The following is a 247,427-nucleotide window of genomic DNA, read 5'->3' as shown; positions in this document are numbered from 1 at the left end:
CAAGAGAGAGATAGAAATGTAGAAAACCTACAGCACCATACAGGCCCTTCAGCCCACAAAGCTGTGTGGAACATGTCCTTACCTTAGAGATTACCTAGGGTAATGCCTCTCATCATACACTTGTATCAGGTCAACTCTCATCCTCGGTCGCTCCAATGAGAAAAGGCTGAGTTCGCTCAACCTATTCTCATAAGGCATGCTCCCCAATCCAGGCAACCTCCTTGTAAATCTCTGCACCCCTTCTATGGTTTCCACATACTTCCTGTAGTGAGGCGACCAGAACTGAGCACAGTACTCCAAGTGGGGTCTCACCAGTGGTCTAATATAGCTGCAGTATTACCTCTCGGCTCTTAAACTCAATCCCACAATTGATGAAGGCCATTGCACCATATGCTGCCTTAACCACAGGGTCAACCTACTCGGCAGTAGTTGTTACAGTTGCTTCTCGTCTTTGTTTGTGCAGCGGGTAATGATTGTTGCGTTCCTCATATCCTGTAGTACAGCCCTTCCAGTAGTGACAAAACTTCATGCAGTAGGGTAGTTGTGCAATGCTTGATCAAGTCTGGGGAAATCCCATTGCTTGCTGTCTTCCCGGAGGCCAAGCTGTCAGTGGCCTTGCTGAGCTCCTCTAGGGTTAACTTTCCATCCAATATGGCAGATGTGAGCTGCACAGTGAGATCCAAGAATCCCTCCCAATGTTGGGAGTAATCCCAGATGCCAGGCTCTTATGTAAATTGAGTGTAGTGGCTTATAACCAGTGACTGCTGCTTTTCATTTTGTGCTAACGTCATGAGGTGAAGCAGGCGTGTCCTCTTCTGAATAGTGTCAGCGCTCCAAGGTGATGTTAATGTTCAGGCGAACACACCAGCCAGGGCAGTACAATATGGAGAGCAAGCTGTTGTCTATGCAGCAGAATCCCCATCTCCATGCGGCTCATGAGTGCAAAGGATCTGCAGAGACCGATGCAGTTTGACACTAGCGGTGTCACAAGAGTTGTCAGTTAGCGTTGAACTCAATATAGAGCGTCCTCAGAGACTCCAGCTCCAGAAATTTCCTGTGGGTTTACTCATAACATAGAACATAGAATAGTACAGCACATTACAGGCCCTTTGGCCCACAATGTTGTGCCGACCCTCAAACCCTGCCTCCCATATAACCCCCACCTTAAATTCCTCCATATACCTGTCTAGTAGTCTCTTAAACTTCACTAGTGTATCTGCCTCCACCACTGATTCAGGCAGTGCATTCCACGCACCAACCACTCTCTGAGTGAAAAACCCTCCTTTAATATCCCCCTTGAACTTCCTCCCCTTAGTTTAAAGCCATGTCCTCTTGTACTGAGCAGTGGTGCCCTGGGGAAGAAGTGCTGGCTGTCCACTCTGTCTATTCCTCATAATATCTTGTACACCTCTATCATGTCTCCTCTCATCCTCCTCTCCAAAAAGTAAAGCCCTAGCTCCCTCTTGCTTTTCCCATGAGTTGGTATAGCCGCAAGGTAGTGGAGATTTGAGATCAGTGTATTTTCTTCTAGATGAGCTGTCAACCACTGCGGAAAAGTCCCTTCTGCCCATAGTGACTGGTTTTAAGGCGCCAGTAACCCGCCTTTGCCACTTCATGCACCATGTATGTGAACAGTAAAACATGGAACTTATAACGAATGGCTTTCTATTTCGGTCATGAATAGCAGGTGTATTTTATTAGCTACTTTCACTTGGTGATGTACTGGTATACTTCATGAGAAGTGGCCCAAAGCAAACTTCTCCCAAATATGTCTCTGTTAACTGTTAAAGGCATAAGTATTTGCTGTGATTAAATAAGGATATTAAAGAGTTCTGAAGTCCTCATGAATGCTTCAAAAGCCATAGTTTAACAAGCAGTGGTTAAATTTACACCATCCTGTAGAGTGAAGAAGGGTCAGTGTTGGATGTGACAATATATTCTGGATGACGGTAGAACAGTTAAGTTGCTGCTAACCTCTCCAAGTCTTTAAGGGTTAATAAGAGGTTAAGGTGGACCCCAGGCAGATCCTCTTTCCTTGATGCAGCAGAGGATGTTGGCAATGAAGATTATAGTAAATTGGATGGGAAGCAGACCAGAAATGAAATGGATTTACTGAAATTTAAAAACAAGGGTAACATAAGGGTTCCAGTAGCTATTAGAGGAGAGTGAAATCAGAGGTGGAAGTCTGGTTTTATGAAGAAGTGGATATAAAGATCAGGAGTGCACTAGGGATTTGACAGAATATTAAGGTGATGGGAAAGTACAAGCCTCTGCAATTACTCTAGTGCATCAGAGAAAATATTTTAAGAACGAATAACCCGAATGAAGTTGCCCCTAGGTAGCAGAGATTATTATGTGATTGTACTATATATTCAGTTTTAAGTTAGATAACATTATGTACCCATGACTATTATTTAAATCCTATATGTGGGCAATTATGGATGCTAGCAGAGCAGACTCACTTGATCTGTAAAACAAAACACAAAATAAATGCAATCTTTCAGGAAGGAAAATTTCTAAGGTGAATATCTAACATGGTTAAATTATATTAAAAAAATCAGAAGATTGTACCACACTTAAAAGTACATGATTCCACTAAGTTGGGTGACAGGTTAGTAAATTGAACAGTATTAAGAAAGTGCTGAAAACGACGTGGATTTAGAAGGGAAAATCTGATTGAAACAAAGCTGGCTAGAAGTGTAATAGCAATTGTTTCACTAGCCCATTGAGTAGGAAGTGTTAACAGCAAACATAGAGGGTAAAGACATAGGGTAAAGAGAGGAAATTAAAAGCTGAAAGTAAAGAGATTTCAGTCAGTTTTGGTAGGAGGATGCAAATAAAGTAGCAGAAACAGCTGGAATTAGAAGGTAGAGCACAAGAAAGTTACGATCATCAAGGGAGCAGTTGAAGCAGTGGGTTAACAAGTCTGTGAATTGGTGGACCTCCTAGGCTGTTAAAAGAAATAAGTGGTTAAATAGTTAATGTGTTGGTTTTAAGTTTACAAAGTTGTATAGCTCTGGAAGATGTTCTTTGAGATTGGAAAATAGTCCTTGTATTCCAAAAGGAAGGAAGGCATAGCATGAGACCATGGGTACTTGGTTAGCTGCTATTATGAGGGTAGTAAAAGAAAATAAATTGAGAAATTTTATTTGGGGTGGCACGGTAGCATATTGGCTAGTACAAAACTTTACAGTACCAGCGACCCAAGTTCAATTCCTGCGGTTGCCTGTAAGGAGTTAGTATGTTCTCCCCATGACCACATGGATTTACTCCAGGTTTTGCGGTCTTCTCCCACAGTCCAAAGACGTACTCGTTGATAGGTTAATTGGTCATTGTAAATTGTCCTGTGTTTAGGCTTGGATTAAATTTGGGGATTGCTGGTTTGCTTGGTTGTATGTCAATTAAAAAAAAAACTAGGCAAATTCAACACAGTTTTTGAAAGGGAAATTTTTTATAAGTTATGTGGATGAAGAAACCAATTATACTGTTGCTGAATTTGCTGGTGGCACAAAAAACGTAGGGATTTAAGTCACAATATGTGCACAGCGTTAAGTGAATGGGAAAAGATCTGGTAAATGGAGTATAATGTGAGCAAATACAAAATTGAAAGATGAAAAGGACCTCTAATTAACCAACATTATTTGGTATTTTCAGTCAAACCTTATCTACATAGTATCGAGAGTTGCAGAGGGTATTAGGTGTAGTGCATAATTCAAAAAGACTCAAATATAGATTCAACAAACTCTTGGGATGCTAACAATATTACTAATTATGAGAAGAATGAATCAATTATGCAGTGGATTGGTGAGATCATAACTTGAATACAGTGTATAAGGTATTGATTTTGTCATTTTAGGAAGGTTTCAACCCATTGTAAACAATAAAGCACAGTTCAAAGTAAATTTATTATCAAAGCACAGCTATGTCACCATATGCAACCCTGAGATTAGTTTTCTTGCAGGCATTCACGGTAAATACAATGAAACAAAGAAAAACAATAAATATCGAGAATGTAAGGTGAGTCCTTTAAAGTGAGCCCATAGATTGTGGGCACAGTTCTGTGTTGGGGCGAGAGAATTATCCCCTATGGTTCCTGATAGGTGAGGGATAATAACTGTTCCTGAACCTGGTGTGTTGGTCTTGAGGCTCCTGTACCTTCTTCCTGTTGCCAGCAGCGAGAGGAGAACATAGCCTGGGTGGTGGGGGACCTTGATGATGGATGCTGCTTTCCCGTGACAGTGATCATATAGTTGTCTTCAATGGTGGTGAAGGCTTTCCCTGTGATGGACTGATATCCACTTCAGCCCATGTTGTTGTACTGAAGTATGTGTATTGTGTTGCTGATAAACCTACACTCAGTGGCCACTTTATAGGTACAACTGAATACTTGCTCGTTAATGCAAATATCTAATAAGACACGAGTAGAATTAGGTCATCTGGCTCATCGAGTTTGCTCCGCCATTCAATCATGGCTGATCCTTTTTTCTATCTCCTCCTCAATCCCAGTTCCCGGCCTTCTCCCCTTAACCTTTGATGTCATGTCCAATCAAGAACCTCTCAATCTCTGCCTTAAATGCACCCAGTGACATGTCCTCCACAGCTGCATGTGGCAACAAATTCCACAAATTCACCGCCCTTTGGCTAAAGATATTCACATCTCTGTTTTGAAAAGGTGCCCTTCTATCCTGAGGCTGTGCCATCTTGTCCTAGACTCTCCCACCATGGGAAACATCCTTACCACATCTACTGTGTCTAGGCCTTTCAACATTTGCAAGGTTTCAATGAGATCCCCCCTCATTCTTCTGAATACTGGTGAGTACAGACCCAGAGCCATCAAACATTCCTTGTATGATAATCCTTTCATTCCTGGAATCATCCTTGTGAACCTCCTCTGGACCCTCTCCAATGCCAGCACATCTTTTCTAAGATGAGGGGCCCAAAACTGTGCACAATACTCAAGTTGAGGCCTCACCGGTCGGTGCCTCATAAAGCCTCAGCATCACATCCTTGCTCTTGTATTCCAGACCTATTGAAATAAATGCTAACATGGTACTTGCCTTCCTCACCACCGACTCAACCTGCAAGTTAACCTTCAGATTGTTCTGCACAAGGCCTCCCAAGTCCCTCTGCATCTCGGATTCCTGGATTTTCTCCCCGTTTAGAAAATAGCCTGCACATTTATTTCTACTACCAAAGTGCAATAATGTGGCAGCAACTCAGTACGTAAAAGCATGCAGAGATGGTTGTTCAGATGAAAGATTGGAATAGGGAAGAAATGTCATGTAAGTGACTTTGATTGTGGAATGATTGTTGGTGCCAGATGGGGTGGTTTGAGTATCTCAGAAACTGCTGATCTCCTGGTGCTTTCACACATAATGGTCTCTAGAATGTATGAGAGTAGAAAAAGTAGAGAATGGCGCGGAAAAACAAAAAAGATTCAGTGAGCGGCTGTTCTGTGGGCAAAAACACGTTAATGAGAGAGGTGTGAGGAGAATGGCCAGACTGGTTCAAGCTGACAGGAAGGAGACAGAAACTGAAGTAACCTCGCATTACAACGGTAGTATGCAGAGGAGCCTCTTTGAATGTACAAGACATCAAACTTTGAAGTAGATCTGCTACAGCAGCAGGTCACACTGTACCTAATAAAGTGGCCACTGAGTGTATGTATCGTCTTTGAATTCTATAGTACCAGTCAATGTAATGTGACTACAGATACAAGACAAATTCAAGTGTGGTGACATTTCGCATTTATTCTACTAAGAGCACCCAGTGTCCAATTCCAATGGACAAATGTAGCTGGAGTCAGTGGTTCCCACTGAAATTGTGGCTTTCAGACGTTTCTGTAATCTCTCGTGTGCTGCTGTATGAGGAACCTCAAGGCTTTTTGAATGACAGATCACAGCACAACTGTTACCACATTTTCCTTGTATCGTAGCAGAATCCAAACTAATAGGGAATTGGCCCTCAGATCCCAAAACGCCTCAAAATTTTGCAGGTGCTTGCATTATATACTGCTAATTTACTTATCACTTTAAATATCCTTGATTTGTCCTGTTACATATTTCTGGATGCTTACCAAGAACTCTCTTAAGAATAGTTTTCTTAATAGTGTGCAGTCAATTAACTGTAGTATTTTCATAACCCTTTTTTGACTTTCCTTGTGGCTTTTGTTTTTTTTTGCTGCAGATTATGTATTTCTCAGTATTTGCTTGGCCTCATCAGTTCTGCTGACCAACTCGATTTGATTGTCTTAGATAGATAGATAGATAGATAGATACTTTATTCATCCCCATGGGGAAATTCAACATTTTTTCCAATGTCCCATACACTTGTTGTAGCAAAAACTCATTACATACAATACTTAACTCAGTAATAATATGATATGCATCTAAATCACTAACTCAAAAAGCATTAATAATAGCTTTAAAAAAGTTCTTAAGTCCTGGCAGTTGAATTGTAAAGCCTAATGGCATTGGGGAGTATTGACCTCTTCATCCTGTCTGAGGAGCATTGCATCGACAGTAACCTGTCGCTGAAACTGCTTCTCTGTCTTAAGACACGTTTGAAATACTCTCAAAAATGTTGTATCAATTTGATGCTTAAGTACTTTTAATATATTCTTAATTTTTCTAATTAACATTTTTCACTGATTTACACAACTTTACAGATTTTTCTTTCATTTTTCCAAAATATTGTATAGTATTTGCTCATGCTTAGTTTTTCTCTTCCCTCTTGTTAGCCACTAATTTACTGATTTCTTGTTGAGAATAAAATACTAGTTTTACTTTTAAGGTATGTCACATTTTAACACAGACTCCTTGTGTTTTCTATAATATCTACCATTCAGAGTTACAGCCTTATCATTTTGTAAGTAGAGATTATTTGAATAAACTCCAAAGTAGAAGTGAGCAGGCTGCTTTCCATTCAGTGGGGGTCATATTTAATGATTCTGCTTGTTATTAGCAATCTGCTCACAGTTGTAGCTGTTGCAAGTAATTTTTAGCTTTTAACTTTTTAGATTGAGGATTTTAAGGCATTAAAATTTAAGTGACATTTCTTAATTGTATCTACCACTTGTTCTATAATAACTTAAAGGACTTTTTGGTTGAAAATGGTTGTGTCTGGTTCTGTAGTGCTGTGATGAAAATTAAAGAACTGAAAATCTGAAATGGAAACAGAAATTTGCAGGTCAGGCAGCATCTCTGAAAAGAAAAACAGAATTTCAGATAAAAGAACTTTCATCCTCTTTGACCTGAAATGCTAACTTTCTTTCCATGGATTCTATATGACCTGCTGAGTGCTTTTAGCATTTTCTGCTTTGTGAAGTGTTTAGGAATTGTGGGGGGGAGGGCTGGTGGGTGGTTTGCTGTGTGTAAGAGTAGAAATTCCAGTGAAATGCTCTGCAGCATTTTATACAGAAGCACTATACAATATACTGTTCCTTTACTGTAAATCCTGTTGCACTCAATGCACAATGCATAAAAGAGCAGGGATTATATCGTCAGAGGAAGCTGCAAACCACATTTCTTAGTATCTTTGGGTGTGTATTGTTCATAGAATTCGGATTAAATAAATCAAGGGGCAACGAAGTGCAGAATTTCTTGCTGTTTATTTCAGATTTCTTTTGTTGCAAGGCTACCGGAATGTGTTTAAATTTGATTAAAACAGATGGAAAAGTAAAATTAAATATAACTGGAACTATTGTTTCAATCTGAAAATTACAGCAGATCTGAAACACAACATGTTGAAAATATTCAGGACACATCAATAGATCAGTGAGTTAAGGATAATGTATACAGATCAAAAGAAGACAAATAGAGAACCACATGCAGCCATTATGAAACGCATTGAAACATCAACCTATTCATATGGATTTTCATGTAGCAAAGCACCCACATAAAACTGAGAACGAATCAGATCAGGTTTATTATATCTGTCTTGTATGGCATGAAATTTGTTGTTTTGCAGCCGCAGTATAGTGCAAAGACATAAAATTACTATGAATTAAAAATAAATATATTGTGAGGTAGTTTTCATGGACCATTTGGAAACCAGATGGTGGAGCGTTTGAAGCAGTTCTGCATCATTGAGTATGGGTCTTCAGATATGTGTCCCTCCTCCCTAATGGTAGTAACAGAACATGTCTCTCATTGATAGATGCCACCTTATTGAATCAGAATCAGAATTGGGTTTAATTTCACTGGCGTATGTTGTGAAATTGCTTGTTCTGCCTCTCTTCAATAGTGTGCAGGTTTGTGCCCATGATGAGTCTTGCGATCTGGTGCATTGGAGACAGACAGACAGGCATACTTTATTGATCCCGAGGGAAATTGGGTTTTGTTACAGTCGCACCAACCAAGAATAATGTAGAAATATAGCAATATAAAACCATAAATAATTAAATAATAATAGGTAAATTATGCCAAGTGGAAATAAGTCCAGGACCAGCCTATTGGCTCAGGGTGTCTGACACTCCGAGGGAGGAGTTGTAAAGTTTGACGGCCACAGGCAGGAATGACTTCCTATGACGCTCAGTGTTACATCTCGGTGGAATAAGTCTGGCTGAATGTACTCCTGTGCCTAACCAGTTCATTATGGAGTGGATGGGAGACATTGTCCAAGATGGCATGCAACTTGGACAGCATCGTCTTTTCAGACACCACCATCAGAGAGTCCATTTCCACCCCCACAACATCATTGGCTTTACGAATGAGTTTGTTGATTCTGTTGGTGTCTGCTACCCTCAGCCTGCTGCCCCAGCACATGACAGCACTGGCCACCACAGACTCGTAGAACATCCTCAGCATTGTCCGGCAGATGTTAAAGGACCTCAGCCTCCTCAGGGAGTACAGATGACTCTGATCCTTCTTGTAGACAGCCTCAGTGTTCTTTGACCAGTCCAGTTTATTGTCAATTCTTATCCCCAGGTACTTGTAATCCTCCACCATGTCCACACTGACCCCTTGGGTGGAAACAGGGGTCACCGGTGCCTTAGCCCTCCTCAGGTTCACCACCAGCTCCTTAGTCTTTTTCACATTAAGCTGCAGATGATTCTGCTCACACCATGTGACAATGTTTCCCACCGTAGCCCTGTACTCAGCCTCATCTCCCTTATCATATCAGGCTGTGATGCAACATTCAGAGTACTTCTAGAAGTCTGCAAGAGTCTTTGGTGATACACCAAATCTTCTCAAATTCGTAATGAAATAGAGCCACTGCTCTGCTGCCTTTGTGAACTCATCAGTATTTTGAGCCCAAGAGCGAATAAGAGAGAAATGAATCCTAATCATTATGGAAGAAATGCTGCTGGAAATACTTGGAATACCAATGTGAAGTTGTAATTGGCACTGGGGCTAAGTGCCACTTCCCATCAAACTGAGTCTGCTGAATTCCTGCAGAGTATGCACTGCTGACTTCCAGTCCCTTCTTATATCAGAACCTCAACCATTCCCCTTTCTTGCTTGCGGATGCCAGTGGAAGTGTGCCAACCCACATGGGCAAAGGACTAGAGCATTGCTCATGTTAGTATCATCTCGGGTGACAATTTTTCTTCACAAATGCTGCCTGACATGCTGAGTTCCTTGTGTGCTTTGTGTAGTTCAACCAGTGCTGTGTATAGCCGATCAGCAAATCTTTCTTCTCTTTATAGTCTTATCCTTTACTGGTTCATCAGCATTTTTGATCAATATTACAATATGATTACTATAATTCACTATCTATATAGACCCCTAAATGCCTTTGGACCTGCTTTGTTCCAGCTTTTATCATTTAAATAATACTTGGATGTTATTTATTGTTCTGTGGTGGATGGTCCCACAAAAGAATTATCTAGTGTGATACTACCCATTTTCTTAACCTGTCAAAGCCATTGATCTTTGCACCATTGATCGATTCAGAAATATGGAAGTCAATTATGTTATCTAACTTGGCCATGAGTTTGTTAAGATACATATTTTGGGACATCTCTAGACATTTGTTTCCTATGTTTGTATACCCACTATTGTTGCATAGTATTTCGTAGCCTAAATAATCTCGTAATTAGGTCAATATTGTAAACTGTGGTGGTTCTTTTAACTCTTGGAAATGAAAACATTGTTGATAAGGCCAGCATTTAACAGACGGCACTTTTAGAGAGATATTTGGTGTATTCATGGCCCACTCACAGTGATGCTTGGTACGAAGTTCCAGGATCTTGATCTAGTTAACTGCAATCTAAAATACTTCCAGGCAGATACTTGTGCAAAGATCCTACAGTTGGCTCTTTCTGGTGCTTGCTTAAAATTGAAATTAGCTTCATTAAACATATTTATAACTTATTAAAATATTTTCTCCTTCATTAAATATGAGCCAAGACATTTGAAAGCGTTGAGTCAGCCTGCATGTAAAAGAGCCAGCCAGTAATCATTTTGGTGAACTCAAAGATACTTGTTCAAAAAATACAAATACATTTTGGTACCTTTGACCTCAAGGTGGGAGGCAGTTTCTTGGTGCAAAAAAAAATGGAAATTTTCAATGAAGTATGCAAAAACTCATACTTTCTACTATTAAAAAAATGTACTTTCCTGGCAAGAGATTGCTTTTTAGAAAGCACTTCTTAAACAGTACTGTACGTCTAATGATTCCTGAACTTTTTGTTCACATTGGATAGAGTATAGAGTGACTTGGATTTATAAGAGGGATTTAGGAATTGATTTGCCTGATTTGTGCAGGAAGAGGAATTAGGGGAGGGGGCAATGTGCCTGTTCTGTTTTTTTTTCTTTTTTGGGGGGGTGGTGGGACTTGGGGGTTGATGTTGATGCTGCCTTTCTTTCTTGGTTTCATGGCTACCTGGAGAACTGAGGAATCTTAGAGTAGTATAATTTGATAATAAATGCACCTTTGAACCTTTTTTGAAGCGAAAACCTATCAACTTCTGCTTTAAGTATACCCAGTGCCTTGGCTTCCACAGCCGTCCATGGCAATGAATTGCACAGATTCGTTACCCTCTGGCTACAGAAATTCCACACTGTATCAGAATCAGGATTGGGTTTAATATCACCAGCATATGTCACGAAATTTGTTAACTTTGCAGTACAATACATGATAAATATAGAGAACAAAACAGTTACACTGTGTGTGCATGCTATATATATATAAACTTAAATAACTAAATTAAATAAGCAGTGCAAAAAAACAGAAATATAAAAAGAAAATGAGGTGGTGTTCATGTCTTCAATGTCCATTTAGAAATCAGATGGCAGAGGGGAAGAAGCTGTTCCTGAATCATTGAGTGTGTGCCTTCAGGTTTCTGTACCTCCTTCCTGATGGTAACAATGAGAAGAAGGCATGTCCTTAATGATGGAATCCATGTTTCAGAGGCACCACTCCTTGAGGCTAGTACCTCCGGAGCTAAATGGACAATCCTCTATTCTGATCTGGTGCCCTCTGGTCCTAGACTCCCCCACAATAGGGAAGCATCCTCTCCACATCCACCCTTAAATGTTCAATAGGTTTCAATGAGACCCCCGTCCCCCCCAGTTCTTCTAAACTCCAGTGAGTACATGATAAGAGACAGTAAGGACCAAAAGGTGAAGTGTTGCAGTAAGAGATTTGTACCTTTGAATGGAATTCTCTTTTTTTTTGGAGATTTAGGTGATTGAAAGTGTTGATGAAGAGCAGAATTGAAAATGTTGGAGGGTTCAGTGGATCCAGTTGCATGGGGTGTGCAGAAATGTTGATATCATGTGAGATGATATCATATCATGTGAGAGTTCATGTGCAGGAAGGTAACTGGGAACCATTCCTGTGAATGGCTATTCTATTTTGAATTGTGTTTAAATAGCCAACAGATGGCCCATCTAATTGTTCAGCATCATTACTGTACAAAAGCACATTTTAGTTTTAATTGGGTTTTACAATAAGCAGACTTTTCTTTGCTCTTTCCACATCCTCTGGGTCAGCTGTGGCTGGTTGGAAAAAAATCGCACCTCTGAGCTGGATACTTGTTCAGGGCATTCTTCAGGGGCATAAAGCACTAAACCTCGTGGCTAATGCCCCACTATCGTGCTGAGCAAGTCGTGCACTTTTGAAGTTGCGGGGTTTCTGACAGGATGTTAAACCAACATCCTGTTTGGCATTTCTGCTGTATGCAAAGCATCCGCGGCCACCACTTCAATGATGGGATAAAACAGAAAATGCTGCAAGCTCTCAGTACATCAGGCAGCATCTATGGAAAGAGGAGACATTAAATTTTGAAAGAGGAGAAATAAATTTGTTTAAAATGTCATTTGAGAACTACTCCAGTGCCAGGGTGAGGCTAAATGCAAACTAGAGGAAGCACACCTCATATTTTGCCTGGATAGTCCACAACCTAAGAGCAGGAACACTGAATTCATCACTGTCAGGTAAACTCTCTATCTGTCCCTTCCATCCCCATTCTTCCTGTACCCCATCACCCTCTTTCCTCTACTCCACCCACTCCTCCCCATTATCCATTGGGCCCCCTAACCATCTGCCCACCCTTTTTCTTATTCCACTTCATCAGATTGCATTATCCATTTGTTGGTATCAGCTCCCAGCCTCTGTCACTAGCTCCGTGCATCTGCCAGTCACTCCGCCTCGTCTGATCAACCTATTGCTTTCCAGCACTTGCCTCACCCCCTCCCATCCTCTCTCTACTATTTCAATCCAAATCTTGAACGTCAACACGGTTGCTGCTTGACTCGCTGAGTTCTTCCAGCATTCTGCTTCCTGCTCCGGATTACAGCATCTGCAATCTCCTGTCTCTCCATTTTACCAGCTTAATAGTACCTCTCCCCAGTTCTAATGAAGGGTCATTTTTCCACAGATACGCCCTGACCTGTTGAGTGTCTCCAGTATTTTCTGCTTTATTTCGGATTCCCAGCATCTGCAGTTGTATGAATTTGTAGTTACCACAGAGTGCTATCTCAGTCAACAGTAACTGTAATTTGAAAGTACCTACGACAAAGGCTTTCAGATGCCCTGCAGATGAAAATTAAACTATATAAATGAAAACCTTAAAGTTTATTTTCCCCAAGGCTCTCGTCGTCTGACCGAGATAACCATAAAAACACAACGCCGTTCCGCCTTATCACATGAGAGTACCAACTGAAGAGAGCAAGCGGAATGGGATTGGTGGCGACTGGCGTGCGAGGCGGAGCCAGGGACATTGCAGAGATCGCAGTGTTGTTGTTCCCAGCAGCTGTTGGAAAGCGCCTGCCAGCTTCCTGGGATCTGACTCTGGTATTTCCACCGGGAAGCGGCTGCATCCTCCGGGATCGCCCGCCGCAGCAGAAGCGCCGGATTATGGCGACAGACAGTAAGTAACCATGTGCGAACGCGGGTCAGGGACCAAGGGTCTGATGCTTTCGAACATCATCCTCAGTAAAACATCATGAAACCAAATGGAACCGTAAAGGCGAATCAGGTGCAAGCTGGGTCCTGGGAAGCACTTTGAAAATTGCAGTGACTGTTAGAGGGAGCTCCGAAGGCATGGTGGTGCAGATCGAACATGCTCCTTGTACTTCGAATGTTGACAGCTTGCAGTTGACGCTGAAAGTGTTGATAAGAGATTGTTGTGGGGTCGTTTTAGAAACTGGTTGCATAGGCCGATTATTGAACGTTTGCAAATGTTCATTCATGGATCAACCGTGTTCTGATAAGGGCGGTGGAACTAACAGGAGTTCTGGCCAAAGCTCAAAGCAATGACAGAGTTTCTGGTGTGGCACTGCAGGGGTATGTATGGGTGCCAACACCCTGCACGGCAAACGCCCATTGTCTTCCTCCTCTAAAGCGTTTCAGTGAGGGTGGTGGGTGGGAGTTACTGGGAGAATTGATCTCACCCACAATGTGTTGTAAGGTGGCAATATTAAACTGAGCAGTGGTGTGATGGAGACACACACACTTCGCCTCTACAGGTGCAGCTTGAATGAGTTCCTCCAGCAGTTTGGTTTTTTTAAGAAATGGTATAGGTTGTATTGCTGAGGCATTTTCTAGTAAGATTCTCTTAGCAGAAATTTGCTGTTTAGCAGTTGTAGGACAGGGGATGAGTGAGTTACTTGCTGACAGGTGTGAACTGCCTAAGGATTTGGACTGGACTCTACTAGAAGCAAGGAAATGGATCCTCATCTCTTTCCTAATGGAAGGTGGCTGTTGGTTGTAACATGACTGACTATGAACTAATGATTATGGGTTAATCACTCCTGAAGGGGAGTCTTGGCCTGAGATATTTGTTGTCTATTCATTTCCATAAATGCTGCCTGACATGCTGAGTTCCTCCAGCATTGTGTATGTTGCTTTGGATTTCCAGCATCTGCAGACTTTTCCTGTTTAAGGACTATTTTGTCCTTGTATCTCCTTCATAAGTTGCAATAAATATTAAGGTGAACTCAGTTAATTGAAGCCACTCTGATTGTTACCAAATTCTTTTTGTGAGAACAAATTGCTTTTTTGAAATCTCCATGCAGAATGTATTGAGGCAACTTGTAATTGTCTTATCTTGCCCTGTACTGCTGCCATAGAACAGCAAATTTCCTGACTTGTGCCGATGCTAATGAATCTGGTTCTGAGATTCATTTTATGAAGTTGTGGGGGGAGAAATGAGTGACCACATATCCTGAAGAGGTCATGTGGAGCAAAGCAGATGTACGTACCTTTTCTCTGCTGTTATTTGCACATTGTATGTGGAAGAGGGGTTCAAGGGTTTATTGTAAGACGTAATAGTCTGTAGGGAATCATTTAAATTATGCATAAACACATATGAACATGGTCAGACAAACAAGGACTGCAGCCGGTCTCTCTCTTCCGTGACTTGGTTGGTTCATATGAGCTTTTGAATGGATGAGATTCCAAAACTGAAGCCCAGTGAAGGAGCAACTGCTGATGACAGCAAAATGAATGGGAACAAGCCTGGGGCTGATACTTGAAGTAATGAGCAGGAATTGTTGATTGGAAGAGATGGTCAGGTGGTAAGTTGGAGTGAACCTGTCATTTGTCTGTTACATTTTCTATATTTAGAGTAGTGTTGGGTTAGTGGTCATTATGACTAGTCCATTGATGGTTTATGAAGGATGGGTGTGCAGTGCCTACCAGGGAAAGCACTACAAACACCCAAACTCAACCTGGTATCTTCTGTTCAAAGGGCAATTTTACAATTATCGTAAGGTTCCTAATATTAATGTTTTAGGACAGTAACACATAGAATTATATGACATGATCAGTGTAAAGATTGGCTGTTGGGACCACCTACAGTATGGTGGCGTTTATACTTTCCATGCTCGGTCTCAGCCCCTCTGATAGGAGGAATGGAGGGCTATCTGGAGGGGAGGGTTAGATTGATCTTAGAGTAGGCTAGAGGGTTGGCACATCATTGTGGGCTAAAGGGTCTGTGCCCTGTGTAATAGACTATGTTCTATTTCTCCTCCACATTCTTTTCTCTCTTGTACTCGTGCAGGTGCCGCAACCACTTCCTGCAACAGTGAGCTCCAGAATGTAACCATTTCCAAGTACAGATTCATCATTTTCCTCTTGGGTATCTGTTTAAAGAATCTTGTGAGTCCTCTCCTAAGCAGAAACATTCTTTCCTACATCAACTGCTAGTTCCATTCAAAGATTTAAAATCTTTTTATTATGTCATCTTTTGGATTTCTTGAAAAGGAAAGACAACCCAGTCTGTTCAAACTTTCCTGAAAACTGCAATTTCTTAGACAGGATCCAGTCTATTGCATTTTCTATATTTAGAGTAGAGTTGGGTCAGTGGTCATTATGACTAGTTCGTGGTGTTTTAAGTCCATTGATGGTTTATGAAGGATGGGTGTGCGGTGCATTTTGTAGTATAGTCTATTCAGCCATTCCCCAGTATAATGAGAAGTAAGAAAAGAAAACGTTGGGAAAAGCTCAGCAGGTCAGCCAATGTCTATGGAAGGAGAAACTATGAACCCTTCAGGTCAAAATCCGTCATCAGATCTAAGAAAGAGAATAAGTTGGTCTAAGTAGCAGAGAGGATAGGGAAATGGAATGGGTGGCACGAGAGAGCTTTCATCTCATCAGAGAAACAATTATGTAGCCATAAAGGGACATGTTGAACAGGCTGGAATATATAAATGTAAGAAAAAATAAGAGAAAAATGGCATACTGAATCAAACAGAAAGAAAGAGCAAATTATCTAAATTTTGGGGAATTCAGTTTTGAATTCTGCAGGCTGCAACGTGCTCGGATGAAAGATGAGGCATTGGGCTTTGTTATAAGAGTGCAGGAGACCGCAGGCAGCGATCAGAGCCAGAGTGCAACAGGGAATCAGAGGCAGATAACTGGATGAAGATGAGAGACTGCAGGTGCTGGAATCTAGGGCAAAACACAAGGCACTGCAGAGGAACATAATGGGTAAGGCAGCAGCTATGAAGGGAAGTAAATAGACAGTCGACAACAGTCCAAGTTGAAGGGGTTTGATCTGAAAGTGTGATTGTCCATTTCCCTCCAGAGGTGTAACCTGACTTGCTCATTTCCAACATTGCTTTGTGTGAGACATCTGGATGAATTACAGAGAAAGGTTGAACAAGTTAGGTCTTTATTCTTTGGAGCGTAGAAGGTTGGGGGGGGGGACTTGCTCGAGGTATTTAAAATTATGAGGGGGATAGATAGAGTTGACATGGATAAGCTTTTTCCATTGAGAGTAGGGGAGATTCAAACAAGAGGACATGAGTTGAGAGTTAGGGGGCAAAAGTTTAGGGGTAACACGAGGGGGAACTTCTTTACTCAGAGTGTGGTAACTGTGTGGAACGAGCTTCCAGTGGAAGCGGTAGAGGCAGGTTAGATTTTTGTCATTTAAAGTAAAATTGGATAGGTATATGGACAGGAAAGGAATGGAGGGTTATGGGCTGAGTGCGGGTTAGTGGGACTAGGTGAGAGTAAGCGTTCGGCACCGACTAGAAGGGCTGAGATGGTCTGTTTCCATGCTGTAATTGTTATAGGGTTATATGAATTCTGATTTCTTTAATCAAAAGATTTAACTGTTCTACCTCCTTTGATGCCACTTGACCCACTGAGTTTTTCCAGCATTTTCTGGTTTTATTTCAGATTTTATAATCTGCACTTTATTCATTTTGTGGTCTGACTGAGGATTTGTATGTTAAAATATGTGTTATTTCCCTGCTTTTGTATTCTGTTCCTCTAGAAATGATCCATGATGTGTTGTTTGTGCTTTTTATGGGCTCACACAATTTGCTTTGCTACTTGTAGAAATTTATGTGTTTGTATTGGCTCTTATTACTATTTATTTGCTCTTTCAGTTCATGCAGTTTTAAATGTACTAAGGACTTAATTGACTTCATTTCCCTTCTCTCAAATTACCAATTCACCAATTCAACATATTCATCCGAGTATGTTGAATTTGAGTCAACATCTATATGTTCACTCTTTGAAAGTGTTTTTACTTACTTTGCTGCAATCCTCCAATTATATATATATTTAAATATATTTTTATTGAAGGAGTGATACGAAACACGCAATCCTCCAATTATTAACTGTTTCCATAATTTGCTATTACAGATTTGGGACATCTATTTAGAATGGAGATGAGGAGGAATTTCTTTAGCCAGAGAGTGGTGAATCTGTGGAATTCTTTGCCACAGCTGGCTGGGCAGGCCAAGTCATTGGGTATATTTAAGGCAGAGGTTGATAGGTTCTTGATTAGTCAGGGTATGAAGGGATTCGGGGTATGAAGGGATTTGGGGGAGAAGGCAGGGGATTGGAGCTGAGAGGGAAATGGATCAGTTATGATGAAATGGCGAAGCAGACTCAAAGAGGCCAAATTCTGCTCCTATATCCTGTATAAGTTTGAACATCATACCTATAGTTTCAGCATCTTAATGGTTGATATATATAGCAAGCAACAGTGATTCCAGCACTGCTGCCTGGAATAAGCTGTTGTCCATTTCTTAGAATTTGTTCTGTGCACTTGTTTTAAAAGATTCTGTTACCTGACCATCTTTCATTCCTTTCTGATATGTGGTCCCTGATGTCACACGTTCTGACCTATAACTTTCTTGGCCGTTAAAATATTTGCTTTAAATCTTTATCTCCATTGTATTTTCCATTATAACCTCTGTTGTATTTCTCACATGTATAATCATCATTGCATTTTCCCACACATTTAATCATTTCTGCATTTCCCACACAGGAAATCTCCATTGCATTTTCCCTCACTGTGAATCTCCACTGCATAAATCTGTCGTATTTCCCTCACAGAATTTCTGCTTTACAGCCCGTGTCCAAATAGATCTGCCAGAGAAGGATGGCAGATTTCCTGTCCTGAAAGTCATTGGTTCTTCATGAGCTTTTGTGACAATCCAACAGTTTTGTGGCCACTATAAAGGTGACAAGACTGTTCTTAAGATTCCAGATTTATTTAAAACTCCAGATCTAATGATGGGATTCAGACTTGTATTTCAGTATCAAATGTCCAGAGCTGGCTTCTTGCCCAGTAGCTTAGATGCTTGCCAGTTGCTCCAGTACTTTGCTATGCCAACCTTACCGTGCTGTGCTGAGCGAGCATCACTTTTGTGATGAGGTTTGTTGAAGTAACTGCTGACGTTTGCCCATCCGTTAGGAGGGGATGGAATTGTTGGGACGACAGTCGGGGTGTCACGACTGGCCGTTATTAGACATGCCGAGGACGCGGCCTAGGAGATTAGCTCGCCTTCTGAGGTCCAAGATCTTGTGCCTCTGCGGTCAGGCACGTCGAAGGTTAGTGCCCCGGCAGGAGATCGATGTATTGTGGGAGTCGGAAGATCCCTGGCTGAGTGCCCAGAGACCTGAGATCTTCGGGCACCGAGCTCGGAAAAAGCGACGCAACGGACTTTTAGCATCGTAAACCAGCGAGTTGTTTGTTATGTCTCCCCTCTCGCTGTGAAACGGGGACATCTCTTTCTCCCTTATTAGGGGGAGAGAGAGAGCCTGTGGTATGTTGACTACCAGGTGAATGAGTAGACTTAGGGGTAACTATAAGTCTGTGTCTTTGCTATTCCTTTGCTGCACCCTTGAGTCCTTGGTGGTGGGTGCCGATGCCTTTTTTCAATGCTGGTGGGGGGAGGAGTGATCGTTGCTTGTTGTTGCTTACGCGCGGGAGGGAGGGGAGTTGGGGGGTACTTTGGGGTTCTAACATTTAACTGTCATTCGTTCTTTGGGGGCACTCCTCTGTTTTTGTGGATGGTTGCAAAGAAAAAGCATTTGAGGATGTATATTGCATTAATTTCTCTAACTTTAGACTTGCAGGTCAAATGCCTCCAACCTGCTTCATGATGAGGGAGGAAATTCATGTAAAACTTTCTTCTCACAGAGGGTGGTGAATCTCTGAAATTTTCTGGCCCAGGGGATATTTAAAGTGGAAATAGATATACTTTGGAAAGACTGGAGTTTTTAGGGCTGTGGAGAACTGGTGTGGAAGAGATGAGATCCAAGATAGATCAACTCTCTTGATCTCTCAGTTATAAGGTTGTTGCAACATGGGGATCATTTCCATCAGGTCAGGCTGCAGGAGAAAAACTGCAGACTCCAATCAAAATATGGTTAAGTTAATGCGCTTTTAAATGTGAATATTCAAATTCTGCTAATTGGATTAAATTAAATTCTGTTGTGGTTCAACTGAGTATGTTTATCCACTTGATTGGCATTTAAAACACAAGTGCCTTCTATTCACAGGACAAAGCTATATAAACAAACATGTTTTGAATATTAATAGTGCAGTTTGTTTTTCAGTGAAGCAGAAAGATTAATTAAGCCCTGCAATCTTGCATATAGAGCCACAAAGCTATAGTGTTATGTACAGAAGGGTAGGAGAATCTTTGGTCCATCTCATCCAGGTTGTCTACTTAGAGCTATCTCATTAGGTCCATATCACTCTAAACCTCTTGTATCCATGTATCTGCCCAATTGTCCTTTAACCATTGTGATATAACCACCTCTGCAGCTTCTGACTGCTCGTTTCATATTAATATGCACAAAATGCTGGAGGAACTCAGCAGGCCAGGCAGCATCTACGGACAAGAGTAAACAGTCGACTTTTCGGGCCGAGACCTTTCATCAGGACTGGATAAAAGAGATGAGGAGTCGGGGTTAGAAAGTGGAGGGAGGAGAGGATGAAGTACAGGGTAATAAATGAAAGGTAAAACTGGGAGAGGGGAAGTAAAGAGCTGGGAAGTTGATTAGTAAAAGAGATAAAGGGTTGGAGAAGGGGGAATTTGACAGGAGAGAGCAGCTCATTTCATACTCCGTGTGGATATAGTTACCTCTCAGGTCCCCTTAAATATTTCCTCTCTCATTCTAGACTCTCCTACTCTGTGGGGGTGGGGAGGGGGCAAAGACTGTGACTTTTCACCTTGTCTATGTCCCTCATGAGTTTATATTTTTCTCTAAGTTCACCCTCTCCAGAGGAGAAAAATCCCAGACTTTCCCTGTAATTTAAGCCCTTCCGTTCCAGTATCGTCCTTGTGATTTATTTTCTGTACTCTTTCCAGCTTAATGACATCCTTCCCATAGCTGAGTGACTAGAACTGTACACAATAATCCAACTGTGGCCTCATCTTAATTTCCACAATAGTCATTCACAGGTTTATCGGAACAATTACCTTTGAACCGATTCTAGGCTTTATTACCATTGGACCATTTTGAATTGTGCTGATACTAGTGGCTTCCATAAGCAACTTTATTTAATATTAAATTCTTTGTCTCAATCATCCAAAATGGTGCAAGAATGATCCAGTGTCAGAATTCAAAGTACATTTATTATTAAAACATGTATACACCATTCAGCCTTGAGATTCATCTCCTCACAGGCAGACTGACAGTAAAAGCTTGAGTTTCTTACCGGTAATCTCTGCCACTCTCCTCTGAGGGTACTAACTGCATCAGGTGAAGGAATGTAGGGCTAAGCATTCTTTGGAGACAAAAATGTCCTTGGAATATTTGTTGTGTTGCATTCTCTTCCAGTATTTGGTTCTATGGACTACAATAGAACTGAATGTCATGAGATTTTGTCAATACACTTGTGCCCATTCAGAGCTAGTGATTATGGTTGAAATTCTATTCCAGGTGCTCTCTGCAATGTGTAGTTTTGTAATAAGTCCATGAGGTATTGAGAGCAAGCTCGGATTGTAATATGTGTCAGCACCTGATAAAGAAAGTCTCTGAAACACATAAAATATGTACCAAGGGAAGAAGGATCTTCGAATGAAGTTTCATTAAAATAATCTGCGGAGATGAGTTCAAGTTTTAAAAATATTCCCCAAGTATTTACAATTTCTAGCTTTAAGGAAATGGAGACTATTTATCCTGCCTTCTCAGATCTCCCCCGAACACCACCTTTATTTCCACTGTAACAACTGATTTGAGATTTAATGACCTTTCTTTGAAGAGCTACTTCATGTACTGATCACTCTTTATGAGAAGGAGGGCTCCTTGACATTGGCTGCAGATGTTTAGTTTACTAGTCTGCTCTGTATTTGGTTGGACTGCTGCTCTGCAATGATTGGGCACAGATCTGTTCCACTAGGAAGTCATTCCTGCCTGTGGCCATCAAACTTTACAACTCCTCCCTTGGAGTGTCAGACACCCTGAACCAATAGGCTGGTCCTGGACTTATTTCCACTTGGCATGATTAACTTATTATTATTTAATTATTTATGGTTTTATATTGCTATATTTCTTCACTATTCTTGGTTGGTGCGGCTGTAACGAAACCCAGTTTCCCTCGGGATCAATAAAGTATGTCTGTCTGTCTGTAGCATTCCTTCTTCAGTGAAAAGCATTAAATATTTCATGTTCACGTTTGTTTTGATGGCTGTAACTGGGAATAACCATTGTGGTCCAAAGCACCATGAGATTACATCTCTTAACTGCAACTCAGTGTAGTATAAAGAAGTGTCACTTTGTGGGTGGTGCCATTTTTCATGTGCTAGGTTAAGTTGGGACCCCTGGACTATTGGTTGAGGGTGAGACTGAGAGAAGTTTTCCCAACTACTTGCCAACACTAATCACTAGAACACAATTCAAACTGATTAATTAATGGTCACTCATCTTATTGATAGTGAGGTAATATTGAGTTACAAAGGATCAGTGACTCGACTTTAAATTCACCATTAACTACCTAACCTGATTGTGTATAACCATACAACCATATAACAATTCCAGTACGGAAACAGGCCATCTCGGCCCTTCTAGTCCGTGCTGAACGCTTACTCTCACCTAGTCCCACCAACCCGCACTCAGCCCATAACCCTTCATTCCTTTCCTGTCCATATACCTATCCAATTTTTTTTAAATGACAATATCTAACCCGCCTCTACCGCTTCTACTGGAAGCTCATTCCACACAGCTACCATTCTCTGAGTAAAGAAGTTCCCCCTCGTGTTACCCCTAAACTTTTGCCTCTTAACTCTCAACTCATGTCCTCTTGTTTGAATCTCCCCTACTCTCAATAGAATAAGCCTATCCACGTCAACTCTATCTATCACCCTCATAATTTTAAATACCTCTATCAAGTCCCCCCTCAACCTTCTACGCTCCAAAGAATAAAGACCTAACCTATTCAACTTCTCTCTGTAACTTAGGTGCTGAAACCCAGTTAACATTCTAGTAAATCTCCTCTGTACTCTCTCTATTCTGTTGACATCTTTCCTATAATTAGTTTTCCAGTGTAGTTTTTCCAGTGTATTAGTGAGGTTTTCCATTTCCCATTGCACCTCATTCTTTAACTTCCCAAGTGGTTTTATTGCCCCTTTTTTAAAAGAAATACTGTTTCAGAATCTGGGACTAAATCTCTTTAAAGTTATTGTTTCATTTATTTCAGGCCATTTTTGCAATGTTAAGTTATGAAATCAAATGCATAATAGTAGTAAAGCATTCAGCATAAACTGAAGTCTATTTCAACTGGGGAATAAAATTCAATTTAGAAGTTAATTGAGTACTGTGACCTTAATACAGATGATTGCTCTAAGTACGGTGGGTAGTGCTTCAGTTCTAAATGTTTAATAGATTTTTAAATACATTTCACAAAGAACAGCATAGGAACGGGGCCATGATGTCCGTGCCAATCCAAGATGCCAATTTAAACTTATCGCATCTGCCTGTGAAGTTCTTTATCACTCTATTCTTTGCCTGTTCACGTGTTTGTCTCAATGCTTAAACATTGCTATCATAAACCATTTTCACTACCAACCTTGATGTAAAGGACCTCCTCACAAATTTTCTAAATAAACAATAAATCTCTTTTAAACTTTCCACCTATGTTCTCTGGGATTTGACATCCCCATCCATGGGAGTAGAGTTGGGAAGAAGATTCTGCCCATTAACCCAATCTACCTCTTAGAATTGTATGTCAGATTTTGCACTTGGAGTTTCGTTGTAAATTGATAATTAATTGTCTCTGTTTCCCTTGGCCTCTGAGCCTACAATTAAAGGGCAAGCTCAGAGGGTGAATGCTTGAGCATTTAGGACTAAAATTTAGAGAATTACTGAAGATCAGAGAACTGTGATCCTTTGAGATCTGGAGGACAGTGAATGCTGTATCAGTAGATATGCTCAAAGCTGTCAGAGGAATCATGGAGCATGGATAACGGGTGGGTGTGAAATCGACAGCTTTCAGTAAGACCCTGAGACACAGGAGCAGAATCGGGCCATTTGGCCCATCGCTGCTGCTCTATCATTCGATCATGGACAAATGGCGGGATCAACTTGTAAGGAGTGGTGTGACCTAAGCCAGTTTTTATTTCTTGAGTTTTTTATTTGATGTGATGCTCAGCAGTGGATGAGATGTACAGCTGGCTGTTTGCAGAGACCCCAGAGAGGAAAATAACATGGATTGAGGGAAATACAAAGAGCAGAGAGCTGCAGTTAAAAACTTCAGATAGAGTTATATATGATTTAGTGGTTATCAAAATAATTGTAAAACATCTGCAATAAAGCGGAGATTAATTTTTAATGTAAACTTCTGACAAAACATTATAGGAAGAGCCACAGTTTATTTCTGGGAATAGCTGATCTGCTGACCTTTATCCCCCCTGCTGTCACTCAGCTAAATATACCACACTTTATATCATGAGGAGCTGGAAGCTTTATATAATATATCCATACACATCTGTGGGCCACTTGCTGGAGCTCTGGAATAGCAAATGACATATAGTTCAGCAAAGACGAAAGTTCGCTAGATACAGAGTTTCAGGGAGGGAAGGAAGAGTCGGCAATGAGATCTGAACATATTAAGTTGTAAGATACATTAGAAGCAAGAGAAACAGAATTCTTTCTGATTGCCTGATAGAAAGAAGGTACTTGGTGCATTAGTTTGTGTGATTCAGTAAATGAATATGCAGGTACATCAAGCAATTCACAGCACAAGCTTAAAAACAGAAAAATGATAGGGATACTCAACAAGTCAGGCAATATTTCTACAGAGGTAAACATTTAAGCATGATGATAGTCATAGAAAAGCACAGCGTAGAAAGCAGTCCTTCGGCCCATCTTCTCTGTGCTCAACCATTTAAACTGCCTACTGCCATCGATCTGCACCGCAACCTTTGCTCTCATGATCATGATTACCATCCATGAACATTCATCAGAATTGAAAATGTGAGAAAATAGGCCTCCTTTACATTGCAGAGAACATTGGTGTGGACAATGGGAAAATCTGTGAGGGACAGAGGCCAAGATTGTGCAGGGGAGACTAATACCATTGGCATTGAAACGAGGCTGGCAAATGCCTGTTAGTTACAATTGATCATCCAGAGGAGGTGTTAGTTGAGGGAGGTGAATAAGTGAGCGAAAAGGGAGCAATGCTATAAGCACAAGGTGTAGAACACAGTAGCTGGTAGAAATCTGAAATGAAAGGTAATACCTGAAGCATCTGTGGAGGACGAAATGTTACAGGTTACTGTACATTAGAAGAGGCTTGATCTGACAGTCAGGAATGTATGCTCATCTGAAATGTCTAATTCAATATTGTTGCCTGAGTGCTGCATTGTCTCCAGACACAAGATGAGGAGCATGTTTACATTTGCTTTCATTACGACACTGCTGGAGACCAAATACCATGAGGTCAGAGAGGGGAATGCGATGGAGAATTCTGTGACTTTCACCCTGCCTCTGGAACTCTTCTCTGTAAATTAAACCTAGTGGTAAATTGTTTAATGATTGTGGGTTGCTTATAACCTATTGACTAATATAATATACATACCCTGATAATATTTTGTTCTATCTTATGTATAATGCTCTTTCACAAAGAAAATTATTTTAAGCATGTTGGAACGCTAAATGTGCTTTGTGCCACATCTCCATTTTATAGCTGCTAATAATGTACAAATAGCACAGCTGCAGGATTTTTAAAGGGTTACTTGCCTCCTGCTGAATTCTTAGCACTTAATGTAACAAGAAGCACAGTGTTGGTGTCGTATTTGTACCCAACTAGCATCTCTAGCTACCTATAAAATGGGAGTCTCCATTCAGTTCAAACACATGAACCAACAAGTAAAGTATTGCATCACTTCCTAATCCTCGCAGCATGGGATCTTTCTCTCCGTGCTCTTGCTCATATTGAATCAGCTCGGCACTGCCAAGTCCTTTTGCACCTCTGATTTTTGAATTTCCTTTCCATTTAGAAAATAGTCAGCCCTTTCATTTCTTCTACCAAAGTGCCTGACCATACACTTCCTGGCACTGTATTCCATCTGCCACTTCTTTGCCCATTCTCCTAATCTGCCCAAGTTCTTCTGCAGCCTCTCTGCTTCCTCAACACCACCTGCCCCTCCACCTATCTTTGTATCATCTGCAAACTTGGCCATAAAGCCATCAGTTCCGTCATCCAAGTCATTGACATATAACATAAAAAGAAGTGGTCCCAACACTGACCACTGTAGAACACCACTATTCACCAGCTGCTCTTTATTCCCACTCTTTATATGACAATTAACTGAGTTTTGACTTTGATCTCAATGCTGAATTCAGAATGAAGTTTAAATCGAATGGTGACAGATTAAGAAATCTTGCAGCACATTCAGTGTCATTTATAATGGGCAGAGAATCCATTACAGGAAGAGAAAATATGACAAGGCTAATAGAATTTGCATTGTTTTTGGGTGAAAATAAACCTTCGCCCTGAAGCCTGTTGTGCTTCACCGCTTAACTTCTCTGCCCATTCTCCACATCAACAGTGTTGTCCAGAACAGCTCTGTTTCTAAAGACAGGTGTTTTGTGTATGGCAAATCTCCCACATGGTATAATGCATTGGCATTTGCATTGCCTTTACATACCTTGTGTGCTCTTGTTTTTCTGCCTCCAAGAATGTACAGTGCCTCTTAAGACTTTATGCAAAGTATCTTGTATTATCAATTTACTGTCTTGCAGTGGATGTGCACTTTATGAAAAGGAAAATAGATGCAAATCTTCCCCAGGTGATTTGCATGATTTTTTGGTAAACACTTATTATCATCTTGGTGAACTGCTTATTAAGATAAAACTTTGTTTAAAAAGAAATATATTTTCCTATAGCAACAAGCATACAAAATCCTGGAGGAACTCGGCATGTCAGGCACTATCTACGGAGAGGAGTAAATAGTCAACATTTCAGGCTGAGGCCCTTCATCAGCACTGAAAAGGAAAGGAGAGTAAGCAAGAATATGAAGGGGGAAGGGGAAAGAGTACACGCTGGCATATGATAGTGGAAGTTAGGTGGGTGGGGGAGGGAGGATGTAGTAAGAAACTGGAAGGTGATAGGTGGAAGTGGTAAGAAGTTGAAGAAGAATGAATCTGATAGGACAGGAGAGTGGACCATGGGAGCAATGGAAGGAGGAGGGACACCAGAGGGAGTAGATGGGCAGGTGAAGAGGGGAGCTAGAATGGAAAAAGAGAGGAGGAGGGGGGAGAAATTATTAGTAGTTAGAAAAATTGATGTTCATACCATCAGGTTGGAGGCTATCCAGATGGTATATGAGCTGTTGCCTCTCCAGCCTTTTTCCTATACTTGTCCATGTACCTAGACTTTCATTTATACTCTCATGTGTTCTGACAGGTTTGGTCACCAGCTGGTGTGGATTATACACTTTTAAAACTAAAATATAATAAAAATCAGCAGACTGAATTTGTTGCAACATACAGGTAACCTCTGTTTCGTTCTTTGAGGCACGTTTCCATATGAATTGGGCTCTCATTGATACCGCTACTAAATGGGTGCTGTTTGTGTGGCACCCTACTTTGTCCTGAGCACTGGCTGACTTTTGGATAAATCTGATCTTTTTATCATGTCCCAACCGTGTAGTGCTTAGTATGCAGTGCCAGAGTTCAGTTCTGTAAGAAGTTTCTATATCCTCCAAGTGCTGTGGTTTCTTCCCATGGTCTACAGGCGTGCCAGTTAGGTTAATTGGTCATTGTAAATTGTCCTGTGATTAGACGAGGGTTAACTGGGTGGTTTGCCAGGCAGTCAGGCTTGTTGGGCCAGAAAGCCTGTTCAACGGTGTATCTTTAAATAAATATATTCAGTTTCTATTTGAAAGAGGAAACCTAGACATAGAATGAAGTATTTGTGCTTCAGCAAGGATGAAGCTGGTCTTTGTAGATGATTTTGTTTTCGAGTAATAAGTCGGCAATAACAAGGAGTCTCTGTAGGTCCCCCCTGTGGAATGTGTGGGTTTTCTCCAAGACCTCCAGTTTCCTTCTGCAGTCCAAAAACGTACCGGGTAGGTTAATTGATCGTTGTAAATTGACCAACGATTAGGTTAGGGTTAAATCAGGGTTGTTGGACTAGAAGGCCGGAAGGGCCTGTCCCACCCTATATCTGTAAATAACAGAAAACCTCTCACTTCCGGGCAGAGGCCAGTTTACACTATGTAGGAGAAAATCTACACACAACCTCCTGAAAAGGAACAGTGTACCGAATCTTTTAGTATGTGCTGCTTTTAATGTCAGTAATAAGTAGATGAGATCCAAGATGACATACAGTCCTTTGTGTGATCAGTAAAGAAACTAAATGGTTGCCACTCGAAGTACCTAGCAAATATGAAACATTTCATCATATGCTTTTGCTAATACATAAATACCTTTAATCGAGTGAGTTTAATTGCTACGATGTGATTTGGAATCAAATTCTAAGAGGCAACTTTATATCTATAGATCACTTGTTCACCCAACACCTAGAAGATATTGAAGGCATTTCTCACTTTGATGTTGGGTGGAGTACCGACACAATCTTTATTCTTCCAGTTTAGCGTAATGAGACCAGTGAAGATGGGGTGGATTATTTTGGCATCACTGAATCATGTACGCCTTATCCAACCGTGTTTTATAATGGAGACTACTTCCTAGCTTGCAATGTAAATTTAAAAAAAGTTTAATGCTAACATTGTGACAAATGTTCATTGCTTAAAGGATTAAGATTATCTTGCATTTTTCATTTCCTGAGGATGTACCAAGATGCTAGATGGCTAAAGGGTGCTCTTGCAAAGGAGTCTCTGTATGAATTCTCTATACTGCCTTAAAAATCGATTTTATTTGATTGAACAGCTTTGATATATCAGTCTCCACAATATCATCTTCTTTACTTCTGTCTTCATTATTCAATACAGCATTCTGGACCACAGGAGTTATCAGGAAAGATTGGATAAACTGGACCTGTTTTCTCTGGAACAAAGAGGCTGAGAGGTGAATGATAGAGCCCTATAAAATTGCAAAAATTGCAAAAGAGGCATAGATAAGATAGGTAGCTAGAGTCTGTTTCCCACAGCAAGACACTCTAAAACAAGAGGGCACAGGTATAAGGTAAGAATCGGGTAATTTAAAACAAATGAGGGATAGATTTTTCATAGTTGTTATCTGGAATGCAGTTGCCAGGCAGGATGGTGAAGGAACAGCAACATTTAACTGTTTAAACATTTAACAGCAACAGGACCACCTCAGTTGATTGCATCTTGTAACAGTCAGTATGAAAGGGTGCTTGCTCTTATAGGCAAACTTCCCTTGGCAACCAAGCACAAGCAGGACATGCAAGGGCGAGGTTTTAGTGAAAGTGACCTTATATTCTCAGTGGGAGAGCTGCCAGGTTTCTAACCTTTGTTGGGTAGGATGTTAGGGATGTGGTGATGGAAGGACAACAGGGGACCAAACAATGTAGGAAGAACCTGGCAGAAGTGGCTCCAACTCTGTCCTTGATGAAGATGCAGATACTGAGTTGGGCCATCCTAGCGGTTGCTTCCGCCCTCCTCCTCCTGCTCCTGAAAGCCTGTATGACTCCTTAACAAATGGCTAGTCACTTTGCTGTTCGTTATCGAGCAACAGCTCCTGCCTTCTCGTGGTAAATTTGCTCAAAGAGCAGCATGTAGCGATAAAGACAACATCTGCTTGGTTTGTTCTGTGGACTTATCCCACCTGTGGAATTGAATCTTCAAGAGACTAGTGTTATTGTACATGATTATTGTGTTCATTTTCCTGCTCAACCATGCTTAGTTACATATAATTTTATGGAAAACCACATAACTAAAGGATAACCTTTGTCACTAGGCCAAGGGAAACCACTGAAAATGCTTAATAGTACCATCCCTGGCATAATGTAGGAGTTACAAGTGCATCAATGAAATATGGTATTGACCATGAGTAAATTTGTCTTCAGATCCACTACAACCTGTACATTAAAGGAGTGGCAACCATTTCTGTGCATAGACTCCTAATGTCAAGAGGATGCAACCATTTGCTCTCTGCACTTTTGGAGAGTTTGCAATGTTGATAAATCCTGAGATGCCACTTTCTCTTCAATAACATCAACATAGATTAAAAGATCATTCATTTGCAAATACACTTCTGGGATGAGTTGCAAATTGGGTGATACAATAGACTTGCAACACCTTTGTAAAATTCTGTGATGGCGTTAGGTGTCAAAGCATCTGAGATTTCCAATGAGAGAGGATAAAACAGAAGAACATGGCTGAGAACCTTCTCACTGAATGTTACATAGAACAGTACAGGCTCTTTGACTCTTGATGTTGCATTGATCTACTTTAAGATCTATCTAACTCTTCCCTATCTCATTTTTCTATCATCCACGTGAAAGTCTAAGAGTTTCTTAGATGTTGCTAATGTATCTCCCTCCATCACCACCCCTGGCAGATGTTCCATGCACCCACCACTCTCTTTGCAACAAAACCAACCTCTGACTATATTTTCCTCTGATCACCTTAAAATGATGTTACCTTGTATTAGCCATTTTAATATTGGGTTAAAGGTGCTGGCTGTCCACTCTAAATATACTTCATATCATCTTGTACACCTCTGTCAGATCACCTCTCATCTTCCTTCGCTCCAAAGAGAAAAGCCTAGCTCGCTCAACCTAATCTCATAAGACATGTTCTCTAATCCAGGTAACCCCCTGGTAAATCTTCTCTGCACCAGCTCTAAGGCTTCTGCATCCTTCCTGTAATGTGGCAGTTAATGGAAACAAGGTTAGAGATTTGGTCAGATGTTCTGAGATCTCAGTGAAGACAGACTTGGGAAACCAGAGCCTATACTAATGGGGTCCTTATGGGATGTGGTATCTCTGAAGCCTATGTGGGAATAGACTCCAGGGTACACAAGCCTCATCCAAAATGACCTCTACGGATGTGGAGTGTAGGCAGCAGCATCATTCCTGAGTCTCTCATTCCAGGAGTTTCCCACAGCTAAATGGTGTAGTGAGAATTCTGTTAGTTGTAGTACAATGTGGATTTTGTAAATCTTCAGTCAACTCTGAAATTGGCCCACCAAGGTCTGCCAGCATCAATGGTGTATTCTTTTAAATAGCAAAAGAGTGCAACAGACTTGTGCAATGAGTCCTTGTTCTACTGAGGCTGCTCCATTACAAGCTCTGAGTTCCAAATGATGTAGGATAGGGCAGAATTGGGCATTGCAAAGGTTCACTTCATTAGGTTCACCTTAATCGTCGGGAAAAGGAGGCTGACAGATCTGAGACTTTGCAATCATGTCTTATTATTTTGTGTTGCCTTTTTCAAATGATTTTCTTTTTTGTTGGCAAAGGCTATAACAAGCTACAAAGACCATTGTGCTTTTTTCTTGCAAGTTAAAATGATGCAAGCTGTTTTAGCTAGCCCTCTATGAAGAACTTATTTGCAAACAGCAGGTGAATATATTGGCCCTGTATATATTATAAACACAACAAATGTGAGGGTTCAAAGCATTTCTCTCGTGTTACCTAAACTACCATCAGCCTAAATTTATTTCTTCAATTACTCAGATTATCACTGTTCTGCTTCCTTTAACATTGACATCTGCACATTAATGTTTAAAAATGCAATAATCTCACCCTGTAGAGTTGGCAAGGTTTTATAATATTCAGCACAGAGCTGTTTATTGAATGTTTACTGAGTAAGATGCAAACTTTTTATGAAAGTTGCAACATACTAATAATACACTAATGCAGCTTCAGGGAGGATGTTTTGAACCGGAGTCTATAAATTTCCCATATACAGCATATAACCTGTCAGAGGGGCAGACACATAGAATTGCTTTGGTCAGGCTGTTTAATTCCCTATATATTGCACATCTTTACTGCTGGTTGAAAGAGAAAGAAAATAAAGGGATAAATTGCCTGTCCGTTATTTGTTATGCCTAGAGGATGACAAGAAATGACTGAGCTTTTGCCTTCAAGGAATTGAATGTTTCTCAACAGTCAGCCAGGGCTCCTGCTGTCCATGTTAGGATCTTCCTCCCTGATTGTAGCGATGTGAGGAGGATGTGTCCCAGATTGCGATGGTCCTTAATGATGAATGCCAACTTCTTGAAGCAACTGCCTTGTGAAAACATCTGCATTGGTGGGAATGGTTGTGCCCATGGTGGAGCTAGCTGAGTCTACAGCCTCTTTGCAGGCCAGGTTGCGATGCAAGCCACCATACATCTATAGAAGTTCAAAAGAGTCTTTGGTGACATTCTAAATCTCCCCAAGCTCCTAACAAAGTAGAGCCTTTGACTTGCCATCTTTGTGAACGCATCAATGTGTTGGGCCCAGAATAGATCCTCCAAAACACTGACACCCAAAAATGTGAACCTGGCAACTCTTCCAAAGTTGATTCTTCCATGAAGAATGGTAGATGCTCTCCTAATTTTCCTCATCTTGAAGTCCACAATCAATTCTTTGGTCTTGCTGACAATGAGTGCGAGGTTATTGTGATACTACACACCAGCTGATCTATCTCACTCCTATACATTTGAAGAGATGGCACTAGTAACTGTAGGGAGAGAGGGAAGTATCTCCAAAATTAAGTTGTTCATTGTCTACCACAACAATGGTAGGTGGTATTCTACCCATCTTTTTATTTTTCTCTCAAAACATTTGCTGATCTCTAAAGCAGCAAATTGGGTGTGCTTACTTTTTTGAATAAATTTGATAACTTAGTGCTGATTCAGTCACCAGTCTAGTGTAACATTTTGTTACCCGGTTGTTATAGGAGTTAGCTTACCTCGTCACACCATACAGTATCTGACAAGTACAAATTTCCTTTGTTTATCCTTTGCAGCATAGACAGAAATCAAACGTGAATCTAAAGTTTGCTAATAATGCAGTTCAGAATGAAGTAATACACAAATTCTGGGGATCACTGGAACGTGTTTTAACAGTACCTGGTTCAGAAGTAATAATTTGACAAGAATCTGCCTCCTGCTGCCAAAATCATTGATTTTAGGATTCCAGGGAAATGCCCAATGCAGTCTCCTTTTATTGATTTGAAAGTCACCTGAACCAATTATTTGACTAAGGTATAAAAAAGATATTTCCTGTGTGAAAATCATAGAAGATTTTCGATATGGGGGGAGATATTCTGTCCATGTGTCCATGTGATAAAGAACAATCTTACCTAATTCACCTCTGAGCATTAGTCCCATAAACCTGCAGGCTTCAGCTTCTAATGTACACATTTAAGGACTGTTTACACGCGGTGCTGATGTCTGCCTCTACCTGCATCTTGGGCAGTTACTTCTTCAGCAACACACAATCTGCTGGAGGAACTCAGTGGGGGCAAGCAGCATCTGCTGGGTTTTAGATGGAAACCCTGTACGAAGGTACTGACGCAGATGCTGCTTAATCCACTGGGTTGCTCCTGCAGATTAGCTTTTGCTCCAGAATGCAGCAGCTGTAGTCTCTGTTATCACGTGTGTACGTAATAAAGAACTTCATTTCCCAGTGTGCAATGTGGGCAGTTCATCTGGAACTGGAATGATATTGGTGAACGGGCCACACATGCTTTTGGGGGTTGCTGGAGTGTCCCTAGTAAAATGTGGTTGAGCTGAAACCATTCTGTAAATAAACAATGTGTTAGTTCTTTACCCACTTGAGTTTGTCTTTATTAAGAACAAACGTAACATGGTGTCAGAAGTCAGCGTGATGTCTAAATACAGGGCGTAAATGAATTGCATGAGCGACTAAGAAAGAGACACAGGTTCTGATGGAGAGAAGCTGCCATTCAGAGAGCATGGTGTGTCTTGAAGCTGCTGAAGTTCACCAGATTCACCTAGTGAATACCAGGTGAGAGCCCAAAAATTCTGTAATGGATAACTTAGTTTTCCTCAGCTATGCAGTTTACCGGCAATCTAGCTGATAATAGGAAATGCTTCAAACAGCAATTCAGTATATATTTAGCAGCAAACAGAGCCAGTGAGGTGTTGGGAAAATTGAAAGCATCTATCTTTCTACATGTAATTGGCAAAGTTGCTTTGGACATCTACAACAGTTTTCAAATTATTGAGACAGACTTTAAATTGGACACTCTGATAACAACATCTGAGGAGTACTTTGTCCCAAGTAAAAATGTTACATTTGAGAGAGAACAGTTCTTTTCCTGTGACCAGAAACAAGGTGTTAGCTTTGACCAATACTTAGTTGAGCTTCTCACTCTGAGTGAGTCCTGTGAATTTGGAGATTTGTGAGACTCACTAGTTAGAGACAAAATAGTTTGCAGAGCTTGAGTAATGGGCTCAGAGGAAGATTACTGCATGAAAAAGAGGTAACACTAGAAAAGGCTATCAGTATGTGTAGGACAGTGGAGACCACACGAGCAGAAGCTAAGGAGCTGCAAGGAGCATGCTGTGAAAACAGAGGGGCAGAGCACACGTCATTTCACGAAGCAGCCGCAAACCAAAGGGCTCGGCTCAAACAGTAATTGCAGCAAATGTGGACAGGTACATTTCAAACACATGGAAAGTCCTGCAGTAAGTGTGGGAAGAAGAATCATTTTGCAAAGTGCTGCGATGCTGAGGCTGTCAAGAGAAAGATGCTGAGGAAATGGAGGAAAGTTTTGTAGATTCTCTGCAGACTTCTGGTGCTGGTACAACAGAGTAGATTGTTCCAGTGACTGTGAGTGAGACAGTAATTTCATTCAAGCTTGACACTGGAGCCCAGGTAAATCTCTTATCTATGGATAATTACGTGACTCTCAAAGTAAACAACAAGATTTATCCTGTGAAGTCAAAAAGTGACAGGCTACACTGGAGAGAATGTTCCAGAAAAGGGGGATTGTATAGTGACCTTCAGGCACAAGGGGCAGCACCTAAAGGCATAGCTACTGATTGTAGAACAGAGAGTTCAGCCAGTATCAGGTCTGAGTGCATGTGACAAGCTCAGTCTGCTGAAAAGAGTGTTCGCAGTGGTTTCACAGATCAAAGGTGACCACACTTCACTCATGGAAGAGTACGCAGATGTCCTCGGGGCTTGGATGCTTATCTGATGTGTTACGTACCCGTGGGTATCTTGTACTTGTCACGTGACAGTGGTGTTGAAGCTATACTGGACTTAAGGTAGTGGTCTTGTGATGGTGGAGTGATGTCATTTTCCCGCCAGTAGAGGTCATGTGACAGGTTTTTTTTACAGGATATAAAAGGAGGACCCCTCCCTGTGAGGAGAAGCAGTTCGTGGCTGGATTTGCCATTTTGACTCCATGCCACTGTGTGGTCCAATATTATGACGCAGTTTGGTTGAAAGGTGGAGTTTTATTTAATGCCTAAAGTTTAAAAGGTCATTGCTGGCAGTTTCTTTATAATACTGCCAGTTAAAAATCAGTGGAGAGTGAAGATCGGAGTTCGGGAGTTAAAAGATTGAGGAAAGTCGATTTCGACAGTGAAACAGGTTCGAACTTGTTTGATCCTCATTCGGAAGGAATTCGTTGGCTGTCCCCGTGGTAACCCCTGCAATAATAGCAGAAAGGGTTGGATACAGTTTTGTAAAGGAAAGGTCAGTGCCTTTAAGCCGTTTCATTTTCATCTTCGTAAATTCTCCGGGAAAAGTATAGTTCGACTGGGAACCCCAACAACACGAAGTGAAATCGTCTAAAAAGTCTCTCCTTTAATGGACTGTAAGCATTTTGAACTTTTGCAGTACTACTTTGAAGAACTGTTTTTGCACCATCGCTTTAAGAACTCTTTTCGCTTTATCCCTTTAAGAACTGTTCAAGCTGTCGCACAGCAACTGATTTCCGGTTGCGTTAGTCGTTTGTTTACTTTTGGGGTTTGTTTTTCAGTGTTTAATAAATGTTTTTATTTGTTATAAAAACCCGGCCTCACTTATATATTTATTGTTGCTGAATGCGTAACAGATGTAATTTGAGAAACTCATAGCAGCATTCGTGAGAGCACCAGACTAGTGGACAGATACAAGAACTCCACCTTCCATAGACATCTATACCAGCTACACGAGCATGATGGTCAGGATGCCAGTGCTGAACTGAATGATCGTGATGAAGAAGTGGTTCAAAATTGGTCTCTCATCGACTTCCAGTTAAAGACTAGAATCCAAAAGTATCTCCATGATCCTCTCCGATGTTGAAACATAAAATTAAAAAGCTGGGAAGAGCACACTGTCCCTAAAGTCAGAAACACAGCAACAGGTCAGCAGAGACCAACAGGAGGAGTTGCTATCTTTGATCACATGGATGTAGTCCAGGGCTCCATTATAAGGCATGTGGAGCAAATGATGGTCACACACAAGAACAAGAATAGACTGAACACAGCAAATGAAAGTTATACTACTGTGGAAATGAATAGCAGACCAAATAGCAAACCGCTGCAGAGACAGATTGAAAGTGGATGAGTGAATAAGGGTCTGTATTTTCTTATTACAATTGAAATTAATGTAAATATATTTGTTGGAGAGCATTATTATGTCTTGCAGGTTTATGAGGGCATACTGTTGTGTTTGTTTAAAGGGGGAAGATGTGTTATTATGTGTGTACATAATAAAAAATATCTTTAGTTCCCAGTGTGCAATGCTGGCAGCTCACCCACTATTGGAAGTGACACTGGTGAACGGGTCACACATGCTCTTGCTGAGCTGGAATGTTTCAAGTGGTAAAGCTGAAGTTATTCTGTAAATAAATAATGTGTTCATTTTTTTCTACCCTCATAAGTTTGTCTCTATTAAGAACAAACATAACCATCACTTGTGTTTCCAATGATTTCCAGACCTGTTTCACCCTTGTGGTGAAAACAATTTTCTTGTCTCACCCTTGCACCAATTGCTTTAAATTTGTGCCTTCTAGTTTCTGACCATTTTGTAAAGGAAATGGTTCTTTTCAATGTATTCTCTCTGAATACAACTCTCATTTTGGTCTCCCTTTATTTAATCTGTTCTAAGCAAAACATACAAGCTTTGATTTAACTGTTGTATCCAGTTCTAGCATTATCATCTTGGTTTTATATTCTCTGGTAATATATGAAAGCATCTTGCATGCTTAAATCCACTTTATTCTTTTTTTTCCAATTTTTGTTAAAAATCCACTTTATTGACCTATATTTCTACACTTAAGTATCAGCAGAATTATTCTCTGATTCATCTGTTTCTTCTCAGCTTCCTCGTATTTTTCAAATATCCCCTTGCTTGATTGGATCTCTACAAATGCATTATGTTGCTTTCCCTGGATTTGCCACTTTTCTACCCAGCTGACCAGATCATTTGCACCTTCCTGCTGTCCAGAGCTTCTCTTCCCATTGTCAACCACACATTTAACTTCTTGTATCTGACATTAATTGACTGACATCTGGGGCTAGATCTTTCACTGGTGTCGTAAAACCCTGGTTGTCCTGCATGCCCTCACTCAATAGGTGTCAGTTAACCTGATACCAGCCGGCACCCTCTGGGAGCTGTCGGGACGCCAGACTGGGTGCTTCCTTTGAAGTGCCTAACAACTGAACTCCGGCTGAGATGTTTTAAAAAAAGCGCAAGGCCAAGTACAGAGCATTGTGCAAGTTGTCGCATTTCGTTTGCTGAAATGGGGATGCTGAGTGCTGGGTAATGCAGGCAGAACACACAGAACTGTTGGATGATGCAGCAAACAGGAACGCATACAAAAATACTGGGCTATCTAACTAGAAAAGATTAAATTCCAGCAAGTTGAACTGGATGCTGTACCTCTTAACGTTTCTGAGAATGTCCACGGTTAGTGCTCAAACATAAAAGGCAGGATCTTTGGTATGATTTTTTTTGCCACACCAGTGTTTACTTTTTACCCCAAAAGATATTGCAGGTGTTCCACCTTTTGTATTTCTGTTATATAATTCTGTAACTGAATGAAAATAAATGCAAATCTTTGTCCCTGCTTTTGTTTTCATTGTCTAACTTGCCCAGCCAGACTGAGTTGACTGAGGCAAGGGATCCAATATTTGGGGGCACCTGTCAGCTTGGTATAAAGCCGGTGGGTTAGAAATTTCATTGCCCAGTGCAGTGTTTCTTGTGCTAGACTCTTGACTGAGAAACCCTATCGCTGTGCTGCATGTCACCAAATTATACAGCACGGTCACTATACGCTCACTATCATGGCCACCGTTAATGAATGCAGTCTTTTACCCAGAGACTTTGGACTTTGTAATGGCACTTATCCCAACATTTCATGGCTGATCAGACTGTAAGGCAAAAGTTCTGGGTATTTGAATCTTTTCCACTTTCATTATCAAGTGGGAATATCAATGACTTTCAGCTCAGAAGTAAAATGTGGTATAAAGTTTCCTTTACACTACACAGGCAATGTACTTTTCTGAGGCTAACCTCAGTATTATTTTCTAAGTGTGCAGTGGCAAAAATACATCCTGTAGACAAGCCAAGATTTTTTGGTATAAGATTATCTGCTTATATCTAATGTTATTATTTGTGCTTTTTCACCATACCTAGATTGAAACGGTCCTAACTGCTGGTTGGTGTAGTAGATATCCAATCAAATGTGGCCATCTTTGTCCCATTCTCAGGCAGGGGCTATTCTATAGGCAAGTGTTGGCAAAACACTGAGGCACTGTTAGTTTAGTTTGTTTCCTTGGGTCCCTAACTTATAATCAATAGTTATTAAGTTAATATATGTATGCCTGGGAAGTATATTTCGTGACATTAGTTAGGTATCCTGTACCGAAATCAAAGCAGTGAGCTAAAACAGTTCACCAACTCTGTGGTTAATTGGTAATTTTTACAGGAATTTACATTAATGAAATAATTCCAGCATAGAACTAAGAGAACACAAATTTCTTCCTTCTGGATTGGAAAATGTTCCCAACCTGATCTGTAGCCTTCCATGGACCTTTTCCACTTGCTGACCTCTATCTCTGCATATCCTGCCCCTTGAACACTGGCACGTTAGAAAAGGCTTCCACTGGTTTTACATTCAATCGTCTTCCAATTGCTTCTTTAAGAATTTAACCATGTTGTAAACATGACCTCATCACAACATTTCTATACTATAATGAAAATAACATTAAAGTGATCATTAATCTAATTGTTCTGCATATTCTCTGAAGAATTTTAGCAGGACCATCTCTGGCGCTGTGGATGGTGCAGCTGTCTCCAGTGACCCAGGTTTGATTCTGACCTCTGCCGCTGTCTTTGTGGAGTTTGCACATTCTCTGTGACCACATAGTCTTCCCCAAATTGCTCAGTTTTCTTTCCTCATCAAAAACATGTGCCGGAAAAGTGGATTCTGGCTAATTGAACCCACAGAGCAACACTTAAAGAACAAAAATTAATCAAGAGAATAGCCAGGATTCCCTTTGTTAACTTGAGTTGCAATGCTCCTTAATTGGGACAGGAGATGTTTCTAACGAACAGTTTCTAACTAGCATCAGTCACATGCATGTGCTGTGGCTGTTAGACGCTACACCATGCTTAGAGCCAACAATTTTAAGTTGGCAAGAAATAAGCAGTAGGACAATTCAGAACTGTTTTGCTCACTGTGGTTTCGAGCATTCAGGCTTGGAGATGCCTGAAATGGCCAGAAGTGAAAATGAAACGATTTCACCACTTCAACAAGTTAGGCGCTACAAAAAATTTGAAGGTATTGACAATCATCTTGAATGTTGCAATGAAAATGAAGATTTTGGGGGATGCAATCATTGAAAGTATTATATGAAGGCATCTATTGTCTGCACTGATTTTGTGTATTTACACTCAGAAGAACATGGTGGCAAATGCTGACTAAATTCTTCTGCCGATAACTATTAGGAAAACTTTTATAGTACTGTAGTACCATTGGCAATATTCTAATCTGTTCTGTATTTCATTTAAATACATTTGTTACTTAGTTAAATGGTAGCTTGTCTTTTTTTTTGCATTTTCTGGTAAAATGGCAGCACACTTGGAGACAACAGCTTCTGTGGTGTCAACCAAAGGTGGTGGTGTTTTATTTTGTAAACTTTTTTTTATGGTTGCAAGACCTTGCTGAACATTAAGAACTTAAAGTACTGTAGGTCTAATACAGAAAGCAATGAAGGTATTGCCTTGGATGGAAAGTTTCAACTATGAGGGAAAATTGGATAGGCCGAGTTTGTTTCTCTTGGAGCAGAGTAATCTGAGGAGGAACCAGATTTGGGGATACTTGGACACATGTCAAGTCCTCTGTGTTTCTCAATACTCCTAAGGGTCCTATATTTGCACAGAATTACATTGGGCATAGATAAAATAGATAGTAAGAATTTTTCTGCATGCTGGAAGGTATATACCGGTAAACTAATGGTATAGATTATAAAGTTAAGAGTTTTATTGAGGATCTGAGGCGAAATTTTTCATCTGGTTGTTTGTTTCTGGAAATGATCTGCCCACTGGGGGTGTTTGGGTGGATACTCTCTCAACAATTGAGGAGGACCTGGATGAGCATTTGAATTGCCAGTGTTAAGGAAACAACAGGCCAAATATTAGAAACGAATACTGTAGTAGTAGAGATGGGTATTCAATGATCAGTGTGGACTTGCTGGGCCTGTTTGTATGCTGTATTACTCTGTGACTCTGTTTAATGACTAGACGTTTCATTTAGGACGAAGAATGGCAATGTATTGAATAAAGCACAGCGTTATCCTCTTCTAATTATCTGCTTCCTGTTTCCTGAACCCATTGCAAACAGTTTAGCCATTTGACTGCTCTGCATTTGAGACAGGAGAATGTCCAGACTGATATTATCAAATGTAGATTTAATATTCTGGGGCTGACAAGTAACAGAAATTAAATTCACAGAGCTAACAGGAAGAATGCGGCCTTTATGTAGCACAGTCCACAAATCATCTGACGGCCCACAAAATACTTTTCAAAATGGTCCTTGTAGAAGCATGGCAGCCGTTTTGGACACAGGAAGCTCCCACAGCCCAAGCACGACCATGATAGAGTTGATTTGGGACAGCTTTGTCTTCAAGGGGTGGGAAAAAGGAAAAATGACTAGAATTGTACAATACATATCTATGCTGAAATTATAAAATTAATCTGCTGGAGGAACACCGTGCCAAACAGCGACTTAAAACAAAGGAATAGTAGACATTTCGGGTTGAGACCCTACATTAGGACCTGGCACGGTGGATGTTAAAGTGATTTGAGGCTTTGTCCAATGTATTCAAATCCCATCAAGTTTACTGGAAAACTTGCAATTTGTTTAATTAAATAAACCCAGATTTACAAAAAACGTGTGTCTTGAAATGAGAGGATAGTTGTCAAAATTCCATCTGCATCACTAATACCATTTTGGGAAGGATATCTACCACCTGTGTCTGGTCTGGCCTCTGTAAAACTTCATAACCACATAAATCCATGTGTTGAATTCTGATATTGACACTGAAACAGCAAATAAAAGGCAGAGGCAGAGTCTAGTGACACCCACATTCTGTGGAAGAATAGAAAAACTCAGCAATTCCTTGATACACTTAAAGTTCAAAGTAAATTTATTATCAACCTACGAATATGTCATCATATACTACTGAGATTCTTTTACCAAAGAAATACAATAGAATCAATGAAAATCTACACAAAGACTGTTGAACTAATATGCAAAAGACAGACTGCAAATACAACAAATAATAAATTATGCAAAAATAATCAAGTAAAACTGAGAACATGAGTTGTCGATTCCTTCAAAGTGAGTCCATAGGTTGTTGGGGTGAGTGAAGTTATCCACGCTGGTTCAGGAGACTGATGGTTGAAGGGAATAACTGTTCCTGAACCTGGTGGTGTGGGACCCATTCTGTGGTAATGTCAGATGTCAGGAAAGGGCCTAGAACTAATAGAGTTGGTTTTGTTAAAGCACGCTCTATGAGAACAATCTGAAGGAAAACTATCTATCAACAAGAAATTTCTCTGTCACATACTGCAAACAGTCTCCAATCTCATTTCCCGCTGTTGCATCTGTTGGAGCTTTCTTGGAATCTGGCTGTTTTGTAGTGCGTCTGTTTTCAATACTTCTAGTGAGTGATGCTTAGAAATATTGCAGCTCCTCCCACATTTCCCTAGCAACAAAAAATTTTTCCCGATTAGATGTTTACTTACCCTTCTACTTTGTTTTTGAAATGTAAGGCCATCAATTTAATTATAATCAAACAGGTGAGTAAATAGCTCCCTCGCAGATACACGTAGTTGAAGCCAGCCTATGGTCAAAGTATGTCCAGGGCTTAAGTCTTACCTCATTTGTACTTCCTCTGTCAGAAAGAAGACTTTCCTTCCACCTAATTACTTGGATAAATAGCTCAGCAACTTTCAAGCCAGTGCATATTTTAATTAAACATTGATTGCATGCCTATTTGTTTTTGCCATGACCTATCCGTTTTACATTGTGGCTTGTAGCCCATCATGAATGATTTAGATTTTTTTTCCCCATGACATTGTGAGGCCGCATGTTCAGCAAGTACAAGCTGTTGATGCAAATCCATGGCTGGCTAATTTCTGACAAAATTAGTAGATTAATAATGACACTAGCCTTTGATCATTTAGTAATTCTGTAGAGTTAGCCTTCCACCAAATTCGGTGTCTGCTGCCATTAGTATGCACTTTTTAAATCTATATTGGGTGGGACTACAATTGGAGTTCATGGGTTAAGGGTGAAAGGTTGAAGGGGAACATGGGGTAGTGGTGCGGGGGGAAAACATCTTCACTCTGAGTATGGAATGCCAGCACAAGTGGTGCATGCAAGCATGATTTCAATGTTTAAGAGAAGTTTGGATAGCTATATAGATGGTAGGGGCATGCAGGACTATGGTCCCAGTGCAGGTCGATGGGAGTAAGCAGGTGAAATGGTTTGGCATAGACTAGATGGGCTGAAGGGCCTATTTCTGTGCTGTACTTTTCTAAGATTCTATGATTATGTCAAAACTTTGAGATGTAATAGTGCATTATTTTAATTTTGCATATTTCTCAAAGTAAAAATCTTGATTTCTGTTATCATTTCTAAAGCAAAATATTGCTTTTAAGCTTCTGACTTCAAGTTAACCTTTCTAATTAAAAATCAGCAAGCTTATTCACTCTTCCACTGGGAAAAGGTGAGGGAATGTTTGATGACCTTTCATTGGAAATGGAAAATGAAATGAAACTTAGAAACAGGCCCTTTGGTCCATCTAGTTTGTTCAAACTATCACTCTGTCTGAACCCATCGATCTGCACCTGGTTCGTAGCCCTTCCATGTATTATCCAAACTTATCATAATAGTTAAAATGGATCCTGCATCCACCACTTCCACTGGCAGTCATTTCCACACTCTCTCCACCCTCTGAGTGAAGAAGTTCCACTTTATGTTGCCCTCAAACACTTCACTTTAACCCATGACATCTAATTCTAGACTTGCCCAAACTCAGAGGCCTTTAATTGCAGAGAAAGTGGGGGAGAATCAAAGGGAAGGTGTGGCCCATAGAGAGCAGAAGTAATGAAATCAGCTGATGGTTATGGCAACAGAGGGAGTTTGATAAAAGTACATTTGGGTGATATGTCAATAGGAGGAGAAGAATAAAATCTGCAGAACCAAAAAAGAGAAAGAAACACAGTGTTTGGGATGTGAGATGCAAGATAAGGTTAAGTTGAATACAGTCAGAGTTGAAGGATTCAATGTGCTTGATGTGAAGATGAGGCTCTGTTCTTTAACCATGCATTGAGCCTTGCATGTTCATGAAAACATGGATTAAGGAACTCAGTTCCAGAAGTAAGGTGACATCAAGGCAGCACTTGACACCTGTGTAAGGTGCCTGGGGAAAATTGATGTTAATGTCCATCAAAGAGGAATCTCTCCCGTGACTGGTGTCATACCTCACCCAAAGGGAGTGTTTGTGGTTTCTGGATGTCAGTCATCTCATTCCAGGATATCGTTATGAGTTCCTTAGGTCAGTGTCCTCAGCCCAAACATTTCAGATGTTTAAAGTGATTTTCATTCCATACTGCTCAGAAGTAGATGTATGTTCATGATTACAGGATATAGATCCTTAGTAAGTGAAGCACCACCATGTCTGCATGCACTAGGACCTGACAACATTCAGGCAAGGGCAGATAAGAGGCAAGTAACAGTCCTTCTACAGAAGTGTTAGGCAGTGACCACATCTAACACGGGAGAATCCTACTACTGTCAGAAGCATCATCCTGGCACCGTCCCTTTTAAGCAAGTCCCAGAAAAATAAATTTGTGTGTTTCAATCACCTTTCATTCTTTTAAACTTAAGAGTGTATAGGATAGTTGGACTGCTTACAAGACAAGATTTGCTTCCCAGGAATTAATTTGTTGAACCTTCTTTGTGAGTATATTCGTCACAGATAGGGAGACCACACTATTCAGTGTCCCAGATGCAGTCTAACCAAAACACTAGGTAATTTCAATTGGCCTTGGTTTGTACTCAATTGATTTGACACCAGATTTGCAGTTGGGCTTTCACTCTGGTGATTCTTTAAAAATGACATCCTATTTGGGTAATGGTCATTTTCAGAATGACGTTTATAAATCTGTGAGAGCTCTAAATGCATCCTTCTAATGAAATGTTTGCTTTGCAAACCAATCTTTGCCTACAGAGTTGGATGTCTTGTATAGCCCACCACCACAATTGGCAAGCCAAATTTCAATCATAAGAATATGCCATTAATTGCAATTGTTCCAAAATTTTCAAAAGTTTTGAACAAGTGTTAAGACTGACTGTTTATTACTTAAAGTAGGTGAATAAACTGGTTGGTGTATATATTTTCCCCATAATAAAATAGTGTGTAGTAGTGTACATCTGAATTTCCAGTGATTTTATGTTAATAATGACAGTGACCATAAAATGCTATAGTCTCACATTGCATACAAGTTAATTATGTAGTCATTGTGTTTTGGAAATTTTCTGTTTATGGCATGTTGCAAGGAAGTCCTTTCATTTGTGCTTTTGGTTTGAGAAATAGAGCACTTGTCTTGTGTGTTTTGATTTCTGTGTCTCTTTTTCCAGTTCTCTAAAAGTTATCTGGGCAAGATGAAGTTCATGTGTAATACTGACCTGAGCCACTTGTGTTGTGGTAGCTTGATGCTGCCTCTGTTTCTGGACCAAAGTTTTGGGAGCTGTTCCCAAATCACACTCATGTAGCACAGTAACAAGTCCCTCATCCCATCACATTCATGTTGACATTTTTACCCACTCATCTTATTTGTCTAAGTTTGTGATGCACCATCAATAACTCTCTCTGAGACGTAAAGGCGAGATATTGGCTTTTATTGACTGGAAGAAAGAACAAGCAGTAGTTGACCACCATACTACATCCTGGAGAATGAGGCCGGGCTCAGGCCTCAATCACCTTTATACAGGGGTCTGCGGGAGGAGCCACAGGAGCAGTCAGCAGGGGGCGTGTCCAGACAGGTATATGTAGTTCACCACAGTTTGGTCTGTATTCTTTTTTTTATCCCTTGCCTATTTAAATATGTCTCTAAATGTATTTTAAACGTAGTGATTGTATCTGATTCCACTAATTCCTCTGGTAGCTAGTTCCAGTTATTAACTATTCTGTTTTTTTAAAAAAATCTTTCTCTTCAAATCCCCTTTAAAACTCTTTCCTCTTACCCTGATACTCCTATTGGGGAAAATATTCTGACTATCTACCCTTTCCATGCTTATGGTTTCTTTTGAAAAATCGGGTCACCCTCAGGTACTTTCAATCCAGTATAAACACTACCTGTCCCCATAATTAAGTCCTTCAATCCAGGCGCCATCCTGGTAAATCTCTGCAATCTGTACATCCACTTATTGGCACAGTAACCAAAACTGAACACAATATTTAAAGGAAACACACACAAAATGCTGGAGGAACTCAGCAGGTCAAGCAGCGTCTATGGAAAAGAGTAAACAATCAACGTTTTGGGCCAACACCCTTCTTCCGGATTTCAAGTGCGATCTAACCAGTGTTTTATAAAGTTGCCTTGTACGCACAGTGGCCACTTTATTAGGTACACCTGTTAATTAATGCAAATATCTAATCAGCCAATCATGTGGCAGCAACCCAATGCAAAAAAAAAACATGCAGACATGCTCAAGAGGTTCCGTTGTTCAGACCAAACATCAGAATGGGGAAGAAATGTGATCTAAGTGACTTTTGATTGTGGAATAATCATTGCTGGTGGAAGGGGTGGAAACTGCTGATCTTTTCAGGCACAATAGTCTCTAGAGTTTACAGAGAATGAGACAAGAAACAAAATAAAATCCAATCAGAGGCAGATCTGTAGGTGAAAATGCCTTGTCAATGTGAGAGGTCATAGGAGAATGGCCAGAATGGTTCGAGCTGAAAGGAAGGCAGCAGTAACTCAAACAGGCACGTGTGACAACAGTGATGTGCAGAAGAGCATCTCTGAATGCACAACATGTCGAACCTTGAAGTGGTTGGCTTACAGCGGCAGAAGATCACCAACATACGCTCAATGGCAACTTTATTAGATAAATGAAGTATCTACTAAAGTGCCCACTGAATGTAATGTCCCACCTTGTGTATTTTTGTTCAGACCTATGAAAGCAAGCATGATTGTTTAGTCAACTCACACAAAATGCTGGTGGAACGCAGCAGGCCAGGCAGCATCTATAGGAAGAAGCACTGTCGACGTTTTGGGCTGAGACCCTTCGTCAGGACTAACTGAAAGAAAAGAGATCCTGCTGTATTCCACCAGCATTTTGTGTGTGTTGCTTGAATTTCCAGCATCTGCAGATTTCCTCGTGTTTGCAGGATTGTTTAGTGTTTACCTCATCTGTTGATTGCATGCACCTAATTTCTAGCTCTGCCGTTTATTAAGCAGCAATGATTTGGAGTAGTCTTCCATCTCTTATTTTTTTTAAGAACGTTATAACACAATACAGGCCCTTCAGTCCATGATGTTGTGCTAACTTTTTAACCTACTCCAACATCAATCTAGCCCTTCTCTCCTACTTTTGCAAAAAGAATATCTTCGGGTTATTCAGGAGGCAATAGGTGCAATAGACTGTGCAATAAAGTTCAGAGCCAATTTTTTTTTTACATTCCTGGAGCATTCAATGGATGATGTTCTCTACTTAAGAATGTTATTGACCATGTAAAGGATCTCTAACCTGTACAAATGATCCGCAAGAATGGTTAAACATCCTCCAGCTGATAACATCCCTACGCATTGTTGAACCACCATTTTCTTTCATTTGCTACCAATATGGTGTAGCAATACTCAAGCCACCTATGTGCTTAGATACTCTGTGCATTCCATTATGTTGTTGTCCAGTACTGCCCGTCCTTCTCTAAGTTATTGTAAAATCAGCTACCCTTTATTTATTTATTTATTTGTCTATCTATCTATCTATCTATCTATCTATTTATCTATCTATCTATCTATTTATTTGATTTTTAGAAAATTACAAAGAATAAATGTAATGATAAAATAGTAAGAAAGAGAAAAATAATATTAACTCTCCCCCCTCCCCTTAACCCTCCCCACCTTAACCCTTGTCTAAAGAAAGAAAAGAAAGAAAGAAGAGAAAGATTGCCTGGATATCGGAGGATCCCCACATGCTCCATGGAATTCAAAATAATTTTAATATTTATTTTTACTTTCCCCAATTACTTTATAATTTTATCTTCAAAGGACCTATGTATTTAATCCTATCTTTTGTAGGTATGGGAGCCAAATTTTCAAAAATATATCATATTCATTTCTTAGATTGTATGTAATTTTTTCAAGTGGAATACAACTATGTATTTCATTATTCCAACGATCCATAGTTAAATATAAATCAGATTTCCAAGTAACTGCGATAACTTTTTTGGCTACTGCCAATGCAATTTTTCTAAATTTTTTCTGATACTTATTCAATTTAAGTTTCGGTATTGTCCCTTCAATGTCTCCTAATAAAAATAATATTGGACTATGTGGGAGTTGTACTCCAGTAATTTGTTCCAATAAAAGTCTTAGATTTATCCAAAATGATTGAATTTTAAAACAAAACCAAGTAGAATGTAAAAAAGTACCAATTTCTTGATTACATCGAAAACATTGGTCAGACATATTTGAATTTAATCTATTTATTTTCTGTGGTGTTATATATAATTGATGTAAAAAATTATATTGTACTAATCTAAGTCGAACATTTATTGTATTTATCATACTATCAGAACATAATCTTGACCAGCTTTTTCCATCAATTTTAATATTCAAATCAGATTCCCATTTTTGTCTTGATTTATAAATTCCTGATTTAATTGTCTGTTTTTGAATCAAATTGTACATACAAGATGTAAATTTTTTGATTTTTCCTTTTTGAATTAATATTTCTATTTCACTAAGTTTTGGCATCAACATTGTTTGACCCAGCTTTTCTCGTAAATAAGCCTTTAACTGAAAATAACAGAAAAGAGTGTTGTTTGATATTCTATATTTATTTTTTAATTGATCAAACGACATCAATATACCTCCTTCAAAACAATCACCTATATATTTAATCCCCTTTTGGAACCAATGATGTAAAAGTTTATTATCCATTGTAAAAGGAATAAGCCTATTTTGAATTAAAGTTCTTTTTGCTAATAAAGATTTCTTTATCTCGTCGTCCATATTTACCTTATTCCATAAATCAATCAAATGTCTTAATATAGGAGATTCTTTTTTTCCCAGATCCATTTGGATTCCCATTTATATATAAAATCTTCTGGTTTGTTTTCTCCTATCTTATCTAATTCTATTCTAATCCATGCCGGTTTTTCTTCATCAAAAAAAGACGCAATAAATCTAAGTTGATTTGCTTTATAATAATTCTTAAAATTTGGAAGTTGTAACCCTCCTAAATCAAATTTACATGTCAATTTTTCCAATGATATTCTTGACATCTTTCCTATCCAAAGAAATTTCCTTACATATTTATTCAATTCTTGAAAAAACTTCTGAGGTAATTGTATTGGTAAAGTTTGGAATAAATATTGCAATCTAGGAAATATATTCATTTTTACAGCATTAACTCTACCTATTAATGTTATTGGTAACATCATCCATTTATCAAGATCCTCTTTTTTTTTAATAATGGCAAATAATTTTGTTTATATAAATTTTTTACATCATTATCAACTCTAATACCTAAATATTTTATCCCATTTATTGACCATCGAAATTGAGTTACTAATCAACATTGATTATAATTTCCTTTGGTAAGGGGTAAAATTTCACTTTTATCCCAATTTACTTTATACCCTGATACTTTCCCATATTCTTCCAATCTAAAAGATAATCTTTGCAAAGATTGCAATGGGTTTGTTAAATAAATCAAAACATCATCAGCAAATAAATTAATCTTATATTCTTCTTGATTAACTCTAAAGCCCCCGATGTCTGAATCTGTTCTAATTAATTCAGCTAATGGTTCTATTTCCAATACAAATAAAGCAGGTGATAATGCGCAGCCTTGTCTAGTTGACCTCGTTAAGCAAAATGGTGTTGAAATCTGACCATTTGTAACTACTTTAGCTTGAGGATTAGTATTTAAGGTTTTAATCCATTGTATAAAAGATTTTCCTAACTCATATTTTTCCAATACCTTAAATAAAAAATCCCATTCCAATCTATCAAATGCTTTTTCTGCATCCAAAGCAACTGCCACAATCATTTCTTCTCTTTTTTGTGCCAAATGAATTATACTAAGTAACCAGGTTATATTATCCATTAATTGTCTGTTTTTAATAAAATCTGTTTGATCCATATGTATTAATTTTGGTAAATATTTAGATATTCTATTATATAAAATTTTTGCTATTATTTTATAATCTGTATTCAACAAAGAAATAGGCCTATATGATGTTGGTTTTAAAGGATCTCTATCTTTTTTTGGCAATACAGTTATGATTGCTGTTAAAAAATATTGTGGGAGTTTATGCATTCTTTCCACTTGATATATTAATTCCATAAAAGGAGGAATTAATAAATCTTTAATTTTTTTATAAAATTCAGGAGGAAAACCATCTTCTCCTGGGGATTTATTACTCTGAAGTGATCCTAAAGCTTCTTCAACCTCTTTTAATGTAAAGGGCATATCTAATCCTTTCTGATCTTCGAAATTTAATTTTGGAAGGGTTATTTGTGATAAAAATTTATCTATCTCAGCAATCTTATTTTGTGATTCTGATGGATATAGTTCAGTATAAATTTTTTTTAAAGTTTCATTAATTTCTAAAGGTTTATAAGTAACCTTATTTACACTTGTTCTAATTGCATTTATTGTTTTAGAAGCCTGTTCTGTTTTCAGCTGCCAAGCAAGAATCTTATGTGATCTTTCACCTAATTCATAATATTTCTGTTTAGTTCTCATAATTACTTTTTCTGTACGATATGTCTGGAGTGTATTATATTGTAATTTTTTATTAACAAGTTGTCTTCGTTTTTTTTCTGTCATATATCTTTGAGATTCTTTTTCTAACTTTATGATATATTTTTCCAATTGATCTATTTCTGCCATGTATTCTTTCTTAATTTTAGATGTATAACTTATAATCTGACCCCTTAAATATGCTTTCATCACTTCCCATAATACAATTTTATCCTCAACTGAATGTAAATTTGTATCAAAAAAAAATTGAATCTGTTTTTTCATAAAATCACAAAAATCTTGATGTTTTAATAAAATTGAATTAAATCTCCATCTATAGATCGATTCCTCCTTATCCATCATTATCATTGTCATAATCAAGGGGGAATGATCTGACAGTATTCTTGCTTTATATTCCACACTTTTCACTCTATCCTGAATATTTTTTGATAATAAAAAAAAATCAATCCTTGAGTAAGTTTTATGTCTATTTGAATAAAATGAATAGTCTCTTTCTCTTGGATTAATTTTTCTCCATATATCAATCAGGTTTAAATCTTTCATTAATTATAAAGTTAGTTTTATTAATTCTGATTTTGTAGCAACTTTAGTTGACCTATCCAAAACTGGATCTAAACAAAAATTAAAGTCTCCACCTATTAATATTTTATCATGTGCATCAGCCAAGTTCAAAAAAACTTCTTGTATGAATTTTGCATCATTTTCATTGGGTGCATAAATGTTCATAAGAGTCCATAATTCTGAAAAAATTTGACAATGTATAATCACATATCTCCCCACAGAATCAATTACTACATTTTGTATTTTAATTGGTAAAGTTTTATTAACCAAAATTGCAACTCCTCTCGATTTTGAATTAAATGAAGCTGCAATGACATTTCCAACCCAATCTCTCTTTAATTTCTTATGTTCTGTTTCTGTTAAATGTGTTTCTTGTAGAAAAGCTATATCTCCTTTCATTTTCTTAATATATGTTAAAACTCTTTTTCTTTTCACAAGTCCATTAAGTCCATTAACATTAAAACTTAAAAAATTAAGTAAATTAATCATTCATAATACCTTGGGAACTCTTTAAAATTCTCCATGTTGCCATGAGTCTCTCCCCAACCATCCAGGCAAAAAAGAAGAAAAATAGAAGAAAGGTAACTAATATATAAGAAAAAAACCAAAATACCCCCCCCCCCCCACTAATGTTGTGAATAAAAAGAAACACAACATTACCCCCCCCCCCCATTTTACGGGTCATGGCAATCGCCATGATCGTACACGTGAAACTTGCAGCCATCGATCAGGAGCTCCTCCAGCTCCCCCGCAAAAAAAAGAAAGAAAATATATTAGTGAAGAAAAAAAAAAGAAAATAATTAATGTCTCTACTCCCAATTAATACTCCTCAACTATTTTTTTTCCTTATAAATGCCCGTCAAGTCCAACCTTATTTCAGTCTTCATCATTAGTCCATTTCATTTCTATAATTCTTTACTCCTCCTCGTGGATATCAGGTAGTTCTTGTACAAATTTCTCCACTTTCTGGTAGTCAACGAAAAATCTTCTTTCTTTGTTATCCAGGAAAATTATCAATTTTGCTGGGTAGCTCAATAAAAATTTATAGCCCTTTTCCCATAAAGATTTTTTCACTGGATTAAATTCCTTCCGCCTCTTCAGAAGATCGTAGCTTATGTCTGGATAAAAAAAAAAACTCTTTTCCCTTCTATCATCAATGGCCCATTTCTCTTTTTAGCACCTTGAGTAGCTGCCTTCAAGATCATTGCTTTATCTTGGTACCTTAAGCATTTTATCAAAATTGATCTTGGATTTTGATCTTGTTGAGGTTTTGGTCTTAAAGCTCCATGTGCTCTTTCAATTTCAATTACTTGGCTTCCTTCTTTCATTTCCAAAATTTTCGGAATCCATTCTTGGAAGAATTTTATTGGATTTTCTCCCTCTGTACCTTCCATAAGACCAACAATTTTAATATTATTTCGTCTACTAGAGTTTTCAAGCGCCATCTATTTTTTCCAACATCCGTTTTCTTTCTATTGTCCAGGCAAGATTATTGTCTTCTATCTTATCTATTCTTTCAGTATTTTCTTCCATTTTTACTTCCATCTCTTTAACTTTATTATCCATCTTCTTTTGTTTTTCCACCACATTATCAAGTATAATCTGCATCCTTCTTATATCTGTTCTTATAGCTTTTAATTCATTCATCATATATATCAGGATATCTCTTATGTCTCCTTTAATCTCCTCCTTCTTTTCCTCTTCTTCTTCATCTGTGTTTCCCAAAGAATCTGATTCCACTTCCGATTCACTTCCAATTTCACTTCCAGCCATAGTTGGGATATGTAGTTTTGTTAATATCTGTCCATGCATACTTGTTTCTTCGCGCATGCGTTGTTCTTGCCGTTTCTTCTTAGAGACCGCCGACATTGCCGCAACTTCCTGTCCCGCATCATCAGAAGTGCCATGCACTTCGCTGGGAGGAGATCCAACTTGAGTACGAGGCTTTGCCGAGACGGTTAGGCCTTTTTCCCCGCCGATTTGCGCAGTCTTCGAAGTAGTAGCTTTCTTCTGTTTCGGTTTAGGATCCATATCTAAAAATAATCCTGAGTTGCTTATAAATAGTTTCTAGTAGGTATTCGTTAACTCTTCTTCATTTAAACCCTATTTCATTATTTCTTACGAGGGAGCTGGATTCCCAACGTCTCGATCCTACGTCATCACGTGACGCCCCCTCAAAATCAGTTACTCTTGCTTTAAATCTGGAAATTGGGGCTTCACGAACTGGTGTGTCTGCCTGTGCTGCTCCTCCTCTCTGTGCTGGTACCCGGATGAATGCGTTTGCAGGCCCAGTGTCAAGCTTCAGCAAGCAAGACCATTAGCAATAATACCCATTGCATTTAGCTTGCAACCACAGAGTTTTCCCTAAGCCGCACAATGAGTGCAATATGGGATTTGCATGGGTAACTCAGAACTGCTCCATTTTCAAACGCAATGTATTGGGTGCACCTTGCACTGTGTTGCATGCTCATTCATTCGTTATGTGCCATGTTGTATTGCGTAAGTGATCACGGTCTTCTACTGAAGTGGTTTGCCACTGCCACACTGACAGCTAACCCCAGAGATCTTCAGAGATTATCTGTCTGGCATCAGTGGTCACATAACCAGGACCTGTGAGATGCACCAGCTGCTCATACGATCACCCCGTGCTCCCATGGCTTCATGTGACCCTGATCGGTGCAGGGATGGGGTGGGGCGGGGGTGGGACTAAGCTGGTGCTACACCTTGCCCAAGGGTGAGCTACAGGCTAGTGGAGGGAAGGAGCACTTTACACCTCTTTTAGTGGAGATGCATCTCCACCCTACCATCCAGTTGTTGCATGCTACAAATACGTAATAACATCAGAACACAGAAGATTCAAATCAGAAGGCTACATCAATAAATGATGCTTCAATACTTATATACATTTGATCTAGTTCACTTGTCTTAATTATGGGTAAATACAATACATCAGTCAGTTGCTGTAATTTGAGTGTATGCACACGCACACTTGTTGACTTTCTGTACCAGCTTTCAAGCCTTGGCAAGTAAGAAGCCAACCTTACATTTTTCTGGTTAGCATACTGTACCTGGATCAGCACATGAGGTGGAAGATAACTTGAGTCAATCTTTGCATCTTCTTGTAGGTGGAGCAAGAACTGTAGAATCTCCAGGTTCTCTCCCCCCCCCCCCCACCACTTCTCTCTCCCTGCCAGGACCCCCCTCTTCCCACTGGGCCCTCACCTCCATCTCCCAACCCTATACCTAACTCTAAGCTCTGCACTCCTCTTTCCTCCAGCCTCCCAACCCTACCCTTCACCCTAAACTCCACACCCCCTCTTCTCCAGCCTCTCAACTCCACCTCCCGATCCTACCCTTCACCCTAACCTCCACACCCCTCTCTTCTCCAGCCGCTCACCTCCATCCTCTAACCCTAACCGTAACGTCCAATTGCCCACAAATGCTGGCCCATGCACCCCCATATCTTTCCTACCAACACAGTAGATGTTGAAAGGCTGTTTTTGCTAGCTGGGAAGTTTAGATCTAAGAGCACAGATTGGGATAAAGATTGGGTAATTTAGAACTTCTTTCAGGGAGCCTTGTATTTGTGTTATCTACTCAGCTAAGGATGTTAAAGACTGAAGTATTTTGCTCTCCAGGGGAATCAGGCATTTCAGAGTTGAAGCTTGATGATATTGATTAGCCATGTTCCTAGTCAATGGTAATGCACTCACTGGTCATTAACCAAGTGAATGTATTTACCTCATTTAATCATTTCTTTGTTTAGTTCTGCATCACTTCTCAACAGGAACAATCCCCTCAGGTAACCCTTGAGAAATGAGCTCCTTTAAATAAAGCCCATTACACAGGTTCTGTTTGTTATTGTTAGTTGATTGAAGTCAATGAGACGTCACTGTGGTGATGAGTCAACATTCGTTGTCGTCACTGTCACAAGAGTGAAGCCCTCACCCAAATTTCAGATTTAGTTATAGTCTATAATTCAATTTATTATTGTTATACAGGTGCTAACAATATCCCTTGTAAGTATCCCTTACTTTGTCAGGGATAGTAAGCTGTGGGCATGCATTATTGGTGCTGCCGCCAGCACGTCCTCTGACAGTGTTTGTCGTTGACGCAAACAACACATTTCATTGTATGCCTCGATGTACATACTCAATTTCCCTCTTCTTGCAGCAGCATCACTGGCACTTCAGATCATATGAGCAGCATTCACAAGAAATTAAACATGAATCATACAAAATTTTTACAAGAAAGAATGCAACTAAAAGAAAAAGAACAACAAAATCTTTGTGCAAAGTGATCATAATGTTGTGATTAAGTGATTAAGGTTTTGCTGGTTGGTTCAAGAAGCAAATGGCTGAAGGCAATTAGCTGTTCTTGAACTTGGGGTGTGGGTCTTCAGTCTTTATCTCTTGCCTGTTGGTAGCTGCAAAAAGATGGCATGGCAAGGATGGTGGGAAATCTTTGATTGATGTAGTTTTCCTGAGGTAGTGCCTCCTATGGGTGCTACCAATGATGGGATTATGGGAAGGGATGTGCCTGTGATGCACGTCAATGACACTACACCATACAATAACCGCTCTGTATGTGGAGAACCCCAAAGTCTTATTCTGAATCTGTCATCTCAGTCTTTCTGTAGCTGTGGTCTACTCAGATAATCTCAGATGTTCACTTAATGGCCACTTTATTAGGTACATTGGTGCATATATCTAATCAGCCAATCATGTGACAGAAAGTCAATGTATAAAAGCATGCAGACATGGTCAAGAGGTTCAATTGTTGTTCACTTCAAATTACGGAAAGGGGAAGAAATGTTATCTAAGTGACTTTGTGGAATGATTGTTTGTGTCAAACAGGGTGGTTTGAACATCTCAAACTGCTGATCTCCTGGGACTTTCTCACACAACAGCCTTTAAAGTTTGCAGGGAACGGTGTGGGAAACAAAACAAAGATCCAATGAGCAGCAGTTTGTTAATGAGAAAGGCTGGAGGCAAATGGCCAGACTGATTCAAGCAGACAGAAAGGCGACAATAACTCAAATAACAGTGGGGCACAGAAGCACATCTCTGAACACACAGCAGTCGAACCTTGAAGTGGACGGTCTACAGCAGAAGAAAAGACCATGAACAGACACTCAGTGGCCACTTCATTAAATGCAGGAGGTGCATAATAAAGTGGCCACTCAATGTACTTGCACTTTTGTGACTGAACTTCGAGTTGGAACCTCATCAGGCGGTACAAAGAAGACCACGTACTCCTCTTCTTCAGTACAACTCTGCATCAATGTTACGTCCAGGGCCAGCTCTAATATGGTATCCTTTTCATTCCTCGTTTTCTCGACTTAGTGTCATTTATATTTTCCCTCTCTGATTCACCCTTTCTGATTAAAATCACACGCTTCATGATGTCAGGCATCACATAACAAGGTCCTATAGCCTTCAGTGGAAGACTGCACGCCAGGTAAGACGTATTGGTATCTTTAACACCGAAGATAAAATCAACAGGGGAGTCAAAGAATGATAGACGCTCTCTCACAATATCCACTTGTTTGGCATTAATAGTACTGAGCAACTCTAGGGAATTCTCTCTTATCATCAGAGCAAGTGGTTTTCAAAATGGGGCAGTGCCAGGGCCCCGTCACTGTCCTCGATCACAGGGGTGTAGGTGGTTTCTCCTATAGCTTTATTTCTGAGTTCTGATGACTGTTTTCCCCAACCTGCCTGATAGGGTAAATCTGATCAGGCTCACAGAGCAGGGCAACTCAGCTCCTTTAAACAGTTAATTCAAACCCAACCAGACGTCATAAATAAAACATACTGCAAGCATCGCAAATGACATTTTGTACAATAACGTTTCCAAAGGTGAGATGTAAAGTGATTAAAAAGTAGCGGAACCTCTGTCTGCTGCAGTGTACACACTATCCTTGAGATGCACCTGCTGGCCTCTCTCTACAGGTGATTAATCCTGTAAGCAGTTGCCTTGCAAACATATTATCTCTGAACATTACTTACTCTAAATGCAGACGATGTGATTGAGAACTCACCGTACCAATCACTCAGTTATTCCCTCTCACTCTTAGTTCTCTTGCTCTCACTCTCCCAGCTCCCTCACACTTGCGCTCTTGCTATCTCACTCTATATCTCTCTGTCTCCCAGCTCGCTCGGTCTAATTTCTCTCGGCTCTCTCTCTCAGCTCATTTAACACTCTCTATTTCAACAATCTCCCCCTACCCCTCCACCTCATGTCCTCCTTCCTTCTCACACCACTCTTTACTTATCTATAGAAAATCTGCAGATGCTAGAAATCCAAAGCAACACACGAAATGCTGGAGGAACTCAGCAGGTCGGGCAGCATCTATGGAAAAGAATCAACATATCTTCTGCTCAATGGAAGATGAGCAAAGAGCGAATGCCCAGGATGGGTGGGATCTTTGACTCATCTGGCTACTTTACTGAGACAGAGTCTATGATGGGAGACTAGTTTCCATAATGTGGTGAACTGTGTCTGCAAGCCCCTGCGATTACTGTCATGGCAAAGCACTTCCCATACCAAGCCATGATGCATCCTGATAGCATGCTTTCTTTCATGCATTGATAAATATTGCAAATCGAGACAGCAACAAGCCAAATTTCTTTAGCCTTTTGAGGAGGTAAAGGTGTTGATGAGTCAGTGTAGTTGGACCACAACAGGCTATTGATAATGCTCACTCTAGGAACCTGAAGCTCTCAGCCTCTCAACTCAACACCGTTGATAAAGACAGGAGCTTGTGCACTGACACATCTTCCTGAAGTCAAAGACCAGCTCATTTGTTTTGCTGACATTGAGGGTAGGTTTGTTGTCACGAGCTAAGCTTTCTATCTTTTTCCCGTAGTCCAACTCGTCCTTATTTGAAATGTGATCTTTTGAAGTAGTGTCATCTGCAAACATGCAGTTGGAGTTAAAGCAAGATTTTTAATTTGGTAATGTCACCTAAAGACTTTAACCTATCTCCGTACCCATTCTAGTACTTTGAGAACTGGCTTGGTGATTGGGGTACTTCACCCAGCCAGAGCATTTTGATGAAGTTCAGTTCTTACAATCTCTATTGGTCTGACCACTGCATGGTGCAGGATAATATCATGGCCGTCCCATGAATGTGTGTAATCTAGTCCTGGTTTGGTGGATAGACCAAAAGGGGAGAAAGGCCAGTCTGAACTCCAGCATTTCAACATGTTGTCGATTTACTCATGTCATATAAAATGCAAACATAATATCCATCTTCACTATTACACTTCAGAGAGGGATATTTCACCCCCCACCCCCCAACCATTTCTAGCCTGCTTGTGGCTTCAGACCCATTCGTGTTGTTGAGAGAGTAATCTTGGTTGAACTCAGTGGGTCAAGCAGCATCTGTGCTGGGAAATGGACAGTCAACACTTTTGGTTGAGACCTGTCATTTGAACCCAGGATGTTGGTGGTGCATTCCACAATTCTTTCCAGCCCCTCCCAACAACAGATGCACCCTGCCCTGTTGAGCTCCTCCGGTGTTTTTTTTTGCCACAGATTTCAGTATCTGCAGTCTCCTGTGTCCATTACGGTGGTTCTTTACTGCCTCCTCTGTTCAGGGCAGTTATTATAAAGGGTCAGTTGATGCCAACATTGACAGGAACATCCTCATCCTGGGAAGGAATACATAAAACTCACTTAACTTTAAATTGCAGCAAAGCCATCATAATCTGTTGTTTCCATTGATGTGAAGTTGTTGGAATGAGTGGGAAGATTTTTTAAATACCGTAGGTTTGCTTATGGGACTGCAGTGCTGCGGAGCAGAATGTGTATTAGTATCTAGGATTGCCTTCCTTTGAACTCCTGGTTTTGTATGGATTGATCAAAGCCATAGGAGATGGTACCAATGTTGTCTGTTTAATACTGAAGCTTGTTAATTCACAGCCAGGGAAACAGAGTCAATGAACTGTTTCCTCTTCCAGACAGCTTTTTAGAGCTTATGGCAGATTTGTAGATGCGATGTTTTGTTGTGGGATAGAGGAGGTGGATTTAATAATGTCAACATGCACACTTGGCTGACAGACCACAGTTACTTCAAGTCTGATCTGAGTGAGTACTAACGGAAAAGCCGACAGAATTTGATGGGAGAACGGTGCACAGTGACTGTCCTTTAATGTTCTAGTGAAGTTACAAGGTAAAGTGCTTTGAAATTCTTCACTGCTGCTTTGAAGGGGGAATCCTTGGCCTCAAAATGAGTGGGCTCGCACTTTCCTCTGCAGTGCTGCTGAGAAGTTGTGCAATTAGCATTTGAACGCAGAGTTTTTTACATAAAGGCAAGCTAAATTGAAGAGTGGTGGTTCAGATGATGGCAGTAGATGGAGCTGTAACACAGCCATTTCCAGGTACAGATATCCGTAGCAGAGTAGGTGGTGATTTTATGCCGTGTTCTATAGATATTGAACTGGATGATTGTCATTTAAAATCAAACACAAATTCTTAACATTTCTATTAGACGTGAAATATGGAAAGTGACGGTGAACAGAGCTACATCATGCTTCTAAGTTTTGGTCGACTTTGCAATCTATGTCTATAGGCTTCCATGGAGCTTGCAGTTCAATCTCTGTGGAAGGAACAACTTGGGCAAAGGTGGCTGGAGGCAAAGTGATAAGCTTCCAGTTGCCCAGCCCTTTATTGTATCTTCTGGACACCCTGTCAGCTGAGGTTGGAGGAGCCTGCCTTTGCGTCTCCACTGGTGGTGTCATGGCTGGTGGGCATGCAGATTATAGTGAAGGGATCAGCTCAATTGTGCCTCTTTCAGATTGTACACCAATATCCCAGGGCTTGAGACAGAATAGATGGGAATATTTTCATGGAATGCCACGCAGTTTCATTGGAAAGATGAAATAAAATTAAATTGTCATTCTGTTCCATTTTCTAATATTCTAATATATTAAAATGCAATGCAGATCTCACAATTCTTTTGCGTTGCATAGGAAAGGAGTAGTGGGATAAGGGTGTAATGCACCCAAATAGGATTAGTGTAGATATGCATCACAGGTGCCATCAAGATGTTGAGCTGAAGAGTGTTTCTCTGCTGTGCAACTATATGGCTGTATGAATGTATGTTTGCAAAACAATTCAACATAGCAGCTTTAACGGGTAGAGTTGTCTCAGGGTGATCTACAGGGGTGTTAACAAATAAAATGTGACATCTGAACCACATGGATAGGTTTGCGTTGTAGAGTGAGCTCGAGCCTCCACCTTCCTTCTTCAAGAGATTAGCGTCACAACTACGAGCTAAGGTTGATGTTTAAAGTCCAGTGATACTTGCTGGTCACTACTTGGAAGACCTCAGTAAATTTGGGGTATAGTCCCTGGAGGCAGCATGCGTCTGCACATAACCATGCTTGCATTTAGCCAGCCCAGTTTATATGTAAACCTCAACTTGTCCATGTAACAAGCTGAACCAGTATGAACTTAGCTGAGCGTGCACATGCTGGCTTCATTTTGAATGTTGACCTTTAGAGGTGTGTGTAGATCTGACTGGGTTCATGCCAGATCCACCGTGTTATACAATGCCACTCAATCACGAAGGAGATAACCTGGGTGATGGTTTTAAATGTTGGATGGAGCTGCACTGAGTGTGAGGTGAAAGACAGTGGTACGATTACTAAAACAAAGTAGTACAAATTAGAAAATAAAGGAATGATGGAAACATACTCTGTACATTTATGAACAAATTTTCTTCCTGTTTCCAAGGGAACTGTTTGTTTTCTTGGTTGCCTGGCAATTTGTAATACACTTATTTTCAAGGTCATTATTTTTTAAAGGAATTACGACAATCTTATTTACCGTTTCGAAAGAGAACACATAACAGTGTTTTACCAAGATCAACAATTGGAAGCAGTTTTATCATTTTTGCAGAAACGATGATTGAAAACATGGACTGCAACATGTTCAGAAAGGCAGATCCCTACAACCATCACATTTACATCGATAAACAGGTGAGATCTGTGACTGGGAACGTAGAGAATTGCACAGATGACATCACTGTTGTTAAGCACATCTATGTGAGGGCAAATCAGAAGCCATGGCTGACAGCAGAGTTCTGGGCTTGGCTGAGAGATTGGGACGTTGCCGTCAGATTGAGGGGCAAGACGGCTCTCAGGTCTGCAAAAGCTGCACTTTCCCGCACCATCAGGAAGACAGACGGGATTATTCACAGAGCCATTTCTGTGACACCGGGGACACGGGCTGCATTCAGGCCAGAATGAACTGCAAGTCCACCCTGCGGGCTAGTGACAGTGACACTTCACTTCCTGACGGGCTGACTGTCATTTGCTCTCGGTTTTATGCACAGAACGGTGTGCCGGTGAGGAAGGCCCCCCCTTCCCCTCCAGTGGGCAGGCACACCAATGCACCACAGCTTTTGTGAGGATCAATCCATGTACAACTGTGGGGCCTGATAACATACCACATTGGGTGCTGGGGAACTGTGCGGTCCAGTTAACTGAGGTTTTAATTGATTCTTCAACATTTCTCTGGAACAGTCCACTGTTCTCTCAGGCTTCAAGGCGGCCATATCATCTCAAGGGGGTGACAGTAACTTGCTTCAACGACAACTGTCCAGTGGCTTCAAAGGTGAAGCAGCTGGTTGTGGACGGCATTAAATCCCATCTTCCTGCTCCATTGGACTCTTTCCAGTTTGCTTATCGCACAAATTATTCCATTGGTGATACCATAGCCTCTGAGCCCCATTCCGTCCTGTTCTCCTGGAGAATGGTTCCTCAGGTGCCAAGTTTCTGTTTATTGCCTTCATCTTGGTGTTTGATATGATCACCCTCAGAAGCTGGAGGGTGAAATGTCCTCGTTGGGTCTCGGCACCTCTCTTTTTAACTGGATCCTGGACTTCTTGACAGAAAGGCCAGGGTCATTCCCTGTTGGCAGAAACACCTCTAGCTCCCCAGTGCTGTGTGCTCAGCCGGCTGCGGCTCACGCCGCTAATGCATGACCGCACTGCTAGATCCGGTTCAAACTGGATCATCGACTTCACTGCTGACACAACAGTGGTTGGCCTTTTCAATAACGATGATGAGACAGCATGCAGAGAGGAGGTAGAGCAGCTGGTAGAATGGCACAAGCATAACAACTCGAGTCTCAACGTGGATGTGACCAAAGAGACTTCCGGAAGATGAAGGTTGACCACTCCCCACTGTGCCAGGGTGGAGGGAGTTACGAGCAGCATTTTTCTGGGAATGCACGTAACGAACGGTCTCACCTGGACCCTCAACACGACTTCTTTGATCGAGAAAGCTCAGCAGCATCTCCATTTCCTGAGGAGACTGAGGCGAATGAGACTCTTTCCCTCCCCCCCCCCATCTCGACTAGTATTTTCAGGAGTACCGTTGAGAGTGCCCTGACCAGCTGCATCACCATCCGGTGAAGAACGGCATCTGACCACGAGTCCCTACAAAGGATTACGAGGACTGCTGAGAGGATTGTCGATGTCTCCCTTGCTTGCTAAAGATATTTATCAGGAGGGTTGTGTACACAGGCCCTCAGCGTTGTCAGTGATCCTTCCTATCTGTCCAATGATCTCTCTGACACCCCCCATCCCTCCCCCCCCCACCCTCAGGCAGGATGTACCATAGCATTAGGACAAGAACTCTTAGCATGGGCATCAGCTTCTTCCCCCTGGTCACAAGACTAATGAATTCCCTCCCACCACCCAGGTCCCATCACGTATGAAGTGTCAGTAATGCTATATATTCACTTTTAACATATATCGTATATGTACCTTATTATTTGTAATTTTATTTGTGGTAATGTTGATTTATTTGTGTGTGTGAGTTATATGTACTGTGTTCAGAGGGATGTTGTCTCATCTGGTGGCACACAAGTTTATGGTTGAATGACAATAAACTTGAACTTAATAGGCTGATCTTCCCTGACACCCTCCCTCAATAAAGCTGAGTAACTGTCTTTCATGATCATCTATAGCAGAACCCTTGGCAGAGTCAAAACCATTCAGCCCAGCATAACTGGGATGAGTCTCTGAAAGGCTTGTCCATGTCTATCCACTCTCTCCCCTCTCCTCACCTAGTTTTCTTATTCAGCTGTTAACTCAGTTCTCTTTAAAATGAATATGGGTGTTGGATCCTGACGCCCCTGCCTCAGAAAGGTAGAAGTTTATTATCATTTTAAAACTCCCCAATAACTCTCCAAAAAAATAACATTTAAAGATAGTTCAAACAGTTAAATAGTTAATTTTACTTAAAACCCTAGAAATTAATTAAAAACATGAAGGGAAACTATCAAGGTTGGAAAATGGGGTTGTTTATCTGGTTTCAGCCATCGTGACAGTCACCTGCAGTTAGTGTATCTGTGGAGCCACTGACCACTGGTATGGAGGTTTTAACCCACAGCAAGTTCAAGCATCAGTGGTGAAATGACCAAGTGAAAGAGCAAAACTAAAATGCTTTTTCAAGTTAAAAGTATATAGCATTCAGAACACAGAAGGATTTGTGGCTTTGTGAGAGGCATCACAATTTGCACAATAGCCAAAGATCAATGAAGACAAGTAAGATTCATCTTTCACATCTTTTAACACAGCCTTAAGCGCTTTACAGTCAATGAAATGTTTCTAAATTATAGTCACTGCTCTGCAGAAGAACATAACAGATAATTTCAGCAGGAATAATAATAATGTTAGTTGTCCAAGAGGAATTGGGTAGGGCATTTGAAGAGCAAACACGAGGAAATCTGCAGATGCTGGAAATTCAAACTACAACACACACAAAATGCTGGTGGAACACAGCAGGCTAGGCAGCATCTATAGGGAGAAGCGCTGACGAAGGGTCTCGGCCCAAAACGTCGACAGCGCCTCTCCCTATAGATGCTGCCTGGCCTGCTGTGTTCCACCGGCATTTTGTGTGTGTTGTTGAGGGCATTAGAGGGATTATTTATGATGGAATCAGATGATGAAGAGGATTCCAATAACTGTTGTGAATTTTGACCTGTCTTTCTGGGTGTCAGCATCTCAAAGGGTCTATTCTGGGCTCAACACATTGATGAAATCACGAGGAAGGAATGCCAGCGGCTGTATATCATTAGCTGTTTGAGGAGATTCAATTTGTCACCAAGGACTCTCTCAAATTTTTACAGAAAGTTTTCTGACTGGGTACATCACCATCTGGTACGAGAGGTTCCAATGCACAGTACTGAAAGAGGCTGCAGAACTCGGACAGCTCTGTCACAGGCACGAGCCTCCCCACCATTGAGGACATCTTCAGAAGGCGGAGGCTTAAGAAGCCAGCTCCATCATTAGGGACCCTCACCGTCTGGACATGCCCCTTTCCCATTACTACCATCATGGAGGAGGTGTAAGAGCCTAGAGATGTACACTTTAGGAACAGCTTCTTCCCTTCTCCAGTCATATTTCTGAACGGTCCATGAACACTACCTTGCTATCCCTCTTCTGCACTATTTATTTGTCGTAATTTCTTATTTTTTTATGCCTTGCACTGTACTGGCTTTGCAAAACAACAAATTTCATGACATATGCCAATGATAATAAACCTCATTATGATTAATCTAGGTGCATCAGACTTTGCTCTCTAACTGCCACAGGGATCTACTACGTCCTGGAAAGTAGAGGGGCCCATGAAACAGAACGGACTGGTGGAGTTCACTCAAAATTCGCTCAGTGAGCTTCTCGTCGGCACATCTAGCAGATGGCTCGGGTTAGAGATTGTTCCTTCGGTACAAAGGGAGCATCACTTCGTACTAATATTTAAAAAGGATCAAGAGTCAGGAAACAGGCAATTACAGCAGTAGTGTGATTGTAGACAAGTTGCCAGGAGCGCTCATTAGTGACGCTCTGTAGCACCAGTGTAACAGAAACATTTTCCTAGTAATGTTCAGTGTGCGGGCAGGGGAAAGGTCCATGTCATACCAGACTGGTCAGCACTTATTTAGAGACAGCTAGGCTGGTGGCTGAAGTGGAAAAAGGGAATAAAATCTTAACAAAATATGTTTTTGACATTTCTATTAAATTAACAAGTCATCTGTCTTTTAAGATTGTTTCAGAATATACCTCAGATATTCAAAGTACAGGCTGTTCTCAGAACAAGAAAGCAGAAACTGGAAGAACTCAGGGAGCCAAGCAGCATCTGTGTTTCAGATTCAGATTTATGTGTGTCATTTGCGTTAACAACCAGCACAGTCCAGGATGCACTGGGGGCAGCCCACAGGTGCTTCCTTACGTTCCAGCTTTGTCATAGGACGCCTACTGTGTTCAGCAAGGCAACACGAGCAGGTGCAACAGCATAAAACAAGACTGGAACAGTAAAACAGGCCCCTCTCCCACTCTCACATACACACAGACAGGCCTCCCAACCTCAGGACAGGCTGTCTCCAAGCCTCCAGTCTTTGGCCCCGGACTCTCAGACTTGCAGACACTAGAATACTACAGCACAGTACAGACCCTTCAGCCCTCGATGTTGTGCTGACCCATATGTTTCTTAAAAAAAATGCTAAACCCACACTACCCCATAACCCTATATTTTTCTTTCATCCATGTGCCTGTCCAAGAGGCTCTTAAATACCCCTAATGTTTTAGCCTCCACCACCATCCCTGGCAAGTCATTCCAGGCACCCACAACCCTCAGTGTAAAAAAACTTACCCCTGATGTCTCCCCTAAACTTCCCTCCCTTAATTTTGTACATATGCCCTCTGGTGTTTGCTATTGGTGCCCTGGGAAACAGGTACTGACTATCCACCCTATCTATGCCTCTCATAATCTTGTAGACCTCTATCAAGTTCCCTCTCATTCTTCTACACACCAAAGAGAAAAGTCCCAGCTCTGCTAACCAATGCTTCATATGACTTGTTCTCCAAACCAGGCAACATCCTGGTAAATCTCCTCTGCACCCTCTCCATAGCTTCCACATCCTTCCTATAATGAGGTGACCGGAACTGAACACGATACTCTAAGTGTGGTCTCACCAGAGATTTGTAGAGTTGCAACATGACCTCTCTACTCTTGAACTCATTCCCCCTATTAATGAAGCCTAGCATCCCATAGGCCTTCTTAACTATCCTATCAACCTGGTCCTCCACCTCTGGACTTGCCAACTTCTGACTTTGTTCTTCAGGCTTCTACTTCCTGACTCACTGAGCTCCCGGCTTCAATCTTCGGCTTTTCCGAATTAATATCTTGGGTCAAGACCCTGCATCAGGACAGGCTATTTTCCCTTTTAATCCTCCAATCATCAGTAGCAATTTAACTGGTTATTGACCTCCGTTTTGTCTGTGGGACAATGAAGTAAGCGAAGTAATTTGTAATGTCAGAGAATGTTGGACAATTTCAGCAGGTCAGGCAGCATCTGTGGAAAGAGAAACCATCAGCATTCTGGATTTGCAACCCTCCAGCAAAAAGTTAACTGTGTGTCTTTCAAAGATCTTGAATATCTCCAGCATTTTCTGATATTTTGATTTTCAATTAGTGGCTAATGTTGCCTATGGAATAATTTTTTAGAACAAATCTGCCAGCTTTAGAAATTTCTAGATATTTCTTAAAAGAGCACTATCCTGCTAAAGATCGGAAACGATGAACCCTTGCAGGATTCAGTCTACACTTTGCCAGAATTTTAAACCAGAGAGTCCTGTATTGGGCTAGCACTGGCATTCGCCAACTGTGCAAATTGCCATTCTAGTAGCTGTGTGTTGGCACTCCTTGTCAGAATACTCGCCTTTTTAACTAAGGTAATGCCACAGGCTGATTTGGCCATGTGGCAGAATGGCACTTGCAACCATATGATAGGATCAGAGATTTACAAGTCGCTCAACAGTATACCAGAGGTCAGTATCAATTACAGTGGCAGCGTAATTAAACATGCTCCCTTTAATCCACCCCAGGAAGAACAAATCAGGCAGAAGTGAATTGGAGACAGACTCAGAACAGGAAATTAAGTCAGACAGACAATTACAACATGTTTCCTCCCTCAGCGTCTGAAATCACAGACTCCATTTTATTCACTAACTAAAAATTTTACTGGTAGAATTCCTTGTGCCCAGTTATCCAACTATCATCAGACTCTCAGTTCCTCTTGCTAGCTCCTGTGTTTTCAGTTTTCTCTTGGTTTGCTGACTGCTTACACAGCTATCGCCCTGTCTTGTGCACACAGTACTTCTATGGACCGAGTGGATCCTCCCCAGAGTAATATTCCTGCTCTCAGTCTCCATTTTCAATGGTCAACCTTGGCCCGGTAATTGCATCCTCAGTTTGGGAAAGAGAATGATTTGATTTTGTTATAAAATATCACAAGGTGCCTACACCCGTTTTTGAAGCTTTAGAAGAGCAGTAGCTGTTGTAATGAAGAAAACGCAACAGGTAAATGTGTGTTCAGACAGAGTTGCTGAATAGGTAAACCCAGCTCAAGAGACTGAAGATCCTGGAAGCTGGAGGGAAAAACAAACAGCTGGAGGAATCTCTATAGATGTGTGGTGGAGTTCAATGGCTGCATCACAGTCTGGTATGGAAACACGAATGCCCTTGAACGGAAAATCCTACAAAGAATAGTAGATACTACCCAGTCCACACAGGTAAAGCTGTTCCCACCATTGAGCACATCTACACAAAATGTTGTTGGAAAGTGGCACCCATCATCAGGGACGCCCACCACCCAGGACACGCTCTCCTCTCACTGCTGCCATCAGGAAGAAGATAGAGGAGCCTCAGGACTCACACCACTAGATTCTGGGGAAGTTATTACCCCTCAGTCATCAGGCCCTTAAACCAAAGGGGATAACTTCACTTGCTCCATCACTGAAATACTCCCATAACCTATGGACTCACTTTCACGGGCACTTCGTCCCATGTTTCCGATCCCTGTCTATCTGTATTTGAACAGCTTGTAGTCTTTTGCACACTCGTTGTATGCCCGATTTGTTACAGTCATTCATTGATTCTATTATAGTAATTGTATTAAGGATTTGAGTATGTCCGCCAGAAAATGAGTCAGTGTTGTATATGGTTACGTATATGCACTTTGATAATCAACTTACTTTGAATTCAGCAAGTCAAGCAGCATCTATGGAAAGAAATAGATGGTCGATATTTTATCCTGATTAAAGAAATAATCCTGTTCTATTTGTTCTATAGGAGAACACATATTGATCAGAACTTTGGGGATCAGTTCTTTATATTGGCCGTTCGATCTAAATTATAGCGTAGGACTGTGAGAGATTGGCGTAATGGCTCTTCTGAAAGACAGCACTTCAGGAAGTGCAACACCCCCTCAATGATTGGGCTTAAGAAAGAAATAAAATGAAGAAATATTCAATTTGGCAACCAATGACTAGACAATCGATTCCCACAGCATTCTTCAGCATCTGCACTGTTCCTCAGAGAAGTGAAGCCAAATGAAAAGGCAAGGAATATTTGACTAAATCCTTGGTAAATTAACTTCTGGGAGATCTCACTTCCTCGCCAGAAAAATGACCAGAAGCCTGGTGACAAGAACAGCCATAAACTAAATTCTCAACTAACTTTTGTATGTTATGATATCAGCTTTCTTCAATGGCTGGTTGGTTTCCTGCACACTTGCAGTGAATCTGCGCTCACTGCAAGATCCAGGACATTTCTGAAGGCTAGTGATCCTCTGAAAAGTGAAACTGCTTTCGTATTACTGGTATAGCTGTCACTCCCTTATTTCAGACTTACTTAATTTAAATAATCAATGCACAATTATTTCCGTAATACAAATAGCTCAACAAGTTCTCTGAAAATCTATATTTTTGTAAAATAAGGAAGTCCTAGTTGAGTTTCTTGTTATATGTACAAGTACATGTATGCACAATTTTCTTTACAAGAAAACAATTAGAACAGAAAAATGTCCATTTTAGTGCAAAGAGCTCAAAGTGTTCTGTTTTGCTGAACTGTAGAAGTTAAGGCTTTGCTGGTTAGTTCAAGAACTGCTTTTCAAACTGGTGGTATGGGACTCCAGGCTTCTGCACCTCCTGTCCGATGGTAGCTATGAAAAGATGGCATGGCTTGGATGGTGGGGATCTTTGTTGATCGATGTTGCCTGCATGAGGCAGCGCCTAGAGTGGATACTACCAATGGTGGGGAGGGATGTACCCTTGATGTATTGAGCAGAGTCCACTATGTTCTTTATCTTCGTACATTCCTGCACATTGACGTTGTTATACTAGATCGTTCAGGATACTTTGAACAGTACATCAGTAGAAGTTTATTAGAGTGTTTGATGATAAACCGGACCTCCCAAGAAAGTAAAGACACTGGCATGTAAAGACCAGGTCATATATGAAAGCCTAGGAATTTAAAGCTGCTGACTCTCTCCACCCCCCGATTTCTCCAATGTAGTCTGACTCACGTTTGCACTCTTTCCCCTTCTTGAAGTCAACAGCAAGCTCATTAGTTTTGCTGACATTGACCAAGAAGTTGTTTTTATGGCATCACTCATCCAGGTGCCCCCTCTCATTCCGATAAGCTGACTCACACAGTCAGGTGTATGTATAGAGAATAGGGAAGGGGGCTGTACAGCCTTGAGGTGCACCTGTGCTGATGGCCAGTGAGAGGGGGACGTTGTTACCAATCCTCACATAATGAGTCTGCTGATGAGGATGTCCAGTATCCATTTGCAGAGGGAGGTACAGAGGTCCAGGCGTTGATGTTTAGTTATCGTTAAGGAAGATCTGGGAAACCCAGGTTAAGAGGAGAACTAATCCATTCAGTGGTGGTAATATTCAATTCAATGAGTAGTTTAAAACTGGTAATAATAATCTAGCTGTTCATTATCCATTTCTTCATGGAACTGAAAATAAAGAGCATGGGAAATCTGTAGATGAACTGCTGATACGGAAATTTCAGTGAGAATAGTGGTAGCCTAATACCCCTCACTGTTATAAGAGATAAGATCAGGCAACAGTGTCCAGAGTCATCCCAGGAATCCTGAAACCACTGTCTGTGATACCTTGCACCTCCACAGAGGGCCTTGTTCTGCAGCCTCCTCCAACAGAAACTACAGAAAACAATGCAAAATAAGTTTTAATAATCAATTATTTAAGGATGCTTACCACAGAAATCAATCTCCTGAAAATGTTACACTTCACCTTTTTTAAGTTTGAAACTGAGTTTTGCATCCTTTTGATTAGCAGCCTGGGTGGCTAAAAATGTCAATTTAATAAGCGTGATTCCCTCAGGAAATTATTTTTGAATAATCTTTATTTCATTTACAATATGCCTGTTTTAGCATTCACCCATCTGGTGTTGACTTCTGACTGTAAGCTAGTTAATACTTATGCTTTTATTTCCTGCTTTCCTGTCTGTGAGAATTCTTTAACATGATTGGCTGACACCCTGGCCAACTACCCAGCAATCGGATATCTCTGATGTGGGAAAAGAATTCTTTGCAGAGAGAGTGCCAAATCCTTGTGAGATGGTTTCTATGAGATAAGTGGTGACTACTGTTGTTCTAGCACTCACTGCAAAATCCAGGTGGTTTTTCTCTGTACCCACAAAGTTACTTGTCTTCAAAAGGCTGAGTAACTGTAATTCACTTCTCTGACCATTACTCAAATATATTCCTCCTCCTGCACCCAGCAATCCCCCCCCATCACGATGTCTTATTCTCTCCTCTACCCTCAATCTTCCCATCACCCACACTCCTCCCACTAATACCCCTCAATACTAATCCCTTCTGCCCACTTCACCTCTATCCCGTTATTCCATGTGCCTCTGATCACATTTCATTATCCTCAGCTCGTAATATAAGAACATAAGAAAAAGCAGGAGTAGGCTTCGAGTCCGCTCCACCATTTAATAAGATCATGGCGGATCTGGCTGTGGACTCCGTTCCACCTACCTGCCTTTTCCCCAAAACCCTTAATTCCCCTATTATGCAAAAATCTATATCTGTGTTGTAAATATATTTAATATGGTAGTAGCTGTGGCTTATCTGGGCATAGAATTCAACTAAAAACATTACTAATAACACCTTTCCTGAAGTGTGGTAAATTATCACTGCAAGCATTGAAGAGACGAGTGAAGGCGCAGCGAATTCGAGAGATGAACCGTGCTGGTACTTTGCAGATGGAGTGAGCCAATTGTAGAGGAGAAGCTGAGCCAGAGTTTTGTTGCCCGTACAACTGACCCGGTGTGAGGTTGGATTGCTCTGGGCACCAAGCCAATTTGGAGAAATTGAGAGTAGTTTTGGACTGGGCAGCGAGGTCCAGGCCCAGAGCCTTTCACGGCTGCAGTGCCTGTGTCCTAGTATGAGGTACGACATGCTGTTTGGACAATGTAAGTGCCGGCTCTGATAGATTGAAAAGACCTGGTGTCAGGATTGGAGGCAACAGCCGATTTTGCTCGCTCTCCCCCGTTGTTTACTCCTCTCTCCATGGCACTGAAGCTATGAAGATTGCCCCTGGCTGCTGTGGTCCATGATGGCCTACACCGGGATCTGGATCTAAGGACTCAGTTTGGTTCGGAATGTTGTTGCTCACTTCTATTGTTTGCATGATTTGTGTTTTCTCCCCCTTTCCCTGCTCATCAGAAGTTGTCCTTTCTTTTATTATTTTTAAAAATGGGTTCTTTTTGGGTTCCTGACGAAGGGTCTCGGCCCAAAACGTCGACAGCGCTTCTCCCTATAGATGCTGCCTGGCCTGCTGCGTTCCACCAGCATTTTGTGTGTGTTGTTGTTTGAATTTCCAGCATCTGCAGATTTCCTCGTGTTTGCTCTTTTTGGGTATCTTGCTTTGTGGTTGCCTGTAAGCAAGCAAATTTCAAGGCTTAATAGATTATACATTCTTTGATAATAAATGTACTTTGAAACTTTGAGAATTCCAGATTCACAACTTTCTGGGGAAATCAACTTCCACTCATCGCTATCTTAAGTCTGTTCCCTCGAAGCTACGTCACCTGGCTCATCTCATACACCAGTGGAAACAAATTTTCTGCTTCTGTCTTGATTTTATGTTTCTGTAAGGTCCCTTTTATTGTTCTGAATTCAGTGAGTATAGTTCCAGGCGACTCAATGTCTCCTCATAGGCTAACCCTCCCATCACTGGAATCAACATGGCGAACCTCCACTCCACTGCCTCGAAAGCTAGCGAATCTTTTCTAAAGTAAAGAGACCAGAACTGCACACTCTAGTCCAAGTGTTCCTGTACAGTTACAGCAAAACCTCTTTGCTCTTAAATTCAATCCCTCTAGCAACGAAGCCCACCATTCCATTTGCCTTCTTGATAACCTGTTGCACCTGCAAACCAACCTTACTTTATTGTCACCAAACAATTGATACTAGAGTGTACAATCATCACAGCGATATTTGATTCTGCACTTCGTGCTCCCTGGAGTACAAATCACCTTTTGTGATTCCTACTCTTGTGCCTATTACCTCACAGCTGCCGGAGCCAGTCCTACTATCCCCTCCCCCCTCCGTCTATCAGCATCCCCCTTCTCCCAGTTCCACCTATCACCTGCCAGCTCTAGCTCCACACCTTCCCTCCACTTTTTTATACTACCTATCTCCCATTGCTCGTTCAGACCAGATGAAAGGCCCCGATCCCAAAGTTGACTGTCAAATGGATAAATAGACCACAAATGGATTAGATGTTCTTAGACTGTTGAAAAGCTTGCTGTCAACTAGATCGCTGGGTTCATAAATCAATCTATCAATAATTCAGTACCATGTGGATGACCTAATTCAAGGGGCCCTTGGGCTACATGGAAAAGTACTGATGTGACATGTTCAGAACGTCGGAAAGTTGCTGAAATTTGGCGACAGAAGTTTTGAGCCCTGTCAAGATGCAAACTACTTAAATGCTGAACCTTTGCACTGCTGACTTGTGTCCATTACTGCATTATAACCTTGGAGGGAAGTGTTACACGTGGCAAGCATCAAAGCAACTGTGTGTCACAGATTCATTTGTTGTTTGTTAAACTGGTATCAAAATGGAGTAACCAGGGGATTACTATGAGCTGTCAGTCAGCAATTTAACAAGATCTAAACATCTTGGGGCACCTGGCAACTCACATAATACTGCTTTGTGCTCCTGAGGGTAACATGAAACTGATATTTGCCAGGTTTTTCTCTTGTGGAACAGCATTATGCTTTCTGGTACCTTTGCAAGGGGTGCGGTGGAGGGGAGGAGCCACTCTATTTAAGATCACCTCCATAAAACTTCCCTGAAGTTGTAGAGTTTGACCTTAAGGTGTGAATTCATTGTTCACCAAATTTAAAGGAGAGATTTTCTCTCCTGAATCTTAGTGTAAATTAGGATTGATCCCATACTTACACAAAGTAAAGCAGATAAATAAGTTATTGAATAACTTAATTGATTTTGATTGAAGGGATTATTAGAGATTCTCATTTAACTTTCCTGAATTAGGTAAATTATCAAAGCAGTTGTAGTTAAATCTCCCTGGTTTGGATTGGGGCTATTAATCAGAGTAACAATCAAATTCTCCATGTCTCTAACCTTCATTGTTGTCATGACGGTTGTATCAATCTGCCTTCACTAAAAGTCACAGTGAGTCAAAGAAGCACAGATTTTAGGAGAGCTTTTATCAAGGTCTGATAATGAGAAGCCTGCATTTGATGAAGCTCCCAGTAAATTGAGTTCACAGTTCTATAACTACTCAAAACTGAGTCCAGTCAAGGTGCATTTTCTAAAAGCATGAGGTGCATAACCTTTATCTCCTAAAGGATTGTTTTAGAAGAAAATGAGGTCTGGCGATTTGTTTAGCTCATCTTTACTATTGTTGTGTCACTGTAACCTCAGTGATCACATACTCATTTCTTACTCAGAAGATTTTGTGTTCAAGTCCTCTCCAGGTTCTTGGAAAGTATTCAGTGTGACACTAAGGGATTGCACCTTTGTTGCAGGTCCTATGTTTTGAATCTCTTGTTAAATGAAGGGCCTTTTCACTCTCTCAGCCAGAATTATGAGTTGTCATTGATACTAATTCAGATGAGAATATCTGAGTTATTCCTCTTTCAACATAACTGAAACAGATTTTCTGCTCATTATCACATTTCTTGGGAGCTTGCTCTTTGCAGATTGGCTGCCAGGTTTCCCACATTTGACTACACTTGAAAAATGTACTTAATTGGCTTAGAAGTGCTTTAACACATCTTGAAGGTATGACATTGATAGAAGTTTTTATTTTTTGTGCAGAACAGCTATTAAACCAGGAGATCAGTCCAATATGCTCTGAAACACTGTTTTTGATCATTAGAGAACATATTCTGATGAACTGAGATAAGCATTTTGCAGGAGCCTGTACCAAGGTGGTGCTGGCGAAACAGAGACATTTTGCAGACAGCTCAAAACTTCTAGATATATTTTTCCTGAACTACTATTGCTGCAATCTGCAGCCAGTAAATTCCCTTTAAGTAACGTACATTTAATCCATGTAAACAAGCTGGTGATTTTACAATATCCTGAATGACTCAGCTGACTCGAATCTGAGGAATGTAGGTATGGCACTTTTAGGTGGGCGAAGGTAATCACCGTGGCTGGAGGATGGGAGGACTCCAAGCCGGACTAAAACAGGTGTAAACATTCCTCCACCCAGTATCTTGTTAGCAAATATATAGTCACTGATTGACAGGATGGATGATTGTTGTATCAGAGGGAAACGAGATATTGCTGCATTCTCTGTTTCACAGAAACATGGATCAGTTCAGACACTGCGCTTCAGACAGAGGGTTCTTACTCCACAGAAGGACCGATCTACAGAACATTGGTGCAAGGTGGGGGTTTGTGTTTCCACAAGCCCGGATGTAGTAGTCTTGTCACACTCTTTGTTCTCCTGATCTGGAAGATCTAATGATTAAGTGCCGTCTGTTCTCCTCTCTGGACCTGACCGCAGTTTACATATCGCCAAGGACAGATATTAAACCAGCACTTGATAGATTAAGTGCTGTGCTTAGCAGACGAGAAACAGCCTACCCTAGTCTTTCAAATCGTTGCTGGGACTTCCATCAGCCTTGGTGGAAGAAATCTTGATCCAAATGTGGCGGAGAATACTCAGTAAATGATCTCCATACACGTGCACATTTACTTACACACACACACACACACACACACACACACACACACACACACACACACACACACACACACACACACACACACACACACACACACACACACACACACACACACACACACACACACACTTGCTGTTGCATGGGGTGTACACACTTCAATGTCTTCTGGTATTTCTAGTATATTGTTATAATGGGTTGGCTTTATGGTGCTTTCCTGTCATACCTGGTGGAATATTCCGCTTCTTTAGTGATGAGGATGTGTATATATTGTCTGTATACTGTATTCAAGGTAGATACTTCTGTTTCTTGTGTAATATGACTGCAACTAAATTGTGGGTGCATCATATTTCTAATTCATGTGTAGTTTTAAGTTAACTGTGGGTAATTAAAGATGGAATGTCCTGGTGCCCAAGGCTATGACCACACTATGCCAGATAAATCCGTAACCGAAGCTTTTTCTCTTCGTTTTTACCCTCTGTCCACACTAAAATGGCGTTTTCATCCCCCGAAACCAGAGCTTTTCAGAAATGCTTTCCAGGGTGGGTATTTTTGAAAATGCTGCTCGGGCAGATCAGAGTGGACGGGGTAACTGGAGACTTCTGAAAACGCTGTCAGACGGCAGCGCGCTATTTCATTGTTTTCTTGAACGCAAACTCACAATTTCAGAACAGACGGCAACGAGACTGAAGCCAGAAGAGTTAGAAATGTACTCACCAAATACTTTGACCCATAACTTACTGAATAAATAAGTATACTCACTTTGCCCTGTTTTCTGTCCTTGCCTGTATGAAGGTGGTTTATCTATTTATGCAAGTACTTCTCTGACAATAGATGTGTAACAGTCTAATGTAACGTTGTATGGAAATACAAGATAACACTGATGCAGACATGTTTTACACATTATTCTTTTTAATTGTACTTTTTGTGATTTTACGTCTATGTGTTGTACTGTTGGCACAACACAACACATTCCACACCATGTAAGACAGTGAGATTGAACATGATTCTGATTCTGGGGGTAAAAAGGCACTCTTGTTGTCTACCTTGGAGACCTCCTTTAACCAGGGAAAGGTGTAAAACTTCACACAGAGTTCATGAATACCCTAACATTAGTTTCAGCCTTTGCGAGCTTTATGTTGCCAAAGCAACGGAGTATTTTGCCGTCAGCTGCTGCAGGATTTCTGTGATAAGCACAAAAGCCTCTGTGTCACACACACTCGCAAAGCAACAATGGTGGGTTGGTATTTCCAGAAACAAAAGACCTCATGCACCCTGTGTCTTCTAACAAAACTGAAATGAAGGTAGTTTCAAGGGAGTGCCTGTAAATTTCACAGCTGAGTGTCCTGATCAGAGCAATGCAAAGAAACTCTGAACTAGCGCTGCTTGTTGAAGATTTTATGCCCCGTTTATATAAGAACCCCATTGTTTACAACCAGGAGTGGCCTTGTACCATTTGAGGCAAGCGTATTGTGCAAACTTAAACTGGTTTCAGAATCAAAGCTAGTGCAATTTCTCATTTTATCTTCTCATCCGGTGACTGCACTGGTACAATTAAGAAGAAATCAGATCAGGAGTAAGTCATCCATCCTTTGAGTCTTCTCCACCATTCATCAAGCTCAAGCTGATAATAGCGTTTAATGATGGTCTGACGATGTTCCTTCTGATATTCATATAAAGGGATATTCTCTAACTGAGATTGTGTCCTCTGGCCTTCAACTCTGCCACTAATGACAAACTTCAACTCATTCAGAACACTGCTGCTAGACTTTTTAGCTAATACCAGGATAAGGGAGCATATCCCTCCCATCCTAGCTAATCCGTATCTTTTAGAATTAATTTCAAAGTTCTTTTACTTGTTTTTAAAGCTCTCAATAGTCTGGGACCAGAGTACACAACAGAATTGCTTTCATTTTATAATCCTGCTCGAGTTTGCAGGTCTTCGTCTGCCACTCTCTCAAATTTAAACCATCCCCCGCAAAAGATAATTGGCAGGTCATCTTTTCTGAACTATGGCCCAAAGCTGTGGAATTCAATAATACCTAAAGCAAAAGGGATGCAGACGCAGTTGACACTTTTTAACACCAGCTCAAAACCTATTTACAAGGGGTGATTGATAAATTCATGGCCTAGGGTAGAAGGAGTCAATTTTAGAAAACCTAGCACATTTATTTTCCAACACAGTCCCCTCCTACATTTCCACACTTAGTCCAGCGGTCGTGGAGCATACGGATCTTAGACCTCCAGAAAGTGTCCTCAGCAGGAGTGATTAATAAGCTCATGGCCTAAGGTAGAGGGAGATGAGTTATACAGCTCTCATTACATGCACATGAAGTTCAACTCTTTGAGTGATTATGCAGAAAGTTTGAAGTTAATAACTCATCTCCTTCTACCTTAAGCCATGAACTTTTCAATCACCCCTGCTGTGGACCACTTCTGGAGGTCCAAGACGCCAACTTCTACAAAGAAGGGATCCGTATGCTCCATGACGGCTGGACTAAAGGCTGATTTATACTTCTATATAGGCCCTACACCATAGCCTGTGCCGTAGCCTACGCAAATAGCCTACGCCATTGTGAGCGTAGTTGTGCGTTGGTGTGTCTGCTTCACTCTGCAATTCACCGCCAAAATGCTAGTTTTGTGCCACTGTGTTGAGTTTCTTTGTGTACTTCAAACAATGGCGACTGAAACTGAGCGCATCATGTTGGAGTTGGAGCTAATAAATGTTGAACAAGGGTTTCTTTTATTGAAATTACTGCAACGCAGAAAAGAGAGAAGGTGTTGGATGAAGAGTCGTACAAATGTACATATTTTCGGACTTCTTCAATTAACCTCTCCTCGATTTGGTCCATTTTCCAACACATTCAACTCACGTTCTTCTTCTCTCTTCTCTCTCAATTCGAAAATAGCGGAGAAGAAGAAGCAACTGGAAATGCGATGCTACCAAGCGGACCAATCACAGTTGTTGCGGTCTGCGTCGCCACGGCGCGTAGTTACATTTTTCGGGAGGTGTGCGTCAGGCTACGGCGTAGATTCGACACAGAAGTATAAATTGGCCTTAAGTGTGTAAATGTAGGAGGGGACTATGTTGAAAAATAAATGTGCTAGGTTTTCTAAAATGGACTCCTTCTTTCTTAGGCCATGAACTTATCAATCACCCCTCATATTTAACCTTGCTTTTAACTAACATCTTTTTGTCTCTTATTGTCATGCTTGAACTTTATCCCATTGTAAAGCACTTTGAGTTACATTGTCCGTATGAAAGGTACTCTATGAAACATCCACTCCGTCTAGGCTTTTCAGTGTTCGGTAGGTTTCAATGAGATTCCACCCCCCCCCTCCCCAAACTCCAAAAAGTACAGGCCCGGAGCCATGAAACTCTCCTCATACATGATTCCATTCCTGGGATCATTCTTGTAAACTTCCTCTGGACCCTCTCCAATGCCAGCACATCCTTTCTTAGATACGGTGCCTACCACCTTGGACATTTTCTCTTCTCATCTTTTTCATTGGGCAGGGGACATAAAACCCTGAAAGCACTACCATTTGGCTCAGGAACAGCTTCTACTTTGCTGTTAGCAGACTATTGAATGGACCTCTTGTATGTTAAGATCCAAGATTCAAGTTTATTTATCATGTGTACATTGAAACATAGAGTGAAATGCATCATTTGAATTAACAACCAGTGCACCCAAGGGTGTGCTGGGAGCAGCCCACAAGTGTTGCCACACGTTCTGGTCTCAACATAGCATGCCCACCATTTTCAGCAGAACAAAACAAAGTACAACAAGCACCAGGAAAACAAGCCCCGTTCCCTGTTCTTTACTTGGCTGTGTGGAGAGGGGGAGCCTGCAGCATAGGTAACAGCATGCTCTCCATATCGCACTGGCCTGGCTTGCATACTGGCTGGCATAAGACCATAAGATATAGGAGCAGAATTAGGCCATTTGGCTCATCGAGTCTGCTCCATCATAGCTGATCCAAATTTCCTCTCAGCCCCAATCTCCTGCCTTCTTCCCAGATCCCTTCTATCAAGAATCTATCAACCTCTGCCTTAAGCATCCATAAAGAATTGGCATCCACAGCTGCTTGTGGCAAAGAATTCCACAGATTCACCACTCTCTGGCTAAAGAAATTCCTCATCATCTCAGTTCTAAAAGGACACTCCTCTATTCTGAGGCTGTGACTCTCCCACCATAGGAAACATCCTCTCCCCATCCATGCCATGAATTCCATCATCAAAATCATTGACATATAACATAAAAAGAATTGGCCCCAACACAGACGTCTCTGGAACACCACTAGTCACCAATAGCCAGTCAAAAAGGCTCCCTTCTTTCCCACTCTTTGCCTCCTGCCAGTCAGCCACTGCTTTATCCATGCTAGTACCTTTCCTGTAATACCATGGGCTTGTAGCTTGTTCAGCAGCCTCATGTGTGGCACCCTGTCAAAGGCCTTCTGAAAATTCAAGTACTGTACACAACATCAACCAATTCTCCTTTGTCTCTGCTGTTTGTTACTTCTTCAACGAATTCCACCAGACTTGTTAGGCAAGATTTTCCCTTGAGGAAACCGTGCTGACTACAGCCTATTTTTATCATCTGCATATCAGGTAGACATCTAGGAGGTGGTAACCATGGTTGACCCCAACCAGTGGTGGGCCTCAACTTTGTTCTACCTTCAAGCACTGTGTAATGACCTTATCTGAATGAATAGTATGCAACACAAGCTTTTCACTGTATCTCAGCACATGTGACAATAATACATAAATCCCAATTCCAATTTTAATGCATTACCAGAGACCACAGCAGTGAACTTCTGTCTTCTCACAAGCTGGAGCTGAAAGTATTGGTAAGATAATTCAATTTCCCATTCGTATAAAGAGGTTATTGAGTCTCTTTGTTCAAACAATTCTGTTGTCCCTTAGTGGTTATTGGCACGTGTGTATATCTGGACTGCAAGAACCCAGCATCTTCCCTCTTCTCCATCTCCTTCCCCTAAAACCTGTATCATAGGGCCAGAAGAGTCTGTACACTTCGTCAGTGCTTCCTGCTCCAGCCACAACCCACACTCTAAATAGGTGAGGAAGCCCTCGCATACAAACCCCTTGTCATATTGCATCTGGTACTTCCAGTGTGGCTTCCTCTACAGCTGTGAAACTGGATACAAGCCACTCCATATGCCATGGCCATTTGGATCTCTCGGTTATCATCCATTTTAAAACACCTCTCCATTCCCATGCCAGTGTCCGTCCTCTGCTTCTTGGCTGCCTCCTACTGCCAATTTGAGGCTAACTAGAGCAGCAGCTTGTTATGTTCTGCCCAGGTAGCCTCTACCCTAGCAACATGAATATTGAAATCCCCAACTTATGGTAACTGCTCCTCCTCTGTCTTCTTCCTTTTCTCTCCCTCCTCCTGAGTCAGCTGACCAGCCCTCAAAATGGCATCTCTTTCCTTCCTCTCCATCTGTGCATCATCTACACTCCAACTCTGCTCTCGCCATCTCCCTTCCTTTGTTCCACACCATCTTCTTTCTCCTGTCAGATTCCATTGTCTTCACCCCTTTCCTCTTCCTCTATCACTCCTCTGCTTCTGATCTCATTGCTGCACCCCTCTCCTCCATCTGCCTATCAGCCACCCCTCCCTCGACTGGATCAACCTATTGTCTGATAGTTCTTGCTCCATCCATGCCCTCCAGCATCTTATACTGGCTAACTCTGAATCTCAGTCAGGTTTATTATCACTGAAATTTGTTGTTTTGTGGCAGCATTATAGTGCAATACAGTAAATAAAATATACTATGTGCTGAATGTAATGTGTGCGTGTGTGTCTATAAATACATCTAAAGGGTTGAACTGAGTGCATGTTCGTGATCTTCTGCTGCTGTAGCTCATTCACTTCAAGGTTCGACCTTTTGGGCATTCAGAGATGCTCTTCTGCACACCACTGTTTTAACGTGTGGTTATTTGAGTCCCTGCCGCTTTTCTGTCAGCTTGAAACAGTTAGGCCTTTTCCTTTGACTTCTCTCATTAACAAGGCTTTTTCACCCACAGAGCTGCCGCTCAGTGGATTTTTTGTTTTGTTTTTCACACCGTTACCTGTAAACTCTAGCGTCTGTTGTGTGGGAAAATCCCAGGAGATCAGCAGTTTCTGAGACACTCTAACCACCCTGTCTGGCACCAACAATCATTCCACGGTCTTCCCCAATCTGGTGTTTGCTGTGAACGGAATCTCTTGATGCCTGAGTTGCTGCCACATGATTGGCTGATAAGCTATTTACATTAATGAGCAGGTGTGCATGTGTACCTAATAAAGTGGCCACTGTGTGTGTGTGTGTGTGTGTGTGTGTGTGTGTGTGTGTGTGTGTGTGTGTGTGTGTGTGTGTGTAAAATCAGTAATGCAGAAAAGGGTGAAAAAATAGCGAAGTAGTCTTTATGGATTCAGGGCCCCTTCAGAAATCTGATGGCAGAGGAGCAGAAGCTGTTAGTAAAATGTTGAGTGTGTGTCTTCAGGTTTTTTCTCCTCTTTATCTTTCAGTCAAGATGAAGGGTTTTAACTCAAGACATCGCCTGTTCATTTCGCTCCATAGATGGCACTGAATTTAGTGTGTTGCTGCAGATTCCAGCACCTGCTGTCTCTTGTATCTCCATGACATAGGGATAAATGAGAGAGGCATTCAAGTGAACAGGCAACACCAAGTAGGAAATGTTTGTGTTGGAGTCGGGCCCCAAAGGGTAATTCCATTTCACTGTATTGGGGGAAAGTTAGTGGTTGTTTTGGCCTCTGAAATGTTTGCACAACTTCTTTTTCACAGTCGCTGCTCCTCCTGCTGCTCCAGCGTGAACATAAAGATGAACGATGAACAGAAAATTCCACCTGACAGGATAAATAAGTCACCAGGGGAGGTTACAATATGGATTTTGAATTGGATCAACTGGAGAGTGTTGCCCAGGTTTTCTGCATTTTGGATATGGACTTGGACTATAGACTTTTGTCAGTCCTATAGTTTTTGATATTCTGTGTTTTTTGCCCAATCTTTCTCGTATTTTTTGAGTGGGCGGAGGGGGATGTGCCTGTTCCATTTTGCTCGGTTTTTGTGCTGGAGGAGGGATTTGAGGGTCGATGTGCCTGTTCAGTATTTGTGCTGGGAGGAGGGATTTGGGGTCGATGTGCCTGTTCAGTTTTTGTGCTGGAGGAGGGATTTGGGGTCGATGTGCCTGTTCAGTTTTTGTGCTGGAGGAGGGATTTGAGGGTCGATGTGCTTGTTCAGTTTTTGTGCTGGAGGAGGGATTTGGGGTCGATGTGCCTGTTCAGTTTTTGTGCTGGAGGAGGAATTTGGGGTCGATGTGCCTGTTCAGTTTTTGTGTGGGAGGAGGGATTTGAGGGTCGATGTGCTTGTTCAGTTTTTGTGCTGGAGGAGGGATTTGGGGTCGATGTGCCTGTTCAGTTTTTGTGCTGGAGGAGGGATTTGGGGTCGATGTGCCTGTTCAGTTTTTGTGCAGGAGGAGGGATTTGGGGTCGATGTGCCTGTTCAGTTTTTGTGTGGGAGGAGGGATTTGAGGGTCGATGTGCTTGTTCAGTTTTTGTGCTGGAGGAGGGATTTGGGGTCGATGTGCCTGTTCAGTTTTTGTGCTGGAGGAGGGATTTGGGGTCGATGTGCCTGTTCAGTTTTTGTGCTGGAGGAGGGATTTGGGGGTCGATGTGCCTGTTCAGTTTTTGTGCTGGAGGAGGGATTTGGGGTTGATGTGCCTGTTCAGTTTTTGTGCTGGAGGAGGGATTTGGGGTCGATGTGCCTGTTCAGTTTTTGTGCTGGAGGAGGGATTTGGGGTTGATGTGCCTGTTCAGTTTTTGTGCGGGAGGAGGGATTTGGGGTCGATGTGCCTGTTCAATTTTTGTGCGGGAGGAGGGATTTGGGGTCGATGTGCCTGTTCAGTTTTTGTGCTGGAGGAGGGATTTGGGGTCGATGTGCCTGTTCAGTTTTTGTGCTGGAGGAGGGATTTGGGGTTGATGTGCCTGTTCAGTTTTTGTACTGGAGGAGGGATTTGGGGTCGATGTGCCTGTTCGGTATTTGTGCTGGGAGGAGGGATTTGGGGTCGATGTGCCTGTTCAGTTTTTGTACTGGAGGAGGGATTTGGGGTCGATGTGCCTGTTCAGTTTTTGTGCTGGAGGAGGGATTTGGGGTCGATGTGCCTGTTCAGTTTTTGTGCTGGAGGAGGGATTTGGGGTCGATGTGCTTGTTCAGTATTTGTGCTGGAGGAGGGATTGGGGTTGATGTGCCTGTTCAGTTTTTGTGCTGGAGGAGGGATTTGGGGTCGATGTGCCTGTTCAGTTTTTGTGCTGGAGGAGGGATTTGGGGTCGATGTGCCTGTTCAGTTTTTGTGCTGGAGGAGGGATTTGGGGTCGATGTGCCTGTTCAGTTTTTGTACTGGAGGAGGGATTTGAGGGTCGATGTGCCTGTTCAGTTTTTGTGCTGGAGAAGGGATTTGGGGTCGATGTGCCTATTCAGGTTTTGTGCTGGAGGAGGGATTTGGGGTCGATGTGCCTGTTCAGTTTTTGTACTGGAGGAGGGATTTGGGGTCGATGTGCCTGTTCAGTTTTTGTGCTGGAGGAGGGATTTGGGGTCGATGTGCCTGTTCAGTTTTTGTGCTGGAGGAGGGATTTGGGGTCGATGTGCCTGTTCAGTTTTTGTGAGGGAGGAGGGATTTGGGGTCGATGTGCCTGTTCAGTTTTTGTGAGGGAGGAGGGATTTGTGGTCGATGTGCCTGTTCAGTTTTTGTACTGGAGGAGTGATTGGGGTCGATGTGCCTGTTCAGTTTTTGTACTGGAGGAGGGATTTGGGGTCAATGTGCCTGTTCAGTTTTTGTGCTGGAGGAGGGATTTGGGGTCGATGTGCCTGTTCAGTTTTTGTGCTGGAGGAGGGATTTGGGGTCGATGTGCCTGTTCAGTTTTTGTGCTGGAGGAGGGATTTGGGGTCGAGGTGCCTGTTCAGTTTTTGTGCTGGAGGAGGGATTTGGGGTTGATGTGCCTGTTCAGTTTTTGTGCTGGAGGAGGGATTTGGGGTCGATGTGCTTGTTCAGTTTTTGTGCTGGAGGAGGGATTTGGGGTCGATGTGCCTGTTCAGTTTTTGTGCTGGAGGAGGGATTTGAGGGTCGATGTGCCTGTTCAGTTTTTGTACTGGAGGAGGGATTTGGGGTCGATGTGCCTGTTCAGTTTTTGTGAGGGAGGAGGGATTTGGGGTCGAGGTGCCTGTTCAGTTTTTGTGCTGGAGGAGGGATTTGGGGTCGATGTGCCTGTTCAGTTTTTGTGCTGGAGGAGGGATTTGGGGTTGATGTGCCTGTTCAGTTTTTGTGCTGGAGGAGGGATTTGGGGTCGATGTGCTTGTTCAGTTTTTGTGCTGGAGGAGGGATTTGGGGTCGATGTGCCTGTTCAGTTTTTGTGCTGGAGGAGGGATTGGGGTTGATGTGCCTGTTCAGTTTTTGTGCTGGAGGAGGGATTGGGGTTGATGTGCCTGTTCAGTTTTTGTGCTGGAGGAGGGATTGGGGTTGATGTGCCTGTTCCCATTTTGTTTGCTGTTTTGTGCAGGGAGGGTGGTTTTGGGGATTGATGATCGTGCTGCCTTTCTTTTCTTTCTTGGTTTTATGGCCACCCGGAGAAGAAGAATTTCCAGAGTTGTATACTTTGATAACAAATGAGCCTTTAAACCTTTTTTAGCAGAGAAAACCTTTTCACCTTTTCAGCCTCATCAGCTTATCTAACTTCACTGTTCCCTTTTAGCCTCTTCCAAAGTGAATGAGTTCCAGACGCTAAACTTTCTTTGGCAAAGTTTAGCTATTAACCCAATGTCATTCAATACAGTAAACAAGGAATAAGTACATTTGATGTTCCGCTTTGGTCTTAAGTGCTAAAACGATTGTCTTGTGTCAAGTATTCACAACCGTTTTCAGAAAAAACATGTATTCTTAGCTCAAGAGCAGCATCAGAATCAGAATCAGACTTTAATCGCCAAGTACCTATGCACATACAAGGAATTTACTTCCGGCAGATGTTGTCTCTCTGCTTATAACAATAATAATGATAAATATAAATGAAAATATAGATTATACATACAGGTAGTGCAATCCAAGTAATAGTTAGCCGACAGTTAACCGGCAGTTAACTGTTCAGCAAAGTGACCGCAGTAGGGAAAAAACTTCTCCAGTGCCTATTAGTCTTAGTCTGGAGGGATCTGAAGCGCCTACCAGACGGAAGCAGATCAAACAGTCCGTGCGCAGGATGGGAGGAGTCCTTTATGATGTTCCCCGCCCTCTTCTTCAACCTGGAAGAGTACAGGTCCACAATAGAGGGCAGGCAGGCTCCAATGATGCACTCGGCAGTCCTCACTGTGCGCTGTAGTCTGGTTCTATCCTGCTTGGCGGCGGCTCCAAACCACACAATGATGGAGGTGCACAGGACAGACTCAATGACTGCAGTGTAGAATTGCAGCAGCAATTCCTGAGGCAGACCGTATTTCCTCAAGAGCCGCAGGAAATACATCCGCTGCTGGGCCTTCTTCAGGATGGAGCTGATGTTCTGCTCCCACTTCAGATCCTGAGAGATGGTGGTTCCCAGGAACCTGAAGTTCTCCACGGTGGACACAGGGCTGCTGAGGACTGTGAGGGGAGACATAGCGGAGGGATGTCTCCTGAAATCCACTATCATCTCCTTTGTCTTGAGCGTGTTCAGCTCCAGATTGTTCCGACTGCACCAGAGCGCCAGTTGGTCCACCTGCTGTCGATATGCAGACTCATCACTATTCTGGATGAGTCCGATGACGGTAGTGTCGTCTGCAAACTTCAAAAGCTTCACATGTGCGAATAATAGTTAGTGTCACAGCTGAAAAGACCAGGAACCCAGGTTTGATCCCAATGTTGTATGCTGTCAACGTGGAGTTTGCACATTCTCCTGGAGACTGTGTGAGCTTCCTCTTGGTGCTTTAGTTTCTTCTACTTTCCGAAGACGTTCTGGTAGGTTAATTAGCTGTTGGAAAGGTGGGTGGTCGGAGTATCAGAATGGAGCTGCTGTGCACGTGAAAGAGAGCAGGTTACCAGAAAATAAGTGAGGTTTTATTCTGAGAGCTACAGTGGACCTAATGGGCTGAATAGCCTCATTGTAAGTTACAACAAATTAACTGCTGATATTTCTCAGAGTAAGTTGATGAATGACTGCTCTATTAAGGTAAGTGCATTTTGTAGGGTATATTCTGCTATGGGTAACCTGAGCAATTCAAGGTTCTTTGCTACAATTAAAGACTGTACTTCCTTAGAAGGTTGGCGTCATTCAATGTCTGCAGTGAGATGCTGATGATGTTCTATAGGTCAGTTGTTGAGAGCGCCCTTTTCTTTGTGGTGGCGTGTTGGGGAGGAAGCATTAAGAAGAAGGACGCCTCACGTCTTAATAAGCTGATAAGGAAGGCGGGCTCTGTCGTGGGCAAAGTACTGGAGAGTTTAACATCGGTAGCTGAGCGAAGGGCGCTGAGTAGGCTACGGTCAATTATGGAAAACCCTGAACATCCTCTACATAGCACCATCCAGAGACAGAGAAGCAGTTTCAGCGACAGGTTACTGTCGATGCAATGCTCCTCAGACAGGATGAAGAGGTCAATACTCCCCAATGCCATTAGGCTTTACAATTCAACTGCCAGGACTTAAGAACTTTTTTTTTTAAAGCTATTATTAATGCTTTTTGAGTTAGTGATTTAGATGCATATCATATTATTACTGAGTTAAGTATTGTATGTAAGGAGTTTTTGCTACAACAAGTGTATGGGACATTGGAAAAAATGTTGAATTTCCCCATGGGGATGAATAAAGTATCTATCTATCTATCTATCTATCTATCTATCTATCTATCTATCTATCTATCTATCTATCTATCTATCTATCTATCTATCTTCGTGTTGGAAGCAAATGTATCTAGTACATTCTGAGGTTAATTTTCAATCATTGATTCCACTTCCTGGAATCACTGCAAATAGCATGTTTTCTTCTAATAAACATCGCTATTATTGAGTACCATTGTGAGAAATCTGTCAGTTTCCTACTGACACTTGTTTGTTCTATCTGTGTTAGAGCCTATGTTTACTGTTGCCCTGGAAAGTTAAATAATTTTTATTTGTTCATAAGTATTTCATTTCAACTAGAGAAAAATGTGGACTGATCGGTCTGCCTGTTGGAAGCCAGGAGGATGTCAATTTTGTAATCTGGGCTCCTGTGCAAACCCTCTCTTTCAGCAAGTGAACAAAAGCTACAAGTAACTGAACCACACCTAAAGTTTCAGGAAGTTTTTTTTCTCAGAGATAAGAAAATCTCTTTGAGCTGGAAGCAAATCCCACCAGAACACATAAAGAGAAATCATGTTTTATTACGCTCCTCTCAGAGAATTCTCTGTGAGCTGAAGTGAAAGGGGCCGTACAAATGGAGTTCAGAGTTACTGGAAGGTAGGGTTTTAAACTCCTAGGTCTGGAATGCACCTCGGGTGTTTTATCAAATGGATTTTTTGCATAGTAAGTACAGGCAGTGCAGTATACTGACACTGTGCTTTGCTTCATTTAAACAGCCTCGGCTCATGTACAAAGTAAGATTTCTCTTTCAAGTTTGTATAGATAACGAGAGTTGGTGTTTTCCTTCTGTACGAACCTCAGGACCATGTTTTGAAGTATCGAAAATGTGTTGTCGCATTGTTTTGTGTGTTTTGCGCTTGGGAAAATTAGGCGTGCTGTCCGTCCAAAAAGTTTTCACTAATTTTTTTATCTTGTAATTACGAAAGGCGAGGAATGCATCAGACTTCTTTCCTGTGATGAATCCTGCGGGTCTGGATCGATTACGGTCAAATTTTATGAATCCTCTTTTTAAAAAAATGGTATTCCTAGAAGTATGTTTGTTTTTTGACACTCGGGGCAGGCAGGGGAGATTTGTTTTGTTGTTGAAGCGTTGGGTTCAGTCAGACTCGTCCAGTTTATTGTCTCGTTCAGAACTACAGTAAGGTACAACACTTTGAAAAACTTTCTTGCAGCTACGTTGCACTGAGGCACGTCATTCGACGTCCCTGACAGCACTGTCAACAAAGAGTAATCAGGTCATCAGGTGTTACTTATAGTTCAATGCCTGGGTGCAGTTGAAATAATTCTTTCACTGTTTCGTAAGCTACCAGAAGCTTTGAAATGTTGTTCACAAAGCCTGGTGGAATTTAAATATTTCAGGGTGTGGTTTTTGTATTTAATAAAGCCATGAGATGGAGTCATAGTTCAAGGGAGAAGCTACCTAAAACAAGTTTATTTCCATGCAGGGTGTGATCAGCTAAATTACTAAAGCTGAGGCTACTTTTTAATGTGTAGACAAATTGTAGGAGAATGCCTGTCTGTCTAAGTTTAAGTTATTTACCACTAATCGAAGTTTTCTAATGAGATCATTTCCCGCAACAGTAGGGAAGCTAAACAATGCATCATCTGCAACTTGGTCATTCAATGGAGTTCTGTGATTCGGATCCCTATATCTCGTCTTACATTACAGACTCGTATTAATGGACATACTAGTTGTTGACCACAGATGTGTATGGTTCCCAGCTTTATCATGCCCTTCCTTTCCTGTTTAGTATTTCTGATCCACTACCTTCACTATGAATAGCAACTCACAGGAGCCCTTGATAGGCTTGTTAAATGTGGTGCAAGGCACCTTTTATTCTGTACTCAGTTTTCAGAATGTGGGCACTGCTGGGAAAGCCAGCAGTTATTGCCTACCCACAATCACCAAAGGACAGTGTTGATCTATCTTCTTGAATCCTACAGTCCCACAGCTGAAAGGATACGAGGAGCTCCAGGTTTAGCACTGGCAACCGTGATGGAGGAAGTTTTATTTGTCACAGGTGCATTGAAACACACAGAGAAATGCATCACTTGTGTCGAACCAAATCAGTGAGGATTGTGTTGGGCAGCCCGCAAGTATCACCATGCTCTTGGTGTCAACATAGCACACCCACTAAGCACAAAACTTAGCTGTACATCTTTGTGGGAGGAAACCAGAGCACCCAGAGGAAACCCACGTGGTCAAAGAGAGAACATGCAAACTCCTTACAGACAGCAGTGGGGATTGAACCCTGAATGGTGACCACAGGTTACACTGCCTGCTACACTCTATGCTCCTCTATGACCGTCCTTTGCTTTCAAATGTGTTTGCAACCCAAGTTTTAATTGAAGATTATTCTGCTGACCACTATAATAATGGGTTTAAAAGGGGCAGCATGGTAACGCGGTGGCTAGCACAACACTTTATAGTACAGGTGACACGGGTTCAATTCCCGCTGCTGCCTGTAAGGAGTTTGTACGTTCTCCCCGTGACAGTGTGGGTTTCCTCCGGGTGCTCCGATTTCCTCCCACAGTTCAAAGACATACCGGTTGGTAGGTTAATTGGTTATTGCAAATTCCTGTGTGATTAGACCAGAGTTGGTGCATGGCCAAGTGGTTAAGGCTTTGGGCTGGCGATCTGGTGGTTGTTAGTTCGAGCCTCAGCAGAGGCAGTGTGTGTGTCCTTGAGCAAGGCACTTAATCACACACTGCTCCTGCACGTTTATAGCCCAGTGGCAGCGGTTGGTGCAATATGGACAGGACAGGAGTTAAATTGAGGGATTGCTGAGCGGTGAGGCCGGAAGGGCCAGAGGGACCTATTCTGTATTGTATCTCAATAAATAAATAAAAATAATTATACCTATAAGGTTTGTTCTCAGGCTAATAAACAATAGAATATCTTATAAGTAGGCACTGTGACCTACATGAATCGATGGGAATATGTGGAGCAGGTTCGGTAGGGCCAAGAAAACCCTATGTCAGTCCAATGCCAGCATCAGCACAAAGAGCATGATGAGCGAAGTAGCCAGACATCTGAATGCTGTGCTGCTTAAACCCCCAGTCTGGCTCCCTGCATCAATTTTCCGTGTTCCTATGGGCATACATTTCAGAATTTGCTCATCTAGCCACCACTTTCCCATTTCTTGTTTCCGGACATTTTAACTTGTTACTAGCATGTAAGGGTACTGGAACTTGCTGTGTCTACGAGCATTCGGAACACTCTCCCACCTGCTGCAGCGTTGACCTTTTCATAATATTCATCTCAATAAGTTGGACATGACTTTATCATGTTAGTTATGTGTGTAGCACTTGTCTAGAATAAAACAACTGACTTTCTATAATACCAGAGCTGACGTGATGAGTTCTTACGGTACACAGTATATGGCTGATGAAACATCAGCAGAAGTGCATTGTGCACTGAATGATATGTAGTGCTTTCAGATCTATAATTACCTTGTTATCTTTTATGCTCCACTTGATCTTTCATACTTTATATCTTTATCTTTTCATACTTTTACTTAATCTTTCTACTTTATCTTTCATAATAATTATGCAATATTATCTTCCTTTTCTCAGAAATGGTACATGTGTGTGGTCAGGAAAAAGTAGATGACAGACTTCTCCAATCTTTCTGTTGAAGTAGTGGTGCGGACAAAGTTACCGGTTCGCCTTTGCATCCAATCACCATTTCTCTTGTACCCAATCCCAAACTGATTAATCAATTAGTTCATTGGATCTTGCTGAATATGAATTGGACATTGGGTTCGCCAACATATCTGCGGAAGTTCAGGAACAGGTATATTGATTTTGAAGGCTGGTTGAAGCCTCGGAGAAGTGCTTCTGGGTTGTGGTAATTGGAGAAGTTTTCTCCGAGGATCATAAACTTGTGGTGGAGTGGCTTGTGAGTTTCTGAGATCCTGAGCGTGGTGCTATCTAGAGTTTAGCCTTAAATCCTAGTAGGGTCACCAATGGCGGTAAGGTCAAGGAAGAGGTTCCAGAAAAAGAGTGATCCAACCAAGGCCTCAGTGCTGAAGCTGACAGAAGATGATGGCACATCACAATGGCAGTGAAGGTGGTGGTAGGCTGCAACAGTGAAGGGTCCTCAGTTGTCTTGCATTCCATGCCACTGGACCCTGACCCGGATCTGTCAAGGACCATGTGATGGCTGCCCGTGCATCAGCTTCCCCACGTTAAACAAAGTCATACGCAGTCATTCTCCATTAAGGAAATCCATCGTAATATTCTGGATTAAGTCACATAGCGATGAGCAAGTGGCAAAGTAGGCAGGATTGTGAGATCTCGCCAGAATATGTGGATCCCAAATTGGCCTGTGCAGACACCTTAGGTCCCACCAATAGACAACCCCTTAGAGGAACATCATACTGACTTGAACGATCGCACTACTATAAATCGGAGGGGTGACTGAATGCACTTTGTGGAAGATGTCATGAGAAGAAGAGATATCGTGCAACCACTCTGGGGCCACAAGCTCCAGATGTAAATTGAGGAGACATTGGGAGGAGGTACTGATGACCATTAACACCAGGACTGAGGTCCAAGATAAGTGCAGGAGAAAATTTGACAACTTGACAAGTTATGAGTGAATTCATCATTAAATGGCACATTCTAACAATTGTTTCATCCACTTGCTAAATTTCCACCTTATAATTCAAGCAATGTACAGCTTTCAAAGGCTGGCAGCTGTTTACTATGAAAGCTGCATTAATTAGGTGTATTGCAGGTTATTGACTGGTAGGTTCCTCTCTCTCAAACAAAGACATGGCACATGATAGTAAGAGCTGGGAGATTGCAGCTAGATTTACCCTCTTATCAGAGAGAGAGAGTGCTAGCTCAAAATCTTCCATTGATGTTACACTAAATTGAATTCTTTGAGGCCCAAACTGAAATGGTCCTTATTTCTTATAAGTAAAAGTGTGAAACGACAGAGATTGAAAGCATTAATATCCATCAGGCATGAAATTGTTCAGTAAAATGTATATTAGTTTGAAGTTCCTTTCTCAGCTCTTTTAGAAAAGATGTCAACCCACTTTTAAATCCAATTAGTTCCCTGCTAAAGGAATTCAAGACAAATATGTTGAAGATTATTTGTACCAGTATCCCATGGTGTATCTCCAGGGTCCAATGCTGGGTTTTTTTGTCATGAGAGAGTGTATGGCTTAGCGACAATTGAAAAACAAGTTTTGTATGAAATTTCACTGACGAGCAGTGATTTCGCTGTCACTGAAATTTTACCAGAACCTGCTGAGTGATTTTAGATGTCTGAAGAGTCATTAAGTGTTCTAGCATTTCCTGTTTTGTTTATCTTCGACCCAGTTTCTATTTAAAGTTTTAAACTTACACAACAAATTATAGTTCAAACTACTAGTTCCCGATAAGTGGTCTGGAACCTGAGTAGCGGAGCTGGTTTTATAGAACTCTTGGTTCTGCAGTGGACTTGCAATCTGTATCTATCTTCACTGCCCTTTTGTAACCTCCAGCTAATGCCTGCTGAAAAATACACAAAGCTTCAGTTGATTGCAAGACGAGAAATAAGAACATTTAATGACTCTTCAGACATCTAAAATCACTCAGCAGGTTCTGGTACAATTTCAGTGACAGTGAGAAAAGTGGAGTTAATGTAATAGACCAGGACCTTTCTTCTCATTTTCTGTTTTTTATTTCCAGCATCTGTGACTTTTTTTTTATTGTTGTCTGAATAGAATTGCATGCCTGACTTCAAACAAGAAAAAACAAATTGCTGGAGGAAGCAGCGTCTGGGGGGGGGGGGGGGGGTGGGGGGGGTGGGGGGGGGATATATTGGTGTTTTTAGTCGAGATCTTGCACTAGGATGAAAACTGGAGAGGGAAGATAATGAGTATAGAGGGTGAGAGGCATGAAGTCTGATTTCAAGGTCTGAATCAGAATCAGATTTATTAATATTATAATGTGAAATTTGCTGTTTTGTATCAACATTACGGTGGAAAGACATAAAATTACTTTAAACTACAAAAATAAATAAAATAGTACAATAAAAATGGAATAAAGAGATTGTGTTCATAAGTTTATGGGCCATTCAGAAATCTGGTAACATTAAGGAAGAAGAAGTTCCTAAAATGTTGAGTGTGGGTCTTTAGGCTTCTGTACCTCCTCCCTAATGGAGAGGGCATGTCCCAGGTGGTGAAGGTCTGTAGTGATGGATATTGCCTTTTTGAAACACAACCTCTTGAAAATGTCCTCGATGGTGGGTAGGGTTGGGTCCCTGGTGGAGAGGAGTCTACAACCGTTTACAGCCTCTTTCGATCCTATACATTGGAGCCTCCGTACCAGGCTGTGATATAATCAGTCAGAATGTTCTTTCACCATACATCTCTAGAAATTTGTAAGAGGTTTTGGTAATGCTCCAAATCTCCTCAAACTTCTAACAAAGTAGAGATGCTGACATGCCTTCTTCATGCTTGCGTCAATATGTTTGTCCCAGGACAGATCTGCTGACCTGTCAGTGACCTGTATGTGTTCTTCTGGACAGGAGGGTCTGTGAGCAAGAACGAGATTCCTGGATGGTATGTTGCCTCCCAGGTGCCAGGGTGTGGGATGTCTCAGATCAAATCCTCAGCATTCTTATGTGGTAGGGAGAAGGCATGGTCATTGACATGGGTAGGACGAGTGATGAGGTTCTGCATAGGGAGTTCAGGGAGTTAGGTGCTAAGTTAAAGGGCAGGGACTCCAGGGTTGTGATCTCAGGATTGCTACCCCGTGCCATGTGCTAGTGAGGCTAGAACAAGGAAGATTATACAATTTAGTATGTGGCTAAGGAGCAGGTGTAGGAGGGAGGGCATAAGATTTTTGGATCATTGGGCTCTCTTCCAGGGAAGATGGGACCTGTACAAACGGGACAGTTTGCACCTGAACTGGAAGGGGACTAATATCCTAGTGGGAAGGTTTGTTAATGCGACACGGTGGGGTTTAAACTAGAGTTGCAGGACGATGGGAACCAGCATGCCAGGACAGTTACTGGAAAGGTTGTGGAGGCAGATGGTAAGACCCCAGACAGAGTTATGAATCAAAAGGTTGAGCATGGTGCGACTAGTGTCCTGAGCTGTCTGTATTTCAGAAGAAGTGTCGTAGGAAAGAATAGTGCTGAAGATGAGGTAGCTGGCTTACAAACAGAGGCAATGTGTAGTGAGGAGAGGCTGTTGATAGGGCAACATCGCAGACAACAGGGTGAGTTACAATGTAAAAGGCGGACAAAATGAAAAGGGTGAAAACAGGACTGAAGGTGTTGTATCTGAATGCTTCAGCTTATGGACTAGTTGCAGATTGGCAGGTATGTTGTTCTAGCCTCACTGAATCATGGCTGAAAGATTATAGCTGCAAGCTTAATATCCTAGGATACACAATGTATCAAAAGGACAGGCAGGATGGCAGAGGGGGTGGCGTTGCTCCGTTGGTAAAAAATTAAATCATTAGAAAAAGGTCGGAAGGTGTTGAATTATCATGGATAGAGCTAAGGAACTGCAAGGGTAAAAAGACCCTGATGAGAGTTACATACAGACACCCAAACAGTAGTAAGGATGTGACCTACATATTACAGCAGGAGATAGAAAATGCATGCCAGAAGGGCAATGTTACAATGGTCATGGGGGATTTCGATATGCAGGTAGATTGGGGAAATCAGGATGGTGCTAGATTCCAGAATGTTATGAGATTACTTCAAAGAGCAGCTCATAGTTGAGTCCACTAAAGGATCAGCTATTCTAGATTTGGTGTTGTGCAATGATCTGTAATTGATTAGAGAGCTTAAGGTAAAAGTACCCTTTGGGGAAGTTATCAAATTATGATTGAATTGCGCTGAAGTTTGAGGAGAAGTTAAATTCAAGTATTTCAGTATTATAATGGAGTAAAAGGAATTACAGAGGCACGAGAGAGGAGCTGGCCAGAAATGATTGGAAAAGAACACTGGCAGGGATGACAGCAGAAAACCAGTGGCTGGAATTTCTGGAAGCAATTCAGAGGCACAGGATATATACATCCCAAAGAGGAAGAAGTATTCTAAAGGAAAGATGGCACATTCATGGTTAACAAGAGAAGTCAAAGCCAACATAAAAGTCAAAGAGAGGGCATATAATAGATCAAAAATTAGTGGGAAGTTAGAGGATTGGGAAGCTTTTAAAAAACCAACAGAAAGCAACTAAAAAAGTCATTAAGAAGGTAAAGATAGAATACAAAAGTAAGCTAGCCAATAATAAAGAGGATACCAAAAGTTTCTTCAGATACATAAAGTGTAAAAAAGAAGTGTAAGTGGATATTGGACTGCTGGAAAATGACGCTGCAAAGGTAGTAATGGGGGACAACAAAATGGCAGACAAATTGAATAAGTATTTTGGATCCGTCTTCACTGTGGAAGACACTAGCAGTGTGGTGGGAGTCCCAGGTGTCAGGGGCCATGAACTTGTGTAAAGTTACCATAACTAGAGAAAATATAGTCTTATGGTCTAATTTCTACTTTCTGAAGTCACAGTCAGTTCCTTGGTCTTGTTGATGTTGAGTGTGAGGTTGTTGTTGCGGAACCACTCAAAAGCTAATCCTGTCTGCCTCCGCATCATCCGCTGAGATTCTATAATGACAACGGTGTCACTGGTGAATGTACTGATGGCATTTGATATGCTTCCTAGCCACATAGTATTGAGCACAGAGAGTAGATTCATCACATAAGCACAGATCTTTCAGGGTGGTTGTCAATGAGGAGGTATTACTGATCTGCACTGACTGTGTTTGTCAATAAATTGTCAATAAATTTCATTGGCATTGGTTCAGTCATTTATTTGGCAGAAAAGATTTAAATTTCAATCTATTTGATTTGAAATTTCAGAACGCACAACATAATTTTGATTAATCCTTTGGGATTTTGTGTTGGATATTGGACCACATGGAAGTGACGTACAGGAAAATGGACGACTGAGTAACAGCAGACGTCCAACTGCCAGATAGTCTTGTATTGCAGTACAAGGGATTGTACTATATTGTACAAGGGATTTTACTATATTGTACAAGGGATTGTACTTGTATTAAAGGGATTAGTTTTCTTCTGAAGCTGTAGTGAAATAAAAGGAATGTTTGCGTTTGTTAAACATCTTAAACGTTCTTTTAAGATGAGAAATTCCATTGTTCACCATCTTGTCCTGGAACTGGGCTTGACTCCAAAAATGTGATCTCTAAACAGCATTATTTCAAAGTTACAATCATATAGCCTTTAAGTTTCATATTAGAATCATAGCTGACATTAATGGCTATTTGAATTCATTCCACTTTCCAGTTCTTGTCTAGCAATCGTGCGCTTTCTGCAATTTTGAGTTCATAACAGGAATTTGTAAATGTGATGGGCATTCCAGACCTAATCTCCTTTCATGCAGTGAGCTCCAGACATTGCACAAACATTGGGTTGAATTCTTTTTCCTCAGTAAAACCTGCCTCTAACATACTACCTCTATTCAGCAAATGGCTTAAATATATGTTTCTTAGTTGATAAAATCTCTGCAAAAATGGAAATAAGCCCTTCATGTTCACCCTGGCAAGGCTTCTAATTTTATACATGGCAATACAATGTCCTCTGAATTACTTTTGTTCCAAAGAAAGCAATCTAGTCTAGCCAATTTCTCCTTAAACTCAAAAACTGGTTAAATTTCCATTACTCTTCTTGAACCCTCTCAGGTCCTATCACATCTTTCCTGTGGAGGGGTGACCACACATGTACACAGCAATCCAGCTGTGATTTAACCATTGTTTTGTGTACATCCAACATGTGTTGGTATTGGTTTATTGTCACCATGTACTGAGATTCAGTGAAAAGCTTGTCTTGTATATTATTCATACAAATCAAATCATGACATAGTGTATTGAAGTAGAACAATAAAAAATGCAGAATAAAGTGTGAAAGTGCAGTGCAGGTAAACAATAAAATGCATGACCATAGCATGGTTGATTATGAGGTCAAGAGTTAATCTCAATGTACAAGAGTCTGATGACACTGGGATAGAATCTGTACCTGAGCCCAATGGTATGTGCTTTTGGGCTTTTGTTTCTGTTCGATGGGAGAAGGGAGAGTACAGAATATCTGGTGGGTGGGGTGTTTGATTATGCTGGCTTCTTACTGAGACAGTGAGAGATATAGCCATAATCATAGAGAGGAGGCTGGTTTCCGTGATGTGCTGAGTTGTGTCAATAACTATGGGCTCTTTGGTTTACAGAGCAGTTGCCATATCACGTTCTTATGTATCCAGAAGGAATGCATTGGTAAAAAGTGTAAAGGTTGACAGGAACAGGCTATATTTCTTTAGCCTATTCATCTTACATGTTATAGCCAATTAATACTGTTATCCCAAATGACACCTTAGCCACCTTATCTGCTGTCTTGCTGACTTCATGGAGTTGTGGATGTACACTTGTTCTTCTGGAGTTCTTCATATTGTACCATTAATTGTGATGGAAATGAAAGAAATGATGAAGAAAGAAATAAGTTGAATTAGTGTCAAATCAACTACAGAAAAAAATTGAAAGGGAAAGATAGATTAGGCTGAGAAAGAGTGAGGAGAACCAGGAGAGTTTAACTTCTTATAATTTAATTTCTTTAAATCTCTAGCAACAATTTGTTACCAGCAGAAATGAAACTTGATAGTTTCAATTACTTTTTAGTTGGGGGAGGGGGTGAGGTGCGTATGCAGTGGTGCAGGTGAGTTGCATGACATTGTAGAAAGCTAAATCTCTTTATTAAGAAGCTGCCTCCACTATCAAGTACTGCCCTTATCATGTGCTAAGAGTCCTGCCGAAGGGTCTCGGCCGGAAACGTTGACTGTATTCTTTTCCATAGATATTGTCTGGCCTGCTGAGTTTTGTGTGTGTTGCAAAGTCACAAAGTGGTTGAGTTGAGCAGATCTTTGTGTCAGACTAATATTGGAGGGATGCCGCTTGTGAATAACACTTTGTCTTAATGAGTTGTTGGACTGCTTAATCATTACAGTGGCTCAATAAGCTGGGTGTGAATTTGGGAAGACCAATTAGACCAATGTATCCAAGCTACTGGCAAATCATAGGTGAGTGACAAAGAATGGGGCTTTATTTCCATATCAGGAATGTGTCTGAATTGGAAGGGAAGCTGCAGGTGGCGGTGGATTCCTATGTGCCCATTGCCCTTTCATATAAGGTTGGGGGGCAGGAATTAAGGCTGGGTATATCATAAAGACATGTTTCAAACATAGTACAGCACAGGAACAGGCCCTACAGCCCACAATGTTGTGCCAAGCCAAATAAATTAGAAATCAGATGGCCAACTAAACTAATCCCTTGTGCCTACACTATCTGTCCATACCCTTCCATTCTTCTCACATTCATGTGTCTATCTAAATGTCTCTTAAAAGCCTCAGTTTATCTGCCTTTACCATCACCCCAGGTAGTACATGCCAGGCACCCATGATTCTCTGTGTAAAAAAAACGGCCCTCACATCTAGTTTGAAATGAACCCTTCTCATTTTAAGTGCATGCCCTTTGGTATTAGACATTTCAACCTGGGAGAAAGACACCGTCTATCTATGTCTCTCATAATCTTATAAAGCTCCATCAGGTCTCCTCACAGCCTTTGCCGCTCTCAAGAAAACAGCACAAGTTTGTGCAACCTCTTGTTATAGCACTTGGCTCTAATCCAGGCAGCATCCTGGTAAACCTCTTCTGCACCCTCTCTAAAGCCTCAGCATCCTTCCTACAACGGGGACCAAACTATATTTAATACTCCAGATGTGGCCTAACTAAGATTTTATAAAGTTGCCAACTTTTGAACTCAATTATCTCAAATAATAAAGGCAAGCATGCCATATGCCTTCTTAACCACCCTATCAAACTCTATAGTTATGTTCAGGGAGCTAAGACTTCAACCCCAAGATCCCTCTGGTCATCAACACTATAGAGGATCTTACTCTTAACAGTATATTTTCTCTTTAAATTTGACTTACCAGGCTGCAACACTTCACATTTGGTTGGGTTAAACTCCATTTGCCATTTCTCTGCCCATATCAGCAATTGATCTATATCCCGCTGTATGCTTTGCCAGTATCCACAACACCATCAATCTCATATCATCTGCAAATCACCTATCCACATTTTTATCCAGGTCATTAATACACATTATGAACAGCGGAGGTCCCAGTACAGATCCCTGCAGAACATTACTAATCACACACCTCTAGTTAGAATAAGTCCCTTCCACCACTATTCTCTACCTTCTACCGGCAGACCAGCTGAATCCAAATGATCAAGTCACCATTGATCCCATGCATCTTAATCTTCTGGATGAGCCTTCCATGAGGGACCTTGTCAAACAGCTTACTAAAATCCACGTAGATGAAATCCATAGCTCTACCTTCATCAGTCGCCCTCGTCACCTCATCAAGTTAGCAAGACACAACTTGGCACACACAAAACCTTAATTAGGTCATGGTTTTTCAAATGCTCAGAAATCCTATCCCTAAGAATTCTCACCAGTAACTTCCCAACCACTGGCATGAGATTCACTCGTCTACATAAGACCATAAGACATAGGAGCAGAATTAGGCCATTCAGCCCATCGAGTCTGCTCCACCATTCCATCGTGGCTGATCCCAGATCCCACTCAACTCCACACACCTGCCTTCTCGTCGTATCCTTTGATGCCCAGAATGATTAAGAAACAATCAACTTCCACCCTAAATGTACCCACGGACTTGGTTTCCACTGCAGTCTGTGGCAGAGCATTCCACAGATTCACTAGTCTCTAGCTAAAAAAATTCCTCCTTGCCTCTATTCTAAAAAGTCACATCTCAATTTTGAGGCTGTGCCCTCTAGTTCTGGATACAGCCACCATAGGAAACATCCTCTCCATATACCCTACCTAGTCCTTTCAACATTCGGTGGGTTTCAATGAGATCCCCCCCCACATTCTTCTAAGTTTCAGTGAGTACAGGCCCAAAGCTGCCAAGCACTCCTCATATGTTAATCCCTTCATTCCCAGAATCATGCTCGTGAACCTCCTCTGGACTCTCTATAGTTCCATTCTTGAGCAATAGAACAACATTAGCTACTTACCAGTCCTCCAGGACCTCGCCTGTGGCTAGAGAACACACAAAGATATTGGTCAAGGCCTCAGCTGTCTCGTTACTTGTATCTCTCAATATCTCATCATGCCACCTTAATGCTCTTCAAGTGAACCAACACTACCTCCTCCTTTACTTTGAAATCCCCTAAGGTATCAGTACTGTTACGTACCCCATAACTGGGTGTCTTACCAGCAAAAATAGAAGTATCCGTTGGAGTGTGGTACTATGTTCAAAACAGTGTTTATTAGTAAAATATACAAATCAATATCAACAATGCAAATATACAGATAATGCACATTAGCAATACTAAACCTAAAAGTGTGGGTATAATAATAATCAATAATAAACAAGCTCTATCGTTGTCTAGGGGATAAGGAATTATCATGGGAAAGTATAAAGTTCAGTTCAGTTCATGTAGGCTGAGGTAATTGTTGGTTCTTTTGTTGTAACCGTTGGAGGGGGAGAGAGAGAGAGAGAGAGAGAGAGAGAGAGAGAGAGAGAGAGAGAAAGGGCAAGCAAACAGTGACAGCTACAGTCATTCAAACCTTCCTTTACTTTCTTGATCCGTCGATGTGTTGTTGTGGCCATTCAGGTATGACCCCTCTGTCCTTTAGCTAGACCATTCTTCCATGGTGGACTCGTCACCCAGGCAAGGGTGGACACACACACAAGCCCCCACTGGCCTCGCTATAAACTCTGTGAGTTAAAATTGACCGATCCTTTGTTCGGTCTCCGATGCCCCCCACTTTCTCGTGGGTTCCAATCCTTAAGCAGTGCTCACTAGTGTGTCTCTTGGTGTGTCTCCTGGTGTGTCTGAGGGGTGTCTCCCCAGACCTCACTTTTATCCCTACTCACGGGGTCTCAGGTGTCAATCAGTTTTGAATGGCTTGGTCCATCAAACCAGCCCACTCCGGCTGTCCACTGAGGAATTTTAATAAACAGAATAGTACCAAGTAAACAGCCCTCTCTGGAGCCGTGAGTTTTACAGGAGTCATAATATGGTCTCTCTCTCCCGGTGTTATCAGCAGCAGATGTTCCAGTTTGTTTTCCTCTTATCTGTGTCTCTCTCTCATTCTCTCTCATGAGCAGCGTGGTAACAGTAACAGTTTGTGATTCTCCCAGGGGAGGGGGACATGGGCAACCTTGCACCCTTCTGCCCATCAAAGCTGTTCATCCTTCGTAACAGTACTCTTGGCACTGATCTCCCTATTCTTCATGTCGTTCCCCTTGGTAAATACTCATGTAAAATGTTTCACATATTTAAATTGTAATAAAGAAAAGTGAGTATATTTCTTGCAAACAATATCCACTAATGAATCATTTTTGCACATACTGTACAATTTTTTTTTCTGGTTGATTGTAAAACTAACAGCTGTATGAGGTTAGAAGGTTAAAAAAAAAACCATGGTTTATGCCATTTCACTAATTACCTAGGTTTTCATGTAGAAGATTTATGTCAATTTATCTTTGAATTTTATCCAAAAAAATCATTGGACTAATTCAATCCTTTTCTTCTATCAGACAGGAGGGGAAAATATGATGATAACAAGCTCCCTTAGATAACTTGATGCAGGAAACATTTCCCAAGCTGAAAATGACCGATGACAGCAAGTAAATAACCACTCACCAGTCAACACTGTTAGTTATCATTGGCTATTGAGAAATGAGGGTGGTCTTTAAGCAGTGCCCAAGAATGTTGATTTTAAAGGTTATATAAAAATCATTTACTTAATATATAGCAGTTGCTCATCCTAACTTGAACTGCAGCTACTCCCTTATGAATTCTCTAGGATTGAATCATGGTTTTACTGAATGCAGATCATTTGAAATCCATGCAGATGTTGCCAAAGCAGCTCTACTTGCATTTCATGTTCGTTGCCTGACGGCTAATCAAAAGTACATCGTTTCTTCCCTACTGCTAATGAAGCTGGTTTTGTCTTTATGATTTAGTAACAGTTACTGGAGAAACTGTGCTTTGGGATATCATTCCAGTAAAACTGTGACTAGTCAACCCAAGGAACCGGAGCAATAAATTGCTTATTGATTGCAACAATACTGAACTCCCCTGAATTTCTTTCTAATTATGTAATAGCACTGAACATGTTACTGAATTATTGTTCAGGGAAATTGGAAGGTGGGCTGTAGGGAATGGTAAAATCTTAAGAAATACTCAGAAATTAATATTTTGTAAACATATAAAACATTTTCCTGAAGTTTTCATTGGTCCTTAGTGGTTAATGTTTAGATTATAGAAACTTTTTAAGTATTGATGTTGCTTCTTCCCTCCAAGAAGTTAATTTTTAGTTTCTCATGCACCTTCTCATCATTTCTCACACAACAGATCTGTGCTTCAAGGAAGTCAAGCATGGTGCAGATGCTGGAAATCTGAAATAGAAACAGAAAATGTTGGAGGAACTCTGCAGGTCAGGCAGAAAGAGAACAAGAGGTGAAGATCCTCGGTGTATACTAGGAGGGAAGGAAATAAAATAACTTAGTACAGTGGATTTGGTTAATTGGGTCACCTTGACACCAGTACATTTTACCCCAATTAGCCGAAGTTTCATGGATATAGTTAAAAAGATTTTTTTTTGAACTACCATTTAACTGAATACAATTTATGCATTTAAATGAAATACAGAACAAGTTAGAACACTACTAAAACTACTACATTACTACAAAAGTGTATATTAGGTCTGTATAGTTATTGACGGAGATGTGATGCCATGTTCTTTTGACTGATGGTAAATTGACTGTAAATCAGCGTAGATGCCAAGTGCAGATAAAGGACTACCTTCATACAATACTTTTGATGATTGCATCCCCCAAATCTTCATTTTCACTGCAACTTTCAAGATGATTGTCGGTACCTTCAAATTCTCCATAATGCCTAACTTGTTGAAGTGGTGAAATCATTTCATTTTCAATCCTGGCCATTTCTGGCATCTTCAGATTTGAGTGCTTGAAGCTGCAGAAGGCAAAGCAGTTCGGAATTGGCTCACCAACTACCAGTGACAAAAATCACTGCTTCTTGAACACAAACACATGCAAGTGATGCTATTTAAAAGCTTCTCTCTAAGCGCAGTGTAATGTCTAACAGCACAACAAGATGAATGCAATATTGGCATTCATTTCTAGAGGTATAGAATATAAGAGCAGGGATGTGATGTGGAGGCTCTATAAGGCACTCGTGAGACCACACTTGGAGTATTGTGTACAGATTTGGGCTCCTTATTTTAGAAAGTTTATACTGACATCGGAGAGGGTTCAGAGAAGATTCACAAGAATTATTCCAGGAATGAAAGGGTTACTGTATGAGGAACATCTGGCAGCTCTTAGGCTGTATTCCCTGGAGCTCAGGAGAATGAGGGGGGATCTCATAGAAACATTCCGAATGTTAAAAGGCCTGAACAGATTAGATGTGGCAAAGTTATTTTCCATGGTAGGGGATTCTAGGACAAGCGGGCACAACTTCAGGATTGAAGGACATCCATTTAGAACTGAGATGTGGAGAAATTACTTTAGTCAGAAGGTGGTAAGTCTGTGGACTTTGTTACCATGAACGGCTGTGGAGGCCAAGTCATTGGTTGTATATAAGGCCGAGATAGATAGGTTCTTGATTAGCTGGGGCATCAAAGGGTATGGGGAGAAGGCAGAGGAGTGGGAGTGATTGGAAGAATTGGATCAGCCCATGTTTGAATGGCGGATGAGACTTAATGGGCCAAATAGCCTACTTCTGCTCCTATATCTTATGCTTATGGACTGAGTAAAACACACATAGATGATGGACATTAAAATGTAGGAATAAAATTATCTTACAAGCTCCACTTCCCTATTTCCCTATTGATATTAGGGGATGAGGAGTGTAACTCAGAGACTGAAAGATTCTTGATGAGTGAGGATGTCAAAGGTTACGGAGAGAAGACCTGAGAATGGGTTTGAGAGCGATTATCAGTCAGCCATGATGGAATGGCGGAGCAGACTTGAAGGGCTGAATGGCCCAGTTCTGCTCCTGTGTCTTACGGGTTTATACCCAGGCTAGGGGTTTGTTGGCTAAATGCCCTTGTGAGGGTATGGGCCTCTGAAACTGCTGCAATTAGGACATTATTATTGTTATCATTATTGTTACCACCACTGATAAGCAAGGAACTCCAGGTCTTTAAGCCATTGATGTTGGAATGGTAATATCTTTCCATTTCCAGGTGCTCGGTGACTTGGTGGCATCCGTGTGTTCAGCCATCCTATGTCCAAGTACTTGGCTGCACTGTTAAAGGGGCAAGTTGCTGTACTGCCTCTTTTAGATGCTACGATAGAGGGAGTGAATGTTTCAGGTTGGGGATAGATGACTATAAGAAAATTAAAGCCTTACAACTTGTACTTCAGCAAGGCATGGTCTAACCTCGAGCATTTTAAGGCTGTTGCAACATCTCAATCATCACCTTGGCTTACATGAGCCACTTAACCACTTTTAGTTTATTGATATTGAAATGCATGTTTTGTACATACGAGGGGTGATTGATATGTTCATGGCCTAAAGTAGAAGGAGTCAATTTTAGAAAACCGAGCACATTTATTTTTCAACATAGTCCCCGCCTACATTTACACACTTAGCCCAGCGGTCATGGAGCATACGGATCTTGGACCTCCTGAAAGTGTCCACAGCAGGGGTGATTGATAACTTTGTGGCCTAAGGTAGAAGGAGATGAGTTATACAGCTCTCGTTACATGCACATGCAGGTCAACTCTTTGAGTGATTATGCAGAAAGTTTGAAGTTAATAATTAATCTTCTTCTACCCTGGGCCACAAACTTATCAATCACCCCGATGAGTTATTAACTTCAAACTTTCTGCATAATCACTCAAAGAGTTGAACTGCATGTGCATGTAATGAGAGCTGTATAACTCATCTCCTTCTACCTTAGGCCACAAACTTATCAATCACCCTTGCTGTGGACATTTTCTGGAGGTCCAAGATCCGTATGCTCTACGACCGCTGGACTAAGTGTGTAAATGTAGGAGGGGACTATGTTGAAAAATAAATGTGCTACGTTTTCTAAAATTGACTCCTATTTTAGGCCACGAACTTATCAATCACCCCTCGTACACTGTCTTGACATGACTGAAACAACCACAATGCAGTTTGCCTGGTTCAGGGAAGGTCCTGATACCTTTAGCAGTCCAACCTCCAGCCTTCGAAAGGGTTAAGCAGCTCACACTTTAAGCAGCAACAAGTATAATGCCAAGGTTCTCATATAATTGGAAACTCAAGTGAGCAATTAATCATTTCATAATCGTTATCAGGATGCACAATATAATTTAAATTTCCACCCACACATCAGTCTACAAGATAATCCTAAATCTGGCAGGTTAGTATTTAACAATTAACTGTAACGTTGAGTGCCTGATGAGTAAATAATAGTTTAGCATGTAAGAGAAAATGTCATCAGTCTTTTGGGGAGCTGGAGGGGCGTGGAAACATTTGAAAAGCGTACTATGGGAGGGAAGGGCAATTTCACTCCCACGCTGTTCTCATTTCACACAGGTGAAAATTTAGATTGCCAGCGATCAGATTGAAATCGAAGACATGTTTTATATTCAACCTTTTGCTTCAGAACTAAGTAATCAGACATATTAACTAGCCACGCTTTTCACCGATGTTTGAGTTCAGTCACCTGTCAGAAAGTCACAGGCTCACGCTCCACTCAACACAGATGAACATGATATCCAGGCTAACTGTTCAGGGTGGGGGAGAGAGAGAGGGTTGCCCTCGCAGAAAGGAGGTACTAAACTGGAACCATCTGTCTTTACAAAAATGATGTCAAATTGTATGAGCAAAGGCATATCTTGTGGCCACCATTTATCCTTATCTGTTTGTTTATTTTGTCATTACTGTGGGGTGTTAGAACACAGAACACAGAAATTTACAGCACATTACAGGCCCTTCGGCCCACAATATTGCGCCAACCATGTAACCTACTCTGGAGACTGCCCAGAATTTCCCTAGCACATAGCTTTCTATTTTTCTAAGCTCCATGTACCTACCTAAGAGACCCCATTGTATCTGCTTCCACCACCCCCCCCCCCCACTGGTGTAGCTGTGCATAAATAGCATATTTGGCATTGGAAAGGAAAGGAAGGTGGAATGACTGTACGCATACACATGTCATTATGAATGGAAAAGGCAGGTTGCGGCTGTGCCAGTTGGGCAAGATGTCACACTGAGGAGATTATCAGAGTGAAGGGGAATTACTTTTTCTGATTTTAGTTCACAGGGATCATTTCTGGGACCTGAACTATTTACAAGTTAAATAATGACTTGTGTGAAGGCACTGAAAATGTGGTTACAAAATTTACTAAAGGCATTAAGAAAGATGAGAAAGTAAGAGGATATATGTTGGGGACAAAGGGATATGGATAGGATAAGTGAATGGGCAACAATCCAGCAAAATGTGACATCAGCCATTTGGACAAGAAAAGTAAAAGTATGTTGTCTAAATGGAGAAAGGTTGTAGAGCACATTGATCTGGAGAGATTTAGTTGTTCTGGTGCGTGATGCTCAAAGGTATAGTATGTCTGCACAAGTAATTGGGAAGGCTATTTGAATGTAATTGTTTAGTGTGAGGGGATACAAAAACAACAGTAGAGAGTTTATTTGTGTGTTACATGGGGCATTGTGACAGCACACCTGGAGAGCTGTATACAGTATTTCTTACTTCATCACCCCGTCACTCACCCTTCCACCTTCCCCCCTCACTTGGTCTCACCTATCACCTGCAACCTTGTATTTCTTCCCCTCCCCTCACCTTCTTACTCTGGCATCTGGCCCCCTTCCTTTCCAGTCCAGATGAACAGTCTGCACACAAAACATCAGCTTTTTATTCCTCTGCATGGATGCTTCCTGACTTGCTGAATTCCTCCAGTGTTTTGTGGGTGTTGCATAAGAGGCTCTGCACTTGCTGAAAATCTTGAGCAACACACACAAAATGCTGGAGGAACTCAGCAAGTCAGGAAGATTTTCAGCATCTGCAGAACCTCTTGTGCTTATAATATTGGTTTAATCATTTAAGAAAGAATGTTAATGTGTTGGAAACAATTCAGAGAAGGTTACTTGTGCACATGACTTGACTGTTACCTGGAGTGCATAGGCTGCCTAATAAGGAAAGATCAAACAGGCGAAGTGTTTATCCACTGGAGGTTAAAATAGGAAAGCACTTCCTGAGGGATCTTGATAGGATCAGAAGGATGTTTACTCTTGTGTGAGAATTCATAACTAGGAATCACTGATTAAAAATAAGGGGTCAGCTATTTAAGACAGAAATGTAAGGAAACCTTTTACTGTGTCTTTGGAAGACTTTACGTTAAATGGTGGTGGAAACGAAAATTTTGAAACATTTTGAAGCAGCAATAGATGAATTCTGAAGATGGAATCAGATCAGTCTGATCTTGTTAGAAACAAGAGAGGCATGGACCGAAACAGCATGGATATGGTCCCGTGGGCCTGATGACTCTATACACACCGTAATGCCCACCCAGCTAGTCCCAATATTCTGTTTGACCTCTCAGCTTAAGCCCACCATGTACATATCCAAGTGTTTCTTAAATGATGCTCTGGCACCAGTCTCAATCACTTCTGACAGCTTGTTCCATACACTCACCACCCACCACATAAAATAATGTTGCCCCACAGGTCCCTTTTAAAATCTTTCCCATCTCATGGTTAACTTGTGCCCCTAGTTTGGAACTCTCCACCCTGGGGGAAAAGACTGTGAACCCATCCACCTTACCTATGCCTCTCATAATTGTAAACTTTTTTATAATATCACCCCTCGTTATCCTATGTTCCAAGGAGTAAAGACTTAGCCTGGCCCACCTCTTGCTATAACTCGGCATTAATATTCCTGACAACATCCTTGTAAGTATTTTCTTCACCCTTTGCAGTTTAATCTTTCCTATAACAAACGGACAAAAACTGTGTATGGGACTCACTAATGGCTTATACAACTGCAACATAATGTCCCAACTCCTTTACTCAATGCCCTGTCTGATGGTCATTGTGCTAAATGCCTTTTCCAGCATTCTGTCTACCTGTGACGCCACTCTGAATGAATTGCACACCTGTACTCCTAACTCCCTCTGTCCTATTACACTCCCTAGTGCCCTACCATTCATAGTACCAGTCCTACACTGGTTTGACTCTCCAAAATCCATTACTTCACACTTACCTGTATTGAAATCCATTTGATACACCCCTGCCCACTTCAGTACCTGGTCATGAGCCCTTATAGAAACATAGAAACATAGAAAATAGGTGCAGGAGTAGGCCCTTCGGCCCTTCGAGCCTGCACCGCCATTCAGTATGATCATGGCTGATCATCCAACTCAGAACCCTGTACCTGCTTTCTCTTCATACCCCCTGATCTGTTTAGCCACAAGGGCCATATCTAACTTCCTCTTAAATATAGCCAATGAACTGGCCTCAACTGTTTCCTGTGGCAGAGAATTCCACAGATTCACCACTCTCTGTGTGAAGAAGTTTTTCCTCATCTCGGTCCTAAAAAGCTTCCCCATTATCCTTAAACTGTGACCCCTCGTTCTGGACTTCCCCAACATCGGAAACAATCTTCCTGCATCTAGCCTGTCCAATCCCTTTAGAATTTTATACGTTTCAATAAGATCCCCCCTCAATCTTCTAAATTCCAGTGAGTATAAGCCTAGTCGATCCAGTCTTTCTTCATATGAAAGTCGTGCCATCCCAGGAATCAATCTGGTGAACCATCTCTGTACTCCCTCTATGGCAAGAATGTCTTTCCTCAGATTAGGGGACCAAAACTGCACACAATATTCTAGGTGCGGTCTCACCAAGGCCTTGTACAACTGCAGTAGAACCTCCCTGCTCCTGTACTCAAATCCTTTTGCTATGAATGCCAACATACCATTTGCCTTTTTTACTGCCTGCTGTACCTGCATGCCCACCTTCAATGACTGGTGTACAATGACACCCAGGTCTCGTTGCATCTCCCTTTTTCCTAATTGGCCACCGTTCAGATAATAATCTGTTTTCCTGTTCTTGCATCCAAAGTGGATAACCTCACATTTATCCACATTAAGTTGCATCTGCCATGAATTTGTCCACTCACCTAACCTATCCAAGTCACCCTGCATCCTCCTCAGAGCTAACACCGCCGGCCAGCTTCGTGTCATCCGCAAACTTGGAGATGCTGCATTTAATTCCCTCGTCTAAATCATTAATATATATTGTAAACAACTGGGGTCCCAGCACTGATCCTTGCGGTACCCCACTAGTTACTGCCTGCCATTCTGAAAAGGTCCCGTTTACTCCCACTCTTTGCTTCCTGTCTGCCAACCAATTCTCTATCCACATCAATACCATACCCCCAATACCATGTGCTTTAAGTTTGCACACTAATCTCCTGTGAGGGACCTTGTCAAAACCCTTTTGAAAATCTAAATATACCACATCAACTGGTTCTCCCCTATCCACTCTATTAGTTACATCTTCAAAAAATTCTATAGAATTCGTCAGACATGATTTTCCTTTCACAAATCCGTGCTGACTTTGTCCGATGATTTCACCTCTTTCCAAATGTGCTGTTATCACATCTTTGATAACCGACTCTAGCATTTTCCCCACCACCGATGTCAGACTAACCAGTCTATAATTCCCCAGTTTCTCTCTCCCTCCTTTTTTAAAAAGTGGGGTTACATTAGCCATCCTCCAATCCTCAGGAACTGATCCAGAATCTAAGGAGTTTTGAAAAATTATCACTAATGCATCCACTATTTTTTGGGCTACTTCCTTAAGCACTCTGGGATGCAGACCATCTGGCCCTGGGGATTTATCTGCCTTTAATCCCTTCAATTTACCTAACACCACTTCCCTACTAACATGTATTTCCCTCAGTTCCTCCATTTCACTAGACCCTCGGTCCCTTACTATTTCCGGAAGATTATTTATGTCCTCCTTAGTGAAGACAGAACCAAAGTAGTTATTCAATTGGTCTGCCATGTCTTTGTTCCCTATGATCAATTCACCTGTTTCTGACTGTAAAGGATCTACATTTGTCTTGACCAATCTTTTTCTTTTCACGTTTCTATAAAAGCTTTTACAGTCAGTTTTTATGTTCTCTGCCAGCTTTCTCTCATAATCTTTTTTCCCTTTCCTAATTAAGCCCTTTGTCCTCCTCTGCTGGTCTCTGAGTTTCTCCCAGTCCTCAGGTGTGCCACTTTTTTTTGCTAATTTATATGTTTCTTCTTTGGACTTGATACTATCCCTAATTTCCCTTGTCAGCCACGGGTGCACTACCTTCCCTGGTTTATTCTTTTGCCAAACTGGGATGGACAATTGTTGTAGTTCATCCATGCGATCTTTAAATGCTTGCCATTGCATATCCACCGTCAACCCTTTAAGTATCATTTGCCAGTCTGTCTTAGTTAATTCACGTCTCATACCTTCAAAGTTACCCTTCTTTAAGTTCAGAACCTTTGTTTCTGAATTAACCATGTCACTCTCCATCTTAATGAAGAGTTCCACCATATTATGGTCACTCTTACCCAAGGGGCCTCGCACGACAAGTTTGCTAACTAACCCTTCCTCATTGCTCAATACCCAATCTAGAATGGCCTGCTCTCTAGTTGGTTCCTCGACATGTTGGTTCAGAAAACCATCCCGCATATATTCCAATAAATCCTCTTCCTCAGAACCCTTACCAATTTGGTTCACCCAATCTATATGTAGATTGAAGTCACTCATTATAACTGCTGTTCCTTTATTGCACACATTTCTAATTTCCTGTTTAATGCCATCCCCAACCTCACTACTACTGTTAGGTGGCCTGTACACAACTCCCACCAGTGTTTTCTGCCCCTTAGTGTTATGCAACTCTACCCATATCGATTCCACATCCTCCAGGCTAATGTCCTTCCTTTCTATTGTGTTAATCTCCTCTCTAACCAGCAATGCTACCCCACCTCCTTTTCTTTCCTGTCTATCCCTCCTGAATATTGAATATCTTTGGATGTTGAGCTCCCATCCTTGGTCACCCTAGAGCCATGTCTCTGTGATCCCAACTATATCATATTCATTAATAACTATCTGCACATTCAATTCATCCACCTTGTTACGAATGCTCCTCGCATTGACACACAAAGCCTTCAGGCTTGTTTTTACAACACTCTTAGCCCTTATACAATTATGTTGAAAAGTGGCTCATTTTGCTTTTTGCCCTGGATTTGCCTGCCTGCCAGCCACTTTTACTTTTCACCTTACTACTTTTTGCTTCTACCCTCATTTTACACCCCTCTGTCTCTCTGCACTTGTTTCCATCCCCCTGCCACATTAGTTTAAATCCTCCTGAACAGCAGTAGCAAACACTCCCCCTAGGACATTGGTTCCAGTCCAGCCCAGGTGCAGACCATCCTGTTTATACCGGTCCCACCTCCCCTAGAACTGGTTCCAATGCCCTAGAAATTTGAATCCCTCCCTCCCCCTTGCACCATTTTTCAAGTCATGTATTCATCTGAAATATCCTCCTATTTCTACTCTGATTAGCACGTGGCACTGGTAGTAATCCAGAGATTATTACCTTTGTGGTCCTACTTTTTAGTTTATCTCCTAACTCTCTAAATTCACCTTGTAGGACCTCATCCCGTTTTTTACCTATATCGTTGGTACCTATGTGCACCACGACCACTGGCTGTTCACCCTCCCATTCCATTTTGTCCTGCAGCCACTCAGAGACATCCTTGACCCTTGCACCAGCGAGGCAACATACCATCCTGGAGTCTCGTTTGCGGCCGCAGAAACGCCTATCTATTCCCCTTACAATCGAATCCCCTATCACTATAGCTCTCCCACTCCTTTTCCTTCCCTCCTGTGCCGCAGAGCCACCCATGGTGCCATGAACTATAATCTGTGATAACCACACCTTTCATTTTCATGTCATCTGCAAACTTGCTGATCAAGCCTAGTGCATTTGCATCCAAATCATGGATATACATACTGAATAACAAGGGTCCTAGCACTGACTCCTGTGGCCTCCGTCCCGAGAAATGACTGCTAACCACTGCCCTCTGTCTCCTATCTCTGAGCTAATTTTGAATCCACCTAACTGGCTCCCCTGGATTCCACAGGACCCAACCTTCCAGACCGGCCTACCACGTGGGACCTTGTCAAAGGCCTTACTGAAGTTCAAATAGACAATATCCAGTGCCCCACCCTCTACCTTTTTGGCAACTTTAGAAAAAACTAAAAGGTTAGTCAAGCTGAAATTCCCACACACAAGGCCATGCTGGCTCCTCCTAATCAATGTCTGCCTATCTAAATGCTGGATGCCCTCCCTCAGGATCCCCTCCAGTAAATTCCCTCTACTGATATCAGGCAGATTGGTCTGTAGTTTTCTGGTTTGTCCTTGCAACCCTTTTAAAGAATGGAACATCATCAGCTATCTTTCTGTCATTAGGAATTTCACCAGTGGTTAACAATTATTGGATGAAAGAGGAGGCTCAGAGGCCTAATCCCATTTCTAATTCATATGCACATGGGATTTAATCTCAGATCCAACACACAGATTCACAATTTCACCACTTTATATTAGGGAACGTGCTTTCCTTTATTGCCAAACAACTGAGATCAGTGTGGTGATGTGTTCTGGATTGAAATTCAGGGACGTTATTGAGCAGTCAGCTCAGTGGTATTTTGAAGCTTTTTATACTTTTCCGTGGTTGTTCGGTAAGCAGGATTTATCAGAAAGTGAGTAGTAGACATCGCTCAACTTGTAGCATCTGTATTCATTAAAGTACTTGCTTCAAAGGGTGAGATGTAGCTTTTGCGATTCCCATGGAGTGTTTCACTGAAAAGAATCTACGTCATTGGGGGTTAACTTTCTTTCCACAGATGTTGCTGGACACTTCATGATATATTAACTTGTGTCTTTTTCCTGGTTAACTCCTGGAGTTTAAAGTAGTATTTACCCTGTCAGCTTTGGTCTGCACTCTATCACAGCTATCCCTTCTTTTCTCTCCCTGCCTCCAACCCTTCTACTCTCTGCAACTTAAAAAGTTCAAAGTTCAAATAAATTTGTTATCGAAGTATGAATATTTCACCATATGCTACTTTGAGATTCATTTTCTTGCAGGCATTCACAGTAGAACAGAGAAATAAATTAAAGCTGTTAAAATGTACGTGTTTTTTCACTTTTCCAGACTTGTTGAAGGGTTCTTGACCTGAAACATTAACACATTTTCTCTTTGCATGCACATTGAATTTTTCGTCATATTTATGGTTTGGATTTCCAGCATCTCCAGTTTTATTACAAACCCTTTCAATCAACCTGTGCCTTCCAACTCGACAATTCTACATGGCAATGAGTCACAGATTCTTTCCCCTATTAGGTAGTAAGTTTTTTCATGAAATTCTTAGAGAATCCATTTGTGACTATCACCTACTTTTGGCTCCTTAGAGTCTCCTCATCTCGCTTCGTCAAGCCTATTTCACAACGTTAAATTCCTCCCAAGAAGCACCCCACTAATCACTACATTTTAGCAACCCTTCTTTGATCACTTTGCTCTACAATGGACCTTGTGTTTTTTAAAATGTTTTAATTGTGATCTTTCCTGTACAAATTGTGTGTAATTTATGTTTTTCTTGTGAATGCTGTTTATCTGATGCTCTGTGCCTGTGATGCTGCTGTAAGTAAGTTTTTCATTGCATCTGTGTACACGCGTACTTGTGCATATGACGATAAACTGGACTTTGTCTCTCCCACTGGGTTCTGATAAATGTATTTAATCATTTTAGTTATGGTGCTTGTAAATCTCTTTTATACCTTTGCCAATAGCTCCAGATTATTGTCAGAACATGGATACCATAACTTTACACAGTGTTCCAAATACGGTATAAACAAAATTCAATTTATTCATTTATTATTGATCCCTACGGTTTATTTGAAAGATTTATGGATTTCTGGGTTTTTTTTGGTTGATCACTGGGGAAAGAACAGGAAGCAGCTACAAACCCAAATCACTATTTTCCACCCAAAATTTCTTTCTCTGCGATAGTCAGAATGAAAGAGAAAATGTCTTCGAGATCTGGAAAAGGAAATTTCATTAACTCCCAATTCAGGAACGTTTCCCTGGTAACGCACAAGACTGCAGATGCTGGAATCCGAGCAACAAGCAATTTGCTAGAGGAACGCCTGTGGAGGAAAAGAAATTATCGATATTGTTGGTCAAAATTCTGCAAAAGGTTCCCGGATTTTGCTTGTGCCATACCAATTTACTTTATATAAATGACTGATTTCTTTTCCCATTGGACTAAGCATAAATAAGTTAAAAATTCCATGAAGAATATTTAGTCTGATTTTGATTTTAAAATCCAAAAATATTAAAATATTTAGAATTGTTATGTTTGCTACATGCAGTAATGCGCTTTCAGGGTCTGGGCAAGAAAAAAAATGTCAACACATGAGTTATTGCTCCTAATTCCTGATACTTTGCTTTTGTTGTTAGAGCGAGTTGCCAGTCAGAGGAAAACCCACCTAGAAAATTGAACAACTCTGGGTAATGTACGTCCAAATTGTCAGCTGTCAGACTCCGGAGTGGGCTAGGCTAGGTGAAGATAATTTAGAGAATGAGGAAAGAGTAAGGCTGTAGATGAGGAAAAGCAGCATATGCAGTAACATGGCGAGATATATTCATCCCCAATTGATTCATTTTACTCTTGTTCTCTCTGTAGTCACTCCAGAGGCCATTGGTTTTTTGTCTGCAGTTGGAGTCTTTGTTATCTTGTTGGTAGTTCTATTCCTCTTCATCAACAAGAAACTGTGCTTTGAGAAAATTGGTGGCCTCCCATGCCTTGAACTGAAGCGACAAAAGAAGCGGGCGCGGGATAAAGCCGGATTCCACAGGGGCCTCGGTGAGTGCTGCATTTATCTTTTCACAGAGTGCTGAATATCTGCGGGCTTTGTCTTATCTGGAGGACATTCGGGAGGTGTAAGGTGACAGGGCAAATATTTGTAGGAGATCTGATGGGCAAGTTCTTCCACAGAGAGCGTGGTAGGTATACCGAACAAACTGCTAGAGGAGGTGGCAGTTGCAAGTTGAACTTCAAGTTCATTGTTGTCATAGGTATACATGTCCAGTGTATATGAAGGGACAGGGCATGAAGGGATACAGGGAGAAGGCAGGAGATTGGGGTTGAGAGGAACAATGGATCAGCCATAATGAAATGGCAGAGCAGACTTGATGGGCCAAATGGCCTAATTCTGCTCCTATGTATTTTGGTATAATTGCCACGGAAACTAATTATTTGCAGTAACAGCACAGTTCAATACAATACAATCAGAGTTTAAAAACATTGGACAGATGTGAATAGCAAAGCAATCGTGGGTTATGGGCTAAATGAAGGAAAATGGGATTAGCATAGACGGGCATCTTGGTCTGTTTCCACGCTGAATGACTCTGACTCTCTGCATTTGATTAGTGAGTGTCATACTGGTGCTTCATTTTAGTTCAGGAGAAAAGTTACCTAACTGTGTTTCCATTCAGGTGTACTATGGGGAGATGGCTAAATGTGACAGCGTGAGTGAAGAGCATTAATATCAGTGAGTAACTCAGATCATTTCAGCTGCAGGGAGTGCCATCTATTAAAATAGCAGATTTACAGGCACCCCAAATTAATTTCCTACCAGGGAGGTGTAATTCTGCCTTAGTGGTGCCACTGACTCATGGGACCAGTCACCCGAGTCCAGTGCTGATCTCATTCAATCCAGTCCATTCAATCTGTGACAATTTCCTCCCACATCCTAAACATGCAGTCTTGTAGCTCAAAGTAAACGTCAAAGTCTAGTTGGTTGTCATGTGTACCCTCTGCACAGGTGCAATGAAAATCTTTCTTAATCAGAGTCAGGTTTAGTGGCATACTTCACAATGTCACAGGCTTAATATCATGACCTGTGTCGTGAGATCTGTTATTTTGGAGCAGCAGTTTAGTGCAATGCATAAATACATTGTAAATTACAGTAAGAAATGTAACTAGATTAAATATGTAGTGCAAAAAGAGAGCAAATCTAGTCAGGTAGTATTCATGGGTTGGTTCATTGTCCATTCAGGAATTTGATGGCGGAGAGGAAGAAGCTGTTCCTAAAATGTTGAGCATGTTTTCAGGTTCCGCTATCTCCCCTCTGATGGCAGTGATACATAAAGAGCATGTTCTAGATGTTGGGGGTCCTTAATGGTGGATGTCACCTTTTTGAGGCATTGCCTTTTGGAGATGTCCTCATTGCTGGGGCGCCTGGTGCCCATGCTGGAGCTGGCTGAGCTTGCAATCCCCCGCAGTGATCTCCGATCCTGTGCAGTGGCCCCTCTGACCCAGTTAGAATCCTCTCCATAGTCCATCTGTAGAAATCTGCAAGTGTCTTTGGTGACATCCCAAATCTCTTCAAACTCCTAGTGAAATATAGTTGTGAATTCCCTTCTTCATAGTTATATCAATATGTTGCACCCGGGAACTTGAAACTGCTCACACTTTCCACTGCTGACCCCTCAGTAAGGACTGGTGTATTGTTCGCTCGACTTCCCCTTGCTGAAGTCCACAATCATTTCCTTCGTCCTGCTGATGTTGTGTGCAAAGTTATTGTTGAACACCACTCAATCAGCCGAACTAGAGTCTTCCACTCCTGTAGGCCTCGTCGTCACCATTTGAGATTCCGGCAACAGTAGCTGTGTCATCGGCAAATTTAAAGACTGTGTTTGAGCTGTGCCTAACCACACGGTCCTGGATGTAGGGAGATCAGAGCAGTGGGCTAAGCTCGGCATCCTTGAGCTGTGGCGGTGTTGATCGTCAACAAGGCGGAGATGTTATTTCTTATCCGCGCTGACTCTGGCCTCCCAAAAAGGCAGCATCAAAGGCAGATAGCATTAGATAAACAGCATTCACTAGGAAAATGTCAATTAAATATAAATTAACACAATTTTTCCAAGTAAGAAGACAACTGGACAAAAACAAATCAAAGTCCATTGTGGTACAAAGAGATCAGAGCGAGCTGCTGTGCCATCTGTCAGTCTCTTTCTACGCAGCCATTGCTAGCGACAGTGTTGTCAATAATCTAACCAGAACAGGGTGCTAATTATTTGTAAAATGGAAATTAATGCCTTGATTTTTAGAAATGGTTTCAGATGAAAAGCTCTTATAAAGAGTAATGTCATAATATCCTCCCCTGTTCCTGGCTGAAAATTATGCCCAGTAAGTGCTGGAAAAAAGAGTCTGAACCCCCCTTTCTTCTTGGGCGTCTCAGGAAATGGCGCGTTAGTCCTCATTGGCAGTCGCCCAACTCTGCGCCGAAAGACCCGCCTTTCTCCGGCCACGTACGTTCAGGGAGTACACACTCTGGCCTGCCAAGTCCATGAGACTGGGACGTCTCTCCCACCCTAGTCCTGGTCTGTGTGAATGCTGTGTGATTTGCTGCTCTGTTGCAACTCGTTGCCAGGATATAACAGACCGCACACTGCATATAATTAAAGCAAGCTAATTTATGAATATTAACTCAACTAAAAGGGTTAGTAAAGAAAAGAAAGGAGAAAAAAAAAAAGAAAACGGGCCCATTATAATCAAACAGTCAAATGTGCACAAGCTGGAGCTTAACTCTTCCAAAAGTCACATTCACCGATCTTCAGTAGACCTCCCGCACCTTGCACCATCGAATCACAGTCCGCACCAGATCGAATCCTATGACTGGTTCCTGCCGAACAAAGACAAAGGCTCACACCGGTGTCAGGCTCAAAAAGAACCCCGGTGCCCCGGTCTCCTCTCCCGACTGGACATGGGAGTTGAATTTCCCCATGGGGATGAATAAAGTATCTATCTATCTATCTATCTATCTGGACGGCTTGCATTCCTCAGCACCCTTTATCTCTAACAATAACCCAAACACTGCTTCAATCTACAGAAAGACCACTACTACCCTACAACGTTAGCCGTGAAACCTTTACCAGGAGATTACAGGATCAATTCATTATTTTAATTAAGATGCTTATTATAAATGGCTCATTCTCTCTGTCTGGATCGATAGACGGATTAGGAGTGTAGGTTCATTTTGCATTGATATTGACGGCAAGGGTTACATAGGGAGTAGAATAGGTCTGGAGTAGATGATCGTGAACCAGAATGAGCCTCTGTACTGGAACACCAGTTGCATGTCTGATCTCCACTTTGTTACACAGCCTTTAAAATTTATTTTGATTAGTTATCTGTCATTGATCGATCTTCTCTTTAGATTCAATGCAGGCTTTCACTTTCAACTGCTGCAATTCTTTTTTTTTTGCTTTAAATAGGACTCATTGATTTGGACCTATATCCAATCTTGACACGAATCAACAGGTCCTAACTGCGGATCAATTTTTTTGTCAAGTTTTTAATCACTAATGCATGACTTTTGTGCCACTTTCAAGTGGTCCGCCCTGTGATGAGCATTGAGCATTTGGCTGGGTTTATCCCTGCAGCATCAGCACACAATCGCACCGGGAGCAGAATTATTAAAGCTATTTTAGTGCTGCAGTCAAATTGCACTTTAATAATTCTGTGCTGCTATGCGGTGATGCCAGGTCAGAGTAATTGTACAAATTTACTACCCCAAATGCTGCCAAGTTCAAAAGTTTATTTTCAAAAGCTGCCACAGCCTCGAGATCTGGAGGCTAGGAGATGAAATAAGCCGGAATATCATTGTCAAACCAGACAACAAAAGGGCAGTAGCCCAGTTACGCCATTTTACATAACAAACCCCGCCCGGATCTACAGTTGTGTGTGTCTGTTTTTGCAGCGCCACCCATCCCATTTTCTCCCTCTTTTTCTGGCCCTCCCTTCCTGCAGATGGTGACTCATCTTTATCTTGCTGGAAGCTCTCCAGTACCCAATAAATCTGCTTACTTTCTTGTGTAAATGTCGCACCTTAGAAGAATGATGGAAATCAATGCACAGTCAGAGACTATTTGTCCTGTTGTGTGTGAGCTCAGTTTTGGCACGTTGGCTGAAACTGACAATTCCCTTTCTCCTTTCCGTTTTCCTTTTTCAAGTAGCCATGTAGTGAAGTACTCACAACTCCAATTGCATTTCTTTTAAAACATTTTCTAAATAATCCTTTCTTTCAAGTTATAATTGCTATCAGTCATTCTTCTATCAGTGGGCACATTTCTTACTTGTGGAGGCATCTTCCCTTAACCTTCTCTTGACTCTATGAGAAATATCCTGTAGAATAGAGGGGTGTCCCTTTAGAACAGAGATGAGGAGGAATTTCTTTAGCCAGAGAGTGGTGAGTTTGTGGAATTCGTTGCCACAGGCAACTGTGGAGGCCAAGTCTTTATGTATATTTAAGGCAGAGGCTGATAGATTCTTGATTGGACAGGGCATAAAGGGATACGGGGAGGGGGTGGGGAAGGGATATGGGGCTAAGAGAAAGAATATAAAACATAGAACAGTAATGCACAGCACCCGATGATGAGACAACTTTTTAACCTACTCCAAGATAAATCTTACCCTTCCCTCCCCTCTGATTCCCTTTAATCCATTTAAGTTTCTTAAATATTGGAGAATTACCCAAACTATGGTTTGTCACACTTGGGAATCCTTTCCATTGTTTTCCAAAGCTCCAATGGCTTTTATATAATGGGCCACCTCAATGTACCCCAATATACGGGCCATAAATTCAGACGCATTTCTTGTTTTGTAGCTGAGACTCGTGGAGCGAGAACCCAAAGCACACTCACGAACTGTTTGAACTTTACAGCTGGGTCAGTTTCAATTATTGCTCATCTTCCACTGACAAAATGGAAGCCCTGGCTAAATGTTCCATGACGGCAGCACCAGTCGCTACCTGTAATGACGGTGTAAAGGAAACTTGTTTCCAAAGACATTACAGCAAGGAGTTTTGCAGATCCTGAAACCTTCTGTCACAAGCAAGTAAAATGCAGGTCTCTTTCCTGCTGGCTCTCCAACAGGCCCAATGGAGACCAGTGGGCCCTGCCAAATAAAACACACACCGTGTTTGTGCAGTGCTTTCTGAAAACCACACTAACAGCAAAAATATACTACTCTAGGACCACCAAAGTATTTGCACTGCTGTGATGATTAAAGTTATACAACCAATCAACTAAAGACACTCCTGAGTACTGTACATGATCACAAGTAGTACATAAACCAGGGAAGATGACATTTCCTGTCTCAGTTGAAATGCAATGGAATTTCATCGTTGACATCTCATTTTAAGTGATCAATTTCTATTTTTTTAAGTCCCACTCTCACTCAGAGTGCAGCACAGAAACCTAGGGTTTGGCTGGAGCAGGAATAGAGAACTAACGACAAAGTGTTCAGGCCACGAGAAGAGCGACCTTGCAGACAAAGTGAGTGAGCAAGTGAATCTACTCACTGCTCCTAGCTCTGTTTGGTTTGACCCAGGCCCCAGCTCAGTCAGGGATGGGGTGGGGTGACAGCTGAGGCGGTGTGGAAAGGCGGCCCATGGAAATGCTCCATTCCCAGCCAGCCAAAGATGCCTGCAGCCTGATGTTCTTTCGAATATATGGGTATCCAAATGTAAGGTGTTCGTAATCCAGTGAGGACCTATAATCCTACTGGGCGGTAGGATTACACAGCAGTCATATAAAGTGAAACTGATATTCTTTTAGTAAAATTAGGTGTATGTCTACCTTTTGCCTCTTAGAACCATAGAACACTACAGCACAGTACAGGCCCTTCAGCCCTCCATGTTGTGCTGACCCATATAATCCTTAAAAAAAGTACTAAACCCACACTACCCCATAACCCTCCATTTTTCTTTCATCCATGTGCCTGTCCAAGAGACTCTTAAATATCCCTAATGTTTTAGCCTCCACCACCATCCCTGGCAAGTCATTCCAGGCACTTACAATCCTCTGTGTAAAAAACTTACCCCTGATGTCTCTCCTGAACTTCCCTCCCTTAATTTTGTACATATGCCCTCTGGTGATTGCTATTGGTGCCCTAGGAAACAGGTACTGACTATCAACCCTATCTATGCCTCTCATAACCTTGTAGACCTCTATCAAGTCCCCTCTCATTCTTCTACGCTCCAAAGAAAAAGTCCCAGCTCTGCTAACCTTGCTTCATATGACTTGTTCTCCAAACCAGGCAACATCCTGATAAATCTCCTCTGCACCCTCTCCATAGCTTCCACATCCTTCCTATAATGAGATGACCAGAATTGAACACAATACTCTGTGCGGTCTCACCAGAGATTTGTAGAGTTGTAACATGACCTCTCTACTCTTGAACTCAATCCCCCTGTTAATGAAGCCTAGCATCCCATAGGCCTTCTTAACTACCCTATCAACCTGTGCAGCTGTGTCTTATTAAACATTGATTAGTTTGTAACCAAAATGCCCCCAGTTCTGGTCTCCATACCTTAGGATGGATGTAAAGGAATAAAGATGATGCAGAAAAGACTTACTACTATGACCACAATGGTTTGTGGGTGAGGGTGTCCTTAACAAGATTAGACTGGAGAAACTGGTTCTGCTCCCGAGTGCCTGGATGGCATCAGCAGCACCCTGAGGTCCAGGCTGACACGAAGTGGGTCCTGGGTTGACTGCAGCTGGGCCCCAGATTCTGGCTGACTATGGGTGCGTCCCAGACTGGGTCTGACACCACTTCAGGAATTAGTTTGCCCCACACCTACATGGTATAAAGTACATTCTAAACCATATTCTGCCCCACCACTCCACTGGAAAAATTGATATCCAAGACAAATGTCATATGAGACGGCCAGTGTAACTTTCATTACCAGGAAATCCTGCAGTGAATGGGAGTGCCAGTATTTCTGTTCTTGTGGAAAAGTGTCCAAGAACAGAAATACTGGCTCTCCCATTTACTGTGGGATTTCCTGTTGGAAAGTGACACTGTTCCCAGTTGTGCAAGGTTCAAGGAGCAAAAGGTATGGATTTAAAGTCAGCAACAATGATACCGCTGGCCTGTAAGGGAAAACGTTTTGTTTGCACAGAATATGGTCCAAATGCATAACTCTCTAATTACTGTGATGGTGATTGAAGCTAAGTTAGGGCTTCCACAATGAGTTGGGCTCCTTTTTCTCCTAGGAAATATAACTTGCAAGGCTTCAGTGAAAGAGTGGAGGAATGGGACTGACCAAAGTCCTGGCAAAGACTTGACTGGCGGTATAATCTCATGCATTATAGGGATTCTATAATCTTTATATCTTTAAAGATAGTCCCATAGTTTTTGCATTAGTAACAGGATACAAGCCACAGTTATCCTGTCTCTCCATTGGTTGGTCCCTGCATCTTTTTCATTAGTTTTGTACCAGTTGATATGCACCCAGGAGCTGTGGATGGGAATGATGGTAAAGCAGGCACTGTTCAGTGTCATTGCACTATGAAATTGACAACTTCTGGAGTGAGCAAGTGCTTAGTTAGACTCTCTGATCCCAAACATTTTTTAAGTTTTGAAAATTTTAGATTCTGTCCAATTATTCTGCATGACTCAAGAGCTTTTAAAGTCGTGTTAAGGTATAATTACTGCTTGGCAAATCATCTTGTTCTAAACAAATTAATTTTATGTTTGTAGATTGTAATTCCCTCAGATATATGTTTCAGAATATAATAGATTTTAAAATAATAGTTATTTTCTTGCTTAAAAATGATATTTCAGTCTCTGTCTTAAAATTGTGTTCTGATATTAACTTTGCACTCTGTGTAAAATGTTAGCCAGATAATGTGCATCATGTTCCTGGGCTTGCTGTGTGTGAGAAATCTTCAGTGTTTAAGTGTTCAGCCAACTTAAATGGATCACTCTTGCTGCTTGCCAGGGACCTCGTTCTCATCTGACAATATTCTCCATCAGAGGGGAAGTCCATACCACGAAGATCATTGGATCTTTGTGGGCGGAAAATCTGAAGCAAAAAGCAAAGTCCTGGCGCGTTACAGCATCATTGTAAATGCTTTTAATTTTTCTGCTCATTAGCCAAGAACGATTAGACACATTTTGATTTGTATTTTTGTGGCTATAACTCTTAGTGTACTGGGCTGGATAGACAGAGAAAATAGATGAGCCATTTCTTTTCATTGCTGCTACTTGTGCTCATAATTGGCTTTCTTAGTAGTCGTGGAACTGTATAGAATTATTGGAACAGCCACGATGGGTTGCATCTGTGTTGAAAGTGTACATCCATTTTGTGGACTTAAATTTTAGGAAAATATTGCTCTTAGATTTAAAATTCATTTAGCTTTAGGTCATTAATGTAAGCAAAAAGTATCAGATATTTTAGCCCTAATTATCCTGTTAATAACTATGTTATATTTCAGGACTTCATTGCTTCCAGTAACATATAGAAAAATATAAATATGAAAACGTAAGACATCAGCAGGTGATATTTTCAGAAAATAGAATCAAATACTACCAAGATAATTTTTTTAAATTATTTACTCATTTAGAGATACAACGCAGAAACAGGCCTTCCCAGTCACCCAGTTACACCCATGTGACCAATTAGCCTACTAACCCATATATCTTTGGAATGAGGAAGGGTGCTGGAGCACCCACATAATCACAGGGAGAACATTAAATCTCCTTACAGACAGTGGCAGAATTGAACGTGGGTCACTGACGGTGTACAAACATTAAATGTACTGCTTCATATGTCACATCACACTGAAATACACTTTGCTAGTAAGCCCCCACCAGATGCGATTCAGTAACTTCTAAGAATATGCAGGAAGTTAACTCGTACGTCAGTGTTTCCAGTAAGTGTGCAAGCATCTCTATGGAATTCACACTGTTCGAAGAACGAAGGGAGTGTACATCACAGAGATTGCCCATTCTACCCATCAGATCCACACAAATGTCTGGGCCTCACAGGAGCCTCTTCCATTTCCTTTCCTTTGGTCCTGTCATCAGGGTCCTTTATTCTGTTGTATTTATGTTCGGTATACCCTTAAATACAACAATGGATATTCTGAAGATTTCCCTTTGACTTTATTAGATGCCAAATCACTGGACCACTTGTTATTTTCTTGTATGAGGAAATATTTAGGCCTAACATAGGTCGTAGAGCCAAGATGCCGGACTCTCCCCATTAATAGTCCTGTTGCCAAGCAGCCAAAGTGTTTCCACAAAATCAAAAATAGTTCTCTCTCTACTGATTGCTTACTTCCAGTGTGAAGGAAAGCTTATTATGATTGCCCGGATTCAACAAGAAAGTGTCTTTCCCTGTGCTGAAACAACTGAATTTCTATTAGATGCTTGAACAGATGCAATGATTTTAGGAAACTATGCAAGGAAACTGCATAAATTTAGAGAGTTGTAAGACACTGAGAGCATTCCACAGGCACCATGGTAGCGTAGCAGTTAAAGTGACACTATTCCAGCTTGGGGCTCAATTCCAGCACTGGGCTTTGTACGTTCTCCCACTGGCCGGATGGGTTTCTTCCCGATACCTCTGTCTCCTTCCATAGTTCAGAGACATACTGGTTAGTAGGTTAAATGATCATTGTAAATTGTCATGTGATTAGGCTAGGGTTAAACAGGTGGTTTGTTGGGTGATGTGGCTCGTTGGACTGGAAGGGCCTGTTCCGCACCGCATCTCTTAAATAGAAATATAAAATAATGTGTGTTCTTAGCAAAGCTAAGGCATACTTTCAACCTGTCAATAGAGAGGAGCATCTCTAGATGAAATTACATGGTTGTCAGTTTCATCATATGAACTCCGCCATTGTTCCACCTTCAGATCTGGAGCACTGGTCATCCAAGACGTCCCTCCATACCAATCCCAATCCCCAAACCGATCAGAAAGCAACTTCTCATCATCTAGTGGAATGATTTTTGACCGGCATTCCCCAAATCCTCCAGTATTTTTAGCGTAAAATAAATAAAGAAACACATTCAAATAAAATGAAAAAAATATTAACCTTTTCTTCTTAGAGTTTTGTCTTGGCTTGCTTGCAACAGGCTCCTGAAGGGCAAGTCTTGACTCTTGGAGACTCCTCGCCTATCCTAGGAGGTTGCTGAGTTTATTATATCATCGGGTTAGTTTTTGCCATATACAGTTCTTCACTACACAATCATCAGCCCCACATCCACTGTTGTTCACTATTTAAATAGGATTTGGATTCTAGAATTGGAAACATAATTTCAGGATTTATGGATATAAATGTTGAAGGCTGTAGTTTGTAGCCAGGGTTACAGCACCAAATTAAAGAGGGATTATAATAACTCTTCAGAATAGATGTGCTACTAGCGAATGAACTTCAATATAAATGATTATGAGGTGGTATATTGTCGTGGAAAGATGGAGAAGCTCACATAACATGGACTGCAGCAATTTTAATTTACAGCTGGGACACAGAGATCTGAGACAGTGGTTCTCCCTTTGCTGGCCTCTGCCATTGACTGCTGGCTCTGTTAACAGCAGAGTTGGGTGCACTCCACTGACAGGGAAAATGGTGGTATTCACAGACCTCAATAATCATGCTTGGTTTCATGGGTATCTTCATGTTCTCTCTGGAGACATTAAAAAAGGCCTGATAAAAGATCTGCTGTCTGATGGTATAAAAAATTAGTGACTGTAGGATGAGGTTATCAGCAGTGAAAGTTAAACAGCTGAGGTTTGATTGCTGAAAGAACAAGTCTTCAAGAGCAAGGAACAATGGGCTGTGGAATTCGTCTGTTCTGTTAGGTTAGAAATTCTGGTGCATACATTCTCTTGTAATATAACAGTCTAAGTCAGGCGTTCCCAACCTTTTTTTATGCCACAGACCCCTACCGTTAACCAAGGGGTCCATGGACCCAGGTTGGGAACCCCTTGTCTAGTATATAAATCCTCCATGGCATGTGAACCTCACCATTCTTCAATCGTTAGTTGTTCTAAGTTCTGAAGCCTTTTAAAAATTCTTTATAATGACGTTTATTGAAATCAATGTGTAAAACACATAATCCATTTACTTTCTTCTTAGAAAGCTTTTTTGAACTGTATCTCTAGATTAATACCTTTTACACTGACAAGTGCTAAGGTGGCTTATTTTGATGAGAATCTTTTTTTTCCCTGGACTGATGTGGTCTGGATGGTTTTACTTCTCTCCTTTGGCCTGATCTTCCATGGCAGTGGTTTTCCCTACTTTGCAGAACTGGTGGTTGCTTCTCGAGAGTAACAGTGTGGAGATTTTAATTGATTGTGATCCTCATTCTGTAGCACACAAGAAAGTAGCTGTTGACACACTCACACGTTGGGACTGCTGGTGATCAAGGAGCGTGAATTTCCCTGGAGATCAAGGAGCGTGCATTCCATTAACCATGGATTCTGAAGAAATTTCCAAGAATCCTGCCTTACCATCCTTTTCTGCTTGGATGTCTCAGATGACTGAGTCATTCCAGCAAGCTGGGAACTCCATATCCAATGCACTTCTAAATCTTCGACAAGGTGCGCCAAATCAAACATGGAACTCAGATGTGCCAGGCTCCACAGGAAAAGCAGAGCAAGAGCCTCAGACTGTCCATGTAACAGATTCAGATTTAACCGCTGATGGTGTTGACAGCAAGTATACAGCTGGTGATTTACGAGCAGCAGCCCCTGATGATTTGGAACCTTTGGAGTACCAGGGCGCTGAGGCAGAAATGCATTTTGCTGATGGCGAGACAATTCACAGGCTGCCTGATGCTCATGTTGTGCAAGCTGAGGATTTGGATCAAAACTCCTCATGTTTGTGGAATGGAATAGATTCACCGGTTGGAAATGACAATGCTTGTAGTGAAGTAGATGGTAATGGCTATGAACCTCCAGACTGCCTGGCTGCCATTCCAGAGGAAACGAGGATTGAAAGCGATCACATCTATGTCAATGTTAAATGTAAACAAGGTTGTGAGGAGCTGGGAATTGATCCAGAATGTGAAGCAGGTAAGAAGAAAAGGAAAGACATGAAATAATTGGATAAGTGACACGCGATTCTACCCGTAAATCTTCCACAAATTCTCTATAGGACTCCTTCTTTATTTCAAATTTTAATTTAGTTATTTAAAATGTACTGTAAGGAATTGTTAATCAGTCGTGGTGGGTATTGTTGCTCTCTTTCCTATGATGCTAACGCTGCTGGTGTTTAAAGCTTATGGTTGGTGGGAGATGGTGGAATCATCAAGGTTCTGAAATTCTGTTATCATTATAAATTGTAGAGAATCCAGAATCTCTAAAACTGCTTTACTTATTTTTCTGACAAGATTTCTGAAATGTAATGAAGAAAAACACCTCCAATTATTGTAACAAGGCTCCTTAACAGTTGGGAATCACTTAGTTCACATCCTCGGTTCCATTATCAACTTCCATCAGAGTTTGCCTCAATAGTTCCTTGCTGTTTCCTGTACTAGCTTAAGGATCAAAAGCCATCCCAATAAGACCCAGAGCAAAATGAAATCCAAGTGATTACCACAAAAAGTAGTTTTTCAAGAAGGTATTTTATTTGGATATGGTTAGCCTTTAAAATATCCTTTGTTTAATAATTATATCTCGGTCCACCTGTTGGTTGAGCTCTGACTCAGCAAGGCCTGTCCCAAGTCTCATATACATCAGTTTCTTAAGTCACTTAATGATAAAGAGTATTCTTGTTTCAGAATCAGAATCAGATTTTTGTCACCGGCGTGTGACGTGAAATTTGTTAACGTAGCAGCAGCAGTTCAATGCAATACATAAAATAGAAGAAAAAAATAGATGCAGTGACTCACTGTTGAATTATTCGTGGTTCTTAGATTTACGATATCTTCTTCCACCAGCAGCTCAGAGTCCCACTTGCCCTTTAAGAGGGAAGAGCTGGCAGCATACACTCACCAGAGATACCACACATTATTCCAAGCCAGAGCTCCAGTTTCTCCCCATCAGAGTAACCAGGTCTTCCTGCTTCAGGGGTGGGGATACTGTCACTAAACTAATGGTCCCTCTTTCCAATTGGAAGTACACCAGACATCAACCTAATTCTGAAACTATAAAGCTCCATTAATAAATGAAATGGAACTCGAGCCTTACAATTCATGGGTGGAAGTGCCACTGTTAAACCAGGCTTTTTGCCAGCACTAATGAGATACCCTTGCTGAGCCTGGAGTTTTATTTGTTCTTTGAGATACAGCGTGGAATAAGCCCCCCCACCCACCCACCCCAGCCCTCTGAGACGTGCCACCCAGCAATTCCCCTACTTAGTCCTAGCCTAATCATGGGACAATTTACAATGATCAATGAACCTACCAACTGATAAGACTTTGGACTGTGGTAGGAAACCAGAGCACCTAGAGGAAACTCACACGGTCAGCATTAACTCCTTACAGGCAGCAGCAGAATTGTGTTTCTAGTTACAATTATTTAAATAGCAGTGATAACTCATTAAAATTAAATCACCTGTACTGATTCAAAACTTCAATCCAACTTTGACCCACTATTAGTTTTCCCTAAATGGTCTAATATAGTAAAATGAAAGTTGGCCTTCCCTTCATGCCCTTATTTTTCAGAATAGCTGGGTTAATTTTGCTGCAAGCTTGCAGCTTATTTTAAATCACTGATGGATTTCCTTTGTTTATGCAATTCAGCCAATTCATGCTATTTACTCCTTGCACCTTTGTTGTCCACATCATCACTCATTTTTCCAAGAATGGCTGTGTTCATTTTTTGCTGATGGTTTATATCAATTGCATTATGTGCTATGCTTTACGTGTGGCTGATCTTCTTTCAAGCTCTTTATGTTATGAAAAACACATTCAAGTACTGCAAGATCAAAAGGAAACTTGGTGCACAGTGGGGTTGTCTTGTTCAAAATCAAATCCCCAAAACCACAGTGTCCGTTACCCACACTATTTATATCATGTAGTTTGATTGGAGATTTTTATGCTGCAATACAGCCAGTAACAAGGATGGAATACTGAGGCTTTATAAGGAATTGGTCAGTCAACACTTGGAATATGTTGAGCAGTTTTGGGCTCCTGTTTCTAAGAAAGGAGGTGCTGGCACTGGAGAGCATCCAGAAAAACTTCATGAGAATGATCCCAGGAATTACGACGAGCATTTGATAACTCTTGGGCCTGTATTCACTGGAGTTTAGAAGAATGGTGGTGGGGGTAGTGTGGTGTTTTCAGTGAAATCTATTGAACACTGAAAGGCCTATATAGGGTGGACATGAAGAGAATGTTTCCTTTACTGGGGGAGTCTAGAACCAGAGGCTACAGCCTCAGAATACAAGGAATTTCCTTTAAAGTTCAAATTAAATTTATTAGCAACGTACATGCATGTCACCACACATAACACTGAGATTCATTTTCTTGCAGGCATACTCAATAAATCCATAATACAATAATAACCATAGTAGAATCAATGAAAGACAGCACCAACCAGTCTGCAAAAGACAATAAATTGTGCAAATACAAAAAGAAAGAAATAGTAATAAAAATAAATAAGCACTAAATTTTGAGAACAAGAGATGAAGAGTCATTGAAAGTGAATTCATAGGTTGTGGGAACATGTCAATGTGAAGTTGAGTGAAGTTATCCCCTTTTGTTCAAAGGCCTGATGTTTGAGGTGTAGTAACTGTTCCTGAACCTGATGATGTGACTCCTGAGGCTCCTCTACCTTCTTCCTGATAGCAGCAGCAAGACGAGAGCATGGCCTGGCGGTGGGGGTCCCTGATGATGGATGCTGCGTTCCTGTGCACAATGGTGCGGAGTGCTTTATCCGTGATGGACTAAGCCATATCCACCACTTCCTGTAGCATTTTGGAACAGAAATGAGGGGGAATTTCTTTAGCCAGAGGCTTGTGTATCTGTGGAATTCAACTTCACATTCAAATGTTCCCACAACCTACGAACTCACTTTCAATGACTCTTCATTTCTTGCTCTCAATATTTATTGACTATTTATTATTATTGTTTCTTTCTATTTGTATCTGCAGTTTGTTGTCTTTTGCACTCTGGTTGAACGGCCAAGTTGGTGCGGTCCTTCATTGATTATAATATTATGGTTATATATTTAAAGCGGAAATTGATAGGTTCTTCATGAATAAGGGCAGCAAAGGTTATGGGAAGAAGGCAGGAGAATGCGGTTGAGAGGCTTAATAAATCAGCCATGATGGAAGAGTGGAGCAGACTCAATGGGTCATATGACCTAATTCTGCTCCTGTCTTATGGTCTTATGATCAGTAGGTTTTATTAGTCCTGACTCCTTTGTGAGGTAAGCTTTTGGGTACATAATGGATCTCATCAGATAGGGAGACCACATGCAAATTGTACCTAACAGAAAGTTGGGTTAAATGGGGGACATGGGAAGTAATGATATAGATGCTGGTTGACTAATATAGAAGGAAGAAGCCAAGTGTAGATACTGTGCAAGATGCTAACTTCCTTGTTTAACGTCTGGTACTGTGGGTATGGTGCAGAGGAGGAGGCCTTGTTTGACACTTCCTGCTCATTGGACAGATTTGCTTCATATCAGAAGGATGCAGGAGAAGGTGAGGAATGTGATTAACTGCAGCAACAAACAATCTGCTGGGGGAACACCGCAGATTGAGCAGTATCTGTGGGAGGAAAAGAATTGTCAACATTTTAACCTGAATTCCACAATTCCTTTCCCTCCACAAATACTGCCTATCTCAGCAGGTTCCTCCAGCAGATTATTTGTTTCTCCAAATTCCAGCAACTGCAGTCCCCGTGTCTCCCTGATTTGCTGCCCTCGAAAGTGCCAGTCCTGTCAAGCCTGGAGGTGTTTTTGAAACAAGAGGCATAGCTTTATTTTAGGTTTTATTTATTTAGAGGTACAGTGCAGACGGACCCATCCAGGCCAACGAGCCACACTGCCCAGCTACCCACCTATTTAACACTCTCCTAATCACAGGACAATTTACAATGACCAATTAACCTACTAACCAGTAAGTGTTTGGTCTGTGGGAAGAAAATGGTGCATTTGGAGGAAACGCACATGATCCACGGGGAGAATGTACAAACCCATTGCAGGCGGCGCTAGAATAGAACTCCAAACTCTAGAACACCTCGAGCTGTAATAGCATCACGTTAGCTTTTACGATACCTTTATACATGACTGGATGCTGATCTGCAACTTGTGCAGCCATTACTATGTCGGAGTGTCATCCGCCAGAATGGTGGATGTGAGGGCAGTGATTTATCAGTGGTGGTTTTATCTGCTTTGGATCCATTTATTGCTTCCTTCATTTTCCTCTATAAACAACTGGATTCAAGGAGAATTCCCACTTGGGGAGCCCCCAAAATATTGGATCCTTTTGAGGAGGAACGTTCCAAGGACTTCCAACTCTCCGGCATATTTAACAGGAAACATGTTATTCTTTTTAGATTGGCAGTGAAAAGATATCTTTACAAAACCTCTGGAAAATAAGTGGTGAGAGAAAAGAGAGAAGGAAAAGATCTTAGTGCATCGATATTGCCTTGCCAATTGCTTTATTTGGGTACATATGTGTCAGAGCACTAAACTGGTAGCTAAAATCTGCATGAGGACCTGAGTAGTTTGGTATGACAAAGCTTTGCCTAATTCTCTGATCAGTTATGCCATTTTATAACTTTTAATCAAGGCATTGATTAAAAACTAAAATGTATGTATTTCGTATGTCCAAACTTTTGTGTACTCATTCAATCACAGAGTTGCTATGCCACCGAGTGGTAATTATAAGAGGTTTACGTGTACACAGTATGTGATGATTAATGAAAGTGCAGCCACCCAAGGAGCAATATTTCATTGCACACATCAGGCCGCCTGCATCACAAGCTCTGGACCTGTATGAAATGTCTAGCACTTGATTCAGTGTGTGCAGCCTCATTATCTCACCAGTAGAACTCAGGAAATGCATCTAATTGATGCTGATTCTTAAACCAGTGCATGAGGTGTGATCCTACATTGTGTATCATTATTAGGTTAGTTTTGGAGATGACTTCAATAATCACTACAACTCCAAAACAATATTGTTGTCTATCCTGAATTTAAAGAAAATTAGAAGGTAGGAATATTGATTAAATTACAGGAAGTGATTATTGATTAAATTAGAGGAAGTGAATATTTTTGTTTCACTAAGATAAGTCTTTAGTGGTTTATAGTTTATTTTTTGAACTTAGATTTAAGATTCACAACAAGAACTTGCAAATTCACCAGAAGTGCTTATCCAGTTCAGAAATGTATTTTGTCTTATTTGTGGATTGTTGGACATCCAATCGCACGTTGGGATTGGGCTTGAGATGGAATAAGAGGTGAAGATTGGATAGTTGTGAATGGAAGTGCATAATTCCAATGGAGCAGTAAACAAAACCCTGACATAATCACAGCGCAATTCCAAAGTTGTAACTCAAAAATCTGTCAAAGTGTAATAAGACCATTAGACATAGGAGCAGAATTAGGCCATTCAGCCCATTGAGTCTGCTTCACCATTCGATTATGGGTAAGCCTCCTAAATAATGAACCAAGTCCTCTAACACAGTTCTAAAAACAGGACTGACTTCAGTCTTTGTTTTTGTGCTTTTCGATGCAAGGAATCAGGGTATTATATCTCCTTGACTTTCAGTCCAGTCAGCATGAACCAACCTCAGTACGAGATAGTGAAGATCCAAGAGAGCTATGGAACTCTCCCGAGTATGATGGATACAAAGATCCAGAGGGAATTTGAAAACGTTTCACGTAACCAGCAATTGGTCAGACTCAAACTTGTAGCAATTTTAGGGAAGACCACAACAATGGAAAATCATTGACTGAAAGGGAGAAAATAAACATTCTAGTAAGGTTATTGTCAAGATCCCACATAAGAGTTCAATTCAAAAAGTTAAATTGGCAAATTGAATCCAAAATTGGATTAGTAATTGGGACAATGTGTGATTGTGGAGGTTTGCTTTTGTGATTGGATGCCTATGAATAGTGGTGTCCCACAAGGATTAGTACTGGGACCCTTGTAGTTTGTAATGTATATGACTCGTACTGCAATTTGAGAGGGAGAAGCAGAGGTCACATGTATCAGTATTACAATGGAATAAAGGGAATTACAGAGGCATGAGAGAGGAGCTTGCCCAGGTGGATTGGAGGAGGATACTGGCGGGGATGACAGCAGAACAGAGATGGCTGAAGTCTGGGAATAGTTCACAAGGTGCAGAATAGCTATTTCCCACAGAAGAAGTTCTCAAATGGCAGGAGTCAGCAATTGTGGATGATGCAGGATGTTAAGGACTGCATAAAAGCCAAGGAAAGGGCATATAAGATAGTAAAAGTGAGTGGGAAGCTGGATGATTGGGAAGCTTTTAAAATTCAACAAAAGGCAACTAAACAAGCTATAAGAAGGGTAAAGATGAAATATGAGGGAAACAAGAGAAAATCTGCAGATACTGGAAATCTGAACAACACACACAAAATACTGGAGGAACTCAGCAGGCCAGGTAGCATCTATGGAAAAGAGTACAGTTGACATTTTGGTCCGAGACCCTTCAGCGAGTACCAGGGTCTCAGCCGAAACGTTGACTGTATTCTTTTCCATAGATGCTGACTGGCCTGCTGAGTTCCCCTAGCATTTTGTAAATCAGGGCAAACTAGCCAAAAATATAAAGCAGGATACTAAAGGGTTTTTGTTATATAAAGAGTAAAAGGGAGGTGAGAATTTATACTGGACCACTGGAAAGTGATGCTGGTGAGGTAATGCTGGTGATGCTGGTTATCTACTGATATCTACTATAAGCCTACAGACTCTCACAGCTACCTGGACTATTCCTCTACCCACCCTGTCTCTTGCAAAAAGGCTAGCCCCTTCTCACAATTCCTCCGTCGCCGCCACATCTGCTCTCAGGATGAGGCTTTTCTTTCCAGGACAAAGGAGATGTCTTCCTTTTTTAAACAAAGGGGCTTCCCTTCGTTCACCATCAACTCTGCTCTCAAACGCATCTCTCCCATTTCGCGCACATCTGCCCTCACCCCATCCACCCGCCACCCCACTTGGGATAGGGTTCCCCTTGTCCTTACCTACCACCCCACCAGCCTCCAGGTCCAACATATAATTCTCCGTAACTTCCGCCACCTCCAACGGGATCCCACTACCAAACACATTTTTCCCTCCCCCCACCTTTCTGCTTTTTGCAGGGACTTCTACGCGACTCCCTTGTCCACTTGTCCCCCCCCATCCCTTCCCACCGATCCCCCTCCTGGCACTTATCCTTGTAAACGGAACAAGTGTTACACCTGCCCTTACACTTCCTCCCTCACCACCATTCAGGGCCCCAGACAGTCCTTCCAGGTGAGGCGACACTTCACCTGTGAGTCAGCTGGTGTGGTATACTGCGTCTGGTGCTCCCGGTGTGGCCTTTTATATATTGGTAAGACCCGACGCACACTGGGAGACCGTTTCACAGAACACCTACGCTCGGTCCGCCAGAAAAAGCAGGATCTCCCGGTGGCCACACATTTTATTTCCACGTCCCATTCCCATTCTGATATGTCTATCCATGGCCTCCTCTATTGTCAAAATGAATCCAAACTCAGGTTGGAGCAACAACACCTTATATACCATTTGGGTAGCCTCCAACCTGATGGCATGAACATTGACTTCTCTAACTTCCGTTAATGCCCCTCCTCCCCTTCTTACCCCATCCCTGACATATTTAGTTGTTTGCCTGTTCTCCATCTCCTCTGGTGCTCCCCCCCCCCATTCTTTCTCCCGAGGCCTCCCATCCCATGATCCTTTCCCTTCTCCAGCTCTGTATCACTTTCGCCAATCACCTTTCCAGCTCTTAGCTTCATCCCACCCCTACCGATCTTCTCCTATCATTTCGCATTTCCCTCCCCCCACTACTTTCAAATCTCTTACTATCTTTCCTTTCGGTTAGTCCTGACGAAGGATCTCGGCCCGAAACGTTGATAGCGCTTCTCCCTATAGATGCTGCCTAGCCTGCTGTGTTCTACCAGCATTTTGTGTGTGTGTTGTTGTCTGGTGAGGTAATAATGGGGAACAAAGAAATGGCAGATGAACTTAAAACTTAATTCATCAGTCTTCACGGTGGAAGGCACTAGCAGTGTTCCAGAGGTCTGTGAGTGTCAGGGAGCTGGAGTAAGTGCCATTGCTATTACAACAGAAGAAGTGCTAAGTAAATTCAAAGGTTTTAAAGTGGATAAGTCACCTGAACCAGATGGACTACATCCCAGAGTCCTGAGAGAAGTTGCTGAAGATGTAATGGATGCATTGGTCATGATCTTTCAAGAATCACTTGATTCTGGCATCGTCTTGGAGGACTGGAAGATTGCAAATGTCACTCCCTTCTTTAAGAAGGGAGGAAGACAAAAGAAAGGAAATTATAGGCTGGTTAGCCTAACCTTAGTGGCTGGGAAAGTGTTGGAGTCCATTATTAAGGATGAGGTGTTGGGGTACTTGGAGCCTAATGATAAAATAAGTCAAAGTCAGCATAGTTTCTGTAAAGGGAAATCTTGCCTGACAAATCTGTTAGAATTCTTCAAGGAAGCAACAAGCAGGGTGGACAAGGGGGAGGTAGTAGATGTTATTTACTTGGATTTTCAGAAGGCATTTGATAAGGTGCCACACATGAGGCTGCTTAACAAGATAAAATCCTATGGATTTACAGGAAAGATACTGGCATGGATAGAGGAATGGCTGACAGGCAGGAGGCAGCGAGTGGGAGTAAAAGGGGCCTTTTCTGGTTGACTGCCAGTGACTAGTGGTGTTCCGCAGGGGTGAGTATTGGGACCACTACTTTTAACATTGTTTGTCAATGATTTGGATAATGGAATTGATGGCTTTGTGGCAATGTTTGCAGATGATATGAAGATAGGTGGAGGGGCAGGTAGTGTTAAGAAAGCAGGGACAGTACAGAAGGATTTAGACAGATTAAGAGAATGGGCAAAGGGTGGAGAGGTAGGTATTGCTGAGGAAACAATGCAATTGCAACAGGATTTAGACAGATTGGAAGAATGTGTGAATAAGTGACAGATGGAATACAGTTTTAGGAAATGTATGATAATGCATTTTGGTAAACGGAACAATAGTGCTGACTATTATCTAAATGGAGAGAAGGTTCAAACATCAGAGGTGCAAAGGGACTTAGGAGTCCTCAAGCAAGACTCCCAGAAGGTTAATTTACAGGTTGGGTCTGTGGTAAAGAAGGCAAATGTAATGTTGGCATTTATTTCAAGGGGAATAGAATATAAAAGCAAGGAGATAATGCTGAGCCTTTATAAGACACTAGTCAGGCTGCACTTGGAGTATTGTCAACAGTTTTGGGCCCCATATCTCAGAAAGCATGTACTGTCATTGGAGAGAGTCCAGAGGAGGTTCATGAAGATGATTCTAGGAATGAAGGGATTAACATATGAGGAACGTTTGGCAGCTTTGGGCCTGTATTCACTGGAATTTAGACGAATGCATGGGGATCTCATTGAAACTTACCGAATGTTGAAAGGACTAGATAAGGTGGATGTGGAGAGGATGTTTCCTATGGTGGGGGCATCCAGAACTAGAGGGCATAGTCTCAAAATTGAAAGCTAACATTTTAGAACAGAGGTAAAGAGGAATATTTTTTAGCCAAATCATAATGAATCTGTGGAACACTCTGCCACAGACTGCAGTGGAGGCCAAGTCTGAGTGTATATTTAAGTCGAAAGTTGATAGTTTCCTGATTGGTCAGGGCACCAAAGGATATGGTGAGAAGGCAGGTGTGTGGAGTTGAGCGGGATCTGGGATCAGCCATTATGGAACAGCAGAGCAGACTCGATGGGCTGAATGGCCTAATTCAGCTCCTATGTCTTATGATCTTATGGACTGACTTGGATATGATTGTGAGAAGCAAGATCAATACGACTGTAGATGATACAAAGAGTTGGTAATAGTGTAGAAGGTAGTTTTAGGCTACATTGATGAAACTGGGCTGAAAAATGGCAATTGATTTTAATCCAGACAAATGTGAAGTGATGCGTTTTGAGAGCACTTATAAAGCTAGAACATAAATAATGCATGATAAGAGTCATAGGGAATACAGAGGAACAGAGGGATTATTCAACAAACCCATAGATCCTTGAAGGTGACAATGCCTAAAAGGTTGGATGGCAAAGGGGATACTGACCTTCATCAGTCGAAGCACTGAATGCAGAAGTTGGGAGACTTACATATTCTCCCTTCTTCCAACTTTGGTTCCTCCTTTGTGAAAAAACTTAGTCATACCTCAACTGGAGTACTGTGTCACCAAGGGTCTGGTCACCATGGAAGGGTGCATTAGCACTGGAGAGGGTGTACAGCAGATCGACCAAGATGTTGCCTGGGATGGAACAGTTCAGACTGGAGAGGTTAGGCCTTCTTTCCCTCGAGTTAAGAGAGGAAATGACTGAAATGTATAAAATGCTGAGGAGTCTGATAGAATAGACTGAAGAAACATTTCCCTATATCAGGGGTAGACAAAATTAGTGGTCATGGCTTTAGGGTAAGGTTGCAGAAAGTGCATGAGAGATACCATCTTCACCCAGTGAGTGGTAAGTACCCGGAATTCAGTGCCTGAGGGAGTGGTTGAAGCCAGGTTGCTCACAGCATTGAAGAAGTGTGTAGGTGAGCACTTGAATTGATTAGGTGGAGAGGGCTATGGACCAGGTACAGGGTGGCGGAGGCATGTCTACTGGACAGCGGAGCCAAGTTGGGCTGAATGGTCATATTGTTTCCATTAAAATATTCTGCGCAGGGAGATCGTGGGCTGCGTTTTCTAAATATATCATCCGTTGCTGACAGTACGCAGTCAAATTTGGAGCGGGTTCTGGGGTATGCGGTGTACAGCTTGCGTGGAAATTTAGGAATTGCCTCTCAGTGAGATTCTTCCCGATGGAAGGCTGCTAGCAGTCTTCTCCAAATTAACCTCAGGAAATCAGTAAACTGATAATACATTAAAAATATTCTTTGTTGCTTAAGCTGTGAGTAAGTGTTTAATGTGTAAATAGTGACAAATATGGCATAACAAACTCTCTGTCCCTAAAATAACCATGGAGATTACCAGGTGTGTGAAATCCATTTCAGAGTTCAATGGATTTGGCAACAATGAGAAATAATTTGTTTATTTTGCTGTCTTGATGTCAGTGAGAACTTGTCAATGAGTTCAGCTTGATAACATCGCTGTTGCTGAATACCAGGGACACCCCTGATTCTGAGGCCTGACAGGGCTCAAAAACGGAAAGTCCTACCTTTAGTGGATACGTTACTTCCAGATTAGCAGCCAGTGTTATTATCTCACTGCTGATCACAAGATCCAGGAGATCCTCTGAAGAGATTTCTCCATGTGATCATTATCACAGTAAGACTGACTGGATCTCTGAGGCCCACTTCAACTGTGTAACCTTCTACCTCACCTATGCGTTGTACTCAGAAACAGAAAATGCCTGTCAGTGTGAATGCATGTTTTAACTTTCTCTGTAGCATTACTAACTGTCCAATGCTAAATTGCTGCTTTATGAATAATGTGGAAGCTTGCTTCCTGCCCATTACACCACTAGTGTACAGGACATCAGTGAAGGTTCTCCATCTTTGGCATGCTCAGGGCTTCCTTCATTGTGTTGGTAGCCTCCTTTTGGTTTTCGCTGCTGTCAGTCATGCAAAGCCTGGGTGGAGGATCAGGAATACCATCGCATTCAGATGTAGGCAACACAAACAAAATGCTGGAGGAACTCAGCAGGCCAGGCAGCATCTGTGGAAAAGAGGCCCACAGTCCTGACGAAGGGTCTCGGCCTGAAACGTTGACTGCTCATTTCAACGGATGCTGCCCGACCTGCTGAGCTCATCCAACTTTTGTACGTGTCTGTGGAAAAGAGTACAGTTGATATTTCAGGCCAAGGCCCTTCGGCAGGCACTCAGATGCATGAGGGTTCTTCATGGTGTGGAAAGTTGCCATTTAAATATGTCCTGACGAAGGGTCTCGGCCCGAAACATCGACAGCGCTTCTCCCTATAGATGCTGTCTGGCCTGCTGTGTTCCACCAGCATTTTGTGTGTGTTTTTGTTTGAATTTCCAGCATCTGCAGATTTCCTCGTGTTTGCCATTTAAGTATATTCCGTTCAGTAAAATTGCTAAAAATAGATCAGGTAAAGATAGTCTTCAGGTTTTCAGTATGAAGCTTCCTTCAGATCTTTCAAATGTTGATGATCTGCTGTGTTTTTGCAGAGTATTGAGTTGTATTTTTCAATTTGTTTTGATTTGTATTTTAATAAATAACTATTCAGCATTATATCCATTTTTTTCTACAGTTGTGTTCCATTTGCCACTTTAAATCATATGAAAAGAAACATAGTGTTCTTTGACCTGAACCTATTTAAAAGTTTGAAAAAAGGGGAACTATTGTTGCACGAGTTCAGTATCAAATTTGAATTACAAATGTGACTCAATTTAAAACTCAGATGCCACATTATTTTCAACCAATTTTGCAGGCTATGTTCCTGTGGTGAACTACATATACCTGTCTGGACACGCACCCCCCCCCCCCCCCCGCTGACTGCTCCTGTGGCTCCTCCCACGGACCCCAGTATAAAGGCGATTGGAGACACAGCCCCAGCCTCAGTCTCCAGGATGTAGTGTGGTGGTCATTTGCTGCTTGTTCTTTCTTCCAGCCAATAAAAGCCTATATCTTGCCTCACGTCTCCGAGAGTTATTGATGGTGCATCAGTTCCTTCAGGAAATATTTTCTGGTGTTCGTTGGATATAAAGGTGTGCAGCAGTTAATGCTGCATCCTTACAGTTGAAGAGGCCCAGGACTGAACCTGACCTTGGGTGATCTCGGTATAAAGTTTGCACACTTTTTCTGTGCAAGTGTTTATTTTATTCAGCTGTTCCCGTTTCCTGCCATATCCCAAATGTGCTCTGGTAACTGGCCTCTGGAAATTACCACGTAGCATAGGTCAATGGTAAACAGAATCAAAGGAGAACTATTTGGCACGTGTTGGAGAGAATAAGATGCAGGGAAACAGACAAATACAGAGGGGGAAATGGAAGATATGGGAGCTATCTTAGTCCCAATGAACCTCAAGGCCTTCTCTTATTTTGTTTAATATGTATCTTTAATATGACATAAAGGTTAGTCAGACTCACTTCAGTGATCAATAATATAGAAAAGAGATAGAATAAAAGAGCATTTCCCTATTAATTTCCTACCTGAAACGGATCCATTTTATCCATTATATCAGATTTTCCTCTGTGCCATTACATTGCCTAAAACAGAGGTTCCATAAGACAGCTGATTCGAATACATGAATCAGGCACAAGGGAAGCTTCCTCAGTCCCTCACATCTTTTCTGCTCTTTCGTAGGGTGATGGCTAATCTAATTGTCATCTCAACTCTGTATTCATGTTATATGAGGTAACTTTCACCCCTGCTTATCACGAACCTGGCCACTACAGTCTTAAAAGTATTCACAGAATCATCTTTACAGGAAAACAGTTTTAAATACTAATGTGTTTCTCAAATGAGGAAAAAAAAATACCTTGTCTATATTTTAGATTGGGACCACCCTCTTTATTTTTAACCGGTAACCTCCTTGTTCTAGATTTTCATATATAATACCTGAAGCATCCTCACTGTCAGGTTTCCTCATTATCCAGTTATTTAAAATTAAGTGTTTTGTTTCGATTTTCACGAGATTTGAGTGTGTTGATTTCAAGCTTTCCTTCTGGATCTGAGTAATAATTGTGCAAAGAAAACTGGGGATCGTTGCCACAAAATACCTGAGAAAATAGTCGCTGAGCTGCAATTCTTAGTTACAGGAACTGGAGTTTTGCAAATAATAATGGAGAACTTTAAAATAATTGGGACTTTGAAATGAAAAGGATAGTAATCAGACAGAAAATGATGGAACTGATGCAGCTCAGGCATTAAGAATAGGTTATAATTTTGGAACATCAGACAGACAAATTAAATGCAGATAAAAACTCAAAGGTAAGTTGAAAATCAGACCTTCAAATTATTGCAGTGTAAGAAGGAAAGAGGTTGGAATGAAATATGATTGACAGGTAAAGAAAAGCTGTTAAAGTTACAGTAAACACAGGACAGGAAAATAATAGAATCAGTTAGATTTTGTGGCTTATGGAGGTCGATTAGTAGTGACTGAAAATATCACAAGTAGAACATCATAGTTACAGTCTGGGATTATGTTGTAAAAAGTAGTTACCAAAATATGGTGCTTAGTCTTGCTGACAGAGCGATTTGCTTTTTGGAATGCAACCTTTGCTGATTACATTATTAAATTTAGAGGACTCTGCAGCTTAATACAGGTTAATAATGTTTTGAGCCGGAATGATCACCAGACATTTTGGATCCAATTTAATGAATAACTTTTGCATCCAACAAATGCTTTTGCATCAGCGTGCAGAACTCTGTTTTATTTAAAATAGATCTTTGTTGCCTGGATTAAATTCACCAAATGACTCTTCCATTTTCCATTGCAAAAGACTCCAAAATTAATAGAGCAGGCCCAAGCATTTAATGCTGTTCCTCAGTGGACTTCCTTCAGCACAGGAATTTTGTTTAAGATACTTTCTTTCCAGGTACACTAGGCAGCAAGTTCTCCAGTGAACAAGTGCTTACCGTTCAATATGTGGCTGCCTGGACTCTAGAGTTGCAGAGTGGTTTACAGCAATTAAAAAGCTGGATTGTCAAGTATATTTGATATATTGCCTCCAAAGCTAAAAAGGAATTAAAGGTTGTTGGAGTATATGGAATAATACAATAATATGGTGGATATACAACGGCAAGAAGACAAATGGAATAAACAAGGCTTTGCAGAAAAGATCCCAATCTATTCAGTAGGAACCATTCCAGGAAACCAGCAGGGATTCACCAAGTGAGAGCACTAATTGGATGAAAATTAAAGAGCAGGGAAAGGAAGATTATAGTTTGGTGAAAACAATTCTTGTCTCATTATACAAAAGTAGAACTGTACCTTGAATTGTGATTATCTTGAAAAGGATTCCCAATGCTTTATTAAATCACTGTTTATTCTGTTAGACATTTGTTTTATATTCAAAGCATTGTGCATTATTTAATGTTTTGATTTGTATTGGAGTTCAACATTGCCCTTGAAATTGCATCACATCATACTTTTATTTGGCGATGCGTGATTGAAATTTGGCGGCACGCAGTCTGAATAGTGATAGCATTTGTTTTCAGACTGTGTAATGTTACGCTGGGGTTCCTGGAGTGATAGGGCAAGGGCCTGTCCAGTATGGATCCTGCTCACGAAGTGCGATTGTTCCTTGTGAAATGTTTCATTTTGACCCTTGGAGGTGAACGTAGACCAAGTTGTCCAGGAAGACTCCGGAGGTTGAGACCCCTCTAATGTTAACCCCAGAGCTGCCATTGGTCCATCCCAACCACTGTTCATTCCATGATCTCCTAAAGACCAGTCCTTCTCACCAGTCTTTTGATTCCTTGATGACCCCGAATTTTTTTTCTCCCCCAGATATCCAACCGCCCAATCTCAAAGCTTACCCAGTCTTCATTCCGTCCTGGCCATGATATCTCTTCTCAACTTCCCCTGTCAGTCATTTTCAATGCCCACCAACAATCAATTTCTCTGTCAACAGCCTTTGTTTATATTCTCCAAAACACCAGAGCAAATCTTGTTCCAAAGATTAAATATAAGTACTAAATCACTTTACTTGTGATCAAGTGCCACTGTAATTTGCAATGACTCTTGTCACTGTTCTGAAACAGCTAACTGGCACACACAGGCAGATTTTCTAGGATTTCAGGTAAACATGCTGATACTGTTTATACCCATGGGTGCCTGAGGCTTTCTGTTCTATATAAAACTGTCTTACTGACCCTGTTTCAAAGTACAGAGGTTGAATTTGGATCTTTGTTTAGCTCAGAAGTTAAATTACTGGACTAGTAGTCAGAAGTATGGATTAGATATTTGCTGTTTTCAGTTCCACGATAGGAGCTGGGATATTGAAATTGAATTTGCTATTTTAAGTAGAAGGCCAGTCCCATAACGGTATGCGGGAACCTGCTGGATTATTGTAAGAACCCAGCAAATTCATTTATGACCTTCTGGGTGGAAGTCTGCCAGCTTTCTCTGGTCCGGCGTACAAGTGAGTTCATATCCTGCATCGTGGTTGGCTATTAGCTGCCTCTCCAATTCCTGGGAGAATAGTGATGAACAATAAATGGCTTAGTGTCATGTGGTGTCCACATCCTCTGAACAATACAAACATTGCACTAAACAGGTGACCTACATCCTTTAAATTACGCTTCTGAAATTTGTTTCTATTAATTTCATAGCTCCCTTTATAAATGGTGTAACAAGAACTGGAATATCCTTGTGTCATAGAAACATAGAAAACATACAGCACAATACAGGCCCTTCAGCCCACAAAGCTGTGCTGAACATGTCCCTACCTTAGGACTACCTAGGCTTTACCCATAGCCCTCTATTTTTCTAAGTTCCATGTAACCATCCAGGAATCTCTTAAAAGACCCTATCATTTCCGCCTCCACCATTGCCACCAGCGGCCCATTCTACGCACTCACCACTCTCTACATAGAAAACTTACTCCTGACATCTCCTCTGTACCTACTTCCAAGCACCTTAAAACTGTGCACTCTCATGTCCACTTAATTGTAGAGGCTCAATGATGTGTCATATGTGCAAATAAAACTTCTACCAGTGTGCCCAGGCACAAAGCCTGATTTGCCCAGCATCATACCATCCGTTTGTTGGCATTGGTGGCACAGTGGATGTTCTATCTAGGCCAAAGGAAGCTATAAGTGAGAACTCATTTCTACAGTCTTTTACTTAAACCATATTGGCACTCCTCTTAAAACACTGGGCAGCAATGTCTCCATTTCTCAGGCTCCGTCTACTTGTACGTGTGAATTTCTAAGACATCACATGTTGAGATTCTACCAGTTGTACAGAACTTCAGAGTGTATTTGAAAGCTAAATATTCTAATAGATTTTTTAAAAAGCTGTATTGTGGACAAAAAATAACTGTTTACTTATCTTGCCTGGTTCAGTTAAAATCATAATCCCTGTAGCGACGTTGCATTCAGAATTCAAAGGATTTAAAGTTTTTTTTTGGAAATGAATTGCTAGATCAATTCTCATAGGCAATTCCACGCTTCCATTGATGAATGATAGAGGTTCATAAAAATCCATTTTAGTTGAAATCATCTGCATACTTGAACATAGACTTGAGAGTTGCAGAGAAGCTATAGGGCCTCAATGTTTCACAGATTGTCAGAAAGACAATAGGATGAAGGTTAATAATAATCCCTATTCAGACTTTTGCCATGGCAACCACAATGCAAGTCGTTCAAGTCTTTCTAGTGGTGTCTCGTATTTCTGTCCCTAGTATCTTAATAGTACTGTAATGATGTAAGAGCAATTTTGTGTTATTTAAGGAATAATAGTGAGGCAACAAATGGGCTTCAGGTGCTAAAGTGATTCCAAAGCTGTGAAAACCTTAAAAGTGGCAATGTTCAAGTAATTTATTTACATAGCAGGCTTTAATATTGTCTTGTTTTACAACAGAAGTGGCCCCTGCAGGAAATATACATGGCCAAGGAAGTGTTGCATATGTTAAGAGTGATGCATGTGTTGTCCATGGGCCCTTTGCTGCAATACTGCATTGAACACAATGCCCAAGCACAACTGAATCAGTCTTGTGTGCTTTACCACTGAAGTTGGGAGGGGTGCTTCTATATAATGTGAGTGTGGTGAACTACATATACCTGTCTGGACACGCCCCCCCGCTGACTGCTCCAACAGTAAATTGATGAAAATTATTTCCCTTTAATTAATCAATGCTGTTTTTGACTGTTCTTGTCACTGATTTACAAATTATTTCAGAATGGACAGGCATTTTCCTCATTATTGATACCAGGTTAACTGGTCCATTATACCATTTTCTCTCTCTCCATATATTTGCTGCCCTTTAATCAGTAATAACTGATCCAAAGTCCAACGAATTCTGGACAATGATTGCAACTGAATCTGCTATTTCTAGGGCCTCTTCCTTAAGTATTCTGGGAAGCTGGGTATTGGGCATTGGGGATTTGCCAGTCTTCCTGTTGGATTCAACAGTTTTCCTTACACTGTTTTCCTCCTAATAATGATTTACATCAGCTCCTCAACTTTAGGCTCTAGGTCCCTGTGGTAAACTACATATACCTGTCTGGACACGCCCCCCCTGCTGACTGCTCCTGTGGCTCCACCTGTATAAAGGTGATTGGAGGCACTGCTCCTCCCTCAGTCTCCAGGATGTTGTGTGGTGGTCTCTTGCTACTAATCGTGGTCTCTTGCAGCTAGTAAAAGCCTATCATTCACCTCCCGTCTTCGAGAGTTATTGATGGTGCATCAGTGGGGTGGGGTGGAATGGGCTGGGATGTTTGTGAGAGGTTTGGTTGGGAGTGTAGGGAGTAAGAAGAGTCTAGTACATTTAATAAAGGAAGCACCATTCTACAATTGTTTTTCTTTGATGAAGGTTCTTGTAGACAGTCAAGATGGTGCTGAGTTGTGGTTTCCACTGAGATTGTGTCTCAGTTTTTAAGTTTGTAGGGATGGTTTTGTGGACAGAAAAAGGAGTTGGTGGTCAGGTTAGGTTTTAGGGACAGTGATGGAGGGGGGAGTTAGAGGTCAGATTAGGGTTTAGGGACAGGAATGTGGAGGGGTTAGAGGTCAGGATTCTGCTCCATGCTCCATCTTCAAAGTCCAGTGATATGGATGGGTGACAAAAGACATCCAGAGTCCAGGCCTCTGCACTGCACTTGAAGTTCAGCAATATGGACATGGGAACGAAGGGCATCTGGAGTCCAGGCCTCCACCTCGTGCTCGATGCCCAGCGACATGGACGGGTAATGAAAACCTGGAGTTTGGGATCCCGTCATTGGCTAGTCTGGGGTTCAGTAACGAAGCTCAAAGTCTGAAGGGCAATTGAAAGTCTAGAGGTTGAAGACTGCAGTCTGGAGGTCCAGCCAATCCTGGGGTTGGAGAATACCCATGTGAGTACGTGGGTAGGTGGGAGGCGGGGAAAGGATCTTGTTTTGCTGTTGTTGTTTTATTGTTTGATGTATTCTGATTTGTTATGTGTTTTGTTGATCTTCCAAGCATTGCTGGCAATCTATCTGGTGTCAGAATGTGTGGTGAGCTGTCCCCAGCTCTCCCTAAGTTGTTAACACAAGCAATGTGTTAAACATTGTATGTTTCGATGTCCACGTAATAACTCAATCTGACTGTGAATCTGAATCTGAATCTGATACAAGCATTAGTTTTAGAAATGATCTATTTTTCCAGTTCCCAAGTCATAGCACACAGCTCTCAGGTTTATCAACTGGCGCCGGCTACTTACCTTCTACTTTGGAGATGCCCTGTGGGCAGAAGCTCAGTGAGGCATAACTTCATACAGATACTTCTAAACAGTAATTATTATAGGGAAGTGAAGATGATTGTGAGGAGAAAGGGATTTGTTCAGTGAAACCTGAGGGAGTAACGAAAGGAGCAATAAAATGCCAGGTCTGACAGCAGCACCAACAAGACATAGAAATCATATCTGATATCCAAACGCAAGAAGTGTACAGCAGAGTCAAGTGACAGAAAAAAAGTTTGTATTTGTTCTATAAACTAGTGGTTGGGTATCCCAGAGAGTGACCCATTCCCACGGTTACTGTTTAAGATATAATACATAAATCCATTAGAAGTGCATCTCACAATAATATAGGAAATGTATCAATGACTTCCTGACTTGTAATTCTGAAGGGTAAAGCATGTACAGGTCAGTGTCCTTGCAAGCTGGATGACACTGCTCCATTTTTAAAGAAGAGAATGGAACTGTTCTCATGCCTTGGCAACATTCCTCCCTTTTGGCATGAGTAGATGATTGATTGAGCATCTTGTGCTGTTTGTGTGAGGGCAGTGTATCAGAAGTGACATAATTGATTACAACTCAAGTAGGTGTCATCCACTGATTATGATATGATGTGTCCCTTTGTAACTGAATGGAAATAGTAACTACAGGAAGAAACAAAACCATGATGGTTAATATTGTCCACAGGGATTAAATAGATTCTGCTAATAGTCAGCATCATTTTACTACCTGATCCTGACTGAGTTTATGTAGCAATTCCTTTCTGTTGCTTTGGAGTGTGTATGGTCGGCAGCATCTAGGAAAAGAGTACAGTTGACAGTTTTGGGCCAAAACCCATCAGCAGTACCCGAAACGTCGACTACTATTTTCCTAGATGCTGCCTGGCCTGCTGAGTTCCTCCAGCGTTTTGTGTGTATTGCTCAGATTTCCAGCACCTACAGATTTTCTTATGTCTGTTATAAGAGGGGTGATTGATAAGTTCGTGGCCTAAGGTAGAAAGAGCCAATTTTAGAAAACCTAGCACACTTATTTTTCAACATAGTCCCCTCTGACATTTACACACTTAGTCCAGTGGTCATGGAGCATACGGATCTTGGATCTCCAGAAAGTGTCCACAGCAGGGGTGATTGATAAGTTTGTGGCCTAAGGTAGAAAGAGATGAGTTATACAGCTCTTGTTACATGCACATGCAGTTCAACTCTTTGAGTGATTATGCAGAAAGTTTGAAGTTAATAACATCAGTTAATAACTCATCGGGATGATTGATAAGTTCATGGCCTAAGGTAGAAGGAGATGCATTATTAACTTCGAGCTTTCTGCATAATCACACAAAGAGTTGAACTGCACGTGCATGTAACGAGAGCTGTATAACTCATCTCCTTCTACCTTAGGCCACAAACTTATCAATCACCCCTCATGAGTACAAATTCATTTTTGACAGCTCCTTATTACTTTGGGTTAAACAATTGACCTAGTTACTAAGGTTGAAATAGCATTGTTTATTTAGATGTTACACTACTATGCAAAAGTTTTAGGCATATAAATATATATATATATATATATATATATAGAGCAAGGGTGCCTAAGACTTCTGCATACAACTGTAGTAATTTTATGTATTGCACTGTACTACTGCTGCAAAAAAAATTATGACATGTGAGTGATGATAAACCTGATTCTGATATGGGTCTCTATTGTGGACTGACAGTGGGAAGGGGACAGAGATAGGGTTGGGAAAAGGCGAGGGCGTGGGAAGCACCAGAGGGAGATTCTGTAATGATCAATAAGTCAATTATTTGGAATCAAAGGACCTTGCCTCGTGTCTCAGGGCTGGGTGGGTGTGTCTGCACCCACACCACACCTTCCCCGCCACTGACACTCCTTCTTGGCCGCCTGTCCCATGCTCCTCTCCCGGCGGTCCGCATATCACCATTCCCAGCATGCTTTGCTCCTGGCAGATTTACAAGCTCACTCTCCACTCCACATTAGCAAAGACAGTAGTGTGCAAAAGTCATAGGCACTCTTGCTGTATATATATCTGAGACTTTTACCGTGTACTGCATATTAATAAAAGTGGGTTGACACTCTCCAATGTAGAGAATGGTTGGCAAGAATCAGTCTGTGTGATGAAGAGGAATATGCTAAACAGGTTAAAGAAATGCACAGCTGGAAGCTTTGGGGAACTATATGGCTGGGAGCTGGATGTTATCACAGGGATTTGCTATTGAAACGATTGCTATTTAAACAGGGGAACAAAGGAAGTAGACCTGAAACTCATTTGGTGATAACAAACATTAGTTTATTATTAGTTGTTAATCAATCATGGAGTTAAACAAAAGTGCTTCATTGACAAGGAAGCAGTGTTGAGAAGGTAGTGGTTCCAAAGAACTGCAGGCTCTGGGCTTGTGGGCTGACACACGTTAATGAAGGCAAAAGTATTGTAACTGGAGAGTGGTAGTACAGATTATCAGTCTATTAAAGTCAGAGTACAGGATTGTGGATTGAGAATTGGTGGGCCAGTTGCTAAACTGTTAGTCCTATAATTCTATGTGGTCTTAGGAAGGAAAAGAAACACCAGGCTGCAGATCAGAGGGAAATAAATGGGAATGGAAACTGATAATTTGGAATTGAAATTGGAATTGGTTTATTATTGTCACCTATACTGAGATACAGGGAAAACCTTTTCTTTCATATTGTTCATACAGATCCAATCATTGCATAGGACATTATGGTAGAATAAGATAAAACAATATCAATGAAGAATAAAGTGATACAATTACAGCAAAGGGGCAGTGTAGAGAACCAATGAGGCATATGATCATAATGAGATTGATTGTGAGGTCAAGAGTCCAGCTTGTACTAGAAAACCATTTAATGGTCATTTTATAGCATAGGAGTTGTTCTTGTGCCTGCTGCTACGTGCTATCAGAGTTTTGTATCTTCTGGGTCTTCCAGTTTGCTCTGTAACAGAAATGATATTGATTATGGATACATAAATAATTCCTGGCAGAAGTGGCACTTGTAACTTTCCCAAAAGGTGCAAAGTATTTCTTAATATCTGTAAGTGTACATGGATGCTGAACTTTAGGAGTGAAATGGGGTTGGGAAAATGAGGAGGATGCAAAGAGGCTGCAAGGGGAGTTGGACCAGGGAATGGAAAGTACATGGCATTTGCGGTGAGATGTTGATAAATGTGAAGTTATCCAATTCTGGTTAAGAAAAGCAGAAAAAAAAGAATATTATTTGATAAGCAGTAAATTGGAAAATGTTGAAATGGAAAGGGATTTGTATGCTCCTGTACACTCATTACTGAAAGCAGGCAGAGATGTAGCAAACCGTTAAGAAGACACCTGACCTGTTGTTTGTAAAAGTGGTTGTGTGTACAAGAGATCTTGCTACAATCATACAGGGGAATATTGTCGGATAGAGTAGATCCTGGAGTGCAGATACATAGCTCTCTGAAAGGGGAGTCACAGGTAGACAGGGTGGTGAAAAAGTAACTGAGTTATAGTTAGAGGTTGGACAGGCCATGACTTTATTCCTTAGATGGTAGGATACTGAGAGGTGATTTATGGAGGTGTATAAAATCATGAGGGGCATAGATAGAGTGAATGCACTCAGATCTTTTCCCCAGAGCTGGCATATCAAAAACTAGGGAACATAAGCCTAAGGTGAGAGGTGAAAGATTAATAGGAACTTCAGGGACAGTGTTTTCCACAGAGGGTGATACATACGTGGAATGCTGCCGGAGGAAGTGGTTAAGGTTGATACAGTAACAACTTTGCAAAGAGAGTAGGACTGGTACATGGATTGGAGAAGTTTAGAAGGTTATGGGCCAAATGCTGAGAACTGGAACTGACTTGGATGGGGCATCTTGTTTGACATGGACCAGTTGGGCCAAAGGGCCTCTTTCCATGCTATAGAACTCTATGACTATACGGCTATTGGTGAGACCACACTTGAGCAGTTTTGGGTTCTTTATCAAAGAAAGAATGTTATTGAGAGAATACAACAAAGGCTTACCAGATTGATTTCTGGATTGGCTGGACTGCTACAAGAGGAGAGATTTGGTCCACTAGATTGTGCTCTTTAAGTCAAATAAAATATGTAATACGTTGCCTTCTAATAGAAATACTGTTTACAAATAGAAAAATGCTTGCTGAAAAATAAGGATTTTCATTAAAGTGTTACTTTCGGCATTATAGAAGCCTACTTTGAGGTTGCAGAGTGGCTCTGTCTACATGTGGAGCCGCAGTCTGCACAGAAAGAGTTCTTTCATCGGAAGGGCTGTATTCTCTTTCTCTCCCTAGTGAACAGTTATGGAGATGATGAGGAGTTGACAACATCCACAGACAGCGATGAGGAAGTGATCAAACAGTTTGAATTCTCAGTATCGAGATCCCAGAGTTTCCGGTCTACAATGTCAGAGAAAGTGACACAGGCGGGTTTAGAGCGTAGGCAGAAATTTAATCGTTTGCCTTCGAATCATGAAGAATTCAGCACCGAGGCCTCTGAAGTTGAAGGTACCGTGCATGGTTTGGAATGCAATTACAAGGTCATACTGTTTTCTGAACATTTGGCTGGTTTCTTTTGCAGCTTGCAACCTTGAATGTGTTTTCTCTCATTTTTAAAGTTATTCCACGCTTTTCAGTAATGACCCTATCTGCTGTTACAAATGGAGAAAAAAAAGACTAGACTGTATGAAATATAACTGATAATATTAGCTACCAGAGCAATAGCAGTTCAGTACTGCTTATGTGAGATAACTAATTCTGCTTTCTAATTGTATTGATTATTGAGTTGAATGAAAGCAAGCTCTTTATTGATTTTCCTTCTCCATGCTTATTTGTTTGTGAGCTGTCAGTGATTAAGGGGATGCTGTATTCTTATGTCTGCTGGTGTTTAGAGTGCTATTTAAAAACCTTTCCCTTCTTGGTCCATTCAAAATATTGTCCGTATTTGCTTGTTTAGACACAGATAAGCAGCACCAGTTTAGCTTTCAAGATAACTGCTCTTATGAAGGGGATGAGTTCTCTATGAGCTCAGCCATGGGATTGGAGGAGGGAGCTGACCATCACAATGTCTCTGATGAAGCAGCTGGGACTCCAGCTAATAATCACAGGATGCAGCAAATGGAAGAGGGAAATCCAGATCAAGAGACCAACTTTGATAATCAAGGCTATGAAGGAAATGACAAGACCGACAGTTCCTCGGCCTGGAGTCCAGAGGTAAGGCCTCAAAGTTCTGTAATTTTCCAGGGAATAATTATGTGTTAGTTTCTTTCACTACTTCCATTATTTGGGTAAAATAAATTAGAGTGTTGTATTAACTTAATTGGCTCTAATTCAGTGTGTACTTTCATAACAGTTTGTTTGCTCTTAATCTTGCATGCTTTTCTTCACTGTGAACACATGGTGGATATCTCCACATCGGAAGTCACAGCGGCAACAATGAACAAGAAGGCTAAATAACACAGCAGTCTATTACACGATTGCCAATTGGGAATATGAAACTGAGCTGGAATTTCAGTCACTAGCATTCCTATTTGTCCTTTTCCTGACTGGTTTAGAACCCAATGTCACACAAAGATATCAGTTGTTAAGCAAAATTTTAAATATAAAGAAAATTGATGAATCCCTTTCAGAACCTATAAATTCAAAATATTTAATTTTTCCTCCCATTCCTTTTGGAATATCATGCCACACTTATGGATCTTTTACATATTTGTATGTAGTTAATACAATCCTCCAGGTGGAATGAGATTTAATATAGCAGTTGTTTTCCTGTTGTCCAAGTGAGATAAGGGAAGAAGAATTATCTATAAAATGCTGGAATATATGGATTTTAAAATTGTGTTTTCCCATGGAAAAATATAGATCAAGATTCCTGCTCTGCACTCAGATACCTGGGGATATTGCAAGCAGTGTTGTATAACAAGGAACACAGACTTCAGTTCAAGAGGAGGACCTTATTAGAATTCCACTCCTGAATACATTTCAGTGAACACTGATTGAAAAATGCAGTGATCCTTTGTGATACACACCATGAATAGCCAATCCTGAGAGTGGCTAAATCCTGTGAGTACTCAATCCTGAGGGTAGCTACAGATATGAAAGTAGTTATAGAGATCTGGCAGTTCTTGCCCATCGCCTTCATCTGGCACTGCTCCACGCCTTCACCCCTTCCACCACTTGTGCACAGTAACTGCAGTGTGTTCTATGTACCAAATGCACCGCTGTTACTTATTTACACTTATCTGACAACAACTCCCAAACCAACCGTCTCTACTTCTAGAAGGGCAAGGGCTGTAGGCATATGTGAAAGCCAGCAGCTGAATGTTCGCATCCAAGTCGCAGATACTCTCGAACATAGGACATTACAGCACAGTATAGGCCCTTCGGCCCATGATGTTGTGCTAACTTGTTAACCTACTCTAAGGTTGCTCTAACCTTTCCTTCCTACCTGCCCCTCCATTTCAAAGTTCAAAAGTAAATTTATTATCAAAGTACATATATGTCACCATAAACAATCCTGAGATTCATTTCTTTGAGGGCATTCACAGTGAATAAGAAACGCAGTAGAATCACTGAAAAACCACACCCAACAGTTCAGACATTGTGCAAAAGACAACAAACTGCAGATACAAAGGGAAAAAATAATAGTAATAACTAAGCTATAAATATCATTATCCATGTGCCTATCTAAGAGTTTCTTAAATGTCCCTGATATATCTGTCTTTACCACCACCCCTGGCAACGTGTGTAAAAATAACTTACCTCTGACATTCCCAATTCTTTCCTGCAATCACCTTAAAGTGATGTCCCTTTGTATTAGCCATTTTGCCCTCAGAAAAATTCTCTGGCTGTCACTCAATCTGTGACTCAAATCACCTTGTGCACCTCTACCAAATCACCCCTCGTCTTCCTTTGCTTCAAAGAGAAAAGCCTTAGTTTGCTCAACCTATCTTCATAGGACATGCTCTCTAATCCTAGCAGCATCCTGGTAAATATCCTCTAGATTTGGAAATATATCACCATTCCTTCATTGTTGGATCTAAATTCTGGAGCTTGCCACCCAACAGCACTGTGGCAGTACCTCCTCAAACACTGGTTCAGAGGGTAGCTCACCATTGCCTTTTATGGGAATGGCATTAAATGCTGGCCTTGTCAATGACGTCCTAATCCCAATAAAGATGATGAAATCACAGCCAGCAACAGACATCTACAGGAATTTTAGAATTAGCTGGAATAATCTTGTTTTATTTTGTATTCTGTTTTCCATAGCTATGTTACTGTAGTTTCTGCCTTTTATAATAGATATTAAGAATTTAAGAGTATAATATTCCTTTTACAATATTTACTGTATATATACAGTCTCTTCTGTTCTCACCATTCTTGATACCTTAGATACAGCAGGAAAGAGGGATCTTTTTGCATGCCTGCACTAATATCCTTACAACTTTAGCTCATTGTTCACAGGAGACCATTTGGCCTTTTGCATGTGAGAGCTCTAGTTCCTTGCTAAGCAATCCAATTAGGTTATTTGAACTGGAATTTGCATGTCTGACCCCTTCTTGCTCTGGTATCCTGTGGGAGCCTCCTAACTTGTCACTTCGACTGTAGTCAAAGATGCGCTACCTATAACATACTGTCCAAGGATGGCAGTAGATCATGAGTGTGCTGATAGAGAAAGAGAGTGGCTAACCATTCCCCATTCCCTTTTCCCTCTCACCTTATCTCCTCACCTGCCCATCAGCTCCCTCGGGTGCTCCTCCCCTCTTCTTTCTCCATGACCCTCTGTCCTCTCCTATTAGACTCTCCCTTCTCCAGCCCTGTATCTCTTTCACCAATCAACTTCCCAGCTCGTTACCACCCCTCCCTCTCCTCCCAGTTTCACTGACCACCTTGTGTTTCTCTCTCCCTTGCCTCCACCGTCTAACTCTGACTCCTCAACTTATTTTTCTTCAGTCCTGTTGAAGGGTCTCAGACCAAATCGTCGACTATACTCTTTTCCATAGATGCTGCCTGGCCCACTGAGTCCCTCCAGCATTGTGTGTGTGTGTGTGTGTGTGTGTGTGTGTGTGTGTGTGTGTGTGTGTGTGTGTGTGTGTGTGTGTGTGTGTGTGTGTGTGTGTGTGTGTGTGTGTGTGTGTGTGTGTGTGTGTGTGTGTGTGTGTGTGTGTGTGTGTGTGTGTGTGTGTGTGTGTGTGTGTGTGTGTGTGTGTGTGTGTGTGTGTGTGTTACTTGGCTAACCAAATGGAGGCCACGGCAGAAATGCCAAATCTCAGCATTGTTCAGGTGTTGGGCATTGACTTCAGTCTACCTCACTATGAACTTACACCTTATTTAGCTGCACAGTACTTCCTCTGTAGCTAGTACACTTCCTTCTGCACTGATATTGTTTTTCCCTGTTTCACGGGAGCTTAGGATGTTGGAGTTTGGTGCCATCTGTGAGGAGTTGGTACGTTCTCCCTATAATCATATGCGTTTCTTCCACGGGCTCTGGTTTCCTCCCACAGTCCATTGGTAGATTGATTAGTCATTGCAAATTGTCCTGTGATTAGGCTAAGGTTAAATAGATGGGTTCATGTGCAGTGTAGCTTGTTGGGCCTGTTCTGCATTGTATCTCTAAATGAACATAGAATGGTACAGCACAGGAACAGGCCATTCAGCCCACCATGTTGTGCTGACCCAGCTAAAAAGAAAATCAAAAACTCTCAAATACTAATCTCTCCTACCTACACAATGTCCATATCCTTCCATCTTCCTTGCACCCATGTGCCTATCCAAACATCTCATAAAGGCCTCTAATGTATTTGCCTCTACCACCATACCAGCAATGCATTCCAGGCATCCACAGCTCTCTGAGTAAATAAACTTACCCCTCACATCCCTCTTGAACCTATGCCTCGCATAATCTTATAAACACTTACCAGATCTCCCCTCAGCCTCCGGCGCAGAGAAAACTACCCAAGTTTATCCAGTCTTGGAGCTGGCAGCACCCTGGTAAACCTCTTCTGCACCCTCTCCAGATCCTCAATGTCCTTCCTGTAGTGGGGCGCCCAGAACTGTATTCAATACTCGGTGTGTTATTGCAGTGGGGAATGATGTGATGTGAAGGAAGAGTACATTAGACAAGCGTTTCACTGTATCTCACCACATGTGACAATGTTGAACCAATTCCATTTCCAGTTCCAACCTCTGTTCAAAACCCGTCTTCAAATAGCATTCATTTTCTTTTTACAAGTCTTGCTTTCCCTTTCTAGCTTCAAAGAAAGGGCCTGAGACTGAATCTGTGTGAGAACTGGTGAACAAAGTATTGTTTAATCCAGCAGTTCTAAAATGTTTTGGAAGGCTATGTAAATTGATACACTGGATTAGCTGTTCCTATTTTCATGTGATATTTGATCACTATTTTTTTTATTCTTCTGTCAAGCACCCTTCATGTATTTAATGCTCTGATTCGGTAACCAGATGCCATTCTGAGGCACAGTTTCAAGGCTCTTGAGCTAATTACTTTGATAGACCTATTTATAGGAACTGATTCTTGATCCTTGTAGTGGAAGCACCAGTTTTTTTTAAAAAAGGCACAAAGGATGAATTCTTCATCGTTCTTTGCCAAAGTGCACCTTGATTCCTGTGTGAAGAAACTGAATGATTGTAAGTTGGGTGCTACTGCAGAAGCATCATTCAGTGATGAGGTGCACGGAACTGGGGGAGGAGGGTGAGCTGAGCTGTTATTTGAAACCAGCAGATAATGTTAAGTCTCAAAGTTTAAAGTAAAATTGATGATCAGAGTACATGCATGTCACCTCATACAACCCTGAGATTCTTTTTCCTGCTGGCGTACTCAACACATCTATAGAGTAGTAACTGTAAACAGGATCAACTAAAGAGGAAGAGCACAGACGACAACCAACTGTGTAAATGCAGATATAAATAAATAGCAATAAATAATAAAAGCATGAAATAACAAGATAAAGAAGCCTTAAAGTAAGATCATTGGTTGTGGCAACACCTCGATAGAAGAGTGCAGCTATCCTTTGTTCAAGAGCTTCTCTTTGCTTGGCTTTTGAGTTTGTGACAGAAGGAACTGTCAGGAAAGGAGGTAAAATGTAAAGAGGAAAGTGTATAATAAAATGGCAGGACCATTTCCCTCCACTCCCTGCATGTATGGAAGCAGCAATGTTCTTGGGATTCAAATCAATAGTTCTGTGAATGTGGCAACGTGAATAGAGAGGGTCGTGAAAAAGGCATACAGCGTGCTTGTCCTCTTTGGTTGGGACATCGGGTGCAAGAGTCACAAAGCTGTTGCAGCTTTATAAAACTTTGGTTCAGAGTATGTTGTGCAGTTCCACACTCACCAGAAGTTCCTCCTCAGGTGGCCGGTAAATATTATGTTACAGAAAGAATGTGGAGGCTTTGGAGAGAGTGCAGAACAGGTACATCAAGAGGTTGGACAATCTTGGACTGTTTCCCCCAGAGCATCAGAGACTGAGGGGAAACCTAGCAGGTCCGTAAAATCGTGAGAGGCATAGATGAAATAGTTAGTCCGAGTCTTTTTCTCAAGGTAGAAATGTCAAATACTGGAGGGCAGAGCTTTAAGTGAAAAGGCAAAACTTTAAAGGAGATGTACGGGTAAGTTTTTTACACAAAGAATGGTAGGTGCCTGGATCACACTGTCAGGGGTGGTGGGAAAGAGAACACAATAGATTGATTTAGATAGGCACATGAGCATGCAGGGAACGGAGTGAAGTGGGTCAAGTGCAGGAAGATGGGCTTAGATCAATTTGGTACCATGGTTAACTCAACTATCTTGGGCTGTAGCACCTGTTCCTACAATTGTCCTCATCATTGCTTGCTCTCATCATTTGAGAAAAAGAGTCGCAAGGAATGAGTTTCAGATGATGTATGCATGATTTTTTTAATCTCCAGTAAAGTATTTCAAGGTTTTCAACCCATCCCTGTTCCAGTTGATTATCTTGTGTTTCTGGCCGCTTTGTACCTGTTGTTAATGTTCTGGCTTCTGTCTTTGGAGACTGAGCTGTGAAACCTCGGCTGATGTTCTGGGACAGCGCTGACAGCCTGCTGCACAGTTGTCTGCCAGATAAGAAATTAAACCAAGGCTTTTAGAAGAGAACCTGCTTTGGAGTTGAACAGTTATTCCTGATGATCAGACCACTTTTAGTCATCAGTTAGCAGAATAAACACCATAAGCACAAGAGATCCTGCACATGCTGAAAATCCAGAGTAAGACACACAAAATGCCGGCAGAACTCAGCAGGTCGCAAAAGGAATCGACATTTCAGTCTGAGTTCTGATGAAGCGTTTCCACCTGAAATTTATTCCTTTCCATAGATGCTTCTGTCCTGCTGAGTTTCTAAGAGTGGTAACACCACTGCTTTTAGGACCACGCTGTGCACTAGTTGGCAGTTGTGCTCCCTAATTGCCACAGAAACTACATTTATGAAAAGACTTTCATTGACTGTTTTTAGATGTCTTGAAGTTATGAAAGGTGCTTTAGAAATCCATGTCGTTTTTTCATTTTCCATTCTTTTGCAGCTTTGGTTCATTCACTTAGACAGCACTTGTGAATGAATGTCAATACAAACTAGTATCTGTTGCATTTCTTACTCGGTCTCTGTAGTAAGCATGACCTTATGCTGGGATGATACCAAGGCATTCTTACATCCTACTCGTGTAGATTTCCTTATGAAAACCTGAGAGGTATGTGAGAGCAAGCTTCCATTTTCAGAGAATACATGCGCTGGTCACTTGACGTGCTGATGAATGGCCGTTTGCAGCATTCCCTGTAGTCACTCTGACTGTATCAGTTAACCTGGCTCGGACTGTGGATCACACCTACATCCTTCCTCGCTGCCTTGTGGTTGGGTTGCATTTACTTCATAAGCTCCAGGTTTAATATTTTATAACAGCAAAAATTTTAAATACCAATTCAGAAAAAATCCTGTAATCTAATTATAGATGGAAGAACAATAGGGATACAGCTTTGTAACTCACATGTGCATTAACCCAAAGACTTTAATTATCTTTAGGATGCAGATGCCAGCCTTACAGCTCCTCAGCAGCAGGAGCTGCCGGAACCAATTTCAAAATGCGGAGACCTCTACGTCATTTTCAATTACAAACCCTCCGACCACAAACTGGAAGTTACAATAATCACTGCTAAAGACATCCCAGATAAGGACAGGAGTGGCGCTAGTTCATGGCAGGTACATGCAGTCCTCCTCCCTAGCAAGAAGCAACGCTCCAAAACCAGCATCCAGCGAGGACCCACGCCCGTCTTCAATGAGACCTTCAGGTTTCACAAGTTGGTGACGGAGGAGCTCCACTATTCTGCTCTTCGGTTCCGCCTGTATGCAGTGAGGAAGATGAACCGGGTGAGGATGATGGGGGAGAAATTGTTTTACCTCAAGAATCTAAATCAAGAAGGAGAAATGGAGGTGTCCTTACTCCTGGAGCCAAGGAGTAACATAAGTGTAAGTACAATGACCGATAAAGTGACTGAAACTCAGAGATACTTTCTGCAGCAAGAATAGAATTGCAGAGTGGGCAAGGAGCCATAGTGGTTGTGTCAAATCTGTGAAGGTGCCTTCCTACCCCACTACCCCTTTCCTGTGGCCGAGCAAATCTTGCTTTTGTCTGGGCACCTTTTACTGGTTGCAGCGGAGTAACCTCTTCAAGCAGTGAATTTCAGGTAGAAGCTCTGAGCAGAGGAAGGACAAAATTATCTCTGCTCCCCCTCTTTACTCTTTTGCTATTTAACCTAAATTCAATAGATATACCGTCAGCACCGATGGCATTAAACTCCTTTTTCATACAGTCAGCCAATAGTAAGTCACTCCTGGCCGTGAACCTCTCATCTGGAAAGTATAGATGGGGGAACATTAAATTCTGAAATTGTACCCTACCAGAATAGAATGGAGCGCAGGGGATGAATAAACTTTAAAAAAAACTCTACGCACGGTTCTTTCCATCGCAAGCTACTTCAATATTTGCATATGTTTAGATAAGTTATTCTGTAATCAAAATTTTGTGGAGAATAATAGTCAGATATTGAATAAAGAGGACAATTATAATCTAAACAGTAAACAGGAAGTGAATATTCATTGCAGATGTGCCCATTGGTGGGAATGGTAATTCTACACAATAAAGTTGGGAAGCTGATTTAGTTACAGTACAATTATAGCAAAAGTATTTCCATTTCTAAACAAGTTATGTACTTCAGAGTTTGCTATAATTTTCTAAGAGGTCGAAGTTAAAATGGCCACAGTTCTCTACCTCTCTGACATGTGGGTGGCCTCTGAACGTTCAGTGCTCTTTTTTGTGACTTGTTTGTTGTGACGGCTACGTCACTGAATGGAATCCCCTTTCCCTCATCAGTATTATCAAAGAGTTTACCCCACTGTCTTTCTCTTAGCAGCTGAAATTTCTAGTGGCCAAAATGAGATTCATGGAGAGCCATACAGCACAGAAATGGGCCCTTTGATCCAACTTGTCCACACGAACCAAGTTGACTATCTGACGTGGCTCTATTTGCCTGCATCTCGCCCATACCCTTCTAAACCTTTGTCACACATGTATCTGTGCAAATGTCTTTTAAATATTGTGATTGTACGACTTCCTCTGGCAGCTTGTATATACCCTTCATGCAGAGGGTATGCTATACGTACCCTTCATGCAGAGGGTATGCCATATATATCCTCTGCAGGAAAAAAGTTGCCCCTCAAGTTTCCTTTAAATCTTCCCCCTCTCATCTTAAATCAATGCTCTCTAGTTTTAAATCCCCCCCCCCCTCCATCCTGGAAGAAAGACTATGACCATTCATTATATTTATGCCCCTCTAGATTGTAAACAGAAAAAAACAAGTACTGTGGTATCCATTAAAATGTCTTCTGTACTTTCTAAAGCTTAGACTGAAAGGCCTCAGCCTCTTTCAGATACACTTAATACTTTTACCACAAAACGTGACTGAACATGACTAATTATAGGATGGTTCAAGTGCATACAGCACACCAGATCTTTAGAGTATATCGTGATTTATTCCAGCCGGACTGCTGGGGTATTTCTTTTCCACTTCTAAGACTCTGCTCAGTTGTTTTTCAAACGATTTGAAAGAAAATCTGGGGATCAAATTTCAAAAGATTTTTCTTGTATGGAATTCTCATTGAAGTTTTATACCAGCAATGCATGCATATTTGTGAGAGTGAAAAAAAATACAGACTGTACTCATTACATAACTATTAGTTTTAGTTTTGTGTTCTATAAATATTAGATAGCATCTTAAGCTGAGTCTTGATTCTCATTTAGATGCACTGACAGATTTTAAATTTCAATTTAAAATTGCAAATAATCTTTTTATCAAATTCATACCTTCCCAGTTGAAAAATATGAACATTCCACTTACTGACACTTGTATATGAGAGAAAGAAGAAAGGGGAGTGCCTTTATAATACAAATTTGAGATCTTCTAAACGAGTTATATTTTTTGAAAGCAAAGAGAATTCCTGAAAAAAGGGAATGTGTATAGGGAAGGGAGGTGGATAAGCCCGAACGATGAAAGTGACAGGACCTGGAGCTGCCCTCCCATTTCCCCATTATGGGGATGCAAGGGTGAGGTAATGAGGCGAGACAGAGGAAAGACCACAGATCACCAGTGTGAACAAGAATAGTATTAAGAGTGTGGGACTGATTACCCACAACACTGTCATGCTTATATAGTGAGAGGCAGAGGATATGATGAGAGAGGAGTGATGAAAGGAAAGGAACTGGCCAGTATTTCAAGTTGTGTTTTCCCCACAAATCGCACCGGGACAGGATGCTTGCAGCTTCTTTTGTCACTGTCTCCCTGTACTTTTCACCCCCAGTTTGAAACGGAAGGGGGAGAATAGGGAGAAAGGTTAATCAGAGATGGAGAAGGAAAGAATGGAAGGAGAGAGGAGATCCAAAGAGAGAAATGGAAACATAAAGGTAGCAGTCAAATAAGAAGGAAAAATGATTACTCATCTACCTGATGATTTTCTTTGCATGTTCCTTTTTGTAGAATGCAGCTTCATTTGAAGCAGATGGAAAATCATAGGCTGTCCTTCCACAACCCCCACACAAAGTGTATTGCGTTTCTAGTCGGAAGCACACCTTTAGTGATTTGGCTGCACTGGTTTGAGTAATGCCATCTGCATTACAGCCTTGGAAATCACTGCTGCCCCAAAAATTATGTCCAACCACTGCCTGCGAGTTTGCAGTCATATTTTTTCAAAATCAAGTTTATTGGCCCATGCACAAGTATATCTGTGCACAGCTGCAATGAAAAACTTAATTCCTGCAGTATCACAGACACATCATGTTAATTATACAGTACAAAGTTATACAAGAGTGAATACCGTTAAGGCAAAAAAAACCTAATCCTATTGTATTGCAAGTGTGTTCGTTGTGTTACTGTAGGTTGGTTCGAGAATTGAATGGTTGAAGGGAAGTCAGAAGTAGTTTTAATATCACTGATGTTTATCGTGAAGTTTGTAGTTCCCTAGCCGAGTGGTGTGAGATTTCATCGCTTGTATCTCCTGCCTGATGGTAGCGCTGAGAAAATGGTATGGCTCACACAGCGGGGATTTTCAATGACAGATGTTGACATCTTGCAGAAACTACCCATGCTAGTGATGTGTTGACAGGGGTTAGGGATTAGTGATTTTAGGGCAGTTTGCTTGCTATTGTAGTTGACAGATAATATTTTTCTGCTCCACAGAGTGGAGATTCACAGATCAGCCTGTCTGCCGTCTCTCACAGTGACAGTGCTTCATCCACACAATCCCTTTCACACGGTGGAGTCCCAGAACTGCTTGTTGGGTTGTCATACAATGCCACAACAGGAAGGCTTTCTGTTGAAATAATTAAAGGTAGTCACTTTCGGAACTTGGCTGTCAACAGGTTGCCTGGTGAGTGAAATAAAGTTTATTGTAACCTGTATTATGCTGTGGGTTTTCTGTGTTTTAGTAGTTGTTACGTGTGAAGCTGAACTGCCTCTTCAGTTTTTCATTTTCTGTCATAATTTGTTATGTTTTCCTTTATTTCCACACAAGCAGAACAGGACTGTAATAACAGCCCACCTGGCCCAGTTCAAGGTTTGGAAACCTCCCATCCTTACCTTGTCTGGAATGTCTATGACTCCAGATCTATCACCATGTTCTTACCTGGGGTTGGAACTTCCAGTGAGTTTAAATGGGTGTGTGGAGCTTGGAATCTCTGCCAGTGTCATCCACACCTTGTAAATGATTTGATAAAATGTTCTCTCACAGGGCTATACCTCTTCCCACCCTATTACTTGTAAAAACACCATCCCTTTCTCTCAATTCCTCCATCTCCACCGCATCTGCTCTTGGGATGAGACTTTTCATTCCAGAATGAAGGAGGTGTCCTCCTCCTCCAAAAAAAAAGGGGCTTCCTTTCCTGCAATATCAATGTTTCCCTCAATTGCATCTCTTTCATTTCACATACGTCTGCTCTTACCCCATCCTCCCACCAACCTACCAGGGATAGGGTTCCTCGTCCTCAGCTACCACTCCACCAGCCTCTGTGTCCAGCACATAATTCTCCAGAAATTACACCATCTCCAACGGGATCCTACCACCAAGCACATCTTTCTCTCCCCCCGCCACCCCCTTTCTGCTTTCCGCAGGGATTTCTCCCTCCAGGGCTCCCTTGTTCATTCATCCCTCCCCACTGATCTCCCTCCTGGCACTTATTCTTGCAAGCAGAACAAGTGCTACACCTACCCCTACACCTCCACCCTCACTACCATTCAGGGTCCCAAACAGTCCTTCCAGGTGAGGCAAAACTTCACTTGTGAGTCTGGGGTCATATACTGTGTCCGGTGCTCCTGGTGTGGTCTCCCGTATATCAGTGAGACCCAATGTAGATTGGGAGACTGTTTCACCGAGTACGTACACTCCATCTGCCAGAGGAAGCGGGAGCTCCCAGCTCCTATCAGACTCCCCCCTGCTCCAGCCCTGTATCTCTTTCACCAGTCAACTGCCCAGCTCGTTACTTCATCCCTGCCCCTTCAGGTTTCACCCATCACCTCGTGCTTCTTTCTCCCCTCTCCCGCCTTTTAAATCCACTCCTCGTCTTTTTTTTTTCTCCAGTCCTGCTGAAGGGCCTCGGCTGAAACTTCAGCTGTATTTTTTCCCGTATATGCTGCCTGGCCGGCTGAGTTCATCAGGCATCTTGTGTGTATTGCTTAGATTTCCAGCATCTACAGATTTTCTCTTGTGGAAAAAAACATTCACCTTGACCACGAGTTAACTTTTATACATATGTTATTCGGCCCATTGAATCCCTGCTGTGTCCCCGAGCAATCCAATGAATTGCATTTCACTCTCATTTCCAAATAACCTATTCCTTTCTACTGGCTGAATGGTCCCGTAACTCAGCTACACGGAGATAATTTACATCAGCTAATTGATCTACCAACCAACACGTGGCTGACAAAGCCTAATTATTAATTTCCCACCCCATTGGGATTGGAAGTTTCTAGATGTGGTGATCACTTTGGATCCCTTTATACAAAGTGAATCTCCTCAACTGACCAAGGTGAACTCTGCCTCAGCTTGTAACAAGCCCCAAGTTTGAGATGAATGAATTCAGAGAATTACTTTTCACTGCATACAGGTTCTCCCAGGTAATGAATGCCCAAGTGTCTGGTAGACTGGCTGTGAAGAGCTTCAGGTTATCTTCTGCCACTCAGATCAAGATCAAGGCCCCACTTCCAGTTTGAGAACTCTGTGGGTTATGTGCAGTTCTCATTACCACATCCCTGCCTTAACCTGAGAGGACAGGTCCATAATTCATTGAAAGTCGTGTCACGGGTTGATCGGGTCATACGAAAGTTTTGGGCACATTAGCCTTCACAAATCTTGCGTACAAGAGATGTCATCCCTGCATCTTACCCTATCAAATCCTATAAAAATTTTGTATGTTCCAATTGTATAATCTATCTTTCTTTCTAACAGTCTGCTTAATCTCTCTTCAGTGGGCAAGATTCCCGTTCAAGGAATCCATCTAATAAACCCTTATTGCACTCCCTCTACTCCAAATATATCTTTCCTCAGGTGGGGAGATCAAAGCTGACATCCATATTTCCAGGTGATGTTTTAGCTGGGCCTTGTATCATGTAAAAATATATATTTCTACTCTTGTCATCAAATATCCTTGCAATAACAATCAAAATACAATTTTCGTTCATAATTGCTTGCATGTCAACTTCCAGTGATTTGTGCAGAATACGCCAGTCTCTCTAAATAGCGACACTTTTCAATATCTTGTCATGTAAAAAAAATCCATTGTTCTATTTTTCCAAGTGGATGACTTCACATTTTCCCACATTATATGTTCCACTTGTTACTTCCTCACACATTCATTTAGCCTGCCCACATCTCTAAGTTTCTCTGCGTCCTCTTTACAATTGACATTGGAACCCAGATTTGCATCATCAGGCTTGGTTATATTACAACTGGTCCCCTCATCCAAATCATTGATGCCAATTTTGAGCATCTGGGGACCCAGCACTGATCCCGTTTGAATTGTAGCACTCAACCCAGATACTACTATTTTGTGTTCATTAACCTGTGTATCACCTCTATACCCATGTTTAATACCCTCCTGAGTTGCACCTCATTTAAAAAACCTTCTGAAGATCCAAATACACCCATTCACTGCCCCCCCCCCTTAAGCTTTATGTTCCTTTCAACTTAAAAAAGCTCTAAAGGATTTGTCGAACTTGATTTTGCTTTCATAAATCTGTTTGCTCCTTTAATTTCATTATTTAAGTGCCCTGTGGAGGTTACAAATTTGTTTCTTTAGTTTTAACGATTGCTTGGTTGACAAATGATGTGAAGGTTTTATTTCCCGGAGGAGAAATGTCTCGTGGTTTCAATATTTGTCTTGATGACTGCAGAGAAATTGGACAGATTATACTTTGATTGTTCATAATTATAAATGGACCCCTCCAGATTTTGAAACTTATTGTCAATGGACATAGTGATGCTGCATATAAATAATAGAACTATAGATGCTGTGGTCTATGAAGCATAAGATCAAACAAATAGCAGAAACTAGCACCAAGCAAAAAGCAAACTCTTGAGGAATTTTATGCGTCAAGCACCATCTGTGGAGACAAAGGAATAGTTAACGTTTCAGGCCCTGTTGCAACCTGAAACATTGACAATCCGTTTGCCTAGTCATGTGTTGCTCAACGCACTCAGTTCCTCCAGAAGTTTGCTATTTTTTCCATCTCTCTCTCTAGCCTATAGTATCTGTAGCCTTTTGTGTCTCCAAATAACAGAAACCAATTGGTTATAAACGCAGGAGATTCTGCAGATGCTGGAAATCCAAAGCAATACTGATGAAGTGTCAGGACTGATAAAGAATCTTGGCCTGAAATCTCGACTATTTATTCCCCTCCATAAATAGTACCTCTCCTGCTGAGTTCCTCCAGCATTTTGTGTGTGTTGCAGCCATTTGGTTTTTGTGCTGTCCTGCATAAAGCCAATTTTCTGAACAATAAAGGACTTTAATTCATTTTGAGGCCCAGAATATTTGAAAACCACTCTCAGAAGGGCTTGATGGTAAATTAAAAGTTACTAGAGAGGCACAATAATAATATAATAACTCTATTTGGCTTCAATAGAGTTTTGGCTTCATGAGTGCTTACTGCTAATGGATCTAAGGGAGGAGGTCAAAGGGACTCAATTTATTTTTTGTTTTACATGCCCTTCCTGCTCTCCATTTCTCATTCCTTCCATTGTTTTATTGATTTAAAATGACCGAGTTTGGAAGCAGTAAGTTATACAGTTATCTCAAATACATTACCCTGCCTGTTGACATGGAGACTCATTGAAGATCGTAATTATGGGGCGTGTTCCAGTGTAGTGGTTAGTGTAATACTATTACAACACCAGTTGTAAGATTGGAGTTTGATTTCCTCCGTTGCCTGTAAGGAGTTTGTACATTCTCTCCATGACCGATTGGGTTTCCTCCAGATGCTCTGGTTTCCTCCCACATTCCAATGATAGATAGTGGTTTAGTGAGTTGTGGGCATGTTATGTTGGCGTTGAAAGTGTGGTGACACTTGTGGGCTGACTAGTACAGTCGTCACTGATTAGATTTGATGCCAACGGCACATTTCAGTGTTTTGATACACACATGGCAAATAAAGCTATTCATTCTAAATCTTTGAGTGACAGAGTCCTCAGTGTCAACTGCCTTGTGAGCCACACTGGTGCAGTCCTACTTCGGAAACAACCCATCTGCTTCTGGGAATTTTTCATTTCAAGCATGTAGCACAGTATCCTGGGGGTTTTATCTGCTTGAGGTAAGCTTCAGGGCAGTGTTAGACATAGAGCAGTCCAGCACAGGAGAAGGTCCTTTGACCCACAATGATGTGCCAGACTCAATACATTTGTAACCAGATACCCAACTGAACTAATCCTTTCTGCCTACACAATGTCCACTCCTTCTATTTCCTGCACATAAATGATGTGCCTGTCCAAGAACCTCTTGAATGCCTTTATCATACCTGCCTCCACCACCATCCCAGGAAGTGGATTTCAGACACACTCTATGTAAATGAATTGCCATGTACATCTCTTTTGAACTAGCCCCCTGTTTTCTTCAATGCATTCCTCAGGTGTTAGACATTTTGACCCTGGGGAAGCGATAACGGCTGTTGACTCTACCTATGCTTCTCATAATCTTATAAACCTCTAAAATTTTTCCTTGTCCTCTAATCTAGGTACTACTTCTGCATCCTTTTTAAAGCCTCAACATCCCTTCAATAATGGAGCGTCCAGAAAAGAATGTAATACTCCAGATGCGGCCTAACTAAAGTTTACAAAGCTGCAGTATGATTTCCTGATTGTTAAACTCAGTTCCTCAGCTAATAATGGCAAGCCTACTCTATGTCTTCTTGACCACCTTTTCAATTTGTGCAGCCACTTTCAGGGATTTATGGACTTGGATCCTAAGATCCCTCTGTTAAGGGTCTTGCCAATAGCAGTATACTGTCTCTTTAAGTCTTCCAAAGTGCAACACTTCACATTTGGCTGGGTTAAACTCCATCTGCCATTTCTCTGCCCATATCAGCAACTGATCTACATCCCACTGCATCCTTTTCCAGTCCTCTGCCCTATCCAGAGAAACACCGATCTTCAAATCATTTGCAAAGTTACTAACACACCCATCTATGTTTTTATTTAGGTCTTTTATATCTCACAAACAGCAAAGGTTACAAATGGACCCCTGCAGAACAACACTAGTCAAAGACGTCCAGCCAGAATATGTCCAATTGACCACTACCCTCGGTCTTCTCTGAACAAGTCAATTCTGAATCCAAATGGCCGATTCACTGTGGATCCTGTGCATCTTAATCTTCTAGACAAGCCTCCTTAACAGCATTCACAGCTCTACCTTCATCAATCATTTTCATCACGTCCTTGGAAAAACTCAACCAAGTTAATAAGACATAAGTTCCTCTGCACAAAGCCACGTTGACCATCCCTAATTAGGCCATTGTTTTCCAATTGTTCATAAATCCTATCCCAACAAAGCAGCTTCAGTAACTTGCCTACCCCAATCATAAGACTTACTAGTCTACTGGATTATCCCTAGTTCCCTCCTTGAATAAAGCTACCCATCAGTGCTCCATCCTGTAGCTAGAGAGGACATATTGATTAAAGCCCCAGCAATCTCATCTCTCACTTCTGTCAGTAATCTGGAGTATATCCCATCAGGCCCTGGGATCCAACACTACCTCTATCTCAAAATGGCCTAGCAAATTAGTATGCAAGACACTAATCTCCCTATCTCCATGTTCTTCTCTTTGGTAAATACTGATGCCAAGTAACTATTGAGGACTTCACCCACATCCTCCAATCCAAGCACATGTTCCTGCATTTATTCCTTGATAACTCCTACCTTCCCACTTGATATTCTCTTGTTCTTGATGTATGTATAGAATGCCTTGGGATTCTCTTTAACCCTACTAACTGGAGACTTTTCATGGCCTCTGCTGACTCTTGTACTTCCCTTTGTGAGTTCTTTTCTGGCCTCTTTATAAATCCTCAAGGGAGCTATTTTATTTTCACTTCCTAAACTCTACATATGTTTCATTTATTTTCTTGACTAAATTCACCATCTCCAACATCTGAGATACCCTTACCTTTCCATCCTTGCCCTTTTTTTACTGGAACATACTTGTCCTGTACTCTGTGCCATTCACATGTGTCCTTACCCAATTAACTCTCCCTCGTTCCTGCCTAATACCCTCACAATTTGCTCAGTGTTACAATTTCTTTTGCCCCCATGACTTCTTGGAATTAAAATCATTGGAATGAGTTAATGTTGTATTCAGTTTTGAATTTGGGCTTGTTTTTCACATGTACATCATAACATACACTCAAACACATCATTTACGTGTTAACAATGAACACACCTAATGAGGTGCTAGAGGCAGCCTGCAAGTGTTGCCACACATTTTAGCACCACGTACATGGCCACAATGCTTGGCAGAGCAACACAAAACATAACAGGGAAAAAAAAACAACGCAAGCAGCAAAACGAGCCCCTTTATTTCCTCCTAATGGAAAGCTGTCCAACTCCAGTGTCCAGGTCTCAGCCATCGGGCTTCAAATTCTGGACTCAGGCCTGGAAGAGCCTTTATTTTCCATAGAGCAGCAATATCCAGGGCTACATATTGTGGATTAAGTACATCCCTGGGTGCTTTGCCTCTAAATGGGAAACAAAATGGGAGGATGGAATGAAAATGGTGGCACTGTCAGCATTCTGCACAATAGAGTATAACCTTGGGTCAAAATGGCTTAAAAATATTTCATCACTATCTTCTCAAAGCAACAGAAGACTGTTCACTTGATTAATCACAACCAGAATGATGCTGACATGCTGCCGGATAATACTGAATGAGGGATCCCACCACATGGTCTACAGAGTTTCATTACTGCATCAAGACATTCAGTTTGTCTTGAACCCATTCCTTCAGCCCATATCTGGTTCAATGCCTGCATATCGTACACTGCAATTCTGCAAAGGAATGTTTCTTTGCTTATGGAATCCCCCGCACTGTGGTACGCTGTGATTGTGCTGCATAATACAGTGTTGCCGGATTGAAGAACAAGGGTACCAAAGTTAAACATGACAGTGAAAGGCATTAATTGGAAGAGATGGTGTGAGCTCCTGAGAGAAGAGAGAATTCACTGGGAGCTCTGTCATTGCTGAGTCATTATTGCATGCAAACTAACCACACAGGAGGCCTTGATCGAGATCCATAGGCACAGCTGAGCCTTTGACGACAGATCTTAAATGGCACTGGGAATGGGGCAGAGCACGGACTGAATTAAACTTGAGAGAAGATTCTATAACTTCTCTACTGGATTGACTTACTATGCTGTGGAAACTGAAACTCAATCCTTCTGGAGAAAGACACTGCCATGGTCATTTTGACACATTCCAGATGTTCTATCAAAGACACCCATGTTGGTCACAGACTTGTGAAATTTTTATTCAAAATATTCCAGGCTCGAACTTTCTACTATTGTCCCAGAATATTCAAAAACTAATAGAGACAAGTTTATAGTGTTTCTAAGAAATCTGAAGGAGTCCATATCTTTACAGCAAAATATGATGGAATTTTTCATTAGTGCAACATATTGGAATGGGGTTGAGAAATGGGCTTGGGTTCAAAAGGCAAATGATGCTCCAGGCACCAAATTTCCCCCTAGAAATGAAAGAAACTGTGGATAAGGTAGAGACTCGTTATTCTCAAGCTCCTGTAAGCCATTCTACACACTGTTTGACTACTTTGGATGTCCATTTAGAACAGAGATGAGGAGGAATTTCTTTAGGCCAAGGGTAGTGTATTTGTGGAAATGATCTCTGCAGACTGCTGTGGAGATCAAGGCGTTGGATATAGTTAAAGCAGAGCATGATAGTTCCTTGATTAGTAAGGACGTCAGAAGTTACAGGAAGAAGGCAGGAAAATGGGGTTGAAAAGTATAGTTAATCAGCTATGATGGAATAGCAGAGCAGATGTGATGGGCCAAATGGCCTAGTACTGCTACTATGTCTTATGGTCTTGCAGATATGATTGTACTGAGTGTTTGAAAGTATACGAATGTATATGACTTAGGAATTCACAGTAATATATTTCTGCCTTATTCCTGGGTTGGAGGTTGGGCAACCCTATGCTTTCTGCGCAGGTAATATGGGCCGCAGTTTCTAACAACTGAGGGTAGAGTACCTACATGATGGTATTTTAGAGCAGGTTGTGGTTGAGCCACTTGGGAAAAGGATGTTCTGGATCGGGTGTTACGTAATGAACCAGATTTTATTAGGGAGCTTAAGGTAAAGGAACCCTTAGGAGACAGTGATCATAATATGATTAACTTGAGAGGGAGATGCTAAAATCAGATGCATCAGTAATACCGTGGAGTAAAGGAAATTATAAAGGTATGAGAGAGGACCTGGCCAAAGTTGATAGGAAGAGGACACTAGCAGGGATGACAACTGAACAGCAATGATGGGTTTCTGGAAGAAATTCAGAAGGCACAAATAGATATATTCCAAAGAAGAAGTAGTATTCTAAAGGCAGAATGACACACTGTAATGGAGAAGGGAAGACAAAAACAATATAAAAGCAAGGGAGGGCATATAATATAGCAAAAAATAGTGGGGTTAGAGGATTTGGAAGCTTTTAAAAGCTAACTGAAAGCAACTAAAAAGTCATAAGGAGAGAAAAGATGAAGTATGAAGGTAAGCTAGCCAATAATACCAAAGAGGATACCAAAAGACTTTTTATATATCTGAAAAAAAAGAGGGGCAAGAGTAGATATCGGACTGCTGGAAAATGATGCTGGAGAAGTAGTACTGGGGGAACAAGGAAATAGCAGATGAACTAAATCAGTATTTTGCATCCACCTTAACTGTGGAAGACACTAATAGTGTGCCAGACGTTCGAGAGTGTCAAGGGGCAAGAGTGAGTGCAATTGCTATTACTAAAGAGTAGCTGCTTGGGAAGCTGATAGGTCTGAAGGTCCATAAGACACCTAGGCCAGTTGGACTACACCTCAGGGCTCTGAAAAAGGTAGCTGAAGAGATTGTGAAAGCATTAGTAATTCTTGAAACATTGTTACTAGATTCTGGCATGGTTCCAGATGATTGGAAAATTGCAAATGACACTCTGCTCTTCAAGAAGGGAAGGAGGCAGTAGAAAGTAAATTGTAGACCAGTTTAGCCTGATCTCAGTGAATGGGAAGATGTTAAAGTCGATTGTTAAGAATGAGATCTTAGGGTACTTGGAGGCACATGAAAAAAATAGGCCCAAGTTAGCATGGTTTCCTTAAGGAAAAATCTTTCCTCCCCAATCTATTGGAATTCTTTGAGGAAATAACAAGCAGGATAGACAAAGGAGAATTGATGGATGTTGTATTCTTGGATTTCCAGAAGGCCTTTGACAAGCTGCCACACTTGAGGCTGCTTAACAAGATAAATGCCCATGGATTTACAAGCAAGATGCTAGCAGGATAGAGGATTGGATGATTGGCAGGAGACAAAGCATGGGAATAAAGGGAGCTTTTTCTGATTGGCTGTCGGTGACTAGTGGTGTTCCACAGGGATTGCAGATAGGACTGCCTCTTTTTGCGTTATATGTCAATGATTTGGATAATGGAATTGATGGCTTTGTTGCCGAGTTTGCAGATGATGTGAAGATAGGTGGAGGGGCAGGTAGTGTTAAGAAAGCAGGGAGGGTACAGAAGGATTTAGACAGATTAAGAGAATGGGCAAAGAAGTGGCAGATTGAATACAGTGTCCAGAAGTGTATGGCACGTACGTAAAACATGGAACATAGAAATCTACAGCACATTACAGGCCTTTCGGCCCAGAATGTTGTGCCAACCATGTAACCTACTCCAGAATTTCCCTAGCACATATCCCTCTATTTTTCTAAGCTCCTTGTACCTAGCTAAGAGGCTCTTAAAAGACCCTATTGTATCCACTTCCACCACCACCGCTGGCAGTGCGTTCAACACACTCAGCACACCCTGACATCCCCTCGGTACCTATTTCTAAGCACCTCAAAACTGTGCCCCCTGGTGTTAGCTTGTGTACTTTGGTGGAAGTAACTAAAATGTAGACTATTAGCTAAATGATGCCATGGACTTTTAAGACCTTGTGCAGGATTCCCTAAAGTTTAATTTGCAGTTTGAGTCAGTGGTGAAGAAGGCAAATGCAATTTTAGAATTCATTTTGACAGGACTAGAATATAAAAGCAAGGATGTAATGCTGAGGCTTTATAAAGCACAGGTGAGGCCCCACTTGGAGTATTGTGAACAGTTTTGGGCCCCTTAATTTAGAAAGTATGTGCTGACATTTGAGAGGGTTCAGAGGAGGTTTGCGAGAATGATTCCACAAATGAAAGGGTTATTGTACAAGGAGCATGTGATGGCTCTGGGCATGTACTCTCTGGAATTTAGAAGAATAAGGGGGGATCTCATTGAAACCTATCAAATGGTGAAAGGCCTCGATAGAGTGGATGTGGAGAGGATGTTTCCTACCGTGGGGGAGTCTTGGACCAGAGGGCCCAGCCTCAGAATAGAGGGACTTCTATTTAAAACAGAGATGGGGGGAATTTCTTTAGCCGGAGGGTGGTGAATCTATGGAATTCATTGCCTTGGGTGGCTGTGGAAGCCAAGATATTGTGTGTATTTAAGGCAGAGTTTGATAGGTTCTTGATTAGTCAGGGCATGAAAGGTTAAGGGGAGAAGGCATGAGAATGGGGTTGAAGGGGAAAGTGGGTCAGCCATGATGTAATGGTGGAGCAGACTCAATGGGACGAGTGGCCTAATTCTGCTCCTATCTCTTGTGGTCTTATTCCAACTGAGATGTTTTTTCCCACTATCCAAGTAAACCCCAGAACAGTGCATGCCAGAGGACAGCAGATAAAATGTTCCCCACATAACTACTGGGGTCATAACCCGAGGAATTTAGGGGCCAGTCTCTGTTATTAAGAGGATTATGAAGAGCTGATTCATGAACAGTTGATTCAATGTCATGCCTTCAGGAACTGAAAGGTAAGGTTTCAACTCGCCCACGGTGATGCTGAATATTGATACTGAGCAGGGTTTATCCTTGCATGACAACAAGAAATGACACTTTCTGTTGAAAATGCCAGACATTTGATCCAACTGAAGGGCTTAAATTTTATATTTTCAGAGCAAAGCCTCACATATTTAGGGATTGTGGTAACATTGGGCTCCGGGCTTTCACTCGTTATTAAAAGAAGATCTCCAGTTACCACAGAGTATACAATCTCTTAAAGCAGTCGGGGTCTACCACACCCAGCTGTGGGAGCAATTAACTGTATCATGGAAGCAGGACTGAGAAACAACCCTTCATTTTTCCACACTGTCTTTTGCACAGAGCACGATTACTTCGGCAGAAGGAGGAGGAGTTGTAGAGCAAGCTTTTTGCAGTTAGGCGAGGTCTAGCATTGAGCTGTTCCAATGACCTTTTCAATAACTCATTCTTGAGCTATGAGTGTGGTCAGTCACACAGCAGCATCTCTACCTGCCTATGTGCGGGGACTCCTCTCTGAAATGTTCCAGACTGCATGGGGAGGCCGAGGCTTGTGGGAGTGGGTGAGGGCTTGCTGCTTGGGAGATTGATGAATGAGATTAGGAAGGAGAAAAGCGATCAAACAATAGCCTCATCAAGCTGTTCCCTACCCCAGCTTTTTGACCTCACCACCATTGCCAAGGTCACTTCCTTAATTTAGTTGAACACATGTCAAGATTTCAAAGAATAGGCCGGCAGCCTCCTGTCCCACAGGACAACAGCTTTCAGCTTGACGTTCAGCTCGGTGTTGAGCCTTACCCCATGTGGCTGATGGGGACACGCTGTAGTAGCGGTCTCTGCACATGAGGGCTGTGTGCTGAGAAGGGACCACATTTAGTGGTCTTTGCTATCTCTGGGCCCTCTTCTCAGCCCACTGAACATTTTGTTCTCTTTACCTCTTCTGATGCTTCCTCAAACAGTCCAGTGGCTGAGGTCCAGTGTCAGTGTCTGCCAACTTCACATCTAGCTTTCAGATGCCGTTGTAGTGCAGGCCTGGATGTCCAACCGGTGGTGACCAGGTGGTCAATTCACCATAGAGAATGTTCCGAGCAATGCAACCATTGTCCATCTGATAAACCTGTCCAATCTACTGCAGGTGCACTAGAAGACACTAGACACTAGAATATAACAGCACAGTACAGGCCCTTTGGCCCTCGATGTTGTGCTGACCCATATATTCCTAAAAAAAAAAGTACTGAACCCACACTACCCCGTAACTCTCTATTTTTCTTTCATCCATGTGCCTGTCCAAGAAGATCTTAAAGACACCTAATGTTTTAGCCTCTACCACCATCCCTGGCAAGTGATTCCAGGCACCCACAACCCTCTGTATAAAAAAACAAAAACAACAAAAAAACTTACCCCTGATGTCTCCCCTAAACTTCCCTCCCTTGACTTTGTACATATGCCCTCTGGTGTTTGTTATTCGTACCCTGGGAAACAGGTACTGGCTATCCACCCTATCTATGCCTCTCGTAATCTTGTAGACCTCTATCAAGTCCCCTCTCATCCTTCTATGCGCCAAAGAGAAAAGTCCCAGCTCTGCTAACCTTGCTTCATATGACTTGTTCTCCAAACCAGGCAACATCCTGGTAAATCTCCTCTGCACCCTCTCCATAGCTTCCGCATCCTTCCTATAATGAGGTGACCAGAACTGAACACAATACTCTAAGTGTGGTCTCACCAGAGATTTGTAGAGTTGTGTTTATGCACTCTGTGATGAATGTGCACAGAGTTTCCATTTATGTACCAGGTTTCAAATATTTCCAGAAAGTCTGAAGGGGTCTACATTAAAGTACCTGAAAATTACTGACCATGCCCCACCAAGAGATATCTGAGGCAATAAAGATAGAAAATTTTGCAATAATTTCTCATGCCTTGCATCTGTTGCCCTGGCCCCAGAAGTGTACTCAGAGCACGGTATCACTGTTTAGGGTTCTCCATTAGGTTGTTGCTAGTCTATCCTTCCGGGCTCAGCTGGCAAATTTTCCAATGTGCATGTGGATATCAGCATCAGATGGTTGGTTGTGTGAGTCTCTTCACTGACACATTATCAATGCTGTTTTATGGTGGTGTGTCAGTTGGAAAAAGACATGTTACCCCATTGCTGGTGGCCAACACAGTTCCTTACAGAAAGGGAGGAGTTTGTCCATCAACTGTTGGGGGTTTCCATTGTATGGGATGCCAGGATGGCATTGTGAGCATAGACTAACTACCTGATGGGGAGTTGGCACAAGTTTTCTTGGCCCTCTCAAGAGCAGTGGTCTCGTGCATATGAGCTGAAGGCATTTCGCAGCAGGAATTAATGGAATGTTGTTGCCGCCATAACTGACATTTATGGACCTTGAAAGGTTCTGATGTGGTATACTAGTCTGGTTGTCCTGAAAGGAATGGATCATATTGAGAAGTTTCAGTAAACAGCTGGTTTTCATCAGCACCTTGCATGAATCATCCCTGTTTACACAATTGCATGCTTTGGGAAAGTGAATAAACAATGGTCTCATTTATACATGGCATTTCTCTTCCAAATGCTGAACTAAGAGTACATCAGTTATGGATCTCCTGGTTCTAGAACCTCCCTGGGTTTTGTGGTTATCCACTCTGCAATAGATTGGATTCCAGGTCTGAACAACATGAACAAGTTCTTCTTTCACGGATCATGACAGAAAATCGTCCACTGGATTGTGGCCATTCAGTATTTTGTAGTCAGGGGTTTCTTGGCTGAAGGCAGGTAGCAGCCGAATGGCGGGATTCAGTGTTCTGCTCCATATCAGAGATAGCCTGGAGTGCCTGTTCTTATACCAGTCAGACTGGGGGTTATCACTCTTAACCACTTTGTGCAAGCTCAATAGTATAACCCCTCCAGAGCACAAACCTACGCAGTTTCCGATATGTCTCTGGACTGTCCATATGTCAGAAAACCTGCCCTCAGCTTCCCCATGGGGTCCAAAGGAATGTAGATCACCACATTTGACACAGTCTTTCTACAAATGCTGCAAGAACAATGATCTGATTAGGCATTAGCACTGATCAAATATTATCACTCCATTGCTCTAAAGTTCACTCTTTACCTGTCATCAAGATATGACCTTATCTAATTTAATTCTTCAGGGTATACACAGCTCTGTCCATAAGTATATTTTATATTTAAAAGTATTAGGTTTTATCTCTGATATCTGCCCATTTCCATTTCTCTCTTCTGCCAAATATGATGTCATTTCCAAAAGAAAGATTGTGCAGAGAGCTTCCTGTTAAACATCAGTCACTGTCTATAATTTTATTTCTAATTTGCACCAATTTGTCTGTTTTTGTATATCTGACTAATTTTCACACCTCTAAGATGTTGGCTTTTTATGAGAGTGCTATATGAATTAGAATATGAAAAAGGACAAGTACTTTATAACACTTTGAAACCTTTTGAAAGCTAGGTTTCCAGCTGAGGTTTTAATCAGACTGAAGAAAAAAAATGTTCTGATTCCCGAATAATCAGTTCAACTTTTGATACCCAAATAAATCACATTTCAAACAATGTTACCTGTTTTGTTGGGTATGAGCTGGAGAGAGTATAAATTTCAATTTAAACATTGCTGTGTGAATGATTCGATTTGTGTACCACAGTTCCAGTCTCAGTGAAGGATTATTGAAAATCCTGTCAGTCAGGATGACCTTTTCTCTGGAACACAGAAGATAAATTCTTTAGGGATTTGAAGGTGGGGCAGACTGGTGGTGAAGGTGTGGCTGTCGACAGTGGGATGCAGTGATGATAAGTGGGTAGAGAGGCTGAAAATCTGTAAAAAGAATTGGTCTCTTCAAGAGCCCTGAGAGTAAAATGTTTCCCTTCAATGCCACACTGCTTTTGGAAAGAAAATAGAGTGCTATTATTTAGATATCATTTCTAAAAAGATTAGTGTAATGAGACAGAAACAAGGTTTTTGCAATTTTTCATATCACAGTAGTCTAGAATGGGAGGCATGGTAGTGTAGGAAGAGTAGTATAGTAAAATAGTGGTTAGTGGAATCGCTTTATATCAGCAATCTCCAGTTGGGGTTCAATTCCCATTGCTATCTGTAAGTTCTCCCTGTTACCATATGGGTTTCCAATAGGTGCCCTGGGTTCCTCCCATTTTCCAAAGATATATAGTTAGAGTTAGTAACACACACAAAATGCAGGAAGAATTCAGCAGGTCAGGCAGCATCTATGAAGTCAATGTTTTAGGCTGAGACCCTTCATCAGAACTAGAAGGGAAGGGGGAAGAAGCCAGAATAAGAGGGTGGGGAGAGGGGGAAAGAGGTATATGATCTGGAAGCTGATAGGAGAAGCCAGGTGAGTTCCTGCAGCTTTTTGTGTGTGTGTGTTACTCTAGATTTCCAGCATCTTCAGAATCTCTTGTGTTGACATTTAGGGTTAGTGAATTGTGGGCATGCTGTGTTGGTGTTGGAAGCGCACCAACACTTTGCTGGCTGCTCGCAGCAGAATCCTTGCTGATCTGTTTTGATGGATTCAACTGTACGTTTCAATGTGTTGATGTACATGTGACAAATAAAACTCATTCTTATATCTTTATCATTATATTGAATAAATGTTGCTTCATATTTTAAACGTGCAAGTTTGAAGATTTACTCTAATCTTTTGTAAGGTTTAGATACATTCTCAGTGAAAAGCTGAAGCAGGTATAGAGTGGCATTCATTTACAGGGATCAGCATCTAGTTCTCAAAGGAAGGAGAGATGAGCTGGAATGACTGTGGGCCAGAACCCCGTACAGGACACTAATCCATGACACAGGAGCTGGAACTGAAACAACACAACGTGTGCAGGGCACACGCTGATTTTTCCTGAAGCTATTGCGTGGACTTGGGAGTGTTGTTGTTATTAGTGCACCAACTTAGCCTTTGGATTCTAAGGAAGATGGTGTTTGAAGGTCAGGAAAGCACTTCCAACACAGGGAGACACAGTGGAGCGGATAGGAGAACCAGTGCCTCAAAGCTCCAGCTTCGGTGCAGTCCGAGTAGAGGTTTCACTTTCTCCCCGTGACTGATTTCCACTGGGCTGTCGAGTTTCTTCCCACAGGCCAGCAGTGGTGTTGGGTGGCCTCTGTACACTGGCCCTAGGTGGATGAATGGTGAAATTTGTGGGAAATTGATGTGAAAGTACGGAGAGTAAAATGGGATAGGGTGTTAAAATGATAATTTTACTCAAGTAGGCCAAGGGGCCTGTTTCTCTGTAACTCTAGAAGCCATTGCTTATTGGGCAACAGTGGTCCTGTACCATCCTGTACAGTTCTGAGTTAAAGAGCAGATCAACATTAACAATTGGTGAAGCACTCATTTCATGCAATATAGTAGATGGAGCCACTGGTAGTTCTTAAAATCTCATGAGACGTTAATCCACCATGTTTTAATCTGTTAGTATTCTTGTAGCCTTGAAAAGTTATATTGTTTGAATCAGTTAACATGCTACAATTTTACTTTAACACAGACTTCTTTATTTTCCACTTGAATTTCTAGACACATATGCAAAACTCTCTCTCCTGAACTCAGCTGGACAGGAGATGTCACGGTGCAAAACGTCCATTCGACGTGGTCAGCCTAACCCGGTCTACAAGGAGACTTTCATCTTCCAGGTTGCTCTTTTCCAGCTTTCCGAAGTCTCACTGATGATCTCGATTTACAACCGGCGCAGTATGAAGCGCAAGGAGATGATTGGTTGGATTTCCATGGGGCAGAACAGCAGTGGGGAAGAGGAACAAAATCACTGGCTGGAAATGAAGGAATGTCAGAGCCATCAGGTGTGCAGATGGCACATACTACTGGAATCTTAAACTTGCTCTGGCTCAATAAAGGATGTCTTTTGGAGACCTTTTATCTATGCAGCAGACATCTGTTGTATTGCATTGTTCAGACTCTATGCTAATGCTAAAACCTTACGGTAGTCAGGTAGTCCAGGACTTTATTATGTATAGCAGATTGCTTATCTAGCATGAGAAATTCTTACAGGGATTTAAAAGCTATTTCCAAGAGATAAGTGCCTGTGGAGGAGCTGTGTCACTGTGATATGATAACAATGACAAATCAGTATCTAGGATGAACATGTAGTACAAAGGAACTGCTGTTGCTAGAGATGTAAGTGCATGTATTTAATTGGTCATTAGTTAGTGCCAAGCCATGCATGCAAAAGTGATCTAGTTCTTCAAATGTTCCCTTCCTCTTGAGAGTTGAGCAGTCTATAATTTGTTGACAACTGCAAATGCTAAATATCATTGATTTTTGTTTAAAGATGTCTCTTTAACGATAATAAAACAAGCTGTACAGAATGAAGCATTGGTAAAATTAAATCTCCCTCTAGAAATGTCAGAGTCTAGAATATCCTAAGCAGGCATGAACGAAACTGGCTGTGAAGTGACTTTGAGTGATTACAGTGTTTGAAAAGATGAGTATACATCATTACCTGTCAGCTGAAGTAGCTTTCTGCAAATTGTATATTATTTCTGTTGTTTCTGCCACTAAATATTAGATTATTACATTTTATGCCTTTTGATGATTCAACTCCTAGAAATGGATAAACACTATTGTGCTTGGCATCAGATTCCATTTAAATGTAAAAGACAGCTCTTTCTGAGGATGAATAACAAGATGACATAAATCTAAAAGATGATTCTATTTAAGTACATCCAACCAGCAACTTAGAAAATTACTCTTGTACTCTGTGCTTTTCTTCAAGCTCGTTGGAGAGGATAAACTGCTTTGCATAAGAATCCTACTGTAGGAAAACAAGTTCAGAAAAATTAGGTGATTTGAATCTCTGATTTAACACACGTTTTTGAGGTAAAGGCTGCAAATGAAGTATCTTGAGGATAGCTGTATCTTGCTCTAATAAAATTTAAAAACAATTACAATTAACAGTGGACAAATAACTTCATTGAAGTGCCATTGATGGAAGTCTGTAGTGTGGAAACAGATCATTTGGAGCAGCAGTTTTCTATCTTGTGCATTTCTTAATTCTGTAATTCAGTCATATTTCTGGAATTATAATATCTATTTTCAAGTAAATATTTAATAATACCTTTCTAAAATAATGATGTTTGCTTCAAAGTAACCTTATCTGGAGGAAAATCCACAGCAGTTACAGCCATCAGTAGTTAAAACCAATGTGGAAATTCACCACCATAAACCTTAACATTTATTTGTCCTTTTTTGTGTCTTCCTCCATCTCATTTCACAAGGTTCATAGTCCAAAAGGGACTAAGGGAACTCTGGGTTTGCAGCAAAGAATGAATGGTGTCATATTGCATTCTTTACTTCCTTTCTGCAGTTTCACTGCCCCCTCTTACAGCTCTTTTTAGCTTCTCTGCTTTTTCTCTTTCCTGCTTCTCTCACTCTCTCTGCCACCCTCAATGATCTCAAATGCTACTTCAGCGTTTTTGTAAATAGAAGTTATGGTGGATCTGCATTTTCTGCTTTTAGTAGGTAGTTTTTTTCACATTGACAATCCTGGGATCTGAGCCTGCTTGCTGAAGCTTTGGCCAGAGCTGGAGGCGATGTGTAGTACGTCCTCCGCTGCCTCAGTAACTTGAGCTGCCTACTTCCTCTCTTGACCATGTAATGAGCCTTATTCCTCATCTAGAGCTAAATAGGATCAGTGCACGGGTCTTGACTCCAGCTTCAGGGGGGCTTAGAGCATTAACATGGCTAGCAGAGACCTATTGTGCTTGATCACCACGGACCAGTTGCTTAAAATTAGAACAAGAAACGGGTTTATTATCTCTGACATACGTGTGAACTTTGTTGTTTTGTGGCAGCAATACAGCTCTGCGAGACATTAAAAATTGCTTAAAGCTACAAATAGTGCAGAAGAGGAATTGTGTTGTTCAGGGATTCAGAGATCTGGTGGCGGAGCAGAAGTTGTTCCTAAAACATTGAGTGTGGGTCTTCAGGTTCCTGTTGCTGCCCCCCCCCCCACCAATGGTAATAATGAGAAGAGGGCCTGTCCCAGATGGTGAGGGTCCTTAATGCTGTCTTCTTGAGGCATGGCCTTTTAAAGATATCCTTGATGCGATGGGGTTGAGAGAGTAGTGGCTGTGTTGGAACTGGCTGAGTTTACAACCCTCTGTAACCTCTTTTAATCCTGCACATTGAAGCCTACATATCAGGTGATGACACCACCAGTCAAAATGCTCTCTGCCATGCATCTGTAGAAATTTGCTAGTCATATAGAACATTAGACATTGGAGAAGGTAATCCAGTCAGTACCTCGTGTCTGGTCCTCCGTTCAAAAAGATCATGTCTGATTTTCTATCTTGGCGTCATTCTTCCTCCTGGCACCCACATCTCTTTATTCTTCCAATATCCAATATTCTGAGTTTGGAATTCAATCAATGATGGAGCCGCCACACTCAGTTAGAGAATTCCAAAATCTCACAACCCTGTAATCACAATAAAGTATCCCCTGATTTATTAATGGTCCATCCTTTACATTGAAACTGGGACCTCAAGTTCTAGAGCATTAAACTTCTCTACATATTCTGCCATGTGCTGTAATAGTCATGATGGTTTGAAACAAAGTCACTTCTAGTGAATCCAGCCCAGTCTGCTTAATCTCTTGTCATGTGAAAGACTGGAAATCACAGGAACCAGCCTGGTAAGTGCATTAGTTTCCAGATAAGGCCCCAGTTGCACACAGTACTCCAAATACGTCTCACCAAGGACCTGGATAACTGTGTAAGACGTACCTATTTTTGGTTTCAAATCATTTTACAGGAAAGTTATCATTTGGTTTCCTAGCTGCACATTGATTGAATAATTTAAAAAAAATGTTAACTGTGTATACTTTGCTTATCATCCCTGCAGAAGAGGTGGTGGAAGTTTGAGAAAGGTATTAAAGTAACTGGATCGTGATAAAGTGTTTACAATTGGGGAGCCATTCAACATAATTACAATGCAAATCTAATTTGATTTTATTGGTGCAAACAAGCTGAAAATAGAGAAATTTAATAAGAAAAGAAACATTAATAGAAATATAAAAGCATAAATCTTAGATGTACCAGGAAAATAAATAGGATTGGACAAAATAACTTGATATTTTCCAAAATGTTCTTTTCCACTGGACTACTATAAAGCTGTCAATGAAAACTGGCATTGAGAAATTGAAGAAAACTTTGCATTTACTTGAATGAAAATTTATCACGAAAAATTCTGTTTCATATTTTCAATGTGTCTGACTGAATCTGTTTTAATAGGAGAGATGAAAGGAAAAGATAACAGATAATAACAGCATAGTATTAGCATCCTGACCAGAACCTTCTTTATAATTCAGTATTGTAAATCCACCCCTCTTTGGCAACCATACTTCTGATAGCATAAGCAGCCTTTTATGCTCATATTGGATACCAACATCAAATAATGATAAATGTAAATTTAAAGCTGTTACTAACTATGGTATTAGTAGCACACACTGTTATAGTGACTTACATTTATCAACAATGTCACAAGGTCACTTGGTGATGTGAATCTTTGTTTTTCAATTGCCCTTGATGCTATTCATTTTTGAAAGATTTCAATGCAAAGATCCTTATTTTTCCTAGGATAAATGATAAATAATTCTGTTATCAAGTTGGCCACTTTTTCTCATTTGTGAGTGTGAACAGAAAAGGTTAGTATATTGTAAACAGCAGGTACTCTGCACTGAACACTTTGACACAAAGAAAAACAAATAACATACAGATAATCTATGGCTGACTTATAAATTTGGATTTAAACTATCTAATGACTGATTATATTAACTTATGGAATAATATGACACAAAGGAAAACTATTTAGTCTACTTCACCTCTGCCAATTCTTTGAAACATCTACCCAGTTAGATGACTTTTCTCTATAATCTTTATTTTTTATTTTCCAGTCAAGCATTCACCTTTTAAAAGTTATTATTAAACATATGTCCCTGAGTCAGTAAATTCAAGAATATAGCTCACTGTGGAATATTTTGTTCACTCATTCAATCTGATACTTTTTTTCAATTACTTATCTTCAATGCCCATCATCTGGTTTTGTCTCCTGGAAATGGAGATAACTTGTCCATACTTAAGGTAAGTTAATCTGTTCAAGACTGTGAGCATCTGTGTTAAATCTCCCCTTAACAAACAGATGATAAGGAAAAATTAAGGGCTCCATGAAGAATAAATCCAGTCCCAATCTTCTGTCCAAAATGAACCCTTTGTACTCTTTCCTGCACCTTTAAAAGGAAGAGGTGATGTGTTAAAGCATGAGTTTGCATTGGGCCGAGACACTTCATCAGGACCTAATGCCTGGCCTGTTTGCTTTCTCCAGAATTTGTATGTGTTGCTTTGGATTTCCAGTGTCTGCAGATTTTCTCATGTTTGCCAATCATTTGAAATTTCTTTGTGCATATTAATAGCTAGGTATATTAGGTGAAAGAGAACGTTTTCTATTTTGGGGATCCTGTTCCAGCATTAAGCATTCCCATTTAGGTTAGGTAATATCTATAATAGCCGTACATAGTCTTCTCCTTTGTATATCAATCATCCTTCCATCCCTACGCACCCCCGATCCCTCTAAAGCAGGTAGCCAGCCTGCTTTTCCAGTAAGCCTGTGTGGTAGATTTTCATTATTTTGGGGCTCATTTGAGGAATATTAGACCAAAAATGATTTCATACGTGGCACTGTTTTATTTAAATCTGATCTAAGTCCTGATCAATAAATGCACTTAGGTCCTCTCTGCCCATGCAGTGCATCCAATTAAATCTCACTCTTCCCCCATGCATGCAATGTGCAGAAGTGCAGTGACTCCAATGTACATAGCAACACAAAAGGGCATTTTGAAGTTCTTTCACAAGCCCATGGATGGTGTATTAAGTGTAGCTTGACTGAAGCTTGCACTGGTGCTGGCTAGTCTGTGGCCTCCATGACCCTCAGCGCACCTCACTAGGATCACCAATTTATCTACTTTTGCAATTCGATGCTTGGTTTCCCCTCCCTTACGGCAGGACGTCCCAATACAAATTGACCTGATCGATTTTGACGTGAAATGACTGGCCACTTGTGGTTTTTGTTATCGCTGAGATACAGTAAGTGCAGGCATTGTTCGCTCAATTAACTAACACAATATTTGTCAAAGTGATACTTCCCTGAGTTGCAGACCATGAGGAAAGGATCAGGATTTTCATTTAATTGAAATTCAATTAAGTGCATATGCCAATTGCCTTTTATGTGAAAACATTAGCTATTAACAGTTTACAGAATGGCATTAGATTTGATTTATTTCATCATGTCATGATAGGGAGAGATGTGAATTCAAGTGTGTCTGCATTTTACTGCATTTTCCTTTGACATACTCTGGCAGTCACTTATTATTATCAATATATTTATACAATTATTAGCAATGTTTCCTCTGTATTATGTCCCAAGCATGGCACTTGCTGTTGGTCTATTCCACATCTTTTATATTGTTTGTCAGCAGAACAGATTGAATAGGGTGTTATTTTAACCATCCAGGATTTATGGGAGTTGTACTGCCTTCTACACATTTTTTTTATGTTTGTTATTAAATAGATTGATGCCAAACTGTAATTTGTAAATTGATGTCATTCCCTTTCATTCTGTGACCTGTTTGAGATCATTTCAAATGGGCGAGAAACTGGAGAGTTTCAAACCAACCAGGCATCAATAACTCACCTGAGCTATTTCAGATTGATTGTGTAATTGAATGGAAAGGTTCACAGCTTGGCTATCTACTTAGGCAACGAATGTTGAATGCATTCCAAATGAAGCAAACCTAAGTGTTGCTACAGATAACCACTCTGATAGGTTCATTATAATTTACTTTGATTGAACTGGCTGAGAACTCGGGAACGGGTGCCCTGTATTTTCATGAATGCATTATAAACCTTTGATTCAGATCAGACATTCTGACAGAGAGTAACACAGAATTTGCAGCAATGATAAAAGATCTTTTTTTTTGCTGAAATTTCTCTCAAATATTGTTTCTTTTATTTCAGGTCCGACAATTTTAAATTCCATTAACTTCCACCCTGCTTTCAAATTCACTCGGACCATTTCTGAGACTTCTCTGTCTTTTCTGAATCTCTCTTGCCTTGGTTTCAGGAGATCAGCAAGCCACTAATATCTACAATAAACCCAAAGACTTGCCCAGCAACCTAAAATACACTACTTCCCAACCTACGTGGCTTCACCTCCACCATGATATCTTCTATTTATCAGATGTCTGCTCTCACCTCCTGCCTCCAGCCAGAGATGAATAGAATTCACTTGATCCCCACATTTCACTCCACCAGCCTCCACATCCACATATCATTTCCTTTGGCTGCAATAGGACCTCACTGCCAGCTACCTCTTCATCTTTCCCCTCCTTCGACTCTCCAGAGGGATCACTCTCTCTGTGACTCCTGATCTGCTCATGCCACCCACCCATCCATCCCTGTCTCCTGCAAATACAGGAGATACACCACTTGCCCCTACACCTGCTACCTCACCACCATACAGATACTTTAACAGCCTTTCACATGAGGCAGAGATTCTCATGTACCTCCAAACCCATCTTTTTTTGTTTGGTACTTGCAACATTGCCTCCTCTAGATTGACAAGACCAAGCATACACTAGCTAACTGTTTTACAGATTTTATTTATTGGCTTATTGTTTCTTATTGTCAAGGGCACCAAGATACAATGAAAAGCATGTCTTGCATCCTACTTATACAGATCATTCATTACACAATGCATTGAGTTAGATTAACCATGAGATCCACCACCTGCTGAGGGCCAGATCAGAGACGTTCAAGTCTGGCAACCAAGAAAGTTACAAGAGGTCCAGAAAGCCACCTCATGTGTGAAGTGGCAATTCCAGGCTAAACTTGAATCCATGAAGGATGCTTGACAGTTCTGGCAGGGCTTGAATGTTATCGCTTCTTATAAAGTAAAATAAAGTTGACAATGGGGCTTTGCTTCCAGATGAGCTCAAAGCCTTCTACGCTCGCTTTGACCGTCAAAGCATAGAGGAACCATCATAAATTCCCACAGCTCCCAATGATCCTGTGATTTCAGTCTCTGAGGCCAGTGTCCGGGCATCCTTTAGCAGGGTGAACCCAAGGAAATCATCCAGTCCAGATGGGGTACCTGCCAATTACTAAAGATCTGTGCTGATCGACTGGCTGGTGTGTCCACTGTGATCTTTAAATTCTCACTTCCACAGTCTGAGGTACCCACCTGCTTTAAGCAGACTTCAATTACACTGGTGCTTAAGAAGAATGTGGTAACCTGCCTCAATGACTATCATCTGGTAACACTTACACCCACAGAGATGAAGCATATCAACTCCTGCCTGAGAAACAATTTGAATCCCTCCAATTTGCCTACCAGCACAACAGGCCCACAGCAGATGCCATCTCATTGGCTCTTCACTCAATCCTGCAACATCCGGACAGCAAAGATGCATACATCAGGATGCTCTTTATTGACTACAGTTCATCAATACTATTATCCCCTCAAAACTAACTAATACACTTTAAGGACTTGGCTTCAATACCTCCTTGTGCAATTGGATCCTCGACTTACTCACTTGTAGACCCCAGTTAGTTCAGATTGGGCGCAACATCTTCTCCACAATCTCCATCAGCACAATTGTGCCACAAGGCTGTGTGTTTAGCCCCCAGCTCTGCTCACTTTACACTTATGACTGCGAGGCTAAGCACAGCTCCAATGCCATAGTTAGGTTTGCTGATGACACCACTGTCATTGACCAAATCAAAGGTGGTGATAAATCAGCATAAAGAGAGAGATTAAAAATCTGGCTGAGTGGTGCCATAGCAACAACCTCTTATTCAATGTCAGCAAAACTAGGGAGCTGATTATTGATTTCAGGAGGAGGAAATCAGAGGTCCATTAGATCCATTGAGGGATCAGAGATGGAAAGGAATAGCGACTTCAAATTCCTTAGTGTTATTGTTTTGGAGGACCTGTCCTAGGTAAGTGCACGTAAGTGCAAATATGAAGAAAGCATGGCAGTACCTCTACATCCTTAGGAGTTTGTGAAGATTTAACATGACATCTAAAACTTAGACAAACTTCGTAGATTATATTGACTGGCTGCATCATAGTCTGGTATGGGAACATCAATGCCCTTGAATGGAAAAGCCCACTAAAAGTAGTAATATATCCCAGTCCATTCCTGGTAAAGCCCTCGCTACCACTGAGTGCATCTACACGAGCGTTGTCATAGGAAAGCAGCACCCATCATCAGAGACCCTATCACCCAGGTCATACTCTCTTCTCACTGCTGCCATCAGGAAGAAGGTTGGGGAGCCTCAGGACTCACACCACAAGGTTCAAGAACAGTTCAACCATCATGTTCGTGACCCAAAGGGGATAACTTCACTAAATTTCACTTGCCCCATCTCTAAACTGTTCCCAAAACCTATGGATTTACTTTCAAGGACTCTTCATCTCTTGTTCTTGATATTTACTGCTTAATTATCTATTTATTGATTTTATTCATTCATTCATTCATTTATTTATTTATTGTTAATATTTATTTTTGTCTATTTTATATTTGCACAGTTTGTTGTCTTTTGCACACTGGTTGTACACTATTAGTGCAGTCTTTCATTGATACCATTATGGTTATTGGAATTATTGAGTAGGCCTGCATAAAAAGGATTCTCAGAGTTGTATATAGTGATATATATGTATTTTGATAATAAATTTACTTTGAACTAGAATAAGGCAAACAATAACAATGCAGAATAAACTGTAATTGCATTTGATAAGGTTCCACACGGTAGGCTTATTCAGAAAGTCAGAAGGCATGGGATCCAGGGAAGTTTGGTCAGGTGGATTCAGAATTGGCTTGCCTGCAGAAAGCAGAGGGTCATGGTGGAAGGAGTACATTTGGATTGGAGGGTTGTGACTAGTGTCCCACAAGGATCGGTTCTGGGACCTCTACTTTTCGTGATTTTTATTAACAACCTGGATGTGGAGGTAGAGAGGTGGGTTGGCAAGTTTGCAGATGGCACAAAGGTTGGTGGTGTTGTGGATAGTGTAGAGGATTGTCGAAGATTGCAGAGAGACATTGATAGGATGCAGAAGTGGGTTGAGAAGTGGCAGATGGAGTTCAAGCCAGAGAAGCGTGAGGTGGTACACTTTGGAAGGACAAACTCCAAGGCTGAGTACAAAGTAAATGGCAGGATACTTGGTAGTGTGGAGGGGCAGAGGGATCTGGGGGTACATGTCCGCAGATCCCTGAAAGTTGCCTCACAGGTAGATAGGGTAGTTAAGAAAGCTTATGGGGTGTTTGCTTTCATAAGTCGAGGAATAGAGTTTAAGAGTCGCGAGGTAATGATGCAGCTCCATAAACTCTGGTTAGGCCACACTTGAAGTACTGTGTCCAGTTCTGGTCACCTCACTATAGGAAGGATGTGGAAACATTGGAAAGGGTACAGAGGAGATTTACCAGGATGCTGCCTGGTTTAGAGAGTATGCATTATGATCAGAGATTAAGGGAGCTAGGGCTTTACTCTTTTGGAGAGAAGAAGGATGAGAGGAGACATGATAGAGGTGTACAAGATATTAAGAGGAATAGATAGAGTGGACAGCCAGTGCCTCTTCCCCAGGGCACCACTGCTCAATACAAGAGGACATGGCTTTAAGGTAAGGGGTGGGAAATTCAAGGGGGATATTAGAGGAAGGTTTTTCACTCAGAAAGTGGTTGGTGCGTGGAATGCACTGCCTGAGTCAGTGGTGGAGTCAGATACACTAGTGAAATTTAAGAGACTACTAGACAGGTATATGGAGGAATTTAAGGTGGGGGGTTATATGGGAGGCAGGGTTTAAGGGTCGGCACAACATTGTGGGCTGAAGGGCCTGTACTGTGCTGTACTATTCTATGTTCTATGTAAAAGCTACTGAAAAAGTGCAATAAACTGCAAGATCATAACAAGGTAGATTATGAGGTCCAGAGTCAGTCTTATTGTGCAAGATGTCCATTCAAAGGTTTGATGACAATGGACTAGAAGCTGTCCTAGAGCCTTCAGGTTTCTGTATCTTCTGCCTGACAGGAGAGGAGAGAATGCAGGACTTCCAGGGTAGGTGAGGACTTTGATTTTACTGGATGCTTTACTCAGACAACAAGAAGTATAGATGGAGTCCATGAAGAGGACTAGTTCTTGTTAAGTATCGAGCTGCGACTACAATTCCTTCTTATGGCTGAGTACAGAGCAGTTGCCATACCAAGCCCTCAGGCATCTAACTGAATGCTCTGCCAGTGTGAGTTTCTAGCTGCAACTTCCTTTCCCATTTACGCACTGATCTCTCTGTCTTTCGCCTTCTCCACTGCCACGTTGTGGTCAAGGGCAAACTAAGATTAGAACTTTCATACGTCATTTGGGTAGCGTACACAATAGCATGAATACTGAATTTTCCAGATTCAGGTAACCCACATCCCATGTGTTCCTTTCCCCACTCCTACTGGGCAATCTTGGTTCTCTCTCTTCTTGTTGAACTTTTCTGTCCAGATTCCCCCCACCCCCCTCACTTACTCCATTATATAGATTCATTAGCCTACCCTGCCTGGTTCCATCTGCCCATCACTGATATACTTGTCCAGCTAGGTTTCTTCTCCTTTAACTTGTACTTCCTATCCTCTCCTCCATTTTGTTCTACTTCAACGCTGACCCTCACTTATCTCATTCCACGTCAAGTTCCAGCCTCTATCTCTACTTCTTCCCTTCCCTTCCCTCACTTGGGTCAATTTGTAATTTTTTTACCTTATCTATTTTTGTCTGTCGTCCATCAGCCTCTGTCTCTAAACCTTCCCATCTCTCCTCCCTCCCACTTCTCCTCACCTGTTTCCACCAAAGACTTACTTACCCCTGTCTCACCTCTCCCTCTCCCCTCTTTATACTATCTAACTCCCTTCTACATTCCCAGTCCTGATGGAGGGTGGAGAGTCTCTGAATGAAACATCAACCATCCTTTTGTAACACAGACGCTTTGTGACCCAATGCGTTCCTCCAGCTGTTTCTTTTGCTCCATGTTCCAATGTCTGTGTCATCTTGTGTCCCTTTTCTAAATGCTGCAACCTCTTCTCACTATCATGATAATTTGGGCCAATATTTTCATAGCAGTGTGGATATTGTTGAAATGCACAATGCGAAAATGTTTGTGCAATTGAATAAAGCTTAACTGGGCTTGCGTACTCTGATCTCTTGGCTATCCCAGCATGTTCTGCTCTCAAGTGAGACTAATTGGCTTTTAAAATTCTTTTCTTGGAATACAAGCCTGTCAATTGATCAGACATACTCCTGATCAATTTTATCCATTTTGGTGAGCAGGAACACATAGTACTTGTCACTCCTTTGTGTAGTTAATGGCTTAAGAATGAGAATTTTGACACTTTGTGTATGCATTTTAATTTTTCTGCATGGTATGGTTTGTATTGCATGATCTCTTAAATCAGATGTATTTGCTTTGTGTTATATGACAACAGAAGACACTACGTTCGTTGCAATTAGAACGTCAATCTTCTGTGGGTGTATTTTTAGTAATCTGTTGAAGAACCTGAATGAACAAAGATAAAAGCTCCTAAGGGTTTCTTTACACAATGGCTCTTTACCTGATAGTAACAGTTTGTTACTCCCATTACTGTATGGCACATGCCCATGATGCACTTTGGTGATCCTCTTGCACTCTGTGCCCATGGCAACAATTACTTCTGATTGTCTGATAGCAAGCCTTTTTTTTTCTGTTCAGTCCTGACCTGTAGCAATGAACAGAGAAAGTTGATATCAATGATTCAAAAACCCACAAAGAATCACTCAAGTTAATTCATTTTGCTTATGAGCATGGTAAATTATTCTAATCAATCCTTTCTTTCATTTGTGGCAGAACTCTTCCATTGGTTTCTGATCATCTCAAGAACTTGCAGTTGTGTTGTTTGTGCTGACAGCTTTTACACATGTATATCATATCCCTTTTTCCTAGTGTCAAGTATCAATACAAGGCACTGAGATAATAACTGCTTCAGGCCAAAGCCAATTCCTGGCAATATCCCTAAAACTGTGCACACACTTTGACAATTTTGACAAGTTAGACAAATGGCCTGTTATCCCAGAGGGAGGATTATAACTAGACATTCTCAAACTCTGAACATTAGAGCATTTTTTTTGCTAGAAATTTCAGCTGATCCATTTAAACATTCCACTTTTTATTCAACTGATGCTTACTCTTGTAAAAGTGGATTTGCTATCGTAACATGCCCAGGATCAATCTTCCTCCTGTGTATGACAGGACACATCATGTAACATGTTGCTTACAACCAAGTCAACTGCTGAATTTATTTTTTGCCTTGAGCAAACTGCTGTTTGATTTCCTTTGCTTTAAATCAGTGTTTCTCAACTGTTTTAGCCCAATGCCCCCCTAAAGTACCTTCATACTTGCCAACACCCCCCTTAGGCACAAAACACTTTCACGTCTACCATATGCTAACATGAGAAAGATGGCTCTCCTTTAACTTTTTATTTGTCTTTAAGCCTAGCTTACACAGTACCTGTGAACTGTACAGCTACTTCGATGTCAATGTGATCCTTGAACTTGATGGTTTTTAGCAAGAGTTGAAATAGCTGGTTCAAGTTATAATCAGCAAAAGCCTTAAGTCCCCACATATAACAATGCCCAACTGGTTTCAGATTTTTATGAGTGTGTGGTTCACTGCACTGAAGCCTCTTTCAACAAGGAAGGAGGATGCAAATGCAATGAAGAGCAGTTTGACTCTTCTCCAAAGACCAGGAAACTGCATATGACAGCGTGGCCACATACCACAAAAGGCAACATTTTTGAAAAGCATTTTTGCTTCACCATCATTCCGAATTTTGATAATTTCTTCTTGCAAGCTCTCTTCCTGTTCTTCCACCTTGCAAAGAAACGGGTTAATTACCCAGTCTGGAATTTCCTGGTCGTTCAAATCCTTGAACTGATTCTGAAAATCCTTCTTCAATGACTGCAGGTGTAAACAGTACTCTTGCAAATCACCATCTGTGAAAGAGAGTGACATACTTCGCATTCAGGGAAACTGTGAGAAAATTCTTCTCCCAATATTTTGTTTATATATTTCTAATTTTCTAATAAAAGTGGACACTGCACTTTTGCCTGGATTAAATTGAAATTCTCACCCTGCAGTTTCATATTTAGAGTGTTCATTTTGTCTTACAGATCGTCTAGGTTTGCCACATCCCCACATACAAGTTCAATCTTGTTTCCCAAGCTCTTGTGTACTTTGAGCAAAAATTCAACCACAGTCTCAAAAAGACCGAAGAAATTTTTAAGCAGCAGCCTTTTGACAGCCAAGTCACTTCAGTGTGAAGAAGCAAATGTTCAAACACTTCATCGGTATCTTAGCATAACTGGCAAAATATTCTGCTGTTCAATGGCTGAACTTTAATTTTGTTGATAGCAGATATCACAAGAGTCATGCTTGAAAAAAGTCACTGGCTGAAGTTTTTGGCTCCGAGATGTTGACAATGAATTATACAATGGATTGCAAACAGACTTGGAGTTTTTTTTTCATAAATGCCACCAAACCAGCATGGCGACCTATTGGTGCTCCATCTATTGCAGACGGATGTTCTTAATCCAAATATTTTTATCCTCAATACTCATTTTGCTTGATGTAGATTGATTCTCAATTGATATTTGTTTCAACTTTTTACAAAATAGAATCTCTTCATTAACTTTTCCATTTTTGATAAACCATACATGTGCCATTAACAATGCCTCATTGTCTCACACAGTTGACGCATCCAGTTGTATCCCAAATTCTGTTTCTTGTAACTCGGTGCATCGTTTCATCAATAAAACGAGCTACAGAGTTATTACTCAGAGGAATTGATTTTAAAATACTGGTGTCCATTTTGAGTATACTGGTGAACACTTCTGACACAGCAGGCATTATTAATCTTTCATTAATTGTATGAGACTTTCCACACTTTGCTATCATTTTGGAAATGTTATATGAAGCAATGAGACCGCTATCAAGGTCATTTTTAGCTTTCTTGGTAAATGACTCGAGAGTAATGCTTATCAAATGCTTTCATATTCTGGAACTGAGTAAGTAGCCTTTTCAGAGTGTCTTTTACAGGAGTGTTCCTGCAATCTTGATGGTTTCATGGCTTCATTAGACAGTACAGTATTACAAATAAGATACATTAGGGCATTGCTGATCTGACGGGAACAGAATAAAACCATACTCCGGGTATGTAACATTGCATTGTCACACTTTCTATAGTTTCTGTTTCTTGGCAGGATTAGAATTCAAGGTTTCACACCTTTCAGTCTCATAGAAATCACACCATACGTATTTCTCCATCATTAACGGGGCTAAATTAAAATAAAAATTTAACACAAATTCGGAATGCCTATCGGATGTTGACAACTGCAGCGAATTGACACGGTCAGTCAGGTCTCGTGCCTCAAGTTAGGGTGCCGCTTAGCGACCCCCCCCCCCGATGACTTCTATTTCCCCTAACATTCCCTTTTGGGAATCACCGTTATAACCAAAATCTGCCGACCACTGTCTCATCTCTACTCCATCCCGTCCCACCTGGAAAAAGATGCCTCGTATGCCAAGATGTTGTTCATTGACTTCAGTTTGGCGTATAGCATGATCGTCACTCAGAGGCTGATGGGTAAACTGTCCTCATTGGAACACAACACCCCTCTTTGGAACTGGATCTTGGATTTCTTGACAGTCAATCTGCATCAGCAGCAACATCTCAAGCACCAACTGCTATAATGTGGGGGTCGTAAACTGGAGCTCAGCATTCAACACCATCATCCCCTCAAAGTTAATCAATAAGCTTCAAGACCTCCTTGTGTAATTGGATTGTCCTGTGCTCACTTGTAGGCCCCAGTCAGTTTAGATTGGCAACAACATCGCCTCCACAATCTTCATCAGCACAGACGCACCACATGACTGTGTACTTAGCCCCCTGATCTACTTGCTTTACATTTACGACTGTTTGGCTAAGCACAGCTTCAATGCTGTATTTAAGTTTGTTGACAACAGCACTGTTGCTGGCCGAATCAAAGTTGGTGATGAAGCAGCATGCAGGAGGGACATTGAAAATCTGTCTGAGTGGTGCCACAGCAACAACCTCTCACTCAATGTCAGCAAGACCAAGGAGGTCCACAAGCCAGTCCTCATCGGGGGAACAAAAGTCACAGGGGATCAGCACCTTCATTCCTCTGTGTATCATTTCCGATGACCTGTTATGGGCCCAGCACTTGAATGCAATTATGAAGAAAGCATAGCAATGTCTCTACTTCCTTAGAAGCTTACGAAGATTTGGCATGACATCTAAAACTTTGACCAATTTCTATAGATGTGTGGTGGAGAGTATGTTGACTAGTTGCATCACATCACAGGCTGGAATGGAAACACTAATGCCCTTGAATGGAAGATTCTACAAAAAGTGGGCCAGTCCAACATGGGTAAAGCTCTCCCCACCATTGAGGACTGTCTTGGGAGTGCTGTCTTTGGAAAGCACCATCCGTCATCAGGGACCCCACCACCCAGTCCATGCTTTCTTCTCACTGCTGCCACAAGAAATAGGGTACAGGAGCCTCAAGACTCCCACCACCAGGTTCAGGAACAGTAACTTCCCCCCAACCATCAGGCTCTTGAACGAGAGGGGATAACTTCACTCAACTTCACATGCCCCATCACTGAAATGTTCCCACAACACCATGAACTCACTTTTGCTCTTGATATTTATTGCTTATTTATTAATATTATTTATTTCTTTTGTAATTGTAAGGTTTGTTGTCTTCTATGCATCGGTTGTTTGTCCTGTTAAGTACAGTCTTTCATTGTTTCTATTATGGTTCTTGGATTTATTGAGTATGTTCACAAGAAAATGAATCTAAATTGCATAGGGTGACGTATATGTACTTTGATAATAAATTTATTTTGAACTTTGAAGTTGCACAGTATTCTTTTGCAACACGGCCATGTGTTCCTTGTGAAGCCACCATCGGACATAATGCACCACTTTGAGAAAAGACACTGATTATTTATGCATTTTGCATAACTTGTTTATATTCAGTCCTCCATGACATTATATTGCTTTGGTTCTGCTGTTGGATGTCATTGCAAAATGTAACATTGGGTATCTCCTTGGAGAATAGGCATAATTCTATTGGGCCATCTTCTGTATTAGCTCTTCCTGTAAAACTCTATGTTTCTGCCGTAAATTGTGTCAGACATGTTTATATATTACAATCTGTCAATCACCAGTAGCAGTGAACAATGTTTGACTGATAATCAAATTGAAACCACCATGGCTGCACTCTTGTCGGATAAAAACACTCTCTTTTCATTTTGCAAAATATTATGTTACAATGACATCGCCACTGGCTTGCATTACCACCAGAAGGATGATCACATTGTGTCCTGCAATCTGTAAGTGTAATCAGCCAATGGCTTGGCAATGGTTCAGTGCATTTGGCAGCATCATTATGAATATGCAAGGAAATTGTGTTCTTGGGTCAGGGTTGTGAACTTGTATGCAACAGCTGAAATAGTAATTATCTATAAGAGAAGAAAATGGAAAGCAATTTGGTTTTGTTGAATTCCACACACAGCAACACTTAAGTCAAGCTGTGGGTATTTAGTTAATCCATAATTTTCTGTTTGCTCAAATGTGAGTCATCACTGGTATGATAACAGAATTTCTATTTGTAGCAAATGCTAACATCGTAACTATGGAAAAATCCATCAATCCTGACATCACATACAAGAAATCATCTCAGGTACAACTGCACGCCAAAGGCCAGATATTTAATTGCATTTTAGGAGTATGTTTTATCCATATTAAATAGAATGTATTATTTTACAAGTAAACCTGTGATTGTATCTAGCTTTGCAAGGGAAAAAAAACATTCTTCAGCCCTAGACTTGCAACACCTTTCACAGCGGCAGCTGTGTTCTGCAGCAGACACCATAAACAATGAAGAACTAATTGAAGGACAACATGCTCTAAACCATGACTCATCTCTTGATACCATAAAGCCCTTCCACCATGTACAAAACACGTCCGGAGCATAATGGGATACTCTCTATTTGTCTGGATGAGACCGACTCCAGCAACTCTAAACACAATCCAGGAGAAAGCTTATCTGCTTGGCTGGTCCCCAATATAAATCCTCATTCCCTCCACGGCAGATGCGTTGTATGTGATCTACAAAGTGCTCTGAAATTACTCACATATACCACTCTCACAGCAAACATGGATCCCCTGCCATCACTATAGAATAAGGCCTGGCAGGGAAACATCAATGTCCAAGAACAGAAAAACCTACAAAAGTGGTGGATTCAGCCCAGTCCATCACAGACAAAGCCCTCCCCACCATTGAGCACATCTACAAGGAGACCTGCCACAAAAAAAAAGCATCTGTAATCAAGGACCCTCACCACCAGCCCGTGCTCTGTTCTCACTTTGACGCCACTGAGAAGGTGCAATGAATCCCAAAACAGTACATGGTGACATACATGTACTTTGATAATAAACATACTTTCAACTTTGAATAAGAAAAGGGAGGAAGGACACATAGGAAAACCTTCACCTGCAGGTTCTCCACCCAAGCTACATACTGCTGATATCTGGCCATTCATTTAATGCTCCAACTCCTGGAGCTCCCTATGCAATACCATTGTGGAAGCGTATTTACAAAAGCTTCTGCAGTGGTTCAAGAATCTGGCTCCCCACCATCTTCTCAAGAGCAATAAGAGACACCAACGTCCTCCAGCCTAATTAAAACATAATGAATGGCTTACAGGTAAACTGCATCATTTTGGTACAGGTTTATTTTAATAATGAAGTGGAAGTCTTCCTCAGGCTGTTTTAACACAAAATTTATGTCACACTAAATTGATTCTCACTTGTCAAAAATTCATGTCATAATTCCTTGCTTTAATTTTAGTAATTTCATGTTCATTTTTGTAATTTTGGTTCTCTCCACTTTTTATATTGTGACAACTGATCAGCTTCAAGCTTTATTAATTGAATGAGGTGGGAAAATAGAGTGATTTTTGAAAAGTGTATAAAAGTTTAAAGTGCTTGAACCAGTGATGAATGATTCTCAAAGTATCAGGAGAAAGTAAATGAAAATGGGGAGTAGCCATTTATCAATGTCCAGCTCAGAACTAGGCATACAGAGAAAATTGAGGAAGTTCTATACGTTATAAAGAGGAAACGGACAACTTGGAAGAGAAAAGGGCTTATTAGGGGTCTAAAAGATGATCTTTGTGTGCAGTCAGAGGATGCATGTATGGTTTCTAATTAATATTTTGCTATTATTTTCATAAAATACTGGTGCTGTATTTAAGGAAGAAAATATTAAATATTGCATAGTATAAAGAAAGTGCACGAGGATGCATTAAGGAGTGTCATCATTCATAATGTGGATAAATTGCCAGACCCTAATGAAATGTAATTCAGAAGTTAAAACAAATAAGAGAGAGAAAAATGTGCAGATGTTCTGGCCTTTATTTTATAACCCTCCCTAGCTACAGAACTTCTTCCTCATTCAAGGGATGTGGGTTACACAGGGTGAGCCAGCTTTTGGTTGTCCTAGTTGGAAGATAGTGGGGGCTGTCAATATTGTCCTCTTGTGTAGAAAGGAGAAAAGGATAAACCGAATAATTATAATCTGATGACTTTAGCATTGGTGGTTACATGACAGGAATTGATTCTGTGAAACAGCGAGTAGCACTATTGCAGAGCAGGTCGTACTCCTCCTCATGGCCTCAGTTCTCAGCTTGGTGTTATACCTCGTAGTCTTCAGGTTCACCCTGTGATGGCATGGATGCTTGTGTTTCTCAGCATATACAAAAGATGTTGGTAGCTTAATTGGTTCCTATAAATTACCTTTAGTATGTGTGGGTATAATGAAAATCATGTCATGTGATAGTAAATAGATTAAAGAAAATAGTGGGGAAACGGGTGGAGAGTCCTAACACCTGGCATAAAATTGATGAGCTAAATGTCTTCCTTCTATCTTGCAAGGAAATATGATGTGATAGTTAGAAAGACACAGATTAGTCAAGCAAAGTCAACATGGAATTATTAAGGAAAGGTCATGTTTGAGTAACGATTCAATTTTATGAGGATGTATTAAAATGATTTGATGATAGATTATTTGGATTGCAGCAAAGCTTTTGACAATAATAGTAAAAGTGGAGGAGGTCCAAAGCAGTAATTGTTATATGGTGAGAGTAAGCGTTCGGCACGGACTGGAAGGGCCGAGATGGCCTGTTTCCGTGCTGTAATTGTTATATGGTTATATGGTTAAGTGTGGCAAATGGGATCCAAAACCGATTCAGTGAAAGGAAATAAAGGGTTATGTTTGAAGGATACGTTTGTGGCTGAAATGTTGTTACCAACAGGGTTCCACAAGATTCAGTACTCAGTCCCCCTGTCTTTAGGTCTGATTGACAGGAGATTTACAGATAGTTAAGATATGACACAAAAATTGTCTGTGTGGATGTCAGTATGCAGGAAAACTTTGGACTAGTGGCCAATATGTATAGGCTGTCTGATTCATTGAACAGAAACACGGAAAGTGAATTTTAATTCTGAGAAATGTAAGGTAAATCATAAACATGAGAAAGTCTGCAGATACTGGAAATCCAAAGCAACACACCCAAAATGCTGGAGGAACTCAGATGGCCAGGCAGCAACTATGGAAAAGAGTAAGCAGTCAAGGTTTCAGCCTAGACCCTTCTTCAGCAATGGAAAAAGGGATGAAAAGATGAACTCCTTTCAGAACAGCGCTTTGTGTGTGTTGCTTTGGATTTCCAACATCTGCAGATTTTCTCATCTTTGTGCTAAAACTAGGGCTGTTTCTTTTGAACAGAGAGAAGTGGGGGGGGGGGAAGAGTTGTGATCTGCCATGATAAATCAAAAGGTGTGTCCCCCTAAAATGGGGATCAGAATCTCAAGGCATGTGTTTAACATAACTGGCAGAAGAACTAGGGCTCAGATGGAGGGAAGTAAATCACCCAGAGAGTGGCAAGGATTTTGGATTTACTATCTGCAAAGGTGACAGAGGCTGACACTCCCACCAGACTTGTATCTGGGGGCTGTGACTTGTGGTATGACTGACCAAGTTCATTCAACAAAGATGTGATAGGCCCAATGATCTCCTATATTTTCTGTGACTCTATAATTCTAAGCAGACTGGGCAGTCAGAACTTTTATTCATTAACTCACAAATTGAAAGAGTAACAACATTAAACATACAGTAATTGTTATCCATGTCCAATCAGACAAGACCGCTATGTGAGGTTACTGACCAATTAAAATACGGACCCCCTGATGCATGAGTGATACCTTGTGGCACATGGTTCAGAATCAAGAAATATTTCCATTATGGAAATTTAGTGACAAACTTTCAATACCATCAACATGCATCCAATAACTAAATCAAATAAAATCAACGGTGTAAATACTCAACCCATCAGTCAGCCAACAAGGTGAGAGAGACAACAGAGTTACTGAGATTCCTGGGCACTCCTGGTTTCAGGTGTTCAGGAAATTGCCTTTATATGAATGGTTGAGATATTTTTATTTAATAAACGCAGAAAGATTCTGGGACAGGTAGCATTTATGGAGAGGAATAGGCAGTCAACGATTAGGGCAGCGACCTCTCATCAGGACTGGAAGGGAAGGGAGAAGAAGCTAGAATAGAAAGTGTTTGGGGGTGGGGAGGGGGAGTAATACAAACCAGTAATATAATTTTATTGTCATTTGCCGGTGTTTCCTACAGTAATACGTCTGGAATTTAAAGTCCTAAGCACCCTGGAGCGTGACGATAACTGTATCAGACGGGCTCTATAATAAGGTTTCCTCGGCTTTTCTTCTTCTCATTTGACACTTCTGCTGTCGTGTTGTTTAGGAAAAGACCACAGAATAAACTACCCTAAATCTCACCCTAACAACTGACCACTGAACAAGAGAAAGTAGCAAGATTGGAGGTCAGAAGACGAGGAGGGCTGCAAGGGTATTCCACGAGGGCTATCAGATAGACGGGGGACACTGGGGAGTAGAGCGCTACCCTGGGGCGACACTTTGGCGAGGGGACCGGGTGTTCGAGAAGGCTGGAGGTCTGGCCCGGGTATATAATGATCACACCCACGTTGCAGGTTAAGACGGCTTGCATTCAGAGCCTGAAGAGATGATAATTGCCACTTGAGCGTATTAATGGTCCGAATTAATTGAGGGGGAAAGAGCCCGCTCCCGCTTTCATTAGTAGGTCTCATCAAAGCTGGTGCGTCACCTCACCGGCGACTGCAGTGTTCGTGCACAGCTCTGTCGGCACGCCGCAGCGAATGCACAATCGGTCCCCAGAGCATGCTTGCACCCTCCCCAGTGAGCTGGTGTACTTGATACCACCGTTTAAGCTGCATGCTCCATAGGTCGAGCTGGGAGCAAAACTCAGACAGGTTTAGGGGCCCGACGCACGGTGTTCTCGATGCGCACCCTATACTGGGAGCGAGCTTCCTGCAAATAATCGCCTCGATGCATCTTACAAGTAACTTATTCAACCGCGCACATTGTTCCGTCCGAAGGATCTGTTTGCAGCATTTGTTGCGTTGCGGGGAAATGATCAGAAAGCATCAGGTTTTGTTCTTTATTTAAGATAAACTGTTAGCAGATTATAACAAGGTGGAGGGGGTTGGTTGGGCGTCAGTCGGCTTTCCCCATCCACCTTAGAGTAACTGGGCGGAAAGAGCTCTGCTCACCTCCCCCCCACCCCCACCGACCCGGCTGTACCTGAGATACGGAGAGCATCAACAAGCTCCTAGCAACTCGCTTGGAAACAGTCAAGCTCGGCTCGCCAATCGGCAGGGAGGCTGCGGCTGTGATGTGAGTTTCACGCCTGTCTTCATTAACAGATTACAGATTGTCGCTGACAAGCCAGGACGGAGGGCGGCCACCGGGACACTTCCCCCCGGGGCAGGACACAGGAGGGGGGAGACCCGGCTTCAGCGCGCCACCAAGAAGCACTGGTCGCAGGATCAATTCCACCCGCTCCTCTCTTCGTTAGCAGTGTTATTGACAAGGTAATTCTCAACATGGACAGGAGTTACCTGCAGGAAACTGGCGAGACAGTATGGGTAAAACTAAAGTTGATATAACAACCTCCAATTTGCATTATTGGGACTAGCCGACAGTAGTCAATTATCTCCGTTTTTATTTTGCAATTAGAATTATTCGTTTAAAATCTCCAGGTGAGGATAGGCGGGAAGGGGAAGATTTTAGAAGTCTTTGCATGATTCAATTGCGACTGTGAAATCGGACTTTAGTCCCCTCCCTGCCAGTATTTCTTTGCGGGTTGTAACAGTTTCCAGTCCTTGACAAGTGGCGGGTTGTAACTCATATTTACATATATATGTAAATATGTATTTAGTTGTAACAAAGTCTTTGACTTGTGTTTAAGTCGCTGCGTGTTGCCGTGTCTCAGCGAGCTCTCCAGTAGCGGTCAGTGAGCCGCGTTCAGACCAAAGTGCAGGAACCTAACGTGAAAAGGTGGCTTCCTTATTTTTTGTAAAAGAAAGCCTTCTTCTGCTAGTCATTGGAGTCCTGCTTTTGGAAAAGGAGAGGAGCGAACAATTTTTTCATATTTCAAAGATTTTCCTGACAATTTAAATTCAAGGAAATCGACCCGAGTCTCTTACAGAACTCTCCCACTTCAATTCTTTACATATTTACTTCTTAACCCAGGCTGTCTACCATTGCACGTTCTATCCCATTATTTCTAGTATTTGCCAACATACAAGGGGTAAATATGTGCTATAGAGCAGCTGATCGTCAGAAACCTGATATGATCCTCACGTTTATCATCGTTTAGTAATTTCTCGTTCTTAGCTGTTATTTATGATCGTTTTTACCTTCAAAGTCTAGACCTATGGTGTTTAAAATTTTGTTCCAGATTTTGACTCTAGCGCGTAATGTTCGGGTAAAAGAAAAGAGGTCAGACCATCTTTCCTCTGGAAGTGAATCAGTTACCCTGAATGGGGGAAAAAAACAACAAGTTACCAGATTGCAAGAAACAGAACTCGGCACAGTCATGTATGCAGTGAGTCTGTGGTCTGGAAGCAGTCCGAGGCTTACCTGGCAGCCTGGAGCGTGGAGATCAAGTAATGCTATCCCTTTACTCTGCTGGAACTGACAGCCTGTGAAACTGCAACATTAGTTACCGCTTGTACAATGTAACTTGGAACTCGCAACGGCCAAGTAATGCGACTCATCGCCCTGACCTGTAAACTATCAGATTCTGACCCGAGAGACACGTAGTGATACAAATGACCAAAATATTCGAAGCTCGCCCTTCTCCCGAGGTGTTGGCTGCTGAGATCCAGTTTTCACTTTGTCAACTGTGCCGTCCGCCCTCGTCCCCTGGCAATCGATGACTATTTGTTGAAATAATTTTCAGACCAGTTTACAGTGTAGTGAGGGGTTGTTCAAATAGATACTTACAGTAACAGAGGATAGACCTGGTGGTGGATTTTAAAATGATCTTCATACTGTACTTTTCAGTTCCTAAAAGGAACGGTGAAAATAGTTACAAACGCAAACATCAAGGAGGAAACGAGAAGTTAAACCTAGCTGGTCGTGGACTTGGTGCAAATGCTAAGTATCATAAATATGAAGTCCGTATCGACTTCAGGCCATGAGCTTAAACACAAGTAAAATCGGGAGGCCGTTGTGAACAGATTTGACGTTAAACTAGAGAGCGCACCAGCGTGCGCCACAATCCCGGTTGACTGTGTGTAGCATCTCCGGATTCAGTTTAGAGTAACAATACAATTTCTGTTGCTAACACTCGCTTTAATAACCCTAGTTGCTTCCTGTCAAGGCATTGGGATATTGTTTGGAACATGGTTTCTATTAACCTTGCAATCTAAAATTGTAGATCTTTGTAGGGAGGCAAGTGGAATTGAGAAGCAGAGAAGTGCAGCAGGATTCTTGTGGCGGTAAACTTGGAATGGAAAGGATGGCTAGGCATCGAATCGGGTTTGAAATCTAAGTTGCATTTGATTGAAGACTGACTACGATCACTACCAGAGGATGGAGAGGAATCTGATGCTGTGGGTGTCCCATTGTTGGTGGTAGTGGCGGGGGGCGGGGCTGCGCCTCTTATCCGTTAGCAGGTTGTTTACTTCAGTTCTACTGTGATGGAGAAGCTTATCTAAGGATCAAAGGGTGATGTGGCTGTCAGCTTGCTTATCTTCAGGTGATCTACGTTCCAGGGAAGAGAAGGCAGGACGTAGTTTTCCTGCCCGACAGATATTAAACAATACACAATAGGAAGGAATGAGAGAGTTTATTTATTATCTAATGAGATACGGAGCTGAATAGGCCCTTCCGGGCCTTCGAGTGGCTCCGCCCAGCAACCCCCTGATCGAATCAGCGGGCAATTTACACTGACCAGTTAACCTGCCGACCGGTGTGCCTTTGGACTGTGAGAGGAAACTGGATCACCTGGAAGAAACCCACGCCGTCACTGGGCAGAGATTACAAACTCCTTACCGGCAATTTGATCACTGTGCCATGGGTCTGTTGACTCATTTAAACAGAATAATGGTCACCACTAATGTTAATATTACAACCAAAAACAAAATCATATTTTCCCATTGTACCATAATTAAATGAACATCAAATAATTGTGTATTTTCACCTGGAAGGAAAGTAGAGCTATTTGCTTGGAGAAAAATTGGACTGGCTGTTAAATGGAGCAAGGAAAAGTCAAAGACGGGCCAACGTAATCTCCTTTGAATGTAAATATATGTGAGCAGAGCATAGAGACAGATGGGCAAACAAATATGTAATCAAGTTTGTATTGCGTTGTCATTTCAAACAAATTGACATGCAATTCCTTTTGAGCTATGATGAAAAATATACCTTACACATCTTTATTTGCTTTTAATATCCAATTAATTCAAAGGTGTTTAATTACCTAGCTGTAATACCTTTGCCCATTTATGGAAGCAGAGGGTTTAAGATTATTTTGTCATTTCAGCTAAAGTGTAAATTTGAAATCACTGATGAAGCCAGTGTAATTTTCATTTGTAGTGTCGTAAACTAACAATTTTTCTTTTAGCAGAGATTTAATGTGAGTGCTATTCATTGGAAGAGTCCTGATAAAGGGTCTGAAATGTCAACTGGCCTGAAATGTCAACTGTTCGCTCTTTTCCAGAGTTCTTCCAGCATTCACTTTCTCGTGGAAGTGACAACTTTATGGTTTAGGGCAATGCAACATGCTTCATGAAGAACTACACAGGGGTGTCAAACTCATTTTAGGTCACGGGCTGGATCAGTCGGACGTGTGCGAACGCAGCTTTTGTTGCCTCCGTTTTTTCAGCCTGCTCTCATGTGTCCCAGTCTCTGCTATAACTACAAAGTGTTTCACTTTACAAATTCCGTTTCTTATGAAGAAGACTGCCGAATAAACACTAAAAACCCTGAAAACCTGGTACCTGAATAAACTCAGCATTAGCCATATCATACGCCATAGGCGCTTCGATTACTGGGGCCAGCTTTAATAGTAATTAGATATTATCTCGCGGGCCAAAGATAATTCCACCGCGGGCCTTGAGTTTGACATATATGAACTACAACATAGACAGTTGTTTGTAAACCTCTGTTGCATCTGCACCACATACCCCTTACCCTTCCCTCCCCAGCATTTTCCTGTCACCTGTGTGCTAAGCTCTTAGTTCTCTGGGCCACGTGTCCTTGAATTTCCTGCTTAAAGATTCCTATACTTTGTTAATTCATTTTCCAAGATCTGGGCTACACTGGCAAGACCAACATTTATTGCCCACTCCTACATGATCTTGAGATGCTGGTTAGTGAGTGACCTGCCTGAACTTTGACAATTATTTGATTAGCAATGATAAATGTTGCTGGTTGTACTCACATCTAATGTATATGTCTCATTCCACTGACATCAGCTGAAGATAATGGGCATCTGACCAAGGACCAAGTATTCTGTTAGCATCTGATTGCCCTCACAGGAACAGATCAGAACCCTGAAGATGGAGAGGTGGAGTGGGTGTGCAGCAAGGAACCAAAGTGATGGTCATCAGGATATTGAGGGTCAGGCCTGCATATTGAACATATATGTTCCATAAAGCAGTCACTTATTCTGTGCTTAGTTTCCCCATTGTAGACAGGAGGTTACATTGGGACTGACAAAAATAGTACACCAGATTGAAAAACATTTAGGTAATTCACGGTTTTGTTTAGAAGGAGTGTTTAAGGTCCATAGTAACAGGAAGAGAGGACACAAAGAGGGAAATGTGATAGCTCATATGCGAAGGTGACCCAGTCCTGACTGGGTGATCTGAGGAATGGATCAGGGTGCAGTGGAAGGGATGGACCCAGTGCAGGCACATATGCAGTTGGGAGGAGTGTGGCAAATGGGGCATTCATTCAACAGTAATTGATCTACCAGAATTGAGTGATTTTTGGAAAAATTACAGCCAATGTATTCTGCACCTCCGCTACCATTCCTTTTAGAATGAATACCATCTAGCACAGGATATTATTTGGGTCTAAATTCTTTTATTTCTCAAATACTTTTTCTTTATCAATATGGTTTATTCTATTGGACACTTGTGATCTCCCAGTGTTGTCTGTGTTCATTGTATTTCCCACAGTGAAGCAGATACTACATATTTGATTAATATTTCATCTATTATTCCCCTTTAATATTTTTCTAGCAATTTCTTTTCATACATGTAGCTCTTCAGGTCAATTTTTATAAATTTACTATTTTTCTATACTGTTTGTCTATTATGTCAATTTTTTGGTTATCCTTTCAAGGTTACTAAAACTGTCCCATATTCTTAGGATAAGTACTGTTATAGAGTCATAGAACACTACATCATAGAAACAGTCCCTTCAGCCCATCTAGTCCAGGCTATACTGTTATTCTGCAGAGCCCCATCAACCCGCATTTGGACCATAGCCCTCTATACCCTTCCCATCTCTTAAATGTTGAAATCAAACACGTCACTTCCTCTGACAACTTGTTCCACAATCTCATCACCCTCTGAGTGAGGAAGTTCCTCCTTAGATTCCCCTTCAATACTTCATCTTTCACCCTGAACCTATGACTTCTAGTTCTACAGCAGTTTCACCCAGCCTCAGTAGAAAAAGCCTGCTTGCATTTACCCCTCATAAATTTGTTCCTGGTTCTGATATAAACTTGCTCCTTTATTTCAATGCTATGCTCAACCTATTATTTTTCCAACTTTTTAAATATTTTTGAATTTATCAGTGGAAGAGTCAGCAGAGTAAACCTTACAGGCTCCTGTTGCTTCCTGTCACTCATAGTGATCACTGGCTAGTTTGCTTTGTGGTACCAAGTTCACCTTTTCCTATTCCTCTCTCCTAAGCAATCCAAGTTGCAGGGTTTTGACCTGAAACATCAACCATTCCTATGCCCCCTCAGCTGTTGCCTGATCCACTGAGAACTCCCAGTAGTTTTCTTTTTGCTCAAAAGAGAAGTTATTCAGTGTACACAGAGTTACAACAAGGTGGAGAAGGGTAGTGTTGGAGATGGGGGACCAATTAACTTTCCATTCAAGGAAGGAGTTGAGAGTCTATAAGGGAACAGAGCTGAAGAGGGACATGACCTTCTTACAAACTGCTAGACTATTAGGTTCAAAGATATAATGTCCATAACAGTAAAACCTTGCAGAAGCAAGCCAAGTAAGAGAGTGGCCAAAAAGTAGATGGCTGGGTTGGCCGTTATTTGGATATTAAGTCCTTGGTAAGTTTCAGCTATGCCTACCTTGATTGATGTCACACTTGACCAAACTTTTTCATGTATGCAGCTGGATATTACAGCTTTGCCTGAAGGCTGTAGTCCCAAACATGATGCCCTGAGCAATTCTTTGCATCCTTTATGTTTTGTCTACAAGAAGAAAGATGCTGTTCAGATGAGAATTAAATTTGGTCAGATTTTAAAAAGATGGTTGAGTGGGTTTGTTTCTCTGTAGGAACCTCAGCAGATGGTGTTTTTGTACTTGCTTTCAAATTTGATAAAGTAACTCAGGAGATCTCTCCAGGGCTGATAATCTCACTGGCATGGTGACTGGTACAAGCCTGGTGTCAAACGTATGCTTGCAAGAATTTCATTTTTTATACTGTTTTGAAGAAACCTGGCAGGTTTAGTTATAAATGTGCTTTTTCTATTCAGATTGCACCAATAAATTAAATTAATTCGAATATGAAATTATAGAGACTTTTTTTTAGGTGGATCAATTTATTTGCATAGTCTGTTCAATAAGAAACATACTATTCAACATAACGAAGCCAATCTCATGAAATGGTTAAACTTGTGGCAACACACACAAATGCTGGGGGATCTCAGCAGGTCAAGTAGCATCTATGGAAAAGAGTAGACAGTCAACATTTCAGGCTGAGACCCTTCTTCAGGTTGTCGTTAATCTTGTGCATTGTTTCTGATACAGCTTATTCATCATTGAGATAAGTGATCTGAAGCTGGAATTGTCCCATTCAAGCACACAATTTAATATACAACTCACTTGAATAATCCCGACAAACCACACAGTACTGTATGAACTTTCTTAATCTTCAACATGCATTGAATGGAGTTCTTTGCAGTAGCTACCCTTTTTACCCATATATCTACCTCATGCACATTGACGTACATTGATTAACTAGCTCCTTAATCCACTTGCTACTTGTTATGACTGTACGATGTGGCGAATAGTCAAAACACAAGCTGGTACCCATAAATTGGATGGATATGGATTATGTAAAGCTTTACCTGAATGTTTTTGTAGGGCTGTCCTTAAAAGCCAAACTCCCAGATGATCCTTGAAAAAAAGTCTTATTTAAAAACACAAAGCAACTGATTTTACTTTCAGCTATTTGTCTCTCTCTCTCTCTCTCTCTCTCCCTCTCTCCCTCTCTCCCTCTCTCCCTCTCTCCCTCTCTCCCTCTCTCCCTCTCTCCCTCTCTCCCTCTCTCCCTCTCTCTCTCTCCCTCTCCCTCTCCCTCTCCCTCTCTCTCTCTCCCTCTCCCTCTCTCTCTCTCTCTCTCTCTCTCCTTTCTCAGTAGCATTTTTTGTAGAGCGCTGTTTTATGATCGGAACTAATGATCCAAGTATTGAATGTCCAAAGAAGCTGGAAGATAATTGCTGTATTTTCTATGTTGTTCTTCCAGAAACCAAAGAGCTACTTCTTGAACCACCATTCAAGGGAGCAGGGGGATATTTTGACTGAATAGCTGAATACCGTTTCTTACCACTCAAGCACAGGACCGAATGGGATAGAGTGAAGAAACTATTAAGGTTGGTGTACAGGCTTAAGTCGCATTAGAATTGATTCAAGAAACAAAGGGTGTTTTAGATATCACTTCAATTAAAATCAAACATTTGAAATCACCGGTTGGTTAGTCAGCTTCATTAAGAAAGATCACACTTGGAGCATTGTTCTTCAGTTCTGGTCACCTCATATAGGAAGAATATGGAAGCTTTGGAGAAGGTGCAGAAGAGATTTACCAGGATTAGAGAGAATGTCCAATGAGTGAGCTAGAACTTTCTCTTTGGAAATAAAGGGGATGAGAGGTGACTTGATAGAGGCATACAATATGATAAGAGCCATAGATAGAATAGATATCCAGAAACTTTTTCCCAGGGCAGAAATGGCTAACACGAAGATGCATAACTTCAAGGTCTTTGAAAGAAAGTATAGGAGGTAGTTTTTTTTTTACTCAGAGAATGGTAGGTGAGTGTAATGCACTGCTGGGGCAGGGGTAGGGCAGATACATAGGGGACATATACGATAGGGACATGTCTGAAAGAAAAATTGAGAGCTATGTGAGTGGGAAGGGTTAGACTGATGTTAGAGTGGGTTAAATGATCAGCACAACATAATGAGGAGAATGGCCTGTCCAGTGCTGAGTTGTGCTGTTCTATGATACAGTGAGATGATTGCTTGGCATACTGTTCATACAGATCAAATGATAACATCGCTCATTGAGGTCGAACAAGATAAAAGAATAACAAAGCAGAATACAGAGTAAACCTTACAGAGAATCTGCAGGTAAACACTAATGTGCAAAGATTGTGAGGTCAGGCATCTGATAGTAATGTACAGAAGGTCTGTTTAGAGTCTGATAACAGTGGGGCAGAAGCTCTCCTTGAGCCTTGGCTGTGACATCAGTGTAGTTACGCTAGTGAACCTGAAGATCGCAGCCCTCTCTAGCTTGACACCTTTGATGTAGACGGCAGCAAGTGAGCCACTCCCCTTTCTGAAGTCACTGACCAGCTCTTTGGTTTTGCTGACCTTGAAAGAAATGTTGTCACGCCACTGTGTCCCTACCTCCTTGCTATACCCCGACTCGTCGTTATTTGAGATACGGACGACTCTAGTAGCATCATTTGCAAATATGTGGATGGAGCTGGAGACGAATCTTGCCATGCAGTCGTGTGCGTACAGGGAGAAGGACAGGGGGCCGAGGACACAACGTCAGGGTGCACCAGTGTTTAGAGTAATTGTGGCAGAGATGTTGCTGCCTGTCCCTATGGATTGTGGTCCATTGGTCAGGAAATCAAGGATCCAGTTGCAACGAGAGGCATACAGAGTTTGCTGGTGAATTTACCCAGAGTTATAGTATTGAAGGCAGAGCTATGTTCAGTAACTAATAGTCTGACACAGGTGCCTCTGTCGTCCAGGTATTCCAGAGATGAGTGAAGGCCAGAGCGATGGTGTCTGCCTTTGACCTGTTTCGGTGGTAGGCAAGTTGCAGTGACTCAAGATTGTCTCAAGGCTGGAGGTGATGCATGCCATGACCAGCCTATCGAAGCACTTCATGATGGGAGATGTCAGAGCCACTGGCCGGTAGCTGTTAGGCATGTTATGTTGTTCTTATCTGTGTACTGGGATGATAGTGGTCTTCTTAAAGCAGCGTGGAACCACAGCTTGAAACAGAGAGAGGTTATAAATGTCTGCTAACACCACTGCCAGCTGATCCACACAGGATCTAAGGACACAGCCAGGAACACCATCGGGATCAATTATTTCCGTGGGTTCACCCTCTGAAAGACTGACTCTACTCTTCCAACACTAACTGTAGATTCAGATACACTGGAGGCTGTCAGATTTAGAGGTGATATACCCATTCCCTTCTGTTCAAAATGAGCATTGAATGTGTCAAACTCATTGGGAAGGAAAGTGCTGTTGACAGTGATGCTGCCTGACTTTGTTTTGTAACTCCTTATGCCAAGAGGTTTGTAGGTACGGCCAAAAAGGCAGAAAGACAAATTCCCCTTATCTGTTTCAAAACTTTGTTTATTAGGGCAGAACAGCACAAGTATTAAAATACTTATCGAGATGTGTGTGAACACACCTCCCTTTCTGCCCAATCTGCGGTGCCGATTGCAGTCCAGCCTGTTGGCGACGCCTGGGTAAATGTCCTTTGAGACCCCAAGTGGCCTACTTTTATACCCACTTCACTGATATAAAAGGCTGCAGTGAGTGGAGCAATTACACAACAGCACCAGCTCAAACCACTGAACCAGTCATTACCTGCCACCATTCTCCGTGAGTTGCTCCCCTGTCTTTCATGTTCTCACAAGCCTATTGCATTCTCGCGGCCGCCTTTGAAGCTTCTGGAGTTAGTCCCATATGCCCAAGGTGACAGCGATAAGGACATTCTACATGCACAAAGATGAACTCTTTACAATACATGCTACCCCTCGAATATTGCAAATCCATTACATCTGGCCCAAAGGTTTTAATGCAACCCCTCTAGAAGCCCCACCATATTACAAGCAAATTGTAAAACTACTAAACATAAAAGAAAAATGTCTACAGAAACACCCCAGTGCAGTACGGTAAAGCACCAGCCTCCTGACCCTCCAAAGGGCCACCAGTGTGTAATTCTGGCACAGGTACCTCCATTCTCTACAAGCAGAAAAGATCACTCCACCTCCTCTTGAATCCCTGAACACTGTTAGTGGTTTCCCAGCTTCTGTCTATACTGATCCCCAACCTGACCAATTCCTTGGGGTAGTCTCTAGTCATCACCAAGGTGGTCGTAGTTTCAGGTTTCTCCTCCAATCTCTCCCCTTTGTGTTCAAGATTCCCTATTTCCCCCTTTTTATGACAGATTGCCTCATGTTGTTGTTTTATGATGGCCGTCAGCAGCCAAGAAGCCCCTATCTGGTTCCCCTTCTTGTCTGGGAACCTTAACCCCTTCAGTATGGACACGAGATGGTGTTCTATTTTTACCCCTCAGTCTGTCCAATCCACTGGTACATCATGATCTGCCAAGCCCTGCAGAGTTATCGGTCCACCTTGGCATTCTTTGCCCGGGTGGTGGTGGGGGGGGGGGCGGTTCTTGGGGTTCTTCTTATCCTAAACTTCGTTGCTTTCTACCTTACCCACCAGATCCTTGCCAACTAGGGCAAATATTACATCAAAAATTTCTCAGATGTGGCTGGTAAGGGAGAAAGACACAAATTCCTTCTATCTGTTTCAAACCTTTGTTTATTAGGAAAGAACACGTAGGTATTAAAATATATATTTAGGTGCGTGCGGGTTCATTTGACTGCAGCGCCCTTCTTGCCCTGTCCGATCCACGGTACCATTCATGATCAAGCCCGTCAGTGGGGCCTTGGAGACTGCCCATGAATAAGTGCCCAATCACTCTACTTTTATTCCCACTCCACTGATACAAAATGCTGCAGTAGGTGGACCAATACACAGCGCCATCTCAAACCACGGAACCAGTCGTCATTTGTCACCACGATTCATGGGTTCCACCTGTGTTCCAGTGACCTCCATGTTCTCACAGTCATATTCCCGTGGTCATATCGAAGCTTCTGCAGCTATTCACGTACACCCAAGGCCACGGTGGTGAAGACATTGAACACACAGAAAGACGAACACTTCACAATATATATGTTATTGCATGTAAGCCCTGCCAGAGCTGACGGCTGGACTACAGCTTGATTTTGGATTGGTACTGTCACTTAGCATCTCTGATAAGACTACAAGACCATAAAGCATAGGAGTAGAATTAGGCCATTCAGCCCATCAAGTTTGCTCTGCCATTCCATCATGGCTGATCTTGGACCCTGCTCAGCACCCATAGACCTGTCTTCTCACCATATTCTTTGATGCCTTGACCGATCAGGAAACTATCAACTTCCGCCTTAAATATACACACGGACTTGGCCTCCACCGCAGTCTGTGCAGAGCATTCCACAGATTCGCCACCCTCTGGCTAAAAACATTCCTCCTTACCTCCGTTCTAAAAGGTCGTCCCTCAGTTTTGAAGCTGCACCCACTAGTTCTGGATACTCCCACCATAGGAAACATATCCTCCCCATATCCATCTCATCTAGTCCTTTCAATATTTGGCAGGTTTCAACGAGATCCCCCTGCATTCTTCTAAATTCCAGTGAGCACAGGCCCAAAGCTGCCAAATGCCTTCACTCCTGGAGTCATCCTCGTGAACCTCCTCTGGACTGTCTCCAATGACAATGCGTTCTTTCTGAGATATGGGGCCCAAAACTGTGACAATACTCCAAGTGCGGCCGGAATAATGTCTTACAAAGCCTCAGCATTATCTCCTTGTTTTTATATTCTATTCCCTTGAAATAAATTTCAACACTGCATTTGCCTTCTTTACCACAGACTCAACCTGTAAATTAACCTTCTGTGAGTCTTGTACGAGGATTCTTAAGTTCCTCTGCACCTCTGATGTTTGAATTTTCTCCCCATTTAGGTAGTCTGCACTATTGTTCCTTTTATCAGAATGCATTATCATACATTTTTCAACACTTTTTTGTCCATTCTTCCAATTTGTCCCAGTTCTGCTGCAATCACATTGCTTCCTCAGCACTACCTACTCCTCCACTTATTTTCATATCATCCACAAACTTTGCCACAAGCCATTGATTCCACTATCTAAATTATTGACAAACAATGTGAAAAATAGTGATTCCAATACTTACCCTGAGGAATGCCACTAGTCACTAGCAGCCAACCAGAAAAGGCCCCCTTAATTCTCACTCACTGCCTCCTGCCTGTCAGCCATTCCTCTATCCATGTCAGTATCTCTCCTGTAACACCATAGAAGTTTTCCTTGTTAAAACAGCCTCATGTGGCACCTTATCAAATACCTTCTGAAAATCCAAGAAAATGACATCCACTGCGTCTCCCTTGAGCACCCTGCTTATTATTTCCTCAAAGAACTCTCACATATTTGTCAGGCAAGATTTTCCTTTACAGAAACTATGCTGACTTTGACTTATTTTATAATTTTATGGAGATCATATCATGATCAGCCTCAGTAAGAAAGCATGAATATCTAATTGTCATTGGACCATTTATAATCTGTATTGATATAAATCATAGGAATTTTCTTATAATCTCTCAGTGTAAGTACATAACTAGAGGTAACAATTAAAAGATTACTTGTGATATTTCAGTGCTGGTCTAACAAACATTTACATCAAGTAGGGTACAGAAACTATTGTACGTAGGGCCCCTAATGCTCCATGTAATACTGGGCCTGGTACATCTCCTGGTGGTGGAGCAGTGGCAGGGACCCCTGGGGCTTCCAATGGGGTTAGTCGTTCCCCCAGTTTCTGTCCTTCCTCCTCAGCCACAGCCCAAAGCTGCCCTGTTCTGCCTCTCCAGCCAACCCTGGTGGCCCTCCTGAGCCTCGCTCCTGTCACTGCCATAAGATGGAGTAACCTTGTTGTTGATGCATCAACAAAGCCCCAGCAACCTACCTCCTCGATCCTCCAGCCAACTTCCTTACACTCAGCTGCCAGGCCTGAGTACTTCAACCTCTTCCGCTCATGGGAAGCCTCCACTCCCTTCTCCAGTGCTATGGTTAACACAGTGAGGAGAACTGCCTTGGCGGCCGTGGACCTCAGTACAATTCTGGGTGGAGAGATGTGGTGGTGCTTTCCATGGGGGAACTGCAGCTGCCTGCAGAGATCGGCCCTTCTGTTCCGCTCCTTGCTTGTGGAGAGGAGTCCTGAAGGCAGGTGCATTTACTGCTTCTACCAGCCTTAACAAATGGGATGAGTTGTTGTCCCACTGGAGAAAGGCAGCTTCTTGCATCTGGCCTGCAGGTCTCTAGGATCTCCACCAGCTCCTGTAGGGCCTGGTCATCCCAGTAGTGCCCTTGGGACTGGGCTGTCTTGCATCCTGCCAGGATGTGTTGGAGGTTGGCATTGGTGGTATCACATCGGGGGGCAGCTATCCTCAGTGCTGAACCACTGGTGAAGATTTTGGGTGCAGGGCAAAGTGTCAAAGGTTGCCCTGATGAGGAAGCTAATTCAGTCTTGTGGAATCTTTGGTATTTTCCACCGGCGACCAGCTGAATGTCTGGTTGACTGTGACGTCCCATGTTGTCCATCTTCCCTGACAGCCCTGTACCACTGCCTTCACCCTGTAGCACTTCCACTCTGTCCATGTCACCTCTCCTGTCACAACCACAGACTCGGCAGCACAGGAGATACGGCAGTTGTGCTTGTGAATTTGCACGTGTCAGCTAATTACTATTTAATCGTCATAGTATTTAACTCCATACTTGTCGTCGTAGTGCTTCTCGAAACTTGGACAGAGTACACAATGCTTCACTGCCTGTTTGCTTGTCTCCCACCTGACCAGTGAATCTCACGGCCAAGGTCAGCTGCTCTCTCTCTGCTGGGTTCATCTTTGTTCGTCGAGACTTGCTGTTACCAGGTTCGGATATGGCCCAAGTGCGGAGTGAGAGACACTGAAGCAGGTCGATAGTTCACAAACTTTAATGCAAACGGTGTTAAAGGGAAAATTGAGCCATAAACGCTAGGCCAAATAAGGCCGGTAACTAAAGCTCTCAAATGGAAAGCGAAGCCTACACTGCGGCTGAAAAGAACATCTAAACGTTAGACGAATACCGTTAGTCTTCAAAGTCAGTTGACTCGAAAGTCCAATTTCTCAGGGAAGGCTGAAAGCAAACTGATAGATAGATAGATAGATAGATACTTTATTCATCCCCATGGGGAAATTCAACTTTTTTTTCCAATGTCCCATACACTTGTTGTAGCAAAAACTAATAACATACAATACTTGACTCAGTAAAAAACAAATATGATATGCATCTAAATCACTATCTCAGACAGCATTAATAATAGCTTTTAAAAAGTTCTTAAGTCCTGGCGGTTGAATTGTAAAGCCTAATGGCATTGGGGAGTATTGACCTCTTCATCCTGTCAGAGGAGCATTGCATCGATAGTAACCTGTCGCTGAAACTGCTTCTCTGTCTCTGGATGGTGCTATGTAGAGGATGTTCAGAGTTTTCCATAATTGACCGTAGCCTACTCAGCGCCCTTCGCTCAGCTACTGATGTTAACCTCTCCAGTACTTTGCCCACGACAGAGCCCGCCTTCCTTACCAGCTTATTAAGACGTGAGGCGTCCCTCTTCTTAATGCTTCCTCCCCAACATGCCACCACAAAGAAGAGGGCGCTCTCCACAACTGACCTATAGAACATCTTCAGCATCTCACTACAGACATTGAATGACGCCAACCTTCTAAGGAAGTACAGTCGACTCTGTGCCTTCCTGCACAAGGCATCTGTGTTGGCAGTCCAGTCTAGCTTCTCGTCTAACTGTACTCCCAGATACTTGTAGGTCTTAACCTGCTCCACACATTCTCCATTAATGATCACTGGCTCCATATGAGGCCTAGATCTCCTAAAGTCCACCACCATCTCCTTGGTCTTGGTGATATTGAGACGCAGGTAGTTTGAGTCGCTGGCAGCGAAGCGTTGCTGTGCTCTGTCCAAGTCTCGACAAACACTATGAAGACAAGTATGGAGTTAAGTACTAACACGATTAAATAATAATTAGCTGACACATGGATATTCACAAGCGCAATTTCTGTATCTACTGCGCTGCCAAATCCATGGTTGTGACATCTCCACTACCGTGGCTTTCCTCTCTTTCTTTAAGGCCTTGCTATGTTTTCCGAAATCCCTATTACTGTATGGAGGCATCATCCAGGGACTACTATAATCTATCCTGTCCTGTCATCTACCTATGTGCTGAATCTGTAGCCTGTAGATATTTTCTCCTATATGATCCACCAAATCTCTCTGATTAAGTCTCAATTTCCCAAGACACATTTTGTACTATCTACATGTACTTATGTTTGGAATACATGATACAGAAAGAGTTGATTGTGGACTTCAGGAAGGATAAGGTGAAGGAACACATACTAATCCTCATGGAAGGATCAGAAGTGGAGAGAGCGAGCAGCTTCAAATTCCTGGGTGTCTAGATCTCTGAAGATCTAACCTAGTCCCAACATATCGATGCAGCTATAAAGAAGGCAAGACAGCGTCTGTACTTCATTAGGAATTTGAAAAGATTTGGTATGTCAACAAATGCACTCTAAAACTTCTATAGATGTACAGTACCGTGGAGAGCATTCTGACAGGCTGCATCACTGCCTGGTATGGGGGGGGGGGGGGGGGGGAGGGGAAGAGGGGAACTCTACTGCACAGGACCGAAAGAAGCTAGCCTGCAAAGTACCCAGGACATCTTCAGGGAGCGGTGTCTCAGAAAGGCAGTGTCCATTATTAAGGACCTCCAGCACCCAGGGCATGCCCTTTTCTCACTGTTACCATCAGGTAGGAGGTACAGAAACCTGAAGGCATACACTCAGCGATTCAGGAACAGCTTCTTCCCCTCTGCCATCCGATTCCTAAATAGACATTGAACCCGTGAACACAACCTCACTTTTTTAATATATATTATTTCTGTTTTTGAATGATTTTTTGAACAATATATGTATACTGTAATCTATTTATTTATTTATTTATTTCCCCTTCTTCTAGATTATGTATTGCATTGAACTGCTGCTGCTAAGTTAACAAATTTCATGTCACATGCCGGTGACAATAATTCTGATTCTGAATGATCTGTTTGGATGGGATGCAAACAGAAGCTTCTCTCTTTATCTCAGTACATAAGACTATAAGACACAGAAGCAGAATTAGGTCGTTCAGCCCATTGGGTCTGTGTTGCCATTTCATCATAACGGATCCATTTCCCTCTCAACCCCAAGAACCTATTAACCTCCACTTGACTTGGCCTCCACAGCTCCCGTGGCAATGAATTCCACAGATTCACCACCCTCTGGCTGAAGAAATTCCTCCTCATCTTTGTTCTAAATGGATGTCTCTCTGCTCCGTGCCGGTTGGTCCTAGAGTCCCCAACCATAGGAGACATCCTCTGCATATCCACTCTTTCTAGGCCTTTCAACATTTGACAGGTTTGAATGAGATTTCCCATCATTCTTCTAAATTCCAGCAAGTATAGGCACAGAGCCATTAATCGCTCCTCGTATGATATGCCTTTCATTCCTGGGATCATTCTCATGAACCTCCACTGAACCCTTTCCAAAGACAGCACATCCTTAAATACAGGGCCCAAAACTGCTCACAGTACTCCAAGTGAGGCCTCACCAATGCCTTATGAAGCCTCAGCATTACATCCTTGCTTTTATATTCTAGTCCTGTCAAAATGAATGCTAACATTGCATTTGCCTTCCCCACCACTGACTCAACCTGCCAATTAACCTTTAGGGAATACTACACGAGGACTCCCAAGTCCCTTCACACCTTGGATTTTTGAATTTTCTGCCCATTCAGGATATAGGATATGCTCTTATTCCTTTCAAAATGTATAACCATGCAATTCCTGTTACTAATATTCCATCTGCCACTTATTACCCATTTTCCTAATCTGTCTAAGTCCTTTTGCAGCCTCCCTACCTGCCCCTCCACCTATCTTTGTATTGTCCGCAAACTTGGCCACAAAGCAATCAATTCCATCATCCAAATAATTGATATATAACTTAAAATGAAGTGGTTCCAACACCGACCCCTGTGGAACACCAGTAGTCACCGACAGCCAATCAGAAAAGGCTCCATTTACTCCCACTCTTTGCCTCCTGTCAATCAGCCAATGCTCTATCCATGCTAGTATCTTTCCTGTAATACCATGGGCTCCATCTTGTTGAGTAGCCTCATGTGCAGCACTTGTCAAAGGCCTTCTGAAAATGTGAATGCACAACATTCACCAATTTCTCCTTTGCCTAACATGCCTGCAGTCTCTTAACTCTACCCACAAAGGTTCTACATCTTCCGATCCTACCTCTTTCTAAGGATTTGATTTCAATTTCTACCAAATGAGCCACACCACTTCATCTGCCAGCCTGCCTGTCCTTTTGATACAATGTGTTAAGCTCCCAAATATAACTCAGTGATGCCCACAACGTCATACCTGCCAGATTCTACCTCTGCTACGAGATCTTCCACCTTATTCCCATATATCAAATATAATACCTTTAGTCCTTTATCTATCACACTTTTTGTTTTTGCTCCCCTTTTAAACGCAGACTGCAATTTTGCCCTATCATCTGCCTGTCCTTCCTGAAAGTCTCACAACAAACTGATTCTGCTCGTAAATCAACAACCCTATCTTCAACCCTGTCACTTGGGTTCCCATTCCCTGCCAGATTAGTTTAAACCCTCCCCAACAGCTCTAGCTGCAAGGATATTGTCTCCCTTAGGTTTAGGTGTAATCCATCTCTTTTGTACGAATCATATCTTCCCCAGAGTAAGTCGCAATGAAACAGAAACCTGAAACTCTGCCCCCTGCACCAGTTTCTCAGTCACACATTGATCTGCAAGAATATTCTATTCTTACTCTCCCTGGCCTGTGGCACAGACTGCAATCCAGAGATTGCTATCCTGGATGTCCTGCTTTTAAGCTTTCTACCAGCCCCTTACATCCTCTCTTCAGGACCTCCTCGCTTTTCCTACCTATGTCACTGGAACCAACATATACCAAGACTTCTGGCTGCTCCCCCTCCTCCTGTAGAATGGGGTGGACCCAGTCCGAGATGTCCCTGACCCTGGCATCTGGGAAGCAACGTACCATCCGGGTGTCTTTATCATGTCCACAGAATCTCGTGTCTATTCCTCTAACTATGGAATCCTCTATCACTATTGCATTCCTCTTCTCCCCCATTCCCTCTGAGCCTCAGTGACACACTTGATGCCAGAGACCCAGGCACTAGGGCTCCCACCCGGTAAGTCATCCCCCTCAGTGTATCCAAAAATATGTAATTATTATTGAAGGGAGTGGCCACAGTGACACTCTGAACTGGCTGCTCATTTCCCTTCCCTCTCCTAACAGTCACCTATTTACCTACTTTCTGTAGCTTAGGGGTGACAACCTCCCTGTAGCTCTTATCTATCACCACCTATGAGCTGAAGGCCATCAAGCTGAAACCCCAGTTCCTTAACACGTTCTCTGAGGAGCTGTAGCTCAGTGCAACTGGTGCAGACTTGGTTATCCAGGAGGCTGGAGGTTTCCCAGAACTCCCACATCTCACACAAAGAACACAACACAGTCTCTGGAGCCATTCTCACTGCACAATGTACTAACAGATGAAGAGCGAAGAAGAAGAGGAAACTCACCAGATACTTAGCTCGCCCAAGCCTGTTCTCGCCAAAGCCTAAAGAACCAAAGCTCCCCCCCGCAACCCTGATCCACTCAAACAGCGGCCGCTCCAATTGTCCCTGCCTTATTTTTATTTTCCCTTGCTATTGAATTGTGACTGAGCTGCTGAAAAAAACTGGAATCCCACGAAAGCTCCTTTCTTAAATCTCTCACTCCTGGAGCTGTGTGAAGCCTCCTTAACTGATTCAACTGCGGCCGTACCACATATAAAAGCTGTCCATGTGACAATAGTGTACCAATGATCAATTACTGAGCAGTACCAGTCTGGTGAATCTTTCCTAATAACTAAACCTGATAGCGTCTATACATTATCCTCTATTACTAATGCATCCTCTCTGTAATATGGGAAACTGTTGCTTTTTTCTCTAGCTGCATCCTAAATGGTGCATGATAGTTTTGTTCTTAAACTTCATGCCACAGTCAATATAGGTAAACCTCTCATCTTCATTCTTAACATAATCTGATTGACTTGATACTTTTTGTACTTGTGCTCCAAGATGCATCTATTTCTCCACACATTTGAGTATGCTACTATTTATTGTGCAGCTCCTTGTCCATGTTTGCCTTTTATAAATATCTCATTACACGAATCTTTGTCTAGAATTCCAGGTGCCGTTTTACTCCCCATTTGTCTATGGATATCCCCTGGGTCTAAAACTATTTTAAATAAGTTGATTGATTTTCAATATTTATTGCTACAAATCTTAGTTAAACTTTTTTTTAATATTAGTATCCCATGAATAATTACAAAGCACAAAAATACATTTTCTCATCTTAATCTTTATTAATGAATGCAAGTATTTATATTTTATCTAGAACCAGTCAAGGTTGATTTAGTTTTTTTCTCACTAGAATGTTGTTTCATGCCCTGCCCAAATTTGCTGGTATTATAAAAATGGCAGAGATTCTTCAAATCATCCATATTAAAATAGAAAAGGAGATAGCAATTTTGGCAAGGTTATGCAGTCATTAAAATAACTAAAAGATTCCTATTTGTGTCTGGTGATGCACAGGCAATTCTAATCAGATATCTGAAGTAATTTGTATGAAATACTGTATGTATTCGAGAAACTTACTGCACTTCTGCTAATTGAAATAGATAAATCAAAAGCTAATGTAGTGAAATCCATGCAATAGCCTGCCAAATTGTACCAAAGTTTCAACACATTGACAATTGATATTAGTGTGAGTTTCTTTTCATGAGAATTCATTCAGTAGCCGGAAAATGTTATTTGAATTTTTCAAACCTGGACACTATAGAACTACTAATGATGAAACAAAGTATTACTCTCTTTGGTTGATGCTCTGAGGAGCTAATGCTTTAAAATTCAGGATCAGAATGTAATCATAGTATTACTTAGTAATTACAGATTGAACTTGATACTGTATTGGGTTTCTAACGCTCCTAGTTTTCTATAAGATCTGAAAGCCGTATCATTTTTTCAAACAATTAATTGTTAGTATATGTATCATATACATATACTTGGGTGGAGCGTTGTCAGGTGGAATTTAATTCTGACAAGTGCAAGGTGAAACATTTTGGAAAATCTGATAGGGGTAGGACATTCACACTAAGTGGAAGAGTAGTAGGGAATGTTGATGAATAGAGAGACCTTGGGTTTCAAGCTCTTAGTTTAACGAAAGTGAGAAAACGGGGCGATAGGATTGTGGAGAAAGCATATAGCATGATTGGTTGAGGTATAGAGTAAAATAGTTAGGACATTTTCTTGCAAATTTACAAAGCTCTGGTTAGACTACTTTGAAGTTTTGTGCGTACTTCCTGTTGCAGCACTATAGAAAAGATTGGGCTGAACTGGAGACAATGCAGAGGAATTTGATATAGGAGCAGAATTAGGGTATATGGCCCATGGAGTCAGCTCTGCCATTTCATCGTGGCTGACCCAAATTTCCTCCCAGCCCCAATCTCCTGCCTTCTCCCCATATCCCTTCATGCCCTTACCAGTGAAAAAGCTATCAACCTCTGCCTTAAATATATGTAAAGACTTGGCTTCCACAGCTACCTGTGACAAAGAGTTCCACAGATCATCACCCTCTGGCTAAAGGGTCAGATTAACTAGCCTATAGTTTCCTTTCTTCAGTCTCTCTTCTTTCATGAAGAGTGGAGTGACAGTTGCAATTATCCAGTCTTCTGGAACCATTCCAGAATTTAGAGATTCTTGAAAGATCATAACTACTACCTCCACAATCTCTTCAGCCACCTCTTTCAGAACCCTGGGGTGCACACCATCTTGTCCAGGTGACCTATCCACCTTCAGACCTTGCAGTTTCCCAAGATCCTTCTCCCTGTTTATGGTAATTTCACACTCTTCATGCTCCCTGGCATTTGGAACTTCCACCATACTGCGAGTGTCTTTCACAGTGAATTCACTGGCAGGTTGCCTGGATAAGAGGACTTTAGTTATTGGGATAGATTAGAAAGGTTGGGCTTGTTTTCCATAGAACAAAAGAGGTCTCGGGGTGATCTGATAGAGGCATATAAAATATTAAGAAGCATAGATAGTGTAGATAGTCAGAAACTTCTCCCATGACAGCGGTATCAAAAACAAGATGGCATAGGGTTAAAGCACAAACATGAGAAAATGTGCAGATGCTGGAAATCCAAAGCAACACACACAAAATGCTGCAGGAACTCAGCAGACCAGGCAGCATCTATGGAGAAGAGTAAACAGTTGATGTTTTGGGCTAAGACCCTTCTTCAGAACTGACAGGGAGTAGGGAGATGTTTGAATTAAAAGGTGTAGGCAGGGAAGAGGCTAGCTGGAAGGTGATGCGTGAATCTAGGTGGGAGGGAAAGGTCAAGGGCTGGAGAAGAAGGAATCTGATAGGAGAGGAGAGTGGACAGTAGGAGAAAGAGAAAGAGGTGGGGACCCAGGGGAGGTAATAGGCAGGCAAGAAGAATTAAAAGGTCAGAGTGGGTAATAGAGGAAGGGGCGGGGGAATTTAATTCACTGGAAAGAGAAATCAATATTCATATCATCAGGTTGGAGGACACCCTTATGGAATATAAGGTGTCGCTCTTCCACCCTGGGATGGCATCATCTTGACACAAGAGGAGGCCTTGGATCAACATGTCAGAATGGGAATGGGAATCAGATTTAAGGTGAGAGGGGACCTACTGAGAAAGTCATTTTACACAGATTGTTTGAAATCCAAAACGCATTGTAGGTGGTGGTACAATCACCATGTTTAAGCGACATGTAAAGGCATGGCACAGAAGTACAGGGATCTAATCTTCACAAATGGGATTAGTGTAGATGGGCAAAATGGTTAGCATGGATGCAATGGACCAAAGGGCCTGTTCTGTGCTATACAATGTTGACTCTATGACTCCAAATCTTTTGCTTGTGTAATTTTTGACAAGAATGCTGTTCATTCTCTGTTGAATTTTGATGCCATGCTTTATAATGTGACAGGCAGCTGTTATGGACGAAATAGGAACCCACATGGTGTTTCTCTCAATAAAACACACATCTGTTCAGCTTCCATCACAGGGACTATGAGGGTCTCTGCAAGTAAGACTGAAAGAAATGTTATGATTTACATATCAAGGAAGAAGAAATATAGTTATCTAGTGTGTTTTGGGATCACAGGAATCCAAATGTTCTTCATGCCCAATGAGCTACTTTAGAGAATTGACTAATTAGTTGTTTTGATAATTCTAGAGGGTGATGAATTGATTAAGTCTTTTCCTTACTTTGATTAGTATCTTGTCATACTTTCTATCCGGTTGAATAGGCAGAAGAGATCTTGATTTGATATCCCTTTGGACTGAAGGTAGCAATTCCTTGGTACTACATTGAAATATTTGCCTCAATTATATGTTCAAATGCTACATTTCAGGTTTGTCTGGGCTGTTTGAAGATTCAACAACTGTTATCTTAATGAGTGGCACTTCCTTTAAAAATGATTAATGAAAATCTCCAACCTGTAATTAATTACCAAAGGCATTCATTTGGGTATTTGCAATTCACCTGGTTTTTGATCAAATGTAGATTCTACCCTGGAGGGGAAGATTTGTAGGAGTCTAAAGAGAGAAATCAGCCAGTTAGAATTCTTTATGGTTATCTGTTTGGCAAACTTAAACTTTATTTTAGACTGTAGAATGCCCATTCAGGGCAAGGGATGGAGATTGGTGTTTGGGCTGGTACGGGCAGATACATTAGGGTCATTTAGGGCATTCTTAGCCAGATTGATGATAGAAAAATGGAAGGCTATGTAAGAGGGAAGGGTTAAATTGATCTTAGAGAATGTTAAAAGGCTGGCACAACATCGTGGGCTGAAGGGCATGTACTGTGCTGTAGTGCTATGTCAACGTTGACAGACTAGTGAGGTCAAAGGTTAAACTGAGTACATGTCTTTGTTTTATTTCATTAAGGATGCATGGAAACATTTAATTTTCTATATTTAAGAGAACATTGTCATTCATTTATCTTTTAAAAGCATATTTTTTCGAAGCCCGTGTTGTGGTTTTCAGGTAGTTCGTCACGAGAAGACAGAACGTATATGATTATGCATGTTATCTTCTAATAACATCCGTCGAATATGGGTTCAGTATAATGATCTCTGGATTAGACTGTGACTTCTCCAAAAACTGAAAAGAAGAATATGTTCTCCAGATCATAATAGAGGTCTGCTTATGTAATCCCTGACACAGATGAAAATGAGAAAATATCAGATCCAAAGTACATCACTCAAACCTCTGTTTTTGTGATCATGATAAGAAATTTCCATTTACTCAGATGAGAACATTTTGTGTTTCTGTTACAGAAAACTGAGAGAAAATTTTCAAAATTCATTAACAACGTCGAAAGTAGCATACTTCAAGAGAAAATATGCTGAAGAAGAAGATTTACATAAAGTTTACCATGGGTACTTTCCAAAAGTAAGATCTCTTTTGTCATTTGATAATGAAATCAAGACAGATAAATCAAAAATTAACGTAATAAAATCCATCCAGCAACCTGTCAATTTGTACCAAGCATAGGAAACTGTTTTCAGTCAATGGGCGTATTGACACTGTGATTAAACATCAAAGTGTTCTGTTTTCCAGAACTTGATCTTTCCTGAAGATCGAACATGTATTCTGAGACTTTCACTAGAAAAATTAAGGATTCTTGAAGATCCTGAAATCTATCTTCGAAGGGCTGTGTTAATAAACAATTTATTGAGGAAAATCCATATTGAAACAGAGAAGGAAGTCTATGATTACACTGGACAATTTAATAAGGCCTCAACACACCTATATAACGATGCACATAAACGAGTGAAATATATGATGAAAGATTATAGTGGATGTTCCCAGTCTTTGTATTATGAAGAGATTGGTTCATATTCCTTTGTGCCTTTTTCTTCAAGCAATGTCATTTATGGACTTGGTTTCCCAAATGGTCATTTGGGGAGAAGTACTTCCTAACATGGAATTCCATACAGGATGAGCTGCTAAGTCAATACCTCCCCTCATTCTGCCTGGTGCATACGCCAGAGCTGTGTAGGCCGCACTCATCGATGAGTTTGCATTCAGGTCCTCGTGTATATTCCCTGGTTAGAAATTTGGCTTCTTCATAAATCGATAAAGAAGAGCACTTAGTTTAAACTTTGTTTTTGATCATATGTATTTGGTTGGAATATTGTGTACTTAATGTGTAGTGTTTTTCTTGTTGAGAATGGACCAGATGGTTAAATATTGACCATGTATGTTTTTTAAACAAATACAGTATAAAATAGTGATTTATTGATGTTTCTTTGTAATTGCATTTTGATACATGTTTTTGCCACTCGTTCCACTCACCTCTTTGTTTAGATAGTGAGATGGATCCTTCACTGCCACTTTCATTGTTCCTTCTGGAGGCTGGGCCCTCCAAACTTTCTCTTGTCTCTTCTAATGCACAGTGAAGTGAGCGGGAACAGTCACCTCATCAGAGGAGGGGTAAGTATGTTTGAGCAGCCATCGAGGCTAACGCTGTGAATGGCATCCTGCTTCAGGTTCTAGGCACTTAGTTATTGGAGCCTTTGGTCCATCATAAAGGAATTATTCTATAGTAATTGTGCTTCAATTAATTCGTCACTAAGCAATCTTACAGAATATGATGTGTGATTGGTTGGGAAATAAGTCTATGCTGAGATCCTGCAATGCGGTACAAGCTAGTTCACATAATCACCAAACAATGCACAATACATTCTTATGTCTGGATAAAACTTACAATGTAGGATTATACAAAGTGAAAACGGGTTTACAGTTTGAATGGTCTGACTTAGATAGTGAAACAAGATCTAAAGCTGCGGGGGAGTAAACTGAAGGAAAAGAAAGAATCTATTGTGAAGGATTTAGTAAGGTGGAGCCAGTGGTAATGTATATCATACAATTCCATTCCTCTTATGGACAGGAATACAACCGTGGATAAGACTACTGAGTTGCAAGGTACACATTCAGTGACATACTTTCAAGTTTTACCATTATACAAGTTTCTTTGTCATCTTAACTTTTTTGAATTTTTTTTAAACTTGGTTGTTGAATTGAACTTTTCAACAGAAACTTAAACTTAAACTTAAACTGGGTTCAGCTGGAGTACAGTACTGTGCCTCTCATATTAAAGCGATGCTGCTGTAGAAAAATGGAGAATTGTCAAACTATATTTGCACCATACTCAATTCAGAATGCGGTCTGAATGGACATCTGCATCACAAGTAGTATTCAATGGGATAGAACAAACTTACACAGACAAACATTAAAGTGTGCATTTCAGTACAATAGAAGCTTAAACATTCATATCAGCTACAGTATGACACGGTAGCTGTACCCAAATATCAGCCGTAACTTTACAGTAGCTTGCTTGACCAATACTTTAGACTACATAAGATATTGCACTCCAGCTCATATTTGTCTTAAAATATATAAACAACACATTTTGTTAAATTGTATAAAAGTTTTAAGAACATTTTGTTAGTAATTATGCTTCATGCATGTTTGTAAAACTTCAACTGCCTCTTTTTATATTTGATGAGTTATTCCCAAAGTCACCTACCTAAAACCCGTGGTTTTCGGACAAGCTCTCTATAATTTCACTGAAACACGGACAAATCTGAAGAATTTTGAAAAGGATAGGTACCAAGAGGATATTTCCTCTGGCTGGAATGTCTAGAACCAGATGCACAGTCTCAGAATGAAGGGTTAATCATTTAACAATAAGGTGAGGAGTAACTTTGCTGTTTAAATGCTACTCAATCCTTGTTAATCAATGGGCTGTGCAGTAGATGCTCACACTCTCAGTATATTCAAAGGCAAAATGGTTTGATGTTTGGCATCCAGAGGGATGAGCGGATATGGTATTGGGAAAAGGGAGATTGGGCACAGCAGGTTCAAAACACTGGTGGCCTATCCTTGCATGTGTTTCATAGCTTCTAACACATCAGCAGCTATAATTGGGGCAAACATGGTCAATCATAGAGTCAAAGAATGTTACAGTACAGAAACAGTCCTTTCGGCACATCTAGTCCATACCATACTACTACTCTGCCTCGCCCCATCGACCTGCACCAGGACCATAGCCCTCCATCCCTCCTATCCATGTACCCATCCAAATTTCTCTTAAATGTTGAAATTGTACATGTCTGAAATTAGCATTTGGTTTTCAACACAGACCAACCCGGAAAGAACAACAAAATAATGGAAAGTCAATTTCATAAAGTATCTTTAATGCTCATATTTTCTTGCAATGTGGAAGGCATATGGCAGCTTGCATGGACGTTAGCCCACAGAACAACCCAACTCATTGTATTTCCCCGTAACCAATTCTCACTCAATGCCCATCAACTCTCTGTCGATTTTCCTAGCATTCAATAACACAAGGTGTAAATAGCAGTAGCAAACGCACCGAGCAGCTGGCATGTCCTTAGGATGCAAGAGGAAACTGAACTACCTGGGGGCGGGGGGGTGGGAGTGCCCAATTCTGCTGAGTCTGAGTTTAAACTGCCAGTGACTTTAGTTCCTGGCACTGTTTCCTTGCACTTCAGTTTGCCGGGTGCTGTGTCTGACAATTCCATTTCATGGTTACTGGGCTCACTTCAGGAGTGTATGAGGCTGTGAATGAACAATGTTGTATTAGGACTCCCAGCCTGAGCTGTTCACCAGCCAGGCAGAACGAGAACTGGATTTCCACATGGGGTTTGCCTTTTGGAAAGTTTTACATTTTTGCAGCTGGCCCGTGTTACAAAAGCTTTGTCTTGTACTTTTCTAGATTTTCCTTTGCCCTGCTCCTCTAAGTATTCAAGATGACGTGACTTCTGCAGTGCTGTTAGCTATCAGGTACTCTCCCCACTTCCTTGTCTGTGAGAGTGGACAGAGGACATTGACGGGTATGGAAAATCACCCTGGTTTCAGCCCTGGCTAATTTTGGAGCAGCGAGAGGTGAATAGCAATCTAGAGCGATGAGTCGGCTGCATCTCACCCCTTCCCTTTCTGTCATGAAGAAGGGTCTCAGCCTGGAACATCGACTGTTCACTCTTTTCTGTAGATGCAGCCTGACCCACTGAGTTCCTCCAGCATTCAGTGTGTGTTGCTTTTGATTTTTTGCCCTTATATCCCCTTGCTAAAGTTGCTACAGCACCTGAAATGCTGGACATATGGACCCCCGGCAAATGGATTCCTGACCGGCTACCCTTGCTTAGGTTGTGAACTTGACATCACTGCAGAACAGCATCACAAACAACATTGGCTAGTCGCACCGGCATTCAGCTAAATGACACAAAGGCCATTCAGTTCCTCCCTCTCAGTGCACGTGAAATATAAAATGAAAATTATATTGAGATATCATCGCTCATGATTTCAGGATGCCTCAAAGCACTTTATGAGAATTATGTATTTTAGTTGGAATGCCATCATGGTTTTAGTTTGCCATCAAAATTAGCTGAAGTTTGTTTAAATGAATTTAATGTGATCAGATTCCTTGTAATGAAAAATAACAAGATTAAAATCTTGGGCAAGCTTTTTGTTTATACAGATTGTTTAATAACTTGAGTATGCTGACATAGTCAGTAGTGGAATCATTTACAATTACCATGTTTAAGAGGTATTGCTACAAACAGGCAAGGCATTAAAGGATACCATCCCTGTGGGGGCAAATGGGGTTTGTGCAGACAGGCAAAATGGTTGCCATGGAAGTGGTAGGCCAAAGGATGTATGAAGTTAAATTAATTGAAAGTAAACCAGTTCGACATGTTGGACATAGAGAGAAAGAAATTAACTCACAGCTCTTAAGCTTTGCACCTGAGATGCTGGCATTCACAAGTTGGAAATGGGGAGAGTGGGTTTCTGTTTGGTCACCACGTTGATGGTAAAACTCCTAGAGTAACACGGCATGGAAACTTGCCCTTCGGCCCAACTTGTCCATGCTGACCAAGGTGCCTGCCAGGCTAGTCCATTTGGCCCGTGCCCCTCTAAATCAAAGCATAGCCCATGGAATTCTTTAGGTGGTACTCTACCTGACAAGTGATCTGCTCACCTGAAATGGGGCCAGATGCTACTTTACCATCAAGATCAAGGTGTTTTGCCAATTATAAAACCACAGTGAGAAAATTCAGATGTAAAGGGAGGGTTTTGTGTCAAGAAACTGGCCTTCGTTTAAGAATGTCTTGATAATCCTAGTCAGCTCAGCTAGCTGCTTCCATTTGAAGGAGTCTGATACTGAACATGGGTCAGCCCTGAGACCATTAGCCTATTTGGATACTCATTGGAAATCCGGTTATATCGTTTTAGAAAAGAAACAGGACATAGTACTGTATAGGAACAAATAAACTGCTGATCATTGATGCCAATTTAGACTATATCCCTTACATTATCTACATCCCTTCACCCTCCCTTCCTGCCCATTCATGTGCCTGTTTAACATTTCTTAAATGTTGCTGCTGTATCAGCTTGCACCACCTCCACCTGTTAGCAGGTTCCAGGCATCTTTGTGTAAAACAAAACTGCCCCGCCAATCTCCGTACATTTCCCCCCTCACGCTTTAAGTCCATGCTTTTTTGTATGTCACATTTCCACCCTGGGGGGGGGAAAGGAGTGACTGTCGACCCTATCTAGCCTCTCATGATTTTATGTACTTTTATCAGGTAAGCCCTCAGTCTTTGACACTCCTGCATAAGTATCGCACCAACATCTAAGCTGTTTTTTCCCCCCTCAAAGCTCCAACCACAAAGTTAGCTGTGGGTTATAGTTGTGTTGTCCCACTTATTATCATGGCATCAAAGTATTGTTGGTACCAGATGGTATTGCAAGCTGGTAAGTTGGTGATATAGTGATATTGATGTTTGATTGAATTCAGTGCTCTCCAATGCTACTTATTCTTTTCGCAATAGAAGAACTATCTAAGAAATGTTGAAATTTCTGAAATATTGGCTTTCCATTGGTTGCCATAATTTCAATCCATGTGACACTGAAATTGCACAGGACAGTGCAATGGAGAGATGTTGCCTTTGTTAAACTGAATGGAGGGTGTACAGAGTAACCTCAGCAAGGTAATACCAGTATGGGAGCCATTGGGGGGGGGGGGGGCGGTTTTGCGGATTTAAAATTGAGATTGCTAACTGTTTGAAAAAACTGTTGGGTAGGATAGGGCTATTTAACTGCTGAATCACCAGCAATTGAACATCAGCTTAAAATTATTATGAGTAAAGGGTGAAGTTTTCTTTTGCTGTTGAAACCTAGACTATTTATCTCAAGGATATAACTGAGGTAAAGATAACAGAATATTTAAAAGGAGTCCTAATGAAGGGTTTTGACCCAAAACATCGACTCTTTATTCCCCTCCTTAGATGCTACCTGACCGGCTGAGTTCCTCCAGCATTTTCTGTGTGTTACTCTGGATTTCCAGAATCTCTTGTGTTTAGAATATTTAAAGCAAAGCTTAATAAATGGTTAGAATAGAGGAGGATAACAGTTGTAGCAATAGGGCAGGGCAAAGGCATTTGTTTGGGTAATTCCTGCTGGAACAGGGAAAATTGGCCAAAAATTTATTTTTGTCCTGTGATTGTCTCTAATCCAGATTCCGTGCTGGAGTGGTAATTGTAGTATATTGGCCTTTATCACACTGTAGCGAGCAAATAGGAAATGGCTTATTTGAATTTCAATCACAGACTTTCTTGTCACTAATATGGTTTACCTTGAGGTGTTGCACTGGACATACCCTTTATAAACTCTTATTAGTCATCGTCCATTAAGAATGGGGATGGGAGTTAATATTGTGCACAAGTCCATGTCAATTGACAATCAAAGGCCACTATTCCAGAGGGAATGTGTAGCGAATGGGCATTGTGGAAATCTAAAGTATCTGCTGGTGGAACAGGATGAGAGAATAAGAAAGGAAATTAACTGAACAATTGTTTTCTACAGTTTGCCTTGCAAAGTTCATCTGGTTTCTTATCTTTTAACACTTCACCAAATTAAACCAGTTTGCAACTGTCAGCTAGACATGAGAACACTTGTTCTTGACTTAAATATTTTAAACAGCCAAAATAAGCCATTTTCTTCAGAATATGTTAAACATCACAAACACAGAACGTAAAAGCAATTTAACTCATAAACAGTGTTTGATTTTCAGATGATACGTTTAAGGTGCTAGAGCTCCCTCTGCCGGCTACATGTTAAAACCGATATTTGCTAACCCGTGTTTGAAACTGATGCACGCATCACCACTGTGCCCAATGTAACCAACGGTGCATGGTCGGCAATACATATTCTCCTCAGATATGGTGATGTTTAGTACTTTTGTAAAGTGAATGTGACATAATGTGTTCAGAATTAGTCATTATTTATATAGAATATGCACAGTGGCATAACTACATGATGGCATATTTAAGCTATGTTTCATTGATATCTCTTGATTTTTAAAAATTTTTCATATATTGTAAATCCTCTTTGGGAAGAAATAATTATACTGGGTTAATCATAGTATTTAATGTTCGATGCCATGTTCTTTATTGTAACCTTGTAACATCAAAAATAAATTAAAATATATTTTTGTTCAATGTCAATACTGCAGAACCACATTGACCTTTATTAAACGATGACTAAGAGCTCAGGTGGAATACTTTGTTGTAGTAAATGTTTATTTGAACAACAGGATATGCATGATTACACTCTGGAGAGAGATTAGAGAAATTGGGATTGGTATTTTACTGTCACAAGTTCAAAGTAAATTTATTATCAAAGTACATATATGTCACCATATCCAACCCTGAGATTCGTTTTCTTGTGGGCATATTCAATAAATCCAAGAAACATAATAGAGTCAATGAAAGACTTCACCCAACCGGATGGACAAATGTATAAAAGGCAACCAAATATGCAAATACAAAATAAAAATAAGAAATAATAACAAATAAATAAGCAATAAATATCAAGAACATGAGATGAAGAGTCCATAAAAGTGACTCCATAGTCTGTGGAAACAGTTCAGTGATGGGGCGAGTGAGGTTATCCCCACTGGTTCAGGGGCCTGATGGTTGAGGGGTAATAACTGTTCCTGAATCTATTGGTGTGGGACTTAAGGTACCTTCTCCTTGAAGAGAGCATGGCCTGGATGGTGTAAGTCCTTGATGATAGTTGCTGGCATCCTGGGACAGCACTTTGTGTAGATGTGCTTAATGTTGGGGAGGGCTCTACCCGTGATGGACTGGGCTGTATCCACTACTTTTGTAGACTTTTCCAATCAAGGGCACTGGTGTTTCCATACCAGGCCATGATACAACCAGTTAATATATGCTCCACCACTCACATATAGAAATTTGTCAAAGTTTTAGATGACTTGACAAACCTTCACAAACTTCCAAGGCATTGGTGAGGCCGAATTTGGAGTATTGTGTGCAGTTTTGGTCACTGAATTACAGGAAGGGTATTAATGAGGTTGAAAGAGTGCAGAGAAGGTTTAGAAGGATGTTGCTGGGACTTGAGAAACTGAGTTACAGAGAAAGGTTGAATAGGTTAGGACTTTATTCTCTGGAGCGTAGAAGAATGAGGGGAGATTTGATAGAGGTGTATAAAATTATGATGGGTATAGATAGAGTGAATGTAAGCAGGCTTTTTCCACTGAGGCTAGGGGAGAAAAAACCCAGAGGACATGGGTTAAGGGTGAAGGGGAAAAAGTTTAAAGGGAACATGGAGGGGGGTTTCTTCACACAGAGAGTGGTGGGAGTGTGGAATGAGCTGCCAGATGAAGTAGTAAATGCGGGCTCACTTGTAACATTTAAGAAAAACTTGGACAGGTACATTGATGAGAGGTGTACGGAGGGATATAGTCCAGGTGCAGGTCAGTGGGACTAGGCAGAAAAATGGTTCGGCACAGCCAAGAAGGGCCAAAAGGCCTGTTTCTGTGCTGTAATATTCTGTGGTTCTTTGGTTCTAAGTAGAGGCATTGTTGTGCTTTCTTCATAATTGCACTTACGTGCCTGGCCCAGGACAGATGTTCTGGAATGATAGGATCAAGGAATTTAAATTTGCTAACCTCTCCACCTCTGATTCCTCAAGTTGAGGACTGGCCCATGGACCTCTGGTTTCCTTCTCCTGAAGTCAATAATCAGCTCCTTGGTCTTTCTGACATTGAGTAAGAGATTGTTGTTGTGGCACCACTTAGCCAGATTTTCAAAAATTTGTATTTATTTAAACCTTACATCTATCCCACAATGTGTGGGAGTAAAAATCTTTGCAGTGTGACTCTGTCACAATGTACAGACATATGAACTTATAAGTCAAATGGCTTGTAGAAAGAAGCTGTCCCGTAGCCTGTTGGCCCTGGTTTTAATGCTGGGCTATCGTTTGCCAGACGGAAGCAGCTGGAACTGTCTATGGTTGGGGTGACTGGTGTCCATGATGATCTCCCAGGCCTTCTTTCTGTACCTGCTGCTGTCAGTGTCCTCAGTGGAGGGAAGTTCACATCCACAGATGCACTGGGCTGTCCGTACCACTCTCTGCAGTGCCCAGTGATCAAGGTTGGTGCAGTTCCCAAACCAGCTGGTGATACAGCCAGTCAGGATGCTCTCAATTGTGCCCCTGTAGAAGGTCTTGAGGATTTTGGGGCTCATGCCAAACTTGCTCAGTCGCTTGTGGAAGAGGCGCTTTTGTACTTCTCTTGCCACACAGCCGGTGTGTACAGTGCAGGTGGGACCATCGGTGATGTGTATACCGAGGAACTTGAAACTACTCACCCTCTCAACTGCAGTCCCACTGATGCCGAGCCTGTCTCCGTTCCTCCTGTAATCCACGATCAGCTCTTTTTGTTTTTTGGATACTGAGAGAGAGGTTGTTATCGTGACATCACTGTGTCAGGGTGTCAAACTCTCCTCTGTAGGCTGTCTCATCACTGCTAGAAATAAGGCCAATCAATGTTGTCTCATCTGCGAATTTGATCCACAGATGGGAGCCGTGTGTGTCAGCACGGGCGTGGGTGTTAAAGGGAGTAGAGGAGGGGACTCAGGACACAACCCTGGGGGCACCTGTGTTGAGGGTCAGAGGGGCAGATGTGAGGGAGCCCATCCTTACCACCTGTCAGTGACCCGACAGGAAGTCTGGGGATTCAGCTGCCCAAGGCAGGGTGAAGGCCGAGGTCTCTGAGCTTCCTATCAAGTCTGAAGGATTATAGTGTTGAATTCTGAACTGTAGTCCAGCAGTAGCACTCTTCTCCAGGTGGGTGAGGTGTGTCGTGCTGCAGCTATGGCATCATCGGTAGACAGGTCCCGTTGGTAGGCGAATTGTAGGGATCCAGTGTGGGCGGTAGCAAGTTGCAGATGTAATCTTCAACCAGCCTCTCAAAGCATTTGCTTATAATTCAGGTGAGTGCGATAGGGCGCCAATCGTTCAGGCATGCAATCTACCTCCTGTATGCTGATTTGTCACCACCTTCGATTTTGACCACAACAGTGGTGTCATCAGCAAACTTAGATACGACTTTCGAGCTGCGCTTAGCCTCACAATCATAAGTATGAAGTGAGTAGAGCGGGGGCTAAACACACAGCCTTGTGGTGCATCTGCTGGTGGAGAGTGTGGAGGAGATGTTGTAGCCGATCTGAACTGACTGCAGTCTGAAAGTGAGGAATTTGCACAAGGAGATATTGAAGCCGAAGCACTGAAGCTTATTGATTAGTTTTGAGGGGATGATGGTATTGAATGCTGAGCTGTAATCGATAAAGAGCATCCTGATGTATGCATCCTATATTGTAGCAAGAGACATTAAAAAGCTTGGCTTACAAGCAGATTATACAGATTACGTTTTTACACAGTACATTGAACTAGAATAAGGTAAAGTGATTACAATGCAGAATAAAAGCTACCAAAAAAAATGCAGTGCAGATAAACGATAAAGTGTGAGATCACAACGAGGCAAATTGAGGCCAGGAGTCCATCTTATTATACAAGAAGAGCATGGAGTTTAATAATTGTGCTAGAAGCTGAAGCTGGTGCTACATGTTTTCGGGCTTTTGTATCTTTTGTCTGCTGGGAGAGGGGAGAAGAGAGAATGTCCAGGGTGGGTTGGGTCTGCTTTACTGGGGCAACAAGTCCATAGAGAAGTGGCTGGTTTCCATCATATGTTGAGCTGTGTCCACGATTCTCCGTAGTTTCTACTATTTATGTGAAGAGCAGTTGCATATCAACCATTATGCATCCAGACAGAATGGTAAGGGTCAACGGGGTCAAGCCAAATTTCTTCAGCCTCCTGATAAACTGGAGGTGCTGGTGAGTTTTCTGGGCCGTGACGGGGAGATCCATGGTGATGTTCACACCTGGCAACTTGAAACTCTTAACCTCAACACTGTTGGTGTAGACAGGAGCGTATGCACTGTCCCTCTTTCTGAAGTCAATGACCTGCTCTTTTGTTTTGCTGATATTGAAGGAAAGGTCGTTGTCATGACACCAGGTCACTCAGCCTTCCTATATTCCGCTTTGTTATCTGAGATGTGGCCCACGTCAGTGGCATCATGGAGGTAGAGCAGTCATGAACGTACAGCGAGATGAGTGGAGCTGACAGCACAACCTTGTGGTGCACCACTGCTAGAATAATCTTGGTGGAGGTGTTGCTACCCATCCTTTCTGATTGTGGTCTGTTAGTCAGGAAATCAAAGCTGCAGAGGAGGCGCTGACTCCCAGGGTCCAGAGTCTGGTGATGAATTTGCTTGGAATAATGATATTAAAGGCAGAACTGTTGTCAATAAACAATAGTCTGACATAGGCATCTTTATTGTCCAGATGCTCCAGGGATGAGTGTAGGGCCAGGTCGAGAGGCAGGCAAATTGCAGTGGATTCAAGTGGTCTGGAAAGCTGATCCATGCCATGTTCAGCCTCTTTAACCACCTCGTGACGGTAGATGTTAGAGCCACTGTGTGCTCGTGGTTAAGGAACTTTTTCTTGTTTTCCTTGTGTACTGGGATGATAGTGGTCTTCTTAAAGCAGCAGGGAGCCACTGCCTGAAGCAGATGTAAGAGATTACGAGTATCTGCTAGTAACACTGCCAGATGATCCACACAGGATCTAAGGAGACAGCCAGGCCCAACACTTTCTGTGGGTTCACCCTCCAGAAGACCCATCTTACATCCCGAGCCATGATTGTAGATTCAGGTGCATTGGATACTGTCCGGGTGGGTGCTGACACCTTGATGGTCTCCAGTGCACCTGAAATATGGAAATAAATATAACTAAGCAGGCTATGGTAGAAGTGGGGAAAAAACAGTTCAGATCCAATGAGTGAAAGTGGGTTCAGCAGTAGGTGGGCTGTGCCTCCCATGGGAAGTCCGACAATCAGTCTGACAAGTCCATGTGTGATGCATGGACTTAACTTCTGGCTTACCCATTCATATCATCATCATGTGCCATGCCATGTGACGTGGGTGATCATGGTGACCATGATTGTTCTCGGCAAATTTTTCTACAGAAGTGGTTTGCCATTGCCTTCTTCTTGGGCAGTGTTTTTCCAAGACAGGTGACCCCAGCCGTCATCAACAATCTTCAGAGATTGTCTGCCAGGAGTCAGTGGTCACATAACCAGAATGTGATAAGCTCACACGACCACCTGCTCCCATGGCTTTACCTGACCCTGATCAGGAGGGCTAAGCAGGGCTCCTCCTTGCCCAGCTCACTGATAGCAGTACCCAAAAGATCACAGCACCCTTATTTGTGGCTCCCACAGGCCTATGCGTTAGCTAGTCTCCCTTCCTCCAAGGCTGATGGGATGCTCAACAGATCAGAACAGAGCAGGAAATGTTAATTGTGGGAAAATAAAATTGTGTGGCTGAGTTAAATTTTGTGGGAATGTGGATGCAAGATGTCAATGCAGGGTTGATAAATATCCCTGCGGCATAACGAAAAGCGAAGAATACAGATCTGGTGAGGTAGTCGTTCAGAATACAGATGGCAGAATTGATAAAGTTATAGATGCTGAACCAGCAATGTGATATTTGCTAAGGCAGAAGTGTTTATACAGAAGGTGATTATTAACAAGTAGGGTGAGCTCTCCACAAAATAGCACAACTGCAAATGGACGCCATCACTGCAAGCCTAGCAAGGTGAGACATATTTGAGGCTCTGGTTCATAGATTTTCTCAGATGCACATTAACATTTGAGCACTCGTTTCAATGATACAACAGTTTCCTCGCTGTTCATTGATTACTTTTGTTGTCTGAATTCACACTTGGATTCAAATCACTCTCATCTGGGGGAAAGGAGTTTCAGAAATCAACTATATTTCCCATTTTCAGTAACTGGCCTTTGAGCTGTAAAGGACAGCGAGGAACGTGACGGGAAAGTGAAAGTGATTGTATAGTGATAGAAGAGGATGTAAGGTACAATAGGTTACATTATGTGTGGCAGTGAATCTAACTTTCTAGCTGTGCATCAACTCTGTCGAAAAACTTACTGGTAACTGTGTTGTTTTTTGGAGCAGCAGTTCTTGATAGACAGACAGACAGACATACTTTATTGATTCCGAGGGAAATTGGGTTTCGTTACAGTCACACCAACCAAGAATAGTGTAGAAATATAGCAATATAAAACCATAAATAATTAAGTAATAATAAATAAATTATTCCAAGTGGAAGTAAGTCCAGGACCAGCCTATTGGCTCAGGGTGTCTGACACTCCGAGGGAGGAGTTGTAAAGTTTGATGGCCACAGGCAGGAATGACTTTCTATGACGCTCAGTGTTGCATCTCAGTAATGTCAGGCAGGCAGAAAGGTACCTGCTAAACCAAGCCATGGATGCAGACAGGACAGCCATCTCGCTGTTCGCTTGTACTTTTCTTGATTCGTGGAATTGGTTCGGCAGAAGGTGGAGATGGGTTTTGAGAAAGAAATGCTGAATGTTGAATGGACGTTTGTTTACCCATCGTGCGCAGCGACAGAGAAACTGCTATAGAGCTGGATAAGGTGGGTAAAGAGCTCCCTCTTTCGGAGAGTACGAACAATACAGCGCTGTCTTTCGTTTTAGTTCGTCTTGACCATAATTGTAGCTTCAGAACTCTCCCTGTCTCTCTGTGTGTTATTATACATTTAATTTCAACTTTCAAACTATCCTTTGCCACAGTGTAAATCAATTTTTACTGAGCACTGTGCACGGTGGGCCGGATCTTCCGACCGGCTACTGAACGTTCGGGGGTGGAAGGTGAGCACTCCGGTGGGAGGGGGCTGGACTGTCCGAACTCCCTTCCTTCCTGAGTTCGCAGTCTCCTTGCCAAAAACTACACGCGGAACCTGTGTGGCACCCGTGGGTGGCGGCAGGCTCGGGGAGACCACGGTTCAGTACGGGGAGTGCAACAATGCGGAGACGGCCAGAGACGATTCAGGCAGTTTGCCTAGCCCGATTTTCCCGGCATGTATTTAAAAAAACTGCAGGCAAACAATGACATGACGGTGGGTGCAGCGAGTATTTTACTGCCACCTCGCATAAACAGTGTCTTGGGGCAATGCTCCCAACTCCGCTGGGTTGTTAACTATTGCAACAATTCCTCTCCTACCCTAACGAAGGACGCAGTCTAGAAATGTCTGTCAGCAAAACAAAATAAACGTCCATTAGCAAAATAAAAAAAAACAAATATAAGATAACTGCGTGCAGGAAGACAGGTACTGTGCGCCAATGGTGTCCGAGCGGCAAGTGTTGTACGATGAGGTTAAAATCTGTTTCTTTGGTCCAAATTGGTGGATGGGGACTCGAGCTCACAGTCCAGTAGCTGAAACGGCAGAAAAAAATTCTGCGCAACACCGCCATCAAGTGTCTCTCTCTCTCTCCCCGGAGGAGCGAACCCTTAAAAATCAAACTCTGTCGTAACTGCTGATACTGAGAATCTCATGTAAATGTCGGAAGCTCTCAGCAGCCCAGGCAGAGAAATAAAGTTAACATTTCAGACGCGGAAAGCAGGAGCAGAAGAGGTTTCCGGTCAGGCTTTTGAGCAGTAAGGGGATGTGTTTCAAGCACTGACCGGCCGATGATGTCCACTGCCTATTGTCAAAGTCGAGTTTTTCCTCGTATGCACACGTACATGTATGCAGAGGTGTAATAAAAACCTTACGTGCAGCCTCATCACAGACACATTCTATCATAGCGGTAGCATTCACAAGAAAAAAAATACATAGGCATAATTTATACACAATTTTTAGAAGAAAAGAACACAATTAGAACTGAAGTGCATCTTAGTGCAAAGTTATCAAAGTGGGAAAGGTGTTGCTAAACTTAGTGTTTGGGGTTTCGCCATGTTGGTTCAAGAGTAGGTTTTCACAAATAAAACGACGTGAGGTGTTTTACGTTTAAGAAAAACCATAACAACTCATTTACTGTACTCAAACTCTGAACACAAAGAAGTGCGGAGACAGAACTTCAAGTAACACGATATCACGTCAGAGTTAAAGTGAACTCTGAATCAACTTTGGTGGTTGTGAATTATGTACATTTCTCTCAATTACATTACCCTACTCACGCCCAACTCCAGAATTCACTAAAACTGGCATTGTGAACCTGTAGAGCTCGGGTCCTATGTCGAGGAACAGTCGGTGCCTCTGACTCGTCCAGAGGTGTGTTGACACACTCATGGTCATGTGGGGATGTGTGGTAAACTATGTATACCTGTCTGGACACGCCCCTCTGCTGACTGCTCCTGTGGCTCCTCCCACAGACCCCTGTATAAAGGCGATTGGAGGCACTGCTCCTCCCTCAGTCTCCGAGATGCCGTGCTCCGTTTTGCTGCTAATAAAAGCCTATCGTTCACCTCCTGTCTCCGAGAGTTATTGATGGTGCATCAGGATGCCAGGAGCATGGTTGCACAATCCTCCAAATCTTGGTAGGCCAGTTTAAGGCAACCTACAGAAATACATAAAGGTTTACCCCTCTTAACAGTGATAAAAATCTTTCCTCCCCGTTCCAGAATGTGGATGCACCATCATATAGGGGCCTAAGGCAGGGGTGCATCATGGCGAATGAAAACAAATGAGGTGGAATGTAGGTCAACAGGAGCCCAAGATTACTTTCACGACAGGAGGTAGGAATAGGTGAAAAGGACTGGAATTTACTGAGAAGAATGGAACATTGTTGAGAGGCCAACCAGGCAGTCATAGCGTCAGGAATGAAATTACCTGACACTCTTAACAGCTGTCCATATTCCGACGCAGCTACGGATGACTGCAGGCCCTCTTTTGGAGCGGTTCTGAGCCCTTAGCAGGACCCAATGGAGACAATCATGCCAACGCTCATTGGTTAGGGAAGCCCTCAGAGCATCTTTAAAGAGCTCTGAAACCGATCGCGAAGGCAGTGCACTATGGTGTGATGTAGCCTAACACCGAGGTTCTGGGCCATCACAGCCCAGAGGTCTGATTTGAATTGGGGACCGCTGTCAGAGGAAATATCGGATGGAGTGCCAAACTGAGCAACCCCGATGCTGATGAATGCCCGAGCCACGTCTGTGGCCGTGATCGTTGCTAGGGGGACAACCTCTGGCCACCTGGTTGTACAGTCCACCATGGTAAGGAGATGTGTGAAACCACAGGAGGGGAGAAGAGGACCAACGTGATCTACGTTGACATGGTCAAACCATCGCTCAGTGACCTCAAAAGGTGCCAATAGCGCCCGGACATGATGGTATATTTTTGCCTGCCAGCACTCCACGCAGGCTGCACTCCACTCGCGCACGTCCTTTCTAAAGCCGTGCCACACAACCTTTAGTGCAACCAGTTTCTGTCAGGCCTTCTGGCCCGAATGTGAGAGGCCATGTATGGAGTCAAAAACAGTCCTATGGGTGAGGGCGACTGGTTGAGACACCACATAAGAGACAAATGCCAGCTACCCAGCTTCCCTGAACTTAATGCCGGGTCCGTGACTGCTGTTCAGTAAGCCTGGATCTCTGGGTCAGTAGTTTGATCAGCTGTCATGCAGACATAGTCAGCCCCTATGTGTATGGCCTCAGTGGCTGGCCATGTGAGGCAATCAGCCACTGCGTTATTTTTCCCCGTGGTACGTTGTATATCAGTTGTGAATACTGATATGTAGGGCAGTCGGCATGGCTACCAGCCGTGCAGACCAAGGGTTCGTTACTTTGACCATCGTGAGCACAAAGAGTTTGTGCTCACCGGATGCTGTGAAATGGTGATTCTCTAGAAGAATGAGAGGGTCACTGTATGAGGAACGTCTGGCAGCTCTTGGGCTGTATTCCCTGGAGTTCAGGAGAATGAGGGGCGGATCTCATAGAAACATTCCAAATGTTAAACAGCCTGAACAGATTAGACATGGCAAAGTTATTTCCCATGGTAGGGGATTCTAGGACAAGAGGGCATGACTTCAGGATTGAAGGAGGTCCTTTTAGAACAGAGATGCAGAGAAATTACTTTAGTCAGAGGGTGGTAAATCTGTGGACTTTGTTGCCATGAGTGGCTGTGGAGGCCAAGTCATTGGGTATATTTAAAGCTGAGATAGAAAGGTTCTTGATTAGTCAAGGCATCAAGGAGTATGGAGTGAAGACAGGGGAGTGGTGACGACTGGATGAAGTGGATCAGATAGATAGATACTTTATTTGAGGATTGAATGGCGGAGCAGACTCGATGGGCCAAATGGCCTACTTCTGCTCCTATATCTTATGGTCTAAGAAAACGAAGAAGGCGGACAGCCAGATTGAGGGTGAGAATCCCACGGTCAGACATGCTGTACTGCCTTCTGGGGGGGTACAGAGCTGTCGGCTGAAGAAGGCGAGGGGTTGCTACACACCTGAACAGCACCCTCAGCATCGTCTGAGGCGACAGTAGTAATGGCTGTGGGTGCGTTGGGGAGCAGGTGTGCCAGTAGGGTCGCATTGGAAAGAGCTTCTTTGCTATCATCAAATACCCTGGTCATATCCACTGACCAGTCAAGCACGTGATTAGGGGTATTACCTTTAAGCACACTAAACAGGGGAACATAAATTCAGTAGCTCGCAGAAAGAAACAATGATAGAAGTTCACCATACCTAAAAACTCCTGCAGTTTTTTAACAAGTACGGGTGGTGGGAAATCTATAATAGTAGCTACTTTTGTTGGGAAGGGCTTTGCACCTTCTGCGGACGTGTAATAGCCAAGAAAGTCAACGGTTGACCTGGCATTTAGCAACCTGCGTTGGCTTAAGCACTCAAAAAGTGTGCGGAGATGAGATGTGCGTTCAGATTTGGACACGCTGGTGACAAGTATGTCATCCGGATAACCTAAAAGAAAATGTGTATTTTAATTCAGAGTCCATCGGCTGTTGGAAAGTCTGTACTGCATTTATCAGCCTAAATGGCATGTGCAGAAACTCAAGAAGGCCAAATGGGGTTATCACAGCTACAGGCACCTGATGGTAGCCTCTAATTAGATCGACTTCGGAAAAAAATTAACTTCCCGGCTAAACATGCTGAAAAGTCCTGGATGTGTGGGACTGGGTGACGATTGGGGGTGGTGGCCTCGTTAAGCCATCGGTAATTGCCATCATACTTAGGGACCAAGCGTACAATGCCAAGCCTTTCCAAACTCGGCCTTCGCAGTAGCCGGCATTTCTGCGTCCAGTCGATGCACATGGGCACGGACTGGTGGGCCAGTTGTTGAAAGGTGGTGCTCGACTCCATGTTTTGTGACTGTAGTGGAGAATGTGGGCTTGGTGAGGTCTGGGAATTTGCCCAGCAGTTGGGTAATCTCACATGTTGTGATACATGTGTTTGTGGGGAATTTACTAGAGGAGCAGGTTAACGACCCAAGCCAGCAGTTATAAGATCAACCAGCAGTCCTTGGGCACACAGGAAATCTGCACAGAGCAGAGGTCTAGCCAGTTCGGCCAGGACAAAGTCCCATGTGTACGGTCACATACTGAAGCATGTGATGTCCTGTAAGTACGGATCCTGCGGGGTTTGAGCGGGTTGGCGGCCTCCAGTGAAGTTTCATTGCTCTGTGCCTTCTCATCAATAGACAATGCTGGCAGCACCCTCACTTCAGCACCCGTGTCAGACAGGAAGCGTCGCCCTGAAAGGGTGTCCGGAATGAACGGTAGCTGACCCTGGCAGCTGGAATTCACGGTGTTCACAGACCTCTGATGTCCTGATGAAGCTGCGAGGTAGTTGGCACTTCCTAGTGTCCGTACCAACGCTAGCGTGGTGAAAGCACAGGTCTAGTCATGTCTATCTCGCAGCCACAGGCATCCTTATGTTAGGGGCCTGGCTGACCGGGCTTACTGAGGCAGGGAAAGGAGGAGGAATGATGCATCGCTGTCTGGCTGAGTGTAGACTGTCAGCCATTTTAGCAAGCTGCTGGTCATGGCTACATTAGCAAGGGCTGTGTGAACTCAATCAGACTTTTACTGCATGAAGTGTTCTTTAAAAATAAAACAAGAATGGTGATTTCCCAGGAGAGGCAGCATGTGACTCATTAGCTCTGACGGCTTAGCATCGCTCAGGCCGGGCAAGGAGAGCAACTGTTCTGTGTTCTCAGACTCTGGTAGTCCAAAAATCTATAAAAGGTGCGTTTTCAGTGATCGATATTTATCGTGTTCTAGTAGACTCAGCACTCTTGCAGACTGTAGAGCTGCAGAACGATGCTACCACATAGAAATATTTGGTTTTGTCGTCGGAGATTTCTCGAAGCATGAATTGGGCCTTGGCTTGTACAAACCAAGCAATGGCATTTTGCTCCCAAGACTCCGGCAATTTCAAAGTGGCTGCATTGGATGAAATATTCAAATATTCAACAAATTGTCCTGGAGCATCAGGATCACAAATGTAAATTTTTGCAAATAAAATGAAGTGAGGCATTTTAAATCTAAGAAAAATAATAACAACACATTTATTGAACTCCAAAACCTGAACACAAAGTGTAACACTTAATGTAATTACCTCATTACATCAGACCAGCCTCTTAAAACACAGCGTTGGTTATAGTGAATTATGTACATTTCCACCAGTTATGTTACCCTACAAAGGAGGTGGCCATTTTCGAGCCTGGTGATAAGAGACTTCAGGCTTCTGTACCTCCTGCCAGACTGTAGCTGTGAAAACATGCCGTGGCCTGGATTGTGTGGATCTTTGATGATGGATGTTACCTTCAGTTATCTCTGGAATTGAATTTAGGAGCCAAGAGGTAACGTTGCAGCTATATGTAGGCCTCCGTTAGTTTCGATAGACCATGGATTTACGTCTTGGAAAGTTTCCAGGGCAGGGTTTTTTTATGGAAGACCGGCAGTTGCCCAAGCTGCAAGTCTCCCCTCTCCACGCTACCGATGTTGTCCAAGGGAAGGGCATTAGGACCCATACAGCTTGGCACCAGTGTCGTCGCAGAGCAATATGTGGTTAAGTGCCTTGCTCAAGGACACACACGCAGCCTCAGCTAAGGCTCGAACTAGCGACCTTCAGATCACTAGATGAACGCCTTAACCACTTGGCCACGCGCCAACACAGCAGCTATATATGACCCTGGTGAGACCCCACTTGGAGTACTGTGCTCAGTTCTGGTCGCCTCACTACAGCAAGGATGTGGAAACCATAGAAAGGGTGCAGAGGAGATTTACAAGGATGTTGCCTGGATTGGGGAGCATGCCTTATGAGAATAGGTTGATCGAACTCAGCCTTTTCTCCTTTAAGCAACGGAGGATGAGAGGTGACCTAATAGAAGTGTATAAGATGATGAGAGGGATCGATCCTGTGGATAGTCGGAGGCTTTTTCCTAGGGCTGAAATGATTGCCACAAGAGGACACAGGTTTAAGGTGCTGGGGAGGAGGTACAGAGGAGATGTCAGGGGTAAGTTTTTTTACTCAGAGAGTGGTGAGTGCGTGGAATGGGCTGCCGGCAACGGTGGTGGAGGCTGATACGATAGGGTCTTTTAGGAGACTTTTTGATAGGTAGATGGAGCTTAGAAAAATAGAGGGCTATGGGGAAACCTAGTAATTTCTAAGGTAGGGACATGTTCAGCACAACTTTGAGGGCAGAAGGGCCTGTATTGTGCTGTAGATTTTCGGTGTTTCTCGACTCCTCCTGTATACTGCCAATGGTGGAGAGGGATATACCCACGATTTACTGGGCAGAGTTCACCACTTGCTGCCGCTTTGTATGTTTCTGTGCATTCGAATTTCCATAACAGACCATGATGCAACCAGCACTTTAAAAATACACACGTACAAGTTTATTAAAGTGCTCGGTGACAAGCTGAGTCTCAACCTCCTACGAAAGCAAAGGTACTGTTGCACATTTGTTATGATTATATCTACATGCTGGTTCTAGATGTCATCAGATTATTTTTTATAACATCCAGAACTTTAAAGCTGCTGATGCTCTTCACCCCAATCCCCTGTAGACTGGCGCTTGTTCGTTCTTGTCCCCCTTCCTGAAGTCAACAATCAATGCTCTAGTTTTGCTGACATTGAGCAAGAGGCTGTTGTTGTCGCATCAATCAACTGCGTGATGGCTCTCAATCCAGTAAACTGACTCTTCGCCATCTGTGATTTATCCAACAGCAGCAGGTTAATCAGCAAATTTGAAAATGGAGCTGTGCCAGCCACACAGACGTGTGTATATAGGGAGTAGAGAGTCACGCGCCCTTGAAGTGCGCCTGTATTGATTGTCAGTGAGGAGGACATGTTGTTATCAATCCTCACTCACGTCTGTTGGTGAGGAAGACAGGTGTTTAGTTGCTGACAGTGATATAGAGGCCCAGGTCTCGAAGCCTGATGATGAGTTTGGGTGGGGTAATTGTGTTGGACGCAGAGCTCCATTCAAAGAACAGCCAGCTGACATATGAGTTCCTGTTCTCTAGATGGTTCAGAGCAGAGTTATGAGCCAGAGAAATCACGTCTGCAGGCAAATTAGAGCGGGACCATCCAGGTAATCTCAGAGGCAATGCCATAACTAACCTTTGAAGCATTTTACTGTCAAGTGAGAGATTGTGGCGTGAGTAGGAGACAGTTCCTTGTGGACTTTACTCACGTGTTTTAAAGAGTGAGCGAGGTCTGTCTGGATTTGACTGCAGAGCAGGAGATTGATTGGATTAATAGTCACCATCTTCATTTTGTGCCATGTCATAAGATGTGGGTGATCATGGTCTTCTATCCGTCTCTAATCTGTGCCAAAGGCGAAACCCCCTCTCACGCTGTTTTCTCTATCAACGACCATGATTGTATTTGGCAAATTTTTCTACAGGCGTGGTTTGCCATTGCTGTCTTCTGGCAGTGTCTTTACATGACTGAGGCCATGATCAATATTCTTAATACTCTCCAGAGGTTGTCTGCCTGGTGTCAGGGTTCGTATAACCAGGACTTGTGATGTGCACCAGCTGCTCATACCACCATCCACCACCTGCTCCCATGGCTTGACGTGACCCTGATCGGGTGCTACACTTTGCCCAAGGGTGACCTGCAGCCTAGCGGAAGGAAGGAGCACCTTACACCTTCTTTGGTAGAGACCTATTTCCACCCTGCCACCCAAGTGATAATAGTAACCAGGTTAATTATCAAGGGCCATTAAGAAGAAGTGGGTTTTGAGTGGAGCAGCTATTGTGTGTGTTAAGTTTTTTAACACCGAAACATAAAATTAATTGGAAGAAAAACATAGGAGCTTGAGGATAACTTGTGTACTCTTAGTTTTTACTTTTAACAGGACGTGCAAATATGATGTGGTGACATAATGATGTATGCCAGTCAGGCACTTTTACATATAACACATAAAGAAGTAATTGAACAAAGAATGCTTAATCAAATAATATATTTACAATAATATTCAAATATTACTGAAATGCTGAACTACAACACTCCTCCCTGCTTAGCTATAAACTCCAACTCAATACATTACATATATATCCTGTATACTATATAATACAACTACTACATAGACATCCACAGCATAGTAAATTTAAATTGTCATATTCAGGCCTGTCGAGCCTGCTCCGCCATTCAATAAGCTCATGGCTGATCTGGCCATGGACTCATCTCCACCTACCTGCCTTTTCCCCATAACCCTTAATTCCCCTACTATGCAAAAATCTATC

General features: G+C 41.7%; 1 protein-coding gene and 1 long non-coding RNA gene across 8 annotated transcripts; both read left to right on the top strand.

The window, feature by feature from the left end:
* Positions 1–13,176: 13,176 nt before the first annotated feature.
* LOC140724843 (synaptotagmin-16-like) lies at positions 13,177–180,152 on the top strand. 7 transcript variants are annotated; one of them, XM_073039516.1, is made up of 8 exons: positions 87,015–87,146; positions 114,417–114,596; positions 125,905–126,606; positions 150,373–150,585; positions 151,034–151,290; positions 158,118–158,561; positions 161,825–162,014; positions 178,765–180,152. In XM_073039516.1, exons 3-8 carry the CDS (start codon positions 126,006–126,008, stop codon positions 179,076–179,078), a joined length of 2,019 nt encoding a protein of 672 aa, XP_072895617.1. In that variant the 5' UTR covers positions 87,015–87,146; positions 114,417–114,596; positions 125,905–126,005; the 3' UTR covers positions 179,079–180,152. The 7 variants fall into 7 exon arrangements, with proteins under 7 accessions (XP_072895621.1, XP_072895622.1, XP_072895617.1 ...); XM_073039517.1 differs by lacking the exon at positions 87,015–87,146 and adding an exon at positions 87,233–87,283; XM_073039520.1 differs by lacking the exons at positions 87,015–87,146; positions 125,905–126,606 and adding an exon at positions 13,177–13,318.
* A 20,522-nt stretch (positions 180,153–200,674) lies between these two features.
* On the top strand, positions 200,675–231,969 carry LOC140724844 (uncharacterized). Its single transcript, XR_012098196.1, has 5 exons — positions 200,675–200,960; positions 201,236–201,403; positions 208,545–208,671; positions 224,713–224,827; positions 224,996–231,969. It is a non-coding gene; the product is annotated as an uncharacterized lncRNA (long non-coding RNA).
* The last annotated feature ends 15,458 nt before the right edge of the window (positions 231,970–247,427 follow it).

Source organism: Hemitrygon akajei, chromosome 3, assembly GCF_048418815.1.
Source record: "Hemitrygon akajei chromosome 3, sHemAka1.3, whole genome shotgun sequence".
Taxonomy (NCBI): domain Eukaryota; kingdom Metazoa; phylum Chordata; class Chondrichthyes; order Myliobatiformes; family Dasyatidae; genus Hemitrygon; species Hemitrygon akajei.
This window is presented reverse-complemented; position numbering and strand designations above follow the sequence as displayed.

Excerpts from the sequence above, each read along its gene's own strand:
- LOC140724843 (XM_073039516.1), top strand. The coding sequence starts at position 126,006 with ATGGATTCTGAAGAAATTTCCAAGAATCCTGCCTTACCATCCTTTTCT. Across the intron at positions 150,586-151,033 it reads CGAGGCCTCTGAAGTTGAAG|ACACAGATAAGCAGCACCAG; the intron begins GTACCGTGCATG and ends TTGCTTGTTTAG. Across the intron at positions 158,562-161,824 it reads AGCCAAGGAGTAACATAAGT|AGTGGAGATTCACAGATCAG; the intron begins GTAAGTACAATG and ends TCTGCTCCACAG.